Source organism: the organism of the source record quoted next, unplaced genomic scaffold, assembly GCF_019419815.1.
Source record: "Pyrus x bretschneideri cultivar Hongxiangsu unplaced genomic scaffold, Pyrus_bretschneideri_v1 Contig1, whole genome shotgun sequence".
Lineage (NCBI taxonomy): Eukaryota > Viridiplantae > Streptophyta > Magnoliopsida > Rosales > Rosaceae > Pyrus > Pyrus x bretschneideri.
The window spans coordinates 14,473,915-14,738,594 of NW_025999390.1; the positions used below are offsets into that span (position 1 = coordinate 14,473,915).

The window sequence follows — 264,680 nt, forward strand, 5'->3', positions numbered from 1 at the left end:
TAATTTGTACCCATAATTTTGAATTTTAATATGTACCCATTTTTTTTATTTTTTTTTGTGAATGTACCCATGATGATTATATGTATATATTTTATGTTTTAAATATATTAATAGTTATTTCTTAAAATTTATCAATAGTTACATGGGTACATTATTTTTTTAGCTAGAACTATGTGAAGCATAATATTACTCTATTATTGATTTTTAAGTAATTGTTATATTGTAAAAATATTATTTAACTTTGTTTAAATTTATAATTTGTGGGATATTGAATGCATAAATGTAGAAGTTAAATCTATTAAGTAATGTCAGGGACCTTTATCAAATTATTTAAACAAATAATATTTAATTCTAACAATTATGTTGACTAGGAACTGTAAACAAAATGACCATATATATATATATATATATATATATCCTATTTAGTAGAGGCAATGCTCAGTTCTTAGGGTTATGTTGCCATACAAGTGTTTATGTTACTAGCTAAAGTCTAGTAAATTTAAACCATGCAAACTTCACTTTTCTATGTATGCATCTTTCGCCTGACATCAAACTTCGTTGGGTTGGAAACCTGGACCAGACTGTTAGGTCGAACGTTTGAGCTCGTCTAACCTTCCATGAAGTTTTACCCACGTTGGTTCCGTCCCTAATCTACACCACTCATTTATGTAAAAATCAAATTCTTTTTCTAAAGAGAACTGTTATTGACACTTCAAAAATCTCATTTTACACTCCTCACAAATGTATTTTTGTTTCCAAATATAGAAAGTTTGGAGTGTAGAATGAGATTTTTGGAGTGCTAATAACAATTTCCTTTCCAAAATGCAAAAATCAATTTAGCTAATTAATGATAGAAAGTGACAATTTGACGTAGACATCTCATAACCCCATAACCTTTGTCCACCTAATTAAGTTGGATTTTAATTCATGGGTATTGCATAGGATGTTGAGTTTTTATCCATATAACATATTCTCCTACTTGAGGCTGTTGTCTTCGTCAATTAAACTAAATTCACCACCATAATTTACCAAAGCTTGATTTAAATAGCGTTTTGATTTTTTTTTTTTTTTTTTTTTTTGCGGTTGTGGACATAAATTAAAGTCATTGATGGGAATCAAAGTGCCCTGTGTATAAATAGTAAACACAAAGCTAGCACAAATTATTAACTTGTACGTACACTATAAATTTTGTAGAGATTTATACTCCAAACTTAAAAGGCAAGGCATGTGAGTGTGAAGGGTCATGGCTTATTCTTCTTAATCTCTTCTCCCATTCCCATCGATTATCAGCCTCAGCTTCCCACTACTCTCTCCCTTCCAATTTTTCTCAGCCATGTTTGCTTTTGCGACTGGTTCTTCCCAACTCTGTTAGCCAAAACTGAATTCCAGGTTCATCTCTCTCTTTCTTTTTTCTCTTCCATTTTCTGCCTAATTTGTTTTAATATTTTGTTAACCTTGTTTTTATTGTAAAACTTTTTTAATTTTATGGGTTATTGTTGAGTCCTTGATCTTCTGGTTCTTGAGTTGGTTCTGGTTACTTTTCGTACGTTCATGTCTTTAGGGGAATGATGGGTGTCTCTATATCAACTTCTGGGTTAGGTTACTTTTTATTTTCAGTTCAGCGGTTATCTCTTGTTAGCCAAGGAAAAGAGATTGTTCTTTAATTTTAGCGCAGTAAAAATTTATGATTGGCTCCTTACATGAAGGAACTAAATTGTATATAAACGAATGCGCTCAAACAACTCATTAGAGTTTTGAAAAGAAATTTTTTGCATACGGGCTCTCATCCCCCTCCTCTAATGTTGAAAAGTGTTTCACAAAATGGTGAGAACAATGACACAATCAAAGAATTCCAGTGCCAGCAAATGGCCCTTTACCACATTGATAGAAAGGTGTTGAGCCCTTGCATAATGACGTGAGTTCAAACTCCGTCAGTAGTTAATCTAACATATAATCTAACAAAATCTATCATTTGACAAAAAAAAAAAAAAAAAAAAAAAACGAATTCCAGTGCCAAATATCCCTCTCCGACTTCCCTGCTGGCTCTGAGACCTGCGAGATTCTGCTACGACATCAAGATCGACATTAGAAGCCATAACTAGCTTGTGGAAGGAGGAGAATAAGTGATGGTGGATGGGTGGAGAAGAGGAAAAATTGTTGAAATAAAACAATAAGAAAAATATAGCTAATTAAATATGTGACATAACTTCAAACCATCAAATTTTTTTACTAGGGTCTAAATTAGAAGAAAAAAAAAATAGGAAGGGAAAAATAAAAGGCAAAGACCGTTTTGGAATATCTTTACGTTTTAAACACGAGAAACTTTTAAATGTAATGGTTGCTCGTTTTAAGCATGAAAAACTTTTAAATGTGACGATTTTATTTAGTCGTTTATTTCAACAAACTTTTTCCTTTTTCTTTCCTTCTTTTCTTTTGTGGGACCAAACATTATTCATGGTGCTAATTATGGTGGACTGCATGATGTTTGTGAGATCCAACAGGTAATGATTTTTGTTCACCCTCAAAAGAAAAAAAAGTTGGAGAAATGTTAAAAAAACTTTCTAAAAATGAGATTATTTATAAATTTTCTATCAACTTACAATTAATATTAGTTTTTGTGTTATTATTATAAAATATTGTATAAAAAATAAAAAACGACAAAAAACCTATAAAAAAATCACTTTGAAAGCATGTCTTTAACATTTCTCTACATTGACCATGTTTCAAATTTGTAGCATCCATGACTGACTAATCATGCTTTTGTCGAGGCTTGGGAAATGTTGGTGGCGATAATGTTTACACGCACATGAATCGACATTCTTCTGTCAATTTTATCATCATCTATTGCCCTTTACGTTTTATGCTTAATCAGACCCAGCTCACACACACCACACGTAAAACCAAAAGTATTCCTTAATTTAGAAGGGTTTGCAAATCAGAATGGGCTGATTTACATTTATTATTAAAGAAAATTAATAAAAACGATTTGAAAATTTTGAGTTTTAACGGTAAGGACAAAACAAATGGTAAAATAAATAGTATCAGAATTGACTTTTTAATGTAAAAATATGATTTTTCATTAAAATGAACAGTACCATTAGCTTTTCGTTAAAGATCGCTTATTATTAAGCTGCAAATTTCTTTGGTAAATTTTTCTGGCTGCTGTGCATGAATATCATCCTGCGCAGCACAATTAAGTCACCAACTATTTGAGCCATCTAAAGAGTAAAGAGGAGAAGGAAAAAAGAAGACATAAATGAAAGACGAGGCCCTTTGCTTTATATAAAGCGTACTCAAAACGAGCATTCTAGGGTTTAGTCGCACATGAGCGAGTGATTGATTGTCAATCATTGATGTATTTGAGCAACTCATGCTCTTCTGCTGTCTAGAAAGCTTGGAATCCACATATATCAATAGTATTTCAGATGCTCTAAACCCGCCTACATCAATAGCAAAATCAGTCACTCCATCATGCCCCAGGAATTCTAATAGCTAGCCATCGTACTTAAGACTCTAACACTATTAAACCCTTCCTTTTTTTTTTTCTTATTAACCACTGTCGTTTTATCTTGTGTTGCCATTTGCGTCACTGGCCTCTCGTCGTCCTTTTACGTCTATCTTCTTTATATATGGTAAAACAAATTACGATTGAATTTGGACTCTATACACATGTTTAGGTTTCACTGAATAATGCCTTGTTAGTTGTCAAATTATTTTTTATAGACGATTTTGCTGGTAGATTAAATTGTTAGTTGTTAGGAGGATGAGAGATCAAACCTGCACTAGAGTGTATAGACATCATTACTTTTTGCTACTATATTAAAGTGACATATGTTGTTTGAAACTATTGCAATAATTAAGGGGAGGGGAAGTTTAAACTCGGAACATATAAATGAAAACTCAACAATCTATCCACTAGAATATTGAACGACATGCACCAAATACTAAATCATATTATATACATTTCTTATATATATATCTTAGATTTGGTCCTTTTCTATTTATTATAAATCATAACTTACCTGCATCTAGAATAATTTTGGGTATGATCCCAACCATTATTAAGATTATGATAGGGCATTTATAGTTAGCCAACTCAGTTCCATTTCAATTAGCTTAAACCGCCAATTTACAATTAATTAAAAAATAGTGGCATTAATCTGGTCTAAAAAATCAACATAATTATTAGATTAAATCTAGTATTATATTTTTCCACTTTTATACTCTGTTTTATATTTTCAAAAAATATTAGAGATAAATTAATATCTAATAATTTCATGCATATTTTAATTCCAATAAATCTATTCAATATCTTCTAACAAATAACTAATATACTAACACAAATCCATCTGCAAAACATATGACCCTAACTCAAGTAACAAATAAATAAATGTTTATTATACCTATAAGTAAGATATGAAACTTAACTAAAAGGTACAAAAACATAATATACCTACAAATAAGACAAATTAATTAGTGATATATGCTGATTATAAACAAGACTTTGTCATATATGCTGATATATGCTGATTATAATATATCTTTTATCATTAAAAAGATAATTATTGATAATAAAATAATCCTAAACTAAAGGGATTAGACTTATGTTAATAAACTGGACTGTTTCAAATATTGGCTAAAAAATTGGACATATATCATGTTTTCCCTAAAATATTAACATTTTTTATCAGTTGGTTAGATTCAGAGTACAGATATAAGATATAATTGGATTGCTAATTTAGCAGAAAACAACCCAAATCTGAGTTAATACATAAAAAAATTTAATTTTAATTTTCCAAAGTAAAATCTCCTGGAAAGAAAGTTTTTGACACAACCCAGAAATCCAAAACATATGTACAATTTTGTAGAGACGCGCAGTGTGATGGAATTGAATCAAGTAGTGAGGAATGTTAGTACCTTCATGGCTATTTCCTTCTTCCCATGTCATCAACTTTAGTGTCTTTCCTTGTAATACTTCAAATTCCGCATGTGATTTTTGCTTTGCATTTTGTTTCCTAGGCTAACCTTTTGTGCTCTCTCTCTGGGGATTTTTCTTTTGTTTTGGTAGGACTGCTGAGAAGTGCAACCACCTGATATAAAAACACTGCAAAATAAACACATTAGGACAGTTTTGAACAAAAAAAAAAAAGCATCAAAGTGCGAAAGTTTGGACTCAGATAAAAAAAAGATGGGTTTCTGGACGCTGTTGGAGGTGGCTTGCATGCCAATTTTCCAAGTTCTCATAATCAGTGTATTGGGAGCTTTCATGGCAACTGAGTACTGGAATCTTCTCCCATTGGACGCTCGAAAGTCCATAAACAGGGTAGGTACATACATATTCGGTTTTTTTGCACGTAAGTGTCTGTTCGCGCACGAATCAGAAGAGATATAAGTACATGATCTATGAAAAATGCAGATTGTGTTTGTGGTGTTCACTCCCGCACTGGTGTTTGCAAATGTGGCCAAGACTATTACATTTGGAGACATTGTTTCATGGTACGCTTTTGTATACGGTCGTAGTCTTTGCAGCAATTATATGTTGATGAATATACTGATATCGACCTTACAATATTTTATATGTCATCAATATTATTGACAATGTGTCGATAAACTTAATGACAAGTGTAGATAACAGAGAATTCTTGTATACATATACCATTTTTTTTAGGATTCAGGGGATTTAGTATATTTGATATGTCATGTAATATGGTCTCTTCATTTTGTTTTATCGTGTTTGATCAATGATTCAGGTGGTTTATGGTTGTCAACATCGGGCTTACCTTTCTAGTTGGAGGGATTCTTGGATGGATTGTGGTAAAAATTTTTAAACCAAAGCCTTATCAGGAAGGTGTGGTAATTGCTACAGTTTCATCAGGTAATTGGTCAATTTTTATATTTTCTTTCTTTCATCTGTTTCTTAGCAGCAATTGTTAGTGTGCTTATCAAGTGATCACCAATCTTGTTGAATAGGAAACTTGGGAAACCTTCTCCTTATACTTGTCCCTGCAATATGTAACGAGGATGGGAACCCCTTTGGCGATCATAGTGTTTGTAAGACGACTGGACTCGCATACGTATCTTTTTCCATGGCGGTAATGCAATTATTAAAGCTCTACCACTTGTTCATGATCTGTAGAGAAAAGAAAGTAATTTCAATGCTAAATAAAAATTACTTGCCTATTGCAGCTTGGTAATTTCTTCATTTGGACCTACAGTTACCAGCTGATACGAACCTCATCGATTAGATGGAAAGAGCATCAAGCAGCCGAGGAAGCTGAGGAGGCTTCAAGGAGGTGCAACACAGATTTGGATGCTGACGAGGAAACTCAGCTTCTCAAAGGAGAAGATGAAGCGCAGGCCGCTGTTGTAGTGTCTGAAACTTCTGTAAACCACGCTGTAAGTACCCTCATATCTAAAATTACAGCAGTCTGGCTTCAGTATTTGGTATATATATTCGTATATTTACTCGCCTTGTTGTTTGGACGATCTGGATTGCTCAAATGACAGATAGTAGCCCCTGATGAATCAAACATGCCATTCAGCCATAAAGTATTTGCATTCTTTCGCCAGATTTTGCATGAGTTATTGGCACCACCAACGGTTGCTGCAGTGAGTTTCTAAACATTTTTCGCCTGTGTTAAGTGCTTCGCAAGACCTCATGACTAAAATAGAACTGACTTGTCTGTTATCTGTCTATGATCAGATTGTGGGATTCTTCGTTGGGGCAATTACAGTTATTAAGAACATAATAATTGGTGACGACGCCCCTCTGCATGTGATCGAAGACTCTATTACACAACTCGGGTAGGTACCTTTCGGCTTAGAGCTTAAAAATTACTATGTTTAAGGCTTCAAAATCCCTTAATGTTCAATCAAACAATTTTAAACAAAAAACATCCTCTGCATAATGTGTAAATTAACGGCAAATGCCCTACACAGGAACGGTACAATCCCTTGCATCACACTCATTCTTGGAGGCAATCTGATCCCAGGTAATGGGAACAATGATATTCGATATTAGAACTACTTTCTTAGTTTCTGGGAGGGAAGACAATAATCTAACAAAGTGCTATATTACTGTGCTTAATTGAGCAGGCTTACGCAAACCAACAATCAAAGTGCCTACCCTCCTTGGAATGATTATTGCCAAATATGTAGTACAGCCTGCAATTGGCATTGGCATTGTAACAGGAGCAGACAAACTAGGGCTTCTCCCATCTGACTCCTTGTTCCACTTTGTGCTGATGCTTCAGTTTACCCTGCCGCCTGCCATGAATATCGGTAAGCAAATTGCATCAAGTGGTCGTAATGTCCAACATCCCCAGTCATTCAATCCATGAGCCTTGAAACTTCGTAACAATTTTGTATATAAGTACTTATTTGAATACGCGATTGTATGTAGGTACGATGACGCAGCTGTATGATGTGGGTGAGGCAGAGTGCTCAGTGATCTTCCTGTGGATGTACTTGGTTGCAGCCTTGGCACTTACTGTTTGGTCAACAATCTTCATGTGGATCTTGTCTTGAACTTCCTTGAGCCATAAGCACTCCCTTGGGTTTCTTTTTCCCACATTTTTCAATTCAGTTGGTTAATTTAAAGTAATTGTTTTATTTTTGAGGTATGGTTTGGGTGTGTATCTGAAGATCTCATGGTTTCATTTATTTACTTGGTGTGTAGTAGGAGTAAGGAATGGGTTTCATTAGGTTATCATGGCTCAATCTATCTCGTGCGGCTGTATGAATTTGTGGAGTTGAAATTCGTATAAAGTTATGATCCATTGAAAATTGCATCCAAGAAATTTGATGGTTGCTCCTTGTTTGAGTAGAGAAATTTTTTAGTGTAATAGTGGCATCCACGTGGGACTACCCTAATGAGAAATTTGATACTGGCGGAAGATTGATGTAAACTACTGTACAACCAGTTGATAATATTAAAAGCGTAGTATGATTTTCAAACTTCTAATTTCTCCAACTGCACTCTTCCGAGCAAGAGAAAAACAACGTGCGAAAATCACGTTGCTTTTCAAAACACCTCTAATTCCTCTCACATCAATTCATATTCCTCCTTGTTTTTTCAATACATTCCCTCCCGGCTCCAGCCAAACCAGACATGCCATTTAAGTTGTAATTACATTAAACCTCGAGAAAACAGTGTAATTAAACCTCCTTAAAATTTATACTCAAGCATTCCACAAAATAATTGGGGCCGGAAGAAACAAGTAACAGATAAACGCGATACCTTCCGAAAAAACAGCTTGAATTACACCTCTTGAATGCAAATTTTGTGCACAAAACACAGCACTGTTTCAACGGCATCCCGTCTTTAACTCGCAGACTGCTGCTAACCTCTCAGCTCTACACTCGATTACCAAAACTCTTACTCACACCTGAAGTTCACGCGGTAAAACAAACTGTACTAAATGAAACTATACAATATTTCAATGTGTGTCCCGTGACATATCTTGGCTGCCCAAGATGGTTAGAACCAAGCTCCTGGCTCACGCCACCATTCCAGACACTTTTCTCATCTTAAAGGAGGGTACCGGGGAGAGGCAAAGTTGCTGGTCTACACTAGCGACAGTTGGAGTTTTGGCCTGTTGGGCTGGGGTTCCACAATCTCCATGTGAATAAACACTGTCTGCAGAACGCTGTATGAAATACTACCGTCCATTTTTCTAATCTTCTGTTGTTGCTCATCTACATACCATTCTCCGCTTCCCTTTTCACCCCTTGGGGTCAAGTACACCGGCCCTTCTATGCCGTACCTGCAAAGGATCAAAAAAGAAAGAGTTCACTAATACAAACCATCTCCATAAGTTCATCTTAACACCTGAGTCCATTCCAGAATATTTCAGTCAAGCACGAGAACAGGTAACAGCAAGTTCTATTGAAAACACCCTTAAAATATTTGCACACATCTGCCCAACACGCATAAAGAATTAATAGAACTACTTATGAGGTTAGAAAATCTACTTGGGCACAAATACGAAAAATCCATTGGATCGTATTCTGACTATTCTTGCCTCTGTGTCCGTCGGCCTACATGAACAAAATGCATTATTATTAAAAAGAAAGACATAGGGAGAGGGGAAGGAGGAGAGAGTCAGAGGCAGACAGATAATGGTTCGTACCGCTTTTTGAAAAAAATGACAGTATGGAGCTCCACTGAGGCTCGACTTGCCATCTGGGCATTCCTATGCCGATAATTTAAATCTATAGCAGAAAAAAGTGAAGCAACATTGTTAGAGTAACATGTACATAGCATAAATAAAGTTGAGAATGCACCGATATGAATATAAAATGATTTAATCGTGGCTTAGAAGAGCAATAGGAAAGAAATATTTTCATTAGAGCAAACCATACAGGAGCACATATGCAATCTTGAATTATAAACTGAGTGGCTGAACAATGTTTGGCTCCTTAAAAGCATGATAACTTGATGTGTTGATGTGCAAGTTGGCACTTAAACTAGTAAATGGAAAATGAAAACTTTGGACACACGCAACATGTTATCAGCTTGTCTTGTGGGGTAAGGAGCCAAGCAGTATTATTCTAATATTATTTATTAATATGCAACATCCAACAACATGGGTAATATTAAGATTCGATCATTTATTGCACTACATAAAAAAAGTCCAAAGGGGAAAGTGGTTCCATACTGTCAGCAATGCTTGTGAGTCGGGGTCCATCTTGGAATATAGTTGGAAGCTTGTATATCCCCAAAGATGCAGCAAGCAACCTGTGTGTTATGACATCTGCCGGGAAAGAAAGTTATTACTGAGTCAAACAACAATAATTCGATCACCAAGAACTACATGGCTAAAACTGACACTGACCTGCATATCTCCTAATAGGAGAGGTGAAATGAGTGTATAGAGATGCTGCAAGCCCATAGTGAAGATATTCTGGAGGGCTAAGATCCCCACTACAGAAGTAAACAGCCTAGATTGCAAATACAGGGTAAATCAATAAATTTAGAAAGGTGTCCTTCAAAGTAATTTCAACTTCTTTTAACCATTCAAGTTAAATTACCTGGGTCATGCATCTTGTAGCCAAAATCCGAATCAACTTGTTGAAGTACGGATCATCACCCTGAAAAAGATTTAATTTTGCTTTTATTAAAGAAAGAATTAAATAATTAGGCAAAAATTTGCATAACTTGGGAAACCCATCAGTCTCATACTAATAACGTATCTAAAAAATACATACCACAGCAGAGTCAAGTGAATCAGCTAGTGCTTTTGATGATGAGACATCCAAATTCAGACCAATAGCTGCAGCTGTACGCAACAATGGTTCAAGCATCTCTCTGGTAGGAGAAGGATGCCGCCTGCGGAAAACACAACATTAAATGACCAAAAAAAGGTCTGGGTGGCAGAGTGTCAAGGCAGCTATATGCACCATCCGGCCACAGCTACAAATATTTTAAGAAAAAAAAATACATTGATACAAAACCCTATGTTTGGATGAGGAAATTTGAGATTACTAAGGAAAATCAAAATCATGGAATTTGAAATTATGAAATTTAATTTCCTAGAAGTTGTGAAGTTTCTTGTTTGGCTATAATGAAATTTACACACAGAATTTATTAATTTAATGTGTCGATCTACAAATGAAAAATAATAAACTCACTTGTGAAAATTTATTAATGACTACTATTTACATGAAATTTCAAGTTGGGTTTTCCACACAGAAATTCTAATTTCTATGTTATAAATCCAAACAAGGGAATGAGTCATTTCAATTTTAAAATTCCGACTTTTGATCAAATTCCAAGTTTATTTCCCTCATCCAAACTGAGGGTAAGAGAACTACACTACACCACAAATTGATACATTCCAACTCAACCAACCTAAATTGATCGCTCTGCTACTTTATAGCCTTAAATTTAAGCAAAAGACAACCAGAACATTGTTCCAGGAAATAACATGAGACCATGAAATTATTGAAGAAAAATCCATCAACTTACCTCAATAGTGAACATAGAGGAAAATGTTTAAGAATTTTCTCAGCAACTGAAACATTAGCGGCAAGCATAAACTCCTCCACCATTTGATTTGCTTCACGAATCTGGTACATACCTGCAGAAACAATTCATGCAGTGATTTTAGACAAGTTTTCTCTCAAATGGATACATGAATGTCAGATTAGTCACTTCTCTCCTTCTGAATAAATGTTTTAACAAAAATGAAAAACCCAACAGATAACAGAAATACCATAAGAATTAAATCACTGCACAAGAAAATAAGCAGATCATGTTTTAAACTTTTAATGAAGTCCACCCAGGTGCTGAGAACTTCACCAACCCAAAATACCAAACATAAAAGAATATGATATATGCATCACCAACTCTAATATGAATAGTATGCCTAGACGATTGTAAAGCAGCACAAAGCAATCAATTTCATGAAATAAGGTAATTATTTATAGTGGACTAAGCAACGGCACAACTGATCTTGTCAGTGCAAGTAGAATTAAAGTTCAAAATTTAGAGTCAGATTACCATCAATCAAAATTTAATACGTTGAACAAGAAAGCTTGCCATTCAAACAACATACCGATATCAAGAGGATCATGAGTCTCTGTGTCAATTTCAAATTTGACTTCAGCAGATGCAAGAGTTAAGGCTCCTCTCTCAATACGCCTTGCCCTCATTATCTGTAGAAAAGCACAATGTTCCGAGAATCAAAGAAGCCAAGAAGGTGAGATGACACATTATAACAGTTTAACTAATGAATTTACAACCAACAAAGAGCTCACATGTGCATACCTTTGCTAAAGAGTTCATGTTTCTTAAATCTGTAGTTAATGGATCCATCAACCGACTGCAGTAATATAAAAGCAATAAAAAAACTTTGTTATAGAAACTCAAGCTAAAAGAAACTTCTATCGTGGCCACAGGAAAGGGATCAACCCTGAAGGGACCAGGTTACAAAATCCCATGCCGTGAACAGATTAAATCATTGGTGCAAGTTTAAAATGCATCCTAGAATTCATTTCTCTTTTCATTCACTAAGCGGTATAGCAACAAAACTTGACACTTGCACACTTCTCACTATCCAGGATTCAGAAGAGGCTCAACCCAACACATTACGAGTTAGCCATTCAGGCTATTTATTTATCAGAACATTCCCAGCGCAGATGGGCATTCTGCAGAGACTCCCATCCCATACAACTTGCTTTGTTTTAAGTGTTTAGATCGACTCACTTCTATCATATTCATCATACAATCACATATATTGAATTTACATATCACGGACATGTCATATCACTGCAAAATATGATTCCTAGAGAAGTATTGAACAATATTGGTATTTTTATAGCATGTACGTTCAATATATAGATCGAAATGTAACAGGTGGATGCAAGTCTATGCGAAGCAACACAATGTTCATGTAGCAATAACATACCAGGTACAAACTGTAACTAGAAAACTTTACAAAGATATAAAACGTTATTATGACTAATAGTGATAAGAGTATCCTGCGAACACAAAAGGTAAAGTCCCAAGGAATTTATCAACAAGGAAGATAACCAAGTTGAAGTACAAGTGTACCTATCATCCATAACATACCAGGTACAAACTGTAACTAGAAAACTTTACAAAGATATAAAACGTTTTTATGACTAATAATGATAAGAGTATCCTGCGAACACAAATGGTAAAGTCCCAAGGAATTTATCAATAAGGAAGGTAACTAAGTTGAAGTACAAGTGTACCTATCATCCATCCTCGCTTGAGCTTCAATGTAAGATAATGCTGCACATGATTTAATCACACTTTTGGTGTATCTTGTAGAAATGATCTCAGCTTCAGCTGTCATTTCCTGAAATTCAGGTAAACACCTAAATACCATTTCAGAAAGGAAAGAACATACTCTGACGTAGGTTAGTCCTATCCTATGTATCAGTCGAATATAATATGGTATGGTATCTCTATAAGACTATAACAGATGCATGTGTGGTGTGTGTGCATGGATGTGGATAAAGAAAAAGTACTTGTCTTATCATGGCTAGTTAGTGAGAGAGCATATACCCAAATAACAGAAAAAGCTAGCCTGTCCACATCAGCTCGAAGAGAACATATATCTGCATATGAAGAATAATATATTTAAATCACAGAAAATTCAATCATATCATATAGGCTACAACACTCATTACAGAAATTCTTAAAATTAAAAGTCACCTTCCGTCAGAGGTTTTGGAAGCATGTCAATGCGCCGTTCTACAAGGTAGACCGATGTGCCTCTTTGTGAAGCCTCATCATCAAGAGGAGTTCCCGAGTGTACAAAATTTGTTACATCAGCAATATCTAGTTGAAGTCATTAAAGATACAGCTCGTACTTGTAGTGTACTCAATTTATACTCAAAATAATATTTGCTTGGAACATTATAGAGGTGACAGAATAAGGCATGTATAACAAAGATTTTGAGTTACGATTAATGGAAAGCTCACCATCTAAAGAATCCTAGAGACATATAAAAGTAACAACAATACAATGAAGTATCCTCCTAATGCAAAGTGAGAAAATCTTGAATGCACCAAACAGAAGTAGGAAGCAGAGAAGGCAGCGGACAAGACTGGACTAAAGCATTAGTAATATATTCTGAAAAATATAAACAACTCAATTTTTATCTTCTAAACTTTCAAAATACATATCTTCTTTCAGACTTGTGTTCTCCCTTGACAGTTGACACACATATACATGCACATGCTTTATTCATTCTGCACAGATCAACCTTAAATTTCAGTTAGACACCCATCGCCAATAATGAATATATTGTCACGAGGTTAAGGATACGGACTCCAACTTCGTAATTTCCATTTGGCAGAGCTGTACAGTGCAATGCATCATCAATATCCTTGCATCCTGCAGAAACAAGAAGCAAGGTGGAAAAAAATTACACCACAGAAAACAGCATAAATAATAAGAAAACTGGAAGAGGGAGAACAACAAACACAAAAAGATTTAATCTATGGGTCATATACCAGGAGGATCAACACTAAAGACACGCAATTGTCGCAAATCCTGTCTAATAGGAGTTGCCAAATCTTCAGAAGACACAAACCATGGTAGCGGTGGCAAGCATGCAAGAACTTGAGAAGAAAATGGTCTTGTATTTATATCATTCTCAATCAAGACCACCTGCAACATCCAAAGAGCTAAATTAGTGTCACTGCCACTTCAATTGATTGGATGTTCAAATAGCGCGCAATGTCTTTAGCCTTTTTTTCTTTTGGAAAAAAAAAAATTAGAAATACTAACACAATAGGAAACTAAAAGATAGATGTTCAAATAAACAAATGCAAACAACTGAACCCCTTCCAACGTACCTCAGTTTCAGTATCTTTATCACCTATTACTCCTATGGTTCGTACATAATGGCCAGAAGGATACCGAGACAAACGGTCCCATGAATCAACTGCCACAATAATTCTCTTGTCCATCAGATTCTCAAGCTGTCGAGTTTGAATTCGAATCTTTGGAATCCTTCGATCTTTTGAGACAAATAAAGCATGGGCAATACCACCACCACCTGCAGGCTTAGCCATGGGCTCCAAAGATCCACAATAACTGCATGAATATCAATTTATATCAGAAAACAGAGCCAACCAGAAAAGAAATTCACGATAAACATCTCTGCAAGTGCAAATTAAGTGTGAGAAATGAGAATCTACAAACATCCAGGTAGGGTGGGATGTTAATATAGCACAACAATCACTTGCATACCCACAGACATGCTGAAAGGTAACACATTTTTTACTACCTACTTAAATGAAGAAACATCTTTCAGCCAAATAATAACTAAATAAGATACTTAGCAAGACAAAAATGCTTCATAAAACCTATGAAGTCGACTTACGAATGCCAATTCCGCTTTATAATACCAACAACACGGCCAGATGGTCGATTTTGGACAGGTTCTGTTATTCCAGCAGAGCCTTGGGCAGCTATAGTCCTAGGAGCATCATCGGCACTGCCTGGAACAAGATGAACATCTTCTTCCTCATCCTCTGCAAGGTAGTACAAAATATACCAATTAAGAGAATTACACGAGAAGAAAAAATGCCTGAGAGAGAGAGAGAGAGAGAGAGAGAGAGAAGAGATGTTTTTCAGCTTTCTATCTGAAAAAAGTAACTACAAATTAATTTGTAACTAAGACCTAAAGCTACCTAAAAACATCAATTCAGACTTATAGTTACCAACCAAGCCTGACCTTCATAAAATTACATTATATGCATACATATCGTTAATTATTTATTACATACCTTCATCTGCTAAAGCTAGAGACTTCTCCTCATGCCATTGATCTTGTGGCAGAAGCTCAACTGCCACTATATCACCATCAAAAGCCCTATTCATATTTGTGCGTCCATATATTATAATTTCATCACCAATGCTCTCGCTTCCAACATATGCTTCAAAGGGGTTGTAACGATTAACTCGAAGTTTTCCTTGATGGTATATGCCACGATGCAAGCCAGAAGTAATTTCAGACATGGGCTTATGCTGAAAGAGAAGATAGAAAGAAACTGGTAAGAACAACATTTGTTTCATAAAACTTATACACCACCTAAACGCATGAATGCATAGCCAGTTGCAATACCTCTGAGTAGATGACTTTCCTTTTTGATGGTCTCAAATCTTCAGCGTCCTCCATCTTTACATCTTCAGATGCAGGCTGCACGAGAAGGTCGAGCAATTCTGGCTTACTTAATGACCTCACATATGATTCAACTGAAGACAAGACAATAATTTCCAAGAAAGTAATTCTGTTAAATTTCTGTCAGGATGATGTAAAACTGAAAATAAACACATTCAAATTATGTGGATACTAAACTTGAAGGGCAGGTCTAGAACATCAGAAATGCTGTCAAAATACTTGGATAGCAAACATAAACAGACCTGTCTCTGCAGAAATTCCCTCTTCAATAGCCTTCCTCTTATTCTCTTTATCATTGGTTATAAGTAAAACCTTAGCTGAACCAGCAAGATGAGTTTGATACCATTGAGCGGCCACCCGAATTGCTGAACAACAATTTATCGAGTGAGAAAAGAGTAGGAAATAAAAATATACATACCACACAACAAACCAAATTCCATAACAAGCAAGTGGATACTTGTATTCAGGTATTGCAAATAACATAGACGCAAAAAATGAAGAACTATACACCAAGCATATCATGAAGAATAAAGTTTCATAATAACGACATGAGCAAACCTCTATCATTTCGATCATTTTTGCTTTCTCCGCTCATGTCTGTAACATAAGTATCCCTGAACATAGCAGCAGTCAACAAAAATCAAAATAGGAGCGTAAAATCGACAATATCAAAAGCAACCTATCTACAATGAGCAAATGCACTCATTATAACATAAATAAATAGAATTTTCATTTAGGGGTAGAACATACTTGTGGTGTTCGTTCGAAAAGACGAAAAATTTCCTCAAAGAATTGCTGCACAGAGCTCTAACTCTATTGTAAACAGACAAGTTCCTGTTTTTAACCTCTTCCAACACAATCGAAAGCACAACCACATCTTCGATTGCCGGATTCTCAATCAAATCAATCTGCAAACCAACACAGCTCGAAATCATTCGTTCATTGATTCGCAATTAGAAAACAAATTAATAACGAAAAAAAAAAATGAACTGTTAGAAAATAAAAATGAACTGTTAGAAATTGTAACCTGATGAAGGACGACATTGGTATCGAAGATGAGAATGGTGGAAGCGGTAGGGCTCAATCGAGCTCCGGACGTATCGCAAACTTTGCATACCGGAGCTCCACAGTAAATATCGTGCCGGAGATAGTGCTCTCTCACGACCTGAAAATCGAAGCACAACGAAATCGAAAACCCTACATAGCTTAAACCCTAAATTGGAAAAACAGCAGCGCAAAGAGGAAGGGTTAGGGTTTTTGGGGACCTTGGTGATTTTGCCGCCTCTGGTTCTCTTGACGAATGACTTGTTCTGCAACATGTTTCGGCCTCCCTGATACGTGCGATGGCGTCGTTTTCGGTTGCTGGTTAAGTGGCGAGTGAACTGGAATGGGACTGCCGCGAGAGAGATATACGAGCGGCGGCTTCGAGTGGTTTTACTTCTACAGCCTCCGGTTTGACCGTTACGGCGTAGGGCAACGAACTAGCTCACTCTTTAGCTAAAAATGATTTAAAATTTAATTTAATTGCTGAGCAGATCAAAATGACGACTTAAGATTAATCATTTCGACTACTTTTTTAAGTATCAGGATTTTAAATTGATCATTCCAACTAATTTTTTTGAAACGTTTATTATTTTTTTTATATATCTCTCGCTTGTATCTTATGTTTTTTTCATCCAAGCGATATTGGCAGAACTTAAATGCATGACCTCAAAAATGCTTATAACCATACTAGAAAATCTTTGACTCTCTAGTCTAGCACTTTTAAGTTAAATCGTAAATTACGTCATTATTATCATGAATTTGATATAAATATAGTTCTTGAAAGTATCTTAAAGAGGTATTTTGAGTTAGTGTGATCTTTTATTCTTACCTTCTACTTTGGAACTCCGAGACAAGACTCATTTCTTCGCGAAGGATTCGATTTCTACTTTGCAAGTCGGTTCCGTGACTTCCGATGGAAGTAATACAGAGTTGTTGAGAAGAAGAATGCTTTGGCAAGTATTTCAAAAGCAATGCAGATTAAAGCTTGTGATAATGGTTTTTTTTTTTTTTTTTTTTGCATACGTGACATGGCCACGTGGTGTACATGTTTACTAAGTTTTCTAATATTGTATATGCTTTAGCACATATTACTTACGTCATTCATATAAAGCAACTCTAGTGGGAGCAAATAGCCTTAGGAATAGGTAATCCAATCTGCTCCCCCCTCCCAAAAACCTTTCACATCAGTCCAGGCAATTCGGCTACAGGCGAGCATAATGGCTCAGTCAGGCAAAAAGTCACGGTCCTAACGCCTGAGTAAATATGTGTAAGGTTGATGTCAACAATGTTATAAATTTTTTTTTGTACCAAGCGCGTGAAAAACACGGGCGACTAGGGGCGTGTTTCCAAGAAGGTTGCATACGATGGGGCCCACACGCTGTTTCCGTTGGGTTTGGGCAACGTGGTTGCTTTCCAGCTGTTGGATTTCCAATGGCTATTTTTCTGGACCGTTGGATTTCTAATGATAAGATGAAATCTTCCCCAACAAGTGGATGACGTGGCACAATCTGAACTATTTGATTTTCCGATCAACTATCCATGTTTCTTGGCAATAAAAAAAAATTCAGAAATGTTACTATTAGCCATGTGTCACAATCTGGACTGTTATATTATAAAACGTAGAAGAGTAAGTAATGGCTACATTACAAACTTTGAATTTGGTCAGAGTTTTGCTTGTTAAACTCAATGAAATAGGAAATGACATTGTTTGGCTTCTTCCCTTACGAGGAATTCTTACATTCATGTTGATTACAGTCTGTATATGAATAAAAATATTTATGCTCACAAGACAAATTGTGATTGGCGTTGGAGAAATTCATATTTATATAAACTAAAAAGGCTTTTTAGCCAAAATGGTTTGAGATTAGCATAAATTTTCATTTTGATCATGAGATTTGAAATTAATAAAATTGGTTATTGAGATTTGGAATCAATAGAAGAGGTATGTGAGTTTGTTCACCATCAATCATTTTGATTATTTTATGAAATTTTTTGTTAAATAACCAACATGACAGAAATACGTCAATTTAATAAACAATGAGTCAAAATGATTTGACAAAAATTGAAGGTATTTTCATCATTTCATTCTTATTTAATGGAAATGTTTTACGAAATGATCAAAATGATTGATGGTGGACAAACTCAAAAACCATTTCTATCAATTTCAAAATCTTAGGAACCAATGTAAGGAGTTATGTCAATCTTAAAAGACTATTTTGGCTAAAAGGACCAACTAAAAATACAAAAGGTAGATTTCATGTCATTGTGCACAAATTTGTATACTCTACTAATTTTGCCAAAGAGCTTTGCCCAAACATTACCGTAAGAATAATGTAGCATGAAAAATATATAACCACACGACTTATGTATACATGCTTCTAAGTATAGCAATGGAATTGTAGTTAAGCTCGTTAAGAGCATTCACCGCATGAACCTGAGCTCCTACGCTCGATTTCTCCCTCTCAATATCGCTCGTATAAAAAATTCATTCGTATCAGAACAGTCCCTGTGAAGTTCCACTTGGAGTTGGATGGTTCTGATCAGGCATGATTACTATTTACTATTATCATAACTCACACTGACGATGATTGATCAAGGTGTCTTCTTTTTGAGTTATACATTGATTCATCTTCGCTTGCGCTTCTATTTGAAGTCCTCTCCATTTGTCTTCTTTTCGACCGGCTTTTCACTTCCTCTTCCTTCTCATCAACAAATGTGAGAAACGTTTGAACGCGCGTGGACCTGGAGCTACCAGTAGAGACCAGTTCCTCAGTGTTGTGCTTGCTGAACTGGTGCAGCATCATGCAGAAATATATAGCGAGTGCAAGGAAGCAAGCTGCACCACAGATAACAAAGAGTCCCCAGAAGCTTTTGAGTTGAAGCCTATCGACTTGCAGCTTTGCACCTTGTGAGGCACAAGGAGTTCTCATAAGCCATTTATCATGGATCCTTTGTAGATCCCCGTTCTCCGACAGCTTCAAAAGTGCAGTAGACAGGTCCACCGCTAAAGGCGAGTCCCTTGCAAAAGCCTGCATAGAAATGAGCAACGAATTGTTGTCAGATCGTAATCTGTATGATTGTTCAACAAATTTATGTTTGAATATGTTGTATAGATTGAAAATTTGATAACGTAACATGTCAGACTCTATGAATAAAAGATAACTTACAAATCCCCAACCGGTTTTGGTGAATTCTTGACCTACAACACTGAAATCACATCTGCTCGAGAGGAAAACTTCTATGTAAGCACGCTCGTCAATCACTGCAGCAACACCACCTTTATGGGGACCAGCTTTCAAGGCTTTGGCATAGTCATCTGGCATGATAAGAGGAACGAGTCTGGACTCATCAACGTTGAGTTCGTCAACTAGATAATTCCGGGCAAATGAACCTTGCTGGTAGCCAATGGGAGCGTTGCTTGAAAGCAAAGCGTGAATGCCTTTGATGGAGGAAGAAAGCTGTTGCACTGTAAGGATTGAGGTCAAACTTGCAGTGTAGCTTGAGTTGATTATAAGAACAACGAACAGCCATACTATTAGCACTAAGCGACCGAGGGTGCTGACTGTATTTTCTCCTGCACAAGATCCCAACCCAAAAAAGAACAATACGAGTAGATTAGCACAAGCCGAAGCTGCTATTAACCCATGGTTGCTAAAAATCTATGGAATTAGTTTGAATTTAGTAAATTACTCACTGTGCGCAAAGAACCAAGTCGAAAAGCTAAACCTGCAGAAGGAAATCACAAATTGTAAGTGAATTTGGATTTATAATGCATCAAGATAAAACTCCTAACATAAATGATGAGAAATGAACACCAAATGTCTTTAAACAAAACAAAAAATTATAAGGTTTGCCAACGTAGAATGCGATCACATGATATGGTTCTTAGCTACTCACCACAGAATAGTGACAAATTGTTTTTTAGGAGCCCCCCGAAAATCATCATTATGCCTGTGCTCTAAAATCCAAACAGCTGTTCCAACAATGAGAAAGAAGGCGGCTGTCACACCCCACATCATGGGATTGAATGGCCTCAGGAAAGCCCAAGGATTTGAATTCAATGTTGGTTTAACAGGTGCAACTACTACGAGCCCAGATTCGATATATGGCTGGGTAAAATCCGCCATCCTTGTTCGGTTGGTGATGATTGCAATGTCACCTATTGCTCCATCGTATTCCTATATAAAACAAGAAACAGGGCAATCAGAAAAAACATTCACCTCCTAAGTTTTAAGAAATATTCTGTATACAATGATACTCACACCCGTTTGGATTTTGTGCACAAGCTCAGTGACGCTTGGATTCTTATGGCCATCACCAAAGGGAATCAGTTTGTATGGAACAGCATAGGGCAACAAGTTCAACGCAGCAGTAAAAACATCAATGGAGTATCCTGTGAACATGTCATTGCCTTCTGTGTATGAAACAAATTCACGAAAACTAACACGTTTTGGGACTCCAATCCTCAAGTGCCTTCCGTTGTTTGGAAACACCCAACCACGAGGCTTCTGTGTTGTTTGTCCAGGCCAAATTACACTGTACAGTTTATCACTTGAACTGGAATGATTTGGTGGCTTTGTGTAAAGTGTTTCTGGACGCACAACTGATAATCCCGAAAAATTGGACCAATAACCAATCGTCCTAATCCCTGTTCCAATCACATTTATGATCTCAAACGCAGGATGAATGAGGTCCTTTTTTGGAGTAAACTTCATCGGGCCAGATACACCAGTCATATTAACCTGCAAAATGTTTTTCATTAACAGATTGCCTCCATTAAAGATGCTCATAGCATCAAGATTCAGATCCCCTCCGCGAAGCTGAGTCAACCGTGAATCATTTGAGAATGAAAGATTTCCCCCTTGATCAAAAAAGGCATTGATTGCATGAGCAAGCAACCACACAGTATCGTAGGCATAAAGACCATAAGCATTCAACCCAATTGGGCCTTTAGATGTTTGTCCACTAGTCAAGTTGCTCCACCTTGAAACAAATTTTCTTTTCAGCTCTGTTTCTGGCGTGTACATGCGCAGCGTTAGAACTCCCTGCATATCATCCATCATACCTGAAGGGAGGGGAGAGGCAGTATCTATTAAAGTAGAAAGCCAACTAGTAGCTATCCAGACATATCCAGTTCCCATCATGCCAAGATACTTGGCCACATCAAACACCAGAGGACCCCAACTGCCATAAGCGTGAAGAACAATAATCCGAGACTCTGTTAAAGCCACTTTAACCAGAACATCAGTGATGTTATCCCGATTAGAATCAAGGACCAATGGCGCCTTGTATGATATCTTACATCGTTTCTCAGCAAGCATATTCACTAATGCAGTAATCCCATTTCTCCCATGGTCATCGTCAACATAGAGTGCAATAACCTCTCTCCATCCGTAGTAATCAACCATTTCTGCTATCGCAGCCATCTGATAAAGGTCATTTTGGGTACTTCGAACAAAGAATGGAAACTGGAGTGCTGACAGGGTGGGGTCTGTTACTGAAAATGATACTAGAGGAACTTGGAGTTCATTTGCAATATGAGATATTACATGAGCGGTGACAGCATTCTGCGGTCCAATTATCGCTATTGTGTCTTTCTCCATAAACCGTAAGGCTGCAGACAATCATAAAATACAGAACCATAGTTAATTAACTTATCAATGAATCAGTGATCCTACTACCTATATAATAAAATGTAACAGAAGAGTTTAAAACTTTGAACGAATTCGCAAGACGTACCTTCAATAATGCCCAGAAGTCCACTGTAATTTGAGTCCTGCTTTGTAACAATCATCTTGGTGCCACCAAGAACAGATGGATCAGAATTCACATCTTCGACTGCGGCTTCTATTGCCACTTTGGCAACTTTGCCAATAATGGTGTCGAAAGAGAAAATTGCCCCGACATTTACAACATCTGGTCTAGTGGAGACATTGGTAGTGCTGGCACCATTTGAGGCCAACCCATTACAGAAAATCATCAACACCTGGAGCCAAACTATACTCATGGTTAACTGTACAACCATGAACCCTAAAATTCTCACCTTTCTTTGCCAAGGAAGCAAACCAACCTCCCAGAAAGTGATACAATCAACTGGAGTTCATGAATACTACATAATCAAGAAAACATCGAAAATAAACAAGAAACTCAAAAATTCATCCAATAACATGAATAAAATATTGGTATTGAAAGAATCTGCAGATTTAAGCTCAACAGCATAAGCTCCAATAGAAGTGGATAAAACAGGGTTTAAGAAGCAGAAATTCTCATTAATAAGTAGATCTAATCATGAAACACAACAGCTAGTTGATGAGTATTAAGTAGAAATGCTTAATTACCAACAAATAGATGAAATTAAATTCTCATTAATAAGTAGATCTAATCATGAAACACAATAGCTAGTTGATGAGTATTAAGTAGAAATGCTTAATTACCAACAAATAGATGAAATTAAAGTGAAAAAGCAGCTTGTGAGGAAAGTGCTTACTTTGAGGGAAAAGCAAGAGCTCTCTAAAAAGAGAATTTTTAGTTGTGCGAAAACAAGAAGATACATATTTTAGCAACATTCGATTCAACAGTGAAAGGGAATTTAAAAAGTTAAAAAAACAGTGAAAGAAGGAAAATAAACCTCAGAATGTCGATTCGAGATGAAAAGACAACTAACCCAGCATCTACCGGCTTAATCCAAAGAACTGGACTAAAACCCAGAAACCCTTCTCAGGAAAACTTAATTCCGCCGCAACGACATCCCGTTGCGTAGAAGTTTCCTCTCCAAGAACAACTAGAATTGGCCAACTGGGCTTCTAACCTTCTATCTAAACAACATGAAAGGCATACAAAATGCAAAAAGATTTTTGGAACTTTATGCATAAATTGTCACACATAAGTAGAAAGTTCTCATGTATTGTTGGGAGCATATAATTCGCATGCTTCTAAACGTGGGTCGGAAATCAATACCAGGCAGAAAGCAAGGGACTTTGTTGGACCTGATGAGATGTTGCTCCATGACATGAGGATGACGATCTCGGAATTCTCAGTGGCAAACAAAATGGTGTTTGTGGAGCAATTCCCCCTTTTTCTCACCATGTAAAGTCGGGAGGTGTATAATTGTTGCAGGACTTCTGCTTCCGTTCAGGATATTTTTGCACCAAGTGATCACAACGCACGAAAATGACGTAATTGACTTGTCTTGCCTTTTGTCTTTGTTTTTCTTCTCGCAGGGCTGGTACAGAGATTTTCGAGGTCCGAGACAACATAAAAATATATGCCCTTATTTTATATAAAAAAATATTTATTTTTACACGTAAAATATTGATAAAATTATATTTAGAAAAACACTTTAAAATTAATAATTTAGAAACATGGAATAGTTAATTTATTTTGTATCAAGAGAAGGAAACTAAAAAAACTTCGGGCTTACAAGTAGATGAATTACGAGTTTTGTTTTTCATCTGAACTTTTAAAGTATTTTTGTATAAGTCATAAGTTATTTTTTTTCTTATTTACTAACCTCGTCAATATAAGACTAAAAAAATATTAATGTTTTTGAATCTTTAAGGATATGTATAAGTAATGAATGAACACTAAATTAAACATTTTGATGACACGTAATATTATTTGCAAATTTGGTCCAAAAATTTAGTCCATGCATTATTCTTTACTGAAGATTAGACTTGAATTGGAACGGATATTTAAAAATAGCAACTCACATAGCTCATAGCTAGTAAATAAATTGACAACCAAACAAAAATTTGTAGAAATTGGAGAAAATAAACATGCACATAGCATTTCGAACTTAGGACCTCTCGTTAATTTTAAATAACAAAAATCATTGCTTCTAATTAAACTTCTTGATCATTTAGCTAAATTTTATAAATTTATACTATTATGAAAAGAAATTTGTAAAAATGAGAATGTAAATAAGCACACTTGGTGTTTTGAACTTAAAATCTCCTCATTCATTTTAAACAACAAAACCACCGGGTAAATTTCTTTGTCACTAAACCAAATTTTATAAATTTATACTTTTATAAAAACATATATAAATATATCACCCTAATAATTTTGGTACCTCAATTTTTTTGGGCCCCGGATGGTCACCCTGCGTGCACTGGGCCTGGGTTGGGCCTGCTTCTCGCCAACTTGTTTGGGGTTGTTTTCAGAATGACTAAAGTTACTTTCAAACAACCAACAACGCTTTATAGAGAATGTACTTACGTCACATGCTTGTTCAACATATTTACAATAAAAACACTTTTAGCATAAACTCATATAACCACAAGTATTCTTTAGAAAAGCAATCGCAAAACGGACAGTGACGCATGCAACAAAATAAATAAATAAAATAAATGAAAAAATATATACAAGTGGTGACATCCAAAATCATTCACCTGGCTCGAATATGACTCTAAGAAACCAGTGGAAGTGGTACCTTTATGAGCAAAGAAGCGGACGCCCGTGGCTTCCACCTTCTCATATGCTTCTCCTATTGCTGCTTATGCACAGACAAGAAAAAGAATGTGGTCCATTTTTGATTCTCGGGTCTCAATCAGAAACCGTATTTGTTCAGTTAATTCCAAAAAGATCCTCTTCAGATCTTTTCGACAAGATTTTGAGGATTCGTGAATTGTGTTCATCATACATTATGCAGTCAGTTTTTGTCAAATACTGTTTATGTTTATTTTTACATAAAAATATTTAAAATAATTTTTGACCGCAAGATATACGATAAATGGACACGATTCACGAATCTTCGAAATCCTCATAAAGATGATCCGACGAGGATCCGGACTCCAGTTAATTGGCTTAACCTGGATTCCAGGTTATAAGAGGGTCCTGGAAGCCATAGCCACTTGTGAACCATCTTATATGGACCATGTGGTCCATACTGGACAGTGAGTTGAGTTGGCTGCTTTCACCAAATGATTTAGCACATATGCTCAAGATTCGTTTTTGAAACAAGAGAACTCTGCACACCAAGATATACGATGAATGGACACGATTCACGAATCTTCGAAATCCTCATAAAGATAATCCAATGAAGATCCGAACTCCAGTTAATTGGCTTAACCTGGATTCCAGGTTATAAGATGGTCCTGGAAGCCATAGCCACTTGTGAACCATCTTATATGGACCATGTGGTCCATACTGGACAGTGAGTTGAGTTGGCTGCTTTCACCAAAATGATTTAGCACATATGCTCAAGATTCGTTTTTGAAACAAGAGAACTCTGCACACCAATTTATCATTCAGACCAATGTGGACGTACCACCTCTAAATATCTTCGTCAGAATTTCCAAAACTCATCGGGTGTGCCACTCTAAAATCTCTAGACGACTTGGGGTAAGAATTCTGTTGACTACAAGTTGTCTTTGAGAAACCGGAGTATGTATCCCACGAACTTTTAAGTTTTAGTCAACTAAATTCCTACCTTAGGTCATCTAATAATCTTTAAGTGGCAAAAATAGCATTGACAAACGGCTCACATTACATTACAAATGGTACGTTTGACTAGACTTCGCAAAACATGATGCACAGTGGTTTGGAACGGTTTTCAGCTTGGGTGGTACTTGCATAATAGTCCAAGTTTTGTGTCTACAATTTTCCATTTTAATAAAAAAATTGAATTCGTCACTCCGTACTATAGTCAATTGGTATTCCTCTTCACAGTGGTGAGGAGTCTTAAGTACGAAATTTTAATTATAAGTCTTTTCAACAAACGGTCGTTATTTATGAGATTTGAACTTATGACATTTTCCCACAAACACTTATACAACAACTATCTGTCAATGACATAAGTGTTTGAGTTAAACTTACATCAAGTGATTTAATTTTATACTAATTACAGTACTAACTTAAGTTTCTAATGATTAGGCTTTTGGCTCAGCAAAAGGATAGTGCTATTCACACACCAATTTTTACTTCTCACACACCTCTTAAATTTAAGGCCATCGGATCGAATGAATTGAAGAAGATCAATAACCAAAAATTGACAATGGTGCGTGAGAGGTAAAAATGGGGGTGAGAATAGTACTATCTTATATAAAAAAGTAGACATTTAATTAAACACTTTCATCCAAACCATCAATGCAACTACAATCTTGATCATGCACTACTTTGTTTGAAGCCTTCTCAGTCCTCCTCCTCTTGGTTCTACTTTTCACTTCCTCTTCCCTTTTATTTACAAATGAAACGAAGGATCGAAGGCGTTTTACTTGTGAGCTCTCGCAGTCGGAATCATAATGCTTGCAGTACTGGTGCGCCATGTGAAGAACATGAAGAACAAGAGCAAGAAAGCAAGCTGTGCCGCTCAGCAGAAAGAGGCCCCAGAAGCTGCTCATCGGAAGGCGGTCTACGGCTTGCTTTGCTCCTTCTGCACTACAAGCACTTTTCATCAGCCATTTGTCATGAATCTTTTGAAGATCTCCCTTCTCAGATAGTTTCAACACCGCGGTTGACATGTCAATTGCAAGAGGTGAGTCCCTTGGAAAGGCCTAAAACGAAGGACCAACTATTACTATCGAATATTAATATATGACAACGTAACATATCAAACTAGAGAAATGCTAAGAAAAGTTTCTAATAAACAAATGTCATGTACTTTTGTGAATGATATGAAGGGATATGAGATACTTACAAAACCCCAGCCCATTTTGGTGAATTCTTGACCTACGATACTATATCCACATCGAACGGAGAGGAAGAGCTCCATGTATGCACGCTCATCAATCACTGCAGCAACACCGCCTGCATTAGGACCATCTTTCAAGGCCTTCTCATATTCTTCTGGGGAGTTAAGAGGCACAAGTCTTGACTTGTGTATGTTTAGCTCATCAGTTAAGTAGTTTTCAGCGAATGAATTCTTTAGGAAACCAATGCGATCATTGCCGGTTGCCAGACTTTCAATCCCTTTAACAGGTGAAGAAAGCTGTTCGACGGTGAGGATTGATGTCAGGCTAGCAATGTAGCTTGAGTTGAGTATTAGAACCACAAATAGCCATATGATAAGCACAAATCGACCAAGTGTGCTGCCGGTTTTTTCTTCTGCATAATGTTACCATGGAATAAGATCAGCCAGTTTGTAAGTAAGAATTCTTTTATTCAAACATAGATGCAGAAGGGGGAGCAGGCGGCTCTATCCACCTCGACTACACCTATGTTGATATAGAGGTAAAATTAACAAAACGTAACGCTCTTTATTTCACTTACTCTGGGAGAAGAACATAGTTGAAAAGCTAAACCTGCAAAGCCCCAAAAAAACAGAACGAGAATTATATTAACACATTTAACAAAGTTCAATTTTGCATTAGGAGATGTGCATTGAAGAACTTACCAAATAATTGTGACAAATTGTTTTCTCGGACTGCCTCGAAAATCCTCGTTAGTCCGACGCTCCAAAAGCCAAACAACTGCTCCCACAACTAGGAAGAAAATGCCTGTGACACCCCACATCATTGGAGTAAAAGGCCTCAAAAATGCCCAAGCACTAGAATTCAACTTCCTAATTGGAGCAACCACAACTAGACCAGACTCAACATATGGCTGTGTGAAATCCACCACCTTTGTTCTGCTAGTGGTGATTGTAATATCTCCCACCACACCATCAAACTCCTGCATAAAGATTCAAACCCGAAAAATTAATAATCATACGGATGTCAAGCAAAGTCAAATAATTTTCTGATGTGCCATAAATTTTATACTTACACCAATTTGGATCCTGTGTAGAAGTTCATTGTTTTCAGGGTTTTTTTTACCATCCCCGAAAGCAATAAACTTGAATGGGACACCATATGGCAGCTCGTTTAAGGCGGCTTGAAAGACGTCAATGCAGTAGCCAGTGAACTCAGTGCCTTTTACGCCTACAAACTCGCGGTAGCTAACTCGATTGGGGACTCCAATCCTGAGCTTTCTTCCGTTGTCAGGGAAAACCCACCCGCGAGGCTTCTGAGTTGTTTGTCCGGGCCAGATGACGCTGTATAATCGTTGAGTATCAGTGCTGGAACCATTAAAGTGCAGCTTCCTTTGAGACTTATCAGGTGGATCAAGCGACAGGCCAGAAGAATTGGACCAATAACCAATAGTCCTAGTCCCTGTGCCAATCACATTGATCACTTCGAATGCAGGATTAATCAAGTTTCCATCTGGATTGAACTTGATTTGCCCAGTTAATCCAGTTGTATTAACCTCTAAAATGCTTTGGAGCAGCTGGCTGCCACCATTAAACATGTTCAAAGCATCAAGGTTTAACTTTCCTACTCGTAATTCGCGCAAATTTGAGTCATTTGCAAAAGAAATATTTCCTCCACGAGAGAAAAACGAGTCAAGGGCATGAGCAAGAAGCCACACAGAATCATAGGCATATAGACCATAGGTATTTAAGCCGAAAGAAGAGCCATTCACCCTCCTTGCGCTAGTCAAGTTGCTCCACCGCAATTTAAACTTCTTTTTGAGTTCCGATTCTGGTGTGTACATTTTCAATGTGAGAACCCCTTGAATGTTATCTGTTGCTGTAAAAGGCAAGGAAGGATCTGAATCTATTATAGTGGAAAACCAATCTGTAGCAATCCACACATATGGACTCGACATCATCATTTGGCTTTGCGCTTCGGTGAGCACTTGTAAACCCCAACTAGTATAAATGTGCAGGATCACAATCCTAGACTCCATTGAAGACACACTAATCAGTGCCTTTCTGATTTCATCTTTGGTTGCCTTGGGGCTCAGAGGTACCTTGTACGAAATTTTACAGCGCTTTTCGGATAGCTTGTCCCCCAAGGCAGCAATGGCATTCCGCCCAAAGTCATCATTTACAAAAATTGCTATGACATCTCTCCACTCATAGTAGCCAACAAGGTCTGCTACTGCAGCCATCTCAAAGAGGTCACTCCTCGTCGTTCGAACCAAGAACGGGAACTGATTTGGAGACAGAGTGGGGTCTGTTGCTGCAAATGATAGTAAAGGGACTTGTAGCTCATCGGCGATGTGTGAAATTACATGAGCTGTTGCTGAGAATTGGGGGCCAATTATGGCCACCGTGTCGTTCTCCATGAACTGCAAAGCTGTGATGGAACACAAAAAATTAAAGAAAACTAATGAAAATGACTTCAAATCTTTATATTTTAATAAAGAGTGATGATAATCCCACCCCATTATCCTATTTTTTCATCCACGTTCTAATAAAAATCTTTAAAGTATTATTAACATGTTTATCATTTTATCAAAGGACTATTAAAACCCTACCCCATTTCTTTCCCCCTCTCTCTACGTCCCCGTTTCTCGCTCCTCCGTTCTTCTCTATCTTCGGTTTCATTTCTCTTCTTAGCTTCTGCACCGACCGCCATGGCCAGAAGCACAGAGTATTAGGGGGAGCACGACAGAGTTGTGATGGAGGAAGGGCAAGAGGACTTGTCCTCTCCTCTCGGCCACGTCACGTCTCTCATTTGGAGCTTAAATTTCAATTTCCATTGATTTTGAATGGTATCATTGGTTGATAGTTGCTACAAGTGCAAATGATTTGTTGCAGTAATACATAATCTAGAGATTCATAGCTTGTGGAACAAGATTGAGAAAATGGCATTTGAGAAGAAGAACTGCAAGGTTACTCGTCTTCTTTTTTACTTGGACCTTTGTCGACCGATTTTCTCGAGGCAAGTGTGTATCTGTCAGTTGTTAATGTTAAAGAATCATGGAATGCTTTACGTCCGCTGATACTGATTTCTCTATGGGCGTTGTTGAGTTGAAGGTAATCTTAGTCTATTAAAATTCTTGATTTTCACAAGTTTAATTAAGGTATTGGATTCTGGTGTTTTGGGTTGCCAATGTAACGCATTTTGCTGGAAGTTCCAAAGAGACTAGGGGTGGAAGCAGGATAATGATGGGATGGTGGTGTAATAAAGGTTATTTTAGGAATAATAGTGGGTGGAAAAATAGGATTTTAATTTTTTTTTTCTTTTTTTTTTAATGATGGATGAGATTATAATGGGATGAAAAAAAAATAGAACAATGGGATGGATCTAGTATCACTCTTAATAAAATACCACCTACTAACTTTATTTAAGAATAAGAACAAAAGAATAATTATATATAAAAAAATAAAAAATAAAAAAAAACCCCAACTTGCGCTTAGGTGCGTACCCCACTTCCCTTCCACACTCCATTTTTTTTCTTCCACCTTTTTCTCCCGTTGTTAGCTACATCAATAGATTTTTTATTTATTTTTTGCTTAGAATAAGAAAAATACTTCAAATTGAATTACATTTTTCAGTTTTATTTTTGTGGTGTTGTTTTCCAATAGTAGTTATGATGACGATAAACTTTTCAATGTGCCCAGAACACAGGGTGGTACACTTTATACAAGTTGTGAGATTCTCATGTTAAAAAATTAATAACATAAAAATAAAATTTTTCACCACTTACATAATAACACGTGGTATACCATTTGTGTTATAGGCATAAGGAAAAATTTATCCAAGATGACACCCAAGCTCAATAAATTGGATGGAGAGCTACATTTATTATTGTAGGTATGTTAAAAATATGACAAAATTTTAATTTGGTAATTGAAAACATTTTTTTAAATATAATTACTGAAAACATAATCTTCTTAAGGATTTGGTCTAAATAGTCATTATGGGTTCATCGTTTTCGATGCAATGAGTTCTTTTACAGAACCAAAAAAAGTCTAAGTTTCAAACCTTATGAAACTGAACCAATAATTAAACACTATTTATAAAACTTCACCAATAAGTAGACACTATTCATGAAAAATAAGTACCCTATTTATGAAATTGGACCAATAAGTAGACACTATTTATGAAACGAAAACAAGAATTAGACATTATTTCTAAAACTAAACCAATAGGTGAAAACTATTTATGAAACTGGATTATACATTATTTATGAAACCGGATCAAGAAAGAGACACTATTTATAAAACTGTACCAATTACTATACATTATTTATGAAACTGGATCTAATAACTAGACACTATTTATGAAACATGATCAAGAACTAGACACTATTTATAAAAGTGGACAAAAACTAGGCTCTATTTATGAAATTGGACCAATAAATAGTATAGTACTGTTCAGTTTCATAAATAGTGTTCAGTTTCATAAACAGTGTGTCACATCCCGGCTTGGGCAGAACCACTTCTCGGGCCGGACTCCACCGTATCACGATATTGTCCGCTTTGGATCCCGACCACGCCCTCACGGTTTTGTTTCTGGAAACTCACACGAGAACTTCCCTATGGATCACCCATCATGCGATTGCTCTTGCGTGCTACTCGCTTAACTTTGGAGTTTCGATGGAACCCGAAGCCAGTCAGCTCCCAAAAAGACTCGTGCTAGGTAGGGATGAGAATATACATATAAGGATTACTCCCCTGAGCGATGTGGGATGTCACACAGTGTGCATGTCCTGTAAGTCATTTTTCTTTTTTTAATTGTATCATTTTTATTAAAATTTAAGGTTTTTTTTTTTTTTCATTTTCATTCAAATTTAAGGGGTTTTCATTAAAATCCAATTCTTTTTTATTAAATAAAATTGTAGCATAGTTTTTGGTTAAAATAAACTTGGCCCAACCCTTTTTCATGAAAGTTCCCAAAAAATAAAGATAAAATATTTGGGTCTGTTTGATAACCATTTCATTTGGGCCCCTTTTTACTTCATACATACCCTTTTAATTTGCGGTCATTGGATAGACTGAATCAAAGAAGATCAAATGATAGAAATTAACAAGGAGTGTGTAGATAACACACACCTTTCATTTTCAAGGTTTTAGTGTATTCATTAAAAAAAAAAAAAAAACACTGAAAACTGAGCAATTCGATTACATGACTTGCGCAGAGGAGAAAAACATGGGAAAGTTAACAAGTTTGTACCTTCAATGATGCCTAGAAAGTCACTAGATTTGGTGTTCTGCATTTTAAGTGCCAGCTTTGTTCCATTGAGAATTTCTGGATTGGAATTGACATCTTCAACTGCTAGGGTTATTGCGAGTTTTGCGATTTTTCCAATGACAGAATCGAAAGTGAAAATTGCGCCGACGTTCACAACATCAGGTCTTGCAGTGACATTAGTAGGATTAAGTCCACTAGTAGAAGAGCCTTTGTAGAAAACCATAAATAATAGAAGCAAGGCTAGATTCATGTTCATGTTTGAGCTCCAAAAGGAGGAACAACAAGTAAGGCCAATTGGCTAGAACAGTATGCTTGCTCCCTCCTTGTGCACAAGTTCGAATCCCCCTCTCTGCATGTTATAGAGTAGTTTATACGTTGTATAGAAAGCCAAATTACAGTAAGAACAATAGAACATGCTCCAAAAACACATGCATGCATGTTGTCCAAAAATACCTAATAAATCAATCAAACGTGAACAAGATCAATCTGAAGGGCATAACGAATAATGATTAAAGCTTACATTATGTATCGTCACTCAAGCCAAACACGTACGAATGAGCTCCACGAGAAGGACAGTACGAAACTTCCGTATTTTTAAGTCCAGAAATGGCCTGTGTGTTGTGCAGAATGACCAAGGATTATATAGGCACCAAAACATCACTGGAAAACATGAGCGATCCAATAAGCTTGAAGTCCGCGGGGACATCAGCTGGTGTGAAAATTTGAGTGTACACTGTACACGGTCTTGAAGAAAAGTATCAGAACCAAATAAACAAAAATTTATGACATGATCAAACAAAAAATCATCTTGCTTCTGGGAAAATGTACTTTGCTATGTACGTAGCTGATATCGAACACAAATCTAGAATATGAAAAACTATAGCTCGAAGTTGCGTATGAAAATTGTAACTCTTAATCTACAATGCGTATTTCGACGACGACAAAAAAGGTTACGATATGTACACTTTGACATTCTTAAACAATAAAAAGCAACCAAACTCAATAAGCGGGTGCATTTTATTCACCGCCCTCAAGTGGTGGTACTGCTCATCATTCTAGTTATTATCATTAAATGAATTTAAACTTTGATATTTGTGTCTCTATACTGTACAGATTTTGAAATTTAAACTCTTACGATAATAATAAATAAGGTTACGAACATCATCATCACTTGAATGTGATAAGAAAAAATATAGCAAAAGATAAAGGTTTTTTGAAAATTTTCTTTCAGAGAAATGTTAAAGAGACTCTCTCAAGGTGGGACTCTTCATGGACTTTCTGCCACGCCGTAATTAAACGTTAATTCATATGTCAACACTATAAAAAATTATGCGAAAAACATGAAGTGACAGAAAATTTATGAAGAATCTCATTTTGAAAGAATCTCCTTAACATTTTTTTTGTTTTTTTAATAAAAAAATCTTAGTCACCAATATTGGACAGCAGGCATGGGAATGGGCAACTAGTGTACCATTATCCAATTGACTTGACTTGACTTGGTTAATAGCCACTTCCGGAAAGTGGTGATCACCACTATCTTAACGAAATATAATGTTAAGGTAATAAATTCTTAAATCAAATTTACAAATTAAATTATGTGTCGTCAGTAAGAAATAAACACGTTAATCAACACTTAAGTAATAATTCAATCATCAACAACCATATCATTTAGTTTACTAAATTTTGTTTAAAATTTTAGTCTTCCTAACATTACACTTTCAGCAAAGTGTATCTTATTTTTTTATTTAGATAATGCTAAGTAGACCAAATTTACAAATCAAATTATGTGTCACCAATAGAAAATAAGAACGTTAATTATTACTTAATAATAATCCAATAATCAATATTCACATTATTTGGTTCACAAAAATTGGTTTAGAAATTTGGTCTTCCTAGCATTATCTTTTTTTATTTTTACAAATGATACCGTTAGTTAGTTAGATAGCTAAATATTAAGAAATAGAGAATTAATGTGGATTACTTTTCGCTATTACGGTAAAACGTTATCCTCTAAGGTGGTCATTTTATTCTCCACAACAGTTCTCACTGATCACCAAAAAAATTTATTGTCCTATAATTAGTAGTATAAACTGTGCTTTTTTTTTTTTTTTTAATCATGTGATGTAAGAAAGATAAACACATCTATATATCTATATATAAAGAGAACACAAAAGGTGGATAGTGTTTTTTGTGTCACATGCCTCCAAGACAAAAAAAACTTCAAAAGTATTCCAAAATAATGCATCAAATAAGGTAAGGGTATTTTTGTCATTTTAATAGTGTTTTTTTTAATAATTAAATATTTTTTGCTCTTTTTTTTATATGTATATTTTTTTATTTTAAAAATTAGTGCCTCACAAATAATGTGATTCAATTTCTTTATTTTTAAACACATTCAAAACATCTTAAGAGGTGTGTAATGCTGGTTATAAAAAAAAAAAGTCTTTCACACACGGATAATAATGTGATTAAATGAGTTGTGAAATGATTTTTTTTTTTTAACAAACGATATTATCTACACTAAGGGGGAGCGGGGTGGGTTTGACCTCACAATTGGCTAGCAATAATGTGATTCAATCAGTTGTTTATTAAATATTATTTTCTCTATTTTTAAACACGTTCAAAACATTTTAAGAGGCATGTAATGCCGGTTATAAAAAAATATCTTTCGCATGCGGATAATAATATGATTAAATTAGTTGTTAAATAATTATTTTTTTTAACAAACGATATTACCTACACTAAGGGGGAGGAGATGAGCTTAACCTCACAATGAGCTATCAATAATGTAATTTAATCACTTGTTTATTAAATACTATTTTCTCTATATTTAATGTAAATTCTACAAAGATTGATTTTATTATGTGAATTCAGCTACTTTAATTGGTTTATGAGGGTTTTTTTAGCATGATCTAAGATTATTCATTTACTTCAAATATTTGACTTTACTTTTGTCAATTTACTCATATAAATACATTTAAAACATGTAAGTCACGCGTAGCACGTTGTGATTAAAAAAATGTCTTCTGCATGTGCGTGAGCGCGTGCATGAAGGCTAGTGGTTGAGAAAGTGGAGAAGGGGCTAGTAGCCACTAACCTATGTCGGGAATATGAGGAGACTTTAGAAGCCTGATTAATGAAAATGGATTGCATAAAATAATCAACCAAGTCATTGGGAGGAAAATGGAGAGTAACATTCATGACATAAGTACTCAGTTACTATAACGTTTCGTTAATAATATAATGTTATGTGCAATTTTTTTTACACAAACAATTACAATATACTTGTCACATAAAAGTTAGTCACGGTAAAAATGAGTTTCTATCTTTTCAATAACCCCACGTGTTTCCGCGCACACTTAGTTCACAACATACAATATATTCCAAGGATGACCAAGGTAAACTCCCTAGTCTGAGGTCTCAACTAATCATGTGTTCATAACTAACGCGTTATGCTTCTGGACTTCTTGTTGTGTCACACGTCTAAACATTTGTACCGTGTTCGGCCTTTTGGACTCTTCACATGTGTTTCATACTTATTGTAGAAGAAAAACTTACATGCACTTGAGATTTCATGAATGGCCATATTACAATTATAAATTTAAATATATATATATATATATATTTTTTTAAAGATTAAGTATCTAAAACCCTCCAAACTTTTAATGTCATTTTAAATTGATCTCAACTTTTTAATGTTCCAAATAAGTACTCAGCCTTTTAAAAATGTCACATCTTAAGTTATAGTTAATTTTTCCATTAAATGGCTACAATGAGTCCCACTTTTTAGCTTATTTGGACACTAAAATAATAATAAAAGGTAATGATATGGAGACTAAATTTGTAGACAAAGTCTTGGAAACTAAATGACATAGAAGTTGATAATTGATTTATTACTTAAACATTGATAAACGTGCTTATTTCAATTAGTAACACATCATTTAGTTTGCAAATTTAGTCCTCCTACCATTACACATAATAAAAATAATTTAAAATAAGACATGAAGATGAAAAAATAACAAGTGAATTCAAACAAAAAAAAAAAAAAAAAAAAAAAGAAAAGAAAAGAAAAGCAAAAATAAAGATCGGAAAACATCAAGCCCCCACCACCTCCAAGCTCAACTTGGACCATCGAACTTCCCTCCTAACCTTTATACTCAAAACCCATTAATTGGTTCATCTTCCAGTTTTTCTTTGTGGCTGATGAAGATGGTGGTGGCTGCATCATGGCAGCCATACCATTTCAGCAACCTTCATGACTTTCTTTTTGATATTCTTGAGTTTGGAGGTGATGACTTGATGAGGGTGGTGGCGAATGTTACATAGTGGAGGTTATGCTTCCATGACCTTCTATTGATTTTAGAGGCAAAGTAAGCCCCTTAACAAAAATTTAACTCGGGCTTAATCGATGTAACATTTTTAATAGGCTGGGTACTAGTTTGAAATGTTTAAAAAAGTTGAGACCAATTTGAAATGACATTAAAAGTTAGAGATTTTCGGTACTTAATACTTCTCTTAGTTTTTCTTTTTTAGTACATCAATATTTTTACACTAAAAAGATGAGGAGTTCGATTAAGCAACACAATGGGCAGCCTAATTGGGTATCGAATTCGCCATCTATGAGATTTGAACCTAAGACCTCTCGCTTCCAAGCGAAGATGAATACCATAATGGGCACACTAGAAAGATAATTAACAATGTAATTCAAGTTTTAACAATGTAGTAGTTGAGAAGGGTCGAGAGCGTGACATGTGAATAATGTGGCCTAAGTAGTCAATCCATGCACACCACCGAAGGTCAATAATCACCACCATGGCCTATGATGATAAGGGGCATAATGCATTTGTGACGTCAATACCTCTACTGGATAAGAAAATCCATCATCTTTATTTGGCTTGTGCTATTTATTGATGTCACCTACCATAACACTAATCATCAAGTGGTGTTACTAGTTTAAGTTTATATAAAGAATAAATGGTGCTGCCTGTATTTCATAAACATACCGTAGAATTCTTCATATGAATAAAATAATTCTAATTCTACTGAAGAAGGTGGTGTTTTAAAAGATTCTAATGGTAAATAGTTTCTAAAATTTTGTGCCAATTTAGGCATAGGTGTTCTCATGGTTTTCAATTTGGGTGGCACTTGCATAATTGTCCAAGTTTTGTTTCTCGAATTTTCCCTTCCGATAAAAATTTGAAATTCATCACTTAATAGTGGTCTAGTGATATTTTCATTCACTTAAATGAGAAGTCTTAAGTATGAAATTTTAATAATGAATTGATGGAACAAAATGCACACAAAGGTATAATTTAGAGACTAGGGCTATAATTATTCCAAAGTAAAGGTAAAGCTTTTTGTTATAGCTATTTTCAATAAGTTGGTGTCCTCCTCCTTAAGGCTATGCGAAGTTAAACTTCAATGGGTCGGTTAGTTTGGAGAGAGCGGCAACTACTTTTGTTCTTAGAAATGAGGACGGGCAATCGGTTGGTGTTGGTGCATTGAATCTTGATGGTGCCCCCATATCGGTTGCAGAGGCTGTTGCTTTAAAGGAAGGACTTATATTCACCAGACGCAAAGTGGAAAGGGATTCCAAGCTGGTCCTTCAGGTGGTGCAAGGTGTTTGGATGCCCCCTTGGCATTTTAAACCTATTGTCGAGGATATCAAATTATTGGCTTCTAAATTTCAGTATATCAGTTGGAAGCATATCTTCAGGGAAACAAAATTCTTGGTAGACGAGTTATCTCATTTGGGTCTCTACTAACCCACATTTAGGGATTATTGTCTTCCTTTATCGGCCATGGAACGGTTGGATTAGAGATTTTTTTTTATAAAAAATCGTCGTTTTTGACATTTGAACTCATACCATCTTCCCACAAACACTATTTACTATCTATTTGTCTATGACAAAAGTGTTTGTTTGAGTTAAACTTACATCAAGTGATTTAATATTATACTAATTACAGTATTACATTAAGTTTCTGATGATTAGGCTTTTTGGCTTAGCAAAAAAAGGACTCGTCATTTGTTTAAACACTTTGATCCAAACCATCAATGGAACTACTATGTTGATCATGCACTACTTTAATTGAAGCCTTCTCAGTCCTCCTCCTCTTGGTTCTGCTTTTCACTTCCTCTTCCCTTTTATTGACAAACGAGATGAAGGATCGAAGGCTTTTCGCTAGTGAGCTCTCGCAGTCGGAATCATAATTGATGCAGGAGGCAGGCCTTGAAGAAAACAATTTGAAACCATTAATATGCTTTGAAATAACAAAGGTTTTGTATTTTAATTATTTGGAAATTTGTTAAGTTATTTTGGAAGTTGTAAAGGTGTTGTATAAACCTGAGGTCAATTAATTTGTAAACCCTTATAAATATTGTCCTAGGAAATCTTGAATGGAGGACTTGAATGAATTAAAATATATTTTGCCTTGTGCAATTGAAGTGAGTGATTTCTCCTTCCCCAATCAAGCATTTGGCTTGGTCGTGTGAGTGAATCCACGATTAGCGACGTGAGCGAGCTCCGTTGCCCCTGGTTGAGCGAATCCCAGGTTATCTATTCCCCTCTTCTTGATACCCTTGGTTATGTCCTGCATCAAGTGATATCAGAGCAGGTTATTCGTTGCGGTTGAAGACCATGGCTGTGATTTACAATCTGTTTGAAGAGCACACTGTCTAAGAAACTAGTTTCGTCGATTGGAATTTACCACCAATTTACAATGAGTACATTAACGATGAAGAAGTCAAAGAGAATTTTTTTGATTGGTGTTCTCCACTAAATTATGGCAAGCATGGAATTACCATCGCCTCCAAGGTCGCACCAATTCCATGGAAGGAGAACGAGTTAAACATGGTTGATACGCCTGGGCATGCCAATTTCGGTTGTGAAGTTGAGCGGGTTGTTGGTATAGTCAAGGGTGCAATTTTAGTTGTTGATGCTGGGGAAGGTCCGCTTGCACAGACCCAGTTCGTACTTGCTAGAGCCTTAAAATATGGGCTACACCCCATTCTTCTTCTAAACAAAGTAGATTGTCCAGCAGTTTTTGAGGAAAGGCATACATTCTGCACGCCAAGAACTCTATTTCAAACGGAAATAATACGTGAATGTTTTGTTGCCCAGAATGATAATCAGGTTTTTGAATTTAATTCTAAGCATCTACTTTTGGAACAACATTTATTTTCTTCCCAACGAGTTGATTGGAGTTTTCCTCCAATATATGATGATTACTCTGATGATGGGTATTTGGTGATTTCCACTAAAGAGGTATTTCCAATTAAGTTTATTCAAGAAATTACATCATCAACCACTACACAAGGAAGTCTTGAGCCTACAGTTTTTCAACATCTTCCAATAAAGGAAGGAAACTCCTGGTTGGAAGATGATTTCAATGGCTTTGATGTCGTTGATTGTACTATTTTGCAAATCTGGTTCGGTGCCGTATGTGATGACTTTTCGTTTGCTCTTTTGAAGATATCTTTAAGTTGTTAATACTCAAGTATTTGGAGAGCCCAAACAGTTAACACCTTGGACAGGTCGAAAACCTAAATTCAAATCAAGATTAAAAAGATGCAAACTCGAGGACAAGTTTTTTCTGACAAGAGGAGAATGATGCAGGAGGCATGCCTTGAAGAAAACAATTTGAAACCATTAATATGCTTTGGAATAACAAAGGTTTTGTATTTTAATTATTTGGGAATTTGTTATTTTAGAAGTTGTAAAGGTGTTGTAGAAACCTGAGGTCAATTAATTTGTAAACCCTTATAAATATTATACTATGAAGTCTTGAATGGAGGACTTGAATGAATTAAAATACATTTTGCTTTGTGCAATTGAAGTGAGTGATTTCTCCTTTCCCAATCAAGCATTTGGCTTGGTCGTGTGAGTGAATCCACGATTAGCGACGTGAGCGAGCTCTGTTGCCCCTGGTTGAGCGAATCCCAAGTTATCTATTCCCTTCTTCTTGATACCCTTGGTTCTGTCCTGCATCAATAATGCCTGTAGTACTGGTGGACCATCGAAGAACATGAAGAACAAGAGCCAGAAAGCAAGCTATGCCGCTCAACAGAAAGAGGCCCCAAAAGCTACTCAACGAAAGACGGTCTATGGCTTGCTTTGCTCCTTCTGCACTGCAAGCACTTTTCTTCAGCCATTTGTCATGAATCTTTTGAAGATCTCCCTTCTCCGATAGTTTCAATACCGCAGTTGACATGTGAATTGCAAGAGGCGAGTCCCTTGGAAATGCCTAAAATGAAAGTCACTATTATTAGACGAATATACGAGTTTTAGCCAGTGTGATACATTATGTTGTCATGCTATCGAATATTAATATATAGGACAACGCAACATATCAAGCTAGAGATATGCTACAAAAAGTTTATATTAAAATAAACGTCATGTACTTTTGTGAATGATATGAAGGGATATGATACTTACGAAACCCCATCCCATTTTGATGAATTCTTGACCTACGATACTATATCCACATCGAACGGAGAGGAAGAGCTCCATGTATGCACTCTCATCAATCACAGATGCAACATCGCCTGCACTAGGACCATTTTCAAGGCCTTCTCATATTCTTCTGGGGAGTTAAGAGGCACAAGTCTTGACTTGTATGTTTAGCTCATCAGTTAAGTAGTTTTCAGCGAACGAACCCCTTTGGAAACCAATGGGATCACTGCCGGTTACCAGACTTTCAATCCCTTTAACAGGTGAAGAAAGCTGCTCAACAGTGAGGATTGATGTCAGGCTAGCAATGTAGCTTGAGTTGATTATTAGAACCACAAATAGCCATATGATAAGCACAAATCGAGCAAGCGTGCTGCCGGTTTTTTCTCCTGCACAATGTTACCAAGGAATAAGATCGGACAGTTCATAAGTAAGAATTCTTTTATTCAAACTTAGAAGCAGAGCGGGGAGAACGCAGCTCTATCCACCTTGACTACGCTTGTGTTGATATATAAGTAAAATTAACAAAAGGTAATGTTCTTTGTGCATTTCACTTACTCGGACGGCCTCGAAAATCCTCGTTGGTCCGACGCTCCAAAATCCAAACAACTGCTCCCACAACTAGGAAGAAAATGCCTGTGACACTCCACATCATTGGAGTAAAAGGCCTCAAAAATGCCCAAGCACTAGAGTTCGTCTTCCTAATTAGAGCAACCACAACTAGACCAGACTCAATGTATGGCTGTGTGAAATCCACCATCTTTGTTCTGCTAGTGGTGATTGTAATATCTCCCACCACACCATCAAACTCCTGCATAAAGAGTGAAACCCGAAAAATTAATAATCATAGTGATGTCAGGTAAATTAAGTCAAATAATTTTGATTTGTGACATGAAGTTTATACTTACACCAAATTGGACCCTGGGCAGAAGTTCCTTACTTACACCAATTTTGATATCGAGCAACTCTTGTACCCCGCATCGGAGAAAACAGGAAATGGAGAACTCCGGTGAGTTCTCAAAATTTTCCGATCGAGGTAAGACTCGAAATACATTCAATCTCTACCCCTTTGACGTTCTGATTCAATTTCTGAGTTGTATACATGTTGTGACGACGTTTGGGTGCAAAAATCACGTCGGGGAAGACTTCCCCAATTTCCAACAAGAAACCTGACAGCTTTGAGCCATTTTCCGGCCAACTCCGGCCACGAAAGGACCTCGTGCTGGTATATTTCTACTCCTTTCCTAATATGACTAGGTTTCATTAGGTTTTAGGGTTGAACGGAGCTTGGAAGCTTCGTCTTTCTTCTTCGTGGAATCCGATTGACCCATGGCCTAAAAATCGGGTCAACCCGAGTCGCAACCCAAAACCCAATGATGGGGATCTGTGGGTCATATCCGACCCGGATTCGCGAAACCGGCCTAAGCCAAGATCCGACCCGAGATCGGGCCTAGGTCCATTTCTGAAATGGGAGGGAATATTCCATTAGCTCTTAGTTAACTTTAATAGAATATTCCTTCTGAGGAGGGAATTTTTTGTTAAAGTTAAATGTTGACTTTTTCAAAATTTTCCAGAAACCTTCCTAGACTAATTTTGACACCTTGAGTTTGTTTTTGACATCCATTTAGTGAAATTTCAAAGATTTAATGTAGTTGATCGACTCGGCGTCTTGGTTGACTTTTTAGGGTTAACTATTGACTTTTTTGTTGACTTTTTACAAAATTTACCCGGGACCTCTTTTAGGGTAATTCCACGCTTTGAATTCAAATCCATGCTCCGTTTTCCCAAATTCAATCATGATAGTAGGATTTTATTAATTTGGTCCTTTTATTATGCTTAGGTACTTTTAGCATCGACAATCCGTATTTGCTAGTCTGAGCGGCTCTTTGGCAACGGAGTATCTGTGAGTGGACCCCTTCTCAAATTGCAAATTGCATGTTTTTATAAACTATTAGTCTTGCATTCATGAAAAGCATATTCTTATAATTCTACGTTTGATGAATTATTTATGCCTTATATTGGAGATATATTGCTTTTACGAATTCTTTATGAAATTCTATATTTATGATTTCTTAGAGAATTTATGAATGGCTTTTATGAAGTATTCATGATTCATTGTTTTAAAGTTTATGAGAACTCGTATTTATGGAAATCACGTTTATAGATTTATGAGATTTGGATCCTAAGTTTGATATGAGATTTTGAGATATGTTTTCTATGCTTATCTAGTCGATAATCATACAACACATACACACAACTTGAGTATATATACGTCTATGGCCATAGGACACAGTTGATGATATTTATGAAATATTCCCAGTTTCACTGGTGAAACCAGTGTCGGACAGCTTCACTGGCCACGACTAGTGTCGGTGTGTTATGTTTATAGTTATATTTTCTTCTCTGGTGTAACGCAAAGTCGTACAGCTTCACCTTCGAGTGATGGGGCCTACCATGTTTCTTCATTGGCGTAACCCAGTATCGTACAGCTTCACTTACGGTGATGGTTATGCCTTCAGGCGACTATGATACTCCTAGTTGAGTATATTGCTGAGATGATTTTATGAGATCCTTCATATTTGCCTTCGGGAATTACGATATGATTTTCAGAGATGATTTATCGATACAAACATTTTTGGCATGTTAGAGTTTTCAGAAAAACGTACTATGTAGTATTATATGAGTTTTCAAAATAGGGGGTTAGTATGTTCAAAAAGAGAAATCGGTTTTCTTATTAGTACTATTATAAACTATGGTCCACTCACCCTTTCATTTTTGCACCCCCTTCAGGATTTAAAATTAAGGCATACGATCCCAATGTCAAGGCACTTCTGCATAGGTATGTTCAAGTCTTCTTAGTGTAGGATCCATTTCCTTGTTCGTACATTTTTATAATAATTCTTTCACATTATTCTTGTTTAGTTGTATGCTCTGAACATGTTTCCACATTTGTGTATTTCTTTATAGTTACATTTTTATTCACTTTCGTTTACTGATACCACTTACATGCATGTTAAAGTGGCTTCGTCATCCTCGGGTGTCAGGCCAGAACGTGCCTACTCTGGTATTTAGGGATATCGGGATTGGGGCGTGTCATGTGATGTTAAACTTCGATGGGTCAGTTAGTTTGGAGAGAGCGACAACTGTTTGTTCTTAGAAATGAGGAGGCGCAACCGGTTAGAACTAGTGCATTAAACCTCGATGGTGCCTCCATATTAGTTACAGAGGTTGCTGCTTCAAAGCAATGGCTTATGTTCGCCAAGCTCAAATGTTTGAATAAACTGTTGGTGGAAAGGGATTCCAAGCCGGTCATCTAGATGGTGCAAGGTGTTTAGATGCTCCCTTGTCATCTTAAACCTATTGTCGAGGATATCAAATGGTTGTCTTCTAAATTTCAGTATATTAGTTGGAAGCACATCTTCAGGGAAGCAAATTTCGTGGTAGACGAGTTAGCTCATGTGGGTCTCTATGTTGCTAACCCACATTTCTAGAAGAGAAATTTTATTTAAACCCATATAACCTCTTTATACACCCAACTTAAATTTAAATTGTTAGTTGTCTATTTTACCTTATTGCATAATTACTATTAAGTACAAAATGAAATTAATAACAAAACTCAAATTTATCAATAAACCCACACACTATAATTAAACATTACCATCACTTCTTGTTTATCCTACGTTTATTCCGGCTAAAACCTTAATAGCTCTTGTAGAGAAAAACAAGGTTTTTTATTGATGGATGGTGATTTTGAAGTTTTGAATTCTCCAACTAAAGTATGACTCAATTTATGGATATTTTGTTCATTTGATTTCAATTTTTTTAAAGTTTAGAAGATGAGTATTTTGGATTTCAATATTTTTCATCAATCCCGCATGGTTTGTTAAACTTTCTGCAAACTTTGGATTCCGGTGTTTGTTTGCACCCTAAAACACCAAAAGGACTCGCACTGTTTGTTTGCGCCCCATAACTTTCTACAACACTTTGGGTTCTGGTGTCTGTTTGCACCCTAAAACACTTCAGATTCCGGTGTTTGATATGGAACTCCATTTTATTTTTTTTCTCTGTCGATGTCTGTCTGCACCCCAAAACACCCTTTTAGTGTAGACTTGTAGACTTGTAAATATTTAAAAGTAATAGGCCTTTTAGTGCAAACTTGCAGAATTGCATAATTGCAAGGACCTTAACACATTAACACTTCATATTTTTAATCGATTTAAACCTGGCATATGGTGAGACCAGGCCCCTACTATAAATTATATTCTTCTAGTAAAAGAATGAAAATTTTAAAATAATTCTAGAGATGTTATTTTATAAAGGAAATGGGTGTAAAGATAACTTAACATTTTGAATTGGGTTTGAGAGGGTGGTTTAGGTAATAAATTTGGTTTTAAAGAGAGATTAATTCTTTGACAAAAAACAATATGAGTGAAGAGAGTAAGTTGGGTGTAATAAAAAGTTACATGAGTTCAAATAAAATTTCTCTTTCGAGAATTATTGTCTTCCTTTATCTGCCATGGAGGCCTTTAAATTTGATTGTCTAGAAAACGGTTGTATTAGTTTTCAATAAGCAATAGTCATTTATGTGATTTGAACCCATGACATTCCCACAAACACCTGCATGTAATAACTATCAATTTGTCTATGACAAAAGTGTTTGTTTGAGTTAAACTTACATCAAGTGATTTAATTTTATACTAATTACATTACTAAATTAAGTTTCTAATGATTAGGCTTTTTGGCTTAGCAAAAAAGGGACTCGTCATTCGTTTAAACACTTTGATCCAAACCATCAATGGAACTACTATCTTGATCATGCACTACTTTGTTTGAAGCCTTCTCAGTCCTCCTCCTCTTGGTTCTGCTTTGCACTTCCTCTTCCCTTTTATTTACAAGCGAGACGAAGGATCGAAAGCTTTTCGCATGTGAGCTCTCGCAGTCGGAATCATAATGCCTGTAGTACTGGTGCACCATGCAAAGAGCATGAAGAACAAGAGCCAGAAAGCAAGCTATGCCGCTCAGCAGAAAGAGGCCCCAAAATCTACTCATCGAAAGACGGCCTACGGCTTTCTTTGCTCCTTCTGCACTGCAAGCACTTTTCTTCAGCCATTTGTCATGAATCTTTTGAAGATCTCCCTTCTCTGATAGTTTCAACTCCGCAGTGTAAGACTCATGTTGAGTTGTCAATTATTATGAATCGAATTACTTGAAAGACAAATAACTTGATTTTCAAGATATTTGACTTTTAACGTGATTCAATATTGGTTAGCAAGAATCATGGAACCAAGATATATTTAGTTGACTAATTGAAACCCTAATTAAGTAAGACATATTGTTGTACATGCCTTGGCGGGACAACATTAAGAATAAATGGTGATTTGATGTATTCCTGTAATTACTATAATAGGCGGAATTGGAGGAACCCTGATCACTATATTAAGAGTGTCCCTGCTTTCACAAAACATACGTTCCATTATGAGCAAACCCTATTATTGCTGAAACACTTCCACTTGTTGAAAGTAGAAGACTCCTTTGTCATCCACAAGAGGGTCTTCCGTATTCCAAAGATAAGTAAATTGTAATTGATTTATTGTAATTTTGGTTTATCAAATCCATGATCGTAACATCTTGTTGTTGTTTTTGTGATTTCAAAAATATCCTATATGTGGTATCAGAGCTGCACAACAAGCTTAAGGTCCGATATAAAGGTATAAGCAAATTAGTTTATTGAAAATGATTCACATACTAAAGAAAATTTGCTTATCGTTTTGGTTGGATGCCTTCTACTGTTCCATCTCATGAAAATTGGTTTTGATGCTTCCGCAACTTTGTGTTGGTGTGCAATGATTTTTCGTGGTTAATAACATATATAAAATTGGTGTTAATTAAATGAGATAAATTATTATTTATTTATATTTTGGTAAAAATAATTTTTTTAATTTGGGTTATTGGTTATATAATTTTCGAGCACTACTTTACAACCTATTATTTGAAGCTCGAATTTTTCCTTATGGTTTTGGCCCTCTCGGCACTTTCTGACGAGAATGACTTCTTGTTAGGATACAACTCGGGTAAGAATCTATTTATAGGAGCAAACATTATTTGGCGCGGCTTGACATTTGTGTAGAATTTAATTTCAATTCAAACTCGAGAATTGATCTATGAGCCTTTATCTTTTGCATTCCTCAAAAGAAACCGTGCCGTCAAACTTTGCTTCCTATTTCAACTCGAAATCCTCTCTTTCCACCACGTTGGTCTAGGTGCAACCATGCATGCATAATAAACTCCAATATAATCCCATCTTTATCTTAGGGTAATATTAGAGAGACTGAATTTAGAGATAAAGTTTTGAAAACTAAAGAACATGAAAGTTAATAATTGTTTTATTACTTAAACGTTGATAAACGTACTTATTCTTATTGGTAACATATCATTTAGTTTACAAATTTAATCTTTAAATTTAATCTTCCTAACTTTATTCGTTATTCTATCAAACCCATACATGCATAAGGAGTCAAAATCTCCTACTGATGCATTCCACGTGGCCAAAATCAAAAGGCATATGTCATTCATATGATAATCCTCCCATCCTGCATGCTTCATACCCACACGTCTAAATTCCGAGAATCGCAAATTCAATTGAACTGTATTGCTCGCTTGCAAGTTGGAGCAATGATTTGCATCCAATTTATCCTCTATCAGAAAAATGTCAGGATAATTCTCTCCCCTTTTTTTTCCCTCCCCTTCCCTCCATTCCTATTTGAACGGTCATGGTTAAGTCACGTCAACATCTTATATTAATTTTTTATAGAAAGAAAAAGACAAAATAGAGAATGTGAGAGGATGGAAGAGAATCCTAATCCAAAAAGTTTATACCTTCAATGATGACTAGAAAGTCACTAGATTTGGTGTTTTGCATTTTAAATTTTTAAGTGTTGGCTTTATTCCGTTGAGAACTTCTAGGTCAAAATTGACATCTTCAACTGGAAAGGTTATTGCGAGTTTTGCAATTTTTCCAATGACAGAATCAAATGTGAAAATCGCGCCGATGTTCACAACATCAAGTCTTTTAGTGACATTAGTAAGACTAAGTCCACTAGAAGAAGAGCCTTTGTAGAAAACCATAAATAACAGAAGCAAGGCTTTTCAAACTACAAAAGGACATGTTCGAGCTTTGAAAGAGGGAACGATGAGTTAGACCAGTTGGCTAGGTTGGACAGGATAGTGTGCTCATCGATTTGCACACAAGTTCGAACCCCCTCTGCATATTAGAGTAGTTTAGACGATCACTTGTATAGAAAGCCAAATTACAACAAGAACAATAGAACAAGCTCCAAAAACACATGCATGCATGTTGTCCAAAAATATTTCATAAATTAAACATGAATAAAATCAATCTGAATGGTATAACGAATAATGTTTAAAGCTTACACTACAAAAAAAAAAAGGGCTAAGAACACAAAAGATATGTGCCCTTTTCATTTTCATTGTACATAAATACATATTTGTGCTTTTTAAACTTCATTGGGCACCAAAATATCTCAAATGTGCCCGTTGACTTGAGGACACATTCATTGGTGTCCAAAAAGAGCTTCATTTGTGCCTATAAAAATTTGTGCACAAAAAATGCTGTCAATATTTATAAAAGTAAGTAATTATACTTTTTTTTTATTAATTTACATACGCACAGGTAGTCTTATTGTGCCCTTTGATTTAAATTGTTTAGTTTTATAAACACAATTGTCGTATCTTACTTCAACAGTATGGAGACAAAATTTTATTCTAATTTTATTTTTATTGATCAAGATATTTTTTCATTATTTTAATATTATTTCTCTGTTGGACCTTGGTTCGTGGGACCCGTCCATGTGACCCGCTATCTCGGTTCCTCTTCCCCGTGTAGTCATCAGACTCAAACACTGAGGGCCCGTTTGTTTGACCGGATTAGGAAGGATTGGACTGGATTAGACTGTAATCCCTTGTTTGGTCTGCACCAGGATTAGGTTTAATGACCTTAGGTCGGACTCGCTCAGATTATACACCTCCTTACGAGTTCTTAACGAGGATCCCCAATTTCGGGCGGACTCGTAAGCCCTTCTGATAGAGAGAAAACCGCGAGAGAGTCACTCGTCCAAGAACCCCCCAAGGTCGGTCGTCCTGCTCGTCCTCATCTCTGCATCTTTCCTCATTGTTGTCCTTGCCCTGCTCCCTCATCATCGTCCCTATCATCTACCATTTTCAAACCCAGATCCCACAAAATTGGAAACAAAAGGCAAAAATTTCTGCAATATTTCCATTTTCAAAACTAGATCCAAATCCAAAATTCAGAACAAAAAAGCGAAAAAAAAAAAAAAAACAAAATCGATGTGCGTCTGAAACGCTCAGCAGCTGTGCTCACACTCCACCTAGTCCAGACTCCTTGATCATAGACCTTTGCTAATGATGCTGGAGAAGCAGACCCATGAATACCCAAATGACCCAGACTCTGAATGGGTTCTGATTTGCCAATTGGTCCCCAAAAAAAATTAAGAAGAAAACAGGGAGATGAGTAGAGAGAAATAGGAAGAAAAAGATGGAGATGAAGAGAGAGAGAGAGAGAGAGGGGCGAAGAAGAAAGAGGAAGAAACAGAGGGAGAAGGACGGAGCAAACTTGGAAAGAAATGGGGAGATTAGCAGAAAAGAATCAGGAATGGGGATGGGTGGTTTCTAGAATGAAAAAAAAAGATAGTGGTAGTAATAAAATATTACTAAATGTGTATTAAATAATATAAAATATTAATAAAATATGAATTAAAAATATATTTGTTATTGTCTAGCTTTTTAGTCCGACACTGCACCAAACGCTTCACTAAATTAGTCTAGCTTAGTCTAATCTAAGCCAGTCCAACTTAGTCCCTGAAGCTAGTCCAGTCCGAGATAGTCCGGTACAACAAACGCACCCTCAAATCTCTCTCTACTTTCCCTCATCTCTGTCACACTCAGTCTCTCTCTCTCTCTCAAACACTCCATCTCTCTCTCCCTCTCTCTTTTTGGAAGGTGGATTCTCTGCCAATTCATTTTCATACTCTTTTCATGCTATTTTGTGATGTGTAATCACTATTAAACCACGTTAACATTTTATATTAATTTTTTATAAAAATAATAAAACAGAAAATAATAAAAATATAAAATATTAACATGATTTAACCGTGATTATATAAACAAAAAAGCATTAAAAAAGTATGAAAATAGAAAAACAGACAATCCACACCTCTCTCTCTCGTCAAGTTTTTCTTGCTTTTATTATTAAAAAATTATAAACTGTAAAGCTATTCTTGATTTTATCAATATTTCATTTAATTTTGTACTCTTAAACCGTGGTTTGATTTTAGCTTACCATCAGCAATTCTCATTTTTAAGAGATAAGAAAAAAAAAAAAAAAAAAACGGTGCTTTGATCTTGGTTTTGTCATCCCTCTATATTTTTATTTACTTTCTCCGCGGTCCGTGCCGTCTTTTTCCTCTCCCCACTAAAACTCACTTTGATCACTCTCACTCTCTACCATTTCACTTATTTTCTCAAAAAACCATTTCAACTTCAACCACTTTAATCACACCACCACCACCAACTGCTTAACCTCCTCCCTACATGTCTTCCAGACCCTGAGACGAGGACAGAAGGCGCGGTTTGGAACTTAACCCGAGGGCTCATGACCTCTGTTCGAACTCGGAGGTTTTCCGGCGAAATTCCGCCATACACGGCCAAGGTAAGTCTCGGGATCACCTTGTTTCTCTTCCTTTTGATGTCCTGGTGCAATTCCTGAGTCTGCATGCATGATTGGTAGAGTTTTGGTGCAGATCCAACTCGGGAAGCATTTCCCTAGTTTTTCAGGCGAAACCCGCGACCTTCTAGGCCGTTCTCGGCCAACTTTGGCCACGGCTGGGAACCAAAATGGTATACTTCTAATCCTTGTCTTCCCAGCTCCATTTTGACAGATAGAATGTTGTGTTTGGTTGAGAATGGACCCAAAACGAATACAATTAGAATCTGGGCATTTGCTTTGTTTTCTTTTGTCTAATTTTTGAACTGTGTTTTTTTTTTTTTTTGTATTTGCTCCCGCAGGAAACTCAAAGTCTCCTCAGTTAGGAGTTTTTGTTTTTTTTGTTTGAATGCTTTTTGTATATTTATGCACATAAATTCATAAGTTTGAGCTATACTTTGGGAGTACAAGCTTGATGGAACTCTGCTTGTGGGAATGATGAATTAGTTGGGGAGCAATGAACATGGGAGGAACAAAGCTTTATGAGGAAGATACAGTTGTGCAGTAATGATTGTTTTGGAGTGTTTTCAGTCTGTAGGGTGTTTTGCTTTTATTTTTTATTTTTTATTTTTTTAATATTTAATTGATAGGGCACAATTACAAAATTTGTGGTAAGATGGAAGGGAAAACCGTCTGACAACCTCGTCAGAATAGAGGCACAAAAAAACAATTGTTTGTGCTCAACCCTTTGAGCACTAAACGTCATATTGTCCCATTTGGTCGAAGGGCACGTTGACAAAGGGCACATATTCAATTTTGGTTGCTGCATTATGGAGTAAAAGATAATCGAGAAAAATATGGAGGCAACACATGGATTCTTGGGTAAAAATGATAAAATTATCCTTGAAACACATTGACGCTTCCACGTGCAAGAAGTAGACGATGACGGCTCAATCAAAGTCAAAAGGGGATCAAAATAGGTATTTATTTAAAATCTATATCATCCATTCTCATCAAATCCTCTTTACAAAGTAACTCTAAATTATACTTTTGAAATTGGGATTGATTAGGCAATTAATTGGTTAATTACCTAATTAATTGCAATTATTCAAAATACCACCATAAGTGGTTGGTCCCTACTCTTCAAATAGGGCCGGCCACACCCCTCTATAAATGTCATCATATTTCTTCAAAAACCTAAGTTCAATTCTCTTGTTCAACTCTCCAAATTTCTTTATACATTTTTCCCTCAAATTCTAACTTTGGCATCGGAGGTTCTTTGGCCAAAGCCTCCCTATTCAACGTGGACGCAAGAGACTTTTGGCCTTAACCTAAGGTGTTAATTGTTTTGCATGTGCATTTTCGTCCAAGAAGAAGGAGGCGGAAATTTGCATCCACAAATTGGTACTTTCATTGAGAGTTGAGTCCTACACTCGTAGAAGACCTTCGCTTCAAAGGTTTCTCATTTTCTTGTTCATTTGTAGATTTTTCGTACGTTCTTATTCTTAGAATTTTTATTTATAAAGATTCTTTGATAAAACGTAAAGGAAAAGTACAATGGCTAGAAATTCGGAAACTTCGACGAATGGAAATTCCAACGTTCAAGAGATAGGACCACGGCAATCAACGAGGCTAAACGTGACAATAAGTGGAACGGCACCACCACCACGAAGCCCCATTGTGGCAAGCATTGCGGTGGCCACCACGGTAGCCACCCTTGACAAGGCCCATGACGCCATGTCATCCAAGCCCACATGGGTCCAAGCCCAAGCCGTGCCATCAAAGGCCTACAGCACCAAAGCCACGACCCAAGCTGTGTCACTCCAATTCACGCGAGCCCAGCGCATTGCTGAGCCGAACCAAGGCCCAAGTCCCACGAGTGCCTCACGTGGAGCAGCCCACTACCGTGGCCCAACCCACTCCCGTGGTGTCCCAAGCAGCCCAAGTTGGTCTAAGACCGGTTTAACCATCCCAGTTTCAAATTTTTGGCCCGACAATGGAACTGGGGGCATTTTCAGCTCACTTTTCCGCGGATTTAACATTTCTCAACTCAAATCTCGCACCCGGAGTCTACCACACTTCCACTACTCAAGGAGATGCATTTTATCCAAACTTTTAAACCCGAATGGCGAACAACACTTGTCTCAACAAGTCAAAGAGTTGACAAGCGCCCTTGCAAAGCAGACAACCTTGGTGAATCAACTCTTGCAGCACACCGAGATGCCACATGCCCCAGACGAGGTGTCCCGAAGTAAGACAAGGGTAAACGAACCTCTCCAATAACATCTCGGCAAACAGCCATTCGACCAGCCACGAACTAAGCATTCTGGTAATGTACACTCCCGATTGGGCCCCCGAGATAGCATATACTCTCGCCTTAATGCGTGGAGAAGCGTGCACTCTTGACTAGGCCCACGGACAAGTATACATTCACAGTTGGGGCCACACTCTGATAGTCAACATGAGCAACCTTCTAGGCAAAGTGTTCATTTGCGGCTAGGCCCACAAGGAGCATCCTCCACCTCATATTGGAGTAGGCAGCACGAAGGACGAAGATAAACAATCACTCAATCTGGCTCAAGTTCAATCGGTAGTCTGCAAAGAATTCCCTCGCCTGCCAGAAATGAACCATATGCACCGCCGTTGCGATATAGACGAGCCAAGCACATAGACGGAGTGGCGTGCCTATATGCCTCAAGGAAGTCTCTAAACGAGTTATCGGAGCTAATCTTGAAGTGAGCAGCCTTGAAATAGCCCACCTTACTCAAGGACGTGCCTTGACAATACAACGGCGGAACACCATCATCATTCTTGTGGCTTGAAGAAGACATGCTCGAAGAAATTCTACAAAGGCGCAAGGAAAATTCATTAGACGACTGGTTAAAAAAAAAAAAAAAAAAAAAAAAAGAAAAGGAAGGGACACTGCGCAACAGGCCCCATGGCCTAACAAGGCCCCATGGCCTAACAAGGCCCTCGGCCTCTCTCCTTCCTTCCCACATACGGGCCCACACCAACCCTCGGCCTGAGCCGAGCCACCTCCACACCCAGCCATGCCGTGGCCTCTCCTAACCATTTTTCATACAACCTCGATCCCGTCGAGCCAAGTTTCAAGCCCCGAGGCTCCCAAAAATTATGAAGACAAAGAAAATTTAATTTTTTTTTTACCTTGGTGCAGCATGAAGACGAAGAAAACAATGAAAGACGGTCATTTACATGGGCAAGTGTAGAAGATTGCTAGGGGAGCGAGAACAAATATCCTCTAGCTTTCTATCTCTTGCAGGGTATAATGAATTGCTCTCTGAAGTTGATTTAATATCTCTTTAGAAGTAATTTATTTCCCTTTCCTAGAAGGATCTAATTTTCAATTAAAGAGGAATCTACATCAAAATAGGAAACAATCTTATGTTTCCTAAAGCAAGAAGATATCTACACCTGCAGCCATTTCCTACGAGCAGCCTAACAGGTGTGGGGGCATTTGTGGAGCAAAAAATAATCGAGAAAAATATGGAGGCGACACGTGGATTCTTGGATGATAAGGACAAAATTACCCTTGAGGCACACCGAAGCTCCCACGCGCGAGAAGTAGACAACAACGACTCAATCAAAGTCAAAATGGATCAAAATAGGTATTTATTTAAAACCTATTTCATCCATCCTCATCAAATCCTCCTTACAAGTCAACCCTAAATTATCCTTTTTAAATTAGGATTGATTAGGCAATTAATTGGTTAATTACCCAATTAATTGCCTGATTGCTTGATTGATTGCAATTATTCAAAATACCACCATAAGTGGCCGGTCCCTACTCTCCAAATAGGGCCAGCCACAACCCTATATAAATACCATCATATTTCTCCAAAAACCTAAGTTCAATTCTCTTGCTAAACTCTCCAAATTTCTCTAAACATTTTTCCCTCGAATTCTAGCTTTGGCATCGGAGGTTTTTCGGTCAAAGCCGCCCCCCGCCCCCCCTCCCCCCAAATTCATCATGGGCGCGTGAGGCTCTTGGCCTTGACCTAAGGTGTTAATTGTTTTGCAGATGCATTTTCTTCCACGAAGAAGAAGACGGAAATTTGCATCCACATGCACTGTTGCTATTGTCAAAGGACACATATATTAGTGCCCTTAGGTCTCAATAGACACATTTAACTTTTTGTGTGAATTGGCCATTTTTCTTGTAGTGTTACATTATTTATCGTCACTCAAGCCAAAAACGTACATCTGAGCTCCACGAGAAGGACAAGTATGAAAATTACGTAGTATTAAGCCCAGAAATGGCCTGTGTGTTATGCAGAATGACCAAAGGGTTATATAAGCACCAAAACAACACTGGAAAACAAAAGCTGCCCAATAAGCTTGAAGTCTGAGGGGACATCAGCTGGTGTGAAATTTTGAGAGCGTACACGGTGTTGAAGAAAAATATCTTGCTTTTGGGAGATTGTATTTTGCTATGTAACACGAAACTACAATATGAAAAACTATAGCTCGAATCTACGTATGAAAATTGTAACTCTCAATCTACCATGCTTATTTCGACGACATCCAAAAAGCAACCCAACTCAACAAATAGCAAAAGGCAAAGGTCTTTTGAATGGTTTACAAATACTGGGTATTTCCTAGAAATAATTGTATAGTGGCGGCTACACTTCCAAATAGGGTTGATTTTTGGACATCTTCACACCCTTGTGACCGGCTGCCCCCTCACCAGTGATAAACTTTTTCTTGTTCTCCTTTTTCTCATGTGGCAGCTTCTTGCGGCGCCCATCTCTCCTTCACTGAAAATTGAAGTGACCCATAAAGCAATAAAATGACTCACTAAAGAATCAATAATGTCCATGCTTTCTTTTCTTGAATTGTAATTTTCCACTTGAACCGACTTTGTTGCATGTCTTTGGTTTCATATTTGGTGCAGATTCTCAATTATTCTCTGCTCTGTTTGGAATTTGGTTGTACTAAACTGGATGATTCTTTGGATTACACATGAAAAAGGAAAAGATGGAAAGATGCAAGACAAAGATGGCTTCTTTTTCCGTGTAGTGGAGTACAATCATCTCGTATGACTAATTCATTCATGGGTTATATAAGATCGTATATTTAGTGATACACTACTGTAGCTAAATGTATAAATCCACCATTTTATAGTCAGTTCACACGTTATAGGACTTGAACTAGTTCAATTAAATAAACGTGTATTTCAGTACATATACATTAAATCCATCATCCTATAGCCACTTCACCTATTATATCATTATATTAAATAATAGTATTTTAGTATCATAGAATAATTGTTGTTGGTAAGTACGACCATTGAATGATTGTTAGGTGAGTGACGTTTTATCCTTTTTGTTTAAGAAAAATTAATGAAAAGAGTTTCAAAACTTTGTATTTTAACAAAAAAATCATCTAATAACTTTATTTAATGATAAGGACAAAAAATAAAAATAAAAATAAACATGTGTGCCCAGTGCGTGTCCCTCTACTATAAAAGATAAAAAAAAAACATAAAAAACCATCTAATAACTTTATTTAATGATAAGAACAAAAAAAATCATCTAATAACTTTTTATTAAAATTTTAAGTCGTTTTCATTAAATAAATAGCATGGTTTTTTTTAATTATTATTAAAATAAACTTAATCCAAGCTCTTTTCTTTAATGTTTCCTTTTTTTTATCCACTAAGTAATAAAACTTTTATTTTTGAGTTTTAGAAACAATGATATTTTTAAGGGAAATACCCCAAAATGGGACAATTTCTTAATATTGGGACAGAAATAGGACAAACCGGTCATGCACAAGCCATGCACACCATGCACAAGCCATACACACCATGAACAAAATCAAAATTACTAAAACACCCACATATAAATACTAAAAATCATCAGCCCATTGCATCACTGTTCACATTTGGAAGAGAGGGATGTCAAAAGAGTTCTATAAGCTATGGGTTTCTGGGTTGAGCTCAGATCTCTGAGCTCTGATTTCGAAGTGAAGGAAGTCCAAAGAGAGGCGAGAAGAGTGAGCTGGGTTTTGGGTTGACCTCATACCTTTGATTTCGAACAAAGGGATGTGAGAGAGAGGTGAGAAGAGTGAGCTGGGTTTTGTACCATATTTTCTGTTTTGGTCGGAAAGTTCCATTTTTTCCGGCGACTAAAGCTTCGGCAGACATAGTAAGGTAGGGTGTTTAGTTCCAAGTTCCTTCATCAATGATTAATGGAATAAATGAGTTGTTTGTAAGATGAATTAATTAGTGTTTGTGTTTCATGTTGGGGCCTATGGGTTGTGGAATAAATTTCAAGTTTTGACGTGCTACAAAACTGGGATGAAACAATTTCTGGTTCAAGTGTTCAATTGCAGAAATTTGTGAATTTTTTTCCGTAATGTGCATGTGATGTTCATATGGTGTGCATGGCTGCATCTTAATATGATAAGCGCGAATGTTCACTAGTTATGATGCGCGTATGTTGTGCCCCGGGATTTAGCGAGTATGACCACAACCTAGTTGGCCTTGGCGAAAAACAAAATTAAGAAAAAGCCTAGAGGACATTAAGAGTCATGCGTGTCCATGAAATAACGACAACGAGTATCATGTTTTCCATGTGCACAGTTAAACGATGGTTGATATACGTAACAAAACTTTTCAAACTGTCACTGTAACCTTTTATATGTAACAATTATGTTTTAATTGTATCCACTATACCAATATGTTGCCATTAAAGTTTCTCTCGTTTCTGTGCATATCATGTGCATGTACTGTATATATTATGTGCATGTGGTATGCATGTAGTGTACATGGTGCATATCATGTGCATTAATGTAGTTTACTACTTTTTCCTTTGATTCAGAGGCAAATCCGGCAATTACGAACAAGGCGAACAAGTTCATGAAACAATTTCCTTTGATTCAGTTGGGTTCTTTCGTGCCCGTTCAAACTGCAATTTTCAAATCCTTGAAGTATTTGAACCTAATCAAATTTGATACCATATAAAGTTTAGGGTCATTTATCTTATTGCCTCATTTTTTTTTTTTTTTTTGATTTCGAAGAGAAAGTTGTGAGCTATGGATTTTTGGTTTGAGCTCAAATCTGTGAGAATAACATGTGCATGTCGTGTACATGTCATGTAAATACAGTGTATGAGCAAGCTTAATACAAAGAAAGCGAACGAGTACGCGAAACAATTTCATCTGTATCCTTCTCTCTTCCTTCTTTCCGCTCTGCTTTTTCTCTTTTCCCTAAAATTTATCTCTTCTCCAAAAGGCAACTGACATTTAATACATTTTTTCATAATTAAAATAAAAAATAAAAATAAAAATAAAATAAAAAACCCTATTTTAGTGCTTGTAAATTTGGATTGAGAGAGGTTCAGAGGGAGGGAGAAGGCAGAAAAAATGAAAACCCACATATAAATCAAAGAAAATGATAAAAAAAAAAAATAACAAATCAAAATTGAAGGATTTGGATCTCCTCTAAGAAGCACCAAACCAATCACTTCAACTCCAAAAATCCATCAATCAAAAAGCAAAATTAAGCAAACCCAGTTTACAAAACCTACAAATGAAATGGTAAAAATTGAAGAAGTTGGTGGTTTAGAGAGAGAGCTCTTGTGCATATTCAAAATGTAGAGAGAGAGAGAGAGATAGAGCTTTTGGATGAAGAAGATGGGTAGATTAGGGTTCTTCAAACTGGAATTGGGAGAGAGAGATTTTCTATCTATCCTCTATGTTTCTCTCTACAAAATAAGAAATGAGGGCTGGAATTTCTGGATAACTCATTTATATGAGAGGACAATTGGATCATTTCAAGGTATAGGAAAAATCCTATTTCTATCCAATTGTTGTGCATGGCATGTGCATATTTGAAATGTCCTATTTATGTCCCAGGATTAAGAAATTGTCCTATTTCTGGGTATTTCCTTATTTTTAATTTGGAAACAATGATCTTAAGTCTTAACTTTAGTTTGGATAGATTATAAAAGATAAAATTAACTAAATTACTAGTTGTTTTTTTTACCATGGTGAAGAAGCTCTTTTTGGTTATAAAATATTTCAAATTTCAATTCATTTGTCATATACCATAGTCCACTAGAGTCAAATAAAAAACATGCCAATATGAAAAAAAAACTACCAAAAACCAAGGCAAGTTAGCCTACGGGGTGATCCACAATATAGTGGCCTAGTAGTAGGTTTTTGAAAGCTAGTTGTTGTAGCTTGCAAGGTGGTTCAAAATATAGTGGCCTAGTAGTAGGTTTTTTATGACACGCCCAACTTTGATATTCCCCGAACATCAGGGTAGGCACGTGTTGGTCGACACCCAAAAGTAACGAAGCTATACTAATATGCATGAGAACCAAAGAATAAAAATAAGAATTATAAATTTAAATATACATAATATGCAAATGAGGAACGTGTTCAGAGCATACAACTAATTCAAGACACTAGAAAGGAAATAATATAAAATTGAATGAACAAAGGAATGGGTCTTACACCAAGAGGACTTGGAGATGCTGATGCAGGAGTGCCTTGACGCCTGAGATTGTACATCTTGAATCTAAGTCCTGAGGGGGCACAAAACAAACATGAGTGGACCAAGTTGATATATATATATAATATTGAAACAGTTATCAACATACTAACCCCCAAAGTTTTATGAAAACACAATAGCATGGTATGTAATAGGTTTTCCGAAAACCTTAGCATACCATAAAATCTTCATGAAACATATCTCGTATATAGTGTGCTAACTAGTGGTATCCAATAACAATATCTACTAGCCCAATGCCAGCTCTTATGTCTCTGTGCCCAAAGCCATAGATTATTTCTCCCGGCCCAATGCCAACTCCATATCTCTTGACCCGAAGCCAAAGATTATTTCCCCTGGCCCCAAGCCAACAACCATATCCCTCACCCGTAGATGGAACAGTGACCACTAGATATGCACAAAACGTTGAACATAGTCTTTCCAAACATAGGTACATATATCTCAAAACATCTTCATAATATAAAGTCATCCATCATCTATACTATAAAGAAGTGTGTAAAAGCATGTTCTAAATAGTATATAGTCATCCATCATATATACTACAAAGAACATCAGTTCGATAAAATATGGTATTCCAAAATATTCTCAATATAGCATGATAATCAATAAGTGTAAATCCAATTTACTTATAAAACGTTTCACAAAACGTAATCATTAAATCATGTTTTTCATGTATGCATTTCTATAATTAAAACATGCATTTTAGAAAGGGTCCACTCACAAATACTTAGCCACCGAAGAGCCAAGCAAACTAGCGAAGACGGAAACACCACAAATAATTTCCCCTAAGCACATAAAGGGTCCAATTAATAAAAATCTATTAAAACGATTGAATTTGGGAAAATGGATGTCAAATACAGATTCAAGACGTCAAATTACCCTAAGAAAGGTCCCGGGTAAATTTTGTAAAAGTCAACACTAAGAATATTCCAGAGAATATTCCATGGTCCTAGGCCCAAAGGCCTGGTTTCAAAGGATTTTGGGTTGGGTTTCAAAGGAATTGGGTTTGCCCAGCTGGGTTAGTGTTCCATGGCCCAAGGCCCAGGTTCAGGTTTTACAAATATGGGTTTGGGCTTTAATAGCTGGGCTGGGTTCATGGCCCAATGAGTTGGGCCGGTCTAACTGATAGGTCGGATTGGTTGGATTTCAAAGGAAGGAGAAAGCCGGAGCTTCCATGCTCCGTTCAACCTCGAAACATGACCAAAACATGCAAACCAATATACCAAATTGAAGCCCATGAAGCAAGGAAGAGATTCGTACCATTGGGAGGTCAAAAGGTGGTCGGAGTTGGCCGGAAAACACTTGCAAACCTCCGATGTTCGCAGGAAAACTAGAAATGCTTCCCCTGAAGCATTTTCTGCATTCAAACGTTCCCCTGAAGCATTGTCTAGCCCTAGGTGGTCATCGTAGTCAAAAGGTGGTGATGAGGGTGTGTTGTTGTTAACATTGTAGATGTGTAAGTATGTGTGTAGGCGTTGGTCGCTGAGGAGGAAAGAGCACTGAGAGTCGAGAGGGAGAGTTGAGATAGAAAGAGAGAGAGAGAGAGAGAGAAAAAGAGAGAGAAAGAGAGAGAAATGAGAGAGGTGAGGGAGAGAAAGCAATTGGGCTCAGGGGACAAAGTTCAAGGGTGGTCCCCTTGGCACACCCATTAATACCCAAAAACAATTTTAAAAGAAAAATATCTAGCCCAAGGTGCAATTTCATGAAAATATCCCCTTCGTTCCGATAAAATCGGGACGAGTTGTTACATTTTAGAAGTTTAAACATCATCTTTTCTTTTAGTATGTACCGGTAGGGGACTTTTGCATCAAACAGTGATTTTGGTGGGTACTCGCGACAAATCTCACTTAGACTCACTCCAACCCTTGCAGTAAGTCTCAAAATTTAGCTTTTACTCCAAAACGCCCCCCCCCCCCATCCAAAAAAAAAACAAAAAAAAAAACCCTCCAACCTTTGGGCCTAAAATGGGGTTATGGGTCAAAACTCCAAAATTGAGTAAATTCCGACCAAGATTTGAATTTGGGTTAGTGGGCTAGCCCATTTGTGTGAGTGGAAGACCAGTAATTAAACAACAAGCGCCCAAAAGGACGCACCACTCTCACGCAATGTGCCCAGGATTGCAGGCTAGCAACCCCACCCAACAACTATTTTTGTGATCAACGGCTCACATTTAAATTGGAAGATCTAACAGTCTAAATTTACATCCAACAACTCCTTTTGTGATCAATGGCCCCGTTACAGTGTCTATGCCAATGGACAAGGACCAAACCGCCGTAGTTCTTAGTAGCCTCCTAATCCTTGGGCTAAGATGATACCTTATAGGCTAAACTAAGAGAGAAAAGGATTAGTAGAAGAGTGGAGAGATTTTTCTATCCTTTCTGGAGCTAAAAGAATTGTTTCTCTTGGTGTGCATTCTCCTTTCCCCAAAGCCCTCTTTATATAGTGGTTAGGAGGGAAGAGAGAATAAAAATGGTTAATGTGGGACAAATACCACATATCGATAACACACCCTATATTAGGTGTATAAATCCTACATCTCCCACCCACCCATATAAGGTGTTGGTATTATCTCAATTAGCCCATCTAATTCTCATCCATTATAGTTTACCTCCTTATACAGGATATGGGACACACGACCTCGCAAGAATGAATGCACATATCTAGGAGCGATGCCATTAAGCTATCCCCAAACTTAACAAGAGTTCATCACTTGGAAGTTCATCACTTTATACCCTAGACAGTTCGTCATACACCAAATTTGACATTCTTTATCACTCGTTATGATATAAAAAGCGATGTCCTGTTCCACAAGTATCATGTATCCATGTCTTATGTTTGACAATAAACATCAAACAGACGCTGGCTAGCTAATGAATCACATAATATAGTGTAGTCTTCAAACAATCTTCCCTAAGCTCTCAATCAGTCTAACTTAGTTTAACTGCTTGCCTAGACACCCCTCTTGGGATAGTAGCTAACTTGACCATCTTAGGCAAACGTGCTAAAGTAGCAATCATTATACCTCATTTTTTTATATAGGCTATAGTCCAAAGGGTATAAGGGCATGATCACATAGATCTAGTGGCTCACACAATGACTTGAAGCAGGGATCAATTCGTCACTCCCACTGTCGGCCACAACTAGCACATACAGTATAAAATGTATTACCTTTGCATAAAGCTGCACTTGAAAGAAAGGATACATCTGAGCTAATTTTATTGAAATTCTTGTGTGCATTGGGATGCTTTTTGCTTTTGTCGAGGGGTTCATCTTGGCTTTGTCTAGTAAGTTGCGATGGCTTCAGGATACATTCTTTCAAAGAAAATGATATAGATAACTAGGGAACCACTACAATAGGATACATGGCTTCAGGATATAGCTTTGGTGTATTCTCAATTTAATGAGCGTGTCATATGTCCATTGGAATACACCATACGGATTGTAGTCTAAGATTCTAAGTGCTACACAAACGCCTAACTTGAGTATCTAGCCTAGTCACCCTCTCGGCGCCTACCTAGTTACTCATATCCGGCTTGACAAGCTTCAACATGGATTTCAAACAGAAAAATCTACATGTTCAACCTTTGCTAGGTCTCATCTTAGACACTTTAAGGCGACATATACGTATATCTAGTGTATGTTTTATACGTGAAATCATACAAATGTCTGGTCTCGCACTCAAATGCGTTTCAAACATATATGTCTCATCCTGCTCGCTACCTCAGCGCCGGGGTGGATCGTTTTGTGTGAGTGAAATTGATTCTAGCTTGGTGACACTCGAAAAAAAAAAAATATGCATCATAACGTTTTCTGAAGAAGGAAAAAAAAACTTTAATTCTAATGAGTCTCTTGTAGCTCTTATACCTAGGAGTGTGACATATCACAACTATCGCTAGGGCTACATCTTTGAGATTCCTCATTTTGTGCAATTACAAGTAATCATGAACCAATTTGGGTTCCCTCCAACTTAAGGACTTCTTTTGCACATATCAGAGCAGACTCATATAAAATCTCTCTTGTTAATGCAAAACACCTTCAAAATAATTTCATAGGAAGCACTTATATTTTCTCAAGTTGGTGGGTTCTTTTATTCCATATAACAACAAGATGCATATTTTAGCAACATTCAATTCAACATCAAAAGGGAATTAAAAAGGTGACAAAACAGTGAAAGAAGGAAAAAAAAAAAAAAAACCTCAGAATGTTGATTCTATATGAAAAGACAATTAACCCAGCATCCATCGACTTAATCCAAAGAACCGGAGCAAAGAAAACTCATTTCCGTCACAACGAAATTCCGTTGAATCGAAGTTTTCTCTCCAAGAACAACTAGAATTGGCCAACTGGGTTTCTAACTTTCTATCTAAAGAACATGAAAGGCATACAAAATGCAAAAAGATTAATAAAGTTTGGAACTTTATGCACAAATTATCACACATAAGTAGAAAGTTCTGAAGATTCTCGTGTATTGTTAGGAGAATATAATGGAGTATGATTCTCTTCTCTCCTATTTCCATCTCGTTCATTTTCCTCTTCTCACACATTACTTTTCGTTTTATTGTTTCTATAAATAAAATTAATATAAAATGTTGACCTAACTTAATTGTAACCGTTCAAGTAAAAAAGAAAGAAAGATTAGAAGATAAGAGAATCCTCCTCCGAATATAATTCGCATGCTTCTAAATGTGGGTCGAAAATCATTACCAGGTAGAAAGCAAGAGACTTCGTTTTTTTTTTTATTATTATTATTATTTTTTTTTATGGTTAACAAGCAAGAGACTTTGTTGGACCTGATGCGATGTTGCTCCATGACATGAGGATGACGAACTCGGAATTCTCAGTGGCAAACAAAATAGTGTTCGCGGTGGATGTCCCTCTTTTTTTCACCCTGTAAACTGTAAAGCACCTTGATGGTTTGGTATGGCTGTATTTAAAAAAAAATAAAAATTACTTTTGTTTTGTTGTAAGAATAAGTAACTGTAAAATAAAACATTAAAATATTTAGTAATTATAATTGTAAAAATGCTTTTATTTTAAAAAAATAAATCACAAAACTTACGGGCTTTTCTTCCTTTCTTTTTCTTTATGCTAGAAATTTCTGATTGTTTCCTTTTTCCTTTCTTCTTTGTTTCTCTTTCTTTCTAGCTTTTTCATTGTTCTTTCCTTCTATTTCTTTCTGCCACAATGTTTCAGGCTTTTCTTCCATTTTTCATTAATGACCTCTCCTGAAATTTCAAAGTCCTCACCCATCTTTGTCCCCTTCCCATTTGATGGGGTGGTGAATCGGGGTAGTAGGAAGAGATGGAGGGGATGTGGTGGTGAATCTGGGTAATATTTTGCACCAAGTGATAACAATGGATACAAATGTATGTATGATGTAATTGATTTGTCTTACCTTTTGTCTATGTTTTTTTCTCAGCCAACTTGTTTGGGAATGTTTTCAGAATGACTTAAATCGCTTTCTGATAATTAGAAACGCTCTATTAAAAAAGTAATTATGCCACATGCTTATCCAACATAATTATTTATAAAATAAAAAATAAAAATAAAAATAAATAAAAACCCACTTTTAGCATAAACTCATATAAACACAAATGATTTTTTAAAAAGCAATTGCAAACAGGCAGTGAGGCATGCAACAAGATGAATATAAAAAATCAGCAGAAATACATGTACTACAACTGGTGACGTCCAGAACCATTTATGTGGACCGTGTGGTCCATGCTGGACACTGAGTTGAGTTGGTCTTTCACCAAAATGATTTAGGACACATGCTCAATATTCTTTTTTAAACAAGAGAACTTTGCACACCAATTTATCATTCATCAGACCAATGTGGACGTACCACTTCTAAATATCTTCGTCGGAATTTCCAAAACTCATCAAGTGTGCCACTCTAAAATCTCTTAGATGACTTGGGGTAAGAATTTTGTTGACTACAAGTTGTCTTTGAGAAACCAGAGTATGTATCTCGTGAGCTTAAGTTTTAGTCAACTGATTTCCTACTTAAGTCATTCGAAAATCTTTAAGTGGCAAAAATATCATTGAGAAACGGCTCACATTGCATCACAGATGATACGTTTGACTAAACTTTACTAAACATGAGTCGCGGGGGTTTGGAACGGTTTTCATCTTGGGTGGTACTTGCGTAATAGTCCAAATTTTGTGTCTACAATTTTCCCTTTTAGTAAAAATTTTGAATTCGTCACTTCATACTATGGTCTATTGATATTCCTCTTCATTTAAGTGAGAAATCTTAAGTACTAAATTTTAATAATGAATTGACGGACCACAATGCACACCAGGGTATAATTTAGAGACAAGCTATAATTATTCTAAAAGAAAAAAGTAAAGCTTTATAGCTCTTTTCAACAAAGAGTCGTCGTTTATGAGATTTGAACTCGTCACATCTTCCCACAAACACTTGTACAACAACTATCTGTCAATAACATAAGTGTTTGTCTGAGTTAAACTTACATCAAGTGATTTAATTTTATACTAATTATAGTACTAAATTAAATTCCTAATGCTTAGGCTTTTTGGTTTAGAAAAAAGGTAGTACTATCCACATACCTATTTTTACCTCTCACACACACTCTTAATTTGCGACCGTCAAATACATAAATTGAAGAAGATTAACTCCAAAAATTAACAAAAATATGTGGAAACTAAATATGAGTGTGAATAGCAATATCCTAGAAAAAAGGGATTCATCATTTGTTTAAACACATTCATCCAAACCATCAATGGGAATACTATTTTGATCATGCACTGCTTTATTTGAAGCCTTCTCAGTCCTCCTCCTCTTGGTTCTTCTTTTCACTTCCTCTTCCCTTTTATTTACAAACGAAACGAAGGATCGAAGGCGTCTTGCTTGTGAGCTGTCGCAGTCGGAATCATGAAACCTGTAGTACTGGCGCACCATGCGAAGAACATGAAGAACAAGAGCGAGAAAGCAAGCTATGCCGCTCAGCAGAAAGAGGCCCCAAAAGCTCCTCATTTGAAGGCGGTCTACGGCTTGCTTTGCTCCTTCTGCGCTGCAGGCACTCTTCATCAGCCATTTGTCATGAATCTTTTGAAGATCTCCCCTCTCCGATAGTTTCAACACCGCGGTTGACATGTCAATTGCAAGAGGGGAGTCCCTTGGAAAGGCCTAAAACGAAAGACTTTCTATTATTAGACGAGTGTTAGACAGTCTGCTATGTTATGTTGTCAAACTCTTGTTGACATAGTATTGAATTACGATTAATATATAACAACATAACATATCAAACTAGAGATATGCTACGAAAAGTTTCTATTAAAACAAATGTCTTGTTCTTTTGTGAATGATATGAAGGGATACGAGATACTTACAAAACCCCAGCCCATTTTGGTGAATTCTTGACCTACGATACTATATCCACATCGAACGGAGAGGAAGAGCTCCATGTATGCACGCTCATCAATCACTGCAACAACACCGCCTGCATTAGGACCATCTTTCAAGGCCTTCTCATATTCTTCTGGGGAGTTAAGAGGCACAAGTCTTGACTTGTGTATGTTTAGTTCATCAGTTAAGTAGTTTTCAGCGAATGAATTCTTTAGGAAACCAATGCGATCATTGCTGTTTGCCAGACTTTCAATCCCTTTGACAGGTGAAGAAAGCTGCTCGACAGTAAGGATTGATGTCAGGCTAGCAATGTAGCTTGAGTTGAGTATTAGAACCACAAATAGCCATATGATAAGCACAAATCGACCAAGCGTGCTGCCGGTTTTTTCTTCTGCATAATGTTACCGAGGAATAAGATCAGCCAGTTTATAAGTAACAATTCTTTTATTCAAACTTAGATGCAGAGCGGGGAGCACGTGGCTCTATCCACTTTGACTATGCCTATGTTGATATATAAGTAAATTTAACAAAACTTAACGTTCTTTTTGCTTTTCACTTACTTTGGGAGAAGAACAGAGTTGAAAAGCTAAACCTGCAAAGCCCGAAAAAACAGAATAGCAATTATTTTAGCACAGTTAACAGAGCTCAATTTTGCATTAGTGGATTAAAGAGCTTACCAAATAATTGTGACAAATTGTTTCCTCGGATGGCCTCGAAAATCCTCGTTAGTCCGACGCTCCAAAATCCAAACAACTGCTCCCACAACTAGGAAGAAAATGCCTGTGACACCCCACATCATTGGAGTAAAAGGCCTCAAAAATGCCCAAGCACTAGAGTTCGTCTTCCTAATTGGAGCAACCACAACTAGACCAGACTCAATGTACGGCTGTGTGAAATCCACCATCTTTGTTCTGCTAGTGGTGATTGTAATATCTCCCACTACACCATCAAACTCCTGCATAAAGATTGAAACCCAAAAAATTAATAACCATACTGATGTCAAGCAAATTAAGTCCAATAATTTTGTTTTGTGACATAAATTTTATACTTACACCAATTTGGATCCTATGCAGAAGTTCACTGTTTTCAGGATTTTTTTTACCATCCCCAAAAGGTACAAACTCGTACGGCACACCATATGGTAACTCGTTTAAGGCGGCTTGAAAGACCTCAATGCAATAGCCAGTGAACTCATCAGTGCCTTTTACGCCTACAAACTCATGGTAGCTTACTCGATTGGGGACTCCAATCCTGAGCTTTCTTCCGTTGTCAGGGAAAACCCACCCACGAGGCTTCTGAGTTGTTTGTCCGGGCCAGATAATGCTGTATAATCGTTGAGTGTCGGTGCTGGAACCCCTAGAGTGCAGCTTCCTTTGAGATTTATCTGGTGGATCAAGTGACAGGCCAGAAGAGTTGGACCAATAACCAATAGTCCTAGTCCCTGTGCCAATCACATTGATCACTTCAAATGCAGGATTAATCAAGTTTCCATCTGGATTAAACTTAACTTGCCCGGTTAATCCAGTTGTATTAACCTCTAAAATGCTTTGGAGCAGCTGGCTGCCACCATTAAACTTGTTTAAAGCATCAAGGTTCAACTTCCCTCCTCGTAATTCGTGCAAATTTGAGTCATTTGCAAAAGAAATATTCCCTCCACTAGCGAAAAATGAGTCAAGGGCATGAGCAAGAAGCCATACAGAATCATAGGCATATAGACCATACGTATTTAACCCAAAAGAAGAGCCATTCACTCTCCTTGCGCCAGTTAAGTTGCTCCACCGCGATTTAAACTTTTTTTTGAGTTCTGATTCTGGTGTGTACATCTTCAATGTGAGAACCCCTTGCATGTCATCTGTTGCTGAAAAAGGCAAGGAAGGATCTGAATCTATTATAGTTGAAAACCAATCAGTAGCAATCCACACGTATGGACTCGACATCATCATTTGGCTTTGCGCTTCGGTGAGCACTTGTAAACCCCAACTAGTATAAAGGTGCAGGATCACAATCCGAGACTCCATTAAAGACACACTAATCAGTGCCTTCCTGATTTCATCTTTGGTCGTCTTGGGGCTCAGAGGTACCTTGTACGAAATTTTACAGCGCTTTACGGATAGCTTGTCCCCCAAGGCAGCAATGGCATTCCGCCCGAAGTCATCATTTACATATATTGCTATCACATCTCTCCACTCATAGTAGCCAACAAGGTCTGCTACTGCGGCCATCTGAAAGAGGTCACTCCTCGTTGTTCGAACAAAGAACGGGAACTGATTTGGAGCCAGAGTGGGGTCTGTTGCTGCAAATGATAGTAAAGGGACTTTTAGCTCATCGGTGATGTGTGAGATTACGTGAGCTGTTGCTGAGTATTGGGGACCAATTATGGCCACCGTGTCGTTCTCCATGAACTGCAAAGCTGTGAAGGAGCACAAAAATTAATAAAATTTACGAGGCTGTTTGATAACCATTTCGTTTTCAGGTTTTAGTATTCATTTAAAAAAAAATAACTGAAAACTGAGCAATTCGATTCCATGACCTGCGCAAAAGGAAAAAACAAGGGAACTTTAAAAATAAAACTAATAAAAAGAGTTTCAAAACTTTGAATTTTAACAAAAAAAAACATCCAATAATTTTATTTCATGATAAGAAAAGCGCGTGTAAGAAAAGCGGGATAGTGTTGTTTGGATACAACATGTCGTCAAACCTAATCTCCTACTCGTTCTCAGCGTCAAACCTGATCTCCACTTCGTTTTCAGGTTTTAGTGCTCTTTTTTTTTTTCTTTTTTTTTTTTTTATTTTAACTGAAGTGAGCAGTTTGATTGCATGACTTGGGTAAAGGGATAAAAACATGGGAAAGTTAAAAAAGCATGTACCTTCAATGATGCCTAGAAAGTCACTGGATTTGGTGTTTTGCATTTTAAGTGTCAGCTTTGTTCCATTGAGAATTTCTGGATTGGAATTGACATCTTCAACTGCAAGGGTTATTGCGAGTTTTGCGATTTTTCCAATGACAGAATCGAAAGTGATAATCGCGCCAATGTTCACAACATCAGGTCTTGCAGTGACATTAGTAGTACTGAGTCCACTAGAAGAAGAGCCTTTGTAGAAAACCATAAATAACACAAGCAAGGCTAGATTCAAGTTGATATTCAAACTACGAAAGGACATGTTTAAGCTCCAAAAGAGGGAACAACGAGTTAGGCCAGTTGATTAGGGCAGTGTGCTCGCTCTCTTCTTTTACACAAGTTCAAATCCCCGTCTCTGCATATTAGAGTAGTTTATACGATCCATGTATAGAAAGCCAAATTACAGTAAATCAAACATGAATAAGATCAATCTGAAGGGCAACGAATGATGATTAAAGCTTACATTATTTATCGTCACTCAAGCCAAACGCGTACATACGAGCTCCACGAGAAGGACAATTATGAAATTAGCTTCGTATTTTTAAGTCCAGAAATGGCCTGTGTGTTGTGCAGATGACCAAGGGATTATATAAGCACTAAAACAGCAAGGGAAAACAAGAGCTACCCAATAAGCTTGAAGTCTGCGGGGACATAGCTGGTGTGAAAATTTGAGTGTAAACGGTACACGGTGTTGGAAGAAAAAGTATCAGAACCAAATAAACAAAATTATGACATGATCAAACAAAAAATTATCTTGTTTTGGAAATGTGTACTTTGCTATGTACGTAGCTGATACCGAACACGAATCTACAATATTGAAAAATTATAGCTTGAATTTGAGTATGAAATTGTAACGCTCAATCTACAATGCTTATTTCGATGACAACAATAAAAAATTATGATATGTACACCTTGACATTCTTAAACAACAAACAGCAACCTAACTCAAACAAATGGGTGCATTTTTCTGGAAATGGATCCTCTCCGGATCCTTATGTGGGGATCCTAGGGATTCTAGGGATTCCCACATCTCAGCTGCTCATCGTATATCGTGCGATCAGTTTTCGTTAGGTACTATTTGTGTTTAATTTTAAATAATAAAAGTCAAATGATTTGTGACCGCACGATACACAATGAACAGCTGAGATGTGAGGATCTCTAGGATCCTCACATAAAGGATCCGGAGATGATCCATTTCCCATTTTTCTCACCACCTTGAAGTGATGGTAATACTCACCACTGTAGTTATTATGATTGTATGAATTTAAATCTTGATATTTGTGTCTATCTATTATACAAATTTCAAAATTTAAACTCATTCGATGATAATAAATAGGGTGAGAAGAGTATCATCATCACTTGACGATGATGAGCAAAAATATAGCAAAAGACAAAAGTTTCTGAAAGTTTTTTTGCATAGATGCTAAAGAGACACTCAAAGTGGGACTCTCCATGAAATTTTTGTCACATCACAATTAAACGTTAATTCTTATATTAACTCTATAAAAAATTGTGCAAAAAAATGAGATGCCAAAAAGTCCATGAGAGTCTACTTGACATTTCTTTTCTTTTTTTAATCAAAAATTCCTGTCATCAATGATAATGCTAAGGAGAATGCGCAACTATGGGAATGGGCACCCATGGCAACTATGAGAGAGTCTCTTTAACATTATCCATATTAACAGCACCCATGGGAATGGGCAACTAGTATACCATTATCCAATTGACTTGACTTGATTAATGGCCCCTCTCACCACTATTTTAAGAAAGTCTGTTTTTTTTTTTTTTTGGGAAAATTTTAAGAAAGTGTGTTTTGTTTTTTATTCTCATAAATGATTTCGCTAATAAGTTAGATAGTTACATAATAAGGAGAAGAAAATTACTGGAGATCGAACTTGAAATAGGATATATACATATTATTACTTTTCGTTACTGCAGTAAAACGTCATATGTAAAAATGATGAGATAACTGTCTTGTGACATAATCATGACTCGTAATTGATACTCTTTTTTTTTCTTTTTTTTAAGAAAGGTAAAGTTATTATTACCAGCACGATATAAAAAAATAAAAAATAAAAATAAAAAATAAAAAGGGGTTATTATATTAGCACCCCACAAATTGTTGAATAAACCACACACACTTAATACACCCCACATTTACTTTTTCAATTAAAAATTATCTTAATACATCTCACTTCCTTCCCCATAATACTCCCACACCCCACATTCTTAATATACACCGTACATTTTCTACACACACCCCACATTTTTTTATACACCCCACATTTCTCAAATCTTATAACACTTATTTTTAATTTTGCCAAATGATTTCAAACCATCTGAACGTTAGTTTGCTGAATGATTTCAAATTGAATGATTTGAAAAAAAATTAGGTTCATTTGAACGTTTTTCAATAACAATAATAATAATTTCAAAGCTTTTGAAACACCGAGTCCGTGTTCCATTCATCAAAAATAATTCTTCTCAATTAACATGTTTGTAGTTTCATTGCTTAGGGTTTTATTCAACAATGGAGGGTGAGAGGGGTTTTGATAGCTGAAGTAGATAAATAATACGTTAAAAGTGATTTGGAGTGTATTTATAAATTTTTTATTATTTTTTAAACCTAATAAGGTCAAAATTGTCATTCTATAATAGAGTAAATAAGTCATTAATATTAAATTTTAATGTGAGATACATTCAACATTTTATATACATTTAACATTTTGTAAGATACTAATATAAAAAGGTAAAAAAGAGATTTAATTACAATAAAAGCACAAAATAAGATTGTCATTTTTTCTCCATAACAGTTCTCACTGACCACCGAAATTTTTTTTTGTCCTATATTCGAGAAAGTGGAGAAGGAGCTACTCGCCACTAAGCTAGGTCGGAGGATATGAGGAGACTTTGGAGGAGATGACATTGATTAATGATAATGGATTGCATAAAATAATCAGGCAAGGACAACCAAGCCATTGGGAGGAAAATGCAGAGTAACATTCATGACATAATGACATAAGTACTCAATTAATGTAACGTTTTGTCAATCATACAATAATATATGTAAATTCTTTTACTCTTACAATTACAAAATACTTGTCACATAAAAGTCAAGCTCAGTGAAAATGAGTTTCTATCTTTTCAATTACCCCACGCTTTTCTGCGCACACTTATTTCACAACATATCAGGCCTTTTATGCAAAGGAATCCTTATTTTTGTCAAAAAAATGAAGATTAGGTATAGAGCCCACTTCATTTCGAATTTCAACAATTCGAACCGTCTATTTTGTAAGTCCTGATTCATAAATCATCCTTGCAAAACTTCAATTCAATCCAAAATCATTTGCCTATTTAATTATCAAGATAAAATCTCATTGTTTCTTATATAACAAAGTATTCGTTAATTTTTTTTAACCTAATTAGATGTATTAAATATTTCCGATTTGGCTAATATTTTGTAAGAATGATCTATGAGATACAATTTGAAAATAGACGATTCAGATCGTTAAAGTTCGATATAGTGTAGACTCCATAACTAATCCCCCTTTTTATGAAATAAATAGAAATCTCTTCCAAGGATGACCAAGGTAAACTCCCAAGTCTGAGGTCTCAACTAATCATGAGTTCATAACTAACGCGTGGTGCTTTTGAACTTCTTGTTGTGTCACACGTCTAAACATTTGTACCGCGTTCAGCCTTTGAACTCTTCACGTGAGTTTCAAACTTACTGTAGAAAAAAAGTTACTTGCACTTAAAGATTTCATGAACGACCATATTACAATTATAAATTTGATAATTTTTATAAAGGATTAAGTACTAAAAATTTTACAAACTTTTAATGTCATTTCAAATTGATCTCAACTATTTTTAAACGTTCCAAATAAGTACATAACTTATTGAAAATGTCACTTATGTTAAATCCTAGTTAATTTTTTCATTAAACGGCAACAATGAGTCTCAGTTTTTAGCTTATTTGGTCACTAAAATAAGAATAAAAATAATTTAAAAAGAGACGTGAAGATGAAAAAATAACAAGTAAATTCACAAATAAAATAAAATGAAGATTGGGAAACATTAAGCCCCGCCACCTCCAAGCTTAACTTCGGCCATCGAACTTCCCTCCCAACCTTTATATTCAAAACCCACCAACTGGTTCAGCTTCTAGTTCTTCTTTGTGGCTGGTGAAGATGGTGGTGGCTGCATGACTTTCTTCTCGATGTTCTTAAGTTGTAGGGTGGAGTTGGTGATTAGACGTTGGGGTTGGAGGTGATGACCTGATGGGCATGGTGGTTACTTTTACTTAGTGGAGGTCATGCTTTCATGACTATCTATTGAATTTGGAGACAAGGAAAGCCTAGTTATATAACAAAAATTTAACTGGGGCTTAATCGATGTAACATTGGTAATAGGTTGGGTACTAGTTTGAAATGTTTAAAAAGGTTGAGATCAATTTGAAATAACACTAAAAAGTTGGAGAATTTTCGGTACTTAATACTTTTTTAGTTGTTTTTTTTTTTTTTTTTTTAGCAAACGATAGTATCTCCATTAAGAATGAAGGGGTTATGCTAAGCCTCACAATGAGCTAGCAACAATGTGGTTCAAATTCGTCTTTGGCGAGAATCGAACCTAAGACCTCTCACTTACAAGTGAAAATGAATATTACTAAACCGTAGTACTAAGTAACTACTTTTTTAGTTGTTATAATAAAGAGATAATCAGCAATGTAATTTAAGTTTTATTAATGTAGTAGTTGTGAAGGGTCGAGAGCGTGACATGTGAATAATGTGGGCTACGTAGTCAACCCATGCTCAGAACCAAAGGTCAATACTGACCGCCATGGCATGTGATGATAAGGGGCATAATGTATTTGTGACGTCAATACCTGGGGTGGATACTAAAATTCATTATCTTTATTTGGCTTGTGTGACGTCAATACCTGTAGTTGATACTAAAATCCATCATCTTTATTTGGCTTATGCTGTTTATTGATGTCACCTACCACAACACTAATCATCATGTGGTGTTAATAGTCTAAGTTTATATGAAGAATAAACGACGTTGTCGATATTTCATAAACATACTGTAGAATTCTTCATATAAATAAAATTAAGGGAACTTTAATGAAAAGTTCCCGGTACTGTTCATTTTAACGAAAAACCATATTTTTACACTAAAAAATCAATCCTGGTACTATTCACTTTACCCTTTATTTTGTCCTTATCGTTAAAAGTCAAAGTTTTCAAGCCATTTTCATTAGTTTTCCTTAAAATTAATTCTAATTCTATTGGAGAAGATGATGTTTTAAAAGATTTTGATGGTAAATAATTTCTAAAATTTTGCGCCAATTTAGGCATAGGTGTTCTCATGGTTTTCAATTTGGGTGGCACTTGCGTAATAGTCTCAAGTTTTGTTTCTACAATTTTCCCTTTTAATAAAAAATTGAAATTTGTCACTTAGTACTGATCTAGTATTATTTTCATTCACTTAAATAAAAAGTCTTAAGTATGAAATTTTAATAATGAATTGATGGACCAAAGTGCACATCAAGGTATAATTTAGAGACGAGCTATAAGAAAGGTAAATTTGTCATAGCTCTTTTCAATAAGTTGGCATCCTCCTCCTCAAGGCTATGTGAAGTTAAACTTCGATGGGTCGATTAGTTTGGAAAGTGCAGCAACTACTTTTGTTCTTAGACATGAGGAGGGGCAACCGGTTGGAGCTGGTGCGTTGAACCTCGATGGTGCCTCCATATCAGCTACGGAGGTAGTTGCTTTAAGGAAGGGTTTATTTTCGCCAGGCGCAAAGGTGTGAAGAAACTGTTGTGGAAGGGGATTCCAAGTTAGTCATCCAGGTGGTGCAAGGTGTTTGGATGCTCTCCTGGCATCTTAAACCTATTGTCGAGGATATCAAATGCCTAGTTTCTAAATCCACTATATTAGTTGGAAGCAATATCTTTAGGGAAGAAAATTTCATGGTAGAGGAGTTAGCTCATATGGGTCTCTATATTGCTAACCCACATTTCTAGGATTATTGTCTTCCCTTATTGGCCATGGAGGCCTTTAAATTTGGTTGTCTGAGAAGCTGTTGTATAAGAGATTTTTAAGTTTTAATAAATTTTTTCTTGATAAAAAAATAAATTTTTTAAATAAACAATCGTTGATTATGAGATTTGACCTCGTAACATCTTCCCACAAACACTTATATAATAACTATCTATTTGTCTATGACAAAAGTGCTTGTTTGAATTAAACTTACATCAAGTGATTTAATTTTATACTAATTACAGTACTAAATTAAGTTTCTAATGTTTAGGCTTTTTGGCTTAGCAAAAGAGGGACTCTTCATTTGTTTAAACACTTTGATCCAAACCATCAATGGAACTACTATCTTGATCATGCACTACTTTATTTGAAGCCTTCTCAGTCCTCCTCCTCTTGGTTCTGCTTTTCACTTCCTCTTCCTTTTTATTTACGAACGAGATGAAGGATCGAAAGCTTTTCGCTTGTGAGCTCTCGCAGTCGGAATCATAATACCTGTAGTACTGGTGCACCATGCGAAGAACATGAAGAACAAGAGCCAGAAAGCAAGCTATGCCGCTCAGTAGAAAGAGGCCCCAAAAGCTACTCATCGAAAGTCGGTCTACGGCTTGCTTCGCTCCTTCTGCACTGCAAGCACTTTTCTTCAGCCATTTGTCATGAATCTTTTGAAGATCTCCCTTCTCCGACAGTTTCAACACCGCAGTTGACATGTCAATTGCAAGAGGTGAGTCCCTTGGAAAGGCCTAAAACGAAAGACACACTATTATTATACGAATATACGAGTTTTAGCCAGTGTGATACGTTATGTTGTCATGCTATCGAATATTAATATATAGGACAACGTAACATATCAAACTAGAGATATGCTACGAAAACTTTATATTAAAATAAATGTCATGAACTTTTGTGAATGATATGAAGGGATATGATACTTACGAAACCCCATCCCATTTTGGTGAATTCTTGACCTACGATACTATATCCACATCGAATGGAGAGGAAGAGCTCCATGTATGCACGCTCATCAATCACAGCAGCAACACCGCCTTAACTAGGACCATCTTTCAAGGCCTTCTCAAAATCTTCTGGGGAGTTAAGAGGCACAAGTCTTGACTTGTGTATGTTTAGCTCATCAGTTAAGTAGTTTTCAGCAAACGAACCGCTTTGGAAAACAATGGGATCATTGCCGGTTACCAGACTTTCAATCCCTTTAACAGGTGAAGAAAGCTGCTCGACAGTGAGGATAGATGTCAGGCTAGCAATGTAGCTTGAGTTGACTATTAGAACCACAAATAGCCATATGATAAGCACAAATCGACCGAGCGTGCTGCCAGTTTTTTCTTCTGCATAATGTTACCAAGGAATAAGAACAGAAAGCGGGGAGAACGCGGCCCTATCCACCTTGACTGCGCCTATATTGATATATAAGTAAAATTAACAAAAGGTAATATTCTTTGTGCATTAGACTTACTCTGGGAGAAGAACAGAGTTGAAAAGTTAAACCTGCGAAGCACCAAATAAACATACAAGAATTATATTAGCACAGTTAACAGAGTTCAATTTTGCATTAGGAGATGTGGATAGAACTTACCAAAAAATTGTGACAAATTGTTTTCTCGGGCGGCCTTGAAAATCCTCGTTAGTCCAATGCTCCAAAATCCAAACAACTGCTCCCACAACTAGGAAGAAAATGCCTGTGACACCCCACATCATTGGAGTAAAAGGCCTCAAAAATGCCCAAGCACTAGAGCTCGTCTTCTTAATTGGAGGCTACCACAACTAGACCAGACTCAATGTATGGCTGTGTGAAATCCACCATCTTTGTTCTGCTAGTGGTGATTGTAATATCTCCCACCACACCATCAAACTCCTGGGTAAAGATTGAAACCGAAAAATTAATAATCAAACTGATGTCAGGTAAATTAAGTCAAATAATTTTGATTTGTGACATGAATTTTGTACTTACACCAATTTGGACCCTGTGCAGAAGTTCCTTAGTTTCAGGGTTTTTTTTACCATCCCCGAAAGCTACAAAATGGTATGGGACACCATATGGTAACTCATTTAAGGCGGCTTGAAAAACCTCAATGCAATAGCCAGTGAACTCAGTGCCTTTTACGCCTACAAACTCGTTGTAGCTAATTCGATTTGGGACTCCAATCCTGAGCTTTCTTCCGTTGTCAGGGAAAACCCACCCGCGAGGCTTCTGAGTTGTTTGTCCGGGCCAGATGATGCTGTATAATCGTTGAGTATCGGTTCTGGAACCATTAAACTGCAGCTCCCTTTCAGACTTATCTGGTGGATCAAGTGGCAGGCCAGAAGAATTGGACCAATAACCAATAGTCCTAGTCCCTGTGCCGATCACATTGATCACTTCAAATGCAGGATTAATCAAATTTCCATCTGGATTAAACTTAATTTGCCCGATTAATCCAGTTGTATTAACCTCTAAAATGCTTTGGAGCAGCTGGCTGCCACCATTAAACATGTTCAAAGCATCAAGGTTCAACTTCCCTCCTCCTAATTTGCGCAAATTTGAGTCATTTGCAAAAGAAATATTACCTCCATGAGAGAAAAATGAGTCAAGGGCATGCGCAAGAAGCCATACAGAATCATAGGCATATAGACCATAGGTATTTAACCCGAAAGAAGAGCCATTCACCCTCCTTGCGCTAGTCAAGTTGCTCCACCGCGATTTAAACTTTTTTTTGAGTTCTGATTCTGGTGTGTACATCTTCAATGTGAGAACCCCTTGAATGTCATTTGTTGCTGCAAAAGGCAAGGAAGGATCTGAATCTATTATAGTGGAAAACCAATCAGTAGCAATCCACACGTATGGACTCGACATCATCATTTGGCTTTGCGCTTCGGTGAGCACTTGTAAACCCCAACTAGTATAAATGTGCAAGATCACAATCCTAGACTCCATTAAAGACACACTAATCAGAGCCTTTCTAATTTCATCTTTAGTTGCCTTGGGGCTCAGAGGTACCTTGTACGAAATTTTACAGCGCTTTTCGGATAGCTTGTCCCCCAAGGCAGCAATGGCATTCCGCCCGAAATCATCATTTACATATGTTGCTATGACATTTCTCCACTCATAGTAGCCAACAAGGTCTGCTACTGCAGCCATCTGAAAGAGGTCACTCCTCGTTGTTCGAACAAAGAACGGGACCTGAATTGGAGACAGAGTGGGGTCTGTTGCTGCAAATGATAGTAAGGGGACTTTTAGCTCATCTGCTATGTGTGAGATTACGTGAGCTGTTGCCGAGTATTGAGGACCAATTATGGCTACCGTGTCATTCTCCATGAACTGCAAAGCTGTGAAGGAACACGACAAATTAATAAAATCTTCGGGGTTGTTGATAACCATTTTGTTTACAGGTTTTAGTGTTCATTTTTTTTGAAAACTGAACTGAGGAATTTGATTACATGACTTGCGCAAAGGGGAAAAAACATAGGAAAGTTACAAAAGCTTATACCTTCAATGATGCCTAGAAAGTCACTGGATTTGGTGTTTTCATTTTAAGCGTCAGCTTTGTTCCTTTGAGAACTTCTGGATTGGAATTGACATCTTCAACTGCGAGGTTTATAGCGAGTTTTGCGATTTTTCCATTGACAGAATCAAAAGTGAACATCGCGCCGATGTTCACAACATCAGGTCTTGCAGTGACATTAGTAGGGCTAAGTCCACTAGAAGAAGAGCCTCTGTAGAAAACTATAAAAAACAGAAGCAAGGCTGGATTCATGTTGATATTCAAACTATAAAAGGACATGTTTGAGCTCCGAAATAGGGAACAATGAGTGAGACCAGTTGGCTAGGTTGGCTAGAGTAGTTTGCTCACCCCTTCCTTGCACACAAGTTTGAACCCCTCTCTGCATATTAGAATAGTTTAGACGATCGGTTGTATAGAAAGCCAAATTACAGCAAGAACAACGGAACATGAATAAGATCAATCTGAAGGGTATAACGAATAATGATTAAAGCTTACATTATTTATCGTCACTCAAGCCAAACACGTACGTATGAGCTGCACGAGAAGGACAAGTATGAAGATTTCGTACTTTTAAGTCCAGAAATGGCCAGTGTGTTGTGCAGAATGACCAAAGGGTTATATAAGCACCAAAACAGCACTGGAAAACAAGAGCTACCCAATAAGCTTGAAGTCTGCGGGGACATCAGCTGGTATGAAAATTTGAAAGTGTTCACGGTGTTGAAGATAAATATCTTGTTTTGGGAAAAGTAGCTAATACCGAACACGAATCTACAATATGAAAAACTATAGCTCGAATCTTCGTATGAAAATTGTAACTCTCAATCTGCAATGGTATTTCGACGACAACCAAAAGACAGTAGGATACGTATACCTTGGAATTCTTAAACCATGAAAACTAAGAAAGCAACCTAACTCAACAAATAACAAAAGGCAAAGGTTTTTTGAATGGTTTACAAATGCTAATATCTTTTTCATAAAAAAATTTTGTCACCAATATTAGACAGCACCCATGGGAATGGGAATTATGGGATGGGCAACTAATATATTATTATCCAATGGAATGGACTTGATTAATTCCCACTCTCCGGGCAGTGTTGTTTACCACTGTTTTAAGGAAAGTAAGTTTTTTTTTTTGTGTACAAACCATAGTATTACTGGATGAGATAGTAAAATTTTAGAGGAAAAGGGAATAAGTGGAGATCAAATTCTCACCAGAGTCCATAACCATTATTGCTTTTCATTATCGCGGTAAAGCACCATCTGCAAAAAGGATTGTGATATTATCAGAAATTGTTATTAATACTCTAAAATGTTCAATTTTTTTTTCATAACAATACTCAATGATGAACAAATATTTTATTGTCCTATCATTGATGGTATCAACTGGCTCAGCTTGGGTTCTTTCTTCCATGATTCCTACCAAGCAGGGTCGACTTTGATTTTTTAGTCGGGTAAGGCGATCGCCTAGGACCCCGACTTCTGGGGCCCCTAATATATATTAGCATATTTTAAAAGTAAGAAGAATAACACAAACAACTTGGTGACATAGTGAAAAAGAAGGCATTTATTTGATTACTATCTCCTGTTCGAAACATGATGGAGGCTTTTTTTTTTTTCTTTCTAATTAGAAGGCAACGCTAGTAAAGACTTCCCAGACAAGCGTATTCAAATAGCCCCGCTAGAGACTCCCCAGACAATTATTGTTTTTCCAAATATAGTTAGATGTAAACTTAATTAGTACATTTGCATTTAAAAATGTAAGACGTGTATTATGTAATGTTTATATATCTTTCTTCTTTTGATATAAATTTTTAATCGTATTTGATGTAGAAATACATTTTTTTCATGTGTGCGAATTCTTTTTTCTACATATCAATGTACAAAGAGTCGGGAATCCGAGAATTCTAGAGCCCCATTTTGAAGGCTCGTCTAGGACCTTCAAATTCTCAAGACCGACCCTGTTGTCAACACTAGATACCTCAAGAGGATTTAAACCCATGCGGCCTCGAACATGAAGACTTCGAAACACCTCATCGGGACTTACAACGCCAACCTTTACTACCGCCCATTGTGTTTACCAACTTCCTAAGGGTGCTTAAAGGGATGAAGGAGATTCTTTACAAAAAAAAAAAAAAAAGGGAAAAAAAAAATTATTGAGATTCAGTTCTAATGCAAAAGATCAGGCTTACGTTGCAACTGCAGAGCATACTAAAAATCTGCGTAACAAGGAATACTCAAACTATGAGGGAAAACTTCACCTGAGCCACCTACAAAAGGAAGGCTCTGATACTATCACGTATAAAACCTATACAATAACTGGGATATACTCTTTAGGAGACTCAAACAAGGATATTTACTTTAAAAGAGAGGTTTATACAAACATTCAACTATTATTCAATTCTCCAATCTAATCTACCTTCCTACAAACTTACACACATATTTATAGGCTTAAGAGGAATTGTTGTGAGTTATATACTAGTTAAAGTATAAATAGTAATCTGTTGTCCCACATTGACGAAGTGCATATGTAATATCAATTGTAACTCCTATATATACTCCCACATTAATGAATATACAAGAAATTCCCAAATATTGTCATATATATTTTTGGTATTTACCATTTTTAGTTTAACTTAGCATCAGAGCAGTTCGCTCTTGGTATCCTGTGTGCTTTAATTTTGTGCCCACTTTTGTTGTGATTTCCTTCGTTAAAAAAATACATAATTAAAAAAAATAAAAAATAAAAAGAAGAAGAAAGAATAGTGCCGCAAACAGTGCCTCGCTACAATGCAGTGAACAGTGCCTTGCTACAATGTCGTGAACAGTGCTCTACTACAGTGTGTGAACAGTATTCTGGTAAATTGTTTGCATTCCGTTGCGCATCTTTTGTGCATATATTGTTTGTGGTTTAGTTAAAAAGCTCAATATGATCATAGTGTTGTTATGCATCTTCGTGAAACGAATATATGGATAATTGATATTGGGGCCACTGATCATTTGACTAATGACCCTAGAGTGTTTGATGAGTTATGTGACTATATTCGTGATCAGTATATTACTAGTGCAAATGGAGCACCTTCCCCTGTGAAGGGTGAAGGCACTATCTCTCTTACTCCAACCTTATCACTGGTCCATGTTTTACTTGTTCCTGATGTTAAGTGCAATCTTTTGTCGGTAGGAAAACTACTTGATACCTTATATTGTTCTGCTCACTTATACCCCACGTATTGTTATTTTCAAAACATTCACACCCACATGATAGTTGGTCGTGGTAAAAGAATTAGGGGTTTGTACATCTTGACTATGGAGGATACAGTTGTTTCCAGTTCAAATAATCGTCAAGTTTTAAGTGCTAAAGTGGATGACAGACATCAAATTTGGTTGTGGAATCGACGATTAGGACATCCATCATTCAGTTATATAAAGTATCTATTTCCTTCTTTGTTTCGCACTTGTAATGATTCAGAGTTCAAGTGTGAAACATGTGTCATGGCTAAGAGTCATCGTGCTTCCTTTTCCATAAGTGATTCTAAAGCTACTTTACCATTTGATTTAATACATTCTGATGTGTGAGGTGTGGCGAAGGTTACTTCTAATGGATTCCGTTGGTTTGTTACTTTTATTAATGATTGTACTCGATTAACTCGGGTGTTCTTGATGAAGAATAAGAGTGATGTTCCTTTGCTTCTTCAAGAATTTTGTGCAATGGTGATGTTCCTTTGCTTCTTCAAGAATAAGAGTGATGTTCCTTTGCTACTCAGTTTCAGACCAAAGTTAAGGTCTTAAGGTCTGATAACAGAGGAGAATATGTGAATCACACTTTGGCATGTTTTTTTCAAGATCAGGGTATTATTCACCAAACGACTACTTCATTTACACCCTAACAAAATGGTGTGTCTGAACGGAAGAATCGTCAAATAATGGAGGTTGCCCGCTCCTTGATGTTGGATACATGTGTTCCTAATCATTTGTGGGGTCATGTTGTTTTGGCTGTTGTGTATTTGATAAATCGTGTTCCAAGTAAGGTTCTTGATTTTCAGACACTGCTTGATGCGCTACAAAAACATGTTTCTCTTGTTTATGTGTCCAAACTTCCTCCGAAGGTGTTTGGGTGTATTGCGTATGTGCATGTCTACTCTCATCCACGGAGTAAACTTGATGCGTGTGATCTCCGATGTGTATTTATTGGGTATGCTAACAATCCATTAGGCTATAAGTGTTATTATCCTCCGACTTAGAAAACTTATATTACCATGGATGTCACCTTCCACGAGGAAGTTTTGTATTTTGTGAAGCCCTCTTCTGACTCTTCACTTCAAGGGGGGAGGGGGAGTGAAGTGCAGATTCGAAAAGATGGTGATGATGTGTTATAAGCAGAGTTGGGGATAGAACCAATTATGTTGTGTGATACTGATTAGTCGGCTATAGATAGTGATCGGTCAACTATCATTAACAAGACTATTTCTACTTACGACCGATCAGATATGCCCAACAAGTTGCCTGTTGGTATGTCTGACGAATTACCTTCTGATGACCAGCTGTCTGCTGCTAGTATGTTTAACAAGTTTTCTGATGATGGTTCGTCTAATGATGATTCTTCTAACAGTTTGGTACAAGATGGTGATATACATGAGGTAAATTCTGATGATTCTTTTACTTATCAGTTGCCTCCACGAGCTAATCGTGGAAAACCTAAAGTACAATATGAGCCTGATATGCATGCCAAAGCCAAGTATCTTATCAACAATTTTGTGTTTGTCCAAACCATATGCATCTTACATATGTCAACTATCTATTGTATCCATTCCAACAAAATTACACGATGCTTTGTCTGACCTTAAGTGGGTTAATGCCATGAAAGTGGAGATGGAAGCTTTGGAAAATAATTCCATTTGGGATTTGGTTCCTTTGCCAAATGAGAAGAAAGTTGTTGGATGTAGATGGGTGTTCATTATTAAACACAAAGCAGATCGTTCTATTGACCAGTATAAAGCCAGATTAGTTGCTAAGAGTTATACTCAAACATATGGGGTGGACTATCAGGAGACTTTTGCTTCTGTTGCCAAACTTAATATTGTGCGTGTTCTTCTATCCTTATCAACAAATCAAGATTGGCCTATGTTGCAATTTGATATTAAGAATGCTTTCCTTCATGGTGATCTCAATGAGGAAGTTTATATGGATCTCCCACCTGGTATCAAAATATTTCATGGAAAAAGTGTTGTGTGCAGATTGCGAAAGGGTTTGTATGGTTTGAAACAATCTCCTTGGGTGTGGTTTGGGAGGTTTACAAGTTCAATGTAGAAGTTTGGGTATGTCCAGAGTCATTCAGATCATACTTTGTTTCTAAAGTGACAAAATGGTAAGCTAACTGCATTGATTATTTATGTTGATAACATAGTAGTGACTGGTGATGATCAGAATGAGACACAACACCTTCAAAAATACCTAGCTACTGAATTTGAGATGAAAGAATTGGGTGAATTAAAGAATTTTCTTGGAATCGAGGTTGCACGATCCAAGCATGGTACTTTTATGTCTCAACAAAAGTATGTTCTTGATTTGTTAGATTGCAAACATGTTGATACTCCGATTGAGCAAAATCATCGTCTAGGTTTATTTCCGAATCAAGTTCCTACTCATAAGGAACAGTATCAGAGACTTATAGAGAGATTAATTTATTTGTCTCACACTCGCTGTCACATCCAGGCCCGAGCCCCAACCACATCCCGAGCCCGACTCCACCGTAGCACGATATTGTCCGCTTTGGGCCCCGACCACGCCCTCACAGTTTTGTTTCTAGGAACTCACACAAGAACTTCCCAGTGGGTCACCCATCATGGGATTGCTCTCACGTGCTACTCACTTAACTTCGGAGTTCCGATGGAACCCGAAACCAGTGAGCTCCCAAAAAGCCTCGTGCTAGGTAGAGATGGGAATATACATATAAGGCTTACAAGATCCACTCTCCTAGGCAATGTGGGATGTTACAATCCACCCCTCTTAAGGGCCCAACGTCCTCGTCGGCACACTTCCGGCCAGGAATTAGCTCTGATACCAAATTATCACATCCCGGGCCTGACTCCACCGTAGCACGATATTATCCGCTTTGGGCCCCAACCACGCCCTCACAGTTTTGTTTATGGGAACTCACACGAGAACTTCCCAGTAGGTCACCCATCATGGGATTGCTCTCGCGTGCTACTCACTTAACTTCGGAGTTCCGATGGAACCCGAAGCCAATGAGCTCCTAAAAGGCCTCGTGCTAGGTAAAGATGAGAATATACATATAAGGCTTACAATATCCACTCCCCTAGGCAATGTGGGATGTTATAATCCACCTCTCTTAGGGGCTCAACATCCTCGTCTGCACACTTCCAGTCAGGGATTGGCTTTGATACCAAATTGTCACATCCCGGCCCGGCCCCTACCACATCCCAGGCCCAACTCCACCCTAGCACGATACTGTCTACTTTGGGCCCCGACCACGCCCTCACGGTTTTGTTTCTGGGAACTCACAGGAAAACTTCCCAGTAGGTCAGCCATCATGGGATTGCTCTCGCACGCTACTCGCTTAACTTCGAAGTTCCGATGGAACCCGAAGCCAATGAGCTCCCAAAAGGCCTCGTGCTAGGTAGAGATGAGAATATACATATAAGGCTTACATAATACATTCCCCTGGGCGATGTGGGATGTTACACTTGCCTTGACATGGCTTATGCAGTTAGTGTGGTAAGTCAGTTTATGCACTAACCTAGTGAAGCTCATATAGATGCAGTAATCCATATTTTGAGGTACTTGAAGATGGCTCCTGGTAGAGGCTTGGTTTTCTCTAAGAATGGTCACTTGAATGTCGAATGATATACAGATGCAGATTGGGCAGGTTCTATCACTGACCGGCGATCTACATATGGATACTTTACGTTTGTGGGTGGTAATCTAGTTACTTAGAGAAGCAAGAAACAAAAAGTGATGGTTAGGTCAAGTGTTGAAGCTGAGTTTCGTGGTATGTCTCATGGTATATGTGAGTTGTTGTGGTTGAAAAAATTGTTGAGAGATCTTGGATTTAAACTCAAGGGTGCTATGAAACTCCATTGTGATAACAAGGCTGCTATTGAGATTGCTAATAATCCAGTGCAACATGATCAAACAAAACATGTGGAGATTGATCGACATTTCATCAAGGAAAAATTAGATGCTGGAATTATTATGTTTTCATTTGTGGGATCTAAAGATCAACTCGTTGATGTGCTTATTAAGGCTGTGTCTAATAGTGTGTTTTCCAACTCACTTGACAAGTTGGGCATGCGTGACATCTTTGCTCCAACTTGAGAGGAAGTGTTGCGAGTTATATATTAGTTAAAGTGTAAATAGTAGTCTGTTGTCCAATTGTAACTCCTATATATATACTACACTTTGGAAATTAATGAATATACAAGAAATTCTTAGATATTGTCATATATATTTTTAGTATTTATCATGCTTAGTTTAACTGGAATTTTCACAAAGTTCTCTTATAACTATGTTTTATTCTAGATAAGATTCATAACTTTATATCACACCAAATACTATTCTAAGATTCTTGCTTTTTGCTTGTCACATCTCATCTTGTCACGTCTTAACATAAGTACTCGACTACTATAATGTTCTCTCAATAATACAATGCTATGTGTAAATTATTTACACATATTAGTACATAATTGACATGAAAAATAATAATTATAGTTTGTTCGTAACATAAAAGTCATTCAAGTTTTAGGGCTCATTATAAATTTCAAATAGCCAAAAGCACGTATAATATCATTTAAAAATAGAATTTTACTAAAAAAAATTGGTCAAAATTTTCTTAATCAAAAATTAACTTTTATTTAATAAAAAAAATTCTGAAACCTAATGTAAATGACAAAATAACAAGGCTCGCATTTCGTTAAAAAAAAAAATCTGGATTTGGATTCTATTCGAAATTTTTTTTTGTTAGGATTTTAGGGATCTTTATATTCTATTCAATCATCATACATCATACGATTAGAAATCATTTTAAATTTTTTTTATTTAAAATTAAATACAAATAGTACCTAACGAAAATTGATCACACAATATATAATAAACAAATAAAATGTAAAAATTCTTATAATCCTCGTAATCATGAAAGAGGATCCTCAACCTTTGCATCCAAAGGGCCATGCTGCCCACTCACCAACACTGATAAACTTTTGTTATCTCGTTTTTATCGTGTGATAGCTTCTAGCGGCGCCCACCTCTCTCTCATTGAGAATTGAATCGACCCATAAAGCAAAAAAGATAAGTCAATAATGAGGGCTTTCTTTTATTGGAATGTAATCTCCCACTTGAACCGACTTTGTTACATGTCCTTGGCTTCATAATTGGTGCAGATTCTCTAATACTGTCTGCTGTGTTTGGAATTCGGTTGTAGTAAAGTATATGATGCTTTGGATTACACATGAAAAAGGAAAAGATAGAAAGTTGCAAGACAACGAGGGCTTCTTTTTCCTAGTAGTAGAGCACAATCGCATCGTATGATCAGTTCATTCATTTGTTATATAAGATTGTATATTTAGTGATATACTAATACTATAGCTTAATGTATAAATCAAACGTTCTATGGTCAATTCACATGTTATAGCACTTCAACCTGTTCAATTAGATAATCGTATCTCAATACTATACGATAATTTTTCGTTCTTGTGACAGCTGCAGGGCTTGAAAGACTGTTGTTGGTAAGTACGACCATTGAATGATTGTTGGGGGAGTGACATTTTATCGTCTTTTTTCCACTAAGTAATAATATTACAATTTTGAAAAAAAATGAAAAACTTTTATTTGGAGTTTTAAAAACAATGCTTATTTTAATTTGGGAACGATGATTTTAACTTTAGTTTGAATAAATTATTAAAGATATAAATAACTAAATTACAAGTTATATTATTTTCAACAGAAAGAAAAAGTTTTTTTTTATGGTGGTGGAGAAGCTCCTTTTGGTTCTGAAGTATTCGACATTTCAATTCATTTGTCATATACAATATTCCACTAGAGTCAATTCAAAGACATGCATGCCAATTTGAAGGAAAAAAAAAAAACACTTATCAACTACCAGGGCAAGTTAGTGTGGAGCAAAAAATCTTAAAGGTGACACGTGAACTTTATCCCGAAGAAGATTAGATTGTCCTCATTAAATGGGTAGGGCACACAAATATTCTCACGCGCAGCTTAGCATCCCTGGAAATTCAAGCAACGAACACGACTACTCAGAGCTCTCGTGCTCGTGGCATGAAAAAGTCAAATGCATTAAAGATATGATGAATTACCAAATCATATCTTTAATATATTCCCAATTGAAGATCAATTTAATCAAGTAAGGAATCCTCCATCATCATCCCAAGATATTATAATCTAATTAATATCTTTGTAATATTATTTCATCATTCATCCTACGATTGACATAACATTGGCCAATGGGAAGTCGCCAAGTGTAGGGCAAAATCCTACACATAGGTCGGCCACCTCTCTATAAATACCTCATCTCCAGCAAACTTTGGTAAGCTTTTACTACACATACAAACCCTAAACACTCACTCTTTTGAGATATACTACCTTAAGCATAAAAGATCCATTGGCCTAACCTCTCCCCACCTCGTGGCTCCGTAGCACGGTTCAATTCGACAGGGTTCCACTCCTAAACTGGAACCGAAATCAAAAAATATTAACAGTCCAGTTCAATGCGGTTCTACTTAAATTTATTACTAAAATCGTACAATTCAGTTCATGCCAGTTTCGTTTGGTTTATGCTAAATGATGATTCCAAATACTATATCTTTTGAATACCAAATCAAATTGGTATTCAAACTTGTTTTTTTATAGTTGATTACCTAATAATCTCAAACATAACCATTATTTCCTGTCAACTAATTATTAGTTAACAACAACGACCAAGCCTAAATGGTCACAAGGAAAATCTCAAAAGAAAACGACAATCCACAACCACTATATTTCTTTGCACTTGTGGTCCCTGTTAATGCACTGTAAGTTATAAGCACCTTATAAACTCCTATCCAGCATTTAAAGGGAAGGAAGCTAATATTTGGCAAGTTGTAACTCAAAGGTAACTAAGGGGAAGCTATTAGTATGACAGGTGAGAGTGAGGATGAGGACTGAAATACGATTATTTAATTGAACACAAGTGGTATGTCACGTGTTTTTATGTAAATCATGAAAATTTTTATTTTTAAGTTATTAACTTTTTTAACACACATATTTTCACCATTTGTATAATGACATTTCGTGCAGCACCTTATGTGCCGGTCACATTGAAAAATCTGTTTCTAAAGAGATCCAAGATTAAAGAACTACCACAATAATACCAATAACTCATTTCCACAAAGGCTTACACGTGTCAGTACCCCAACTCCCCCTTCCTTGCTTGGCGCTACAATGTCGACCGGAAAAGCTGGAATCGCCAGTCAACCAGCTACACATCATACGCAAAGTTATCTCTCTCTTTCCTCCTCCAACGGTTCCCCCTTCCCTACTGCTATGCTATGGTCTTAGGCTCTCTGTTTTTCTTCCCACGTCTGTATATCTTTCTCGAATTACTTCATTTGGGATTTTGAATTCTTGCTTTTCTGCTGAATTCTTGATCTGGGTTTTGTAAATTTCGATCTGTATTCACCGGAACGACTCGAAAAATCAAATCTTTTGGAAAAACAGAGGCTTGGAGTTGCAGAAGAAGCTTGCTTTCTTGATCTGTTATGTGAAATTCTGAATCTTGGATCAAGCGCTTGATGGTTTTTGATAGCTGGGTTTTGGCTTTTGGAGGCATTGATTGTGGAGAAGTGCTTTTTCTGTAAGCAAATGGGGGTTGTGTGACAGCTGCTTTTGCCTTTTGGCTCAAGTTATGGTGGTTTAGTTGAAAAGGGTTGAGAGAGAGATTGATGGGTTAGGAAGGAGAGATTAATGGCTTCAGGAACTGCAGATATCTCGCTACAGGTCACCAGATTGGATGTTGGGTGCTTAAAGGGAGGTGGAATGCCGATCATGGAAGACCAAAACGTCGACGCTTTGGCCAATTCGAACCACATTCCTACCGGAAAGCCTCCGAGAAACCTCTCGGTTATGCGAAATTGCACTAGCTATGCGTTGTTGACCGAATCAGTAAGCTGAGCGAAGCTTCATTTTTATTCTTAATCTGCATTTTTTTATGAATTGGGTATGCAAATGATTGTGCTTTATATGCATTTATGCACAATGCACATTCTTTTTCTTCATCAAAACCGGAGAGATCAGAGATAGATACCGGGCGCGAAAAGGGTCGATTTTACATTGTTAATTAAGAACATGTGTTTGATTGTGTTTAGTGGGAACTGGGAAGTAAATCAGGAAAGAATGAATTGTACTACTGATGTATTTATTGCATTGTGGAGGAATTTGAATGATAACAGCAGAAATGAATCTGGGTTTTGTGCGTAATATTTAGAGAATGATGCTAGATTCAAAAAGGAAACAATTTTTCGACGTGTTGGAGTGGTCAGAGAATTACCAGTAAACTTGTTCAACTGTTATCTTAATGTGCCAACCCTGAAATTTGATGGGATAATGTCTGCAAAATATCTGGTTTTTTCTTAACGAAACTGTGCAGATTGGCACGCCTCAAATGGAAATCAAAGAAATGCATTGATAGTTGTTCTAGAGGGTAATGCCTTATGGGATCCTTATTGATCCTTGTAGCATGCAATCCATGTTTCTGTTGCATATAGAGAAACTTTCTGAGGTCAAGGATACAATGCTTAACTGACACAAAATGCCTTAATTAGTATGCTTAAATGGATTAACATCTTATCCAGAAGAAGAAAAAAATTAATTAATTATTCCTCTACGCTGTCCTTTTTCATAGGATTCAGATATTGGAAATATGGGATTGAAGTCACCGGCAAGTGAGACAGCTGAGTACGTATTTGTATTCCGTTCAGGAAGCTGCTCTGAGAAAGGACCTAAACAGTACATGGAGGATGAGCACAGTTGCGTAGATAATCTCCATGATCACATTGGTGAAATTGAAAACTTGCCTTCTCCTGGGGCATTTTATGGCGTACGTAACTTGGACTAGTTGATTTCTTTTTGAGTGGTACTTTTTTATGCAGGGACAACCATACTTAGAATTTTCCATAGTTTCTTTTTGACAAGACCATCTTATAAATTGAACTCTTACTGAAATTTTGTTGATTTCCACAGGTCTTTGATGGACATAATGGTGTTGATGCAGCGTCATTCATCAAAAGCAACATCCTTAAATTCATCGTTGAAGACTCTCACTTCCCATCTGGCATTAAAAAGGCAGTTAGAAGCGCTTTTGTGAAGGCTGATCATGCTTTTGCAGATGCTAGCTCTGTTGACAAGTCCTCCGGTACCACTGCCTTGACTGCCCTGATCTTAGGAAGGTGAGCAATTACACTTGATCTATCTGTCTATGATCATCAACATTAAGATCTGTAATTACGTTTGTTGGCGCTGATTAATCATTGAAAAAGTCGAAACAATATGATTAAACTTTGCATCTACAAATTTTTACTTTATCTCGAATGCTGCTGTATGCTTTCAGGACCATGCTAATCGCTAATGCTGGGGACTGTCGAGCTGTGTTGGGCAAGCGGGGAAGGGCAATTGAGCTATCTAAAGATCACAAACCTAACTGCACCTCTGAAAGATTAAGAATTGAAAAGCTGGGTGGTGTCATCTATGATGGCTACCTCAATGGCCAACTATCCGTAGCGCGTGCTCTTGGAGACTGGCATATCAAGGGCTCAAAAGGTTCAAAAAGCCCCTTGAGCTCCGAGCCAGAGTTGGAGGAAATTGTCCTAACAGAAGAAGACGAGTTCTTGATAATGGGCTGTGATGGCTTGTGGGATGTGATGAGCAGCCAGTGCGCAGTTACAATGGTGAGGAAGGAGCTCATGCAGCACAATGATCCTGAGAGATGTTCAAAAGCGCTTGTCAAGGAAGCGCTCCAACGAAACACGTGCGATAACCTCACTGTTGTCGTGGTCTGTTTCTCCGAAGATCCACCTCCTAAAACCGAAATATCTAAATCCCACAAGAGAAGGAGCATTTCAGCTGAAGGGTTGGACCTTCTCAAGGGTGTCTTAAGCACCATTTGAACAGATGGACTTGCATGGATACAGATGGAGCTTACACCCCCTGTCGGGGATTTTTCTGAGTCGCTCCTGCACCCTGCCGCGGCCGCGCCTTCCAGATTTCTTTTAACCATACGCCTGTACAATTTGAGATACGATTAACAATCTCGAATTTGATTCTTTAAAATCAGAATTTTTTTTTAATGTTAGAACTGCATAAGTTGCTGCAAGGCTCTCTTGCACCGGTCAGCTTACCTTCAACTTGGTTATAGGATTTAAATAGCAAACTCTACAAGTAGTCCTCCTATATGTAGAACTTTTAACAAATATGGATCATGTATAAAGCCTTTTTCCCTTTCCCTCTCATTTTCTTGTCCTTGAGTTACTGCTTATTGTAAAGTCATGCAATTGATATCGACATTGACTCCTTAACGGGACAATATTCTAAATTACTCTAATCCACGATCAAGAAAATTAAACTTATTTGCACTGCAAGTCTGTTTTCTTTCCAACCACTTGGAATAACGTACCGAAAACCTCATATTAGGGTCCTAAAAAACCTAAAGATTATAAATGAAAAACTAAAGTGATGATAATGGTCTGGGCCAATGAGTATTAAACCAGCGGCCCAGCCCAACAAGGCCTGCTCCGACTTGCTTCACTCTCCATTTCCCAAAGACCCCACACCTGCAAAGTGAGTGAGCCGTGAGCGTTTGTAGTCGAGCAGCAAAACCCATGGCAACCCTGAAGGAAATCCTAACCCGACGACCCGTTGCGGCGACGATCCGCCTTACAGTCCCGGCGGGAGCCGCCCGACCCGTAGCTCCGGTGGGTCCCGCTCTGGGTCAATACAGGCTAAACCTGATGGCCTTCTGCAAGGACTTCAACGCCCGGACCCAAAAGTACAAACCCGAAACCCCCATGGCGGTGATCATCACCGCCTTCAAAGACAACACCTTCGAGTTCACTGTGAGGTCGCCGTCCGTCACCTGGTACTTGAAGAAGGCCGCCGGGATCGAGTCTGGCAGCAGTCGTCCAGGACACGCGGTGGCGTCGACGCTATCGGTGAGGCACGTGTACGAGATCGCGAAGGTGAAGCAGTCCGACCCGTATTGCCAGTACATGCCGTTGGAGTCCATATGTAAGTCGGTTATTGGTACGGCTAATTCTATGGGGATTAAGGTTGTTAAGGAATTGGAATGATTTGGGAGGAAAATCTCCAATTTTGAAACCCTAGGTTTGATTCTGATTGTTGTTTTGGGGAAAGCATGCGTCTTTTTGTTGGGTTTAAGGTTTTGACTGGTACGATGTTGTTGGAAAGTTTGATTATCAATGATTGTGTTAGTGATGTTCATGGGATTAGTGTAATTGAGTAGCTCCTTTCAGCTTGTGATTTCATGGTAGATTTTGATTTGAATGAGGAACGAGGACGGCTTTCGTTTCGTTAAACTAGCCTTGTTTTGCTTATGATGTTTCTGTCTATGCATTTGAGTGTCGTGATTAGTAACTTAAGAAATTCATCATGTTGATTGAATGAAAAATGCCGTGCTCGGTTTCAAATATCAGTGTGCTTTGATCCTAGGTAGAATTGAGATTTTTCTTTTTCTGTTTGTTTATGTCATTTGGATATGGTTAAGAGTACATTTAGTTGGCCAGGTTGGGACGTGGTTTCCCGGAAGGGATACGGGAGAAGCTATGGCTGGAAATTTCAGTTTGTGATTGTTTTAACATCTTGAGTTTGTTTAATGATCAGAAAACAGACAGTATCAATTAAAATTCTATTGCGTTGATACGTTATTAGAGGTTTGAGTTGAAGGGGTAGGATGGAATTGAGTTTCGGAAATTTGGAAACAACGGAGGGAGAACAAAGGGGTTGGTGGTTCTAGTTTCTACAGTAGTGTCTTATATATGTGTGTATATGGAAAATTGATTGGGTGAAGCGTTTGAGCTGTTAATAAGAGTTGGAGGATGTTATTAGTTGTGGTTTGTGAGGAGAGCGACCAGTAGTTCATCAAACTTCCCGAACCCACGAACAGGTCTCTTGCCCTACCGTATGGCAAAGGTACCAATGGTCGTGGCGCCTTCGGGCTGATGAAAGAGATGATTTTAATCATGGTTTCTTTCATGTTGCATCAACATTTGATGTTCATGTTTTGATGATGGGTGGGTGCAAGGAAAGTGAAGTGGGCCAACCATGGTAGGATAGGAACTGGATAATGTGTTTAGGCATCTGGCTTTAGGCCTTTGACCAGAAATGGTGATTTTCGTATATCTTTCGTAATGTGATTGTATGCAACTGATGATACGTCGTACGTCATATTGTCTCTCTTGAAGACGGCTCTTTGTTTATATATTAATTGGTTGAAAAGTTGGAAATGTTCACGCATCCGTCTTTGTTGTTTTTGTAGGTTCAATTCAAGTTATGTGAATTCAACAGAAAGGTCCTAAAATTAAAAAATGGTAGAAAATTAGAAAATTCATTTCTTCTGGTGCTTGTGTGCCCATATCAATGAGAATTAGTGTACGGAACATTCAAAAGACACCTGTAATTTAGCCCGTCTCTCATGAACTCCAAAACAAAGTTAGGTTTGTTCTACCAAGATTTCAATTAAAATTATAATTATAATCCAAATACAGTACAAAAAATAATGAGGATCCTTTGTTATGATATTTAAAATTAGAGTAACTGTGGGTAGATTAAATTTGCAAATCATATAATGTGTCATCAGTAGAAAAAAAGCACGTTAATCAACACTTAATAATAATTCAATCATCAACAACCACATCACATAATTTGCAAAATTTAGTTTAAAAATTTGTTCTCCCCTAACATTACCCTTAAAATAAATAAATAATTTAAAAAGGGATTGGGGTTTTGATTGCAAGATTAGATTGATGGAATGGTGTTTTTTCGTCAAAGATTGATGGAAGGGGTTTGTGAAAACACCTAATACTCATAGGGGGCGTTTGTTTACCCTTCTTAGCCTTTACTGGATTGGATTGGATTGGATTGTAGTCTTGTGTTTGGTGGCTTACGGGACTAAGATTAATGGCACTAAGTGGGACTCGCTTTCACAAACGGCTTCATTAGCCGGTCTTAGCGAGAGACCCCAACACCCACGGGTTTAGCTAAGACCTTCCATCATCCTCTTTCGCCTTCGTCCACTCTTGTTGCATCCTTTATTGCCTTCATCTGCTTCACCGCCCTGGGTTCATCGACCTCGATTTTCTACGACATAGGCTTCAATGAAAGCTGGAACTTGGAACATAGAAATTTTTTTACGGCTAGGTTCATCCATCTCGGTCTCCAATTTTTTACGGCATAGACCTCGACCTTGATTTTGACGGCTGGTTCATCCATCTCTGTCTTCAATTTTCGACGACATCGACCTGGACCTCGATTTTCGATGGTTGGGTTCATCCATCTCGTCTTCCTCCACCCACCCTTTGCCGTCTGCAACTCCAATCCCTGCCCACGACCATACCCAGCCCCACCCACCCGTGCCGTCTGCAACTTCAATCCCCACCCATGGAAGAACAAGTGAAGTTGGATGGGAAAAGAGGCAAAGGGAAGAGAGAGAGGGATTTGAAAGGAAAAACTAAGGGAAGAGAGAGAATGAGCTGAACATGAAAACTCACCATGGCTGCCATTGAATTGGCGATGCTAAGCTTGAGAGGGAAGGGTTGGGGTTTTTCGGGGGAAGGCAAGTCTCCATTTTTTGTGATTTTAATTCGAACAGTCTGTGCAACAGAGGGAGAAAAGGAGCGAAGAAACTTGGATACACAGAGGAGAGGGGAGAGAGACGACAGGGAAAAAAAAAAAGAGGTTAGCTAGAAAGAAAGATTCTAGGAAATAAAAGATAAATTAATAATAGAATATTAATAAATATATATTAAGTAAATAATAAAATATTATAGATATAGATTAAATAATATAATATTAGAATCCTACTTCTTAGTCTGACACTGCACCAAACGCTTCACTAAATTAGTTCAGTTTAGTCTCGTCTAAGCCAGTCCAGCTTAATCCCTAAAATTAGTCCAGTTCGAGATAGTCCGATGCAACAAACGCACCCATATAGTCTTGACTCAACTAAATACACCTTGGATCCGCTTGCTCAAATTGCAAGACTCCAAGCCGCGTCACACACCCTTTGAGTCTGGGCGCGAACACAGGTAATACATGATTGTTGTCAACTCGTGCCGCAAGAAGTGTGATACGTAGTGAGTTTAGTACGCTCCGTCAAAACAGCTCCGAAACAAACAAAAAGGTGTGTGCCGCACTCACGAGGGTTTAGGTTACGATTGGTATGCAAAAACGAGAGTGTGAGAATGGGAAAGTACCAAGAAGTGTGAAATTTTATATGCTAAGATTTGGTTTAGTGGTTTAGATATTTATGCTATAGATTTTCAATGTTGGTCTTTGGATAAATGCCGATTATTCTTATTTGACTTTTTGGCCGCTTCCAATAACTTGCTCAAATAGAAATAGAATACCCAGCTACCCAGCATCCCCCCACATCCCCATACCCATCATCTTTCCCAACTTTTACCCAAAAAAAAAATCATCTTTCCCAAATCCCAATTTCCACCAATTCTCACTCCAATCCAATCTCCAAATTCTATTACTCCCTCTTCCCAATCAAAATCCCAAAACCCAAACCCCCAAATTTCCAAATTTCTCACTTCCACCCCTAGAAAATTAGGAACTTGCAATTGTCCACCCAGCGGCACAGAGCGGCAGCAGCCATGGTGGTGTTCGACAAAGAAGCCAGCTCCTCCACCAACACCCTACCTCCCTTCCCCCGAGAAGACACTCCACTCCTCTCCAAACCCAGCAAGCTCTCCTCCCAATCCAAAACCTTCGCCAACGTCTTCATCGCCATCGTCGGCGCCGGCGTGCTGGGTCTACCCTACACCTTCAAGAAAACTGGCTGGGTCTTCGGCTCCCTCATGCTCTTCTCCGTCGCCTTCCTAACCTACCACTGTATGATGCTCCTAATCCACACCCGCCGCAAGCTCGACTCCCTCCACGGCGGCGGCCTCTCAAAGATCGCGTCTTTCGGCGACCTTGGTTTCGCCGTCTGTGGCCCAATCGGCCGGTTCTCCGTCGACGTCATGATCGTCCTCGCCCAGGCCGGGTTCTGCATCAGCTACCTAATCTTCATATCAAACACTTTAGCCTTCGTCTTCAATTACTCCGGCCCGGACCGGATTCTTGGTCTGACCCCGAAATCAATCTACCTCTGGGGTTGTTTCCCATTCCAGTTGGGTCTGAATTCGATTCCCACCCTGACCCATCTCGCCCCTCTGAGCATTTTCGCCGACGTCGTCGACCTCGGCGCCATGGGAGTTGTAATGGTAGAAGACGTCATAATCTTCCTCCAAAACAAACCGGCTCTGCAGGCGTTCGGCGGCTTCTCCGTCTTCTTCTACGGCCTCGGCGTGGCGGTTTACGCCTTCGAGGGAATCGGAATGATCCTCCCCCTCGAATCCGAAGCCAAAAACAAAGAGAATTTCGGGAAAGTCCTGGCATTGTGCATGGCATTCATAGCTCTGATCTACGGATCATTCGGAGTTCTGGGTTACTTTGCATTTGGGGAAGAAACCAAAGACATAATCACCACCAATTTCGGGCAGGGCTTAGTAAGCACGCTGGTCCAGCTGGGTTTGTGCATAAACCTGTTCTTCACTCTCCCATTAATGATGAACCCGGTTTTCGAAGTGGTGGAGCGGCGGTTCTGCGGCTCCACCTACTCCCTGTGGGTGCGGTGGCTGCTGGTTTTTGGGGTGAGCCTGGTGGCGCTGCTGGTGCCGAATTTTGCAGATTTTTTGTCGCTGGTGGGGAGCAGCGTGTGTGTGGCGCTGGGGTTTGTGCTGCCTGCTCTGTTTCATCTGATGGTGTTTAGGGATGAGCTGAGTTGGTTTGGGAGCGGTTTGGATGGGTGTATTGTGGTGGTGGGTGTGGTGATTGGGGTGTCTGGGACTTGGTCTTCAGTGGCTGAGATTATTGCACCCAAAGCTTGATTTTGGTTGAGCCCCTTGAGGGGGTTAATAATCAATTCAGTTTTAATTTGCTGCTGCGGAATTGTATTTTAATGCTACATTTGCTGATTATTTTCACCAATTGTAACAACTTAATGCAACGTGTGAGGATCACTGAGACAGTAGATATTCTTCCTATTTTTGTCTTTTGAAGTGCGTAACATCTACACTTGATTTCGGTGGATTGAGTAGGTACTTGTTCAAGACTGTTTTTGAAAAGGTTAAAAGTGAGTTTTGACAATTGTAAAAACAATTTTTACTAGGGTTTAGAGTTTGGGGTTTTACATAACCGCTTTTTACGAGGGTTTTTATTAGGGTTTAGGATTTAGAGTTTTTCATGATTCTGGATCGTAGGTGCTTATTCAGGATGTAAATGTTTTTCTAGAAAGAACTTGGATTAACGTTTTTATTTTTATTTTTATAAAGCACTTCTAACAAAAACGTATATAAACAAAATTGCTTCATACCATATGCAATTTCAAACAGGAGGAATTTCGAGTTTTTCAATTTCATGTTGGAATCAATAAAAAATTGTCTTCGATATAGGGTAATGTCAAAGAAGGGTGTAGAAAAATGAGGAACATCCTCACCATTTTGTGAGTAGGACTTTAGAGCAGTTTCATCGGGGAACTGATAGGCCAGCACCCAACCAAAAAACTAGCCCGGCACCCAAGATATCCACTCCAGCCTAGCATTTTGATCGGCACCCAGCCCAAGCCAAGCAAGAGACCGGCCTAAAATCGACAGACCCACATGATGGACCATCAATAAAAAATTGTCTTCGATATTGGGTAATGTCAAAGAAGGGTGTAGAAAAATGAGGAACATCCTCACCATTTTTGTGAGTAGAATTTTAATGCTATGTAGCACTACGGATCTTTTAGCTTTTAATTTGATTTCCACTGTTATATTTTTTATTTTTAATATCGAAAAAGAAATTCAGAAATTGAAAAGTCTGGAAGTACTCAAACAATTGCCACCGACAAGTCCACAACTTTATGCACCAAAACAATTTTTCTTTTGTTTTTTGCATTTTTTAAATGTAAATAGTACTAATATATGTCGCATATTGATAATATTATCACTATCTAAGTGCCCCTATTTTATATTAATTCTTTATTTTTTTCAAGCTAAACAATTCAATTAGTGCTAATATTGTAATATTATTCAGTCACTAATTTAATAACTAAGATTAAATAAATTGGATTTAACCATAAAGTAAAACAAAAAGGTAAACCATCAAATGCATTTTCAACATCTATAATACGTGGACTGAGAGAAACCTTTTTGAAGAATTTAAGATGCATTTTTGCTCATCATTTTTAAGTAATTTCAAAATTTAAATTCATTCAACGGATATAAATAAAATGAGAAGCATCACAATCACTTGAAGATAATGAGAAAAACTATTTCCGAAGAAATTACCCATTGGATTCTCGCGATAAAAATACACGCAGCTCGCCCGCATGAGGCAGGTGAACCCTCGGAATATGGGCCAATATTGGAGACATGCTACGGTTAAATATAGCCCAAGAACCTTTTGAGCTGAATAAGGTTTAATAAGGCAGGAAGCCCAACAAGATCAACCGATGGACCAATACTATAAAAATCTAGGCCCAATCACCAGCCTAATTCATGACACGTGTAGTGATCCAGAAATCATGGACTCTTAGTCACGTTGCGTATCAATCATTCAAATTACTAATTGACTGCATGGGCAGGATAAGGTTCTTGTTATGGCCAAGAGACTGGTTGACCGAGCTTCGTTACAAAATAATTAATTTAATTACATATAAGTATTTGTCAATGTGAAATTAATACTCTCAACATAACGACTTTACGTGTAATAAATTTTCAAACCTAACACATGGACAACAAAAATTAAGTGACATGGAACACGAGTGATCCTTAGGCTTTAGACGCAAGACAATATGCTCTGATACCATGAAAAAAATTGAGATTCCACTATAAAACTAATTGCCAATATGAGAAGTAGTTGAACCTTTTATAAGCCTTTGCAATATTTTTCCCTGCATTAATGTGAGATTCTCTTATCTTCACATCATCGCACACCAAACTAATACGGTATACTTTATTAGATTTGTTGACACCTACGGTTTTAATTACTCAACACAACAACAAACAACAGAATTTGTAGATTAACTCGTAAAAAATATTTACGTCGACATCCTGAATTGAATTTCTACTCATGATCATATATCTCTTGTTGGAACAAAGGATAAACCAAACAAGGACTTGTACCGCCCCAAATATTTCAGGATTTAGACTTTATTATAAATGGGAATAGACATAAAGAAATAAAAGATTATTGAGCAGGTGGCTAACACCCATCAAACCATCATCAACCCCTTTCCAACTCCACATAAAAATCGATCACTTCACTCCACCTAATGAGTACAACCACCCAATCCCCCTTATATTGCCACCTCTTACTCATCTTCTTTTTTAGTGATTTCCCATAAAACAAAACAAAAACCTAAAATCTCCAATTTTGTAAGTTGACACCATCACAATAAAAAAATAGTGTAATATTTTAAAGTATAAGATGTAGACGATGAACTATATTTGTATATCTTTGTAGATATTGAGCCACACAAAAGTCAGCTTCTGTTTAAGTATTAAACTCTGTACAAATATGATATGTCATTGTCATTTATGTGAGTCAAACTTAAATTTTTCGTTTATAATTAAAAAAAAATATCATAATATCACTAAACAATGCTACTAAGGAAACTTTAATGAAAAACTTCTGATACGGTTCACTTTAACGAAAAATCACATTTTTACACTAAAATGTCAATCATGTTACTATTCACTTTACTTTTTATTTTGTCCTTGTCATTAAAATTCAAAATTTTCAAACTATGTTTATTAATTTTTCTTATTATTAACTAATTATTCCAACGTTTATCCGTTAACAATTAAAAATTAAATTCGGAGTCGTAAAAAGGTCCCCATCACGAAGGGGCAAAATGAGAAAAACACCCATTTTCCTCGGAAAGACCCACCGCACCCAGGGAAAGTGCCAGCAATAGCAACCGACTAGAAAAAAAAAGAAGGAAAGCAAAGAGAAAATAGTGGGGAGACATCAGAGGGGAGAGAGGGAGAGAGAGAGGAAGGCTTCCTGTTGAAGACCACACAATCCTCCATTTTAATCTCAGACATAGACAGAGAAAGTAGAGAGAGAAACACAAGGAAGAGTGGGTGAGTCTCCTTTCTCATTGCAACGGAGTCGTCGATTCAAATCCAGCAAACTTCCCATTTTTAGCTTTTACCCATCATTTCAAATCGCCTTCCATTGTCGAAATCGCAGAAAAGGTCGTTGCTTTTCGATTGTTGGGTTCGGATTCAGGAAACCCATTTCGAATTTGGATCGGAAGAGGAAGGAAACCCTGTTGATCAAACGCCATGTCGTGCTCATCTTCATCCGGGTCGGAGGAGGACGATGAGGGCATCGACTCCTACAGGAAAGGAGGCTACCACGCCGTCAGGGTCGGCGATCAGTTCAACGGCGGCCGCTACGTGGCGCAGAGGAAGCTGGGTTGGGGTGAGTTCTCCACCGTCTGGCTCGCTTACGACACCACCACCTCTGTAAGCCAAGCTTCTTCTTCGTTTCATTCATTTTTTTTTTTTGTGTCATTAAATGTTTCTCCTTATTATTAGTTATTGGTATGACATCTTTTCTGGATTACATGTAAATCGGGAAACTTATTTGCTTTTCATTTATAATTTACATTTGTTTATCGACTTTAGCATTTGTCTGTATATTCTGATACTTAAATGTTTAAGATCTTCCTTAATCTATTCGAATTTGCATTTTTCCATGCATTTTTTATTGTTGATGTATGATTTGATTTAATTTTCAACCCTTTTAGATTGTTTTCGATTCGATATTTGATCACCTTTGGATATAGGCTGAAGATTTAATTTTTGTCAACAATACATTATCTTCATATGTTCTGTATATGCAGTAACGCTGAATGCATAATTTCTCCGTGTTTTCATGTTACGATTGTAAATTTTGGTTCACTACTTCCATTTTTGGCTCTTTCGTTGCTCCATGCATCTGCATGAAGTAGATGATTCGTAGGAAAGAATAATATGTTACTTCAGTTAATCCGATTGTTGCGTCATCTTATGTCTGTTTTGTATTTCTTAGACGTACGTTGCTCTTAAGATTCAGAAAAGTGCAGCGCAGTTTGCTCAAGCTGCTCTTCATGAGATTGCAATTCTTTCCAATATCGCAGACGGTGACCCCACGCACTCCAAGTGTGTTGTGCGGCTGATTGACCATTTTAAGCACGCAGGCCCGAACGGGCAGCATCAGTGCATGGTCCTTGAATTTCTTGGTGATAGCTTACTTCGGCTGATCAAGCATAACCGTTACAAAGGCCTTAAATTAAATAAAGTTAGGGAGATCTGCAAATGCATATTGATAGGTCTCGACTATTTGCATGGAGAACTTGGTATCATCCACACTGACCTAAAACCTGAAAACATCCTTCTTTGTAACACCATCGATCCTGCCAAAGATCCAGTCAGGGCTGGCCTCACACCAATTCTAGAAAGACCTGAAGGGAACCTAAACGGTGGAGCCACCATGACTCTTATTGAGAAAAAGTTGAAAAGGAGGGCAAGGAGGGCAGTTGCTAAGATTTCGTTGAGAAGAGAATCTATGGGAGGTAATGAACCTCCCAAGCCTGAAAGAAACCTAGATGGGATTGATGTAAAGTGCAAGGTTGTTGATTTCGGAAATGGATGTTGGGCCAACAAGCAACTTGCAGAAGAGATTCAAACAAGGCAGTATAGAGCTCCTGAAGTTATACTGCGATCTGGTTACTCATACCCAGTTGATATGTGGTCATTTGCCTGCACTGCATTTGAACTTGCGACTGGCGACATGTTGTTCGCTCCAAAGGTGGGACAAGGCTTTAGTGAGGATGAGGTAAAGATGGTTTCACTTTTACACCATTGTATTAAAGTTTTATTACAATGTCGTGAATGTTTGTATAGCATACTGATGAATTTGTCGCAAAAAAAAGTTATAAATATTCTCCATTTTTCCATATTTGAAAATTGAATAAACCCCATTTTTTGCCTTTTAAAAGCTTTGAACCCCAGCTCCCAAGATAATTCTAATACATGTAGACGGGAATTTCTCTCTACGAACAATTTAACATTTTGAATTTGGTTAATGTTATCGACTGTCTTTACTTCTTGTGAATTACTTGGAGTTTGTCAAATTTGTGCTATTGGTCATGTTTTGTAGAGAGTACTCTATTTCCCTCTGCCTTGTGCTTACTGGTTTGCAATCGAAATATTTGTTGGATTGATTTCAGGACCACCTTGCATTGATGATGGAACTCCTTGGAAAGATGCCTCGAAAGGTGATATTTTAATCCTTCATCGTACGTATATTTCTCCAAGCCATTCGTCTCTTATGCTTGGGTTTTCAGGTAGCGATTAGCGGAGCTCGTTCCAAGGACTTCTTTGACCGACATGGTGATCTAAAGAGAATCCGAAGGCTGAAGTTTTGGTCACTTGATAAAATACTGATGGATAGGTACAAATTTTCAGAGACCGATGCTCGGGAGTTTGCAGAGTTCCTTTGTCCAATTTTCGACTTCGCACCAGAGAAGCGGCCAACGGCCCAGCAGTGCCTGCAACATCCGTGGATCAATCGCAGTACTTCGAACCAGATCGAGACGAAAAGCAAGTCAAATGTGGAAAAGGTGAATGTTGGGATGAGCAACCCGCATATTAAGGTTGGCAAGTGAAGAAAAAGATTGAAGGATGACGATGCTGGCAACACCTACCACACCATTTCTAAGGCTTCCGAACAACTCCACTCCGCACGCACGTACGACCCTATTGATTGCGATTTAATTTTGTTTGTTACTCGACTAATAAGAATCATTATTTTTTTATTAACTATAACTATTAAGAGTTGTAAATTAGTAACGATTTTTGTGAGAAAAACAACGTCAAAAAATTCGATAGAGAATTCGACTGTCGTTTTGGATATATGCCCCTGGTGGCTTGTATACACATGTATGTGTTCCCACACCTTGTATACTGATGATGATTGATGACTTTCCTTCTTGATTTAGGGTTTTAGATTTCTTAATCCTTTCTTGACTTTTGCTTTGCTCTCTAATCCTATTCCTAATTTCTTGAGAATGGAAGATGAAACTACAACAACTTCGTACTTTTTTATTTATGTGACGTAACGTTCCACCAGTACATGTTCGTTTATCTTTTCGATTGTTCGATCGCGTGGGAAGCGGGCGGGCTGGTCCCAAACATTAATAAATAAATTGATTTATAACAAATCAATTGACAAATGAAATGAGTTTTTATTATCTTTTGCATCTGAAAGTTACGTTCTACGTGTGTAATACAAATAACCATTTAGTATTACGATCTGTCGGTCGGTATTTCTCTTTACTTGAAATAAGAGGTTTTAAGTTCGAATTTTATGGATAATAAATTCGATTCAAATTAAACTGTCTATTATATGGTTTTACCAAACTCTTTTTTCTTTAGTATAAAAATATCAATGAATTAAAAAAAAAAAAAAAAATTACCCAAGTGTGGTCACTGCCCCCAACATACAGCGGGCCCACTTCGGAAAAATAAAGGTTTCATGCCTCTGTCTTTCGTCACTGCAGACGTACAACAGCAACTTCTGAAACTATTAACTATGGCAATGTACTGACATCATGATTTTTTAATTTTTAGTATACGTTAGGGATGCGGAGATGCAAAATGTCGGCTGAAAATGAGTAAAATATTTATAGGGTGATTTATTGAAACACTTATTTTAATTTTCAACACCTTCTTAATTTTAGGCGTTGAATTGAATGAGTTAAAGATAATCAAAAGATATAAATTAATATAAAGTGTGGAAGGTAGAATGAGTATAATAAAATGTAAATATAAATATATTTTTTTATCCATTTTTAGAAGATAACCATTGGAGAATGAAATATAAATGTGATTTTGATATTTCAGATTTGCATCTTTCTACTGGAGATGCTCTAACAATATATCCATTTACTGTTAGGTCTGGTTACTAGGTTGTTGATTAAGGATCTAATTGCTAACGCTGGCCCTTTTAGGCCCACCCAATGACATAAGCCTGGGAAAGACCAAGAAGCCCAAGGCCTATAGAGTTTGAAGAGGGCCGACCCTAGTGCTTAGGCTAACCAAGACAAAAGAAGGATTACCTTGACCATGCAAAACACGTGGGCATGCTGACAGCTTTATGCCACAAGTCTTCAAGGACATAACTACTCAAGTGCTACTCATACCATTCAACAACGTGCAGACAACAGTAAAGACCTAGGATGGGACGTAAGGGCAATTGGGGTAGTGCCTAGCAAAGCGAGGTAGAGTAACTGAGGTTCGAGTGGGATGCTCGAGCCACTTGGGTCTTAAAAAGACGTGTCATCTGACTGCTAGAATGTCACTTCGCTGACGAAGGCATGGCCAAATAGGTGAAAAGTTGTCAGTAAGCTAGTACAAGTGGTTGACACATTGAACGTCAGTTTGAGAGACCTCAAGAGGGTAAGGCCTATATAAAGGGGTAGAGACCTCCATTATGGGGATCAGACGAATCAGAGAGAATAAAGTTAATGTATTAGCCGAGCACTATTTAGCCTTGAAATCAATATATTAAAGGCAACACAATGGATGTAGTCTAGTTTTGAGGAGTAAGCCACTTGTATCCTTGAGTCCATTTAATTTTAGCTCATCCTGCAAGGCCATTTAGTTAAGTTTGTTAACCTTACAATTTGAGTGTTAACACTAACAATTGAAAATCTCAGTGTTTAAAATGTACCCAAACATACTAGAAATTTTCAAAGTGAAAATCTTCCTACATCTTACTCGCCAGTAAATGAAACACCTACATTTGAGTTCCTCTCTGGCGGTGGATGCCACACCCCGAACTCAGCTCTCTCCAGTGAGCTCCTGCCCAATATTTTTTTGAGATTTAGGTGGCTGTTGGATTGGTTGGTAGAATATTATTTTAGACGTTTTAGAAGTATTTTGGTTTTGCTCTTTAAGGTTAGTTTTAGTATTATTTATAAGAAAGGTTAGTTTTAGTTATTTTCTCCTCTCTCATCCCCTTCATTTCTCTTTCACTTTCATTTTTATCTTTCTATAAAAATAAAAAAAAGTCAAAACAAGATGTTGATAATCGTGACCGACTGTTCAAATAGGAGGAAATTGAAGGAGAGGAAAATTTGAAGGGAAGAGAATCCTACAGTGTGGAACTGTACTACTAGTTCAATATGGAATTTTCCTTTTTAGCATAGACTGGCTGATAATGTAAATCGATATTCATAACTATTAAATCTTTAGTCATTCAATTATTGGTTAAGGGTTCATAGTTATAAATCTCGATCTGTTCTAAAATTTTCATTCATTGTAATATGAAAAACTAGACAATGTTTAAATTGCTGCTTTCATGATGAATTTAGGGTTCGAATTCCTTCAATGTAACCGGAAAAAAGTATGTGTCATACGAAGTTCAATTGCCAAAAACTGATACTGCCAAATGTCGAGAACTGATCGTCTTTTCTAATCAACTCGTTTAAGGCCAAAACCTAAATGAGATCACTATTAAACACCTCCATTATAAAAAGTAAACAGGGGTTTAACATTAATCGAAGGACAATCATTGTTCTTTTTTATATTCCGATTTCCGACAGCATCTCCAAGATCGGATCATCAACAGCAAAGTACCTAACTTAGCAGATCACAGAGGATTAGTTCATTGATTTCATGACAAATGCTCTGCATTTATGGAAAGAATTTACCCCCACTTCATAATTACTGTAAGAATTTACCCCATTCATGGAAAGAATTAACCCACCTCATTAGTTTCATGAAACAACAATCTCAGACGGTAAAAATTTCAAATGAATATAATTACCAAAGACAATGAGAGTTGTTTACATCTATGAGCACACCAGCAGTAATTATTGTGCAACATATCAACAAAACACTGGACATTCTAATTGCATCCCTGTTATCTCAGCTTCACGAGCAACAGGCGATTCGGACGAGCGGGTAAACCACGACGGATGCAAGTAATGTAACATCTAAATTTACAAGTAGTCAGTTTCAAGTTCATTACAAACCCAGAAGGAGCAGAAGAAAAAAGGGTAATGAAATAAGGCCGTTTTCTATAAGACGTGAAATCGTGAATCCTACCTCAGCTATCCAATCCTACCTCATACCTCACCTGTCACAACAATATCGTTTCGACATCAAGATTGCATGACTTTGTTTTGATTCATGCACGCCGGAGCCTTGAAATCCTTGCATTTCCACACCGGTGTGGCTTCAATTGGCAGCATACTATCGGCAGAAGACTCCACAGGGAACAAAGGCTTCTTTGCGGCAGTAGGGTTACCCATGTTCATGTCAATCAATGGGGAGCCTCTTGCATCCGTATCTTCTTTCAGATTTGCTTGATCCCTGAAGGTGCAATTGCTCAACGGCAACTTTTTTAGCTTCACTCTTCCCCTCTTTTTACCGGTGGTACTCGCAGCATCCCAAATTTTCTCCTTCGTACGACTTGATTCTGCTTCTCCATTATCCATCTCCATTCGACCAACTCTATCAGGTCCACCATTTTCGTACATGTCTTGGATGGTGCCTTCAACGTTGACCTTATCTGCTACAGAATGTCCATTGCAAGTATATGCTGGGTTCTGTTCCAATAAAATTACCCCATTGGGAACCCTAACTTTCTCGGAACCATGTGAAATTTTAGGCTTCTTGTGTTTATGAGCCTTGCCGTCAGCACTTGATGAATTCTTCGTAATTCTCGGAGAGCTATTTATAGCTCTGTGCAATTTCCGGGCCAACTCTTCGTCCTTCTTACAATTTTCAATTGGTTGGTATTTTTTGTACAAGAGCTGAACTGGAACATGCTTCTTCAGCTTGTTCTTTTTCAGGTGTTTTTCCTTGCCTGCTGCCTCTTCAGAAAAAGAGGCAACCAAATCTAAAGCAGTCTTCGCTGCAGCCACTGCCTTTGCAGCTATTGCAGCTTTTTCCTCAGCTGCAGCTCTCGCAACCTCTGCAGCCTTCGCTGCAGCAGCAGCAGCCGAATTCGAGACCTCTACCAGCTCCTCGGGCGAAAGATTAGAGTTATGAGAACTCAATATACTGTTGAGGCGAGTGTTAAATTCACTTGAAGATTGCGAAGAAGAAGAAGAAGAAGATGCAGAAGCCGAAGCTGATGCTGAATCTGCAGCTGCAGCTGAAGTAGCAACTAGAGACAGCCATGCAGCACTATCACCCTCCGGACTCTGTTTCTTCAATCCAGCAAGCAGACGCTTTCGTGGAGGCAGAAGGACATCAGCGTCCAAATGATTCACATCACAGATGTTTGCCTCCATCGGTACGCTTCCAGTATACCCCTTTTACACTGCAATGATAATTACTCTCCACAGAGGGGAAATGACCACACCATCTACATAACAATAAGAATTAAATCAAGTTTCGATGAAAAGACAAGTACTTGATACATGAAATACCCAAATAGAAAAACCCTAAAAATGTTGCGGCCTACTAAGGCCTACTAAACCCAAATCCGAAATCAAATCAACATACACAAATCGTTTGTTTACTGGTGAAAAAACCCGGATGAAAAGAAAGGAACTTCAAATCAAAATACACAAATTGGTGGCTTCAATTTTCAATAAAATTTAAACCACAATAACCTCGACTAAGTCCTGGGAATTTACATAGCTAAATTGAGTTCCTTTCTTCTTCCTCAATCATCCTAGTAACTTAAGATAATGAAAAACAACCGGAAAACCACAAATTACCTTGCCCTTATCCAACCCTCAAAATTTTCCCGAGAAACAAACGAAACTTAATCAAAACCGCATCCAACAATTCAACAACAACAACAAGGCAGCTGAATCATAAGCATCACAATCACAGCAAAATTCAAACACACCAACTCAAATTAATCAAACAAACAAGATCGGAAGCGGGCAAACAAACGGACAATAATCCGAACCAATCCGAAATCCCACAAAGCTCAATTCACTAGAATTCAACAAATCAATGCAAGTTTCAACTGCCATTACCGATAATTCTATCAAAATTCAATACAAAATGATCAGAACAGAGAGAGGAGGGCAAGCAAAAAAAATACCTGACCTTATTGCTAAAAATTTGTCTCGTCTCCTTGAGACAAAGGAGAGAGATAAAACGGCAGAGCTGTAATTAGGGTTTTCAGAGAGGGGGAGAGAGAGGTGGAAGAAAAATCAGGGTGGTGGAAGAAAAATGGAGAATGTTGTTTGTTCCCCTTATATATAAATATATATATAATTTCGATTGGTTCTGGTTCTGGTTCTAGAAACCCAAAATCCCCACAATTAAACCCACCATTTTTATTTCTTATTTTTACCCCCAATTTACTCACTCTCTCCTCATCTCATGCCACCATGGCATCACCATGCATTCATGCTTTTGCTTATTCATTCCATGACAAATGTTAAACAATGTCTTAAAAGTGAGATTCTTTATAAAAATTTTGTCATTTTATGTTTTTGACACATATTTTATTGTGACATCCCACATCGCCCAGGGGTGATCCTTAAATGTATATTCCCATCCCTACCTAGCACGAGGCCTTTTGGGAGCTCACTGGCTTCGGGTTCCGTAGGAACTCCGAAGTTAAGCGAGAAGAGGGCTAGAGCAATCCCATGATGGGTGACCCACTGGGAAGTTGCTCGTGAGTTCCCAAAAACAAAACCGCGAGGGAATGGTAAGCCCAAAGCGGACAATATCGTGCTACGGTGGTGGATCGGGCCCGGGAAGTGGTCCCACCCTGGCCGGGATGTGACAATTTGGTATCAGAGCCTAACCCTGGCCGTGGTGTGCCGACGAGGACGTCGGGCCCCTAAGGGGGGTGGATTGTGACATCCCACATCGCCCAGGGGTGATCCTTAAATGTATATTCCCATCCCTACCTAGCACGAGGCCTTTTGGGAGCTCACTGGCTTCGGGTTTCGTAGGAACTCCGAAGTTAAGCGAGAATAGGGCTAGAGCAATCCCATGATGGGTGACCCACTGGGAAGTTGCTCGTGAGTTCCCAAAAACAAAACCGCGAGGGAATGGTAAGCCCAAAGCGGACAATATCGTTCTACGGTGGTGGATCGGGCCCGGGAAGTGGTCCCACCCGGGCCGAGATGTGACAATTTAAAACCAAAATTGAGTGGGTCAGTAAAACAAATCTTTTCCAAATCCAAACACTTCTCAAAAACTTTGTAACCCCTCTCCGTAAAACTTGTATACCTTCCCAGAAAATAAACATATATACGTATGTATAGATATGTCAATCAAGCTCAAGGGTATGCCAATTATGCTCAAGATATGCCAATCATACCCACAGGTATGCCAATCACACTCACAGGTATGCCAATCATACTCACAGGTATGCCAATCATACTCACAGGTATGCCAATCACACTCATAGGTATGCCAATCATACTCACAGGTATGCCAATCACAGCCTCATAATGATATGCAAGTGCTCAGGTATAAACCATATCAATAACATGTTACTGGCAGCCGGAGTCACCTAAAGTGACCTGTACGGCTGAATCTAGAGCTCAATTCTCAATCTCAATAACTAAACAACTGAACCTGCCCACGAGTCGGAACCACCTAAAGTGGTCTGTACAACAGGCTGTGTATGCTTTAGTGCTACGATCACGTGAAGCTGGGCGAATAATAGCACGAGGCCTTTTGGGAGCTCACTGGCTTCGGGTTCCATGGGAACTCTGAAGTTAAGCGAGTAGCGCGCGAGAGCACTCCCAGGATGGGTGACCCATCGGGAAGTTCTCGTGTGAGTTCCTAGAAACAAAACCGTGAGGGTGTGGTCGGGGCCCAAAGCGGACAATATCGTGCTACTGTGGTGGATCGGGCCCGGGTTGTGGTGGGGGCCCGGGCCGGGATGTGACATTATAATATTGTAATCGAACAGAAAATTAACATTAAACTGTGAGATAACAGATAATCTATGGACTAATATTAATTCATTTATGAATGCCAAGTTCATCTTTTCTCAAGTTTGTTATTAACCGAATTAATGAGTTTTCTTTTTTAATAGATTCAAACTCGAACCTTGACCAACTGAGTTACAAGTGATTGACCGACCTGATCAGCAGTGAGTAATTTGGATTGGACCGACTTGGATAAATTAGTAAGGTTTTGGTTGATTTAGGGTTTAATCCCTCTTCTTCTTTTTTTTTGTTGAAAGGGTATGTAATGTAATCATGACTGATTTTTGTTTTAGGTGGTGGTTAATTGAATTTTGTATTGAATAATGTTGTATTGTCTAAATCCTAACTTGATGGACATTGGATACTAACTAAACTTAATCTTGAGCATGTTAGGTTTAAGTAAATTACTCATCTACCCATGTCCTTTTTTTTTTAATTTTTAACATGGAGAGTGTTACTCTTATTTATTAATTTAGATATTTATTTTTATCACAAAGAACTTGGTTAATGTTACTCTTATTTAATAATTATATATCTATTTATCTTATATGAACATAAATAAATATAGGGGTAGATTCGTAATTTAACTGAAGACATCAACTTCAAGTGAAAAGGATAACGACTGCTTGAATCTGTGAATTACATTACCTGCGGAATACTTTTACATGTCGCCCATCAGCCTTCTATAAAAGGAAAGGATCCTTTCATCAAATTTATCCACTCACTTAATTGAGATTTTTAAATTTAATCTAACGATTAAAGTTATTATAATTTTTAAAGAGATCTCTATTTATAATTGTTGAATCAAATTTTAAACATCCAGATTGATTGATTTGGTAGATTTGATGAAAGGGATTTGTAGACCGCCTATAAAATAAATAGAAGCGGACATATACCGCTCAAGCGCCACGTGTTAGGGTTGCTATCAGCCAATGACGTCCCAACTGTGACTCACGTAGGCCATGCCACGTGTAAGATTATCAAAGCCCGCTCAAACTTCACGGGTCGTCACACTCGCGCAAACGGCGGTTAAAGATTCAGTTAACTGGAGTCTGACACTGAACCGCTTTTTTTTTTTTTTTCCCAAACCCGCGAAGTCGGAGAGCTCCGAACCGTCGTCTGATCATCCAAACGACGTCGTCGTACCTAAAGCCCAGACCCCTAATTTTCCGAATTCGTTCTCTCAGGTAAGCTACGGAGCATTTCAATTCGCCAATACATTTTCCTCGTCTCTGTTTGGTTGCCGAGAAAGTGCGGGAAAATTGAAGAAGGTAACAATTTTTCGTTTTCTGTAAGTTAAATGATTGGAAATTGTCGTCGTTGTAGGTCTCGATGAGGGGCGTAAAGCCGTTGCCGGGGGTGGTGCGTAGCTCGATGCGCTCTGGAGTTGTTCTGCACGACCTGACTAGCGTTGTGGAGGAGCTGATTTTCAGTAGCTTGGATGCCGGCGCAACGAAGGTAATTGCTTTATGCCATTTAAATGTGTAATTAAGTCGTTTTAAGTAGTAACGATGGCAAAAAAGTTAATTAGCTTCACAACTGTTTGTTTATGGTCTCAGGTATCGGTTTTCGTAGGTGTTGGGACATGCTATGTAAAAGTAGCGGATGATGGTCAGTGCTGATCTTCCTCTTTCGGTTATAATCTAAATGTTCGGTTTTTCGTGCCTTGGATAAATTTTGTTAATGTTACTTGTAGGACGCGGGATTAGTCATGATGGATTGGTGTTGGTGTTGGTATTGGTGGGAGAAAGATATGGTAAACTTCTCATCTTCCCTTTTAATGCTTTATAGTCGATGATTCTAGACGGTAGTGAACTATAGTTTGCCTGACTTGGATTAGTGTATATTGTGTGACTTTGGTAGCCAGTCATAAATGATGTGTGCTATATTTTGTTGTAAACGGCGACTTCAAAGTTTGATTGTTCTACTGAGGCAAATGCTACAACCGGGAGCTTTGGTTTCCAAGGAGAAGCGTTGGCTTCAATTTCCAACGTGTCATTGTTAGAAATCTTGACGAAAGCTTCTGGGAGAGCAAATGGGTATTGAAAAGTTATGAAGGTCTCTGCTTGTTACTGTTTTGGGTGTTGTTCATAACAGAATTGCTCTAGGCCTTTGTGCAAGTTTTTCTCTGGTTGACTTTTCCTCTATTTTTCATAGGGATGGAAATGTTTGTATCTTGGAATAGATAACAGGAAGGATGTGGGTACTACAGGTACCGACCTATTACTGTTCCTATTGTCTTGATATAAGCTTGTCAAACTTTCTAATGTTGCATCTTTGTTTATGGAAATGATTTCATTGAAGGTTATCAACCATGAGCACTTTGATGGGTTCTGTTACATTACCCAGGATAAATGCTTATTGGCGTTTTCCCTGGATAATTCCACCTACATTAAGAATTTGATTAATCACTTGTTTGTCCTTGAGTTGTTGTTCGTGATCTGTTTTACAATCAACCAGTTCGGAGGAAGTACATGCAATCCAGGTGCCAGTTCTGAACCATTTTGTTTTCTTTATGTGGTTTATATAAGATTGCTTTCAGCTGCCTTAAACATGGTAGTGCAATGAAATAAACCGAGTTGATCTGCCTTTTGATTTCCATTACAAACTGGAAGCCCCAAGAAAGAATTGCACTCTGTCAACAAATGTGTACATCGGATCGCCCTTGTGCACTCAAATGTTTCCTTCAAAGTTGTAGACATTGAAAGGTTTCTTCTAAACACATTTTCTTGTTGAAAAATGTACAGTTGTTGTTATTTATTTCTTTCTTTATTAACTTGCTTACTCCACTATGTATGTAGTGAGGATGAGCTTCTTCGTACAATTCCTTCTCCCTCTCCCTTGATACTATTGAAAAGGACTTTTGGGACTGAGGTCTCCAATGCTCTTCATGAATTGAACATAAGTGATGGCAGATTAGAACTTTCTGGATACTTCCTACTCCTTGCAATAACCTTGCTGATAAGGTAGATTTATATGAATGATGTAGATTATTTTGTACTTTTTTAAATATTAGTATCCTTGTTTCTTATTCTTGAAACATCTATTTTGCAGGCCTTCCAGGATGTCTGTATCCATGTCCATATTTTGGAGAATATTTACCAAGTTATAGAAGGAGTGTGTTAGGTCAGAGATGAGTTATATTTTGTTCTTGACCTTGACACTGCAGATATTAACTCACGGTTCATTTGCAAAGGGCCAATTCATAAATTGCTTAATCAGCTGGCCAATAGTTTTCAATTCTGGGATCCAGGGAAGGCTATTGATGGGTCTAAAAATAGCGAAGTAGGCCTAAGGCATTCACAGCTTATGTTTTGAATTTAAGCTGTCCCCAAACATTCTATGATTTAACCTTTGAATCGTCAAAGACATATGTGGAGTTTAAGGTAACTTTCCTTTTTAACTTTGAGTTGTGATCTATGTATCATATACGATCTGCTGAATGTTTATGCTTCTTGTTCACTTTGGCCAGGATTGGGTTCAGGTACTCGCCTTTATTGATAATGCCATTAATAAAGGCGAGTACCTGAACCCAATCCTGGCCAAAGTGAAGAAGTGAGAGAAGAACAAGAAGCATAAACATTCAGCAGATCCTTTCTCTTGCTTGATTTTCTTTATGGAGATTTGTCAGAACTCTCTAAGTTTGGGAAAAGAAGGAGCAGGAAAAGTTGTCAGGCTTCTCCCGACCTTATGGATATGTTAATTCAAGAAGACAACCATACATCTCAGAAGAGATACGTCAGAAAGCCATTTGAATATACTGAAGCCTTCAATTTCCAAGGGCAATATATTGGGATTGAATTTAGTTCTCATACTGCTTATTCTTTTCAATCACGGGATGATACTCTAGACAAATGCATGGTAACAACAACTCAAAAGAAGGAAGACCATTTTTGGAAGTCAGATATCAAACGTTTCTCTGATGAAGATTATATCCATGAGAATAGATCCACTGGTGCAGAAAGATCCAGTAATGTGGAGGACAATATCTTTCGCTCAGAATGGCAAGATGAACCCTTTAATGTTGATTCCAGTGTTGGCATTGATTCAGCAACTAGTAGAGTGTCTTATGATCATCATGAATTTGATAGCGATGTAGAATATTTAGTACAGCCGTTCCTCAAGAATTGTTCCTCAAAAGAAAGGCTTCTATATGAGAGGGATTTGTGTGTGGATGATGGGTCCAGATATCAAAATGATGGCTTTGGGAACAAGAGAAGGCGGGGTGGATCTTATAACAGTGTACAAATTCCAGAATTTGATGGCAGCAAGGGTTTTGATTTCTTTTCAAGGACTTTGTGGCCAGAAGAGGAATCTACTGCTCGGCTCTTAACCAGAGTTGTAACAAAGTTTGACCTGCCTACAGAGTTCGATTCTTCTTCAAGACTTTAATAAAGTCACTCCACACTATGAGGAGCTGTTTTATGAAGAAAGTTCGGTTACTGATGTAGAGAACCTTGGTTCCTGCCAAAAGACCTTAAATAATGATTGGTGCTCTTTGACCTCCCTATCCCAAAACACCTATTTGGATTTTGAACCTATCTCTGATATTAATGCAGTTGAAGGGCATTATAGATCTGTTAAAAGGGCAACTATTAAGTATTTTGTGGATGGTGAAGAAAAGAACTGCACATTTATTTATGATATAATATCAAAGAGGTCCTGCCGAGAGCACTGCACTACACATAAAGACCATGGACTGGATTTTAGTGATTATTTAGATTCTGGAAAATTCTTTCAACCGCACAACTTAGATGGTGAGTTTTCTCCTGAATGCCCAAATATATTAGCTGATGAGACGGATTGGTCATGTTTGCATCCGTGCAGCAAAGATAACATGGGTACTGACTTGTATAAAATACAAAAAGATAAGTTTAGAGTTCAAGATTGTCTATGAAATCAATCTTCCATAGGAAGATCGAGAAGAAGCCATTCTGCTCCACCATTTTATAGAAGCAAGAGGAGGTACTTTACATTAAGTCATCCTCTGAAAACAACAGCCAGCAAACCTGATGCACAAACCTTTCGTGATGCACCTACTTATCCAGGTATTATCATGTGATTTTCCCTTTAAGCCTCAGTAGCTGATATCGATTCAGACTAGCTAATACACCTTTTTGTGCAGAAGTTAGCAAGATGACAGATCTCCATCAACCTTCTGGTTGTTACCATCTAAATTTGAAGCCAAGTTATGTCAAGGATTTCCCACTACATCAGGTACTTGAACTTCAATTATTTTCCCGTCACATCATATTTTCTTTTAATCTATTGACTTTATCCTCTCAACTGTCAAATTTTCTTTCAGGGCAGATATTGAGAAATCTCAAGATATAGAGGCTGGTGTAAACAAGAGTCACGAAGTTGAAATGTTTGAACAGTCCACATGTTCTGAGATTCAAGCTACTGCTCCAATTAAAGGTATCTTGTATGTTTTTTTTTTTTTTTTTTTGAACAAACGATATTATCTACACTAAGGGGGAGGGGGTTTGGCTTAGCCTCACAATGGGCTAGCAATAATGAGGTTCAAATTTGCCTTTGGCGAGAATTGAACCTAAGACCTCTCACTTACAAGTGAAGAGGAATACCACCAGACCGCAGTACTCAGTGGCCGGTATCTTGTATGTTTATTATGCACCAAGTGCAATCAATACTTGAATGCTTATCATATAAATTACTTTATCATTTATTGGACAAAATAATGTTAGCTAATGCTTGCCCTGTTTCAGAATTTATCTCCAAGGATCAAGACTAAATGGAGGAATTGTTGTCCCCAGGTCATGGTGAGTAATGATATATGTGTGTATATATATGGATGGTTGATGCTCGAGAGTCAAGATGGGATCATCGCTATACTTGTTTGCCACAAAAGTTTGCATCCACTTAATCAACTTGTAATTATAAATGTAATTTTTTATAATGCAGAACTCAAGTAAAACACAAGCTCTTCGTGATCAAACTTGCATCCACTTGACATCTCTTCTGGATTCTTGCATCTCTCAGCTGACTCGTTAGTTCCTCAATCTATCAACAAGAACTGCCTCAGTGATTGCAGAGTTCTTCGGCAGGTGGATAAGAAATATATTGCAGTTATGGCTGGTACTCCACTTGCTGTTATTGACCAGGTCCGTTTTTTGTATATTTTTTCAGGGTGGTATTTAAGTTTTGGTTTGGGTCTTGTGCTCTTCTGTAAGTCAGCACTAAGTTTCTTGTTAAATAAGGGGCACCCACACTTCACTTATAGATTACAGCAATAGGTATCTGATCATGTTCTTTACTTACCCAAAAGTGGCCTTCAGAGAGGAGGGAATAGACTTAGGATGTAAGTTTATATATGAAAATCTTGGTCATTCAAAAACTTTATCAGAACAAGACAGAATTGTATGTCTTCAAAATAGATGCATTAGTGTAAATATGCTGTACATGCAGTTGTTCAAAAAACATTGGCTACATTCATACCAAGTCTCACATGCAAACGAGTGCAGCCGGAGTTCTAACTTTGACCGCAATTCTTTTCTACAGCATGCTGCAGATGAAAGGATTCAGCTGGAGGAGTTGCGTCAGAAGGTATTAGTATCTTTCCTGTTTAAACTGTTGGAAATGATATTGCTACTTTGGCTTACATGACTAGTTGGACTACCTAGGTGTTATCTGGAGAAGGAGAAGCAAAGGCGATTACTTTTCTGGATGTTGAACAAGAGTTGGCATGTAGTGTATCTGATGCTAAATGATGTTTAATGGTTGTATTCCTTGACTCTTTGATTCTTATAATCATAATTCAGGTGCTGCCAGAGATTGGCTACCAGTTACTGCATAACTATGCTAAACCAGTTGAAGGGTGGGGTTGGCTCTGCAACACACTTGCTGAAGGTTCAGGGTCCTTCAAGGGGTATTTGACATGACTTACCCGGCATATTTCTTATTGACTAACATTTTATCATTTACAAAAGAGTATGATACTACAGCCAATGTCCAGCATTATGAAGTTATGAATATAACACTACTTGGTAGGCTTCTGCATTGCTAATTTGAGTGTCGAGTCGATAGATGAACTCTACAAGAATATTGGGCTGCACCTAAGGATTTGAAATTCTTGTAATAGCAATCTTGAGTTTTCGGTTACACAATTGTGTTATGAATCGGCGTCTAACATGCATGTACTGGTGTTTGATTTCACTGTTATGTATTCATCTATTAAATGTTGCTTCTTTTACCTCATTTTGCTTTTCATGCTTGGTGTTACAAAAACATGATAAGTTAGACACTACTTACATGGTTCATTTATGAAATTGTATTGTATTTTCTGAGACAATATTGTTCGTGTACCCTGAATTTTGGGATTTAACCATTTGGCAGGAATTTGAATCTCCTCCACAGGCAGCCAACAGCTGTCACACTTATTGGGGTGAAGCACCCATCACTTCTCAATTATAACTCTTCCATTCACCTTTTTTATTAGTTCAAAACATGTTGAACCAAGATCATTTACCCATCTGTATTTCATTTGTTTAGTTTGAAGTAATGACGATATGAAACTGCCTCTCACACGTTCACGTTAAATGGGATGCAGGTGCCCTGCATCCTAGGTATCAATTTATCTGACTCGGATCTTATGGAATTTCTTCAGCAGGTAATGTAAAGCGTGCCTTTAATTCTAGGACTTCTTTCCTCTCTTCTTGTGTCAATGTTCTTTATCATTCCCCAACTTTAGTTAACTAATGCATGACACAGCTTTCTGCTCAATCTTCACCTTGCTGGTATAGATGGATCATCCACAACACCACCATCAGTTCTTCAAATCCTAAATTCTAAAGCACGAAGAGGTAAACCTGAACCTCAAGGCCCTCCCTTGAGGCAAACTAGCCTTGTTCGAATATATGGACCTAAAGATTCTTAAACTTGGTGCCATTAAGGCCTTTCCATCGAGTGTATTTTCATTCAGAAACTGGAAAGTCAAACCTTTGAGTTGGTATAATTATACTGACAAAATAACCTTTTACTGTTTTTACGTCTTTACACAGTTCATGCCTGATATCAAATTTCCAGACAAGTTTTGCTTACATATGAATTTAGTATTTGTAAATAAATAATTATTTTTTAAAATAATTTCTTTCTCTTGTTAGGTGCAATTATGTTTGGATTCCTTGCTTCCTTCCGAGTGTAACCTCATCGTTGAAGAGCTAAAGCAGACTTCTGTTTCCACGTAAGTGAACTTTAGAGGCTAAGAAACACCTTATGGATGTGAGTGTGAATTTGTAGTGCATGGGAGAGGCTTTTATGTTGGGTTGTCGAAAGACTATGAAAAATTTGTTTTTCAGTGTGCTCATGGTCGACCAACAACTACCCCACTTGTCAACTTGGAGGCGTTGCATAAGCAAATAGCTAAGATTGCATCATTGAATGATAACGCGGATCATTTGTGGCATGGTTTACGTCAAGATGAACTTAGTCTTGAACGTGCAGAAAGACATTAAAACTTGGCTAGCAGGTAGAGTGAAGTCGATCCAATTTTGGTCCAGAGTCATACCGCCCGGTCCTGCCTGTTCGGAATTGACACATTCAAGCTGTAAATTTGTTCTCATTCTCTATACCTAGTGTATAGCATGCTCAAAAATTGATGCCCCATTAAAAAAAAAAACAATGATCGAGCCTTTTCATCAGAAGAATGATATTTCTATTGTGTGAGCGCTTGATTGATCATGTAATTTGCTTTCTTCACATAATATCAATTAATTTTTAATTTTCGTTTTATCAGTCTGGTTTCTACGAAGAGCTACGACATTCTGTCATGTAATCTGCTGTCACCGGGTCTTATATTCCTTTGTGTCTACATCACTCATCGTGTGAGTAAATTCCGGGTTTTCACGAAAACACATTCATGATAGTTGTTGCACCTGGGATTTTTAATCAACTTGTGGTTGGTCTAATCTTTGGTGTCAAGGCAGGCATTTGGTAAACAACGATTTCAATCATCTCTCTCGAATAAAACTCAAATGCTATCTACGAATTTCGAAACTTATTCGGCTCCAAATATAACAAAGTGAGAAACAGGGCCGGGGAAGCAGAAGTGTAAACTCGAATAAAGAACGAGGACAAATTTGAATTTACATTGATTTTGGCTACAATTAATCAAATCAGCAGATTGTACAATGTGATTTGTGTAACTGGTTGCAACATGAATCCCTTTGAATCTTGTTCGAATCAAAATTTTCTCCGTTCATCCTCCGAGTCATATCAATGCGAACTCTAAACAACTAAGTGATCAAAGAGGATGCATTAGCTCTGCAAATTTTATTCTGCGTTACTTGAGCAATGGAGGTTTCTAATGCACAATTGAATTAATCATCTCCATCAATCATCTTCCGTACATGTGTTTGAGCTTCCTTTAGTACCAGTGGCAGCGCACAAGGCCTTCCAGATGGGCACCAACATTTTCATAGGCGGACGCAAGTCCTGGAAAACGAAGTCAACTTTCAAAAGCCAAATAATAAATATAAGATCGGCGGTTTCACCACATTTATGCGTCCTAATACCTCGCGCCAATCAATAGCATGAATTGTACCTTAAACACTAACACCAATTCTGCTTCCCCGTGCACAATGAAAGACAGGCTCCAGTAACATGTAACTGGAGTCACACATTCTAGTAGCACAGGCTTCAAAATCTTGTCCATAGGAACAAACCGGCGAATAACCTTTCCACTATAAGAGTAAAACGCGGAAGGAAAAGAAAAGAGACTATTGGAAAAGCCGAAAAACACAGAACTTAATCAACAAAGAATATCCACAAAACAAAAATAGAAGCTACCTCACATAGTGAGTTTCTAGTTGAACTCCAAAGGCTGGCATAATCACTACGGACTCTGTCATTAATACACTAAACAAGGTAAGCACATGAAGGTGAAATAATACAGGATGTACCAGTTCAGAGGACAAAAAGTACTATCACTTGGGTGCTCACCTTTCTCAACACTCTTCTGAAGCAACTTTACAAGGAATGCATTTAAAAGGAGACTCCATAAAACAATGACAACTGATTTCTCCTGTTGTTCATAAGATCGTTATGTTGAGTTCCTGAGTTATGATGGATTTATAGATAACCAATAACAAAGAAAACAGACATAAAATCAAGAATAAAATTTTTATCACGAACAAGTTTCATCAACAAACCAATCCGAAATCCTACAATGGTGAATGGCAACTAAAAGTCTCTAACCAAACTAAACTCAAGTTCCTAATTTTCTAGTTAAGCTTGGAGCCTTGGATGTTGGCCTAATAAGTTGGTAGACATAAATTAAGAGGATAAAAGGCGTACCTTAACCAAGAAAAGATAGAAGGCGGTAGCTAGAATAACCAGAGAAAAGAAGTATCTGAAGAAACCCTTTGCACCACTCTTTTTTACAATGATGTGGTGCACGTCAACTGCTTCACAAGGCCACTTACAGTCATGTAAATACGTATATTTCGAACTAGTTATAGATGAACGCATATTCCCCCAAACTAATGATTCATATAATCGCCCCTTTATAGCTTCATCTGCATATTCACAAAAGAAACAATTACTAATATTGCAGGGTTGGAAGAAAACTTTTTCAGGATAATTGTGTCATTCAGCGAAGCACTTGTTACAAACAATATTCTAAAAACTACTCTAAAATTTCGAACTAGGGTGCAACGGGGCAGGCACGATGTCCAACTGACCTAACTCACAACTGCATCTTTCAGTGAAGCTTAATTTAACATGAAGGGGTTTGTTTATTTCACACTGTAAAGCTCACGCCTTTAAAACAATGGTTTAGCTACATTTTCGAAATCAAACAATTTGAAAGCATTTCCAACAAATACATTGCCGGATTTTTGCCCAAATTTTCCATGAAACAATTAAAACCTACAAAGATAAACCCTATTTTCACAAATTGATAAAAACAAAAGCTTGGCGATTTCTGTGGATTAGGTACTGCATTGACATTGGCCAACACAAGGCCGAATCCATGGCAATTACAGTTTAAAGTTTGCACTGAATTGGGAATTTTTTATGTGCCCGAAATCAACTTACCCGAGACGAAGTCCTCTTTCAGCCAGCAATGGCGATCGGAGCCAAGGCCTAGAAGCCTCTCAAATCCTCTTCCTCCTGCCCTTTTCTGCAAACCCTAATTGTGAAATCATGGAAGACGACGACTGTGATGCGCAGGTAGAAGTGATGCGTTCGATCAGAAGAGTGAGTCTGCTGAAAACCCTAATTTTCGAAACTTGTTGGAGCTGGCGGAGCACCCTACCTTCGTACTTTCAGCTGCCAATTAGTGTAGAGAATACAAACCAACTGGGGAAGTTGTATGATGGTAAAGTTAATTAAACATATTATTTTTCATATAATTAAACAAATTACTTTCATGGTAAAAATTAATTTAACCAATGGCTTATTAATTAAAATGTCATCTAAAACTGTCATTTAATCTCAATTTATCCTTTAAAATTGGTTTTGTCTTACTTTGCCCTATGAAACTTATATTTTAAACTCTTTTGGTCTCACTCCATCTCATCCCATTAAAGAAACGTTAAAATTGAAAATATGTTAGACATTTCACTTTTTACACACCGCATGAAATATGTAAGTTAATGTCGAAATTGTAATTAATCTATCGCCAATTAGAATATATCACTCAACAATTTGAAATTGCAAATTGTGCACATTTGCTGTATATATTTTATTTTATTTTTTTTAATTTGGGGTTTGCATAGGAAGTACTTTGGATAAGATAACTTAATGTCTTTTTTTAATTCTATTTTGTGCGACTGATCTAAGATCATTTTTTTATGGGTGAAACTCATGGTTAGGCCAATTTCAGTTAGAAAGAGATCTTGGAATAGGCTTATCATGTTTTCTTTCTGTCTTAATGAGTATTTTCAAGTGCAAAGTTTACATTAACCAGTATATGGATGCCTTGCAAATGAAATGAACAAACGTGTAACCTTTATTTTAGTTGATATAATGATTTTGTTGTCAAAAATTTTTCTATTGATTGAATAATTTATTTTAAAACAAACCCCAAAAGTCATGAGTTTGAATTATAGTTGTCAAAAATGAAATTAAGATTGTTTTAGTCTGTAGACTAGAGGTAAATAGATGTTTAACAAATAAAAATATTTAAATTACCCTTGAATTAACATTTCTTTAACGGAATGAGGTGAAATAAGACCAAAATAGTTTAAAATGTTTGTTTCAGGGGGTAAAGTGAGACAAAACCAGTTTCAGGGGTAAATTGACACTACATGGCAATTTCAGGAGCATTTCAATTATTAAGCCTTAACCAATTAACGATAGTTATATAACTTATATTGGTATAATAATAGTTATTAATGGATTCTTATTGACATACGAGAAATTTTTCAATCTACGGAGACATAACCTGGTACACCAAATGTCATTATTTCTAAGTTAAACTCAAATTCCCCCAACTTGATTTTTTTTGTTCTTTTTGTCAAAATTTTTTAACTCGAATGAGTATATCAATTTTCTTTTGTTTATATTAAGTGATATTCTGAATTATGTTAAAATGCGAAATAGAGATTCAAATTCAAGTTCAAAATGAGCACACAAACTATCTTAGTCAACGAATCTAACCTTCATCCTATTAGTTACTGGTACATTTTGCCATTTTAGCAAGGGTCTGTGCTTAAGCCTTCCTCGTAATTTCATAAGAGGGGATTAAACTCGTAGTTACAGTGAAAGAGATCGAAGAGTTGACAATACAAGTCTTTAAATAATTCATTATAAATGTGAATAAGAGTAATGCTAAAAATACTATATATTTAAATTATATTTTATAAATCAATTTCTTATTAAATTAGTATTTAAATGTTAATTAACGTAAAAAATAATCGACATATTTTCGTAATTGCACCAAACCCCTCACTGCTAGTGAATGCAATGATTGTACTGAACCTTCAATTTCAAAGACAATGACCGGCTTTTCTCTTTTAAGACCAAACTTTATGTCGTCTTTTCCATCATTCCATCCCCCCCAACTAACACAAACACCTAACCTTTCCTTGCAAACAAAGATATAATAAAATCATAAATTCGGCACGCAAATGCAGATTAAGCCAGTTGGCAAGAATATTATGCATGTCCTTTTATACCAAGATTTAAATTCACCTCCACACAAACAAAAATTATTTAAATTATCGTTTTGCCAACAAAAAAAAAAAAAAAAAAAAAAGCACATTATCTATTTTTGGCTTCCCAAAATAAAATATCTACTGTTCATTCTACTAACAAAGCAAGATTGATTAGCCAAGGCTCAAAACACAAAAACCCCAAAGCAACTTTGCATGTCATACTAGCATAATATATATATATATATATATCACTATATCTATCTACTCTCCATTCTCCATTCTCCATTCTCCAAGTTAAATTCAGTTGGAGCCACAGCTCTCTACTAGGGTTAGGCTTGCTACGTCTCCATATTCAAGCAGGACCAAACTCACTCACTCAGGGATCTACTTCACAGAATAGCTCATCAAACAGAACAAAAACTCGGACATTCCCAAATGAGCGTCAACCCGTCATGCCGTAGTCTTCTGCCTCCTGAAAAAGACTATAATTTCCGGCTTCCATCTTTCCGGTCATCAGCTCATGCCCTGAAAAAGTAGATGCCATTGGTGTTAAGAGTTTCACAAATCTTAAAAGTTCCATACATATTTTGCATGTGTGTAAATGAGAGAGCAAGGGAAAGGGAGAGCACTTGTTTAACATCGTTAACCAAGTCGATTACCAAAATGCACTCCTCGTCTTTGTTCATCCAAAGAAAAAAAAAATCAAATTACAGCCGTAGCTAGCTCATTAAACGTTTCTAGCCAATTTTGTAACTTCAAATTGAGGGGTTCGGCATTTGTCTAACATTCTACGCTATTCACTAGACTAGGGAATGATCAAAGCTCTAATCAAACTGATACGAAACGTATAAATGGTTAAACAAGAAATAGCTAATTTGGTTCATGGTGAAACGTGTTGTAAGAATCTGAGAGCTAAAACGAATGAGGTTAGGAATTCTGTGAATGAGCATACTAACACATAAATTCGGCAGAAGATTGAAGATATTCAAAGAAAAATAACAGAAAGGCATTGTTCAGTTCCATCGACATACAAAAATGGAAATGCGACACTCCAAATTTCATATGTATGATGTTAATTATTAATAGATCACGAAACTGAAAGAAATGGAAATCAGTAATATTCTTCTGCAAGACATATGCGTGCGCAAACTTGGAACCTATTTAGATTTTCAGCTGTTGGTATTTTGTTTGCTTGTTGAGTATCTTGCGAAAATGATAAATTATTGACATATTGGATGGGAAGCCAAGAGCCAGAAGTAATATATAGTTAATATGATAACTTACTTGAGTTTGCTAGCACTTCATCATAGAATGACATTTCGCTTAAATGCCTAGAACTTCTTAAACCGCTGTGTGACGGGAACATTTTATCCACCGCAGTGGCATGTGGATCCAAGAAATGCAGGTCAGAACTTATCTCCGGGCTCTGGAAGCACAAATCTTCGGTCCTTTGAGCTGAGTGCTGCTGGGACTGAAACGTTTCCTCGGGTCTAGTTTTCTTGTCCTTGGGTGAGTCGACTTCCGTCTCCACTTCTGATTCAGCATGGTTACATGCTGCATTTTGCTGCTTCCTTTTTGATCGAGCGCGCCTGTTCTGGAACCAATTGTACACATTTGTTTCGGAAATTTGTCCGTGCTGGCTCAGCTCAGTGGTGATCTCCTTGATCTTCTGCTTGCTTGGAGTTCCATTCCCTTGCTCGAATAAACGCTCAAGAATTTGGAGCTGCACTGGTGTTGGCGTCCACCGCTGCCTGGCGGTAATTTTGTGGCCGGTGGATGTCATCAGCGGATCGCAGTACAGATTTCCCATCCTGACTCCTGAGAAAGCAAATGCAGATGGTTTTGTTCAAAAGCATGTATGGTGTCATTTCAGATACCCTAAACTAATAATTGTCCTCCTTGAAAAAATGCATTAGTGAATGAGAAAGCAGAACAAATTGAAGTTAATATTTTAATCATTGTTCTAAAAATCTCCGTATAAGACTACCTAGACGCTAGACGGTTGGCCACCGGTGTTTAAAAAAATAAAAAATGGCGCCTAGACCACGAAGGTTGTGGCTCTCACTTAAAAAGAAAATATATGACTTCCATTTCGCATTTTATTTTTTCAATAAATTGTATGAGATTTGTTGGATACTTGAATGAACACTCATTATATAGTGTTCACAATTTTTAGTATGTTCCAGTATTTTATAATTTATATATCATTCTATTTTACAATTTATGTATTTCAATACAAAAATATATACTTTTAAGTGTAACTATATTGACTAGGACGGATGTTTAAGGTAGAATATCGCTTGTACAAAATAAAAACCCGAATCAGTTAAATTTCCATATCACAAAGAGCTAAATCTGACCAAACAGAGGAGCCCAAAGAAGTGAAATTCAACATCTCAAGTTAGGAGCTTTTAGTCGTGACCTACGCCACCAATTTCGGAGGATGAAATTCTTAGAACAAACACCAGAAGAAGATAGAGATCAATGGTAAAAAGGATCAACCCTAGCGAGTAACCCGAAAGAAAAGCAAGAAATAAGACCGCAAGAACTTTCCTGGAACTGGAATGTCAAAGTGGCGGTATCTCAAATGAACGACCGCCAGTTGGAAAAGTTAAAACACATAAAAGTGCGATTGGCTTGAAAAACCGTCATCGTGGCATGTCAAATATAGATAAGCCTTCAACTCCAAGGAGGACAAACTGCCGGGCGTGAAATGAACTGGAAAACTACAAAAAAAAAGGCCAAAGCTTTGGGGAAAAATTACTAAAAAAGAAGAATCCTTCATTTGGAAAACAACGAATCAGAAAAAAATAATCAAGGAAAACAAAGAAATGAACCAAAATGACCACTGAAAGAACCCACAAACAAGAACCATATTGGAAACAAATGAAAAGTTGGAAGGACTAAAAGAGAAAGGAAAAGAATAGAGGGACCTGCAAGATCTTGCTGGGCAGTGAGGTTCTTGTGCATCTCAACAAGCTGCTCACAGATGGTGGCATAAACTGCAATCTGTTTCCTCAGAGTCTCCAACTGCTCATCAGTCATCACTTTCACATACATCACTCCTCCATTCCCATTATTCCCACTCCCATTCCCGTTCCCCTCCATCTCTTGCTGCTCTTTCAGTTGCTGCTTATCCCACTCCATCATCTCTCTCTATAAATTTCTCTCTCTAGACTCTAGAGTCCTCGGTCTGTGTGTGTTGAGAAACTGAAGCAGCGATTCTTGTCAAAGAAGGAGGGAGAACACAAAGATAACGAGAAAGTAAAGCGAGGAGACAAAAGGAGGGAGAGAAAATACGGGGGCCAGAGGATGTTGAAAAATCAAAAAAAGAAGGAAAATAATTGGTGGGTTGGTGCAGTGTTCCCATGTTTGTACGTTAGTGCAGTCCTTTCGCTGTACGTCAATGTAAACTTGTTTATATTCGCTCATCAAATTTTGAAGAATTTTTTGGCACATATCTTAGCCGTTAAAATTAATAATATATGTCATGTATTTTAGAGTTTTTGACGTTAGAATTCACGTTTGTGTTCCTTTTTCTTTTAATTTTTTTTATATGGTTTTTGAGAGAATTCTTGGATCCTTAAGAAATCTTTAATTGATGGTAAAAATGATTTACCTTCCAGTTTAACCTATGATATTCTTTATGAAAAAGTAAGTTTGAAGCATCACAACTCATCCTATCATTAAGGTTTGAGTAAAATGCAACCCATTAATTGTGTTTATTTGCTTAATTTCATCATAAAGGATCCCATCAATAAAAAACAAGATACCATGAAGAGATTTAAAAGATTAATACAAGGGATTTAAAAGATATAAGTAAAATGTAACTTGGAATTATAATCTGGTGGTCTCTCTCTTCATTTATAAGCGAAACATCTTAGGTTGGATTTTCGCCAAATTCGAATTTGAACCACATTATTGCTAATCCATTGTGGAGCTTAGCCCATTCTCCTACCTCTTTAGTGTAGATAATATTGTTTATTAAAAAAAAATAAGTTTAACACAAGGGCTAAACATGAGAAAATTTAGACAAAAAATATTATTTCTTCTTGTAGTCGAATTTTTCTTCAAATGTGCATTGAGATGATTTTTGCAAATGTATAGTTATTTATATTACTTCATTACAAAACGTTATTATTGCTTTAAGCGACACTATCCATCACGACAGTGAATTAAAAAGAAATATTTTACCTATCACATCAATCCACAAGTAAAAGGCGGACCACAAACCAATAAGGCTCCTCTTTTTACGAGGGTCAGAGGCGGGGAGGGGAGGGGGGACGTCTACGACATTAATCCACAATTAACAGATATATAATTTGTTTAGAAGATTTTTTAAAATGGTTGAAAGAGCTTTTAGGAAAAATACTTATGAAATTAATATTTAGTAAAAATGCAAGTAAATCTTAAAAAAGTATTTGAAATGCTTTTGGAACTCCAAAATCTTTTTAATAAAAAAAATTTTAGTCATTTTAAAAACACTTTCAAATGAACTTATAATCTACCAATAATATTTTTTTGAAGAAAGTGTGTTTTTGTTAGAAATGATAATACTAATAAAATTTTATCAAAACAAAAATTATTTTCACCTTCAACAACACAAAACAGTTTTCTTTTATTTTTTTAATCAAACATGCCTTCAAATTTGATCTATCAAATTATAACATTAACTAAAACAAAAAGGTTTGGAGGAATTTACTCGGGTTTTCTCTTTGTTAAGAGCAAGTCCAGTGGGGTGATGTCCCGATGGACCGGGGATCATTTAATTGTAATTGCCTCCCTTCCTTGCTCCAGCCCATGAGGGCGATTGGGCTCAGGGGAAGCCTGAGTGAGAGGGGAGGCAGGAATCCACAGTCCGAGAGCCTAAGGCGAGCTGATGCAAGGCTGACGTCATGGTGACATCAACCACGTTATAAAATTTTAATAAAATTTTAATTAAAAAAAAGTAAAAAATTAATAATAATTTTTTTTTTTAAATGTAAAAAATCAATAAAAGTTCTTTTTAAAAAAAATTTGATTTAATTTTTCTATAAATATGTGACATCCCACATCGCCCAGGGGTGATCCTTATATGTATATTCTCATCCCTACCTTGCACGAGGCCTTTTGGGAGCTCACTGGCTTCGGGTTCCGTAGGAACTTCGAAGTTAAGCGAAAAGGGGGCTTGAGCAATCCCATGATGGGTGACCCACTGGGAAGTTGCTCATGAGTTCCCAAAAACAAAACCGTGAGGGAATGGTAAGCCCAAAGCGGACAATATCGTGCTATGGTAGTGGAGCGGGCCCGGGAAGTGATCCGCCCCGGGCCGGGATGTGACAATTTGGTATCAGAGCCTAACCCTGGTCGCGTGTGTGCCGACGAGGACGTCGGACCCCTAAGGGGGGTGGATTGTGACATCCCACATCGCCCAGGGGTGATCCTTATATGTATATTCTCATCCCTACCTTGCACGAGGCCTTTTGGGAGCTCACTGGCTTCGGGTTCCATAGGAACTCCGAAGTTAAGCGAGAAGGGGGCTTGAACAATCCCATGATGGGTGACCTACTGGGAAGTTGCTCATGAGTTCCCAAAAACAAAACCGTGAGGGAATGGTAAGCCCAAAGCGGACAATATCGTGCTATTGTGGTGGAGCGGGCCCGGGAAGTGATCCGCCCCGGGCCGGGATGTGACAAAATATGCTATCATTATCTTCCAACTTACAACACAATTTTATGTTTTCTCAAATACTTTGGGTTGTAATTTTTTATTTAATGACAAGTGGTACAACAAGACCGATTAAAAATTTTATCCGAAATTACAAATAAAATTATTTTTTTATTATTTTATAAAATAAAAAATATTAATATTTTATTGTCTATTGTCATGTCTATTCAGTTTACGGATGGAGATGCAAAAGTCAATTATTGTTCATTAAAGGCAATTACTGTTCACTGGAGGCTATTCAATAGGAAGTTGCCCTATGGGGCCTTGATACGCTGGACTTGCTCTAATGGTAATTCAAAATTAGGGTTAATTTTGTATGCTGCCCAATTTCTAGGATGATTTCAAATTAGTCCTAACATTTTAAAATATTTTAACTAATTATCTAAAGTTTTGAAAAATAAATATCTATTAGTTCACTTGCATTTAGTGATGGCATGAATAAATATTAAACGTATTTTAACTCTAAAGTCATCTATAAAGATTTGAATCTTCAAATTGACGTTATTTAGCTAAAAAAATTATGGTTTAACTTGGCTAAAATGAGTCAATTTGAGGAATTAAAACTTAAAAAATGTCTATTAGTGAAAACCAACTTTAGTATTTGTCCACCTCTTCATTTAATGCTAATAATGTCATAACTTAATGCTGGTAAAGTCTTCGGTGACCCACCAAATGTTTAATTTTAAAAACGTTAAGTAATTATATAAAATATTTTATAAAATTAAGACTAATTTAGAATATCAAAAAAAGTTGAGTAGGTTTTTTTTGTGCTTAATCCTAAAAATTACTCCATGATAAGTGATGGTAGGCCCCGGTACCATCAGAGAGGGCAAGTTGAACGGGAAATGAATGTTGTCTTGGAGCACCGCTGTTACAGCGTCAAGTACTTGTACAGTTGTTCTGGCTGCTACTGTATTCTGTCATTAGTGATTTCTTCATGTCAGAACTTTGGAGAGAGGATTCCTTCTTTTCTTTTCTTTTTTTTTTTTCTTTTTTTTTTTGAAGATTTCAGAAATCCTTCAATCATATTCGTTTATCGTACATGTACATTGTATGGTGAAAAATTATTATAAATTTTTTTATTTAAAATTGAATATAAACAGTAACTGATGAAAATTAACCACATAATAAATAATGAACATATATGATTGTTATAATAGTAATTGGTTAGACTTTTCAATTAGAATAGTTTCTAAGATTATTATAACTCTTTATTTTAGTTTTTGAAATTTAAAATCGATGTAACTACTCCCTGAGTTTATCTTTCATTAATCATTTTTGCTCTTCCATGAAAAACCTTCATTAAAAGTACTCTTAATTTTTGTCAAATCATTTTGGCGCATTGTCGATGAAATTGAGAGTATTTTTGTTATTTTAGTCCTTATTTAACAAATATATTTCACGGAATGACCAAAATGATTGACGAATGACATCCTTAGAAGCCACTTTTGTTGATTTTAATTATCAGAGATCAAAGTAGAGAGTTATGCTAATCTCAATAACTATTTTGGCTAAAATGCCAATTTTTTGTTGATATGCTATTTGTTTTCCTTATATCGTCTATGATCAACACTGCGATGAAACACTTGATATGTTTGTCTATGAAAACCTAATTGAAAAATAAAGGACAATGAGTTTAGCAGGCGGTCAAACAAACCAGTTGATCAAGAAAGATCAATAAACACTAAAACAATCCAATTTATTTGGGAAATTTTTGAACCCCATGACAACCTGAATTCATAATCGACCTCCAATTATAATATGTAAACAAAAACTATTACAAATTCCTAAAAGGAGTTCTAAATTTGCTAGTCAAATAAAAATTGCTTAATACTACTTCCAACTATAATATACATACAACGATATATTTGAACTAATGAATTTGGATAAGCTACATAATCTCCGGATATAATAATTTAATTTGCTGTCCAAGAGAGTTGAACTTTGTACGAGCTTGGCTACCTGTCACCATATAGGTATCTGAAAGCGTGTTTACATGCTGCGCATGCACTTGAATGTGATCCAAAATTCATGTGTGCCATGATAGAACAAGATATAATCATTTGAAATCTAAATGAAGTGTATTTGGAACATAATCCATGTTTTGATGCTGCCATTTTTGAAATTAAAACTTAGCCTAATGCATGCATGGATGGAGTATTTGTGTTAATCATTTCTCTTCCCTAATCAATTTTCCAAAAAGAAATTGACTTATTAGATTAGTGTAAACAAACATTCACAATCACATAAAATTTAAGGTCATAGTATTAGTACCAATTACACGTAAACACGCGCACCTGCTTATCAAGGATGATTAAGCTAATGTTGAATAATTAATGGGACAATTAGCATGATTAGGAGACATGGCATGTGCCCCTCCAACTTGTAGATTTGATCTCATTTAACATGTAACTTTTCTTCTTTAGTGGGTCTGAGTTGGGGAGTCCAAACAATTGATGGTTTCAAATAATTGGATTTGCCATTTACAAGCCCTAGTGGATTTCTGCTGTTTATAGTGTTTTATTACCTTTTATAGATCCAAGTTCCCAATTTTGACCAAGAAAGTGTTTCGGCCGTTTGGGCAAAAGGAGCAATTGGTTCAACTTTTGGTGCTAAATTCAACACTCATTTCCGTCATGGGCTGCTAAGCTCAAGTTAAAGCGATGGACAAGTCATGTTAGTGTAAGAAGAGTGGGATCAATCTTATCTATTAAGTTGAAAATTCATAGTCGTGAGGAGGGAAATCGAACATTACTTCGAGTGAAAGAACAAATACTCAATCATTTGAGCGCCGTGTGTCTTGAAAAATGATGCAAGACAGAAGAAACAAAAAGGGCAAGAGACAAAAATATGATTAATCTTAAGTAAAGGATTAACTAGTTCCATTATTAATTTAATTCATGCTTTTATGTATTGAATTAATCATAAATTATAACAAAGAATCCACACTGTTGTAGACTTGTAATGTGTCGGCAAACACAAAAAAAATAAAAATTAATTCCATTACTCATTTCAAGTTAGTAAGCATGCCATGACAGGCCTTCACAGTGTTGAAAGCAATACACAATAATCATATTCTACTTGTAAATGTTATAAAACTTTCTATTTGTTAGAGAACATAAAACCAAACAAAATGCCCCAACAAATTGGATATGAAAATTCAAAAGGACAAACAAAAAACGTGAACCAAAACGCACACTAAGTATAACTCCAACCACCCAACCTATATCTCCTAATCTCACAAACCACAAAGAACACATATATATACAAAAAGACATGCAATAATCTCCCATCAACACTCACTTATATATATAAACACAAACATATTTACTTCCTTCCAATATATGTACTCAATCCATTAATAACTGCATATCATACAAAATTTCCTGAACAAGATCTCCCATGATCAAGCTTTCGATCTCTCGTCCCACTGCATTAACGTCCTCGTCCATCAAGCCGGACCAAGGACCTGATCCAAGTTCCCGGGCGGCCATATCATCGAGTGAGTAACAGGATACATTAGTTGGAGGATATAGGCATTCGCAGATGATTCGCCACACACAATTCAACAACTTCTTGCCACGTAATGGTGGCAGCGCAGAGGAGTTGATCATTTTTCTCCGGAAGTTTGGCATGCTTATTGGTGGTCCGAGAACTGTTGAAAGAGCTTCGTTCAACAAATCGCGTAACACCTTGTGATTTACCATCTCATTGTGATCTGTTGCTGAAGGATCTTGCTTGTTGGCCAAGTTTTTATACGATTCTTCCACTTCTTCGAACACTGAGTTGCTGATTGGTTTCGCAAATGTGTCCCATCTCGATAGTGATTTATCAAATGATCCATCGTACAAACCAGAAACGACAAGCAAATCTCGTATGTAAACCTCTGCTGGGTTGTCTAACCTAGCCATTTCAGACTCAACCGCTTCCTCAACTTTAATCCCCTCAGGCTCATTAGACTCGAGTTGGTTCAGTTGCCTTCGTAGCTCTGTAAAATCGATGTTTGACAATTAGATGATTATTCACGTGTCAGTTTATACTCTGGAATTATATGCATCTTGATAACAACAAAATTGGGAACGACGCAACAGTCATGTATGCTACATAAACACAGGCACATATACGCCTATACAGTCGCATAAAACAACTTTGGGTAGACTGTTTACTAAGCATGTATGCGTTCATACTATCAACGCATTTGTCATGCCAGAACAAAACATGTACAGAAAGCATTCAAAGAAACATACGTACCACTCAGATTATCGCTGATGTCCCTAAAAGCCTGTGGCACGATACCATCTTCTCGTGGAGTTGCACTCGGAGTTGATATTGGACTAAGATAATCAGTTGGCCTCCAGAACTCTTCCCGAGCAGTGCTGCATACAGATGCAGGACTAGGAGGCACCTCGGTGAAATTATCCTAAGACAACAAAGGAAGATATTAAGATAAATATAAATTGAACCCTCTAAATAATGAATAATTCTCAGTAAAATGAATAGATCAGATAAAGTATCTGCTTACATGTCTCTCTCCAGAGTTCGTAATCACTGTTGGCCCGCTCATGATATCCTTCATAGGATACCGTTCAGTATGACGTGATTCCGGAACTGATTGATTTTTTTTGCCAAAAAGTCTCCCCCTAAGCATAAAACTGTATCGGAGATTGGAAACTTTTTCTTTAAAATTAAACCTTTCTTTCTTCTGATGTTTCATCTCCATGGACACAGGTCCAATGCCTTCATGCTTCCTCTGAATGTGAGCACCGGTTAAAACATGACGGTCCTCCAGAAGAAGTTTCCCAAAAGATGTTCCGGGTACTGGGGCGGATAAGGACCTAATGAGGTTTCTAGGGGACAACTCTCTATCAAGCACTTCATCTCCATGTGATCCATGTCTGAATGATCTTGTGTTTTCATGTTCATCTTTCACTACTCCCCTTTCCCTTTCGTAGTCTAATGCAGATAACCTAGATCTCCCGGAAACTAATGAAGGATCATGAAGTTCTGTTTCTATTTTTGAAACATTTCTCAGTCTCCCTAACAAAATTCTTTTAGTATCTCTATGCATAAATTCCGGGGAACCTGATGCATTGAACTGCATTTCAGTTCTGTATGATCTTGTCGATTCTGATCTCAGCAAATTCATGCCAAGGTCCCTAGTCACACTTTCCCTGACCTGGTTTGCAATGTGTCGAGCAATCTGCTTTCGAGATGATGGCTGTTCGCTAAACGGGGTCTCAATTCCACTTCCTCGGACAACAGAACCCCTTTTATGCATTTTCCCTTGCAGCTCGCATCTTAGTTGTTCTTTCACCTCCTCGAGAAAATCTTCTATGCCACCTTTCCTCTCTAGAGTGTTTGAAGAACCTGTCCAAGCCTCTTCATGGTTGCAAAGTCTATCGGGACCAGGTCTTAAGATAACTATCCTTGTAGGAGGAGAAGACGCGTCGAATGACTCAAATCTCTTCTTAGAACTCACCAGGGAAGATTGCTCAAAGTCTAAGCTCATGGTTCTTTTGCTTCTTGAAGAAAAAGATCCCTTCTGCTCAGCTGGGAATAATTCCGAAAACTCATTTCCTCGATGTTGCAAATCACTTTCTTCATGTGAGATTTCTTTTACTGCATGATCCTTACGTTCTAAAGTTGTCTGAGTTGTTCTATGCCCTGAAACTGCCATCTTTTCTTCGTTGAGGTCGCTATCAATTTCGTGAAACCTTGAGCATTCCCTAAACCTGGAAGCTTGCCATGCTTCAAATTCTTTCTTGAACTTTTGTAGTTCCTTCTCTTGAGGATGTTCTCTACGCCTTGGATTTTCGATTTTCTGTTCATCGCTCCACCTAGTGGCATCTCTGTCATTACTGTGGTAATAAGAATCAAGATCTATCTGCTTGGAGGAATTTAAGTTAGAAGAGACGCGACCAACTGAGCTCCTTCCCTTCATTTCCTTCTTTGAAGACTTCGTTCTCCTATTTTCTCTTTTTTCTTCCACAACTGCAGATTTTGGTTCCACTGGCAACATATCCATCCCCATCAGTCGGGCCACGATGTTTGGTGTATTTTGTCTGGTACTCGAATGTTTGGATATTTCCTCATTAATCAATTTCTTCATTGAACTTTCCAATGGATTATTCTTTCTAGACCAGTTTTCTTCAACCTGATACATGTAATGAAAATTCATCAAAACTAAAATACGATGAGCGAGAGCGATAGGGAGAGAGATGACTCAAAAATTCTGATGTGATGAAATTTGGTAGAAGAAAACACAATATGAGAATGGCGTTAATATATAAAGCAAGATCACCTGATATCTACAAGAAATCAGATTCTGCTAATGCAATAACCGAAAACTCCACATCTTCATAGCTAAGAGAGCACAGAATCCACAGAAATTAGCCACCCTAGGCCACAGGACAAGCTACAAGAAGGCATGTGATGAAACATTACCGGCAAATCTCCTGTGTCACAATAGCTCTGAGGATCTACCTGCATCTCCAGGCTATTTCTTGGAGCATCAAGGCCTGCAATATGTACAAAACAACCTACTTCATCAGCTGAATAAGCAAATTGACACAAACAACTCAACTGTTCAAGTTATTTTCATTCGTCAGCGGAGAGATACAAAGTTTTTTTCTCAGTTATTGTTCGAAAGAGAATTATTCGTGTCATCCACAAACTTCCTAAATTTTCTTGTTGCGCAGAGAGAAAAGTAAAAACTCACCGCCATCATGCTTCTTATGTGTAAAAAGCTTTCTGGCCATGCTGCCCTGGTTGAAATCAAAAAGGTGCAATAAGCCTCCCATGCAGCCACTGGATCTACCAGAAGGATGTCATTCCCTTTTCCACTTCTCTATATCTCACCCCATTCGTACCCGAATCAAACGCCTTTTACACACCGAAAGAACACGGTGACACCGCAACAACCGGATATAACCTGCAAAATGAAGAAAGCCTGAATTTCACTTGCTGATCAACAGCCATTTGATTAAATAAACTGATGTAGGTCCATCACATATGGACCAACCAAAAGTTTTCTCCTTGTGGATTATTTATCACTACAGAAAGCAGACTTTACAGCAAAATATACAAAAGTTGTTGAAATAATGGAGCAATAATTAAACAGGAATTCAATATCTCAGTTGCATTTCCTGCAACCAAAAGGTTAAGAACCTAGAGAGAGAGAGAGAGAGAGAGAGAGAGAGAGAGAGAGAGAGAGAGATGGTAAATCTAATCCCAACAAAATTAATCAGGTGCAAAAATTTAGAAAAACCAAATTAACAAGCAATAGAATTTAGCATTTTCATAAATGCACATTTTCTGAAACCACACCACCCAAATCAGTTTGAGACGGCAATGATTCTTGCACTCTCATTTTCTCTCCATGCACTCCTCAAATTAATCAAAACAAAATCAATGGACAGAAACAAGTGGAGAAGCGCTGAGGATAGGAGAAAACGAGGGTGCGAAAATCACTACCCTTTGACTAAACAGGCAAAAACATGAAAGAATTAAACTTTTGAATTCAAAACCATTAAACACAGAAAACCCAGAAACAGTTTAGCTCTGAGAAATGCAGGGCCAAAAATCCTGAACTCAAAGTAAAGCACTTTTCTTACCGTTTTCTGGGCTTGTTTTCTCGGCAACCAAACACGCCGACTGGGCTTCTGACGCTGCGGGAGACCAGCAGGAATGTCAGGTTTCAGAAAGCAAACTATGATTCGCGATGGAATTATATGGGAACAGTGAATGGGAAATTTTAGGACGATGGAGAAAAAGTCTTTTTCCTGCTGCAAACAGAAGCGAGAGAGATTTCGGAAAGGAAAAAACAAGAAGGCATAGGGAAATTCAAAGATACGAGGGAGGAAGTTGAGTACGATTGGATCGTTTGATAAAATAATGGTAAAAATATCTTGAATGATTAGAATAATGTGGAACAGAGAAAGGTCCTACCTTGGTATTGCTGGAACGGAATAAACGACCAGAAAGGAAAGGTTCCATCTTCTACCACGTCTTCACTAAAATTGGCCAAATTAAAAATACAACGCCTAATAGGTTAAATAGTTATAATTTATAACACGGAGATTATTTTGACATTTAAGTCTAAATTTTCAGTAATATTTTAGTCTTATTTACATTTCTAGCCGAGACTAATAACGCAGCCATGTGCCTAAGTTCGTCACAAAAGTATTCCAAGTATTATAGTCTAATGGTTTTTAATCTTCATTAATAAGTAAGAGATCTTAGGTTTGACATACTTAAATGTTTGATACCTAATTATTATCTTAGTTAGAACATCGTTGGTTAAAGAAGTACGGCATATAAGTGATCAACTACACAACTAAGTGCTAGTTAAATAGTGATCTTAATACGTTATTCTTGCTAAACAACTAATTGTTGGCAGCTCAACGAGAGTTTCTTTTAGTTAGTTACCGTATGCACATGTTAGAGGTTTGTTGCTTAAGTGGTTGGAGCATTTACTCATGTACTCCGAGATTCACATGTTAGGTTTTTGGCTCAAGTCGTATGAAAATAGAAATAGTGCATGCAGCTTACAGTGTGAACAAATGAATGTCTCCTAATGTACACGGCACATCATACATGTCAATTTTTCTTAGTTCAGTTCCGTCTCCAATCATCTTACGTGAAAATCGGGGCACAAAATATGTTAAACACAGGTAGAATTATTTTCCAGACAAATAATTGGTGGCACCTTTCACGAATGGGTTTATGTACTTTATGAATTTCTCAAGTTTAGAAATTTAGGTAACTCAAAAAATTAAACAAAAATAAATAAAAGGCATTGCGAAAGTAGACATTAACCATGTGCATTGGTAGCATCTAATCTATATAGCTTGACTTTATATACAAATTGCTCGGCCCACAAAATTGAATGTGACAACTATTAAGTGGCACCACCTATTTATTACTATTTACCAAATCTCTTCAAAATTACAAATTAGAAAATTAGAAAATATTCTCTCGTCATCTTGCTAGCCATAGCCAGTCATTTTCCTACTCCTTTGTCATTTATTAGATATTCCATATTTTTTGTTACCATTCCCCTTCACATCACCCAAAACAGTAAAAGAAAGAATTAATTACATTTTATACTTTTCACATTGCACCCGAAAATTAATTTTTGTATAATTTTTGTTTGTTTGGATATCTAATCTTTTATTAAATTGATGATTTTTTTTTTTGTTAATACTAGCATATAGGCATACACAAAGTGTGTGAGAAAGTTTTTTATTTTTGTTTTTGAAATAGAAGGAGAGAGGAAATGAGTGATAGAACGTGGGAGAGAGAATTTTTTTTTTTTAAATTAGAGATATGTTAGAATTACATGTAGGTGATGCTTCGAAAAAAAAAACAAAATTTGGTTGTGTAAAATTACATTTATGCCCCACATTTCTTATTCATATTATGTTTTAATTATAGGGTTAAACTAGTAATTTCATAATATTTTAGTCGACAACGAGTGTTTTATTAATTAGTAGAGATAATAAAAATGTGACTTTTACGTTAACTAGCTCATATATATATTTCTTATGTTTATCATATCATCGATTTAAATAAAAAATTAAATAATGAATCAAACGAAAGGCATAAATTTGATACATTTCAAAATTTTATGTTGAAATAAGAGAAATTAAAACGTCTCGATCCATCATGAATATTACCACAAATTTAAAGAGTGAAATATAGTTAATCCGAAAAGATATGATGGAAATTAGAAAAATAAGAAAGAAAGAAAAACCAGAAAACTGTCGTTGTCTCACGTAACGAACAGCTCAGAGACAGTTGCTTTTGAGGCGCACGATACCTCCATTTGGCGCCAGATTAAACGGCCTTTAATACCATCATATCAGAAGAAAATAAATAAGAAAAGGAATGTGTTATGCATTTTTATATTTGTTTTTTATTCTTCCGCTGCGTGCATCTGGCTGGCCTTTTCCAACCGTCACGCTCGAGATTGCGCGTCTGATTTGTTTGGCAGCGAGCGTTGCCTAGTCCCGCCGATTAATTGCTCTGCAAGATGAAAGCCCCACTTTTAAGCCTAGCCAATTTCTTATTATTCTAGTTCACTACTATTAAGAGCAATTCCACTTGGTCGTCTGAATACCCTTGGTCGAATTGTGATCCAATAGCAATCACTATTCATAATCACATTGAATTGAGGGTATTTTTGTCAAATTAACCCCTCCACTTGAACTGTTGGTTTCTTCAATTTGAGAAGGTTTTTCATGGAATGACCAAAATGTTTGACGGTGGACAATCTTATGAACCACTTCTATTGACTTTAAATTTCAAGGATCAAAGTGAAAAGTTATGTTAATCTCAATGACTATTTTGACCAAAAAGCCAAAATAGTATGTTATGCTTATTTAATGGCTCACGATTATGAAAGTCTTCATACGTCATTTGTAATCGTATGACATAACTTTCCTTATTACTAAATCATAAGAGATACACACCACGAGCATAAGTTAAAGGCAAACCATTGGCAATTCTACTCCTTGTCCAATACTTGACAACTCTATGTCCTATATGTATATACTCTACATGACCCAAAGAAACATTCAATATGCAATGTTTTGGACTAGTATTTTTTAGTTTAATTTATTTGCTTCACTTGACCAATATTATTATATCAAACAAGATATCATTTTCCTTTTTAGCCATAAATTTTTTTTTTTTAAAAAAAAAAAAAAAACAAAAATGGGGGAAAAAGTGATAGGAAAGCTAAGCTAACATGTTAGAAGCTCCAACTCATGAGATGAGATGATGGGTTTAGCCGTTCAAGTGGGGCATATGTGTACATATATATATATATATATATTGAGCCACAAAGCATAAGGCACCCTCTTTCGTTCCATGCAATGATGTTGACTGCGCATTGTCATGTGCCTCAAAGCTTAAGCCTCCACATGACAAAATGAGATGAAAGCGTGGCTCAATTATAGAGCTTTTTGGCGACTAAAAGGGTCGCCCAAAATACCAAGTTGGGGGGCCAAAGGTTTTGCCAAATTTTCAACACAACCCACCTGGCATTCTCAAATCAACTTTGACACCTTGTTTGGTGGTGTTAAAGTCGAACCACCTTTCATTATTTGGGGCAGCTCTTCGACATTATGGAGAGATTACCGGGCGAGAGTTTCAATGTCATGTTGCATGTTTGCTTAAGAAACACACTGAGAAATTTCCTGCATTTAAATTCCACACGAGTCTATTGTGGTACCATGAATGCATCAGAGTACTCATTGTGTGTTATTGGCTAGATGGGAACCTTGATACCGAAGTTCTTTGTCAAATGATAAATTTTGATGTGTATCCATAACACAATACCACAAGGCGGCACACTACATGTACAGTATAAGTGGATATGTCCCATTTCTATATTACGATACGTGATGTACTGCCTTATGTTTCAAGTACATTAAAAAATCTATTGTACCATATATTTTCTCGTTTATAAACACATGACCTTGTGGTGGTAATTGGGCTTCTGGTTAGCCCATGTCATGTTTGGGCTTTGCATTTGCATACAAGACCGAAAACTATCTCAAGTATGCAGACATGGGCCCAATTGGTGTCCGACTTCTAGCCTTGAGCAACCGTGTGTGTTACTACAAAACTTGATGATTGTGTTAGGTGTGGAAATCTTATTCAGCGGATATGCAAAGTTGTTGGATATGCTCAACAAGTTTTGAATTATTAGGTTCAATGGCTTTAGGATATGCTTAGATTGAAAAAAAAAAAAAAAAAATCATACTTTTATAGAAAATAAAATTTCTCTAAACAGGGTAAGTTATCCTTTCATAGAAAATATATTGCATACTTTTTTTGAGTTGTCAATGATGAATATTGGTAGCTAGAAAATTTTGAAAATTTATCATTTTAAACTAGTCTATTAACATGCAAATTTACTTATTGACAGTTGCGACAATTTTCTTACAGTAATAATAACTAGTTAGCTATTAGATAATTTGTGTTGCGACTGCCATGAATCTCGAGTTCCAACTTAATGAGAAAAAAAACATTGATTCCTCTTTGACATGTCAACGTTCTACTAGTTGGCTTTCTTTTCTATCTCAAAACTCGAGACTCATCTTTGTTCGTATCCTTCATACTTACCGTGATGCCTAAACAAGTAATTTGCATTAAAATAAAGTATAATATTGGACTTTTATAAAAATAGCGTTATCCCATAAATTTTGAAATCACAAAACGGATTCTTCAATATTTTCTGCATGGCCTCTCTGTACATTGACGACTAGTTAAAGCTAATTTTTCCACTTTTTAAATTCATTAACAAATCTTACGAAAGCTGGATATCAGCTCTTAACCTTCAGAGTTTTTGCATGGATTCTCGTGCCTGACCGACCGTCTAAAACTCATCTTCCTCCCTACCATATTGGTCGGATTTCATTTTCTCCAGATTAGTTGCAGAGGTTTAACTTTACAATATCCATTAAACTTTTACGTAACCAGATTAAAGTTCAGTCCGCCATATCCATATTCCCGAAAACTCATATTCTTACTTTCCGTATTAATTGAATTTCATTTTCTCTAGTTCAATTGCACATGTTTAACTTTACAACAACCGCTTAATTTTTACAATAATCAAACTAAAATCTAGCCCGCCATATTCACTGCCCTAAAAATAACTCTAAATTATAAAATTCGATCCATCATTTCTTCATCAAAATCTACACACACAAAAAATCCAATAGGTTACTAAAAATCATTGCACCTAAGCACTATGAATCTCTTGATTTGAACAAAAATAAAAATTGAAAAAATATAGGGATTTTCCCTCCTTGTTTTCCATAAAAGAGCGACACTTGGGCCAAAAGTTCCATCTTCCCGCCTATACGTGTTCATCCGTACTCGGTTCAAACGGCAATAAATACACCCAGGTAGAGAGAGAGAGAGAGAGAGAGAGAGAGAGAGAGAGAGAGAGAGAGAGCATCAGTCATTCAGTCCTACTCTCTCTCTCCTCTGTTCTGTCCGCGTTCTCCGAATTCTAGGGTTTCGCTGGCGATTAGGGGGGGAAATGGGTTCCACCGCGGCAGCTGAGGCAGCGGAAGCAGCGACGGTCTTGGAGACCAAAGGTGCCAATGGAGCTAAGCCACCGGCTTCTGCTTCCTCAGGTATTTTAATCCCTAATTTACCCCTGTGATTCTTGTTCTTTCGATGCTTTTAGATTATACGAGTCTAATGGTTTATTGATTTTGGGTTAAAATTTTGACTGCAATTTTGTTGTGCTGTGAATTTATGATAATGGGTTGTAATTATGGGGTTTTTGATTTAGACTGCCCTTTTTGTTAAATTATGCATTTGTGATGTTATATCATTAACCCCATACGGTTTCTTTTGGTTTCAAAATTTTGACTGCTATTTTTCGTGTTGTGAATTTATTAATTTGGGGGTTTTAAGGTTCGTTTGGAATTGCTTTGAAAATGATTGAAAGCAGTTTTAGTGAAAGTGATATTGAGTTCTAAAAGCATTTAAAGTTATTTTTGGAAGAAGCATCAAATATGTCTTTATTGAGGGAATCACTTTATGTGTTTTTCTAGAATCCACTTGGATTTTTATCAAGGATTGATTTCAAAACATTTTCACTAAAAGTGTTTTCAGTCATTTTAAAAGGGTTTTCAATGATCCCTTAGATTTGAACTGTTATTAAATTATGAATTTCTGTGGTTGGACTTTTGGTCCAACAATAAAAAAAGATGCTGGATTTATTTTTTAATAAGCAATATTGTAGAAGGGGGAAATCAAACTCGAGACCTTGGGTGCAAGGGTTCAAAGATGTTGGATTTTTGGATATTTTTTTAAAGGTTTTTACCACCCCTTTTATTGGATTGGGAATTTATGATTATGGGTTATACTTAAGGGGTTTTTAGATTTAGGCTGCCTCTTGTTAAATTATGAATTGTAAGGTTGGATTTTTGGCTATGGTAATTTTTCTTAAAAATGTTTTGGACTGCCCCCTTTATTGTATTAAGAATTTAGATTATGGTTTTAAGGTTTTGACTGCCATTTTATTGTATAGTGAATTTGTGGTCATGGATTTATGCTTATGGTTTTTCACGTTTTCGATGCCATATCATCGTGTTAAAGAATTATGAACAATGGTTTACATTTATGGGTTTTTTAGTTTACTGTCATCATATTATATAATGAATCTGTAAATATGATTTATGATTATGAATTTTCAATTTTTCACTAACCTTTTACGGTATTATGAGTTTATTATGATGGTTTCAGCCAAAGGCTACGTGCTTTCTCATGATTTTGTTTGCTTAAATTTCTGTTTCTGCTTTGGATTTGATCCAGTTTCCTAATCCATTTAGAGGATTAGTACATGGATCCTCCTCCTTCATTGTCTTGGGCATATATATGTCTAGGTTCTGGCAAATCTTGGCCTGGGTCTTGATTTCACTTTTCAGTTAGCTTGTCATTCCTTTGCCTAATTTCTCTAATTTTACTTTTGTGATAGGAATGACGAAGAAGAAGAAGAAGGGCAAACCAGCTTCCCAAAAGGCGGCACCTACCGGCTCCAAAACTAAGCGAAATTTGCCTCAGACCACTGAAGAGCCTTCCAGGTCTCGGAAAATGCCCAAGCGGGCTGCTGCATGTACAGACTTTAAAGAGAAGTCTGTTCACATTTCTGAAAAGTCTAATCTTATTGAAAGCAAGAAGGATAGAGTAGTTGATCAAGAAACTGATGCTATACTCCTGACTTCTGGCGAGGACCAAGATGCGGCACGCCCAAACAGACGGCTGACTGATTTTATTGTGCATGATGAAAGTGGGTTACCCCAGCCCGTTGAGATGTTGGAAGTTGCTGACATGTTTATATCTGGTACTATATTGCCTCTCAATGAAAGTTCTGACAAGGACAAGGAAAGAGGTGTTAGATGTGAAGGTTTTGGGCGAATAGAATCTTGGAACATCTCTGGTTATGAAGAGGGCTCTCCTGTGATATGGCTCTCAACTGATGTTGCTGATTATGATTGTCGTAAACCTGCCAGCTCCTATAGGAAATACCATGATCAATTCTTTGAGAAAGCGCGTGCTTGCATAGAGGTTTACAAAAAGCTGTCAAAATCCAAATCTGACACTACTCTTGATGAATTACTTGCTGCCATTGCTCGATCAATGAGTGGAACCAAATTCTTTTCTGGTACTGCAGCTATCAAAGAATTTGTTATATCTCAAGGCGAGTTTATCTATGATCAACTGGTAGGTTTGGAGGAAACATCAAAGAAGAATGATCTGCCGTTTACAGAGCTGCCTGTTCTTGCCGCCCTTAGAGATGAGAGCAGAAAGTGTGGAAGTTTTGTGCAATCAAAACCGGCAACTTCAAGTGGAACTCTAAAGATTGGTTCGGAAGTTATAGGTGGAGAGGATGGACTGATTTCAGCTGGTTCATCCATAGTTGAACCTGAGGAAAATGAGGATGTAAAGTTGGCAAGACTTTTGCAAGAAGAAGAGTACTGGAAGTCAATGAAACAGAAAAAACGTCAGGGTTCTGCACTTGGGTCGAGCAAATACTACATCAAAATTAATGAAGATGAGATTGCCAATGATTATCCTCTACCTGCTTATTACAAGAATTCCATTGAAGAAACTGACGAGTTCATAGTTTTTGACAATGACTATGATATCTTAAATGTTGATGACCTTCCTCGAAGCATGCTTCATAATTGGTGTCTATACAATTCAGACTCAAGATTGATTTCATTGGAACTTCTTCCAATGAAACCTTGTGCAGACATTGATGTTACCATTTTCGGGTCGGGGGTTATGACTGGAGATGATGGAAGCGGCTTTTTTCTTGATTCTGATGGTTCTTCAAGTGGTCCAGGAGCAAAGGATGCTGATGGAATGCCGATTTACTTGAGTGCAATAAAGGAGTGGATGATTGAATTGGGAGCATCAATGATCTCAATATCAATCCGAACAGATTTGGCCTGGTATAGACTTGGACAGCCATCTAAGCAGTATGCTCTGTGGTATGAACCAATTCTAAAAACAGCAAAGGTTGGTAGAAGCATAATCACTTTGCTCAAAGAGCAAAGTCGAGTAGCACGGCTTTCTTTTGCAGAGGTCATTAAGAGATTATCAGGGTTTCCAAAGGACCACTCTGCGTACATTTCTTCTGATCCAGCATTTGTTGAGAGATATGTGGTTGTCCATGGACAGATAATACTGCAACTGTTTTCAGAATTTCCTGATGCACAGATTAAAAAGTGTCCATTTGTGGTTGGACTTACAAAGAAAATGGAGGAGAGACACCATACTAAGTGGTTGGTAAAGAAGAAGGTTGTGGAGAAGAGTGGATCAAACTTGAACCCGAGGGCATCCATGGGACCTGTGGTTTCCAAGAAGAAGGCAATGCGGGCTACAACAACAAGGCTGATCAACAGAATCTGGGGGGAGTACTATTTAAAGTACTCTCCAGAAGATCCAAATGAGGAGGAAGCTAATGGTGAAAAGAAAGAGGAGGAAGTTGAAGAAGAGGAGGATAAGGAGGACATAGAAGAGGATGATGATGAAGAGAACGATAATGCAGCAGCAACGGAACAAGCCCAGAAGCCTAGTTCAATTTCAAGACAAACTAAATCATGCTCCAACAAGAAGGAGATTCTGTGGGATGAGGAGCCCGTAGGCACAACATGTTCTGGCGAAGCTCTTTATATGCATGCCAGTCTTCATGGAGATGAAATTTCTGTTGGTGGTGCAGTCTTGGTAGAACTTGATGGATCAGATGAACTTCCTGCCATTTATTATGTGGAGTATATGTATGAAACAAGAAATGGAAGCAAAATGTTTCATGGGAGATTGATGGAACGAGGATCTCAGACTGTTCTTGGCAACACTGCCAACGAGAGGGAGGTATTTTTGACAAATGAGTGCACGAACTTGGCATTAAAGGTTGTTAAAGAGACAGCAGTTGTGGATATCAAATTATTGCCGTGGGGGCATCAGTACAGGAAGGAGAATGAGGAAGCTAGCCGAAAAGACAGAGAAAGGGCAGAAGATAGGAAGAAGAAGGGATTGCCAACTGAATATTACTGTAAAAGCTTGTATTGCCCCGGGGAAGGTGCATTCTTTAGCCTTTCCCGTGATACCATGGGTCTGGGTTCTGGTGCTTGCAACTCTTGCAAAGTGAACGAAGCTGAGGAGGCCAAGGAGATTTTTAAAGTGAATTCATCAAAGACTGGTTTTGTATACAGGGGAGCCGAGTACTCAGTTCATGATTATGTCTATTTAAGTCCCCATTGGTTTTCTACTGAAAGGATGGAAACTGAAACTTTCAAGGCTGGTAGGAATTTGGGACTGAGAGCTTATGTTGTGTGTCAAGTGCTGGAGATAATTGGTACGAAGGAATCTAAACGACCTGGACCAGAATCTACCCAGGTTAAAGTGAGAAGATTTTTCAGACCTGAGGACATTTCGGTTGAGAAGGCATACTGTTCTGATATTAGAGAGGTCTACTACAGTGAAGAAACACACCTTGTGACTGTTGATGATATAGAAGGAAAATGTGAAGTTAGAAAGAAGAGCGATCTTCCAGTATGCAATGCTCCTGTCACTTTCGAGCATATCTTCTTCTGTGAGTATCTGTATGATCCTTCTAATGGGTCTATCAAGCAGTTGCCGGTGACCACCAAACTGAGGTACTCAACAGGAGGAGGTGATGCGGAATCTAGGAAGAGGAAGGGGAAAATCAAAGAAGGAGAAGATGTTTCAGAAGTTGAGAAACAGAGAGCTGATGCTGAGCAGAAACGTCTAGCCACATTAGATATATTTGCCGGGTGTGGTGGCTTGTCTGAAGGGCTGCGTCAGGCTGGCATTTCATTAACCAAGTGGGCAATTGAGTATGAAGAGCCTGCTGGTGATGCTTTCAAACTGAACCATCCCGAGTCACTGGTGTTTATCAATAACTGCAATGTGATCTTAAGGGCTGTAATGGAGAGATGTGGGGATATAGATGATTGCATCTCAACTTCTGAAGCTGCTGAATTGGCTAAAGCACTTGATGAGAAGGTTAAGAATGATCTGCCTCTGCCATGGCAAGTGGATTTCATCAACGGAGGACCTCCATGCCAGGGTTTCTCTGGAATGAATAGGTTCAACCAAAGCACTTGGAGTAAAGTTCAGTGTGAAATGATTTTGGCATTCTTGTCCTTTGCTGACTACTTCCGGCCAAAATATTTCCTCCTGGAGAATGTGAGGAACTTTGTGTCTTTCAACAAAGGACAGACATTCCGTCTGACTCTGGCTTCACTTCTTGAGATGGGTTACCAGGTGAGGTTTGGTATTCTGGAAGCTGGAGCTTATGGAGTTTCCCAGTCGCGGAAGCGAGCATTCATATGGGCAGCTGCGCCCGATGAGATTCTCCCAGAGTGGCCAGAGCCAATGCATGTCTTTGGTGTACCAGAGTTGAAGATCAATTTGTCAGGGAACTCATATTATGCTGCTGTTGGAAGTACTGCAGGCGGAGCCCCTTTCCGTTCCATAACTGTCAGAGATACAATTGGAGATCTCCCAGCTGTAGGAAATGGAGCATCCAAGGTCAATCTGGAGTACGAAAGTGACCCCATCTCATGGTTCCAGAAGAAAATGCGAGGGGAGATGGCTGTTCTGACTGATCACATTTCGAAAGAAATGAATGAGCTGAATCTCATTCGCTGCCAGAGGATTCCAAAGCGGCCAGGTGCTGATTGGCAATGCCTTCCAGACGAAAAGGTGAAGCTCTCTACTGGACAGATTGTTGACTTAATCCCGTGGTGCCTGCCCAACACGGCCAAGCGCCACAATCAGTGGAAGGGCCTGTTCGGAAGGCTTGACTGGGAAGGCAACTTCCCAACCTCCATCACAGATCCCCAGCCAATGGGAAAGGTGGGAATGTGCTTCCACCCTGACCAGGACAGAATTCTGACAGTTCGGGAATGCGCTCGGTCTCAAGGATTCAGGGATAGCTACCAGTTTTCGGGCAACATTCTTCACAAGCACAGGCAGATTGGAAATGCAGTACCTCCTACTTTGGCCTATGCGTTGGGACGAAAACTCAAGGAAGCAGTGGACAGCAAGAACAAGGCAGAGGAGTAGTTCGTGGTCGTGTTTTTCTATGTTGTAGAAATATGTTGTTCCATTTCGTTGCCGAAAAACCACAGTTGTCTTTCATATTTTTATATGCTCTGGCTGTTTACTTGGCCTTTGAACTTGTAGATTTCAATTTCAATACACAGAAGCAATTTACATGAAGGAAAACTTTATTTGAATTCATATAACCTCTTTTTATACCAATAGGGCTGGTTCAGAGATTTTTAAGGCTTGGGGCGAAGTAAAAAACTGTGCCCTCATTTCATATAAAAAAAATTGTTTTCACACGTAAAACATCGATAAAATTATATTTAGAAAAACACTTCAAACTCAATAATTTAGAAATACGGAATAATTAATTTATTTTGTATCAAGAGAAGGAAACTAAAAAACTTCGGGCTTTCAAGTAAATAGAATATGAGTTTTGTTTTTCATCTGAACTTTTAAAGTGTTTTTGTATAAATCGTGAGTTGTTTTTTCTTATTTACTAAATTTGTCAATATAAGACTAAAAAAATATTAATGTTTTTAAGTCTTTAAGGATATGTATAAGTAATGAATGAACACACATGGTGTTTTGAACCTAAGACCTCTTCATTCATTTTACACAATAAAACCACCAATTCTAGTTAAATTTCTTTGTCACTAAACCAAATTTTTATACTCTTATAAAAACATATATAAATATATCACACTAATAATTTTGGTGCCCCCAATTTTTTTGGGCCCCAGACGGTCGCCCTGCCCGCACTGGGCCTGATACCAATTTTACTCTCCACTTTTAACTAAATTATCGATATCTTTTTAAACTCAAAGTCACTATCTAAACTACTCGCACAAATATGTAAATTTATCTTTATACCCATTTAAAAAAATAAAAACTCAAAATGAGTATTAATGAATATTTAGCAACTCATTCAATTTTAAATCTTTTGGTTGAAACAAGAGAACATTCAAATGAATGATGTTAATTCATCCATGAATATTATACTCTAGCTCAAAACCATCTTCAGAATAATCAAGTGCCGCTTTTGAAAGCTTAGAGATTACAGTGATTACTAGTGCTACAAATTCTTGAAATTAAAGTTATTTATCATTTTGATGCTTACGATTGCTTATCTACATACATATAAAAAAAACAAACAAAAAGAAGAACTTTTGTTTTATCTGAAGTCTAATGGTTGAATTCTCAATTGCACATTCAACGCTTCGTTCATCTGATACATAACATTCATCTACAAAGTAGAAATTTTAGAGTAGCCAAAAATGTGAAGCAAGCAGTTTCAGATTGGGCCGCGTAGCACGGCAACATCGATTGGCAAGGATCATGTGTGGTGGGTCCCGGGTTGAATCATGACATGTCACGTGTCCACGTGTCCTTTGTTGAAGCTGTCCCAGGAAGGTCAATTCTGTCATTTGGTACAGATCTTGAAAGAGAGTGAGTGAGTGAAAGCCAAGTCAAAGCGTCAACAATTTTTTCACCTAATGTATCAGATCTCCTAATCAACGCCCACGTGTCCACACCAGCATTTATTGTATTTTGTCCTTAAAAAAACCGCTTATAATCTTGCTCAATTGCTCTTCCAACGTCAATTGGACAATTGGAAAAACGGCAATTAACGGCTCATTTCTCACGCTTTCCACTCTCTCTCTCTCTCTCTCTCTCTCTCTTCTTCTTCTTCCTCCTCGGCCTCTCTCGTCGTCGGTTATTTCAAAGCAGATAGAGCAATTTGGCTTCTCAGCCGTTGGATTTATTTTTGTTGGTCTGAGATTCTGAGGACAGCACAGATCATCATCCATGTTTGTCAGAAAGCTTGTGGAGAAGGCTTCCAAGAAGGTAAGTGATCATCTTCTTCCCTCGCTTCGTTTTTCAATACATGTGATACTGGAAAGAGAGGGAGATTTGAACGCGGAATTTGAAACTTAGGTCTTAACGTTTTTAACGAACTGAGTTACAAGCGGCTTGTAAATGTTTCTTTTGAATACATGATGATTTTGATCTGTTCTTCTCATCCTTCCTCTTCTTGTTCTTGTTTTTGTCAAAAAGGAGAAAAGGGGTATGGGATTACAATTTTGATTAAGATAATAGTTTGTCAGGCAAATAAAGTTGTTTGTTATCATATATGTTGTGATGCATCTTTTGCCGTTGGATGCACGTTGCTTCCCGATTTTTAATTATAATTTTTTAACTTTGGTTGTAGTTGAGAGTTTATATTGTTTCAAAAATGTCAGTTGATGTGTGACTGTGTTTGTTAGTAAAAAAATGAGGTAAATAATTTTGAACAAATAATACACTTCGATATTTAGAGGATAGTTTTCTATGGCTACATATATGCACAAATGGGATGAAATTTATTTTAGAATTTTCATGATTAATTCGCAATTAAGTGATTGGATTTGTTTTAATGTCTCATTTGCTTGATATAGATTAAATTTTTAGATCAAATTTGAGTCATTAATAGAAAATAAGGACGTTAATTAATATTTAAGTAATAATTTAATCTTTAACAATCACATTATATAATTTACAAAATTTGATCTAAACAGTTAGTCTCTCTAACATTACCCGATAGAAAAAGACCAACTCACATATGAAGTGTGACATATAAAATTAGTATACTGTAATGCGTTGCTTACCTATTTAATGAGTCAATATTTAGGAAAAAAGACGTTTTTAATAGGTGGGGCCTTGTGGAGAGGTGGGCGGTTGGATAAGAAACAAGCCAATATGCTTTCATTTTCATACTTTTCATACAAGAATATGTAGATAATACTTTAATTAATTGAAAATAGTCCATAGTTTTAACTTTAATGTCGTTTTGGGCTTGTCTTATCCAATTTGGCTTTCAATTAGACGAAAGCTATTCGTGCGCTTTTAGGTCATGAGAAAATCTTTAATACGAGTATAGTCCGGATGCACAAAGCGCTTGTTTGCCTATAATCTTTCACAAACGTAATTTTTACTATTTCTGTTTGTTACAGTGCGATAGCCTCACCGAATATTCTTTACTAAATAACACTTGAGAAATTATAAGCATCAGTAAGTCTCGTTTCAACTTGTTTTATAAAAAAATCATGATAGTATTCCTATATCCTATTGAGTTTACTTGTCTTGATATGCTTCCTATTTTCTTTTTGACTCCTTTTTCTTACAAGGGGAATGGGACCTTATTAGAAAACTTACCTTTTCAGTTGGTTTCAACACTAACTTAGGTCTCAAGTATTTGGCACCCCTTTGAACTTTTATTAAAGGCGTTCAAAATCCCCACCCTCATGTAAATAGCTGCCACGTACCCACCATAAAAAAAAAAAAAAAATCTTATCCTTAATAGATCAATGACATAGGTCATATCGTACTAAATCACCGTCGTAATTTGAGTGATAGAGTATTTATCTCAATTCATAAGACGAAAGTTCATTTCCCTTCTTAGAATAAAGAAATTACCGCTACCCAAATAAATTTTATATTCTAATGTGTGTCATCTTTCGATATTTCTCATGTAATTAACAAGTAACAATAGTCACTTAGTACTACGGTCTAGTGATATTCTTCTTTACTGGTAAGTGAGATGTCTTAGATTTGATTTTCGTCAAAGATGAATTTGAACCACATTATTGCTAGGTTAAACCTACCCATTTTCCTTAGTGTAGATAATATCGATAGTAACAATATATCAAATTTCTTTGCTACATATTTTATTAATTTGTCGTTATGCATGTTTTTTAATGGATATATATATATATATATATAGAGAGAGAGAGAGAGAGAGAGAGAGAGAGAGAGAGAGAATAGTCAACTTATAGCAAATTAAAAAAAAAAAGATTAATAATTTTGGTATATGGTAAGGACTAAAGATCTAAAACACGTCTCCATGTGATGGGCGGTGGATCAAATGTTTATTTATCTACAAAGAGATTTTGTGGGCCCAAATTTAAATCAAAGTGAGAATGGGCCGGGATGTGTATGCCCATTACGAGCCCACGAGCAAACTGGTCCAATTACTCTTCTCTTCCATCCACTGCCCAACGAGCTTCCACCGTCCGATTTGTCGACCCATATCATGCTCAAAGGGAGGGAGAAACTCAATGACATACTATTCAAATTTACCTTTTTTGGGTAAAACAACGGGGCTAAACGCCCAACAAAGAGAAACTAAAGCAAAACATCAAGAGGTTAGAGATTCCAGCAACGTCTGACACTAGTAAGATGTCGATATTCAAACTAACTTTATTACTCACATAATGTATCTGGTGAACTCTTTATCTACTCGTACTTGTGGGTTAGGTGAATTTCATCAGCGCAGTTTACTTGCCTCCTTGCATTTAAATTTGAATGTATTTTTTGTAAAAGGAGGCAAGTAAACTGCAATAAAGGGACCCTTTTGAAATACAATAGATGTGATTTTCTAGTGGAAAAACACTCTTTTTAGACTCGAAGTAGTTTTTTAGGGAGGGAGAAAGTCGAACAAATACCATAAATACATGAGTGAAGATTCTGAACCGTTTGAGCTACAAGTCACTTGGTATAGACTAGAGCTTTGTCCTTTTTGTTGGTTTTGAGAGTTTATGTTGTTGCTTTTGTGGCAACGAACAGTTGATGACAGTATTAAATTAAAAATCAGATTTATCTTTTTGTTTCTAAAGGCAGTTTAAGAGTTAACATTACTTATTTGTTATCTATTTTGTAGCCTGGAGGAAATTCTGATATTGATAAGGGCAGTGATATCAATCCACGTGTAGTATTCCATCATGGAATACCATCAGGCTGTAACTTGTTGGCTTATGACTCCATCCAAAAATTACTTGCAACTTCAACCAAGTGAGTCCATTTCTTCTACCAAAATTAGTATTATCGGCTTTCAGAAATTCTCTCTGCAAGATGTCCGTTCTTTAATACAGATTGGACGTGGCATTGATATTGTCAATAATCATCGACACATTATCAATGACATATCATTAGCCAGACTGTTTTGCCGTTCATGTTTTGTCCAAATATTAGTCTTCGTTTTGACTACAATAATTTCTATGACATTTTCAGGGATGGCAGAATCAAATTGTTTGGCAAAGATAACACTCAAGCTCTACTTGAGTCTGTCAATGCAGTTCCAAGCAAGTTCTTACAGGTGCTGTACAAATATTACGTGTTGCTTTCTTTGATTTCCAAATGTTTTGTTTCGGTTTTCATGTTAATGTAATGCAATTTAGAGACCCTCTTGTTTGTCTTGAAATATTTAGCAGTTTTTTCTTTCGTACGTTGTATTTGTAGTCTGATATTATTGGTGATGTTATTGTCCAGTTTATGGAGAACCAAGGGATCCTTATAAATGTAAATATCAGAAACCACATTGAGGCAAGTTTCTGCACTATGCTTTCCTCTGATATATTTTTCGTTGTTCGATGAATGAATGATCGAAACTTAGCTTTTAGGTTTGTTTATCTTCCTCTTTTAATAGTTATTTTGCAACGTTGTGCCTAGGTTTGGGACATTGAAAAGAACTTGTTTGCTGATGTTCATCCCTTTCAAGAAGATATAACCTCGTTCACTGTTATGCAGCATAGTCCATACATGTAAGTGTGTCATCTTCCAATTGTGATCGATCAAGCAGATAGGTAGGTTCATTTGTTCCGAGTAAGTTTATGTATTGGACAACTGTGTTTGCAGGTATGTTGGAGATTCTGCTGGTAATGTTACGGTTTTGAAGCTTGAGCAAGAACATATAGTCCAAATGAAATACACTATACCTTACTCAGTTTCTCATGGTCAGATGAAGTCCTTCCCTTTTCCATTTTTTATGCTCAGTAGTCACATGCATAGATTTTATCGTCTTTGTTTCGTTCTTAAATTTGGGTATGCAAGCATTTTCTTTCCTGTCCTAACTTGATCAGTCATATCATCAGGGAATAATCCAACTGAAGTTGCTGGTGATACTGCTGTGATGCATATACTACCTCAACCAACAGCTGAAAGTAAGAGGTAGCCTCTCCAAACCTTGCTGCTGCTGCTGCTGCTCTCTCTCTCTCTCTGTTTAAGCGGTATAGAAACACTTGGTTATACTTAATTCTTGAATCATGTGTATCAATGCAGGGTTCTGATAATTTTTAGAGATGGTATAATATCATTATGGGACATTCGAGAAAGCAAATCTGTATACACAGTGGGAGGAAATCCATTGCAATCACTTCATCAGGAAGGGAAAAAGGTGACCTCTGCATGCTGGGCATGTCCCTTTGGGAGTAAAGTTGTTGTTGGCTACAATAATGGAGAGATTTGTATCTGGAGTATTCCAAGAACTGAATTTCCTTCAGAGTCTAGCACGCAAATTGCTCCAATATCTAAACTAAATCTTGGATATAAGTTGGACAAAGTGCCTATAGCATCACTGAGATGGGCTTATGCCGATGGGAAGGCAAATCGGTTATATGTTATGGGCGCGTCTGAAATCGCATCTTCAAACTTGTTGCAGGTATTTTGACTTTAAATCATTAGTAACATGTGCAGAACTGAGTGAGGTGAAAATTTGACTTTTTTTTTTTGTTTTGTTTTCATGAGGCAGGTAATTCTGTTGAATGAGTATACCGAAGGTCGAACTATCAAATTAGGGCTTCAACTGCCGGAGCCTTGTGTTGACATGGGGATCATTTCAAGCTTTAGTGAGCAAAGCAAACATAGGCAAGACTGTTTTCTTTTGCTTGGTAACTCAGGACATCTTTATGCCTATGATGATCGTTCCATTGAGAAGTATCTTTTACAAAGCCAATCTAAGTCTTCGCCTTCGTTACCAAGGGATATCATGGTGAAGATACCATTTGTTGACTCAAAGATTACCATAGCAAAATTCATCACACAAAATACCCACATGCTAAGTTCTGCAGATGAGGTAATAGGACCGTTTAAGATTATGTACTGTAACATTCTTTTATATAGCAGATTATCATTAGTCTGGAAAGTTTGTAATGTGGTACTTTGATTTCTTTGGTTGCATAGGACTACCTTCTGCTGGCGAAAAGCTTTCCATCTCTCCTTTCTTTCGAGACAAAACTGAAAGATGGGACTCAGTTAAATGCATCCCGTTTTACTGGATTTTCAAAAGTTAAAAATTTGTACATAACTGGACACAGTGATGGAGCCATAAATTTTTGGGATTTGTCATGTCCACTTTTAATACCAATTATATCATTAAAGCAACAGGTAACAACATTCCATCTGTTATTGCTCATATTAATACATTATGCTTGCAAATCATGTAGTATTCGATATCTTTGGACTACTGTGCTTACTTGCTCTCCTCTGGCCAATCTCATTAAACAAAATGCAGAGTGAGGATGATCTTTCTTTAAGTGGTATACCACTTACAGCGTTGTTTTTCAATTTGAACTCCCGACTTCTTGTTTCTGGAGATCAGAGTGGAACAGTAAGTACCATCTTCGATTCATTTGGGGAATTATGATCAATCAATTTAACCACTTTCAGGAAAGAAAAAAAAATTGGGGTATATTTTATATATATGTGATTTTCAGGTTCGAATCTTTAGACTCAAACCAGAACCATATGCCAACGTGAGCAGTTTCCTGTCTCTTCAAGGTATGATTAAGAAACAGCCTTATGAATGTCACATTTTTACTGCAAATGAAGTACATTACAAATGTCCTTATGCATTTCACATACTTCTGGGCAGGAAGTACAAAGAAAGGAAATGATCACATCATCCAAAGTGTGAAACTTTCTAAGGTTAATGGTTCTGTAATTTCTGTGAACATAAACCAGAGCACAGGACATCTTGCTGTCGGGTCTAGTAAAGGATATGTAAGCTTACTATCCTATAACTACTTTTCCGATCTTCTCCTCCTTCCCAACATATGCTTATTATCAGGTTTCGTAGAGCTGGTATGTAATTCTGATCCATGTGAATTTGTTTTCCTCACAGGTTTCGGTTATTGATATAGAAGGGCCAACTCTGTTATATCAAAAGCACATTGCAAGTGAAATATCCACCGGCATTGTCTCCCTGCATTTCCAAACCTGCAGTTTTCATGGTTTTGACAAGAACATCTTAGCAGTTGCAACAGAGGACTCATCCGTTTTGGCTCTTGATAGTGATAATGGAAACACATTGAGCACCAGTTTGGTTCATCCGAAGAAATCCACTAGAGCACTTTTCATGCAGCTTTTGGGTAAGTTCTACACACTTTAAGGGTGAAAGTATGCGATTTTCAAGTCCAGAGGCATTGAAAAGTTGCATAACGAGTAAATTTTTTGTGATTGTTACACAGATGCGCATGATACACTGGTAAACAGATCGAATATATTGAATGGTCTTGATTTGATAAAAGGGAGTAGTACAGTTGACGACACCACACAAAAGCAGTTTCTGCTACTGCTGTGTTCTGAGAAAGCTGCATACATATACTCCTTCACACATATCATGCAGGTAACTAGTAGTTTGGTTTATGCAGGCACTGTGAATTGTAGAACAGTTTTATCTGATTCTTTCATTTTCGGCTTTCTTTCTTTTATCTCAGGGAGTTAAGAAGGTAATCTACAAGAAGAAGTTCCAATCATCTTGCTGCTGGGCATCAACATTTCAAACCTCCAATGATTTAGGCCTTGTTCTCCTTTTTACAAGTGGAAAAATTGAAATAAGGTAGTAATTTTCGTAGTCTATTTTTTCGATTTTTTCTTCTTTTTTCAACAGTAGATTATGACCCCACAAACCTTCTTGTGAAATGTTAGGTCCTTGCCAGATATATCCTTCATAAAGGAGACTTCAATAAGAGGCTTCACATACTCCACTCCGAAACCAAATTCATTTTCTGACAGTTCGATATGTTCTTCGTGCGAAGGAGAACTTGTTATGGTATAAAAGCCTAATCTAACCTTTTTCGTATCAGTTTCTTGAGAGACGATTCAGAGGAATATTCTTCATTTGCTCTACTTTATCCTTGCGCAGGTGAACGGTGATCAGGAAATCTTTCTCTTTGCTCTTTCGCTCCACAACAAAAGCTTCGGGTATATATCATATACACATCCTTGAAAGTTTCTTATACTTGAGTGAATAATTCTTACTAAAATGTGAGATATTCTAGGCTGTTAGACTTTTTCAACTCGACTTACCAGAAAGATTTGATAGTTTCACAAGAAGAGCTTGTCGCTGGATGTGCCACTCCAAAGGAGAAGAAAAAGGTATACAGGGAAACGAAACCATACCAATTCTGCCTGCTATGTTTTGGAATGAATGGTTTCGTAAACTTTGTTTTCTTGGCAGGGTATATTTAGCTCAGTCATTAAAGATATCGTGGGAAGCAAACCGAAGAATGTACCTGAGATAGAAACTGCAGATACTAGAGAAAGTATCGAAGAACTTTCGGCTATCTTTTCATCTGCTAACTTTCGAGTTGACGCTGAGAATACAAATCACCAGACTGTGGATGATGATGATCTTCAGCTAGACCTAGGTATGCATATGACTAACATCATACAATATTCTAAGTGAATGATTATCTGTACTTAAATTCAAGAAAGTTTAGCATTTCAATCCTAATGGATATCGGGAAATGTCATTTAATGGATTTTAATTTTTCCTTAAAGATGACATTGACATCGACATGGACATGGACATTCCTGGAGACAAACCGAAAGAGCAGAATATGTTGGCAGCTCTGAACAAGGAGAAGTTGACAAGCAAATTTATGGCCTTTAAAGGTCAGTCCAACCTAGATGACATGAACTCATCGATCAGATTTTCTTACGCTTTCTTACTTGATAAACCTTCCAATCTACAGGTAAAGTGATGAAACAGATGAAGTCGAAAAATGAGAAAAACTCCGGTAAGCAGGAAGAGCAACAGGATGAGAAGGTTGGTCAAGTTGACGAAATTAAGAAGCGATATGGATTTTCGTCAAGTGTAAGCACACATCCTTTTGCATGCATGTCTCTCGACTAACGAATATTTTGCTTACCACAGTAATTGCACGACGAACTTTTACCCTAACCATGCACATAGCACTGATATTTTTCACCTTGGGCGATGAAACAATGTATTTACCTAGATGTTGTGGGGGTTTTACTATTCTGCAGGAATCAAACATTGCTAAAATAGCACAAAGCAAGCTGCAGGAGAATACGAGAAAGTTGCAGGGCATTAACCTAAGAGCTGCAGATATGCAAGACACAGCTCAATCATTCTCATCCTTGGCGAAAGAAGTGTTGCGAACCGAACAGGATAGGCGAAACTCATGACCCCGACTCAGCTCGTCTTTGAAATCGAACTGAAATTATACGTTCTTGTTCATTTGGTTTGTTTTTGGGTTTGAAATCTATCTTGTTTGTTTGATACATACAGTTTTCTTTAATTCTTTTGCACATAATGGATGTAAAAAACAAAGAAACTTCTGCATATATAATCAGGAAATTTGAGTTGCATGGATGAAATTATTCTCTCAGTCTAGCAGCTTTTTGTGCTCTTCTTTTTTCCTTGGGGATTAAGCAGCTAACAGAAAGCCTGAAGATGCAATTTTGTATATTTGAAAAAGCATAAAAATGATGCGATACACATGCAAACATAACCAGTTATAAACCTTTAATAAAAAACAGACATTGAGAGACACTTAACTGGCAATAAGTTGCATATAAACCACGGGTTGTGACCCTTTATTCATGTCTTACCGTCCTCGAGTTTAATTTTTTATTATAAGTTTTTAAAACAAGATCATGCTGAAATTCAAAAAGAAGAAATACACTATTTATTTATTACTTCACAATTTGTATGTCGAATTAACTCATTAAAAAACACAAAAGTAAAAATTTGTGCACACGTATCAAACTGCAAGTACATACCTTAATCTACTTCAAGTTGAACTGAGCCGGGCTTTCTTGGGGAAGAAGTTCACGATTGTGTTTGGAATCAAAATTACGACCAGTGGATTCCTTAACGCGTCCGTTTCAATCTGGATCCAATGGCAGTAAGATTGCTGGTTGTCATTTTCCAAGTACGCATTTACAAATTCAGGCATCAACAGCATTCTGAACATTTTCGGGATGTTAATGGTTGACCTGCCATTATCTACCTCAACATCTCAAGCGTTGTTTTGCGTACTGTTCATCTCAAACCGAATGCAGTTGGGGTTACAAAGACTTACCTCTCTTAGGCACTTTACAATCAGCTTTAAAAACTATAGATTGGTTTCCAGAAGAAGGGCTGCTACATGCGAGTCTTACTTCTTTCTACATTTATAATCCTCTAAGTAGGACTTTGGACCGAAGGGGTTTCAACGTCTCAGCTCTCTGCAAAGCTTGCATCTAGCTGAGGTGCCCTGAGCTTCGATGCTTGCCAGATGAAGCGCTGCCAGCTACTCTTTTCGAGTTTGAAATCGAGAGCTGTCCCTTGCTTGCACAAAGGTTTCCGAGGGAGAATGGAGAAGATTGGCCCAAGATTGCTCACGTCCATCGAATAGAGTCACGGGTGTTGATTTGGTGGCTCTCTCGCTCTGCTTACCTACTTCTTGCGCGGTTTCAGTTTGTGCTTTTAAGCTTAGTTTCCTCTAATTGAATTCACAAGAGCTCATTAATTAAAGAAGAGTCGAGGGGCATGGACAACGAGAATAAGATTTCCTAGGCAGTTTCTTACTCCATAAATTAAACTTTCCAATCTGCGGGTGAAGTATTGAAACAAATGAAGTCCGAGAATGAGAAAAACTACAGTAAGCCGGACGAGCAACAGGATGAGAAGGTTTGTCATTAACAAGAGATGCGGATTTTCGTCAAGTGCAAGCACACACACTAATACATCTTTTGCATGGATGTCTCTCGAGGGACGGTAAACCAACAATAAGTTGTATATAAACCACGGTTTGTGACCCGTTACTCATGTCCTACCGTCCTTCGAGTTCCATTTCTGATTATATGTTGGTAAAATAACAATATCATGCTGAATTTCGGAAAGAAGATATGCACAGTTGAGTATTTATTTTTGAAAATACCATATGAGCTCCTTCAAGTCTTACAATTGAGGATGATTAACGACCATAGTTATTGTTTCCTCAACAAAGCTACTAACTGGGAGTATATCTCTTCTTTAACAGTATCCCTGTTACTTTTGCTCAGCGTAAACATTGTTGCCCCCGGATGATTCTTCAACCTTGCAACTGCACAAGTTCAGAAACCCTAGTCATATACAGATTAATCACAAAAAACAGGATGGCATAAACCTAACATCAACTTCGCCATTCTCTATACGTAGTTTTGTTCGGTCACCAACTCCAACCCAGTGCAACAAGCAATAATTGGTGAAAAACACGCCTAAAAGGAAACTGATTTTCCACCTTGAATTTACTATGTTCGGATGAAAATCATACATATCATCATGATTCTAAAACTGTTAGAACATAAACCAAAATTAGAGCAATTGTGCAGCAGTGTAACAAGCCAAGCAAAATAATGGAATACTTGAGGAAAGTGCACCTGCAGGTATATCACGACCGAATTTTGGAATTGGGACCGTGGCCAAAAACGGGACATTGGACTCCAGAATCCTTAAAACACAAGGGAAGAACGATGAACTGAATAACTCCATCTTCCCAACTTCATCAACGATGAATAGATCAGTATCTTCTCTTACCTGATAACACATCACAAAAGGATGACACAATTCAAATAGTGAAATGCCATAGCCGCATGATGCTTGAAAACAATGCGACAAGAAAATAGTTTCACAAAATACCGCAAACGTGAAGGCCTAAAAGTTAAACTAAATTGTGTAGAGGGGGTGGCGAGAGTTGATCAGTAAGCAATGAAAAAAATCATCCCACCTGCAATTCAGGCAGTGCCAGTGACTCAAACGATGCAACATCGACTTTGTACTTCCACACAGTAGGCCATCTCAAAGACTCTGGGCTGACATACAAAAACATGTTTTAGGGTTTAATGCTATGTAGCTGAATAATATGAATGAATGTTTACTTAATTAGTATAGTAGAACCCCGAATATTGTTAATGTTAGCGAAAAACACTTATAAGAATCAAACTATGAAAAAACAAAAAGCGCTCGACTATCAACTGTTAATGTCCGGTGCAGTAACAGTCGGGCGCAATAAAAGTTGGGTCGATGGATTTCATCTTCAAAATGGTTTCTGAAGTGCTTTTTAACTAGGAAATGGAGTTATGGAAACTGAAGCAACAAACATTTAGAATGGATGAAATGAAAAGAAAGACCTGGAAATGGTGGTGGAGGAGAGGGGAGCTGTACGGCCGTCCAACGTGACCACCTGGAACCCCACTCTCTCACTTCCTTCTCTAACCTCACCTACACATTACAATTACAAAAATCTATATGATGTAAATAAATATGAAAAAACTGAAAATTAAGAGAGAGAGAGAGAGAGAGAGAGAGAGAGAGAGTTACTAGTGTAGAAACCCTGAATTTTTAAGTTTGGATATGATGCTTTTAGGGTTTCAAACACTCTCATTACCAAAGTGCTTTTGCCCACACCCTGCACCAGAAATCAACATCATCATCACCAACCGAAAGCACTTTTGAGAAAAGCATTGAATAAATAGAAATATGAAATCAAAATTTGACTGGAAATTGCTTTAGCTTACAGGAGGTCCGGTCACCAGCAAGCACTTTCCGGGGCCGGCCATCTCTAGCTACTCCTCCTCCCTCTTCCACTGTCGTTCGTTTCTATCCCCGCTCGATCAGCCTACGCGACTAAGTTTACAGAAAGAACGACAGGTCGTTGCGGAAGAGAGGGTACGGAGTTGATTTCATTACTGCTTTGGGCTGGCTGTGTCGGAGAGTTAAGGCCCGCCCAGGCCAGGCCTAAATAAGCCCAATAAACTTAAGCTTACCGAGGGGAATTATTATTTTTTTAACTTTTTAATCATAGAGTAATCATTATAATAAAATTTTATATTAAAACACACCGACAAAATCTGGAGGATTAATAAGTGCTTTGATTTGGGGATCTGGTTATGAAATCACGTGATCTGTTATCTTTTTTAGGATAATTTGGGGATTTAGTTAGGATCCAATGTTATTAAAAAAAATTAAAACAGAGGATCCAAATATATTTTTGTCGGTCATAAATGGAATCAAATACTTTATACGTTAATACTGATTTTTTTGGTTAATTATTTTCTCCATCTTATGATTTGCATAAAGTCGTCATATTTAATTATTTTCCTTTAATTGCGAGTCTTCTCATGTTGGTTGCATAACCTCACTTTCAAATCTCAAGCGCAAGTATCGTTTAAATTATCTAAAAGCGTTTTTAACACTTCCAAAGTGCATATCTACAAGCATGCCCATTCTTCTCACGACCAACGCCCATTGGTAAAAACTTTTGCAAGTGGTCATGTTAAAACTCACAGTAGCGAGACCAGCTTGTATAGAACAGGTTCACTGAAATCATTGCTCCCCTGCCATTGTAGGTCATGCCTCGTTCTATGGCACGAGCATACTATAAACGTAGCATCCCGTGCCAATGTCAATCTCTCCAAGAGAGTTTGATTGAGAGTGGAATACCACCATATTAACATCTCAATTGTCGTCCCCATTGGGAGAATTTCTCAACCCAATTGTTCCAACATCCAGAGGCAAAGTCAATCACCATCCCCAAGATAAAGTCAACACTACAAGAAGGGTAAACTCAAACACCAAAATCACCCCCATCACATACAACAAGATTGAACAACGACAAACATTCATACAACCCAAATCCCCAAATGTAGACTAAACAAATCATATTACCAAGTCATCAAGCATACTAATCAAGGCTTAAATGCTACTTAAACGAAAACCATACACTAAATTGCAGAATAAGCTATAAAACGAGTTATATAACGAAAGCAAACTGAAATTCATTGAACATAAGGAGGATCATTAAGTACAGAAACGACGACATTGGAATCGCGAGGAGAAAACAATCCTGAAACTGAATCCGATTTTTTTTTGTGTTTTCCTAAAAACTAATCCCTAAAACAAAAGGTAGAGAGCCAGCAACTTATCCATAGTGAAGAAAAAGTGCAGGCAAGCCCTTCAATTATCTTCTAAGCAACCCTACACATATCGCTTCTCCCCCTCCATTCGATTCCCTTTGCTCTACTCATCGTCGTCTTCCTCCTACAACACAGCCAACAGCCAACACAAACAATTAAGTTACTAATTCAACTACTGAACATGCGAAACAATGAAAAAAAACCACAACTGTGAACTCGATTAATCGAAAACACAACTGACCTCGCCGCTCTCGTCCTCGTCTTCATCATCATCATCATTTACCTCAGACTTGGACTTGTCAGACTCTTCTTCGTCAGCTTCATTAGGTCCATCAGCCTAATTCACATAAACAAACCAACAAAGTCTCACAAATATCCTCAACCCGATAACTAAACGAATTAAACGAAAGTCGGAACACGAGCGCTTACTAATTGCTTGTTGTATGCCTGAATGTTCTTGTTATACTCAACCTTCCTCTTATCTGCCTTGGCTTGATAGGGAGCTTTCTCCTGATTAATTCAAGGACAGAACAATCAAATCAATAAAATCCAACACCAAAATTGACCAAATAATTTCGTATTACTCACTAATCAAAGAAATTAAAACGATAATTGAACACTCACAGCATCTGACAACGATTTCCATTTCTCACCGCCAGCCTTACCGACCTGTTTGGTTTCGATTAAACAAAATTAAAATTAATTTGTATAAATTTAAACTCAAATTAATAAATTAATTAATCAAATCAACTAATCAGAGAGTAAAATCGAAGATCAAGCCCGTAGATCTGAGAAAGAGATTTGACTTACAGCAGCAACCGACTTGTTGTTTGGATGGTCTTTCTTGTACTTCTCTCTAAACTCCTCCCTATACAAGTACGAAATAAAAGTAAAATTCAGTAAAACAAATCTAAACAAAACAGATAGATAGAGAAAAAGTCAGATCTAGAAATTCAACGGAAGAGAGAGAAAGATAGTTGACCGTACATGAAGACGAAGAAGGCACTCGCAGGCCTCTTCGGCTTGTTCGGATCCTTTCCGGCTTTCTTCGCGGGCTTCTTGCTCGCTCCGGTACTCTTACTCTTCAACCTACCAAAATTAAAAAAAAAATCAACAAAAATTCAAACACACGAACAGAGCAAAAATCAAAGCACGTTACAACAAATCGAAGATCTCCGATCAAACCGATGCAATCGGAGAGTAATCTAAGCCTGATAGAGCAAAAAACTTACTTCGTATCGCGTTTGGGAGCAGCTGCTCTGGCTTTCCCCATGGCGAACCTGCAAACAGACAAAAAAACCGTAAAAAACCGGCGAGAACGAGCGAGAATCGTTCAGAAACGGTAAAAAACGGTGCGACTCAGACCGAGTCAGAGCGGCGGAGGCGCGAGTTTACCTAGGGTTTTCGAGAAGAAAAATAAGACGAAGACGCAGAGAGAGAAAGAGCTAATACGCCTTTGTTTTTTGTTAGGCGGTGCGTGTGTGCGAAGCTTGGGAGAGGAAAGAAGGGTAGGGGGATAAGAAGGAATTAGGAAGGGGCAATATTGAATTTCGACTAACCAAAAAAATTGAAGTTTTGGGTTTCGGCGGGATTTCAAAAATGTTTTGCCGCGTCAGCTATCCGTGCGCTATGCCTTCATTTGCTGTTGGACTCTCCCTTCTGTGCTTCCTTGTGTGCTTCTTCGCGAGCGAGGCGGCCACGTGGGAATGCACGTGATAGGGGTAGGGGTGAAATGACGGTTTTGGGGTTTGATTTTGTGCGTTGGTGTCTCTAGTGGTTGAGGTTGATCGAATCGGTAGAATAAAACGTGTTGTACGCAACAACTATATTGGTGTGGGATATTATTGAGGCGAGGGTAAATAAGGAAATTTGGTGGCTTGATATTTCTGGATTTTTTAATATTTTTTTAATTTAGAGATGGGCTGCAAACGATCCGGTTGAATCGAAAAATATTGTGCTGCTGATATTTGACTTTTTTATTCTTTTCGAACTCGAGCTAGGTTTGCCTAAGTTCTTACACGAGTCGAGCTCGAGCTTAAAAGTATCGAGTTCGATACCTAACTCAAGTTGTTTTAACCCATTTTTAATAATAAGTTGGTTAGATTGTGTAAAACGCTTTGCAATATCATGATATGGTTTTGGCTTAAAAGCTGATTACGATATTAAATCTTTTAAATAGTGTTCCATAATAATCATTAATCATCATATGTATAATCTAATGATATAGGGTTTAGTGTACACTACTACACAATTTAGTGTTAAATTTATAGCAATATTTTACTTCTTAAAATTTTTGAAGTAGATACTAGCACTGGAAACAATGAATAATCTGTTATAAATAGGTCAAAGTTAAAGAGATAACATTTACTAATGACAGGAACGAAGCAGGTGTAAAATATTACACTATAACTATAGCACAAGAGGATGACAAATAAAAGAGGTAGGAATAAATATTGATGTTATTGATTTTTCCTTTCTTACTCTGTGTCTTTTGATAGCGGTCGGAGTGCTCTATTTATAGAGCAACTCCGTACAAACATATTCTTACATTTTGAAATTTACAGAACATGACTTTGAAAATACAATCACCTTTATTTCCAAAATCTACATCACTTTGTGTGGGTATTGAAAAAACTTATGTGGGCATTCATTAAACTGCTAATGGTTTCAACATTGCCAATGTTTTCAACTGCTAATGTTTTCAACACTCCCCCTTGAATGCCCACATATCAACATTAGTTGTCTCGTTAAAACCTTGCTTGGAAAAACCCAGGGGGAAAAAACCATAGCGAAGGAAAAAGAGTACAACTTTACTTGGATTGTTATGCTTATGTTGCCTCGTTAAAACCTTGATAGGAAAAACCCAGTGGGAAAAACCTTAATCGAAGGACAAAGAGTACAACATGCATGTGTCATGGATGCTTCCCCTAATATATATCTCCCCATGATTTTGCATTTTCCAAATTTAGCTGTTTGGTAAGCCAACGTAATCCGATACTCTGCACTATCTTCTGAAACGTGCATTTTGGTAAAGATTTGGTGAACAAGTCTGCCAGATTTTCATTGGAACGGATTTGTCTGACTTCAATAACTTTAGCCTTCTGAAGCTCATGTGCATTGAAAAACTTTGGAGATATGTGTTTAGTCTTATCGCCCTTGATGAATACTTCCTTCATTTGGGCAACACAGGCTGCATTATCTTCATGAATGACAGTTGGAGTGTTTGTCTTTGAAGTTAGACCACATGAATTCCGAATATGATGGATCATTGATTTTAACCAAGAACATTCACAACTTGCTTCATGTAAAGCAAGTGTTTCTAAGTGATTTGAAGATGTAGCAACTAATGTTTGCTTTATTGAGCGCCATGAGATTGTTGTATCTCCATTCTTGAACACATATCCAGTTTGTGAGCGGGCTTTATACGGATCAGAGAGAAAACCAGCATCTGCATATCCAACAAGGACCTGATCATTTTGTGGATTTCTTTGAGTAGAAGAAACTCATGTTGGTTATCCCACGAAGGTATCGCAATACATTTTTTGACTCCCTTCCAATGACGAATTGTTGGAGCAGAGTTATACCTTGCTAATAGGTTGACTGAAAAAGTTATATCTGGTCTAGTACATTGTGCTAAATACAATAAAGCACATATTGCACTTAGATATGGTACTTCTAGACCACTGACCATTTTATCATCTTCTTTTGAACGGAATGGATATTTCTTAATATCCAAAGAACGAACGACCATTGGTGTGCTAAGTGGATAAGCCTTGTCCATACTAAATCGCTTCAGGATTTTTTCAATGTAAGATGATTGGTGGACCAAAATTCCACTATCACCATGTTTGATCTGCAGGCCGAGACAAAATTTTGTTTTTCCAAGGTCTTTCATTTCAAATTCGCTTTTCAAATATTTAGCAGTTTTATTGAGCTTTTCAAGGGTTCCAACTAGGTTCATATCATCAACATAAATTGCCACTATAGCAAATCCAGAGTTAGATTTCTTAATGAACACACAAGGGCAAATGACATTGTTGATATATCCTTCTTTAATGAAATACTCATTGAGATGATTATATCACATTCGTCCAGATTGTTTCAGCCCATACAATGATCACCTTAATTTGATTGAGAGCATACCTCGTGGTTTGTTAGTTATTTCAGCCAACTTAAGTCATTCTAGGACTTTCATATATATGTTAACATCTAATTCTCCATATAGATGAGCAGTGATGACATTCATAAGTTGCATGTCAAGTTTTTCTGAAACCACTAAACTATTAAGTAATGGAACATAATTGCGTCAATTACAGGAGAGTATGTCTCCCCATAATCAATTCTAGGTCTTTGCGAAAAACCTTGTGCAACGAGTCGTGCTTTATATCTTGCAATCTCGTTGTTCTCATTACGTTTCCTTGTGAATACCCATTTGTAACCCACGGGGTTTACACCAGGCGGGGTTTGGACTACTGGTCCAAAAACATTTTGCCTTTCCAAAGAATTTAATTATGTCTGGATTGCATCTTTCCATTTAGGGCAATCTTGTCGCTGTTTGCATTCATCAACATAGCGGGACTTAAGATCATCACTTAATATGATTTCAGTGGCTACCGCAAATGCGAACATATCGTCAATGATTATTTCATTATGATCCCACAATTCATTAGTACAAGCATAATTTATGGAGATTTCTTTGCTTTCATGTACCTCTGTTTCTTCAGGTACATATTTCTCATCAAAGACATTTTCTTTTTCTAAAAGTACAGAATCATGAATTATGGATGTGTCATTCATTTTTTCTTTTTGAATGATTTCATTTGGATTCAGTTGTGCCCTTGACTTTCTCTTTCGAGGGGTTGAATCGTTTGAACCTGGGAGTCTACCACGCTTCAGGCGTGCACCAGATGAATCATTTGCTGCCACTTTATTTTTTCCAACATGAACATCAATTCTTGTAGGTGCATTTGCAGCTAGTATATGTGATTTTGTCACTTTTATAGCATCATTAAATGCATCTGGCATTTGATTAGCAATACTTTGAAGATGAACGATCATTTTCACTTCATTTTCACATTGAATGCTACAAGGATCAAAATGAGATAAGGTGGGAACAACCCATATTAGCTTTTTCCGTTCTTCTGGAACGGTCTTTTCTCCCCCTAACGACGGGAAGACCGTCTCATCAAAGTGACAATCAGCAAAACGAGTTGTAAACATATCACTTGTAAAGGGTTCCAAATATCTAATGATAGATAGTGAATCAAAACCCATGTAAATTCCCAGTCTGCAATGAGGTCTCATTTTAGTTCGTTGTGGTGGTGTAATAGGTACATAAACAGCACAACCAAAAACTCGTAAATGTGAAACGTTTGGCTGATGCCCAAACACGAGTTGTACTGAGGAGTATTGGTGGTTGGCTATAGGTCTCAATCGAACCAATGATGCATCATGTAAGATGGTATGTCCCCATGCAAAAACTGGCAATTTTGTTTTCATGAGCAGAATGCAAGCTATTAATTGAAACCGCTTGATCAATGATTCTGCTAAACCATTTTGAGTATGGACATGAGGAATAGGGTGTTCAACATCAATGCCCAATGTCATGCAGTAACCATCAAAGGTTTAAGACGTAAATTTACCAGTGTTATCAAGTCAGATTGACTTAATGGGGTAATCTGAGAACTGTACTCGCAACTTAATTATCTGAGCAAGAAGTCTCTCAAAAGCTACATTCCGAGTAGATAAGAGACAAACATGTGACCATCGGGTAGATGCATCAACCAAAACCATAAAATATCGAAATGGTCCACAAGATGGTTGAATAGGCCCACAAATATCCCCTTGAATTCTTTGCAGAAATGATGGGGATTCAGCATCAACCTTTAGTTGTCATGGTCTAATTATCAACTTATCTTGAGAACAAGCCTTGCAAAAGTTATCATTTGAGATTGCAATGTTTCTGCTCAATAATGGATATCCATTAGAGTTGGTAATGATTCTACGCATTATGGTATATCCTAGGTGACCCAGACGGTCATGCCAAATCATGTAAACTTTTGATTCAATGAACTTCGGGTTCATGACAATATGTGATTCAACTGTCTTTATGTATGTATAATACAATTCACTCGACAAACCACGCAATGTCTCCAATATATGCTTCTGGGTATCATTGGAGGTAATGCATAGATACTCCACATTTTCTGTACTTTTCGTTTCAATGTGCTATCCATTTAAATGTATGTCTTTAAAACTTAACAATTTTCGAGTAGATCGAGTAATGTATAACATATTATGTATGGACAATATTGTTCCATTTGGTAACATAATCTAGGCTTTTCCTAAACCTTCAATCATATTTGATTGCCCTGATATTGTTGTTACCTTTACTTTTGTAAGCATCAATCTTGATGATCTCGAAGTATTGTATGTGTGGTTGTGCTGTCTGCAAGACAAATATCTCCGTTATTTCTCATGTTTTGAGAATGACCATAGTTTTTATCCATGTTCTCTGAGTAAAGGAATCATAGTTAAAAGCAAGTTATAATAGGAAATTTAAATGTTACTTTTATTGAATCTGAAATGCTAGTTTTAAACTGCAAGTTCAGTACATCAAACATAAACGTTTCAGTCGGACCAATAAACTTCATTCTCCTTTTCCACAATGAAGTCCGAGACATCTAGGTGGGTTGTGTTCAACTGCCTTGGTAAGTCATATACTGGATCAGGTATATCCATTGATTTCGCCTGTGGTCACATTCTCGTTTATGATTATTGCCACCAGAGGATGTGGCGTTCACTTCGAGGGAATGATCATTCACTTTTGGGAATGATGCAGATCTAGTAGGTCAGGAATGATGATTTTTCAGCAGAAGCTCATTGTTTTGTTCAGCAACCAAGAGCACAGAGATTAGCTAGTTATATTCAGTGAAACCTCGCGCTCTATATACTGTTACTGCAGGAGCACGTTAGATGACATGAAAGGTGCTGAAAGTCTTTTCTAGCATATCTTCCTCAGTGATGGTTTCCCACAAAGTTTCATCTTGGAGCTAATTCTGAACATCGCAGAATTGTACTCAACCACTGACTTGATATCTTGGATCCTTAGGTGAGTCCACTCATAATGAGCTCTTGGAAGAATCACCATTTTCTGATGATTGTATCTGTTTCTTAATTCTTCCAGAGAGCTAACAGATCTTTAACCATTAGGTACTCGCTTTTTAGTCCTTCATCAAGGTGATGACGGATAAAGATCATGGCGTTCGCTCGATCTTGAGAAGAAGCACTGTTCTCATTCTTGATTATTTCTGCAAGATTCCCTGCCTCCAAATGGATCTTGACATCCACTACCCAGGTAAGGTAGTTTTTCTCAGTAATGTACAGGGCAACAAAATCAAGTTTTGCAAAGTTCGCCATTTTCTTTTCTGAAAGAAAACTGAGATGTGTAAGAACTTGCAATAATATGTAATCTAGGGAATGTAGTGTTAGAACTTTTGGTTCTTACAAATTCTTCATTTTGATCTCCAAACCAAAATGATAAGCACTCGAAACTTCTGGCTTAAGATTTACATGATGAATGAGGAGGACGATTGTACCGCACCATTCTCATAACATAGGATGAGCGATTATTCTGCACCTCTCTAGTTGCAGGAAAATTGAAATATGCAGAGCAAGGTGGGCAATTATACCGTACCACCTAAAATTTGCAGTAAAATTAGATGTGCGGTCCAAGATAGGCAATGATACCGCACCATCTTGGATTGTAATAAGATTAAATTTGCAGTTTAAGATGGGCGATTGTACCACACGATCTTGGATTACAGTAAAATTAACATAAATAAACACTGGGTTAGTAATCAAGATCTACACCAAACAAGAAATCAAAGATAAATGTAACTGTTAGGTTAAGAACTAAAAGCAGACATGGTGCAAATAGTTCTTCGCGAGGGTATATCCAGCATTTGAGGCAGAGGAATAATATGAACAGTAAAATCCTTAGAGGAAACTTTTTTTTTTGTTCGACGAAAAGGAATGATTTCTTTCGGCGAAGAGAAATGAGAAATGATTATATTTAGAGAGTCATACTGATAACGTGTTATAAATAGGTCAAAGTTAGATAGATAACCTTTACTCGTGACAGGAGCGAAGCAGGTGTAAAATATTACACTGTAACTATAGCACAAGAGGATGACAAATAAAAGAGGCGGGAATAGATACTGATGTTATTGATCTTTCCTTTCTTACTATGTGTCTTTTGATAGCAGTCAGAGTGCTCTATTTATAGAGTAACTCCATACGAACATATTCTTACATTTTGAAATTTACAGCACATGACTTTGAAAATACGATCACCTTTATTTCCAAAGTCTACATCACTTTGTGTGGGTATTAAAAAAACTTATGTGGGCATTCATTAAACTGTCAACGGTTCAACATTGCCAATGTTTTCAATTGCTAATGTTTTCAACATAAACCGATAATTAGACTTTGGTTTTGCTTATTTTGTTGTATGATTTAGGGTTTTTTGAGCGGCAATTTGAAGTCCTTTCTAATTTTTCTTAATTGAGTTAGTTGGATATGAACCTCTAAATATGTATTCTACTAGAAACAAATATTATTAGGGAATTGTTATTGGCGCTCCAAAAATCTCATTATACGCTCCAAACTTTCTATATTTGGAAAGAAAAATACACTTGTGAGGAGTGTAGAATGAGATTTTTGGAGTGTCCATTAACACTTCCCTATTAGTATTCATAAAACAAATTTAATTAAGAAAATTGTTATTGGCACTCCAAAAATCTCATTTTGCACTCCAAAGTTTCTATAATTAGAAAGAAAAAAAATATACTTATGAGGAGTGTATAATTAAATTTTTAGAGTGCTAATAACATTTTCCTTAATTAAAACTAAGAATATATATATAGAGGAGCGTTCAAGTGATAACTAGTTAATATTTTAATATGGCACTAACAACTTGTTTGAGCCTGCTCCACAATGTAATTTCATGACCCGAATCGTACAAATTCTAGGTTATCCTACTAGATTATTTTTGCAAAAATTCATTCAGATTGAAAGTCATTTAGTCATTAAATTAATATTGTGAACATTTCATTTTTATCGACAACTCTATCATCGTTTCTTTGTCATGTCATAATTAAATAACTAAACTACTTCCGATTTCAATAAAATTTTGGAAGAATGATCTTTCCATGATAACCTAAAAAATGATTGGTTTAGATTATAAAAAAGATTGTATAGTGAGTCTACACTAGTATCCAGTTTGGTTTTAAAATACGTCGAGTTGTCTCATAAAAATTTTCAAGTTGCTCACGAGTTTTACAAACTGAACATACCAATACTCAAACTTGACTTATTAAATGGTATGGTCAAGCTGAAGCCATTGCATTTGGTACAGATGGAAAGGTGGGGCATGTTATAACATTGGACAAGAAACAACATACAACAAGAAATAATTTCTGCATTCTCATTGTTAAGTCAAACATTTAATAATAATATAATTAGTACGTCGTTTGATAAGTTAGTATTATCTGACAAACAAATTAGTTTGTTCGACTAAAACAAAAATCTTGCTATTTATTTCGTCGCTTGACGCACGTTGCCCAAAAATCTCCCAACATGGAGATTCTCATTATTAAGTCAAACGTTTAATAATAATATAGATAGTACATCGTTTGATTAGTCAGTATTATCCGACAGACAAATTAATTTGTTCAACTGAAACAAAACTCTTGCTATTTATTTCATGGATTTTGAGGTAGTATAAAATCGCAAAGGATCATCGTTAAGCCAATTTTCTTGTCATTATCGGTTAAACCTGGATTTTGAGGCTTCAATTAAAATAATAAACAATATAGTCAACTAATTTCATTGTGTTTTTCTCCAGTGAATTTGCAAATTTATAGGCAATACGTCATCGATACAACAACCAAAATCGATACCTTCCCAGAGACCAGCACTTGTACTCGGGCCAAGGAAGGCAGAATCCTTTTCCCGAAAATGAAAATTAATAAGTAGCAGCAGTTTTTAACACTCCAGGTCCCGAAATCCCGAAAATGAAACCAAATCTAGTCCCATCTTAAAATATGAAAAATTCTACTAACTTCGGTGCACTATATGTACCAAGAAATTTGGCCCTTAGATCGTAATTACGTAACCTAGTATCCAACAATAAAAAATCTCAGGATGACATTCATGCCATGCTAAAATACTGACAGGCGGAAAATCCCAAAAGCAATCCAAAGGAGCCAGTAGGAGAAAGTCAAAAGCGAAAGACACAGATTGAAGTCAAACCATCATCATCACATAAAACAAGATGCAGAGAACTGAGAAGAACGGTACAGAATCTTAAACCCAAAAGCAGACAAACCCATTCTCACTCCCAAGTATTTGGAAGCCTGAAACTAATTTAAGCCAGACAGTGGCCACAAAAACTAGAGAACTTTCCTAAACCACGATCAGTGGCCGCCGGTACTCCAAGCTAATCACACTTCTCTTACTAGCTCAAAATACGAACAACGTGATAACCATGTTCTAGGTAAGTTCATCTCTAAAGGTCATTCCCATTTCAAAATGCTCAAGGCAATTTAATCCGATCATATAATAAAAAGGATATTAACTAGAGCGAAATAGAAGTCATTTGAACATAAAAACGATCATTAAGTACAGAAACGATACGGGGAATCAGGTGGATGAGTCCCGAAACATTAACCCCTTGAGTTTTTCTTTTTCCTTCCCTAATCCTACAAATGTGGCTATCTTATCATCAGACACAGAGCTTTAGTCAGAAAATGCAGGTCATAAAATATCTTCTAACCAACAACCCTAACACAAATTGCTCCTCCTTCATTCCGATACCTGACTTTCCTTCTCTACTCGTCATCATCTTCTTCCTACAATTAACCCAAAACAACACAATTCAATCACAACAATCAACCCAATTCAATAAACTAATCACGAAACTAAGAAGAGACAGTCGACCAACACAACAACAAGAGCCAATTAGAACAAACCTCTCCGCTCTCATCATCATCTTCATCCTCGTTTTGCACCTCAGACTTGGACTTATCAGACTCTTCATCATCCGCTCCGTTACCTCCCTCAGCCTAATTTCACAATTAAGCAGCAATTCTCACAACACTACTCGAATCAATTAAACCGAAAACTCAGAAATCAAAACAAGGGCACTCACTATGCGCTTGTTGTAAGCATTCATGGTCTTGGTGTACTCAGCCTTCCTCTTGTCTGCCTTGGCAATGTAGGGAGCTTTCTCCTGAATAATTTATACAATTAAGCAACCAGTCAACGAACAGTTACGGAATATTCAAGCAATTCACAAATTGATAAACAAAATTTATTGGGAGAAATACTCACGGCCTCTGAAAGTGATTTCCATTTATCACCACCAGCTTTACCGACCTATTCAAATTTATCAAAAATCAGAATAAATATAATTTTGTAAAATTAAATAAAAAATTATTCAGCAAAACGAAGTTAAAAACACAGATCTGAGAAGATGAAATTCGCTTACAGTGGCAACGGATTTGTTATTAGGATGATCCTTCTTGAATTTCACTCTGAAATCCTCCCTACATAAATTTGAAAGAAAAATTCATACAAATATGATAAAAAATAAATAAATCACAGTAAGAAACGATCGATCTGAAGAAAGAGAGATAGGGAGAGAGAAATAGAGCGTTGAACGTACATGAAAACGAAGAAGGCACTCGCTGGCCTCTTAGGCTTGTTCGGATCCTTTGCAGCCTTCTTGCTAGCGCCAGCGCTTTTGGTCTTCAACCTAACAAAATAAAAAAATAACACAAAAAATCAACATAAATTCAAAATCGACTTTCACATCGAGATCTCCGATCAAATCGAAGAAAATTCACAGAAAAACGGAAAACGAAAACGGAAGCTCACTTCGCATCAGCTTTTTTGGGAGCAGCAGCTCTTGATTTCCCCATGTTCAGCTAAACCTGCACACAAAACCGCAAAAAAACCGATGAGAGTCGTTGAGAAACGGCAAACAATGATTAAAATCGTTCAGAAATGACAAAAAACGACGGGAATCGCTCGGAAGCGGCGAAAAACGACGTGTATCGTTCGGAATCGGCGGAAAACGAAGAGACTCGGTCCGAGTCGGGGGGCGAGCTTACCTTTGGTGAAGGGAGAGGATAAGGCGAGAGAGAGAACAATGAGAGGGATATGCCTCGGGGTCGTTTGCTTTGTTTGGTGCGGTGTGCGAGTGTGTAAAATTTGCCCCTCGGGTGTGAAGGGACAGGAAGGGAAGGCCCGTGGCGCAAAAATAAAAATGAAAAAAAAGGCGGAAAATTAAATTTTGATTTATTGGAAGGATTGAAGTCCGGGTTTGGGCGGGATTTCAAAATAATTGTGCCACGTCATGCATCCGCGTCATGGGGGTCGATTGGTTGGGGTGTATTTGCTTGGACCTCGCTTGTGCTTCCTTGTGTTTCTTTGTTCTATTTCCGCAGGCGGTACACTGGAAACCGGTGGGAAAAGGGCGAAATTACTGTTCGTTGGAGGATGTGTGCGTGGGTCATGGTTGGCACGTGCGGATATTATTGGCGAAATTACAAATTTGGGGTTTGGGCGCGTCTAGATGGTTGTTGGGGTTGGGGTAAAATTTGGTGCACGATACTTCTGAACTGCTTTGGGGGTAAATATGTCAATTGGTTTGCTAAAAACAATTTATATATTTTTTTCTTTTGAATTTTGGTTTTAACAAAAGATATTATCTAAACTAAAATGATTGAGGAGTAGGCGAGCTGGTTTGGTATTGATATGCTTTAAAAAAAATTGATTTTGCTATGCTGTGAGAATAAGCTCATTTTTGCTGATTCACGTTTTTAGAATTTTTTCACCCAAAACTATAAAAATAAGCTATTTTTAAGTGTTTACCAAACACATTTTTGAGCTCAGCTTTTTTTTATATCTACTTTTTATAAAAGCACCTCAGTACCAACCCAGTACTAAACATTACAATAATGTGCTTTAAATTTACATTTTGTTATAATTGAACATAAGATCTCTTACTTACAAGTGAAGAGGAATAACGATAAACCCTAGTACTAAATATTTTTTTTTTAATATATCAAATTTGATATAAAAATGTATTCAATTAGAATTTTTAGGAATTTTAATAAATAACTCTTTAGAATGATTATATGAAATATGTCAAGTTTACTCTCATATGTGGCACAAACATGATAATTTCCACAACAAACTACCGATGTTATGGGTATTCTCAGAGCAACTCCACCATTGCTAAAGCTCCCTATGGCTATTCACTATTTAATTCACCCCCAGTGAACAGTAACTACACGTAATGAACAGTACTACTACCCTTAATGAACGGTAACTGTTTTTTGCATATCCACCCCTACAATGAATAGCCCTGACAATAGGTAATAAAATATTAGTATTTTTTTAAATAATATAAATTTGTAATTTCGGATAGGATTTTTAATCGGTCTCGTTGTACCACTTTCTATTAAAAAATTAAATATTTAAAACAAAAACCAAAAAAACCACCCACACCCATATCCTTCTTCCCCTCCGCGTGGAAACTTCCCATCAACCCATGTCCCCTCCCCAACGCACCCAAACCTTCCTTCACCACCCCACCGCCACCTCTCTTCCTCCATCTTCACCATCCCACCCAGCTCAGCCTCCATCAACGGTCCCGATCTTCCCCACACTCTCTCTCTCTCTCTCTCTCTCTCTCTCCCCCCTAAAAAACAAATCCTAAATCGTGTGATCTGGGTGCACGAGTGGAAAGAGGGGGATCGCGAGTGCGTGGGGGCGAAGGTTATGTGGGGGTGCGGCAGCAGCTACGACGGAAGAAGGACTGGATCTCTACCATTTGTCTACGGGTGTATCATCAGCCTCGGCGACGAACTCCGACGAGAGCCGTTGAGTTTGAAGTCTGCTGGGTTTTACATTTTTTAATTATTTTTTTACATTTTTATTAATATTTTTTATTTTTATTAATTTTATATTGTGGTTGATGTCGCTCTGATGTCAGCCTTCTGTCACATTGCCTTCAGGCTCTCGGGCCGGACCTCTCCCTTGAGCCTCGAGCTCCCTCGCCAGCACATGCTGGACCACCTTACTCGGGCTATCTAGCCCTGTTTGAAAGCCAATCCATCAGGCTATTGCCCACGGTGGAACTGCTCTCATATTCCAACAACTAGAAAACTAAATGATCAAATTTGATACAACTAAAAATACAGCCAACAAAATTGAAATTTCGGCTTGAATACTATGTTTTACTTAATTTTACAACTATTTAGCTATTAGATTTAATTATCATAAATGTTCAAATCTCTTATTTTGAATCTCTGCCACTTATTTTCCTTATTATTTTTACGTAGAGTATTAACAGAAAATCAACTACAAGAACTAAAAACTCACGAATTTATCAGATATGGGCAAAATTGGGCTTTTTGCTTTTTTGGAACATTGTCGAACAATTCATCCCCAACACGCCCAATTAAATCGGGGTTACCCAATACCCAGCGCCAATGGAGTTTTAGGAGATGTATTTAATTAGGAATTGAAAAGATTTTAATGAATTTATAAATTAATGTATTTTTATGGAATTTAATTGATTTGTAAAGATTAAATTTTGATTCAGTTTCCTTAAAATCTCATGGGGAGATGAGAGATTTATAAATGCTTAAAATACAATGCAAAATCTCTCAAATTCTCTCAAATTTCTCAACTTTTTGAAATGATTTAAAATCAAATTTTAATTGAATACACCTGAAATGTTATAAATTTCTTTAAACTTCTTTAAAATTCTAATTAAATACATTATATTTATGAATTTTAATAAACTATCTTAAAATCCTAGTTAAATAAGCATTGAATTTGAAAGAATTATTTAAAATTTTAATTGAATACCCTTAAATTCATTAAAAGAACTAAAATCACCCAAATTCCCTATTGAATAGACTCTTGGACTTGGGTCTCTAGCAACTGACCCGGTAAAAAAATCCGAAATGAAGGTGGTGTTTCGTACGAAGCACCGGAGCAAGGGAAACAACCAGACATGGGAGAGGTAATAGAAACCCTACCGGAGCTCCGGAGCTCGTTAGCAGCTCCGATTGTATTCGTTATCGCCGTCGCTTTCGAATTCTTCTCCAGGTGGCTAGAGCAGTTAAAGAGGGTAATTTGCTCAACGATTTTTCACTTGCATTCAAACAATTTACCCGTAATTTGGTGCGAATTTAAGCTCTTAATCATTTGTTTGATGCTTTAACTGCAATTATTGTGAAATTAAAACTATATTTTGGGTTATTTTTTGTGTTGGCAGGGAGGAGGCAAGCTCCTTGTCGCAGTGAGTGATTTTTATTGGTCAATCATAATTTTCCCCAATTTTTCAAAATGGAATTTTATTTTTTTGGATTGGCAGAATTGTTTTGATGCTTGCAAGTTGCAGCTACGCATTGTTTTAGCTTTACAGTAGTTGGCGATAGTTTGGATTCTTAGCAGTTGTGTGATCTTCGTTTTGTTTGAATCCAGGCCGTCGACTTTTGCGCAAGCTGTAAAACTTCGGAGGATTGCAGCTGCTAAGGAGAAGGAACTTGCAAATTGCACTAGTTTGCAACTCTATCCTTCCAATTATATTTTTATACTGATAGTATATATAATTACATACCTGCATTCTTGAAACACATATACGTATCTATATGTCGTCGCAGAGGGTATTTATGTGCAACATCCTTGGATCGACGTTGCGTTTGTATGGTAACACATACACTTTACAGCTATGATGTTTTTAAGCGAAGGGTTGAATGGCTAATAAAGTTTATGCAGTTGTTCAATGCCATATTATTTCCATGTATTTACAACAACCATTTTTTACCATTAATTTATTTTATTTTCAATCATAAGATTCTTGTGTGGTTATTATGAGTTGATTGTACGTAATGGGTACTTAGGTAGCCTGACCCCCCAGGATGAAAGATTCTAACAGTAGTACCTGCCTTCCAGATCAAGAGTTACATGGCAAGGAGATAAAACTCTCATACGACGTGTAGTCTGAGAATTTTGTTCATCTTAAAGGTAGTTCTTAGTGTTTTAGATTTTGAGAGTCTTTATTAGCTTTTTCTGATAGAAAATAAATTATTTCTGAACAAGGGTTCTTAATAGATATATTTGGTTGTCCATTTAGGTCTTAACATATGTTGTGCTGGTTTGCTGGTTTTGGAGGGTTCCTGTTGCGTCCATATCGCAACAACTTGTGCAACCCTTTGGTAACGTGTTCTTGTTCTGAGTATACTGCCCGAGTCCCCTCTTCTTTCTGTTTGGCTATTTTTAGATTGAGCATTGAGACAGTAAAATCTATAAAATAATAGAAGTTCTGATTTGTATATCTTGTTGCTGTGCAGGGAAGGTGATATCATGGAGGGCTAGGGGAGTTGTAAACGAAAATGTTATGGTAAATAAAGTTGGGATTACTTTTGATTGTTAATTCTCATATCGTTTAGGTGCCATATTGTGTTCTTGTAAGCAACTAAATGATGTACACAACACTAGGTACACTGTTACTTTCGTGTGTTGAACGCTGCTGATGTTTGCATATTACTTATCTTGGGTCAGAAAGAACAGAGATGGTCTTTGATTTGCATGCGATATAAATCATCTTAAATAAAGTTTTGAACATTGCTTCTGATTCTGTCTTATGTGGTTCTGCAGGTAGGAATTATTCCTTGGTTGATATTATCTACCAGGGTTAGCAAGTTTGTACGTCGACTTGCGAAGTTCTAGAGGTTAGATGATTTCTGTCCTGTCAAGTTTTCATACACATGTTAACGTGGTTTTGTTTTGACTATTGCTTCACGATATCTTTAGTCATGAACTTAGGATTGTTACCTGCTCATTTAATTTGTATCAGTGATGTGCATTACTCTTTTGGTTGTCTGTGTAAATTGAGTTTATTGTTTATCCTAAAAAACTAACCTCTTGAAAACCCATTCCTCGAAGTTACTTATTAAAATCCAGCAAAATAATGTAATGCTTTTTGTGTTTGGTAATCAAATGCCTATGCGATCACTGGCTACCATGCCCATGATGGAATTAAGAGTGGATCCAAGAGAAAATGAAGAAATATGATACTTGGAGCTCAAGACTTCAATGCGAACTCAAACTCACAAACGAGAAGAAAGGTACGACAAATATTATTTATTCTCTAGTACAAGTGACCCTGAACGCTCTTAAGTAATTGAGCGCTGTGCCAGTTTTGTTCATATCGCATTGAAAGTATGATGCGGGTAATCCCGTGGTAATATGCATCTCATGTACTTGAATAAAAAAGAACGAGGAAATTTATGCCGGAACATTATTCTTGGCACATCTAATAGTAGTATCTTGACGACCGGAATATTCATGGATTTAGCTAAGGCAAAGAAGAAAAGGACATCCTAGCACACAAGTAGCGACGGCAAGTCCTGGCGAACGACCACTCAGTACCACATATGTGCCGGTAATGAATGCAACCACCATTGCCATTAAGGCGAACAATGTAAAGGATAATGCATTGTGGAAATTTTTCTGCAATTTTCCGCTCAGACTTGTGTAATTCCTGCAAAAAAGGAGCACCATGACAGAACAACTAGACATAGCCATGGCTATTGTATTTGTTATCACAAAAGCTTTGAAAGCTGCATTTCTGGATAGAACTGCGAAGCCCTGGTCTGGTCCTTTTTCGGCTTGATAACCACCAGGCATGGTGAAACCAGCTGCGAACGTTACAGTTGCTATAAGTGTAGCCACAACCAGATGGGAGTCTCTTCCTTCCTTCACTTCGATGCCAACACCTCTGTTTTTCTCTACTTGGCTGCCGCCTATGTTATCCTCGACTGTGCTGCTGCCACCATCCTTGTTGCTTGAAATCCGATGACCTGGTATGGCACCATCTCTTTCAATGTGCTTTGAAGATATATCTGCAACACATAGTTGTAATGTTGTATTGGTAAACAAAGGATCTTAACCACTCATATCACAAGGGGAATGATGTACTTTACATACTTGTTGTTCTGAATAAGGCAAAGCTTGAACGATGTTAAGAGCGTTGAGATTTTCCTTGTTGAATGTCATCTTATCAACCCTAGCATCACGTATGAACCCAGCGTTGTTGTACCAAGCGTAAGCCATAAGATGGAGGGGTGTGTTCCCGTCTTCGTCTTTGCCATTCAAAAGGACGTTGCTAAGCCATGGATCTTGTCTCACAAGTTGCTCTACTTGATGATGACGCTTCTTACTGCAAAAGTGAAGAGCGTTGCGACGGCGCCTGTCCACCAGTTCGCAACAATCAGGGCAACAAGCAATAAGCTCTTTCATTACGTCTGCATGGCCTCCGAGTGCTGCAACGTGAAGAGGTGTAACCTTCTCATTGTCACCGATGTAGGCGGCGGATTTATCAGCTGCTAGTAAGGACTTCACAATTGAAGTGTGACCCATGGATGCAGCGTAGTGTAGCGGAGTCCATCCCTTTTCGTCTACTTCTTTCGTCAAAGCCTTTTCAGTGTACTTCAACAATTCGTTCGTCATTTCTTGAAGATAAAACCACCAAAAGATACAATTAGATTAAAGAAATAGCAGTTTGTTATTGACTCACCAAATTTTTTGCTTATAATTGAATCCGTTTTATTCTAATTTACTATAAAAAGATCATATATGAAAAAATTAATAAATTATGAGATCGTTAGGTCATCATACTATATAAAAATAAAGGATCGGAAACAGTAAAAATATGTCTATCTCCATATTATATATGTATAGGTACCTATGCCATTGATTGTGACTGCAGCATGCAAAGCTGTTCTGCCATTAGGGCCTTTGTAAACGGGATTTTTGCAAGTCATCATCATCTTATAAACTAAATCACAATATCCCCTCTCGACAGCCATGTAAATTGGAGTCTCGCCATCACCATTAGCGGTGTACAGACACTCTGGATCATCTCTTGTCAATATCTCCACCACTGCAAAGTGATTAAATCGAACCGCCTCGTGCAAGGCCGTGTCCTTGCCGTTGTTGGTTGCCCTTATGAGCATCTTCCATGCTTCTTCCGATAACACCCCTTTCTCGAGGTCGTCTTGACGAGCTTTTGCAGCTCGGATTAGAGCTCCAACTATTCCAGCACGCCCGTGTCTCGCGGCAATGTGTAACGCAGTCTCACCACTCTCATTCTGCTGCAACAGCAGTGCTGGACAAGTTTTAAGGATATCCTCCACGATGTTGGTTGACTCGAGTACTTGTTTCTCGGATTCGTTGAACGTTGGGCTGCTTGAGCACGCTATGTAAATATGGAGCACTGTGTTTTTCGTTGCAGTGAGTTTTAGGTCAAGATGCTCTCCGTGTTCCCTTAGGGCATCGACGTTGCCTTGTTTCGCAGCGTTGAAAACATCCAGATCTATGCCCTTTGTAGGTTCCTCCTTGGTCTGATCTGCTAGCTGAGTAGCCTGGCAATCGACACCAGGGGATGCTAATGGTAATGCAGCAGCACTCTCAATCTGACCAGTCGAATTGGAGGTATCCATTCTGATTTTTCTTTACACGTACTTGGACAAACTGAGCCTTTGGCCTGCCTTTGCAAGTATCCGAAGTTGCTTGCAATCTTTGAGAGGATGGATCATCTCCATCAACATCTTCCGAAGAGCTTTATTAATCAAATCCAGTTTCCAACGTTGACTTTTAGGGATAGCAATTTCGTCGAGGTTCCATTTCGTATATTTAAATATGAATTTTTTTTTTGTGTGTGTGTTATATTTACAAGTTGGTAATTAATATAGTTTTATTGTATAAATCAAGATGGCATTTCTTAATTCACGGCCCGTTTGGTGGGCAGCATAATATATGTTATTTCTAATTAAACTAGCATTTGCCTACATACTTTGTGTGTATGAACATATTTTTTTAGAAAATGAGAATGAGAGAGGGAGAGAGAGAACCGTGGGGGGGGGGGAGTTGGAGGTTTTTGTTTTTGGGTTTTTTTATTTTAATATTGGAGGTATTTTAACATCACCTGTAGGTGAGGTTTCAATAAAAAACAATAAAATTTGGACTTATGAAATTACATTATTGGCCATCATTTTTTTGTGTGATAGAAGACTGAGTAGTATTTTCACCCTCTTTTAGTTGATTAAGAGAGTTTTATTAATTAATAGATATTGGACTTGTAGCCGAGCCAATGTTTGGTGAGAAAAATTGTAATATCGACTAAATTGGCTACAAATTCAAAATAAGAGAAAATATTATAGGTTAACCCAACTACATACATGGATTATGTAACTCATTCCTACCAATCCAATCCAATTCTAAAGTTCAATCTCAAGCAGTCCACCAAACAGCTGGCTGATGACTCTGTCAAGTGTGTGAAGTAAGGATCACCAACTCACCACGAAAGGTGAATAAAAGAAGTCGCAAGTGGGAGACTAAAACTATCAATACCAGTTACCACCACACAGCCGTGTAAAAGCATATGCAGCAGCCATATAAGAGAGGAAGAAGTAGACGAGTCTCCTCCCATGTGGTGCGAGAAAAGTCTACCCCAAACAAATCATGTAAAACAAATAAGGTCAGGATCTTTCCGAGAGGAAGCCAACCTCTGACTTCGTCGTATTTGTGCGCTAGAGAGTATTGAGAGGTAATAATGTTATTTATATTATGTTTTTGTATCATATTTTTGTACTATCTTAAGTGATATCTGATGTGGACATCTACATCATTTGAATTAATCAAATTTTAAATTTAGTTCATTATTTAATAAATTAATAATTAAGAAAAAATAGTTAATTAAATGATAATTGTGGTATACGAGGAGTCTTTCTCATTTATTTCCTTGGGTTTTGCAACTTTTTCAAATGATGTGACTGTCCACGTCAGATGCCACCTAAGGTGGTATAGAAATATGGTACAAAACATGGTATGAATATCATTACTCGTATTGAGAGAGAAATATAAGAGTGTCTGGCCCAGTGGCAGAGCCAGCATGGGGTCATTGGTTGTTCATGACCCCAACAACTTTAAAACCTGATATATATTTGCATGTGTATTTTATTTGACCTTGTAAACAGCTAGGGCAAACTAAATTACAACCGCATTCTCCTACTTGTTCCTCTATTTTTTTCTATCTTGTCTTCCTTTTCTCTCTTATTGTGTTCGACTCTGTTGTGTGCACGAAATGCTCGAATGAAATGTGTCAGTTGACAAGCTTTTGTAGTCTTCAACATTACTCTACAGTTTCTTGTAGTCAACTTTGACAAGCCTCTACGTATCATAGTAATTGTTGACATATGTTGGCATAAGCCTTAAGCAGATGTTGGCAATAATTGGCGTATTTTTACTAGGTGCTCAATGAAATAGTACATTGCAGTTTTTTTTTTTTTTGGTCGAAATCATGACTCCATTATTTGAAAATCTTGGTTACAACATTGGTTGGGGGCCTTTATATCAAAACCTTGAATGGAACTTAGAACCAATAAAGCTTATGTCTTTACATCTTTACTAGGTGCTCAACGAAATGGTCTAGTGCAGTTTTATTTGTCGAAATCATGATCCCATTATTTAAAAATCCTGGTTATGCCACTGGTCTGGCCTAGAACCTTTTCAATAGGTGGAAATACGGGTCCAATACACTAAACATCATAATATAATTGGTACAAAACTTGGTGTATTGGGCTGTGATTCTGATACACTGAAAATCTCTCTTTTCCAACACTGGGGGAATGAATTTGATGCTTTGCATAGGCGTCAGCAATGAATTGATACAACAATAGCGTGAAAATACATCAAATTAAACAGTTTTAAACCGTTTGATGGTCCTCCTGGTTCCTGCTTACAACGGTCTCCTTCAATGATCTAGATTTCCTTCTCAAATAAAAAAACCCCTAGTTATTCACTTTTCTGATGAGCATTGAAAAACCATCAAGGCCCTAAATAAAAAATGAGCAATGCATACACAATAATGAACAAGTGGTCTGCGTACCAAAACTGCGACAGTGTTCTACCATCACAACTAAGCTAGGATCTAACTTACTCTGCAGGAGTTTATGTTGTCATTAAACGGAATGATTGAGCTGATTGAACGGTTCTTGCGAAGTCACATGATTGCATGCCTTCAAACATGGAAGAGGATCGGAGTCATGTTGAATTTCAGGGTTTCTGCAGCACCTTTGGCAGTAGGTATGCTGTACATTACCTGAAAAGCCGTTGTCTGGCTGTACTGGATGAATTTTCAAGTGAAAAGCGCATGACTTATGATCAACCAAAGCAAAACTATCCATACACGCTACCAATAGATCGAAATAAAATTTTGATTTTGGACATGGAATCCTGAAACGAATAAAAAACTGTGACGTAAAGGACTAAGTCTAATTTCAAAGTGAATAGTTGAAAATGAACTTTTCAATAAGCTCGATTTGGAGAGAGTCTCAAACTGATGGAGCTGTAAGTCAGTGAAAAAATCAGAAATATGCAACAAAATTTTCTTGAACTCTATTTAATTTAGAAGCGAATCAATTTCCATGATTGTATTTACCTCAATGTAGCCTCAGTTTTTAGCATCAAGCAGTTTCTGATGGCGAAGTTCAAAACAAAATTACAATCCACAAGAAATTTGAATCCATTATCTTGGTGGAGGGCTCAGGGAGGACAGAGGAGTCGTGATTTTAGAGCGCGTCCAACTCCTACCACTAGCCACCAACTGCTCGAAGGCTGACGTTGCCCTTGAAACCGCAGTTGGAGGTGGGTCTAAGGCAGCATTGTTTTGATGCTTGCAAGTTGCAGCTACCCATTGTTTTAGCTTTACAGTAGCAGGTGATAGTTTGGATTCTTAGCAGTTGTATGATCTTCGTTTTGTTTGAATCCAGGAAGTTGAAATTTAAGCAAGCTGCGAAACTTCGGAGGATTGCAGCTGCTAAGGAGAAAGAACTTGCAAATTGTACTAGTTTGCAATTCCATCCTTTCAATTATGTTTTTATTCTGATCTCATATACAATTACATGCCTGCATTCCTGAGGCACATGTATATATATCTATATATCGTCACAGAGGATAACTATATGCAATATGCTTGGGATCAAAGTTGTGTTTGTATAGTAACATATACACTTTACAGCTACGATGTTTTTAAGCGAAGGGTTGAATGGCTAATAAAGTCTATGCAGTTGTTCAATGCCATATTATTTCCATGTATTTACAATAACCATTTTGTTTTCGACCATTAGTTTAATTTCTTTTCAATTATAAGAATCTTGTTTAGTTATATGAGTTGGTTGTACGTACTGGTACTTAGGTAAGCCTGAGTCCTGACCCACAAGACGAAAGATTCTAACAGTATTACCTGCCTGCCAGATCAAGAGTTACATGGCAAGGAGATAAAACTTTCATATGACTTTTATCTGAGAATTTTGTTCATCTTAAAGGTAGTTCTCGGTGTTTCTGAACAAGGGTTCTTAATGATATATTTGGTAGTACATTTATGTCTTAACATATATTGTGCTGGTTTGCTGGTTTTGGAGGGTTCCTGTTGCCTCCGTATCGCAACAACTTGTGCAACCCTTTGGTAATGCATTCTTGTTCCGAATATATATACTTGCCGAGTCCCCTCTTCTTTCTGTTTGGCTATATTTAAATTGAGTATTGAGACAGTAAAATCTATAAATTGATAGAAGTTCTGATTAGAATATCTTGTTGCTGTGCAGGGAATGTTATACCATGGAGGGCTGGAGGAGTTGTAAACGAAAATGTTATGGTAAATAAAGTTGGGACTACTTTTGATTGTTAAGCAACTAAATGATCTAAACAATACCGGGTACACCGTTACTTTCGCTTGTACACTGCTGATGTTCGCATATTACTTATATTGAGTCAGAAAAAAATTGTTGGAAATGTGCCCTAAAACCAATCATATGATGATACTTTATGGACATTTCACATGTTAAACTAATCTAGTTTAATATTAAGGGCAAACATTATTGTTTGAGCCGTCTCATATAAATGTTATATGCTTAAACGATAAGTCCAAGGAATATGTGATTAGGAGAATGCGATCTAAAGAAGTTAGATTCATGAGACCATTCTTTCGTAGACACATCCTAAACGTTCCTGATCATAGGATTGCCAATTGGGCATTGACAGTCCGTTAAGATCAGTACGTGCTATGTCTTCTCTCAGGGAGAGTGACTAGTCTCGAGTCATTGGTGTGAGTGACACCAAGACAAGCATGTAGGTGCTCAATAGAGAATGAGTTCACTGAACACGATCAATGAGGAGTTTTCATATTCATGTCACATGAGAATTCATGGTTGGGATAATGCAAAGTAGTCATTTGACCTGAGGCATCACAGCTGTCTTGTGGTTAGGTACTTGATCTTTGATTATGTCAAAGTCACTCTATCAGGGTGTCTACGGCATCGTCGGGGTTAAGCCACTTAGCCATGGAGACAAGTGAATGCGCAACAAGGGATCTCTAATCTTCAAACTGTTTGAGGGAGAATACTCTATGATATGATTTAGAATCTCTGGCCAGAGTATCAATGAGATGTTGGAATGCGTTCCAGATCACATTCAAGGTAATCATATAAGTACAAGATTCACATTGGATAGTAGACATGAATAAACTATCAAACCAAACAATGTGGTCAAGAGTATTGTATTAGAGAAAGACCGTATTGCATTTGTAATCCTAAAACTGAATAGGTTCTCCACCTCTTCTGATTAGCTTGGGTAACCATGACATGCTGCTAGGCGTCAACCATGGTTTGTGGAAGCCCTAAAAGTGTATTATCACTAACGGGAGAATTGAAAGTAAATTTCAATTCACAATCGATTTGAAAGAGTTTGCATCGCCCACTACCTCGCTAAAAGGAACCTAATGGATCGTACACCGTGTAAGGTAGAGATTGAAGATTCAACGGAGATGAGTAAGAATAATTAAATGGTTTAATTATTTATGGCAAGGATTAATTAATATGATTATTAATCAAACGAATAAGTTCGTTAAAAGACCTCGGGATAGTTTTGGACCTTAAGGCCCAATGGGCTTCGAACGTCAAGTCCATTGACTTAAGTTGTGTGACAACTTAATGAATAATGATTCACAAAGGCCCAAATAGCCCAATGAATACCCTAAGGCCGTCCATTTAGAGAAAGAGTGAGTTTTGGACTTATTTACAAGTTTGCCACTCAAATGAATTAAGGTATAAGTGTGACTTAATAGCCAAAATTCATTAGGGGTTGTTTTTGGGGAAATTGGAAAAACAAAAACTCTCCTTTCTCTCTAGAAATGGCCGGCCACCCTTGAGGAAAACATCTAGCAATCTTACTTCCTCAAGGTCACTCATTTCTTCTCCAATCTTACCTTGGTGTGGAGACTTAGAGGTTCTCAATTTTGGGAACTTGAAGAAACCTTTTCATCCATACAAATCCATGGATCTAAGATGCAAGGAATGAAGGCCCTCTCTTTGGGTGATTAGCCTTTGCTTATGCAAAGAGGAATCTATAAAGGTATTGATTTCTCAACTCACTTTGTTTTGAGTTGAGTCTTGGTTCACCTATCTACTAGGCTTTGAAGTTCATGGGTTAAGTTTTGTTTTTGAGTGCATATAAACATGATTCCGCCTTTTAATTGTTAAATTGCATGTTGTTGATGTTGCTCAAATGAACTTGTTTTTCACAAATTTTCCTTCAAGTGGTATCAAGAGCCTAAGTCTAGTAGTTGGTGAATCCTTTTGGGTTTTGTAGTTCAGAGTTTGTGATTTGAATGTTGTAATTGTTACAAGCTTTATTCTTGCTTCTTTGAATGTAAATTTTGTTAGAAAATTTGACATCTCAAATGTTGTAGATGTAGTTCATATGAGCATGAATTTTGGAGCTAAAATTTGGTGCCATGTTTTTGGGGAAATTCGGCCAAATCCAAATGGTGGAATTTTGGGTTCTTGTTTGACTTGTTAAAAGTGTTTTAAAGTGACTTTTGGAACCCCTATGTACCCTAGTATGGTTGTATGTTATTTCCCTTAAGTTTGAGTGGTTTTGGTATGTTTTTGGGTGAAGAATGTTCATGGAGCTCTTATGGGTTTTCATGGATGTTCTTCATTGTTCTTGATATGTTCTTGCCAAGAACAAAAGGTTTGGTGTTTTGATTCAAAATTTTGATTTATTTCATAAAGTTTTTGTTTTGAAATATTTCTTATGTTTAAATATATTAGATATTTATTTTGAAAAATTAAAGAAATTTTAGTGGGTAGGTGTGTAATGATTTATTCCATTTCACACACCCCACTTAAAAAAACTTTGAAAATTTTTTTAATACTTTGCTTCAATGGCCGGCCACCCTACTCAATTAGGGTCCTTGTGGGGCTTTTATGCAATTACATAAAGTTTTGATACTTTTGTGTATTTGTACTTTGACCCAAAAGTTTACGTTTTTACGTAAAGGTCCAAAATCACTAAAAGGACAAATTGTTTTGCTCCTTTAATGAAGTTTTAGCTTTTGTGGAAATTTTTGGGTTCTAGTTGTAATTACATGAAGTAGTGGACTTTTGTGTTTTTTACAAAGTGACCCCAAAAGTTTAAGTTTTGCAAAATGGCCCAAAAGTTGAGGTCATAGCATTTTGGCCCAAATTAGGTAGAGAACAAAATTATTTTGTCTCTTGAAATGAGAATTGGATTTTCATTTCATTTAGCTCCATTTAAATCAATTCTATGGATACAAAAACCAAATGAAAATGTTGCATTCAAGTTTAATTAGTTAAAGCGTTAATTAATTAAAGAAAAGGTGATTATGAACCTTAGCTTACGATAATTGAGCTATGTGAATGGCCGTTTCAAATTTGTTTGAACCATGGGAATGTGTAAATTAAATTTTGGTTGTAATTTGATATGATCAATTGTTGTAAAAGAGCATAAGCTCTTCTTTACTTTAAAGTAATTTGATTTGATCAATTGTTGTAAAAGAGCATAGGCTCTTATTTACTTTGAAGTACTCATTTCTTATTTTATTCGATATGCATGAAATTGGAGTAGTTGGGTCCAACGCCCAATAATACAACACGCCTTAATGTGATTAAACGCGTAACTAAAATCAATCACCATCCCTAGACCGAGATTCAACACAAGGCTCGTGTTGGATCTAATCAAAGGTTCATAGTCATCCTAAGGCCCTAAGGCAACTATATAGTCCATCAATGAATGCAAATCTTATGTTAGTAGTACCATATAGTCTTGCTTTAAAAACCTTTTTAAAAACATAGTGGGAGTATTATATACTACTAAATCAATCATATAGACCAATAGTTGTAATAGGACCAAAATGTTTTAATTGGATTAAAATGTATGTTTATATGTGATGAGACCTAAAACCCTCAACAAACCATTATTAAGTTGATAAGCGAGAGATGCTTTGAATATCTCTTCGTAGGCCTTCCACCGTGGTGGGCTCCAATCGTTTGTGACTCATGCACCGGCTTCACCCTATAATGGGAAAGTACAAAGTATGTGCTTACATCCAGGAGGAGTCCATAAACATATGATGAGGTGAGTGTAGACAACGAGTATGACCAACATGATATAATTCTAAGGTTGTGCTTGAACCTCTACATAAACTAAGCATGGTGGGAATAACTTAACTAAGTGCAATGGTGCCAACATGATATAATTCTGAGACATTCATTCTCTAGAGGCCAAACTAGATGGGTAATTACAAGAGTTGTAAATGACTAAAGTGTTATTCTCTCATCATTATTTTTGCTAACCAAAATGATATAATTCTGAGGTGTGCTTGGTAATGGTGAGTCTCTCATACCCTGCTAAGAGTTCAACAAAACTCTCGAATTCCGATGAGGGATATGGAATTTGCCAAAAATAGTGGGTGGTGCTATTTGATTTAAAGACCCGAATCAAATGGCTTAAAATCAATCAATTTATATTCGTTATGTATTTGTTTACCAATATATTTGCAAACGCTATCCAAAACTTGACAAAGAAAAGCCGAATGCTTTAATTTCCGGACTTAGTTCTACAATCCCATAGATTGTCTTTAATGGCTTGTAGATGTAACTAAGTAGTCTCATCCTCACAATCTTCCTATTGATAATGTATCATTGAAAGAATATGTTAGATGAGTCTAACATGAGAAGGACAACACTTTTAATGTCATAATTCTTCAAATACAAATTGTTGTATGAAGAAATAAGAGTTGCTTTGAATAACCCTTAATCAACACAAACTTTAGTGCTTGTCTCTTTGTTACACGAACAAGGAACTTGAGAAGTAAGCACAAGGGCATGGACACTTTATGTGCCATGATTCTTCACTTACAAATTGTTGTATGAAGAAATGAGAGTTGCCTTGAACAACTCTTGAAAGTTTGTTATTATGTTTAGAACATAATGGTTGGTTGACAAAAATAGTCCATTTATATGGACTTATGATGATTTTGAATCATTGAGTGTTGAAGTGTTAAACCACTTAACGAGACGGAAACTAGGCAAGGACTTCACCTTTGTGTCCCTATCCTAATAGTTCACTAAGTTTATTGTAAACTATATAGTGAACAATAACCGCACGCTCTCCAAATCGTTTGATGTGTATAACACATTTGAAATAAGTTTCAAGAGAGATAGTGGGAGTTTAGGGACCATGACTATTGTAGTCAAAAGGGAAGTCAAATGAAGAAGGCAAAATAACTCCAAGGGAACAAACTTTCTTTATGAAAGGATGGACATTGGAAGGGGTATTTGCAAGAAATGTCTTGCAAGTGTCAAGAACACACCTTTTGAAGGTGTTGTAAAATGTTCTTGAAAAGTTCATAACAGTTGGATCTTCTACTTGAATGCATGATTCTGTATTAGTAACTATGTTTTACAATTGTTGTAAAAGTGTGCTAATAAGAAGTAGAAGATTAATGAGAGAAGAGAAAGTACTTCACATTCCAAACGTGAATCGAATATAGATCTCTGCAAAAGCGGATTGTACTTACTTCCTCATATGAACTACCAAAGAAATTGGAAAATACTAAAGATTGTCTTTACATTCCAATTTTAAGGAACTTAAATCCGTCACTATAGTAGAGATGGATAAATGTTTTGTTTGACAAAACATTGTTCTTTATTAATCAATAATTAGATTATTGTAATTTAATTGTTTGTCTCTATAGTAGAGATGATGTGGTAGTTTAACTGTTTAGAATACGATGATGCTTAAAACCCAAAAGGTTGCAAGGGAGTGACTAATCCCAACTGAGTTGTGACACCTCTAAAACATAAATTACGAGTTGGTAATAGATGGATGCTTTGGATCGTTAGATCCGGATCCAATGCCTTCTTGTTAAAATTGTATAGAGGCGAAATGTTCGAATCTTTATTCTTTTTGGAAAGAAGAAAGAATCACAAAGTTGTTGAGATTAATTCACTTAGATGTTAGTGGCTCTTATCCACAACATAATACTACTCATGTTGTATGACATTTACCGAAGATCACTCTCGGTTGGACTATAGTTTATTTTGAATAAACACAAGTCCGAATACTTTGCAAAATGTTTCAAAGAATTCAAGAAATGTGAGTTGATGAGTAAGACGTCTAAAGTATTTACCTCCTTGGATTTGATCCAAGGAAAGATAACACTTTAGATGAGTTTCCTTGAAAGATATCAAGGAAAATAGCATCATAAGATAATGAATTTCTCCATTAGGAGAAGAACGAACTTGAATAAAATTTAGTTCGTTGGATGTTATCTATTACCCATATATAGGATATATATATACTTCTAAAACAATATGATTGTCAATTAGAAGATCTTCCAAAATTTTCATAACTCCATAAGATGTAGTTGGAAAGAAAGACAAATCTTAAACATGTTAAGATTTGGGGTTGTGTGCTAATAAGCAATATTTGTTTGATATGATCAACAAAAATAACAACCTAGTTCCTACACCACAAGCTCCAAGGTAGTTGAGAAGGATTTATAAATCGTCTCAGTTGAATGGTTTGAACTTTATGACTATGTCATAGAGTTACACCTCTTAATTCGAAAGAAATAAGAATGAAAATCCTTATGACTACACTGAGTGTATATATATGACATATACTCAAGGAAATGGTAAAGTACCATTTGAATCGAAATAATGAAACCTTAATAGCTAATCGGTAGCTTAAGGTGACTACACTCAAAGAAAATGGTTGACTTTGAAGAAACCGTCTTTGACATAGTCTTAGTTTCAATTAATTCGAAGATTGCTAGAAACAACTAAATGGTGATTCAATGTTTGGACATAATATGGGTTTCCGAAACCATTATCAAGATAGTCTTGATAATATATGTCTAAAACTAAGAATCACAAGACATATAAGTTGTAGAGATCCATCCATCATGAATCTCAGCAAGTTAGTGGGAGCTATAAGCATCTTATGAGAAAAAGGATCAAATCGTTTGATTTCTCATAAAGATGTAAATGAATCTTTTGTTTACTAGGTTTACAAAAGATTAGTGGGAGTTAATCATATTCCTAAATTTGAATATATATACATGATATATATTAATTTTGAAAATGAAAGGAATTCTTCATCGTTAAAGTTTTGACTTTAAACATTCTATAATGATAGAATGTATATGAGAGACATAGTCTATATACATGGGATGGAAATCTATAAATGATAGATTTCAAGATATAATTGGATTATATCAATCCCTAAAATAGACAAGAGATGCTAGGAAGTTTCTCATATGATGATAAACTTCAATTAGAATGACAATTCTAGTGAGACTAGGAAGTTGTTCTTCTCAAAGGGAATGTACCCTTTGACTCCCAAAGAAATAATGCGTAAATAGAATCCTTTATGCACACGCAGAAAGGTGATTTATGTATTTCATATTGTATGAAAACATTGATATAAGTTGTACCTAGAACGGTACAAGATGATATCAGTGCAAGCCCAGGATCAGAACCATGGCAACTGTCAAGTGAATCCTTAGGTATTTAAGAAATACTAAGGATGGATTCCTCAAGAATGAGGAAGAATTAGAGTAACGTAATGGAAGCGTAAATGTATTAGATTATGAATCTAATCCATCATAGAATATCTCTTCATTATGAATGAAGTGATAATGAGATATCTCTTTATTATGACTAGAGAGATATTTGGGTGGAAACGTTAAAAGTAATGACTTTAATGTGTTCCATCATGTATGCAAAATTTATTGCCATATAGAAGCTTACAACATTGTTGTTTGGATGGGAAAGTTCATTTATGAACTCTCCATTCGGTTCCAACCAGAAAGTGTATGACACTAATGGGGCGATAGCTCAAGCCAGGGAATCAAGGTCTCATCAAGGTCCGAACTCAAATGAGAGACTGAACCACATGATTGAGAATCATGTATAATGGTGACGTCGTTATTCTCAAGGTTGCTTCTATGGATAACATATAGATATCCATTGTCTAGGCCTACTACTCAGCCATTTATGGAATGACTACAGAAGAGGTATCATCACTGATGACTAAGCTGATTGGCTCTAGTGCAAGTGGGAGATTGTTGGAAATGTGCCCTAAAACCAATCATATGATGATACTTTATGGACATTTCACATGTTAAACTAATCTAGTTTAATATTAAGGGCAAACATTATTGTTTGAGCCGTCTCATATAAATGTTATATGCTTAAACGATAAGTCCAAGGAATATGTGATTGGGAGAATGCGATCTAAAGAACTTAGATTTATGAGACCATTCTTTCGTAGACACATCCTAAACGTTCCTGATCATAGGATTGCCAATTGGGCATTGACAGTCCGTTAAGATCAGTACGTGCTATGTCTTCTCTCAGGGAGAGTGACTAGTCTCGAGTCATTGGTGTGAGTGACACCAAGACAAGCATGTAGGTGCTCAATAGAGAATGAGTTCACTGAACACGATCAACGAGGAGTTTTCATATTCATGTCACATGAGAACTCATGGTTGGGATAATGCAAAGTAGTCCTTTGACCTGAGGCATCACAGCTGTCTTGTGGTTAGGTACTTGATCTTTGATTATGTCAAAGTCACTCTATCAGGGTGTCCACGGCATCGTCGGGGTTAAGCCACTTAGCCATGGAGGCAAGTGAATGCGCAACAAGGGATCTCTAACCTTCAAACTGTTTGAGGGAGAATACTTTATGATATGATTTAGAATCTCTGGCCAGAGTATGAATGAGATGTTGGAATGCGTTCCCGATCACATTCAAGGTAATCATATAAGTACAAGATTCACATTGGATAGTAGACATGAATAAACTATCAAACCAAACAATGTGGTCAAGAGTATTGTATTAAAGAAAGACCGTATTGCATTTGTAATCCTAAAACTGAATAGGTTCTCCACCTCTTCTGATTAGCTTGGGTAACCATGACATGCTGCTAGGCGTCAACCATGGTTTGTGGAAGTCCTAAAAGTGTATTATCACTAACGGGAGAATTGAAAGTAAATTTCAATTCACAATCGATTTGAAAGAGTTTGAATCGCCCACTGCCTCGCTAAAAGGAACCTAATGGATCGTACACCGTGTAAGGTAGAGATTGAAGATTCAACGGAGATGAGTAAGAATAATTAAATGGTTTAATTATTTATGGCAAGGATTAATTAATATGATTATTAATCAAACGAATAAGTTCGTTAAAAGACCTCGGGATAGTTTTGGACCTTAAGGCCCAATGGGCTTCGAACGTCAAGTCCATTGACTTAAGTTGTGTGACAACTTAATGAATAATGATTCACAAATGCCCAAATAGCCCAATGAATACCCTAAGGCCGGCCATTTAGAGAAAGAGTGAGTTTTGGACTTATTTACAAGTTTGCCACTCAAATGAATTAAGGTATAAGTGTGACTTAATAGCCAAAATTCATTAGGGGTTGTTTTTGGGGAAATTGGAAAAACAAAAACTCTCCTTTCTCTCTAGAAATGGCCGGCCACCCTTGAGGAAAACATCTAGCAATCTTACTTCCTCAAGGTCACTCATTTCTTCTCCAATCTTACCTTGGTGTGGAGACTTAGAGGTTCTCAATTTTGGGAACTTGGAGAAACCTTTTCATCCATACAAATCCATGGATCTAAGATGCAAGGAATGAAGGCCCTCTCTTTGGGTGATTAGCCTTTGCTTATGCAAAGAGGAATCTACAAAGGTATTGATTTCTTAACTCACTTTGTTTTGAGTTGAGTCTTGGTTCACCTATCTATTAGGCTTTGAAGTTCATGGGTTAAGTTTTGTTTTTGAGTGCATATAAACATGATTCCGCCTTTTAATTGTTAAATTGCATGTTGTTGATGTTGCTCAAATGAACTTGTTTTTCACAAATTTTCCTTCAAAAATTGGATGGTCTTTGATTAGTAAACGATATAAATCATCTTAAATAAAGTTTTGAACATTGCTTTTGATTCTTTTCTTATATGGTTCTGCAGGTAGGAATTATTCCTTGGTTAATATTATCGACCAGGGTTAGCAAGTTCGTATGTCGACTTGCCGAGTTCTAGAGGTTGGATGATTCTGTACTGTCTAGTTTTCATACACATGTTAACGTCATTTTGTTTTGACTATTACTTCACGAACTTTAGCCATGAACTTAGGATTGTTACCTTCTCATTTAATTTGTAAATTGAGTTTCTTGTTATGTAAAAAAACTAACCTCTTATAAATCTCATTCTTTGAATATATATATTATTTGATTTTATTTAACATAGGGAAAATCCAGCAAAATACTGTGATGCCTTTTGTGTTTGGTAATCAAATGCCTATGCGATCTCCGGACTACCATGCCTGTGGTGGAGGTATAGTGGATCCTAGAGAAAATCAAGAAATATGATACTTGGAGCACAAGACTTCAAGGCGAACTCAAACTCCCAACAAACGAGAAGAAAGGTGCTGCAAATATTATTTATTCTCTAGTACAATTTACCTGAGCACTCTTAATTACTTGAGCCCCACGCCATTTTCTTACAAGCTTTTCTATAATTATTAATTCTTATTACTGACTCTTATTCTGCTTCTTGATGAAACCTATTATTGAGCCAATTATAACATTACACGAGTATCTTGTCAGCACCTTAAAGTCGCCAACCATGTCGTCCAGGAAATGTGGAGCATCAAGTATTTTTCTTTCAATAGAAAGAAGAGAATTTGCAACGACGGAGAAGAAAATGCAGCCAAGCACACAACCTGCAATGGTAATCCCTGAAGAATGACCACCCAGTGCTGCATATGTGCCGGAAATGAATGCAACAACCATTGCAACCAAAGCCCAAATTGTCGTACACACTGCCAATTGAAACGTCCCCTTGTAATTCCTCTTTGTGTGAATTGAGGAGTAAAGGAGCACTAGGACAGAACAACTTGACATGGCCATGGCTAGTGTATCAGTTAGAACAAATGCTTTGAACGCTGTGTTTCTTGACAGAAGGGGGTAACCCTGGTCTGGTCCTTTTTCGCTTTGGTATCTGCCAGGCATGGTAAAACCTGCGGCGAAGGTTACAGTTGCTATCAATGTAGCCACTACCAGATGAGTATCTTTTGATTTCTGTAAACTTTCTTCCATGTCCTTGCTTCTTTGAGATTCCACCACCTTATTCCCACTACTATCTTTTGGATTTTCAATTCCATGACTTGGTCTAACACCCGTCACTTGAAGTACTTTTACATACAATTCCTGCAAAGCCAGAGAAGGACTATAATATTATTATTATCTTGGCAAACAAATTCAAGCAATTTAATGATCACAAGGTGATACGTACCCGCGCTAATAATGTGCTTATATCATCATCGTGAGTTAGAAGGATGTCAAAAGCGTTTAAGTTTTGCTTGTTGAATGCCATCCAATCAACTTTATGAGCAGCTAGTAATTCTATGCTTTTGGGAGAATGAGTAGCTAGGTGATGGATGGGTGTGTTCCCATCAACATCCATGCCATTGAACAGGATGTTTCTAAGCCATGCATCTGCAAAAACATATTCTACTATTTGGTTTTGTTTGTTCCGTATGGCGTAGTAAAGAGCATTCTGAAATTTGTTGTCGACCTGTTCGCAACAATCAGGGCATTGAGAAATAAGCTCTTTCATTACATCTCGATTGCCTTCGGACGTTGCAAAGTGAAGAGCTGTCGCGCCATCTTTGTCAGCAATGTAAGCAGTAGATCTATCAATTTCAAGCAGTTGTTTAACAATTGAAACGGAACCACAACGTGCAGCAAGGTGTAGCGGAGTACATCCTAGTTCGTCTGCTGCTTTGCTCAGAGTCCTATCGGCTCTTAGTAGTTCCTCCGTTATTACTTATGCATAACCATAAAACAAAAACGAATATAGATAAAATTAAAAACATGTATATGTATGTTGGATGTGCCCTTCAATTCATTTTTTTTTTCAATTAATTTACCTACATATTATTGCACCTAAAGAGCAAGGAAACAAATTTACTTTTGTATGCACATATACCTTTATCCTTGCGAATCACTGCAGCGTGCAACGCCGTTCTACCATTTTTCCGTCGAGGCCTGGACGACCGGAGCGGGAGGAGAGACACTAAGATCGGTCGCTCCCGTAGTCTGCTGGAGATAACGTGAATCACCTGTTCTCCCTTCTTCGCCAATTTCTTAATGCGTTTTGGGGGGTCGAGGAGCTTCACCTGCCGTCTCGGTTTCCTGGCGAGGCCATTTGCTCAGCAAGGCTTGCGCGGCGGCTTTGGCCTTCTTGGAAGAAGGGACCGACTTCTTCTTAGCCATGGCCGTGACAATCATATCTGTCTTTTTTTAGCGCTTGACCGCCTAAGAAAACCAAAGCAAGTCAACAAAGTTGAGTTAAGTATTTGAAGAATGAAGGTAGAGTCGTAGACAGACAAATACCTTGAGCCGTTTCTTTAGGTGTAGAGGTGGAAGTCTTCTTCGGGCGGTCGCTGAATATTTTCTCGATAACATTTTTGACAGGCGCGTCGCAAAAGTCTTGAGTATACGTGGCCCACCAGTCAACGAATGTGGCAGTATTGAGAGTCCCAGGGACGTTTGACTGAAGGCCGAATTTCTTGCACCTTTCTTGAAATTCTTGTTCAGCCTTCCTGCATTCTTTTTTCGAAGAACTAGAAATGCGTCCTTGGCTCAAGAGAGAACGGGAGGTTAGTAGAGGCAGTGGGCAGCCTTGAAGGTAACCAAGTTGCCGCGCAGTGAAGTGGGGTTGGTAGATTTCCCAGCTTGCACGTTTGGCATCATAGCCTAAAGGGAGGTCGTGAGTTAGAACAAACGATCCCCCGCTCTTTCGGAGGTCAGCGTCTTCGACTTCATCCTATGCCGAGGATGGGAGCTTGATAGAAGGGGGTACTCTTGATGACGGTAGATCAAAAACTCATCATCAGAAAGGTTTTCTAGGCCGAAAAAGTATTTAAAGACTTCTTCGGCCGAATGAGAATGAGCGGGTCTATAGCCTAATTGAAGACCCAATGCTTCAGTGGGTATGAAGTTGGGGATTTCTGGCATGAGAGTGGTGAAATAGACTTGCAGTCAGAGTTGAAGAACCTAGAGTGGGCCGATCTGGTGTGGGTCAAGCTTGTTGATCGTCGCCTCGGCCAGACAACGAGTAAGTTGGGTAAGGACAGCCAAGCTATGAGCCAGGACATGACCACTAGCTAATGCTTCAGCGACCGGCATGTTCTCGACCAAACATTTATTTGATTTGGTACAACAAATTCATTTGTTGTACCAATTGAAGAAGAAGGCTTCGTGTTCCTCCTTCCTGAGGTTTTCTTCACCTCAGCCAGCGAAATGTTGAATTAGAGTGTTGTAGTTGAAGAAGTTCTTGTGCAATTTCTGAACTTATTCTTTTATGGGCTCTTGATTTTTCCTCCTCAATGACTTGACAACACGTTCGTCGAAGAACATCTTGAGGTCGAGGTTGGATGGACATCCAGAGAAGGAGACGTTAATCGAGAGGCCCGAAGGGGAGGTCTCGAGAATAGCTGAGATATCCAGAATGGTGGGACTGATGGGGGCAGAATGGTGGGACTAATGGGGTCGAGCGGAAAGACCATAATATTGGTGGTCGAGCACCAAAAGCTTAGAGCTGCCATAAGAAACTCTTTGTCTATGACGATCTTGATGGTCAAGAGCCTGATGGCGTCATAAATACCGAGAACCCTAAATTCTTTATTAAAGAACTTCTTCATCCTTTCGACCCATGCTACCCAGGTCGCGGTGGTTGAAGGCCAAGCTCCTTAGGGTTTAGTTGATTCCTACTTCGACCAATCAAAACCTTGAAGCAAAGGTTCTAGGCAGTGATCTTTGATGAGGTTGGTAATGGACGCTGGGATGTTGTCTTCAAAGAGTGGTCCCAAGATCTGATGGGAAAGGCTTGAGTCACCTTCAAATTGCAGGTTTTTGATGGCGCTTCAGTCAATAAAGTCCCAGCACTTGGCACATTCGTCGGAGAGCTTGGAAATCAAAGTGTTGGAAGCCATTGTGGAGAATTTTGAAGGATTTCTGGGTTTTCTGGAATTTTGCAGACAAGATGGCGAGAGGATTTTCAAGGTTTTTGGAAGCGTAAAATACCAATGGAAGGGATTCAGGTATTTATAGGCATTTCAAGAAGAAGGTTAAACGTTTGATTTTCAGAAAGCATTTGATTTGTAAATTTTAGGGCGAGATCGACCGGGAAATCACTAATCATTATGGATATCTAGGGAATCTAGGGGATAAGATCGAGGTTTTCGTGGTTTGAGGACGCACGATTGCGTGTTGCGGCAGATTTAATGCATTAATACGAAAGAGACGTTTCGGTTGGCGCGTGTTTTCGATGGTCATGATTAAGGGCTGCTAGGTTAGCCAGAGGATTGACACGCGGCAAGACGTGCAGGGGAATTCAGGTCGTGCGATCGTGCTTCATAAATGCGCTTGATGGATAGGATGTTTGAGACTTTTCATTATCTTGTAGTTATCTTGTAGGGTTTAATTTCACTTCTTCAAGGTCGAAAGTCGGCTAGGGAATTCTAGGCCGAAGACTTCAGAAGCGAGGGGGCAATGTTTGGGCCCAAAATAATATTATTGGGTTGAGCGTAGGTTTGTGTTCGGCCCAAAGCTTTTTTAAATGTACTATAGGCTGTCTGGTAGTCTTAAGTCGCTCAGTTAGGGTGGTCGAGTCCTATTGCAAGATGAAGTGATTTGGATAAGAGCGGATAGGTCGAAGTCCTAATACGATAAGGGGTCCTAATACAATGAAGATTCTTGGCCGAAAATGAATACGGCCTTAAAAGAGGGAGAGTTCAAAGTCCTAATAGGAGTAGGATTGATCGAGATAAGGTTGGATCAGAATAAGAAGTCCTAGTCCGACTATGGTTTCAACTCGATCTTAAGGAGGATTTGTTGCTATAAATAAATAGCAAAGTGCATCATTCAAGGTCTCTCCAATTTAACACACAACTGCCCTACCCAAACCTCTTAAACATCTTGAGATTTATTATTTTCTTTTTCCGCTGACACATCTTCAATTTGGATAAACAGCACTGTGAAGGCAACCGACGAACATCTTCAGTTTGGATAAACAGCACTGTCGTCGTAGAATCACCCGACCAAGGAGCACCTTTAGTTTGGATAAATAACACTGCATCGAGGCCGACTGGTTACCTATCTAAGTCTCGGTTGAGAAGGGTTTCCAAATCCTTATTGGTAGAGGTCATCTTATTAGCCTTCTGGGCGAAGTAAGGTGTTAGGAGTTACGACATTCGGCATATTGAACGCCGAGTGATTTTATGATTGGATACTCACGAGTGAGTTTCAGAGTTTGGTATTCTGACGGCCGAACCACATTTACCATCAAGACATACATCTCCTTTGAGCACTTGTGTCCATATAGTCTGGTGTCGATTCGACGTGCTTATACTCTTACGAATATAATCACTGTGACCAAATCCGGCGCCGACTATTCGTGAACTTTGCAGAACTAGCAGCCTTGTCTTCAGGCTCAAGAACCTGAAGGTCGAGACTTGTTTCTTCCTCGGCCACAATCGCAAGATCAAGAAGTTAGCAGTGCGCTCAACGCAACATCAACAAATTTTACTCCTCGACCGAGCTCGGTTGACGAGTTGGCATGCCCCGCATCAACCGAAGGATGTAGTTAGCTCATTAGTTACTCGGCATGCACGCCACGTAGGTTTGTAATTTTTAGGGTCGACAAACCCAAATTTGAAAATGACTGCCAAGTAGAAAAGTAATTGACCTATTATTACAAAATATTTACAACTTGTGCCACAATATTCAAATCAAATCAATAAACATTATTACTCACCTCAATTATAATGAACAAATAATTATCGCACATACTATTACCCCTAACATATATATGTATATATCCACACACACACACATATACACACGTTCAAAAGTATATAGTACTACTATAAGTTTTATATATTCTATATATACTAAATCTCAACGGATTGGCACTGTTCATTAATAGTGGCGTTCTAGTTTTGTCCCTCAATTTCTTCATGGTTTTTCGGCTTTAGTGGGATTATGCAGTAAATTGGCCATTTTGCCCTTCATCATTGGTGCTGTGCGTGCCCGCCTGTTTGCTTCTAAGCGATGTTGACACGTTAGTCTGATTCGAAGAGTTCTCCACCGTTCCTTTTCGTTTTTGGTGAGGAAGGTGCTCAAAGGCTCTTCCATTTTCTTCCGTCGGTTTTTCCTTTCTTTCCTCTCTGTGCTTTTCTCCCCACGTCAACCCTTCGTGTTTCCCTACTTCTCTCGCCGCGTCGATCGTCGATCGTGTGTTGTGTGAAGAGTTTCTTTTTCCGACTGATTGTACTGTTTCAGGTGGTTTCTCTGCTTTTTTTATTTTTTATTTTTTATCTTTTTATCTTTTCTCTGATTGGGAAGAAAATTTGTGTTTTCAGTGTGGTTGTTTAATCTGATTGGGTTTTTTTGTTTCAGGAAAATTTGTGTGCGAATTGTAGGGGTTTTTTGTACAACCTTGCAAACCCCTGATTAAGGTCTGTGAGTTTTTTCTTTCAAATCTTTTCTTATTTTTTTCGATGATTTGTATGTGGCTGTTCCATCTAATTCGATTTTTCGTTTTAGGAAATCTTGGTCTTCGAGGTTTAGGGTTTTCATCTAGTATATATACTATACGTTGAAATATATATATTCACATTACTAACATATATGTTAAAAAATATTATATGTAATTAATTTACCCTATATGTAAATTTATGATTAGCAAATAATATATATTTTGTAGGTAAATTAATAATGAATCAAATAAGTTAACTATTTAAACTCATGAACCACAATTCATACAAGTATCAAAACTGCAATTTGATAAACACAAGAACCAAGCTAATCACATGTAAAAAGCAGTCGAAAAGAAGTTATGGAAGACCTCAAAATAATGCATCTTTCCCAATAAAGATCGAAGATGATGAAGCCACCAATCTTCTATAGCAAACCTTCTCCTCTCCGAGAAAGCTTTCAATGCTTAAATCAACCGTAGGTATTTGATTCACTATAGAGCGTATGTTTTGCAAGCACAAAGGTCTACTATATATACACATTTAATTAACTCGTTTCTCCTATTATATTCCAAGTGGAACATTGTCAAGAAATCATTATCTAACAATGAGCGCATAAACCAGGATGGAAACTGTGTTTCAATCCTACATCGTCCAGAATAATTCAAAAACCTCTTTCTTATAAGACTTTTCCATACAAATTTGCATCAAAATAGTCAGCTATAACATACACTCATATTCTAACATTCTCCTACTTAAATATGAGCTCTGTTATCTGCACAACTTTCATATACTGCAGATAAAATCGAAAATTGAATGCTTCCACTCGTTTAGGCCAAACTCAACATTCAAAAGATTGAGTATCAGTTAATAGCAATTCTATTAACTGTCATTCTAACACAATGAATGACTTATCAGAATCCATTTAGGAAACGAAATTCTTGTCGAATGCTAATTGACATGATAGGACCGCACTGCAGTTTCAATCCTATTTCCTTAGCAATTCATGTAATCCTCCTACCATGCATAAGTCTTTCTATACCATTTTGAATCATAATAAATGTGAAATCAACTTACTATCATGCTCATATTCGTACAAACTTTTCTATCATTATTAATCTTTATTCATGACTCTATTCAACAGCTGAAATTTGGTTAATTCTCCATCAAGAAACCCACTAATGAACTAACTGTTGAATAAAGAAAAAAGTCTCTCCTCGGCAACCTTACAAAACAAATCCCAATTTATATTAAATAGTTGCACTTTTAATTGCATTGAGGTCTTTTGCAGAAAAGCCCCACGCTTATTAATTGCACAACTGGAGACAGAATTGATGCTATTAGTGATGAAGCGACCATCTCCGACACTTTAACGCTAATAGCAAATAACGAGCAAAGTATCAGCACCCAAAAGTCGCGAACCATGTCGTCCAGGAAATGTGGCGCCTTTAGTAATTTTCTTTCAGCAGAAAGAAGAGAATTTGCAAAGACAAAGAAGAAAATGCAGCCAAGCACACAAGCTGCAACGGCAAGTCCTGGAGAAAGACCACCCAAGACCGCTTATATGCCGGTAATGAATGAAACAACCATTGCAACCAAAGCCCACATTGTCAAAGACACTGCCAAGTGAAACGTCCCAAATATCTGGTTCTTGAAATTTGCCTTTGTGTGAATTGAGGAATAAAGGAGCACTAGGACAGAACAACTAGACATGGCCATGGCTATTGTATCAGTTATAACAAATGCTTTGAACGCTGCGTTTCTTGACAGAAAGACGGAACCCTGGTTCGGTCCTTTTTCACTTTGGTATCCACCGGGCATGGTAAAACCTGCTGCGAAGGTTACAGTTGCTATCAATGTAGCCACTACCAGATGAGTTTCCTTTGCTTTCTGTAAACCTTTTCCAATGTCCTTGCTTATTTGATTTTCCTCCACCTTATTGTCGTTATTGCCTTTTGGGTTTTTAATTCTAAGACTTGGTTTAATACCCCTCCGTTGCATTGGTTTTTTCAAATCTTTCTGCAAAGTCAAACGAGTATAATATTATTATCTTCGCAAACAAATCAAAGGATACCCTCATTGTTCATAATTGTACGAATAAGTGACACTTGTCTAAGAAAAATATTACCCACAGTTGACACAGACAAGCAATTTAATCAGAAGGTGATACGTACCTGCAGTAATGATATCTTGTCCTCGTTAGCTAGAATGATGTCTAAAACGTTTAAATTTTCCTTGTTGAATGCCATTATATCAACTTTAGCATCATATACACACTCAGTAAACAGCATGCTGTAGGGAGAATGAGCAAGGGGTGTGTTCCCGTCAATATCCATGGCATTTAACAGGATGTTGCTAAGCCATGCATCTGCTAAAACGTATCCTACTATTTGGTATCCACCGTTCCTTGTGGCATAGTGAAGAGCATTCTGAAATTTGTTGTCGACCAGTTCGCAACAATCAGGGCAATAAGAAATAAGCACTCTCATTACATCTAGATTGCCTTCGGAAGCCGCAAAGTGAAGAGCTGTAGCGCCATCCTTGTCAGCAATGTAAGCAATAGATCTATCATTTGCAAGCAGTTGCTTAACAATTGAAAGGGGACCAAAACGTGCAGCAAGGTGTAGCGGAGTACATCCTAGTTCGTCTGCTGCTTTGCTCAAAGTCCTATCGGCTCTTATTAGTTCCTCCATCATTCCTTACGCATAAACATAAAACAAAAACAAATATAGATAAAATTAAAAACACGTATATCTATGTAGGATGTGCCCTTCAATTCAATTTTTTTTTTCAGTTCCTTGTTGCTCGCCCTTGTACGCTCGTGTCCCCTTAACCCCCTTAGGATGTGCCCTTCAATTCAAATTTTTTTTTTCAATTAATTTACCTACATATTAATGCACCTAACGAGCAAGAAAATACAAGTAAATTAATTTTCAAACACAAACATATGTCAAGAGCAAGAACATGTAAAAAGAGTAGCAACATGTAGCATTGTATATAAAAAATTAATTATAAAATTTGAAATTTTGATAAAAGAAAAGTGGAAAAAACTAGACTATCATCCCACGGGGTGAGATTATACATACCAATCAATTAGAAAATTTAAACACCATTAATGAAAACTACCAGATTTGTGATAAATTCCACCAAATTTGTTTTAAAATAATGAGGGGCATTTTTAGGACGAAAAGTTTATAGAATATGAGTTTCAAGGGAAAAACTTGATCAACTTGATACCGGAACCAAAGTTTTATGTGGTGGGTTTATGTCATGGAAATAGGAGGAAAAGGAAACAAATAGTTTTGTTTGCACATGTACCTTCATCCTTGCGAATCACTGCAGCGTGCAACGCCGTTCTACCGTTTGGGCCAATGTACGTTGGAACATTGCAATTGCTGAGCATTTTAGAAACCAAAGGAAGATAGCCCCTCTCAACAGCTAAATAAAGGGGAGTTTCGCCTAGATCATTAGCAGCGTAGGAAAACTCGGGGTCTTCTTTGGTCAATATCTCCACCACCGAAGGTTGACAAAAACGCACTGCTTCGTGCAACGCTGTATTCTTGTTGTTGTTGGTTTTCCTAATGAGCATCTGCTTCTGCAAGCAGGCTTCTTCTTCTGTTAAGACTCGACCTTGCTCAAGGTCGCCAGGGTGACGAACTTTTGCAGCCTGGTCGATAAGAACTCCAACTATACCTGCTAGCCCGCGTCTCGCCGCAATGTGTAAGGCAGTCTCACCACTCTTATTGTGTAGCAATAGTAGTGCGGGACACATTTGAAGGATATCCTCCACAATCCCGGTTGACTCCACTTCTTCTTGTGCAGATGTCGGGCTGCACGCTATATAAATATGAAGGACAGTGTTATTTGTTGCAGTCAGTTTTAGGTCAAGATGTTCTGCATGATCCCGGAGGGCCTCAAGGTTGCCTTGTTTTGCAGCATGAAATACATCAAGTTCCATGCCACCTATCAAAACTGTTGCTAAGTGATCAGTACTACTAGCACTCTCGGTCTGATCAGTTGAATGGGAGGGATCCATTTTTTGATATTTCGTACGTAGACAAGGGGAGCTTTTGGCCTAATACAAGTATAATCAGAAATGAACTTGCTGATCTTTGAGCGGATGATGGGAATTTAAATGAAAAGGAACAAAGGATGAGATTTGAGAGGCTGAAGAGTGAGAAAATTTTCATTCTGGAACGCGGGTGGTACACCATATGATTTTATGTAAGTGGTGGGAAATTTTATTTTTTAAGTTATTAAATTTTTAACACACATATCCCACTATTTATACAATAACACGTAGTGTAACATCTCTTCTCTTGCGCAATCACACTAAAAAATCTCTTTAAGAGTAAAGAGTAAACAAGGAATAAAATATGAGATAATTAATAAAGCAGGAATCCAATGCAATGCCACACGGATTTGGATCCTCTCCTGAGCTAATGGAGAGGAACCTCCTGACCCATCATCATAGACGGTTGCAATTATTATAACTTTAAAAAGATCCTCCTGTTTATAACCATTGGATAAAAATTCAACGGTTCACGATGATGGATCAGGAGGATCTTCTTATCCAAATCCATGCTACACTTCTGCAAAGAGTCAAAGACTGCAATGGTTGGACTGGAGTGACTTTACAGCTTAATCGTTGTCCATCGTTATTGGTGCATACCGTTTCAAAAAAATCTTTATTGGTGGATGCCAGTTTTCAAATTAAATGGTACCCATGCTTTATTTTTTATTAAGCTATCATCTAGATTTTAAATGATATGATACAAGTAATTGAACATTTGAATAATTAAACTTCTTCCTAATTATATATGTAATGACATTGTGCTGAAAAATTTCTCCTTTGACGGACCCTACAAACAGTGCCTAGCAAGCACTTCCTTCCACGGCAAAGCTCCACCCCTCACTCCCACTGCATGCCATGGCTGCTGCCCCTCCCTACCTGTGTAAACGGCCCTATATTTTCTGCTTATTTCCTCATTTGAGTGGTAGCAATTTATTTGGTTAAGGGTGGGCATGCGCCAGGCTGGGCACAAAGTTAGAGGGACCGGACCGGACCGTTTGTAAATGAAACGGGGCGAGTCTTGGTTTTTTCTAATCTTCTTTAAACACCCGATTCTTGCCAGACAGTAGAGCCAATTTGCAGAATTTTATGCATGTGCCCTGTACCATAATCGATTCGGCTATGGATGTTTTTGTGTATTCTGTTTTAAGCTTTGACAATGTTGATCAAGGACAAGGTGTGCTTTGCCTGGCTTTTCCTTCCAAGCTTCTTCTCCGGTGGGTATTTGGAATCTTGGCTTTCCATCCAAGCTTCTTCTCCGGTGGGTATTTGGAATCTTGGCTTTCCATCCAAGCTTCTTCTCCAGTGGGTATTTGGAATCTTGGCTTTTCCAGTGGGTATTTGGAACCTTGGCTTTCCATCCAAGCTTGTACAGAATTTTATGCCTTTGTGCTCTGGACCAATCTTCTTCTTTAATTCTAGACCATAGAGCCAATATGCAGAATTGAAGAAGAAGATTGATGTCGTACCCTGTACTATAATCGATTCGGCTCCGGTTCCTGGAGCTATCAGTGAAATACGGGACAATCTCGACCGTAGATGGGTGGAGATGCTCAGTGAGGAACTGCAGCACGATGGTATTGACTAGGGGTGGGCAAACGGATCTTGGACCAGTGGGTACAAGTGGGTCGAGGCTAGTACGGGGTGGGTCTAATTTGTATAAATCTAAAACGGGGTGGGGCGGGTCCAAATTGCTAAGAAAACGGGCCCTCGGCCTGGACCGTATCTACCGTCCAATATGTGGAGATTTAATCTCCACCTTTGATTAAATCCCACAATCCACTTGGCGCGGTGTTCGTCGATGCAAGTTCTGGGCTGAACGGAAAAGATGCAGCGGAAGGGAGCAACAAGTGTGGAATACAGGCTTCAAACAGGCACTATGTGATGACGATCTGGGAGGAGGTTCATCAGGACCCTGCAGCAAGCAACAACAGAGGTTCAAGACAGGCGCGAGATGGTGGTTGGTCAAGGTCTCAGTCGAATCTGGACACACACGGGTTAGGCAGCGGTAGTCTTAAGGTGCAAAGGTGTTGCGGAGTAAAGGTGGCGGTTCAGTGTGGGAAATCGCGCTCAAGTTGACCTTGCTAGTGATGGGGATTCGTTGGCGGGTCTCCGGCGAGGATAGGAAAACAGTGAACTGCCTCGACAAGATTCCTATCTTGTGGCTCAAAAACGATAGGAACCGCAGGAAATCAAGCTTTGGGTAAATGATGAGGTCGCCGATATTGATCTCGCTCTCGCCGTAGGAGAACGTGGTGGTCCAACATCTCCTGGAACAATCAGAATTCGAGAAAGCTAAAGAAGAAGAGGAAAAGAAAAGAAAAAAAAAGAAAAAAAAAGAGGGGAAATGGGTCGGGTTAGGTCTGGTTCCTGTATTAGAATTTCTTGTACCCGACCCGACCTGCTCTGTTTCTTTTAAGCCCAGGTTCAGTCTGGTCCTTTCAAAATTGAGCCTGGCCCAGCCCTAGTATTGACGATGTTGGATTGGTGGCAACGGTCGACGATTTTTGGACACACGTTCTGCCCGGGCCGTTTTGTGTTTAGAATTTTTAGACTCATCCCGAACCGCATGCTTGGACCTATCCCGACCCGCGGGTCCAAGGTCCGTTTGCCGGCCCCTATATTGGGTTTTGTCCATTTTAGTTTATGAGAAAGAGTTTTGGACTTTAAATCAGATGACCAAGAAATCTTCAAATTTTTGTCCAATCTCATCATCCTCATCAACAAAGAAAATGTCCCAACAAATTCCACGTATCAGGCGCAAAGGTGGGAAGACCATGGACATCGTGGTTCTTTTTCATTGGGTAATACAAATCAGTTGTTTCTATGCCTTTACTAAACCCAAAAATTTTTGTACATCTCAAGCACTTTCAAGAAGAGACTTTACCAGAAAATACTATTTGCGCTACTAATTTTTTTTCCAATGAACATATTTATGGGGTCAAATTAGTTTATTTAACAAAAATATGTGTTGGCTAGGCAAAGTTGGTCAACATTTAGAATTTTGCTGAAGGTTTTGCGCAACGAAAATATTTTGAAGGCCACGATATAATTAGTCGGGCAAAGGTCAACAATGACCTGTCAAAAAATACCACAACCAAACCTTTTGCTCGATGTCTTGCTTATATTTGCCCGATGAAATGGTTCATCGGGCAAAACCCTATTCATTAAAAAGGTTGTGCCTTCTTCTTTATCATTCCTTTTTCTTTCTTCTTCCTTCCCCCGTGCGGCGCTACTCCCCTCTGCAAAAAAAATCTCTCTCTCTCTCTCATTCTTTTTCTCTCACACTCATACCCATATCTCCCTCCATATCTCCCTCATCTCTCACGCTCCCGATTCATTTAAGGTTAGTTTTTTTTCTTTGTTAAATATTCTTTTTGTTTAATTGTGTGACTAATCAATTTTGTTTGTTGTAGGTTTGTGATTGGATTGGAGAAAATTAAAGAAAGAGAAAATTGTAGCAATGTTCCTTCAATTTTAACCCAATTGGAGCAATGGTCCCTCAACTAAAAATTCATGACTATTGGTCCCTCAACTTATCAAACGTGAAACTATGGTTCTTTTCGTCAACTCAGTCAGAATTTTGTCAAAATTAGTCATGTTGGAAAGACAATTGCTACAATTAGTTTAAAGTTGAGGGATCATTGCTCCAATTGGGTTAAAGTTGAGGGACCATTGATACAATTTTTCTCATTTTGTTTTTTATATTTGTCCCTTGATTTAGCCTCACTTGTATGACACATGACTCATTTTGATGAGAGTTCTAACGGAGTTGATGAAAATGACCATATATGCACATTTTGAAGAGTTAAGGGACCAATGGTCATGAATTTTAGTTGAGCAACCATTACTCCAATTAGGTTAAAGTTGAGGGACTATTGTTACAATTTTCTCTCAAATGAAATGTATGTGTTTTGTCTCTTAATTTATTTTTTTAGTAAGTTTTAATTTATTTAATTGTGATACATATGTATGTTGAAATTGTGGCTTTTGTGAAATAACTAAAAAATCCCCCAAATTTAAGATCTGACACCATTATTCTCCAAAATGGTCATAGGACTAAGCGATATATCTTAGGCTTATTTTTAGCTACGCCTCCTGGAACTCGATTTTAATCTCACTTTAGTTCTTGTAATTCAAAAGTCACCACTCTATCCCCTAAAACTCAAAGTTTGCTTCACTTTGCCCCTAGAACTCAATTTTGATCCCATTTTGCCCCTTGAAACTTGAAATTCGTCTCTATAAAACTCAAATTAGCTACACATTGCATTAGATATGTTTATTTCTTATGTGGTTTGATTCAATTGCGGCTAATCAATTCTTTCTCTTTTCTTTTTTTCATCTTTTTCAATTTATTTTAAACTTAATATTCTCTGATTGTTGCATAATGGAGATTTGGAATCAAATTTACTGTACATGTGGCATAGTCTTATTAGGTGTTATGTCCCACATATGTTTTAGAAGGCGACTATAAGTTTCAAGGAGGAGAGAGTTCACAAGTCAAAGTGGTGACTTTTGAGTTACAGAAGGCAAAGTGAGATCAAAATAGAGTTTCAGAGGGTGTAGTTAAAAAAAAAACCTATATCTTATAAGAGCTCGTACTCAAGATTATTTTAGAAATGGAATTAGAGTTAATTATTTCTTGACCATTAGGACATGAACAACCAAATTACCATCATAAGTATTTTGACCCATGTATTTTTTTTTACACCTTAAATACTTGACGCTAATCTATTAGATGTTACCTATGACATTAATTGTAGGAATATTAGGAATTGAGTTAAAATGAAAGATGCATTGAAATAGCTTATTTAGTCATACAAATGCATGTGCATGATTCATGAAAGATTTCAATTGGTTGTTCATTTCAAAGTTTCTTTCAAATATTAGCCATTTGTATTTGCTAACTTATGTCGAAATATTGAGATAAAGGCACTGCACAACTCTTAATTCTAGCAAAAAATTAGAAAAGTATCCAAGTTTAAGCTTGGAGTTGCTCGAGTCATCAGAGTAACTCCACCCCTATCCACTTTGCGCCAGCACCCAGCCCATTTATCCACTTAATTGAACAGTAACAGACTCAATGAACAGTAATAGGCCAAAACATCTCCACCCCAAAAAAAAATGTGCTGGCACCTAGTCTAAAAATGCGCTGGCACAAACGATCTCCACCCCTACAAAATGCGCTGGCACCCAGTCCATTTAAAATATTAAATAATTTTTTTATAAAATAATAAAAAAAAATAGTTTTAATTTCGGATAGGATTTTTAACCAATCTCGTCACGCCACGTGTCATTATCCGAACGTACTATTTTTTGAATAGATTTCCGCTAAGATTTTCAACCAATCCCGACAACCCACGTGTCACTTCCTGTTTACAATAATTTAGGCAAGATTTCGATAAGATTTTTAACCAATCTTGTCACGCCACGTGTCATTATCCGAACGTACTATTTTTTGAATAGATTTCCGCTAAAATTTTCAACCAATCACGTAGTGCCACGTGGCATTGTCCAGAACCTCATCTTCTTCTTTTTTGTCCATATAAACTCTACATCCTTACATCCATCCTCACACTAAACTCAATCTTTTTTTTTAGCTCAGAATTCTTCTTTATCGTTTTCAAATCTTGAGTTCTTACAATGTCTTCTTCAAGGAGAGCGTATAAACAGTTGCAAGAGCAGCAGAAAAGGTTGTTGGCACAACAGGAAGAATTGGTCAATCTTGACCAAGATGGAGGTGGAGATGAGGTCTTCGCAATGGAGGAGGATGAGGATGATCACCATAGAAGGCGGAGGGCCTCACATTCCCGCCGTATCATGCAAGCTATGGGTCAGATAGCCAAACCCGGACGTGCGGCAAACATCGATAAAAGAAGGGAAAGACGAGGTAAAGATCTCTTGGAAGATTATTTTATTCCCAACAGCGTTTACATAAAAATTACATAAGTATTTGGAATGCATATTACATAAAAATTACATAAGAAATTAAATAAATTAAAATATTGATGTGGGTGGAATGCATATAAATAAAAAAAAATATTGTTACCTCATCCGCTAAACTTGTCCCACTACGCAAATTACCAGAAGCATGAGAGAGGGCGTTTTTCCAACAAGTAAAGGATGCGTTGAGTTTTTTCCAACGACCTTGAAGACCTTGACTAGATCTGGCATCTTTTCCATGTACATCTTTTCCATGTACATCGTTGAACGATTTCGTAATTTTACTCCACATTTCTCGCTTATCCATCTCATTACCCGTAATCGGGTCATGAGTAGTGCGAACCCAACATTCACACAACGTAACATCTTCACTAAGCTTCCACGAAGTCATTTTTTTCTCTCAAAGTGTACAAAATATTCAAATGTAGAAAGTGTAGAAAGTGTAGAAAATATTGAAATGTGGTGTAAGGTGGAAGATGAGGGTTAGGTATTTATAGAAAAAAAAAATTAATTTTTAAATTTTTTTTTGTATTTTTTAAAAAAATTTTGACATTTTTTAATTAATTTTTAATAAATTTTAATGTTGTAATTAATCGGGACCGTTGGATTTGAAAAATAATCAAATCCAACAGCCAACGGTCAAATTTCTGACCGTTGGGCCTTTTTTTTTTTTTTTTTAAATTTTTGGTGAAATAAACGTGGACCGTTGATCTGTGATCGGACGGTCCAATTTAAAATTTAAATTAAAATTTTTTTTACCGTTGGAAATCCAACGGCTCTGAGGAGGCCACGTATCCTTCACCCCGGAAGACTGCAAGTGGGCCTGCACGCGGGCCCCAGCGCCTGCACAGCCTGTCGGCTACGCGCCCCGGGCACCGCGTGTGTTGCACGCGCCAGAAACAGACCGGCTCATGGGTCTGTCCATTTTGGGCTGGGCTGGTGACTGGCACGGGCTGGGTGCCAGTCAATTGCACGGGCTGGAGCACATTCACTTGGTGCCGGTCCATTTTCTTCACTTGGTGCCAGTCCATTGGACATGGGCTGGAGCTGCTCTCAAGTACTATTCACAAGCTGATTTTTGTGGCTGGGGAATGTCCATCTGTTCGACCCTCTATCCTAGGAAGCCTAGGTGATTAGCTTGGAAGACTTTCGTGTACAAAATTTATTAAGGTATATGGAGAAACAATCTGCAATAAATGATAAGAAGTTTTATCGAAAAACTCTTGGTATTGTTCATTTTAACGAAAAATCATATTTTTACTTTAAAAAAGTCAATCCTAGTACTATTCACTTACAACACATTTTTGTCATTTTAGTTAAAACTCAAAGTTTTCAAGTCATTTTCATTAGTTTTCCTTAAATGGTAAGCCCTCTAAAACTCTCCTATAAAAGAACAGAAAGGGATCCTCGAGGATCCCTTTCATCAAGTTCACCAAATCAAATAATCCGGATTCTTGAAATTTGATCCAACGGGTAAAGTTATTATAACTTTTAAAGTGGGCTCCTGTTTATAGTCATTAGATCAAATTTCAAGGATCCAGATTATTTGATTTAGTGGATTTGATGGAAGGGATTTGAAGATGATTCCTTTCCTAAAAGAACACATATATTGGGTGCCATTCCACATGCAAAACTACGCAACGAACTTATGAAACGAAGATGATAGGATATGGAGAAAAGGGGGCAAACAGCCTGTCAACTTCTTGCCTCCATAACTATCACTTAAAAGTTTCAAGTCCTCTTTTTCAGTATTCCTCTTTCACTACAAGTACAATAAATCTATCTTATACTTCCTTGCCCAAAAGAATAAATCATATTGTTAAAACTAACTTAACAATAATGAAAGTTCGTCACTTCTGTAACTCTGGGAAAACTGTACTGAATCGATAGGTTGTAATTAAAACAAAATGTATAATCTTAATCTAAACGAAAAATGCTTCAATTTAGGCTTTTGAATCGATTAAAAAGATTAAGGGATGAAAAAGTAATGATCCTCTTAAGTTTGTATCAACTTTATTCAAAATAACTGTCACAGTCCTTTTATATTGTTTTTCAGTCGTAACTCTTTACACTTTAGCAAAATGTATTTACACCATCTTATTCTGCACAAAAAGTTCTTTAGTTTTGGTTCTTGAATAATAAAAAGGGGTTAAAAAACAAGGATGTTTTGATTAAATTAAATGTTCTAAAAATCCCCTGCAAGGTGAAATTTCTAGATGCGTATGCATGCTAGCAATGTATCAAGACACGTTAAAATAGAAACAGGGACATTGTCGGGTTTGAAGAGTTATGACTATCATGTGTTACTGCAGCGGTCCCTTCCGATTGGTATTCGGCCATACTATGACCAAGAGTGTCACCACAATTCATATAGATGCATTATCTATTGACCTGGGGCTGCTGCCACCAATGTAGCGGAATTCTCTACTTGTCAAGCTATAGAATACAAATGACTAATTTGTGTCCTGTCAAGTTTTTTGTTACATACACAATGGCCTACTTCAGTCTGTTTGAGTATCATCCTAAAGCCAGAAAAGTAGTTTTGGAAGAAAGAGTTTCCTAATGTGGTTAATGGTTTGAAGATGGTGAGCTAATTAAGAGAGGTGACGGGTTTAGTTCGGTTGGCGCAGTTGTGTTGTCAAGTCAGACGTACGTACAAGTTAACTTAATTTGGATTTGTACATACAAGGCATATATTAGATTAGAAATTAAATCAAGTAAAAACAAGGCAAGTAGAGAATTTTGATTCAACTAAGCTGCGGTGGCAACTGGAAAAAAATGCCGCCGAAAAGCTTTGGTAGATGGACGACCAAGCATGAAAAGAGCTGCGGAAAAGTACCAGAAGCCAAGCACACAAGCAGCGATGGCGAGTCCTGGAGAATGACCTGATACTGCATATGTGCCGGTAATGAATGCAGTCACCGTGAAAATCAAGGCGGTCATGGTAGAAGATAACGCCCAAACAATAGCGTCCGGCCTAGACAAATAAAAGTGCATCAAGACAGAACAAGTGGACATAAACAACGCCAGTGCATCCGTTACAACAAAAGCTTGGTAAGCTGTATGTCTCGTTAGAACTGCACAGTCTTGGCCTGGTGATCCTTTTTCACTTTGGTAACAACCACCGGGCATGACGAAACCTGCTGCGAAGGTTGCAGTTGCAATCAGTGTAGCCATTACTAGATGGGCTTCTTCGACTTGCTTCAATATTACATCTGTGTCTTTGCCGCATTCGAATAGATTGACTTTTGAACTTCTGCTACCACCTTCGTTTTCATCGAATTGCTCGATTTCAATTTTTCTAGAAGGGTAGAATTTTTGGCATACACTGTCTTCACCGCATACAATTCGATGACAACCTGGTCTAGCCCCATTCCTTCCCAAAATGCCTCCATTGGCACTCTGCAACACAAAGAAGAAAGATGCCTAATTTTCAGTTTGACCACATACATAAGGAAAATCCTTGCGGACAAATAAGATCTCGACATGTTTGCATAAACGTTTCTTTATGTAGTTTTAATGAGATAGTTGGATATATGTGCCGAATTGTGACCAATGGTTAAGGATAAGCGACTCTTACATGTAATTGCAAGTGCAACAACCATACCTTGAGTGTTGGTGGCAGAGTTTCATCAGCCAGAACAATGTCTAAAGCATTTAGGTCTGCCTTGTTGAATGCCATCTTATCAACTCTACCATCACCTACAAAACGATCAGACGCGCATAGCAGAGAAAGAGCGAGTAGATGGAGCGGTGTGTTCCCATTAGCATCCTTTCCATTTAACAAGGTGTTGCTAACCCATGGATCCTTCAGAACAAAATCCTGTACAATTGGACTTTGACACCACTTAACGGCGTAGTGAAGAACATTCCGGCCTTTGTAGTCGACCAGTTCGCAGCAATCGGGGCAATGCAAAACAAGCTCTCTCATTACACCTTCATGTCCTTCAAAGGCTGCAATGTGGAGGGGTGTCTGCTTGTACTCTTTGTCACCAATGTACGCAGCCGATCTATCAGATTCTAGCAGTTGTTTCGCAATGGAAGGGTGACCGAAGAGTGCAGCAAAGTGAAGAGGTGTCCATCCTTGGCCATCTACCGCTTTGGTGAGAGCCATTTTTGCAGTGTACTTTAGTAATTCTGTCGTCATTTCTAAAGCAAAAAAGAATACAAATAACAAATTAAGATAAATAAAACAGAGGTCTTTTTACATATAACATTACAGTTTAGAGAAAACTGCTTAGGTACTTGAACCGAGAAAACTTATACTGACTTTGCAATGAGAGAACGGGCGTCAGCGCCGACATAATTTCATAGTTAAGAATCAATTAGAGCACAACATGTGAATAAAGTTTTTTCTCGAATTGAGCATGACATGTTAATAAAGCTTTTTTTCGTCCGAATAAAGTTCTTTTCTCGGATTTCGTCCGAATATACATAACTAATAACTAACTAATTGTAATTAGTATTTCACATTGAGTAAAAATGGATCCTAATCGATCTCAAGCTTGAGAAATGAAAAATTAAACCAAAGGTAAATGAAAATAATATGTGAATTAATTATATACGTACCTTCATCGTTGCAGATCACAGCAGCGTGCAAAGCCGTTCTACCGTTGCGGCCTCCATAAGCTAAACATTTACAAGTCCCAAGCATTTCGAAAACCAAATCACGATATCCCCTCTCAGCAGCCAAGTAGAGCGGCGTATCGCCGTCTACGTTAGCAGAGTACAAAACCTCAGGATCTTCTCGAGTCAACACCTCCACCACACCACGGTGGTTAAACCGCACTGCCTCGTGCAACGCCGTGTCCTTCACTTTGTTGGTTGCCCCCATCAGCTTCCCCACGGGGCCGCAATCTCTTTTCGCAGCCTGCTTAAGAAGAACTTGAACCACACGAGTACAGCCGTGCCTCGCCGCAACGTGCAATGCGGTGTCACCGCCGTCGTTGGGCTGGAACAGTAACGGCGGACACATTTCAACAATCTTCTCGACGACATTAGCTGACTTCGTTACTAGTAGTAGTGCTTCTTCGGAGTCAGTTTCAGTCAACGTTGAGCATGCTATGTAAACATGGAGGATTGTGTTCTTGGTTGGAGTCAACATTCGGTCAAGGTGGTCTCTGTGCTTCCGAAGGACGTCGACATCGCCGGCTTTTGCCGCATTGTACACGTCAAGATCCATAAAACTTGAACCAGCTGCTTCTTCGTGGATGGTGATCTGATTTGAAACATCCATTGCTATGATCTGATAGCTAAAGCTTCGCTCTTATAAGTTACCTACTACCACAGGGACTAAGATAGGTTGTCCAAAATTTCAAATTATTATTCATATTTTGTTGACTCAATTATTATGTTGCAATTTTAGTGGAAGTTTTCTTTTTTTCTTTTTTTTATTAAAAAAATTTAGTGGAAGTTGCTTGGCCCCAAAGGGCCAGGCATTCATGAAGTGAGAGAACTTGGTCTCTTTTTTTATGCAATAGCACGTGAGATCTGATTTTAACTTTCTTTTTGCTTTTAATTCTAGGGTTTGCAGGGTACGCTTTTGCAGCTTAATTAGTTAAAAATGGTTATCTTTACACTATATTGAGATCTTGTGATTCTCGTTCTCTACTATTGATAGTAGATTTAGAATACTTATATTTAATAGAAAATGTAACATACAATCGAGTGCAATAACATGTTAAGATTCATATAGTTGATCATACTTAGTACGAAAAAACTTTGTTATTGTTGTCTCTAATATTGATAGTATCTAAAGAAAATAAAAATCTCGGGTCTAGGTAAACATTTTAAAAGGACTAGCGAGATCGATTAATTAACATTGTTTTATTGCATAAGATGCATTAACAAATCGTAAGCAAGCTGGCCCTTTTTAATTTGTAGATCTTGACGGGCAGATTCCAAGATTTTTGTTCAAATGTTTTGCATAGGAGTCTGTTGAAAAACGTACTAAAAAAATGTTCTTTACGGATTGAAACATGTTGGTCTTTCCGTGATGTTAATATTCAATCTTTTTTTTGGTTAATAAAATACTTATAAAAGTACCGAATGAGTTGGTTGGGCACGTTCACGCAGATTTCAAAATTATGAAAGTAAAAAGATTAGCCACTTGCATTGTATCACGTGTGTATAGATTCTGTAACATTTCACAATTTAACGTTAATTCTTGTATCAAGATTATAAAATATTATGTAATAAGGTGGCATCCTACTTATGAGAGTATTCCCTTATCATTTCTCTTTCTCTTATGTTTAAAAGAAAAATATTCTTATCACGAGTGCACAATTAGATTTTCAAATTGCCAGACTTATCGTATTTCAATAACACATGAGAATGATTTATATAAAAGGGTTCATCGTAATGTGGCATTTTGGTCCACTAATGTATTGTCATGTGTAAACATTTTCTACATAACAATATATTATTAAACTTGAAATATTATAATAACGATGAACTCATTATATGTAAGTTATTCTTATAGCATTTGCTTTTGTTTGATTTCCGATCTATTTTTCGTTCCCTACTTTAATAATATAGAAAGGAACTTTCCATTCCGTATGCTTTTCTCAGTTGAATTATTGCTACCTATCCGCACCTATCGGATGTGCCATTTTTGCTTTAATTAATGTAACCACCTTCTTGTATAGTTATGATCCAATCAAAAGTTCAAAGCCAACAATTCTTTTTATTGGACGTCTAATTTGTCTCATGTACTACATTAATTTAAATTTGGGTTCATAGAGGATAATAATTTGGTTTAGTCCAGATCTGTACGTGTTACTTACTGCTAACTGTGGAGAAATTTTTTATTGCGATAGCAAAACGAGTGGTATATTCCATGTTTTTATGTAAGTGGTGTGAAATTTTATTTTTTAAGTTATTAACTTTTTAACACACATATCCCATAATTTGTATAGTGACACGTGATGTACCTTCTTCTATACCGGTCACACTGAAAAATATCTCCTAACTATGCTATATATGTATTGGATTATAAAACCAATGTAAATTAAGTAATGTTTTTGTGATCAACCAGATTAAGTAACAAGGGCTAAAGTAATGAAGGTTTATTAATTTCTTTAACGTGAGAGTTTGAGTTAGAGACTCATAGCAAAAAAGGTAGATGAAGATTTAAGAAAACTTAAAAATATATTTTAAGAAAAGATATAGAATACTTGGAAATTATAAAAACTTAACGCTAATTAAATCGAATTTAATAACGTTCTAGAATTTATATAACCGATCGTATTTATTGAAATAAGACATTTTCTTGTTCTCGTCATCGTGTAGATAAGCTTATGCTTCGGAGCTTGATCACCAAATACCAGTAAAATCAAGCAGTAGATTGAACGGTAATCAATAAAAGTATCTATGTTCGGAAAAATCAAAAGATAGTATTTATGCATCTCTCACCGACACTAATATCACAGTACCGAATAATTTTGTATATTGGATAATAAAAAAAAAGCAAAAGTAAATTGTGTTTGGTACAAATTTAAGCAGGTGGCCATCGAGAAATGAAAAGTTGGGGGCCAGTTTGCCAAAAGTATTGTGTGGTGCGCGCTCTCTTTACACAATTTTTTTCTCAAGATATTTGCATTTCTTTGGGTCGGAGAAAACGTAAATTTCATTGAACGAGGGAAGACTCAATGTATATTACGTCAAACAATCAAATAAAAATTTAGGATAGTCAAAAAACTCATTTAATGTAAAGATAAAAAAACAAAAAGAGAATTCTAATCTTCATCCCACAAAAGCAGAACGTAGTTGCTGCCGTCGTCATCGCCGCTACGACCTCACTAGCAACCAGCCACAAGGATAGCTGCTCTGAGAAAATTTATTCCGTGTCGAATTCGATGAAGGCATTGCAACACAAAAATTTCCAACCCACAATAAGAAAACAACTCCAACTAGATTTCACCATCAAAATTGTCGCACCGGAAAAGAACCACCAGATCTAAACCACCTTCATATACCCTTGCAAAAAGAACAAAAAACACAAGCAATTGAGAAGATGTGGCTAAAAGGGGCATCTCAAACACCTAAACCGCTACACACTTGGCCTCGATATTATGGCACGCCGGTCAAGCGAGGGGTAGTGAGGGGAGGATTTAGATCTGGCGGCCAAATCAAGTTTGCCGGTTGTATCGTTAAGCAAAGGTTATGGGAGGGCTAGTGTGTTGGAAATTTTGAATAGAAATTTCATTATCCCACATTAGCCATTCCTAAAATGTTTTCTCATTTTATAAGGCTTTATCTCTTATAGATAGTGATTAGGGTAATGGACCATTGAGAATGAATACCTGTTGTAAACATGCATAATCCCACTATATATACATCCATCTGCATGACATTTAGAACACAGAAAATATCAAATTATTCTTCTACATTCCTAAATATTCTTACTGAGAGAACCACACAGAAATTCGCTAGAAGTTAAGTTTTCCGATGCTGGAATTTTAACTTGATCGTTGAATCCTGTTGAAGCAGACGTCCGTAGAATAACAAGCACTGAGTAGAGACGAAATTTCTGTTTCAAGGACATTGCGGTATGCAAGCCTTGATCTTCAAGTTGTCTGTTTTATATTTTTGTTTTGTTCATACTCTGTTAATTTTTCTATTCACATTTATTATTTATTAGCATACATAATTTTATCATAGATTGTTGACATATCTGCAACATAGTGTGTAAGAGCATCTTCACCCATTCCCAATTGCCCTTGCAATTGGATGAAATTGCCTTCATGCCCCAAGAAAGTTGCTTCACCGGTGAAGAAAAAATGGGAGGGTAGTTGTTGGAAATGCAAGTGCTTTGGCAGCTGCCATGCCAATTATTGCGAGGGCTAGCTTTGCGCTCGATTGATGAAGCAGCAGACAAACGTCCCCTATGTGAAGGAGACAGAGCGAAACGACTCAAACATGATGCAACAACAGCCGTTGGGTTTTCAATAGTTTGTTTATCTGGGTCGTTGGATTTCCAATGGTAAAAAAATAAAAAATAAAAAATCTTGGAGTCGGGCCACGTGGCGCATTGCGGTGTGTTAGATTCTAAAAATTGAATGGCTAGGATTAATCCTACTCTAAAAAATTTTAAGAAAATTTAAAATTTATTTTAAAAATTATTAAAAACATTTAAAAAACATACAAAGTTTACACTTATAAATCTTACAAAGTTCGACACACTGCAAGTTAAACATATAAAATTAAACACACCAAAAATAATAGAATAAGACACACTGCAAATTTAACACATGGAGAAAAGACGAAGAAAACATTAAAAAATTAAAAAATATATTTGTGAATAGTAATCTCTCTTCCCTTGCCCTATTCCTTCCAAACAAGTGGACTTGCACAAAGACAGTTACTGTTTAGCGTGAATAATAAGGATAATTTCATTGCCCTTACCCTCCAATTGTCATTACCTTCTATCAACGGGTGAAGATGCTCAAATAAGGGGAGATTATGAAGGAGATAGAAGGTGCTGGGTGTTGGGGGCTGAAGGAGGGAAATTGCAGGATGATTAGGTTTTTCGAACACAAAATAAAGACAAACACCAAAAAACTGACAAAGAACACTAGGATAATGCCTAAAGCATGCCGGGAAAACAAGCCATCCATGAAGGCATAGCCTGAGATTCTAGATAGGATAAGGAAAATTCTAGAGAAAAAAATGAAAATAGAAATTACAAAGAAGAAAAGGTTGCCAACCGTGCCCTACCAAAGAAAGGGGTTGGCGGCAAGATGATCCTTTTGTTCTTCGTGAGAGAGAGGAAGCGGCGCTGCTAGAGTTCAGTTAAAGAATCCTTCTCAAAATTTGCATTTATGCATTTATCAACGTACAACAGAAGAGAAGGAATTAAATTTTAGAGAGACGAATCAGTATTCTAATATTTATATTGTCTCCAATTTAGCTACTTGATACTTTAAAATGAGTGAATTTATCCCTATCGTTAGAAATAGGTCTAATAATTTAATAATTAATCACCTCCGTTCCTAACTCATACTCCTATACCTTCATCTATGGTAACCTTTGCAGTCTCTTCTCTAAAAAAAAAATCTCAAGACACTCATCTTTACACCTTCATCGAATTGGACCAAGATTGAGACCACTTTTGCTAACTGCTTTGATTGGTGATGACTTTTGTGACTCCATCGTCAACATTTGGGCGATCGACATCTTCACAGCCCTAATATTAGAGAGCTTGTTGGGCGCTCCCCCGATGATCTTGGTGACGTGGAGAATGTCAAGCTCTGCCTTGAGATAATCTCATTGTGCAAAAATGTGTTTTGACAACTTTTTTAATTAATTGTTAAACACACATTAGCACATAACAAAATTTTTTACAAAATTATGATGAAATGACCATATTGATTTGTGACATCTACTTTCAGGGAATACGTTGATCGATTTTCAATTTTATGAACCATCTTGATGGTGTGAGACAATTTCAAAGACTAATTTGTGATATAAACTCAATTAAGAATAAAGCCATGTACCATATATTGTCATTTGTTATGCTTCCAATATAGAATTTTTAACACGTAATACAATAATAATATACTCGTACCATAAAAATTGATCTTTAAATTCAAATGCAATTGAGTGTTGATTCAGTCATTGGTGAGGTTTGGTGGAGACTCTTTTCAATTTGGTTTTATTTTAACCTAATCCAGCTTTTTGGCACGTGAGATTATTTTAACGTAAACCCTTCTTTCTTGATATGCACATGTCTCGGGTCCTCCTCCACTAGACATTATTTACTGCATAAATGTATTAACAGTGCTAACTAAGCAAGCTGGCATTTTGTTCTTAATTTAATTAAGTACCATTTACTAATCCAAACTTTTTCATTGATTTGTAAACTAGTCCTTTGCAGTTTGCAGAGCAGATTCCACGATGTTTGTTCAGACATTTTGCATCGGAGAACGTTGATATATGTTTTGAAAATGCTCCTTATATTCTCTGTCTTTCTTTTATGTTTTCTTCAAATTTAAAGTAATTTTCAAATTGTATTAATATATACATTTTGTCTCTTTGAACGTTTAATCCTTTATTAAATTAATGAGTTTTTTGTTAATGTGATGTAAATGTGATCATACGCATTAACTCATATAAAATCCCACGGTTAAGATTATCCATACAAGATTGTGTTGTTATGAATTATGAGTTAAGTAAGGTGTACAACGGTGTAACTAGTTTGGGACGTTAATTGGGATATTAAACTTGTTATTCAATTGGAAAATGTTTTAAGTTCGAATACTATCAAAATTATAAAAATTCAAAGAGACATATAAAGCAGGCTGACACAGAACCCATGGGAAAAGTTCGAATGGGCTGGCCTAAAGCCCAAATTCTTGGCCCAAAGCTCGTCCTCAAATTTGAAGATTGGATCAATTGGGTCGGTTGAAAGCCCAAAATACTGGCGAGTCACGGACCCAATTAGGGAGCTGGTCAATGGAGACTCATATATAAATCAAAGCTCGATAATCTCCTATTTGTCCTTTCGAACGATCGCAATTAGGGTTTTTCTGGATAATACTCAAATCCCCAAATTTCAGTCTTTCTCCTTTAGAGACTCGAAGCTGCCTTGGAATTCAAATCGCTGCAAGCCTGCAACCATGTACGGATCGAGAGGGTAAGCACAGTTCGATTTTGTATGCATCTGTTTGTTTCTCGCGATGTTGTTTTTCTTTTCGCATTTGTAGGTATGAAATCTGTGGTTGTTTTCCTTAGAACATAATTGATGGTTTTGATTACGATTCTGATGATTTTTGGATTAAGGTAATCAATCGAGTAAATAAAGTTGATCAAGAAAATCTTTATATCTGGTAATATAATTGGGATTTTTTCGAATTCAAGAATTTAGTAGAACACTTAGAGCTTGGCTGGTTATTAACCTATTTGTGTAATTCATCAAACAAGTAGGCAAATTTGAAATTTGAGTTTGTGATTTTCATGATATGTGACATGCTCAAATAGTTCATAAATTATGCGGTGATGTGAATTATTAAAATCGTAGAGTATGTATTGCGTGATTGGGAATCCGATTTTATGCTTGTGAAATCTCATATGATTGCTTGCATCTGTTAGCTTAGCTGCATAAGGATTGACATCTTGTTTGTAGGAAAAATGGGATTTTTTTTTTTCCTGTGGTTTGCTATGCATCTAGGTTTATTTATGTTTTAATATGTTTGATATGGGGTTGGTGGATATGATTATTATTTATGTTAGAATAACAAATCTAGGGTTTCAGACATTAGGTGTCAGGGAAATGTGTGGGTTGGGTTCGGTTTTATTAACAGGTTGAGTGGGGGATTTTCTCTTTTTTGGGTATTTAAGGGCAATGTTGGGAAGCGGGGGGGTTTCGGACGGGTACGAGGTCGGCTCAAAGAGACCAAGAATGATGGATCCCTACTTCGCAGTGAGCAGCGGCGCAAGTGGCTTTCAACCTTATGGCTATGGTGGGAATTTTCAGCCCCCTGTTTTTCCTGTGGCCCGTCTCAGGGGACTTCCGTTCAACTGCACAGATATTGACATCTTCAAGTTCTTTGCTGGATTGGATATTGTTGATGTGTTGCTGGTCAACAAGGGTGGACGGTTTTCAGGCGAGGCCTTTGTTGTTTTTGCTGGACCCATGCAGGTTGAGCTTGCTTTACAGAGAGATCGGCAGAACATGGGCCGTAGGTATGTCGAAGTGTTCAGGTGCAAGAGGCAGGAGTACTACAAGGCTGTTGCAGCGGAGGTAAACTATGAAGGAATTTATGATAATGACTATCAAGCAGCAAGCCCTCCTCCATCTAAATCAAAGAGGTTCAGCGACAAGGAGAAAATGGAGTACACTGAAATATTGAAGATGCGCGGCCTCCCCTTCTCAGCAAAAAGATCTGAAATTGTGGAGTTTTTTGGAGAATTCAAGGTTGTAGAAGATAGGGTGCATATTGCTTGCCGCCCAGACGGAAAAGCTACCGGGGAGGCATATGTGGAGTTTGTTTCTGCAGACGAGGCAAAGAAGGCAATGTGCAAGGACAAGATGACCATTGGGTCGAGGTACGTGGAGCTGTTTCCATCGACACCAGATGAAGCTAGACGGGCGGAATCCAGATCAAGACAGTGATGAAGCGCTATGGTCGCGGATTGAAGGTTTTAGATCTATATGTGAAATTTCCATTGTGTGGCTTGGGCTAGAACATTTTTCTCTTTAGTTTATATACAAACAATAGTTGTTGGTTAAATTCAAGTCCTTATGTGGACAAAAGGAAGATGAGCTAAATGATATTGGATGAATATTTTGCAAAAATTCGACACGCACATTTTTTACAAGAACGGGTTTCGCTTTGCGAAAATCTCAAAACCCCGTCATAAAATCTATTTTCGTGAACTATTTTTATTAATTTGTATGTTTTCAAACGCAAAAACTAAATTTTTTATAAAAAAATGATACTTTCTTTTACTCAATAAATCGTAAGACGAGACGACAATATATTCCTAATTGCAAACCATAAACATCACGAATTTTTGAAAAAATTTCCATCAAATAGGTACATTCCAATTTCCATCAAATTTTTCAAAAAATTTTGAAATCGAAAATAAACGAACTCGGAACAAAAAATTCCGATTCAGATTTGAAATTTTCAATACAACCTTAGTTCTGAGTATGTTACTGTTAAGGGCTGCGCTTATTGGTGTTTTTGTTTTGTAAGTAACAACTAACAAGTAATAGCACACACCACTCACAAATCAATAAAAAATAAGTAATAACGCACGACATGTAGCCCACTCGTGCCCAAATGAGAAACGACATGTCGATGAGAAAGTTATTTCTTCACCCGTTCAAACTTTAAACGGAGAGGTTTTCTTCTTCATCTGAATTTGCTGTTCCGCGGGCTCTTTCGCTGCGACTCTTCGTCTTCCTTCCTGATTCCCAGGTAAATTTTAGCGACCTTCAATCCATCGTCTTCCTGAAACCGATTTTCTTTTATTTTTCCATTTTTCGGTGCGGCTTCTCAACTTCCATTAATCTCATCTCAGCTGCCTTTTTGCTCTGTAATCTGTACTTCTTATCTTCCGATTGGTTTCTGCTAATTTTTCACTTGCAAATTTGATTTGATAATTTTTTAAATATAAAGATCGAAGCTTTAGTTTCCGTAGCTATTCAGTTGACTTGCTTTTGATAAACCCATGTTTATTTCACTGAGAATTTGAGATCCTCTACTCTTTTTGGTTTGAAATGAATTGCTAGTGATTTAATTTCGATATCGAAACGGCCCCAAATGGATAACCTGCTGTAATAATCAATACCCACAACTTATTTTTCCTCGAAAGTTCCGTATCTATGCTAAATTTTGTATAAGTAATGTATTAACATTGAGTTTCTTGTTTGCTTGCTTTGTTTTCTTATAGGCTTGGTTTGGATTGTGCGTATTGGCGTGCCGGATTTGTTAGTTTTAAGTAATTTCTAGTCTCTGACCTTGCAAAGGCAGGGTCTTTAACTGATATTTGCAACTATTTCGACCCAGTGCCATGAGTGACTCGTCTTTGTACGATCCAATCGAACTCGAGACCACTACGTTTGATCTTATTGTTGTTGGGACAGGCCTCCCTGCAACAATAATTGCCGCTGCGGCCTCTGCTTCTGGAAAAACTGTCCTCCACCTTGACCGGAACCATTTTTATGGCAGCCAGTTTGCCTCTCTTCAACTTGATGAGCTCACCTCCTTCATAAAATCGCATGCTACCCCGCCCTCCACCATTGTTGGTACCAGCTCTACAAGTAGTAGCCTTGATTACACTGCCTTAGATGTCACCCTCCGATCAGTATACTCCAACATTAAGACTGCCAACTATGCCCCAGAAATCCTTGCAAATCAGTTCTCAAAGTTCCTTATCGACCTTGGCGGGCCTAGGGTTTTGTTTTGTGCTGACAAAGCCATTGACCTTATAGTTAAATCAGGCGTGGGCTCGTATTTGAGCTTCAAGAGCATTGATGTGAGCTTCATTTGTGATGAGAGTGGGCGATTATCCAGTGTGCCAGACTCTCGATCAGCAATATTTAAAGACAAGAGCTTGAGTCTTATAGAGAAGAATCAGTTGATGAGGTTCTTCAAGCTTGTTCAGCAGCATTTGGCAGCCTCTGCTGGCGATGATGGAGGGAATGAAAATGCAAAGATTTCAGAGGAGGATTTGGAGAGTCCCTTTGCTGACTTCTTAAAGAGGATGCGGTTGCCACCCAAGATTAAATCGTACAGATCACATTGCCTTTCTCTATCTGTTAGTGACATTACTTTGTTCCCTTGTCTCACTTGCCTTGTTAAGATTACTTTACCTTGCCAAGTTGTTTGGACGTGTCCATTGCTTCAGTGCCATTGAACCATTTATAGGAAACCAATTAGTATTCTTTGCTGCTTGTTACATTATTTTTTGTAATGAAAAAAAAATTGATTTTGTATTTTATTTATTTTTTTCTGTTGTTTCCCAATAAACTAAGCATGAGTAGTCTTCATAGTGGACTACACCAAGAAAGCAGCTGGCTCTTTGTTATCCTGAAACTGTTTCTTCACTGCCTCAGATAGTTTTTCGCTTCCTTATTCTGAGAATGTGTCATTTTCTTCCATGCAGGAGTATTCTGTATGCCATTTCCCTGGCAGATGACGATCAGGACAACTCGGAAGTCTGTAAAACTGTACTTAAGACAAGAGAAGGGATGGAGCGTTTAGATCTCTACCAAAAATCGGTTGGAAGGTCAGTTGTCTCATTTTGTTTTGTACTTAACATTTATTCTATGATGTTTTAGTTTCTGTGAAGTACTATTGTAATGATGCTTGACCTGGTACCCATATAGAATTTATCTATATATCAAACATGTTTGATTTGTTTATTATCTAGAGACAATATGAAGATTGTTAAGAGTAATGTTTTTTAGTGATAAAAATTGAAGAAACCGTACAATGTTTGACAGCCATGGTTTATGGTTATGGAAAATAAGTACATCTGTGTAGAAGGGGAAACTAGAAGGAAGTAAAAATGGGTAGTATCCTATTGTTTTCATTGAAACTTATATGTAAAAATAGAGGCTGTTGAGGTGTAGTGTTTTTCTTATTTAAACCTAATGATTTCAGTGTGTCCCCTGACTCAAGATTACGAGCCTCAAATTTATACCAAGAAGATATTTAAATCTGTATGCCACAAGTAGTTTCTTTATCATTCTTTCTTCTTAGGTTTCCAAATGTGCCTGGGGCTTTGCTTTATCCACTTTATGGTCATGGTGAGATATTACAAGGCTTTACCCGTCGTGCTGCTGTTAAAGGTTGCATCCAAGTAAGTTCAAGTTGAAGTATCTGCTATTTAATTTCGAGGAAAAGTATCCTAAACTGTTATTGGCCTGTCCATACTTCTTTGTATTTATCTGCCTTAATTATTTATTTATTGTTGGGCTAACATGTGCTCTCTTATTTAACTTTTCTTAATATATTTTTTAATTTCTTGAAAATTTCCGGTTGTCTCTGACTCTGTATTTGGAGGAATTATGTTATTTTTAGAAAGAACATGAAGTTAGCTTGATGTTATAGTTCTATTTATCACTTTAAAATGGGTTTGAGTTATGTTCATGTGCATTAATTTCTGCTAAAATGAGTCAATCCACAACATTCACTGGAAGTATATATGCACAAACATGCATCAATACCGCTGTATTTCTTATCTGTATCTGAAACATCTTTCATCCAGGTTCTGCGAATGCCAGTGACTGCCCTGCTTATGGACAAGGTATGGAATGAACATACTAACGGTTGTTCTTAATACAAAACATATTTACTGCAATAAACTAATTTTTACCAGAATGTTGCAAATAGTTGATGTTTTATCATGGCTTGAACTTTTGCAGCAAACTGGGCAATACAAGGGTGTTAAATTAGCTTCAGGCGAGGAAATATTTAGTCATCAGCTGCTTTTGGATCCAACCTTGACAGTCCCATTGCCACCTGCTTCATCTTCACCAAATCTGGAAGAAACTCTTCAAGTTTTAAGTTTGAAAGGTGATAAAAGAAAGGTGGCCAGGGGAATATGTATTACGACCAGTTCCTTGAAGCCAGATGTATCAAATTGCTTGCTTGTGTATCCTCCTAGACGTAAGAGTTAACTCTGGTGCTGTTATTGTGCTTCTTTAAATTCGAGTACTCGAACTAAAATTGCTCGTCTCAAATCCTCCCTCTTTCCTTCCCAGTTTTATTTTCTGAGCAGGATACTTCAATCCGGGCTATCCAGATAGGTGGCGGTTCGGACAAACTGGCTGTTTGTCCGTCAGGCATGTATGTATGCTAAATCATTGACGATAATAATGCTTCCCTTCTTTCTGCCATCGTTTTATGTATTGCTATCTTACGTATGGATTAGATGTACATGGCAAAAAAGTTTAACTCCACTAACTTGTTTGAGGAACCTCTTAAATTTGATTTTGTTTACCTTCTCTACTTCAGGTTTGTACTGTACTTCTCTGGTTTATGTGATGATGCTGAACACGGGAAAAGGTTGCTACACGCGGCAATGAATGCACTTCTCACACTTCCTGTTTCTGCAAATCATGAAAGTGGTTCCGCCGTTCAAAGTGAAGATGCAGATGTAAAACCGACACTACTTTGGAGTACGTTATACATTCAGGAGCTCACAACAGCGCACAATGTACGTATGGACTTAAGTTATTCCTAGTAATTCTCTATCTTCCACGACGATTGTGCACTTATTTGATGCTTTTTTGTTCTTGGCGTCTTTTCATTCGAGCTGTGATTTACATTGATTTCAGGGTGAATGTGAAAACATCTTCTTCACTCCCATGCCGGATGGAAATCTTAACTACAATGATCTTGTAGATTCAACTGTTGCGGTACATCTTCTTTAACGGACTATTTTTGCTTCTGTCTCTTTATGCTTAATGACTCGTTATCTTTCACACCTAATGTTAACCCTAGTAAAACTCGGTGTTGGTGCTGCAGCTTTTCCAGAAGATGTATCCAGATGAGGTACTCTTTGCGGAGACACCCTCCTCGCCCGTGGAGCCTGATAATCTGGAGGATGATACCGAGCTTAGTCTAGATAGCTAATGCCGGTTTGTCGGACTCAAGTCAGTGTATACTGTACACTAGGGGCACTAAAGCATCCCCACAACGCTTTGCCACCTGAATTTGCAGATGTGGAAATAGGACTTGTAGCATCTTGTACACTAGAAACAAGAAATTAGTGTCCTTTTTATGCTTCCAAGAAACTTGCATATCCCTACGTACATTGTGTCATAGATTTTGTTTCCAAGACATTTTGGCTATCAATTTTGTCGACAACATTGTTATTGGTTTTTCTCTATATTTCGAAAATGATACAGTATTTTGGAAATTTCTGGCTCTGAAAAACCTTGAGTCAAACTGGTTGTTCATATGGGTATGATTAGACATCAACAAGCATATATGCACGTTATTGTATATCAACATGTTCATAACTGATGAAGCAACATGATCTTATTAATTGGTCGAATCAATCGTTTGATCAGACGGTCTGTTATAGGTAGAATCTGCAATTTAGAGAAAGAGAAAGGACATATATGCAAAATACAACAGAAACACACAACTCCCGGTAGTCCAACCGTCCCGACCATCCAATCTCATGAAAAGATGTGCAACAATGGCAGTTTCTGCTTCCATGGAAATTGCAAACGTATTGAACAAGTAAATTACTTATTTCTTTATTATTTCCAGATCCCTTTTTGGCCACCTTTCACACATGCCCAAAGGTTGTTACAAAGGATTCCGTGACCAAGTTTGATTTTAATTTGACCAAAATGCCCCTGCCACTTTCTGTAAATAATTCGACACCCTACATTCCGTGGCAGAAATTTTTGTGTCATTTCAGCGTTAATTTGGTAAGTGCGGGTTTTGGATGGCATAAAGAGGTAATTTGAGGAATGAAATGCACTTTATTGTCAATTTACGGGTCAGAAGAAAACAAAGGTTGGCGTGGCAGCCCACGTGTATTAAGTAGCTAGACGACAAAAATCATAACCTCGGATGCCCCATTTTACAAAAAAATTAAGAAACTAATTTATGTCTTCCAATAATTCGGAACAATTAGTCTCATTTTTTCCTAAATAAAAACAATTTTTACAATGAAGATGATTATAGAAATGTTTAAGTCCATGAAATGTTAGTATAATCTACATCTTTTTATTAGAGCATTAAGTTTTTCAGCACTTAAATTACGTTCATAATTATTAGGAAATAATTTTACGCATCATCTGAAATCATAGTAATATTCATCACGTTATTTATTATCATTAAATAAGTTTAATTTCAAAATTATGTAATTAATAAACATGAATCTCAAATTTTAATTAGCAGAAAAGAAAGATTAAAAAAAAAACCTGAAATTATGAAATAGAAAGAAAAAATAAAATTGGTAATCTATATCTAAAACGAAAAAAGGAAATATCGAAAAAAAGCCAACAAGAAAGAAAAGTAGGAGAAAAGGAAAAATACTTTGGCTTGGCAGGCTACCAAATTCAGAGCCTGGGTTTTTGCATTCATTTCATTCCATTCCCTCTCTCTCTTCTCACCGTTTTTAGCTGTCACTACCAGCGGCAATGCACTAGTACTCCTTCCCCTACATTTTTCACCCCCACAACACCATGATCTTCTTCTCTCACTTTTCATGGATTCCTGTGACTGTGACCCCCATTTGCTGAGATCTCTCCTGGTCTTCAAGAACACCATCAACCAGGGTGAGTTTATCAAAACCCACCATCCCCAGTTTTCCAATTGTTTTCCTTTCTCTCCAAATATTGTATCTTTCTGCTCTTCTGCTTGTTGGGTTTTGTTTGTTTTTCAATTTTATGAAAAAAATGGTTTTTTTTGTGTTTGGCAGAGTTGATCAGGAGCTTGCATGTGTACGGATTGGATGAGGGGAAGAGAAATGAGGTGGAGAGGGAGTTTGTGTTCAGAGAAAATGGGTTGTATGTGGAGCTGTCAGCTGAGCCGGTTCTGAGACTGATGAAATTTCCGGCTTCCCAAGTGCTCCAAGGGCATGTCAATGGCTGCTGGGTCTGCATTTTAGCATTTCATGAAAATTCACCTCCTGATTTTACATGCATTCCCTCTGTTCTTTCAGTCTCCAGGTACCCTTTTCAGTCTAATGAATTTAGTCTTATGTTGTCTCTGTTTTTGATGTTTTTCATGGTGTTGTTCAGTTGTTCTTTTGGTTGGAGTTGGAGTTGTTCGTGTTTGTGTTTTAGATGTACTAATTGCAGTATTACCCGATTGCGGATTTGCAACATGTCGTTAGAATGATTAGCTTAATGTTTAGGCCTGTAAATGTAGAGGATATTGGTTGGATGAGAAATTCATGGTGCTAGTCTCCTCATTTTCCCGTTGGAAAGAGTTGGTGGTTTGGTGGAATCTCTTTGGTTTTGTGCAGCATTATCTTCCGTTTTCAGGCATTGCCAATCCTAGTTAACTAGGTACTGACAAATGAGTAAAGATGCAGGGTTTATCGGGTTTCAGTGCCTGAGAAATACTTACAGGAGGGGGTGTGTGAAACGCCCCTGTTGCATTGCCCCTTGCCCCTTTCGTGCTTTACAAGGGTGCTTAGAACGCCCCTTTCAGATTGCGCATCTTGGTCACTAATCAGTTATTATGAGTAGCGTCACACGCTGTCATGTTTACCTGCTTTATGTTAGAATTTGTCCAGCTTGGCTTGAAGAGACTGAGCGATGGTTAAGTGGGCTACTTCATTTGTGTTGAAATATGCTCGTAACGTCTATGCTTTTTCAAACTTAATCGGGAGGGTTTACTGTAGAATTTGATGTGCGTCCCCTGAAGTATTAGCAGTTCAATATGGAATCATCTATTTAAAATTTACCTAAAAGAGTTTTGGATTTCATCAAGTGACGATCTTCCTCCTTTTCTCTAGTGATTTTGTGTGGCGAAACTGATTCTAACAGAATAACTTATCCGTTATCATAGGATATGAGAACATTTACGGAAAAATCTTGGTTTTCCATTTTATTACGTTTCCCTGTAGAACATTTGATCTTTGCTGAAGATATAGTCCTTAATTGCTCTGAACCTAATCCCAAACTCAGCTCCCGATTCCTAGCTTTTCTAAAGTTTTGATTGTTTCAAACCTCCTTGTTATCTCCAATCTTATTCATAACTCTAACAATATTTTGTCCTAATTGTTCAGAAATCCAAAGTTGAAGGACAATTCCAAGATTGTCTAACGATCTTCAGATGATTTTCGAGTTGAGTTGCAAAACAGATGACAAAAAATCATTGCAAAGGTCACAGGAGGAAACAAGCCAAGGGAGTAATGACAGTAACCACAAATCAAGGAGGTGGCCGATACTTGATCTGGATCTGAACTCTCTTCCTAGCCCTGTCACAATGTCTGAATCATCTGAGGATCAAGAAAGTGGAAGAAGTTCACCAGGTTAGATGCATTGCTTTCTATTATTGTTGCCACACATTGCTTTCTGCTCTTCAATTCATTTTTGTCGCAATCAAGTGTGAAGGGGTTACAAGTCTTAGAATCAGTTGTTGCCAGGGTTAAAAAATTCAACTTTCTATGCAGTATGCATCCTTTGGTGTTTTCTTCTATGGCTTTGGAGTGTATGGAACTGAAGCTAGGGTTTCTCTTCACAGCAGCTTACTTAAGAATGCTACCACGTAAAAGTTTCATTTATTACCATAACCTAAGACAACTATCAAGTGATGTGTATCTTGTAATTCTGACTACCATTTGTAATGTATGCAAAAGTAAAATACCGGACTTTTCATAGAAATTGATATTCAATACTTTCCTTTTGGAAAAATCTTTTTTCTTCAATGTTTTCCCCATTATACTACTGCATTATTTGAATTTGATATCTCATAGGCTAGGTGCAAGGTTGCAGGTATTACAGAGAAGAAAAGAAGGGCACCAAGTGGACGCATAGCAAGTATCTCTTTGTCAGATCTGGCAAAGTATTTTGATCTACCAATTGTGGAAGCTTCGAGAAATCTGAATGTTGGACTCACAGTACTTAAGAAGAAATGCAGAGAATTTGGTATTCCTCGGTGGCCACATAGGAAGATTAAATCGCTTGACGGTCTCATTCGTGATCTTCAGGTCTGTCTTAATTCCCCTTCCTGATATGTTCACTCACTTTCCATTTTAGTGAACATTGACATGATTGTACTAAATGGAATATCTCCCAAAGTCAAAGATATTGTTACTTTAATAACTTTGTAATGACTAGAAAATTAGCGCCAATAAGTTCACGTAAAACAGATGAATGAAAACCTGAATATGCAGTAGGCTGTGCACATGTATCGAAGTACTTGCACAGACAGTCACATATGTTGGCACCTATTATATATGTGCAGTTGTTTATATATATATGATTGTGCAGGAAGAGACGGAGATCCAACAGAAGGAGAACAAAGCCGCAGCCTTGGCGGTTCTAAAGAGGCAAAGAATGCTGGAGAGGGAAAGAGAAAGTATAGAGAGGAGACCCTTCTTGGAGATGAAGACCGAGACCAAAAGATTCCGGCAAGATGTTTTCAAGAGACGGCACAGAGCTAGAGCTCTTAGAAGCCAGGGCCTGTCTACGTCTGCCAATTAAAGCATCTGTACAAAATACTAATAGAGCTTTTGAACTCATTTCAAAATAATAACTTTCAACTTCTGAATTTCTTGGATTGGGGTTCAAGGCTTAAAGCTCTCCCCTTTAGTTTCTGATATTACTTTTGGTAAACCAATGAATTTTATCTGTAGTTTCTGGTATTGCTTTTGGGTTCGATCACGGTTTATGACATGTTCACTTACCTGGAATGAGATTGAATATTGGAATTATTCTGATTTTTAATTTCTCATAGCACACGGGTATTGGAATTATTCTGATTCATGACTTGTTATGTGGCTCATATATTACAAACCTTAATCCAATACCTGAAACATCGTGAATTAGATTGATTCGGAGGGAGTAGTTGATTTCATTCTCTCACCTACTTATGGCTTCCTCGATTTATGACACCCTTCTAGGTGAGCGAACACGTTAGTGAACCGATTTCCATGTCAGGTTTTGGAGCTCATTTCCGAATTCATGACTTTAAACATGCTAGTCATGAATTTCCTTTCATCTTCCAGTGAAACGGATTCATGTATAAATGCGTCCATGTAAACTCTCTAAAGTCTCAGCTTTCCGTCCTCCAAGCAGGAAACATTCCTTCATCCCCCCTTGACGATCTTTAAACTTATCTGCACTTTTTTACTTTGCCCTAAATGTTAGGATGCCAGATGGCATCATCTTGTGGTGACATTGTTTGTATGGTTGTTTAGTTATTTCATTTCTGTGCAATTATGGAAGACGTAGAGTAGGGTTCTAACATTAAATGTCAAAACAGAAAATGCGGCTACGAATTCATACCTGAAACTGTCAATTGTTGTCCCAGGCCATGGGTAGGTCCACTTCTGCTCAACCGGTCAAGCATGGAGGTTTAGGGTCTTTCGGTACTTTAATTGAGTTTGAATCCAACTCTTTAAACTCAAATCATTTTTTAAGTTTTAGGCATTTAAACTTATTTGGTAAGACTATTTTAAAAAACTTAACTCACAAGTAATTTAAAAATATAGTCTATTCTTTAAAAACACAAAAAGTGAGTTTTTAGAGTTTTTAAAGCTCACTCTTTTATGCCACTCAGTACTATAGTCTGGTATTATTCCTCTTCACTTGTAAGTGAGACGTCTTAAGTTCGAATTTTGTGGATGGGGAATTCGATACCAAATTAGGTTGCCCATTATGTGGCTTAGCAGAATTTCTCCCTCCCATTAATGTAAAATATATCGTTGTACTTACAAAAAAAAATCTCACTCCTTCATTTTCCCTCTCTCATGCCCCCTCACTCTGAACTCATCTCTTTCTCTCCCTTCTCTCTCATTCTTCTCTTTTTTTTCTTTCTTTCTCCTCCAGTCTCTTCTCTTATTTCTCTCTCCTCGGATCCTCTCTTCTCGATTCTCTCTTCTCGATTCTCTCTTACTTTCTTTCCTCTTTTGCGACCCACTCTCTTTAAATTTCTTTGTCTAGTTTAAGTTTTAAAATTTAAAAATTTTAAATCTCGTACCAAACAAATTTTTGAGTTTTCAAGAAAATTGTTTTCAAGAGATGTTCTAAAAACATATTTTGAGAAATAATGAAATTTTTTTTAATAGTATACCAAACAGGTCCTTACCTTTTTCTTGCAGAAACCCCTTTCCTGCAAACTTGCAAAGAGATCATATCATCCTCTTTTGGTCAAAAAATTACATGATGCTTCGGAGTGTAAGACGTTTCATGTCCACAACATTTTGAGTTTTTTAACCATTTTTAGAATTTATTTTTACCACGATTTAATAGCTAAAAAGTACATGGTATCCTATACTAGAAAGCACTATATGTCCTATGTTTAGTTTGTGTTTGGGCACAGTTGAGTTTTGGATACAGGTTTGTCTCACTTCTTTTGTTTCCTAATATTGTAGTGTTGTTTGACTTGGTTTGCAGGTTTAGATCTTTTAGGCTTGACTTTAAAGGAGTTAGGTTTCATGTTCCTCTCTTTTCTTTGTATCTTTCTTGTTTTTATTTTTAGAGGGGTAAGGTTTTTGTCCACCTTATTTTCCATATATTTTTTCTTTCTTTTTAAGGAGGAGTAAGGTTTATTGCCCCTGATTAGGTGTAATAATATTTTTCATTACAATAAAAAAAATTTCGTACCGCATTTTCTAAAAGAAATAGTTTAAAAAAACTTTGTTGATTTTTGGTATCGGATAATTTTAGAGAGACAAAAAATGTAAACCAAATTTTGTAAATCAAATGATGTGATTGATGATAATTGAATTATTACTTATGTGTTGATTAACGTACTTATTTTCTATTGATGACATGTCATTTGGTTTACAAATTTAATTTTTAATTTTAATCTGCCAAGCATTACCCTTTTGGCATATAGGGTTCTGGTAGGGAGTGTGTGCTAGCCAACAAGATCCTCTCTGTATTCTTTTGGTGAGGATCTTATGGATCTATAAAGTGTGTCCGTTTACCGTATATCTTGTAATCAGTTTTTGTCAGGTACTGTTTGTATTTAATGTTTAATAAAAATATTTAAAATGATTTCTGACCGCACAATATACGATGAACGGATATAATTCACTGATCCCAAGAATCCTCACGGCAAGGATTCGGATTCGTGTGCTAGCTTGTGGTTTTTTCACGTGTCATGCCCCTGTTACCTTAAGGTGTGTAAAACGTGACAATTGCAGTTGTCTAGGTTAATTCTAGCTTTGCTTTGGCTTTAATGGTGACTCGGTTTCACCGACTCGGTAAACTCGAAAGGATACTGATCAACTGCTTTTATGTAATTTGCATTCACAAGGCTTACGAGCACAAATGCTGTCGAGTTCCAAATCAGCACTAAAGCCATGCTTAGATTGTATAAAGTGAGGTCCGCGTGTGTTTGCCAAAAAAAAAAAGAAGAAAAAGTGAGGTCCGCCGCGGAGTAAGATTTAAAGATTGTTGTGTTGTGACATGAGCCACCTTTGCAAGTTGAGTGGCCATGTATGCAAAATCACTTCCTTCTTTTGGGTAGAGTATGCAAAGTCTTCTTTTTCTTCTTTAATTTATTATTTTCGTTTTGACTCCATGACGAGAGACGCACAATTAGGCAGTAGGGGGGCCCTTGACATTTCTCTAGTCAAGGAGATAATACTAAATACTATAGGTTGTTATGAACTTATGATGTATTTGTAGATTTTAGCAGTCAAAGGCTTAGATTTTAATGTACTCAGTTTGATTCTTACAAAATGGAGAGTCTTGTTGACATAATGTTTTTTTTTAGCATTTTTCTCACCAATTTAACCATAGGTCTATGATAAGCATACATAATCATTGATGCATTAACGTGTTCTTAATTATTTGAGTTACAAATAATTTGTAGTTTTGAAGTTATGTTTTTTGAAGAGAAAAAAAACTTGAATCAACCAATAGAAAAGGAGTCTAAGTGTAAGCCATTTCTTATGCCAAGGAGAATAAAATGAATATATCCAAATAGAATTCAACGCTTTCCAACTGCCTAAATTAGTAAGAGCCATGGCCCATGGGATGGTACATGATAATTAGTGCAGCTGGTAAGCACTTGGAGTCGATGTCAACAAGAATAATAATTCAGTGGTTCTCTCTAAATTTTAGCATAAACGAGCCGTATCAGGGTAGAAGCTTAGATTATCTTAAAGAAGAAGACAAATTTTAAATTTTAAATTGAAAGCTTATGTGCCACTTTGATTTTTTTTAAAGTTTTGTTCACAACTAAATATATCATTAAACTATTATTTATTTTTTTATAATTGTAATAAATAACTTTAGAACAAAAAACATAAAAACCAAAAATTATTAATCAATTAAAAATAGATTTGAAAACCACTGTTGTTGCCAATTTCTTGTTTTAATAATGTTTAGCTTTTAATTTATTCTGAAAAAAAAAGAAGAAAAAAAGCTTAGGACATGGTTGTAGATATTTTATTTTTTGGTCGAATGTAACAAAGTAAATATATAAAAATCCGATGATCAAAATGCCTATGTTGCTGCATGCATTTATAAAATTTTGCTGTCACAGAACGTCGATAATATCAGGACGCTTTATTATCGGTTAAATATTTATTGCTACAGTTGATGCCAAACAAGTAAAGAAAAAAGGTTTGGAACTTTGGATAAGAGAAACGGTTGACTAAATGGAATTAAGGATATAGACAATTACATGCAGTATAAAATGAAATGAATTAATCCATATGGTTTGGAGTTAAATATGAAGATCAACGTTTTAATCCTTTTTTATGGCCAGAGTAATCCAAAATAAGTTTGGCATGGAAAATTAAAAATGAAGCAACCAAGTGGTTTCATGGCAAGTCCCCAATTGAGCAGAAAGTCCAACATTCCAACTATTTAAAATGCCAACCAACCACATAAATTCGATCCACTCATTCTCCCCCTTCAAGGTTTCTCCTTTTGTCTTTCCACCTTTGCAGAGTTGCACCAATCATTTTTCTAGTTGAGAAAATTGAATTATGGGGAATTGCTGGACATCTCCTGATGATCCTCACCGCAACAAATACATACCTTCAACTCCAGGTACAGTTTGTTCCAACATTAGACCACATAAACAAATTTCACAAATTATCTCAATTCTTCAAGTAGAAATGCTTGGATCATAATCTTTTGGCATGCTCTTACTTGGGTTGCTTCTTTTTCATTAATTCGATCATCAAAGTTCATATTCAAATGCATGTTAGGTCAGTTAGTCAAGGTAGTCGCCCTGGTACACCAAGTTCAAATCACCCTCTCGAATATCTAGAATATCGTATTGTCAAAAGGAAAAACAGTCATTGAATTTCATACATGATTTATGCATATTAATCATGTGTTATGTTTTTCTAGGGACATCTGGAAATCACAGCAAGAACATATCCTCAAACACAATCAGCAGTGGAGGAAGAAGTCAATTTTCAGAAGCAACATCGAGCCCCAGAATTGAAGAGTTACATTCACAACAACCCAATGGGCAAATTTTGGAGTCACCAAACTTGAGAGTCTTCACTTTTACAGAGTTGAAGGCAGCCACCAAAAATTTCAAGTCAGATCAAGTGCTTGGTGAGGGAGGATTTGGGAGGGTTTTCAAAGGTTGGGTGGATGGGGAAACACTTCAGCCTTCAAAATATGGTACTGGAATGCTGGTTGCTATCAAGAAATTGAACCCAGGAAGTGTCCAAGGGTATCAAGAGTGGCAGGTATTTTATTTATTTTTATTAAGATTTTTCAACTTTGATTGCATTATTGGGAATTTTTAATTAATTAGGACCATTTGTTTTATTCCATACGTAACTCATAGCCCAATTTGGTTCGTAGTCTGCCATACGTAACTCACAGCCCAATTTCTTCTTCTTCTTCTTCTTCTAACATAACTTTTCAGCATAATTCCTTCTTTTTTTTAAATAATTATGTTTCTTTTTTCTTGATCATATTTGACAATGCAATGCAGTCAGAAGTGAATTTTTTAGGACGGCTTTCGCATCCGAACCTCGTGAAGCTATTAGGTTACTGTTTGGAAGACGAAGAACTACTCCTTGTTTATGAGTTTATGCAGAAAGGAAGTTTGGAGAATCATCTTTTCAGAAGTAAGAAGCCAATGTGAAAACATAGAGCTTAAAACTTAAATTTTTTTTGCTTGAATTGTTAACTCTACAACTTTTGCTTCGAGTAGGGAGCGCGGGCAGCGATCTTCTTTCTTGGGGCACAAGACTAAAAATAGCTATTGGAGCAGCTCGGGGCCTGGCCTTCTTACACAGTTCAGAAAAACAAATCATCTACAGAGATTTTAAGTCCTCAAATATATTGCTTGATGCGGTTTGTACTTCTATTTTAGCCTTCTCTCTCTCATTTTAGTTATATTGTTGCTTGTACGTGATGTAATATATACTCTATACTAATCCAAATGGCTGCGAGAGAGGAATTCGAAATTGGGTGCATGGGGAGGAGCGCATCCACTATCCACTGTTGTTAATGTGGCTACAGCTGCATCTGCATGTACATGATATAATTAAACCATCTTTTTTTTTTTTTTTTTGTTAATCACCTATTTTACTTCTGCAGAGTTTCAATTCAAAAATCTCGGATTTTGGCTTGGCGAAATTGGGGCCAGCAGGTGGAGAATCACATGTTTCGACTAGGATCATGGGAACATATGGTTATGCTGCTCCAGAATACATTGCAACAGGTAATCAATCTCTAACAAAAATGGAAGATTTTTTGGAGTTTAGATATGAAAATTCGCTTTGTTGATTTTCAAAAATCAGCTGATACATATTCCTGATATGTATACCCGAAACCAACAGGTCATTTGTACGTGAACAGCGATGTGTATGGATTCGGCGTTGTGTTGCTCGAAATTCTGACAGGGCACCGAGCACTTGATAGGCAACGTCCCAGAGAAGAACAACAACTTGTAGAATGGGCTAAACCACTTCTCTTACACAAAAGAAGGCTTAAAAACATATTGGATGTGCGGATGGAAGGCCAATATGCCTTCAAGGCAGTAATGCAGGCAGCACTCATAGCTCATAAGTGCCTAGAACCGGACCCTAGAAGCCGGCCCTCCATGAAAGAAGTTGTGGAGCAATTGGAACAGATTCAAGCAATCAAGGAACAACCAAAGCAATCCAAACTTACATCTGTGCAAGCCACTTTTAATTTTGGAGCCAATAAACAGTCGATTCGTCATCGATCATCTCACTCTAGGTTTCATAGCTCTCAATGAGATAAAACGTGATAGCGATACTACAAGGTTTATGTTGATGTTCAAACATCAAATTGAGAATGTTTGAACAATCTCATTCTTTAATTTTGTCAATTTTCATATTTATTTTTATTTAATTGTAGCAATTATGTATTGAAATTCCTAAAAATTTGGTTCTTTTAATTAACCACCATTTGTGCTGGATTAAAGGATTGCTTGTTAAACCATACTATCATCAAAGCAATTTATAATGTGGGCTTAGATGATTTTTTCCAGAGCTCTATTACAATGATCTTGACTCTTAAGCACATCAGTAATCTGCCAAGCTCCATGCGTCGATCAATTACTCGTTACACATAACACTAATCATAATTAACAATTGCATAATATAGAGGAAATTGCAACAATGGTCCCTCAATTAAAAATCTATGACCATTGGTCCCTTAACTCATCAAAACGTGCAATTATAATCATTTTCATAAACTCCATTAGAACTTCCATTGAAATAAGTCGCGTGCGACACACATGAGGCTGAATTAAGGGGCAAATATGAAAAACCAAATGAAAAAAATTGTAGCAATGATCCCTCAACTTTAATCCAATTGGAGAAATGGTCTCTCAACTTTAACCTAATTGTGGCAATGGTCCCTCAACTTTAACCCAATTGGGGCAATGGTCCCTCAACTTTAACCCAATTGTAGCAATGATCCTTCTAACATGAGTTATTTTGACGGAGTTAACGAAAATGACCATAGCTACATGTTTTGATGAGTTAAGAGATAACCAATGATCATGGATTTTTAGTTGAGGAATCATTACTTCAATTAGGTTAAAGTTGAGAGATCATTGCTCTACATATATAAAGAAATATTAAGTAGATTGTGAAAATAGTCACATTCAGTTCAAGGGTTTGTTTGTTGTCCTATACAGTCAGCTACCAGATTAGATAGTGAGAGGCAGCTCATGTTAATTGCATGGTGCATACGACATTAATATATTGAGTTTTCGTTGGAAAATGGCAGATATTATGACTTTGATAACCGAAAAGGGAGTGTTTATTGAATGAAGTTGGTGATCCTTGCCAACTGATCAGATGCACAACGTTCTTCGATATCGCTGATCTAACTTCGTTTGATTTCTCACTAACCACTCTTATATATATAGGTCTTAATTAACTCTCTTGCTTCTTCAAACTTCATTGGGTCGCCAATGCTTCAACTTTGATCGACACATTCATCAATATATTCAAGTAAGTCCTTCGCACTTTATACGACAGAAAGGGATTTCTACACATTTTTTCTCCCCGTGTATACCCTGTTTACCTTTTGCCTTTGGATTGAATAAGCAAAAGAAGATCGTTACACGATTTTAAGGGAGGGTCTGTAGAAACAAAAAAAATGGTGTGTAAAAATAATTTTCGTGTATAATGATATCATATGTGTGAATATATATATATATATATATATATATAATTTTCATATGAACAACTTTTTCTTTTTTATTGTGACATGTCTTCATCAACAATTTGCTTGTGTTGTGTGATTGTGATTTGTCTACATGAACATTTCTTTTGTTCTGCGTTTGGCTGCTCAGAGAAAAACTGAGCAAAGGAGAAGAAAGTCCTGTTGGAAATTATATACTGTAATATATAATTTTAATAATTGAATGAAAAATATTGTTAACCAATTTCTTGGAAAGGTTATGTTGTTTAGGTGTATTCCTTGATAAGTGATGTATACTTATAGATGAAAAGTTACATCTCTTTAATAAGTAGAAATTGGATTCTATTTAAACCCATGAAACCATTGGTATTAAATATAGAAAATTAGAGTTAATTTTTACTCTTGAGAAATAGGGTTTCCCCACTTTGTTTCTCTCATACTTCGTGAGTCAAATTCCTAGTCGTGTCTTGAGAGTATGAAATATATAAAGTTCGCCAGAGTCCAAAGATTGAAGTGCTTTGACTTCGGATTATAGATTGTTGAATCCTGGGAGATGGACGCCTACCGAACTACAAGCACAAGAGTAAGGGCGAAATTCTATCTTTAGGACATTGCATTTATGCAAGCCTCAATCTCCAAGTTTGTCAGTTTTTCTAACTTTATCTCTAGTTATTTATATTAATCTCATATACTATTGATGTTGTTATTTTCTTTATGATTATTATCATTGGAATTCTTGTATTATTTTCATATTTTCTAATATTGCTCCAACAAGTCCAAACTTTGAATTTCTTTTTGGCTTTTTTGTGATCATTTCTTGGAACCCAATATTACTTTTGACTGCTGAAACTAAAGTTCAGTACTTATACACACAAAAAAAGTCATTAAAAACGTACACGTCAAACTGTGATTTGTAAATCACGAGTTCTTTTCCTTTATTTCCATTTGTGGAGAGTGTTTAAGGTTTCATGTTCACCGATGTTTCATTTGTCTTCAGCAGGATCATATGACGGAGGAAAACAGTGCCATTGTTGCAAGCCAAAGCAGTGCTATTGGTGCAAGCCAATCGTTGGGGGCTTTAGGATCTTTTCTGAGGAAATGCTTGTTCAGTGCTGTATCTGTGGGCCCCATTCCTGAACACATAGCCTTCATCATGGATGGGAACAGAAGGTATGCAAAGAAGAGGAACCTGCCTGCTGGGGAAGGCCACAGAGCCGGATTTCTATCTTTCATGTCGGTTCTCCGGTACTGCTACGAGTTGTTGGTAAAGTATGTGACGGTCTCTGCCTTCGGCACTGATAATTTCAAGCGGCCATCCGACGAGGTGCAAATTCTGATGGATTTGTTGCAGGAGCAGATTGAGGGGTTGCTTGAGAGAGAAAGCATTGTCAACCAGTACGGCATTCGAGTATACTTTATCGGTAACTTGAAGCTTTTGAATGAGTCTGTGAGGGATGCTGCTGAAAAGGCAACGAAGGCCACTGTCAATAATTCCAAGGCCGTGCTTTTAATCTGTGTGGCTTATTCTTCTCGTGACGAGATTGTGCATGCTGTTCAAGAATCCAGCTACGAGAAAAGGAACGAAATTCAAGCACAGATTAAAAGAACGAGGGGTGGCAATGGCGGTTTGGATGGAGAAGCAGGACTAGACACCAGTGAAGCTTGCAATGAGAGAGTTGAGGGGGAGAAGAAGGAAAATACAATGGTTAAGCATGTCGAAAAAGATGAAGGGGAAATTCAAGAGAGTGGGAAGCAGTTGCAAAATGTTCCTGTTGTAAAGGTAGTGGATGTTGAGAGGCACATGTACGTGGCAGTGGCACCTGATCCAAACATTGTGATTCGAACTTCGGGTGAGACACGCCTAAGCAAATTTTCTGCTTTGGCAAACTTCTGACTACCCGTTGTACTTTCCTGCTGCGCTGTGGCCGGATTTGGGTTTGTGGCACTTGGTTTGGGCAATTCTGAACTTCCAGAGAAACCACTACTATTTTGGAGAAGAAAAGGAAGCAGATGTAACGATTATAACGCCACGGAGATTTTATAAATCATGTGATCATTGCTTACAATTCCCCTGGAAGCTTGGATTCTTAACTTGAAATTCGGTAGCAGAACTGTTTGTGACCTATTTTCCATCTATGGTAATTGTATTATGTATAACAGTGTAGCCATATTTGGCGAACGCGTGATGTTACCAAACCATTCGTGTTATGTGTGTAACAATCTTCTACTGTGCAGTTCAGAAGAGTCGGGACTTAGTAGGAGATTGGGCCACGACGATTTTATTATTGTGATCTTTTTTTCAGTCAATGCAACTATATATACATTTGAAGACAGCTGTAGCTTTTGAAAATGATGCAGCATCCAAATCAACTTTTTAATCACGGTTGCTGTTTGAAAATTCACAGGAGTGATAAAAGCCACTTATCTGTAGTATCAACCTAATCCCCCTTTGGATGGTCTTGATCAAAACCCCATAGTTTGTGTTTCGTGGATCAGACGGCAGATATTGAGGCAAAAATCAACTACCAAATGCGACTTTAAGCTCTCACATTGTATAAGACTCCACACTAGAACTAGTCTTTCATGTAAATTCAGTGTTCTTCAAGTTTTTCATGCTAAAACTGTCATGGCTCATGCTCTGCGATTCGATACAGTTCTTCCGGTTCTGCTTTGCACCCTCCTCCTAACCAAAGCCGCCTCTACCTCTCATCACCACCATCTTAAGTCCCTCCACTTCTCACTCTATCAACACGAAACCATAAACAAAACCGGATATATTGTAGTGAATGGGGTGGCTGGAACAGGCATCGGTCAAACCACTACGCCCTTTGGCACCGTGTTTGTTTTCCAGGATCCGATGACTCTCACAGCCAACCGATCTTCAAAAGCAGTTGGGATAGCTCAAGGAACTTCAGTCACATCCAGCTTGGATGGGCTTCAGAGCATTTCGGTAGCCAAGATCACTTTGCGCTTGAAGAACCACTCTGGTTCAGTTTCCATAGTCGGAGGCACACATAACGTGAAGCCCGCCAATCATCCTGTTGTGGGGGGCACGGGCGATTTCCTGTTTGTTCAAGGCTACGTGACATCGTCCCCTGTTGATCTCAAGGGCCTAACTGTTGTCTACAAGATTGCATTTCACCTTTACTGGCCTCCATATGCAACTCAAGCTTCTTAGTAATTTCATTTTGCATATGTAAGAAAATAAATGTGATTTCCCGAAACATAAATCAAAATTTCAATCCTCTGTAATCGTCAAAGCGAAGATACAAAAAATTTCAAGTTACAACTTTTAAACCATGTCTATGAAAAGCTTGAACAAGGTGCAAGCGAAAGAAAAAAAAAAAAAAAAAGATTGATGATAAGAATATAAGTCGTTACCAACAGAAGCAGGTCACACATGTCGTATTAACTTTTGCGTATAACTGATCAAGATTTCAAAGACTGGGTTACTAATCAAAGAATCAAATTACCATGAAGCAAGCAGTAAAAGCTTCACAGGAAATTGAATCGGCCACAACATTCTGAATCCAGAATCAAGACCGAGGCTTGTGTAGACGAGGTCTGTTGCAGAACATACGCCCATTGGCCCTCACGAATGCAGCTAAAGCAATACTTAGACCTGCCCATATAACTGAGAAGAACAAGTGCCGTAGATCGTACCTGACTGCAAAAGAATTGAAGAAAAAAACATCACTTGATTGCAGATTTGCAAAGATGTTGACAATCCGATATTGTTTCTCCCTAGAAATGAACCAACAATATCCCAGTCCCGTCCCACCCTTTCACCATCTAAGTCAATGATTTCTGCAAATCCTACTTAGTCACAACATGTCGTGTTTATATTTACCTTGCCTCAATGACAATGTTGCAAAAAAGAACCCCATCAAAACAAAAAACAACGCCAGTGGGAATGACTGCAGAACAAAATAATGCGAGTTAAGACACTGATAAAGGTCAGGGGTTGGGCAACAAAAAAACAAAGCAAGCTAACTTGAATAGACATCTAACTTCAACTTACAGCAACAGCCTCAAGTCCTCCTTTTTGTGACGCTGGTGTCATATCTCTGCTGACCGAGACAATGTAATGTCCTTGCAGGAGGTCAATTGCATCCTTCAGGTATTTCCACCAAAATACAAAAAGAAGTACCCAATACATAAGTAGTTGCAGAAGAGATGATATTGACTTCATACAAAGAGATCCAACACATAAGCACAGCGAAAAGGAGAGATGACATAAAAGGAAGCACACCAACCTGTTTTGTTCCATCGCAAAAGTTATTATAATAATATCGTAGAAGGGCACTGATCCCATCCTTAGCGATCCCTGGCATTGTCCGCTGTCCACATCTAAGATCCAGCCAAATAGACAAAAATTACGACAGCTAAAAACTAAAACATAGTATCTTATTCTTATGTCAGTAGTATACTGCTGTCGCATCATAGATATAGCTGCACTGCAAAATATACATCCCAAACTTCAAAGCTTTTTCCCCACCTTTCCAAGTCAGAATCACATTTTCTAGGGTAAGAATGCATTAGATGTATGAGCAGATCTATGTATAAGTACCTTACAAAATCCCCCTTCAAAGCAGGAGTTCCGGAATACTGAATGCTTACATCATCCCCATGATCAGCCCACACTGGGAAAAAAAAAAAAAAAAAAAAACAAAAAGTTAAAAAAGAAAGAAATAATATCAGAAGCAACAAACACCCGCAGATATGGTAAGCCCTATATGCTAGAGAGAGGTGGTACAAGAAAAGAGAAAAAGGATGTACTCACAGACTCTAAAGCATTCATCTAAATTGTGATGTGAGCTAATAGTTTCTTCAGCAGCAAAAATTCCAAGCCTTCTAAGTTGGCATTCCAACATATTTCGGGCTATCATGCTCTGCAGCAAATAATACTCGTTTAGTGAACAAACAACAGGAAAAAAAGAACTTTATAGCGAGAACCAAAAAGTGATAATAAAATACTAGTCTGGGTTTGCCTGCATAACTATTATTGTCTTAAAAAGTTGAAACAATATACAAATTATTAACGTACCTGGGTAACATTTGTACGATCTAGGCAATCAATGCAATTGGTCCTTACAACTCCTAGTTGCTCCTTCATTTTCTCGCCCTTTTCATTCAATAGAAGATACCTATATTTCAATCATGGTGAGTAAGCAAAAATTACATTTCTGTGTAGGGATGCAAAACAAGTATCTATATTAATCTATTTTCTGCAGAACTTACACTCAATAAGTAAATAAAGACGTCTGAAAGGAACAAATGAATAAGAAGCGACACATACTCAAGTGCATGTCAGGGAATTAAATATTTATGACAGGGTGATGGAAAACATACCCATTTCTGTCAAGGAAATCTACAATTTGCTCATAAAGGATAGAGAGGCGCTCAAAATGGACGTGTCCACAGATATGGTGAAAATCAAAGTGCCAATATCTACAATATTCAGCAGGTCTCAACATAAAACAGATCCATACCAAGGAACAAGAAAAGAAGGGTAAAAAGAATTAGGTGAAAGGAAATTCTACCTCAGATCATCACTAACAATATGCTGCATTGCATTTGCAAATTTCTCACTCAAGCGTCCTTCACCTCCATGCTGACAAGATTAAGTATCATGATTCATGAGACGTAACACCCAAATTGTATGCACGCCCACATATATGAATGTCAAAGAATGAAAAGTTTAAAAGTGTGCACACCTAAAAATACACCGACCCATGCACAATACACAATCTACACATATACATATATGCATTCATGTGGATAGTACACAAGCATGCCTACTGGATGTGTATTATCAGATAAATTATTCCAAAAAGATTGGGATAAAGAGTTCGCACCGTGTTGACAAGATCAACAGCTAATACAGCCCCATACTTTTTTCTTAAATCCAGAAAATGCCGCTCTGCCACTCGAGGCTGCATAACATGTAGTACAGAAGAAGTCAGATGGAGATAGATTGCAAAAGAAAGAATCTTAGAATTTAAAAACAAACCACCAACTCACAGATTCCTCAAGTCGCACAATTTCGAACTTGGGCTTATACGTTAAGTCAACAATTTGGTCCCAAAGCAATGGAATTGACCCCCTAACCTGCAGAAAAAACATTAAAGATGCTGTAAACCATTTAGGACAATTAATCAGGGAAAATAGAAGTAAAACCATGTGATCAAAAAGTCCATATCTTAATTACATATGCATAGCTATACAATTTTACCTGGACAAATGATGAAGTAAACCCATTCAAGTGCATAATCTGCTCAGTTTCGACAAAGTTCGCTACGTACCCTTCAGAATCAGCTCCTCTTCTCCACATCCGCGTGCCTTCCAAGAAAAGAAAATTATTATTGGCGAGAGTAACAAAAACATAAGTCCTATTTCCGATGCATATAGCACCCCTAACTGCATAAGATATTATAACCTCTACATTCCCAAATTTAGCATGAATATAATTCTGCTGGAAATGCATAAACAATTCACATAGATGCACACCACAAATCAGTGGACCTTTTACTTCCTACTGCACTGAACAGATGCAACATCCATTCAACCATCCTATTTCAGCATTACCTATTGAAATGAAGGGTAGTTGGTCCACAACTCAAACTTTTACGATCAATCAAACATAATTTTTTTTTTAAATAGCCAAATCATTAGTTCGCCTCATAGGTGGTACAGTACTAACATCACCATCTATTATTCGTATATCTGCAAGTGTATACTAACTGTAAATTACAGAGCATGGCAATAAATAAACGACTGAAAAAGCAGAAAGATTTGAATACCATTTCGCCTAGTGCATCTCCTAGCAATCAGAGTAACATCAATAATATCTTTGCCAATGGCTGCTTGAAAGTGATGAAAGCGTGAGGATCAATTAAGGAGAACCTCTCAATGACAAAACAGTTTATAAATCCAACACCAACACACACAAATGAAACTAAACAATACACAAGTATGAAATGTATGCATGTGTGCAGGCATGCAAGCACACATGAGAAACGGCAATAAACTGAAAGGAAGAACGAATTAAGGATATTCCCTTGAACAATAGGAAGTAGGTATGGATCCAGCTGCAATCAAAGACCATATAAATGCTCAGAAGTTAGTAAATGGGAATTAAGTTCATCAGAAAATGGAAAAGATAAAACTAAAAAGTTAGCACAGACCCAACCTTGTTATCTATCATCCCTTCCATCATATAATTGTTCCAAAGAAATCTAGGCTCTGCCTGTGGAAAAGCATTTGAAGACATGAGATTGAAACCATGAACATAAAAACATAAAACATGGATATTTGAATTTATCATAACTTTGGGAACAAGCAAATATAGTAAACAATTTTAGTCTTAAATTGTCAAGCCACTTCAAATTAAAACAATAATAAAAGTAAGTTACTGCAAAGTCAGGGAATACCTGTCTCCAAAGTGGAAGCAATTTAGATTCATCGCCCAAATCATGCAATCGCTGCGTGCTGCAATTACACAAATTTTTTATAATTATGAATAGCACAAGTTCGCCTCAAATATTAAATGAAACCTTCTTCTTCTTGTTTCTCATGGGGGCTTGGGTAGGGGGACTAATGAATACAGATAACACTTCACCTCAGTGTTAAATTGGTCTCATATGAGAAATAAAGACCAGGAGTCTTCTCTGCTATATTTAGCAGCCCAGAAAACTCAGCCTCCATCTTTTTCTGCCAAAAGGGTACAACAATATAGAATTTACGTCAGTAGCCACTCCTCGATTAAGGAAAAGAGGAAAAGAAAAAGAGTCAATAAGCAATCATATAAGGGAGACCAAAGAAGGGGTGAAGGGTAGGGCAACAAAGGATTCACCTGTTCTGCAGGGGAATTCTTCAAAGAATGGTCACAGGAAAAAACCTTCAAGGACGAAACTTTAAAGATGGAATGACCCAAGTAAGAACCGACCTGTTCACGGTCGGTTATAACCATCAAATATGACCCTGAAACATAATGAATTAATAACATCAACAAATTGGAAAAGCTGCCAGTGCCAGAAAGAATTCTATAATTTCTCACATAATTAAATCGTATTAGAGTGTAGTATTATCCTACAACGCTTCTTTTTATGCTAGATTTTGCAATTATACCAGAACTGGTAAATCTACGGCCTAGCATCAGCTTTCACATTATGAAATGCATTAATTTGTGTATGCTGTGAAATGCAATAAGAGTCAGGACATTGATCTCAGATTGGGGCGTATTAAGCATCACAAAATCCAATATTCCTAATCACAAAGATATGAAACGGGAAAATTTTATTGGTTTGAATAAGGCAATGTTACCTGCCAAAAGCTTCAGCATCCCAACCACACCAAAAATAGTTCGAATCTTAGGAACCCTAACAGAGCTGGAATCTGGAAGCTTTTCTGCAAAACCGGAAGCCACAAATACACAAACAGTCAAATGTCAGTAAAATCTGTAGCATTTAACCCAGAACTGAATTCAAGATTGTTACGTTTACACACAGAAAACCTACCAATGAGCTGCATAGAGCCATCCACCCTACTGATTGCCAAAGAGGAACCCTGAGAGCCATCAGTGGGCTCGATCACATACTGATCCGGAAACTCCCACAGCCTCATTCGTGTGTACAGCTTCTGCCCTGAGTCCGCCTTCTCCATCATATTACTTGGGTAAAAATCCAAATCACTGAAAAATTAACCAATCACAAACAGAACCCAACATTTAAATTTCCATAATTTCAAATCTTTTGTCCAAGAACAGCATTAAAATTCGACACATGGAGAACCCAGTATTTCAAATTTCCTAAAGTTTAAATCTTTATTCCAAAAAGTAAGGAATAACGAATACATGAACAGTGGCCAGCATTGCAATTTTGTAAATTACCTTTTCAAGGATCACCAAGTGAAAGCGGCGAGGTAAAAGTTAAAGAGTAAAAATTGAGATCCAAATCTCTCTCAAAATTCTTGTGAGAAATGGAAGATCAAAGAGCAAAGCTAGAGCTTTTTTGGGGTTGGTCTGAGATTTTGACAAAGTAAAAGAAAGAAGGGTTTGTGAAGGTAAGGCCGTGTTTGCCTGCGTGTCTCATAAGACGCATACACCGGTAACGGATTCTCTCTCTACTCTCTCTTCCAAAGCTTTAACGATATTTTGGGCGGAAACTACCAACTGTTTTTGCCCAAAACAGTGCTGGACAAAGTAACTTTGCCCAATAAATTAATCAGAATACAACAATATTAATAAAACATGAAGCGAAAACGAATGTAGTAGAGATGGTGATTGGGCCGTCCTCTAGTACTTGAGGCCTAGGAGACCAAATCTCTTGCGATTATTTGCATGAGTGCGGCCTCATTGTGTATGGAAGCGTATTAAGTTTATGATAATAAAATTGAAAACAATTATATTAATATGTGTCGATGGAAAGGTTACTTAAAATTTATACATTAAATGAGTGTAGAAAATTTGAACTCGGACTCACAGTGTGGTCGTTTCTTGAAGTTGGATTTGAGACCGTTGGATTTGCAACTATTTGCTCAACTTGAACGGTTCTGATGCCAATTATTTTCTTTATTATATACCATTTTATTTCCCTTTTTCAGGTATTAACTACTTTCTTTGGTAAAAGCACTTATATAATTTTATTTAACGGTTAATACAAGATTCAAACGAAAATCAGCCCAATCACGTAACATGCATATATTAACAAAACATGGAAAAACAACGAAAATCAACCCGATAACGTAACATGCATATATTAACAAAACATGGAAAAACAACATAATACATCAACAAGGATTCGAACTTCCCTTTGTAACACATGAATTGAACTTTCTTGGTTATCATTTAGGGTTACTTAAACACACAATATCTGAATCTCGTACTTCCACCTGCCTAAACCCTATCTCCTGCCATTAATCAGCAAACTGCGCGCACTGTCTTACTAAGGACATATACATTCTGATCTTATGATCCGAATTTGCAAACAACAAAATTACAAGCAGATTATGCGATTCTATATGTATCTAATCAAAACAAATAATCAAAACAAAACAAATAATAAAGGAAATAGAGAAGTAATTAAGAAGCTTATAACATAAATTGAGAGTAATACTCATACTGTTATTCATAAGTCCTGCCAATCTACACCGATTAACAGAAGCAGGGATTTAAAGTCACTCATGAAACTACTCAAACATACTAAAATTACAGAGAATAAACTAAAATGAATTGCGCACTTATTAATGTACAACTACAACCCTTTTATATAAACTGCAGTTTTACGTACAATCCATGCCAGATGCGCATAATTGCATACTTCTACTGTAATTGATCTTTTAGGCCTCGGCACCACCACCACCGTCGCCACCATCCATGTTGTCATCAGTAACATCATCATCATCATCATCCGGTGGGGGCATGTTTAGGTCAATTCCACCACGGCCTTCATTGTCCTCCTCCACATCCCTAGCCTCGCGCACATTTGCAGCATTACTTGCTTCCCCTACACAACATAAAAATTGTTAACATAAACCAAGAATATCATCCATGATACAAAGCAAACTTAAAAAGTATTTAATTTAATTTCATTGCGCATGCATTGCGTTTAAATTTCATGCAGTACTACTAGACTTGATAGAGATTTAGGGCCAACTAATTACCTTGTTGCTGTCCTGGGGGTGGGAAGGCGCCCCTATAGGGACGCTCCGGGTGGCTACGCTGATGCCCAAACAATGCTTTCCACGAACTGAAATCCGATCGATTGCACACGGGGCAAGTCGGGGTCATTCCTTCAGGGGCTTTGACCTCGGCTTTACGCTTGCCCAGCTGGCCACCCACGGCCATGCTCCCCTCTGCGGCAAGTCCCCCTCCTAAAGAGATTTCAACCCTGACGGGAGTGAAACTACTCCCACCAATTTGAGAGTTGTTTCCCGCTGCAGCAGAGGACCCTCTTCCTAAAGAAGAGGGAGATCCTCTCCCGCTAGGAGGAGATTTTGATCCCCTGCTAGGAGTCCTCCGGCCACCAGAGGGTGAGCCCCTTCTTGGTGTGGATGTCCCCCTACTAGGAGAGGGAGATCCACGGCCTGGAGATCCTTTGTTGGGCCCGGGAGGAGTCACAGAGGACACTCCGGTAGCAAACCCTCCTCCAACATTGAATTGGCCAGGGGTAAGATGAGTACGAACAGGAGGAGTTCCAGAGGACCTTAGGAACCCGCCATCCCCTCCTCCCGCATTAACTTGACCAGTGCTTTGAGGAGGAGGAGGAGTAGGAGTCGGAGCATGAGTGCTTGGTGGAGCAGTAGGAGCAGCCTCAGTAACGTTGGAACTAACGTTTTCGTTAAGGGGTTGCTGTCCCTCTGCGGAGGAGCCCTGGTTAGTGGTGGTGGTGGTGTTGGAGTTAGTCATATTGATATTAGCCACTTGGGAGCTATAAAACACTGCGTCCGAACAGCGAAGTGTTCATGATGCCCTGACAGTTTATATAATTAGGGTTTCTTGGCAACCAGATTGGCACTGTTCTGTACAAAAGGATACACTGCATCTGCAATGCATGCGACTCTTCGTCTGTGAAAATGCTGGGAATCATCACATGCAGAGCGCCATTTGTCCAAAGGGTTGTGCTCTTTCATTATCGACCGTTGATTCGTGTATAAACTCAACGGACGGTGCTCGATGGTTGTCATGCATGAAGGCACCGCCACATTGCAAATCCCCATTGGATGGCCATTCATTGTTTTTAGGGAGCAGGGAAATGAACCGGTTGGTATAAGCGGGAACGAAGCTTGGGTGAGTGAAATGACAATTGTGACCTTGAGGTCTCACGTGTATCATATTAAATTGATATAATTAGGGCAAATATAGTATGACATGCAAAAGGAAACCTGAAAACTTAATCATGTAGCAACTTCCATATTTGTTCATGTGTGAGCCAATGTCTCAGATAATCATACATTGCACCTCTAATTCAAATTTAAGAGGGTGGTGAGCATGTAATTGCTTATTTGAAGGAAATACTTAAAGAATAAATTATCTACTTTATTTAGGGACAGTTATGGGGTGGATTGGTCAATTGGACTTCAACCCATTGGTCTACCCAACATGCTCGGGTTGAAGTTGTTCAAACTTATTTTCACTCTAGAAAATAGGCAAATCAGCCCACCCAAACTATTCTTAGGCGGCCGGTTAGGTTGCGCAAGTTTCACGAGGTGGGCTTAATTGGTTCTCTTCTTAAATTTAATGCGAGTATGAGAAACAAATAATCAATACTTCCGTTAAATTAAACTTAAATCATGTGAATTGGATGTTGTTATATCACTACATATTACTAATACATAATTTCACTATCAAATATAAAGTTAATAAACTATTGCTTTTAAAAGTTAATAAATTTTGTGTACAATTCAATCTAACATACATGTATGTTTAAGAATTATTGTCATTTGGGTGAGGTCAGTTTCAATCGGGTTAATAATACTTCAACTTAGCTTATTGTACGAGTGGTCTGGTTTTTACTCGTAAATAAATTATTAATGTTTATAATCCAACTCATCCCAACCCATATATGATAGGTTGGTCAAGTTAGTTGATAAACCCACTAAAATGTCCACTCTTATACTTTACGGGAATAGAGATTTAAATTTAAATGCAAAATGCGAGCCACAATACCCTAATCAACGCGTATAACCCATATTTGCTAGTCAACATTGTAAATTAAGTTTAACCTCTCTATGTAATTATATTTTCTTTGTGGTATGACATTAAATTAAAAATACAAAATATACATTGACCTTTTAAATAATGAGGTGGCTAATTTCAAGTACAACGTACCACTAATCTATTGCATGTCATTTCCTAAAATAAAAAACCCCTACAACTCACGTTTGGTTGAATTGGATATTTGGATTAGGTCAGTAACACCTCGACGACTTAGCGCAATTAGGATTAAGTAAACGTGGGAAGTTGTTGAATTTGTTCTTTGGATTTCCTATAAAAAATATTAATGTTGTTTAGACACAAAATTAGATTCTACGTATCATGACATGGCCTACCAAAAATATATGGTGACCTAATTAGCAATAGAGAATTAGTAAATACGATAAAGATAATGTTGGTGTTTTTTTATGGATAAACCTGTTTGTCTCTTCATTTATAATTAATGTATTTGGATTGTACGAACATCATAATTAAAATCGTTCATTTTCTTTATTATCATTTAAAAATCATTCAATTTGAAAAACTTTTAGTCACTCGTATACATAAAACAAATAGACAATTTTAGTAACAAATATCATTATTTCTCATGATGAAGTTATCCTGTTTTTGACCTTTTAAGGCAGGGAGCTCCAATATGTTATTTTATTTTAGAGAAGGCTCAAATTCTTCATGCCAACATAAATAAAAATATTTTAATATTTCATTAATTATTTGAAAATATGACTAAATTTATTACATTTCTAGCTTATAATTTTATTTTTGTTGCAGTCATATTTAGAATAGGAATGTGATTGTGTAAATCCTAGTGTATTTAGGGATATCTTTTATATTTCTTTTAGTAGTCTAATTCCTATTAGAGTTGTAATCCTAAAAGGTAAGAATTTTACATATCCTATTACTATAAATAAAGGTATAAAGGGGTGATACAACACAACACCTCACAATTAAATCTCTCTCTTCTCTCTCTCACTACCGTTGGCCTCCCTTTCTCTATTCCCTTAGAATAGCTTAGTTAAATAGGCCTACAACACGTTATCAGCACACTCTTGCCAGAAGCTGAGGAACTGACGGCTTGTAGGAGGAGACTATCTTCTACAAAAATTCAAAGGCATTTATTTGTTTTATACCAATCAGGTACGCTTAAAATAAAGGAAGATTTTTGAAACGACCTTGAAGCTTGAAAAAATTCCCCATGATTGATGAACCCCCCTATGTTTATATTTTCCTTCTGATATACATATATATATATATATATATATATTGTATATTTTTCATATATTTGTCAATACATATATATATGTGTGTGTGTGTGTGCGCGCGCGTGCGCGCGCGTTTCATGCATTATGCAAATATATTGTTATGTGGAATTGTGAGTCAAAGCATATAAATAAATTAGAAGCATGTTAGGGTATTTCAAACCCTAGAGAATTCAAAAATAAAAATAAAAATTAGGAACTAGCTGCACCGCCGCATCACCATCGTGACACCACTGGCCTGAAGCCCAGTCGTGTGGCGCACATCATGACACGATGTCATTTTTGACACACTTGGACCACATAGCATAAGCCTTTGGGCTTGCTGCGCTGACCTAGACACCTCAGGCCTTCAGGCTGATAAGCTCAATAGGGCTTGAAGTCCTTTAGCCCAACTAAGAAAGCATGTAGCCTTCTTGGCCCGTTATCCCATGATTTGGCCTGCCTGTAATAACTCGTAACCCACTGGGCTGTGTCATGCGCCCCGACCCATTTCCCACAGACTTATCTGCTAGGCTTAGCTCCCCCTGACCTAGACCCAGCTTCGGCTAGGCTTCACCTGTGTCCAATTCCTTTGCCCAAACACCAACAGCTGCTGCTGTTGGGCTCCCCAACCTCCGCCCATAGCCTGTAGCCACATATAGGTTGTTTTTGTAACCAAACCCGAAACCTAATATCATCTAAGGCTCTACCCTACTCATGACACCCAAGCCCAAACCCTTTTGGGCTATGGTCTTTCGAATCCAATGCTAATTTTTGGCATTTTAAATAATTTTAACTTGAATGTTATTATTATTTTTGCTTCCACGATCGACCCTCTTCAGTCCCGATCTATTGAATTAATTAAAAATGACCTGCAGTCCATTAATCTGATAATGAATCCATAATTATTGACCTGAATATCACTTTTGGACATTAACGATTCAATAATTTATTTTTATACTTTGAATCGTTGATATACTTTCGTAGTCCCGAAACTCTCACACCTGAGTTCCTGAAGCAACTTAAATCCACTATACTTAAATCAGTATATTGCATTATGTGTTTCTTGCAGGAACATCTCCTTTATGAACTAATCGTTCATAAAACTAAATTGAACATGTAGTTTCATATTTAGTGCCTTTGAAACCTGAAGTTTCATTCAGAACTTACCACATGAAACCTGTAGTTTTCATGCATAAATTAAACCAATACTTGTCTATAGAACCCGAATGTTCTACAATATATGTCTATGGATCACCATATGACTAACCATGTTTTTGTACCCTCTGTTTTAGGGACATATCAAACTTAAACAAGCTCGATTTCACTGCTCTGGAAGTATCTGGAAAAAACTACCTGAAGTGGATTCAATACGTGAAGCTTCATCTTACTACAAAGGTATTAGAGCCACTATTGAGGCACCTACCCACGACAAATCCGTCGACGAAGCTCAGAAAGTTAATGCAATGATCTTCATTCGAAGACACATCTATGATGCACTGCAGACCAAGTACCTCACTGAGAAGGATCCACGCACCCTCTGGCTTGTTCTAGCTGATCATTTCAATCACCAAAAAGAAATCTTTTTGCCTGGAGCAAGACACGACTGTCAGCATCTTCGTTGCCAAGACTTTAAGTCCGTGAATGAACACAACTTTGAAATTTGTAGAATCTGATCACTGCTGAAGTTTTGTAAAATGGAACTAACCGAATCAGATCTTTTGGAGAACACATATTCGACCTTCCATGCCACAAATATTGTCCTGCAGCAACAATATAGGGCACAAAAGTTTACAAAATTTTTGAATTTGATCTCTATTTTACTTCTCGCTAAAAAAGAGAACTAGCTTTTGATAAAGAATCATCAAGCTCGATTGATTGGCTCGAGCGCTGTGCCTGAAGCATATGCGACCAATTCTAGCAGCCACAAATGACGCAAGAATTGTCATGGCCGTGGCAATGGGCGGCAAGCTCCACCACGGGCCTAAGGTCCACAAAGTCAAGGCTCACCCAAGGAGGAAATGTAACCAAGTAGTGCCAACCTCTTGCCCCTAAGGTCCTTAACTTTAAGAACAAGGAAAAACTACCGTTCAATCGACTTCCACTGAAATGAACAATGTGTTACCACTATGGATCAAGGGATCATGGATCATGCGTATGCCGAGCTACCCCCGAGGCCATTGCCAAGTATCATTCCCATCGTGAGTCTAACTTTGCACATGTAGATCATCTCGAAGATGCTACTACATCCATGGAGATATCAGATTTTCAAGAGGCATCAGCTCCTATGGACGAATAAATTTTAGATATTATTTCACGAATTGATTAATTGAATGAATTGATTTATATTTACGCATGTGACCAATTCAATCAATTTATTTCTAGGTATATGTCTAGTGAGGAAGTTAGTTGTGTAGCTGATAGTACTACCACGCACACCATATTATGTAAGTGACATTATTTTACTAACTTTGTACCTAAGAAAGCACATCTGACAACTCTCTTAGGGCCATACAACTTGATTAAAGGATACAGAAAGGCTCGTATCATGTTGTCCAATGGTACCGTTTTAACCATTAAAGATGCCATTTATTCTCCATGTTCCGGAAGAACGTTGCTGAGTTTTAGAGATATTTGAGATAATCAATATCATATTGAAACCACTGAAGATAATGGTTCTGAATTTCTTTGTATCATTTGGTATGAATATGGCTAGAAGCGTATTCACGAGAAGTTGGAAAGTCTTCCGAGTGGGTTGTACATCATAACCATTCACGACATAGAAGCCCACCATGTGGCCGGCCCTATGCCTGAGTTCCAGAGCACTTTGTTGCTTTGGCATGAACGTTTGGGATATCTTGAACGTGACATGATGCGCCATATCCTCAAATCATCACATGGGCATTAGTTACTTCCCTACATTGGATTCCCGCCATGCAAAGCGTGTTCTTTAGGAAGTTGAATATTCAACCCTCGATTACAAAGATTATTCACGATCTCCTAAGTTTCTTCAGATGATTCAAGGGGATACTTATGGACCTATCCAACCAACATGTGGACCATTGAGATACTTTATGATGTTGGTTGATGCATCGACACGATGGTCACATGTTTGCCTGTCGTCCACACGCAATGCTGCATTTGCGAAACTCCTAGCATAAATTATTAAGCTAAGGGCTCATCACCCTGATTATCCGATCAAGTCAATTCGATTAGATAACGCTAGAGAGTTTACGTCACATACTTTTGACGATTATTACATGTCAGTAGGGATTGAAGTGGAATATCCTGTACTCCATGTTCACACCCAAAATGGCCTAGCAAAAGCTTTCATAAAGCGCCTTCAATTGATAGCTCGGACTTTGGTTAAGCGAACCAAACAGTTAGCATCTCCTTAGGGCTATGTAATATTGCACGCAGCTATGCTGGTCCACCTGAGGCCCACCGATACCCAACCTCATTCACCGTTACAGTTGGTTACTAGATACGAGCCTAACGTTTTGCATTTATGTGTGTTTGGGTGAACATTTTATATGCCAATATCACCGCCACTACGTACCAAAATGGGTCTTCAGAGAAAAATAAGAATCTATGTCAGTTATGATTCACCATCAATTGTTTGCTATTTAGAACCCTTGACAGGAAATCTCTTTACCGCACAATTTACGGATTGCCACTTTGATGAGACATTTTTCTCGTCGTTAAGGGAAGATAAGCATGCTAACGTTCTTGGAGAACGCCGCGAATTGTCGTGGTATGCTCTCACTATGTCTGATTTAGATCCCCATATTGCTCAATCTGAAATTGAGGTGCGCCGAATTATAGATTTTTAGATCATTGCTTAAAGCATGCCAGATGCTTTTACTAATCTAGCAAAGGTGACAAGATCACATATACTTACTGCAAACGCACCTGCAAGGATAGATGTACCCTGTGTACGTCACAATCCCGCCTAGGAAGGCTGGATCGTCCTCGAAAGTGGAGAGGCCGCACCTTCCACGCAGCCTAGTACATTGGTGGCTAGTCAATCATCTGCTCCGACCCTGAAGCGTGGCAGACCCCTTGGTTCAAAGGATTCACAATGCTGGAAGAGGAAATCGACACCAACTAGTGACCCTAGTTTGAATTCGACCATCGCTTACTCATCAGTTCCAACGCATGATGTTATTCTAGATTACGATAATGTCTTAGACGAGATAAACCGGCCTCCTGAGAATCGCGAGATTTGGTCCACTACGCAGTATTGGATGAGGTTTAGAATCGGAATGAGATGATTGTCGACGATGCATTTGCATACACAGTAGTTACTGACGTCATGCTTAACGATGACATTAAACCACGTTCCTTTGATGAATGCCAACGTAGAACGAATTGGTCAAATTGGAAACAAGCAATCTAGGTTGAACTTGATTCGCTTGCGAAACATAAGGTGTTTGGACCTATTGTTCCTACACCACCACGTGTGAAGCCCGTTGGCTATAAATGGGTTTTCATGAGGAAGCATAATGAGAAGAATGAAATAATGTGGTACAAAGCACGCCTCGTAGCGCAAGGTTTCTCTCAGCGCCCTGTAATTGATTACGAGGAGACATATTCCCCCATAATGGACGTCATACCGTTCCGTTACCTTATCAGTTTGGTAATTTCTGAAAAACTGAATATGCAGCTTATGGACGTGATAACCACGTATCTCTATAGGGATCAAGATACGGAAATCTACATGAAGGTTCCAGAAGGATTTCCATTGACTTTTTCAATAGTTCTAGACCACTGAACACTCTCTCTATTAGATTGAGGAGGTCGCTCTACAGATTGAAACAATCCAGGCAGATGTGGTATAACCGTCTGAGTGAATATTTGACAAGTCAAGGTTAAGTGAACAACGAATTATGCCCATGTGTATTCATAAAGAAGTCACATTCTAGATTTATGATCGTTGCATTTTTTGTCGATGACATGAACCTCATTGGAACTCCCGCAGAGCTTGAGAAAATTGCCGCGTACTTGAAATCGAAATTTGAGATGAAAGATCTTAGGAACACTCGATATTGTCTTGGCCTGGAGATCGAGCATTATTCGGATAAAATCTTAGTACATCAACCAAACTACACCCAGAAGGTATTGTGACGTTTTAATGAGGATAAAACGAAACCTTCGAGTACACTTATAGTCGTTCGGACTCTAGATGCTAAACGAGATCCCTTCTGTCCAAAGGAGGATGAAGAAGAGATTTTGGAACCTGAAGTTCCATACCTAAGTGCAATTGGGACTTTATTGTACTTGGCTCAATGCACTAGACTCGACGTCTCATTTGCTATTAATCTTTTGGCTAGATACAGCAATGCGCCCACATGCAGGCACTAGAATGGTGTTAAAGACATTTTCCACTACCTCAAAGGTACGATGGATTTGGGTTTGTTCTATACCCGTGAATCTTCAAGTGTTGCCGCCCCCTTTCAGTTCACGAATTGATTCTCGCTTTGTTGGTTACGCAGATGTTGGATATCTGTTTGATCCACATAGGGCAAGTTCTCAAACGGGTTATGTCTTTACCGTTGGAGAC

The 264,680-nt window shown here is 37.3% G+C and overlaps 32 protein-coding genes, 3 long non-coding RNA genes and 2 pseudogenes across 51 annotated transcripts; 18 read left to right on the forward strand and 19 right to left on the reverse strand.

Moving 5' to 3' along the window:
- Positions 1–1,153: 1,153 nt before the first annotated feature.
- On the forward strand, positions 1,154–7,790 carry LOC103950177 (protein PIN-LIKES 5). Its single transcript, XM_009361345.3, has 11 exons — positions 1,154–1,389; positions 5,069–5,323; positions 5,417–5,496; positions 5,751–5,875; positions 5,971–6,092; positions 6,187–6,396; positions 6,508–6,609; positions 6,704–6,804; positions 6,940–6,992; positions 7,096–7,281; positions 7,403–7,790. The coding sequence occupies exons 2-11, from the start codon at positions 5,189–5,191 to the stop codon at positions 7,525–7,527; spliced, it is 1,239 nt and encodes a 412-aa protein (XP_009359620.2). The 5' UTR covers positions 1,154–1,389; positions 5,069–5,188; the 3' UTR covers positions 7,528–7,790.
- Positions 7,791–8,154: 364 nt separating this feature from the next.
- On the reverse strand, positions 8,155–17,092 carry LOC103950176 (exosome complex exonuclease RRP44 homolog A). Its single transcript, XM_009361344.3, has 24 exons — positions 16,932–17,092; positions 16,694–16,831; positions 16,417–16,574; positions 16,225–16,280; positions 15,909–16,031; positions 15,610–15,740; positions 15,272–15,512; positions 14,866–15,016; positions 14,336–14,576; positions 13,991–14,147; positions 13,803–13,871; positions 13,187–13,312; positions 13,037–13,089; positions 12,721–12,827; positions 11,771–11,825; positions 11,559–11,658; positions 10,970–11,081; positions 10,210–10,330; positions 10,033–10,092; positions 9,837–9,942; positions 9,660–9,755; positions 9,132–9,213; positions 8,974–9,039; positions 8,155–8,765 (listed from the first exon to the last, which is right to left on the reverse strand). Exons 1-24 carry the CDS (start codon positions 16,983–16,985, stop codon positions 8,567–8,569), a joined length of 2,802 nt encoding a protein of 933 aa, XP_009359619.1. The 5' UTR covers positions 16,986–17,092; the 3' UTR covers positions 8,155–8,566.
- A 1,881-nt stretch (positions 17,093–18,973) lies between these two features.
- Positions 18,974–23,898, reverse strand: LOC103950175 (glutamate receptor 3.6). 5 transcript variants are annotated; one of them, XM_048588021.1, is made up of 7 exons: positions 23,668–23,898; positions 22,450–22,696; positions 20,973–22,324; positions 20,608–20,888; positions 20,405–20,436; positions 19,878–20,284; positions 18,974–19,739 (listed from the first exon to the last, which is right to left on the reverse strand). In XM_048588021.1, exons 1-7 carry the CDS (start codon positions 23,794–23,796, stop codon positions 19,284–19,286), a joined length of 2,904 nt encoding a protein of 967 aa, XP_048443978.1. In that variant the 5' UTR covers positions 23,797–23,898; the 3' UTR covers positions 18,974–19,283. The 5 variants fall into 5 exon arrangements, with proteins under 5 accessions (XP_048443978.1, XP_009359617.2, XP_048443981.1 ...); XM_009361342.3 differs by having other exon boundaries at positions 22,450–22,819; positions 23,697–23,846; XM_048588024.1 differs by having other exon boundaries at positions 22,450–22,819; positions 23,339–23,822.
- A 2,541-nt stretch (positions 23,899–26,439) lies between these two features.
- LOC103950174 (glutamate receptor 3.6-like) lies at positions 26,440–32,865 on the reverse strand. The gene is made up of 6 exons (XM_009361336.2): positions 32,595–32,865; positions 28,414–29,768; positions 28,043–28,320; positions 27,919–27,950; positions 27,347–27,753; positions 26,440–27,203 (listed from the first exon to the last, which is right to left on the reverse strand). The coding sequence occupies exons 1-6, from the start codon at positions 32,860–32,862 to the stop codon at positions 26,772–26,774; spliced, it is 2,772 nt and encodes a 923-aa protein (XP_009359611.2). The 5' UTR covers positions 32,863–32,865; the 3' UTR covers positions 26,440–26,771.
- Positions 32,866–40,472: 7,607 nt separating this feature from the next.
- Positions 40,473–42,244, reverse strand: LOC103950282 (glutamate receptor 3.3-like). The gene is given in 4 exon segments (XM_048588044.1): positions 40,473–40,856; positions 41,048–41,451; positions 41,621–41,873; positions 41,971–42,244. Coding segments are annotated over 3 exon segments (906 nt in total). The 5' UTR covers positions 41,823–41,873; positions 41,971–42,244; the 3' UTR covers positions 40,473–40,556.
- Positions 42,245–50,089: 7,845 nt separating this feature from the next.
- Positions 50,090–51,391, forward strand: LOC125479039. Its single transcript, XR_007259757.1, has 3 exons — positions 50,090–50,807; positions 50,899–50,995; positions 51,164–51,391. It is a non-coding gene; the product is annotated as an uncharacterized LOC125479039 (long non-coding RNA).
- Positions 51,392–66,049: 14,658 nt separating this feature from the next.
- Positions 66,050–69,871, reverse strand: LOC103950281 (glutamate receptor 3.6-like). The gene is made up of 6 exons (XM_009361474.3): positions 69,577–69,871; positions 67,762–69,119; positions 67,387–67,664; positions 67,270–67,301; positions 66,694–67,100; positions 66,050–66,490 (listed from the first exon to the last, which is right to left on the reverse strand). Exons 1-6 carry the CDS (start codon positions 69,869–69,871, stop codon positions 66,059–66,061), a joined length of 2,802 nt encoding a protein of 933 aa, XP_009359749.3. The 3' UTR covers positions 66,050–66,058.
- A 6,090-nt stretch (positions 69,872–75,961) lies between these two features.
- On the reverse strand, positions 75,962–79,426 carry LOC103950172 (annotated as a pseudogene).
- A 10,129-nt stretch (positions 79,427–89,555) lies between these two features.
- LOC103950171 (probable protein phosphatase 2C 47) lies at positions 89,556–92,658 on the forward strand. Its single transcript, XM_048588054.1, has 4 exons — positions 89,556–90,316; positions 91,056–91,250; positions 91,394–91,599; positions 91,761–92,658. Exons 1-4 carry the CDS (start codon positions 90,119–90,121, stop codon positions 92,314–92,316), a joined length of 1,155 nt encoding a protein of 384 aa, XP_048444011.1. The 5' UTR covers positions 89,556–90,118; the 3' UTR covers positions 92,317–92,658.
- A 274-nt stretch (positions 92,659–92,932) lies between these two features.
- On the forward strand, positions 92,933–93,744 carry LOC103950170 (54S ribosomal protein L19, mitochondrial). The gene has a single exon (XM_009361334.3). The coding sequence runs from the start codon at positions 93,028–93,030 to the stop codon at positions 93,493–93,495; it is 468 nt and encodes a 155-aa protein (XP_009359609.1). The 5' UTR covers positions 92,933–93,027; the 3' UTR covers positions 93,496–93,744.
- Positions 93,745–96,853: 3,109 nt separating this feature from the next.
- Positions 96,854–98,475, forward strand: LOC103950169 (amino acid transporter AVT3B-like). Its single transcript, XM_009361333.3, has one exon. It carries the CDS (start codon positions 97,042–97,044, stop codon positions 98,317–98,319), a length of 1,278 nt encoding a protein of 425 aa, XP_009359608.1. The 5' UTR covers positions 96,854–97,041; the 3' UTR covers positions 98,320–98,475.
- Positions 98,476–101,381: 2,906 nt separating this feature from the next.
- On the forward strand, positions 101,382–104,450 carry LOC103950168 (SRSF protein kinase 1). Of its 2 annotated transcripts, XM_048588072.1 has the most exons (5): positions 101,382–101,562; positions 101,672–101,949; positions 102,518–103,303; positions 103,698–103,745; positions 103,815–104,450. In XM_048588072.1, exons 2-5 carry the CDS (start codon positions 101,767–101,769, stop codon positions 104,133–104,135), a joined length of 1,338 nt encoding a protein of 445 aa, XP_048444029.1. In that variant the 5' UTR covers positions 101,382–101,562; positions 101,672–101,766; the 3' UTR covers positions 104,136–104,450. The 2 variants fall into 2 exon arrangements, with proteins under 2 accessions (XP_048444029.1, XP_009359606.2); XM_009361331.3 differs by lacking the exon at positions 101,382–101,562 and having other exon boundaries at positions 101,606–101,949.
- A 2,815-nt stretch (positions 104,451–107,265) lies between these two features.
- On the reverse strand, positions 107,266–109,704 carry LOC103950167. Of its 2 annotated transcripts, none has more exons than XM_009361330.3 (2): positions 109,546–109,704; positions 107,266–108,847 (listed from the first exon to the last, which is right to left on the reverse strand). In XM_009361330.3, exon 2 carries the CDS (start codon positions 108,771–108,773, stop codon positions 107,637–107,639), a length of 1,137 nt encoding a protein of 378 aa, XP_009359605.1. In that variant the 5' UTR covers positions 108,774–108,847; positions 109,546–109,704; the 3' UTR covers positions 107,266–107,636. The 2 variants fall into 2 exon arrangements, with proteins under 2 accessions (XP_009359605.1, XP_009359604.1); XM_009361329.3 differs by having other exon boundaries at positions 109,541–109,700.
- Positions 109,705–112,421: 2,717 nt separating this feature from the next.
- Positions 112,422–120,143, forward strand: LOC103950279 (DNA mismatch repair protein MLH3). Its single transcript, XM_048579996.1, is given in 29 exon segments — positions 112,422–112,582; positions 112,722–112,853; positions 112,955–113,006; positions 113,092–113,151; positions 113,296–113,453; positions 113,553–113,607; positions 113,823–113,880; positions 114,011–114,103; positions 114,197–114,330; positions 114,333–114,361; positions 114,450–114,465; positions 114,565–114,672; positions 114,675–114,808; positions 114,868–114,879; positions 114,978–115,780; positions 115,782–116,443; positions 116,521–116,604; positions 116,691–116,813; positions 117,122–117,140; positions 117,142–117,175; positions 117,318–117,356; positions 117,359–117,517; positions 117,915–117,959; positions 118,037–118,281; positions 118,749–118,797; positions 118,963–119,022; positions 119,124–119,215; positions 119,516–119,595; positions 119,711–120,143. Coding segments are annotated over 26 exon segments (3,438 nt in total). The 5' UTR covers positions 112,422–112,582; positions 112,722–112,727; the 3' UTR covers positions 119,205–119,215; positions 119,516–119,595; positions 119,711–120,143.
- Positions 120,144–120,450: 307 nt separating this feature from the next.
- Positions 120,451–122,720, reverse strand: LOC103950166. Of its 2 annotated transcripts, none has more exons than XM_009361325.3 (6): positions 122,448–122,719; positions 121,707–121,927; positions 121,353–121,434; positions 121,200–121,254; positions 120,955–121,093; positions 120,451–120,845 (listed from the first exon to the last, which is right to left on the reverse strand). In XM_009361325.3, exons 2-6 carry the CDS (start codon positions 121,878–121,880, stop codon positions 120,744–120,746), a joined length of 552 nt encoding a protein of 183 aa, XP_009359600.1. In that variant the 5' UTR covers positions 121,881–121,927; positions 122,448–122,719; the 3' UTR covers positions 120,451–120,743. The 2 variants fall into 2 exon arrangements, with proteins under 2 accessions (XP_009359600.1, XP_009359601.1); XM_009361326.3 differs by having other exon boundaries at positions 120,709–120,845; positions 120,926–121,093; positions 122,448–122,720.
- A 1,877-nt stretch (positions 122,721–124,597) lies between these two features.
- LOC103950165 (WUSCHEL-related homeobox 13) lies at positions 124,598–127,824 on the reverse strand. Its single transcript, XM_009361324.3, has 3 exons — positions 127,444–127,824; positions 125,795–126,328; positions 124,598–125,035 (listed from the first exon to the last, which is right to left on the reverse strand). Exons 1-3 carry the CDS (start codon positions 127,658–127,660, stop codon positions 124,953–124,955), a joined length of 834 nt encoding a protein of 277 aa, XP_009359599.2. The 5' UTR covers positions 127,661–127,824; the 3' UTR covers positions 124,598–124,952.
- Positions 127,825–133,493: 5,669 nt separating this feature from the next.
- Positions 133,494–138,233, reverse strand: LOC103950164. Its single transcript, XM_048588100.1, has 6 exons — positions 137,830–138,233; positions 136,935–137,147; positions 136,661–136,734; positions 134,739–136,370; positions 134,468–134,636; positions 133,494–134,204 (listed from the first exon to the last, which is right to left on the reverse strand). The coding sequence occupies exons 2-6, from the start codon at positions 137,014–137,016 to the stop codon at positions 133,567–133,569; spliced, it is 2,595 nt and encodes an 864-aa protein (XP_048444057.1). The 5' UTR covers positions 137,017–137,147; positions 137,830–138,233; the 3' UTR covers positions 133,494–133,566.
- Positions 138,234–142,961: 4,728 nt separating this feature from the next.
- Positions 142,962–149,518, forward strand: LOC103950162 (DNA (cytosine-5)-methyltransferase 1-like). Of its 2 annotated transcripts, none has more exons than XM_009361321.3 (2): positions 142,962–143,367; positions 144,720–149,518. In XM_009361321.3, the coding sequence occupies exons 1-2, from the start codon at positions 143,271–143,273 to the stop codon at positions 149,339–149,341; spliced, it is 4,719 nt and encodes a 1,572-aa protein (XP_009359596.2). In that variant the 5' UTR covers positions 142,962–143,270; the 3' UTR covers positions 149,342–149,518. The 2 variants fall into 2 exon arrangements, with proteins under 2 accessions (XP_009359596.2, XP_018503699.2); XM_018648183.2 differs by lacking the exon at positions 142,962–143,367 and adding an exon at positions 144,475–144,627.
- Positions 149,519–150,939: 1,421 nt separating this feature from the next.
- Positions 150,940–159,763, forward strand: LOC103950160. The gene is made up of 23 exons (XM_009361319.3): positions 150,940–151,171; positions 154,023–154,153; positions 154,373–154,457; positions 154,631–154,684; positions 154,811–154,902; positions 154,997–155,094; positions 155,233–155,308; positions 155,420–155,798; positions 155,889–156,212; positions 156,320–156,523; positions 156,651–156,746; positions 156,853–156,916; positions 157,011–157,138; positions 157,260–157,506; positions 157,606–157,763; positions 157,855–157,976; positions 158,066–158,189; positions 158,283–158,341; positions 158,419–158,515; positions 158,598–158,787; positions 158,921–159,034; positions 159,115–159,236; positions 159,410–159,763. Exons 1-23 carry the CDS (start codon positions 151,133–151,135, stop codon positions 159,569–159,571), a joined length of 3,165 nt encoding a protein of 1,054 aa, XP_009359594.2. The 5' UTR covers positions 150,940–151,132; the 3' UTR covers positions 159,572–159,763.
- A 1,500-nt stretch (positions 159,764–161,263) lies between these two features.
- On the reverse strand, positions 161,264–163,115 carry LOC103950159 (cancer-related nucleoside-triphosphatase). Of its 2 annotated transcripts, none has more exons than XM_009361318.3 (6): positions 162,929–163,115; positions 162,744–162,819; positions 162,542–162,632; positions 162,139–162,223; positions 161,792–161,948; positions 161,264–161,475 (listed from the first exon to the last, which is right to left on the reverse strand). In XM_009361318.3, the coding sequence occupies exons 1-6, from the start codon at positions 162,968–162,970 to the stop codon at positions 161,360–161,362; spliced, it is 567 nt and encodes a 188-aa protein (XP_009359593.2). In that variant the 5' UTR covers positions 162,971–163,115; the 3' UTR covers positions 161,264–161,359. The 2 variants fall into 2 exon arrangements, with proteins under 2 accessions (XP_009359593.2, XP_009359592.2); XM_009361317.3 differs by having other exon boundaries at positions 162,732–162,819; positions 162,929–163,108.
- A 1,053-nt stretch (positions 163,116–164,168) lies between these two features.
- On the reverse strand, positions 164,169–165,844 carry LOC125467925 (high mobility group B protein 3-like). Its single transcript, XM_048588126.1, has 8 exons — positions 165,722–165,844; positions 165,559–165,606; positions 165,314–165,415; positions 165,137–165,194; positions 164,951–164,995; positions 164,756–164,836; positions 164,568–164,663; positions 164,169–164,450 (listed from the first exon to the last, which is right to left on the reverse strand). Exons 2-8 carry the CDS (start codon positions 165,597–165,599, stop codon positions 164,430–164,432), a joined length of 444 nt encoding a protein of 147 aa, XP_048444083.1. The 5' UTR covers positions 165,600–165,606; positions 165,722–165,844; the 3' UTR covers positions 164,169–164,429.
- A 9,122-nt stretch (positions 165,845–174,966) lies between these two features.
- LOC125467912 (high mobility group B protein 3-like) lies at positions 174,967–176,660 on the reverse strand. Its single transcript, XM_009361316.3, has 8 exons — positions 176,503–176,660; positions 176,267–176,322; positions 176,055–176,144; positions 175,878–175,935; positions 175,721–175,765; positions 175,539–175,619; positions 175,360–175,452; positions 174,967–175,239 (listed from the first exon to the last, which is right to left on the reverse strand). Exons 2-8 carry the CDS (start codon positions 176,308–176,310, stop codon positions 175,219–175,221), a joined length of 432 nt encoding a protein of 143 aa, XP_009359591.2. The 5' UTR covers positions 176,311–176,322; positions 176,503–176,660; the 3' UTR covers positions 174,967–175,218.
- Positions 176,661–179,325: 2,665 nt separating this feature from the next.
- On the forward strand, positions 179,326–181,913 carry LOC103950155. Of its 7 annotated transcripts, none has more exons than XR_007259818.1 (7): positions 179,326–179,537; positions 179,894–179,970; positions 180,313–180,436; positions 180,546–180,627; positions 180,763–180,812; positions 181,070–181,539; positions 181,770–181,913. It is a non-coding gene; the product is annotated as an uncharacterized LOC103950155 (long non-coding RNA). The 7 variants fall into 7 exon arrangements; XR_007259817.1 differs by having other exon boundaries at positions 180,365–180,436; XR_007259819.1 differs by lacking the exon at positions 179,326–179,537 and adding an exon at positions 179,623–179,708.
- A 222-nt stretch (positions 181,914–182,135) lies between these two features.
- Positions 182,136–182,464, forward strand: LOC125479111. Its single transcript, XR_007259820.1, has 2 exons — positions 182,136–182,277; positions 182,419–182,464. It is a non-coding gene; the product is annotated as an uncharacterized LOC125479111 (long non-coding RNA).
- LOC125479102 (ankyrin repeat-containing protein At5g02620-like) lies at positions 182,176–184,097 on the reverse strand. Its single transcript, XM_048588135.1, has 3 exons — positions 183,159–184,097; positions 182,402–182,925; positions 182,176–182,316 (listed from the first exon to the last, which is right to left on the reverse strand). The coding sequence occupies exons 1-3, from the start codon at positions 183,913–183,915 to the stop codon at positions 182,218–182,220; spliced, it is 1,380 nt and encodes a 459-aa protein (XP_048444092.1). The 5' UTR covers positions 183,916–184,097; the 3' UTR covers positions 182,176–182,217.
- A 2,403-nt stretch (positions 184,098–186,500) lies between these two features.
- Positions 186,501–198,002, forward strand: LOC125475312 (protein GET1-like). The gene is made up of 6 exons (XM_048580040.1): positions 186,501–186,559; positions 187,246–187,316; positions 187,730–187,812; positions 187,850–187,940; positions 188,080–188,129; positions 197,810–198,002. Exons 1-6 carry the CDS (start codon positions 186,501–186,503, stop codon positions 197,879–197,881), a joined length of 426 nt encoding a protein of 141 aa, XP_048435997.1. The 3' UTR covers positions 197,882–198,002.
- Positions 198,003–198,372: 370 nt separating this feature from the next.
- Positions 198,373–200,118, reverse strand: LOC125475348 (ankyrin repeat-containing protein At5g02620-like). Its single transcript, XM_048580078.1, has 4 exons — positions 200,022–200,118; positions 199,832–199,918; positions 199,136–199,668; positions 198,373–199,050 (listed from the first exon to the last, which is right to left on the reverse strand). Exons 1-4 carry the CDS (start codon positions 200,116–200,118, stop codon positions 198,373–198,375), a joined length of 1,395 nt encoding a protein of 464 aa, XP_048436035.1.
- Positions 200,119–205,450: 5,332 nt separating this feature from the next.
- Positions 205,451–208,566, reverse strand: LOC125471172 (protein ACCELERATED CELL DEATH 6-like). The gene is made up of 3 exons (XM_048571321.1): positions 207,702–208,566; positions 206,558–207,081; positions 205,451–206,402 (listed from the first exon to the last, which is right to left on the reverse strand). Exons 1-3 carry the CDS (start codon positions 208,417–208,419, stop codon positions 205,944–205,946), a joined length of 1,701 nt encoding a protein of 566 aa, XP_048427278.1. The 5' UTR covers positions 208,420–208,566; the 3' UTR covers positions 205,451–205,943.
- Positions 208,567–217,073: 8,507 nt separating this feature from the next.
- Positions 217,074–219,959, reverse strand: LOC125471189 (ankyrin repeat-containing protein At5g02620-like). The gene is made up of 3 exons (XM_048571364.1): positions 218,968–219,959; positions 218,006–218,547; positions 217,074–217,800 (listed from the first exon to the last, which is right to left on the reverse strand). Exons 1-3 carry the CDS (start codon positions 219,632–219,634, stop codon positions 217,150–217,152), a joined length of 1,860 nt encoding a protein of 619 aa, XP_048427321.1. The 5' UTR covers positions 219,635–219,959; the 3' UTR covers positions 217,074–217,149.
- Positions 219,960–225,887: 5,928 nt separating this feature from the next.
- On the forward strand, positions 225,888–227,695 carry LOC125479114 (heterogeneous nuclear ribonucleoprotein F-like). Of its 2 annotated transcripts, none has more exons than XM_048588153.1 (2): positions 225,888–226,033; positions 226,738–227,695. In XM_048588153.1, the coding sequence occupies exons 1-2, from the start codon at positions 226,017–226,019 to the stop codon at positions 227,510–227,512; spliced, it is 792 nt and encodes a 263-aa protein (XP_048444110.1). In that variant the 5' UTR covers positions 225,888–226,016; the 3' UTR covers positions 227,513–227,695. The 2 variants fall into 2 exon arrangements, with proteins under 2 accessions (XP_048444110.1, XP_048444113.1); XM_048588156.1 differs by having other exon boundaries at positions 226,821–227,695.
- Positions 227,696–228,173: 478 nt separating this feature from the next.
- LOC103929629 (rab escort protein 1) lies at positions 228,174–232,776 on the forward strand. Its single transcript, XM_048588160.1, has 10 exons — positions 228,174–228,323; positions 228,799–229,637; positions 230,014–230,136; positions 230,613–230,712; positions 231,121–231,159; positions 231,278–231,521; positions 231,617–231,701; positions 231,870–232,071; positions 232,193–232,273; positions 232,383–232,776. The coding sequence occupies exons 2-10, from the start codon at positions 228,919–228,921 to the stop codon at positions 232,488–232,490; spliced, it is 1,701 nt and encodes a 566-aa protein (XP_048444117.1). The 5' UTR covers positions 228,174–228,323; positions 228,799–228,918; the 3' UTR covers positions 232,491–232,776.
- Positions 232,777–233,857: 1,081 nt separating this feature from the next.
- On the forward strand, positions 233,858–237,284 carry LOC108865736 (protein RKD5). Its single transcript, XM_018643091.2, is given in 6 exon segments — positions 233,858–234,154; positions 234,298–234,547; positions 235,615–235,633; positions 235,635–235,860; positions 236,324–236,538; positions 236,822–237,284. Coding segments are annotated over 6 exon segments (993 nt in total). The 5' UTR covers positions 233,858–234,084; the 3' UTR covers positions 237,035–237,284.
- A 4,111-nt stretch (positions 237,285–241,395) lies between these two features.
- LOC103929616 (probable serine/threonine-protein kinase PIX13) lies at positions 241,396–244,017 on the forward strand. Its single transcript, XM_009338837.3, has 6 exons — positions 241,396–241,564; positions 241,871–242,220; positions 242,472–242,607; positions 242,694–242,836; positions 243,083–243,206; positions 243,325–244,017. Exons 1-6 carry the CDS (start codon positions 241,501–241,503, stop codon positions 243,744–243,746), a joined length of 1,239 nt encoding a protein of 412 aa, XP_009337112.2. The 5' UTR covers positions 241,396–241,500; the 3' UTR covers positions 243,747–244,017.
- Positions 244,018–246,111: 2,094 nt separating this feature from the next.
- On the forward strand, positions 246,112–247,183 carry LOC103929628 (annotated as a pseudogene).
- Positions 247,184–247,653: 470 nt separating this feature from the next.
- LOC103929615 (dirigent protein 19) lies at positions 247,654–248,419 on the forward strand. Its single transcript, XM_009338836.3, has one exon. The coding sequence runs from the start codon at positions 247,794–247,796 to the stop codon at positions 248,343–248,345; it is 552 nt and encodes a 183-aa protein (XP_009337111.1). The 5' UTR covers positions 247,654–247,793; the 3' UTR covers positions 248,346–248,419.
- Positions 248,382–254,353, reverse strand: LOC103929614 (phosphoinositide phosphatase SAC7). The gene is made up of 21 exons (XM_009338835.3): positions 254,058–254,353; positions 253,687–253,859; positions 253,493–253,576; positions 253,023–253,150; positions 252,789–252,880; positions 252,601–252,658; positions 252,360–252,416; positions 252,225–252,258; positions 251,971–252,051; positions 251,403–251,509; positions 251,192–251,278; positions 251,026–251,103; positions 250,711–250,781; positions 250,520–250,618; positions 250,215–250,314; positions 249,951–250,059; positions 249,738–249,810; positions 249,424–249,517; positions 249,189–249,281; positions 249,018–249,084; positions 248,382–248,834 (listed from the first exon to the last, which is right to left on the reverse strand). Exons 2-21 carry the CDS (start codon positions 253,832–253,834, stop codon positions 248,704–248,706), a joined length of 1,791 nt encoding a protein of 596 aa, XP_009337110.2. The 5' UTR covers positions 253,835–253,859; positions 254,058–254,353; the 3' UTR covers positions 248,382–248,703.
- Positions 254,354–255,505: 1,152 nt separating this feature from the next.
- Positions 255,506–256,574, reverse strand: LOC103929627 (translation initiation factor IF-2-like). Its single transcript, XM_009338848.1, has 2 exons — positions 255,830–256,574; positions 255,506–255,672 (listed from the first exon to the last, which is right to left on the reverse strand). The coding sequence occupies exons 1-2, from the start codon at positions 256,572–256,574 to the stop codon at positions 255,506–255,508; spliced, it is 912 nt and encodes a 303-aa protein (XP_009337123.1).
- Positions 256,575–264,680: the final 8,106 nt, after the last annotated feature.

What these genes read in the sequence shown, in the direction of transcription:
- LOC103950177 (XM_009361345.3), top strand. Translation starts at nt 5,189, where the DNA reads ATGGGTTTCTGGACGCTGTTGGAGGTGGCTTGCATGCCAATTTTCCAA. An exon ending in TTTGGAGACATTGTTTCATG is followed by an intron (nt 5,497 to 5,750) that starts GTACGCTTTTGT and finishes TCAATGATTCAG; the next exon opens with GTGGTTTATGGTTGTCAACA. An exon ending in CACCACCAACGGTTGCTGCA is followed by an intron (nt 6,610 to 6,703) that starts GTGAGTTTCTAA and finishes GTCTATGATCAG; the next exon opens with ATTGTGGGATTCTTCGTTGG.
- LOC103950176 (XM_009361344.3), bottom strand. Translation starts at nt 16,985, where the DNA reads ATGTTGCAGAACAAGTCATTCGTCAAGAGAACCAGAGGCGGCAAAATC. An exon ending in AAATGATCGAAATGATAGAG is followed by an intron (nt 16,032 to 16,224) that starts GTTTGCTCATGT and finishes ATTGTTGTTCAG; the next exon opens with CAATTCGGGTGGCCGCTCAA. An exon ending in ATAAAGCGGAATTGGCATTC is followed by an intron (nt 14,577 to 14,865) that starts GTAAGTCGACTT and finishes ATATTCATGCAG; the next exon opens with TTATTGTGGATCTTTGGAGC.
- LOC103950175 (XM_048588021.1), bottom strand. Translation starts at nt 23,796, where the DNA reads ATGGTGAGAAAAAGGGGGAATTGCTCCACAAACACCATTTTGTTTGCC. An exon ending in ACTTCTGGGCATTATTGAAG is followed by an intron (nt 22,325 to 22,449) that starts GTACGTCTTGCG and finishes GATTGTCTGCAG; the next exon opens with CCTTACGGTTTATGGAGAAA. An exon ending in CAATTTGTCACTATTCTGTG is followed by an intron (nt 20,437 to 20,607) that starts GTGAGTAGCTAA and finishes TTCCTTCTGCAG; the next exon opens with GTTTAGCTTTTCGACTTGGT.
- LOC103950174 (XM_009361336.2), bottom strand. Translation starts at nt 32,862, where the DNA reads ATGAATCTAGCCTTGCTTCTATTATTTATGGTTTTCTACAAAGGCTCT. An exon ending in TACACAGGATCCAAATTGGT is followed by an intron (nt 28,321 to 28,413) that starts GTAAGTATAAAA and finishes ATCTTTATGCAG; the next exon opens with GAGTTTGATGGTGTGGTGGG. An exon ending in CCAAAATGGGCTGGGGTTTT is followed by an intron (nt 27,204 to 27,346) that starts GTAAGTATCTCA and finishes CCTTCGTTTTAG; the next exon opens with GCCTTTCCAAGGGACTCACC.
- LOC103950281 (XM_009361474.3), bottom strand. Translation starts at nt 69,871, where the DNA reads ATGTCCTTTCGTAGTTTGAATATCAACTTGAATCTAGCCTTGCTTGTG. An exon ending in CAATTTGTCACAATTATTTG is followed by an intron (nt 67,302 to 67,386) that starts GTAAGCTCTTTA and finishes CGGGCTTTGCAG; the next exon opens with GTTTAGCTTTTCAACTCTGT. An exon ending in CCAAAATGGGCTGGGGTTTT is followed by an intron (nt 66,491 to 66,693) that starts GTAAGTATCTCG and finishes CTTTCGTTTTAG; the next exon opens with GCCTTTCCAAGGGACTCCCC.
- LOC103950171 (XM_048588054.1), top strand. Translation starts at nt 90,119, where the DNA reads ATGGCTTCAGGAACTGCAGATATCTCGCTACAGGTCACCAGATTGGAT. An exon ending in CTCCTGGGGCATTTTATGGC is followed by an intron (nt 91,251 to 91,393) that starts GTACGTAACTTG and finishes TGATTTCCACAG; the next exon opens with GTCTTTGATGGACATAATGG. An exon ending in ACTGCCCTGATCTTAGGAAG is followed by an intron (nt 91,600 to 91,760) that starts GTGAGCAATTAC and finishes GTATGCTTTCAG; the next exon opens with GACCATGCTAATCGCTAATG.
- LOC103950170 (XM_009361334.3), top strand. Translation starts at nt 93,028, where the DNA reads ATGGCAACCCTGAAGGAAATCCTAACCCGACGACCCGTTGCGGCGACG.
- LOC103950169 (XM_009361333.3), top strand. Translation starts at nt 97,042, where the DNA reads ATGGTGGTGTTCGACAAAGAAGCCAGCTCCTCCACCAACACCCTACCT.
- LOC103950168 (XM_048588072.1), top strand. Translation starts at nt 101,767, where the DNA reads ATGTCGTGCTCATCTTCATCCGGGTCGGAGGAGGACGATGAGGGCATC. An exon ending in CTTACGACACCACCACCTCT is followed by an intron (nt 101,950 to 102,517) that starts GTAAGCCAAGCT and finishes TGTATTTCTTAG; the next exon opens with ACGTACGTTGCTCTTAAGAT. An exon ending in AAGGCTTTAGTGAGGATGAG is followed by an intron (nt 103,304 to 103,697) that starts GTAAAGATGGTT and finishes GATTGATTTCAG; the next exon opens with GACCACCTTGCATTGATGAT.
- LOC103950167 (XM_009361330.3), bottom strand. Translation starts at nt 108,773, where the DNA reads ATGGAGGCAAACATCTGTGATGTGAATCATTTGGACGCTGATGTCCTT.
- LOC103950166 (XM_009361325.3), bottom strand. Translation starts at nt 121,880, where the DNA reads ATGCGTTCATCTATAACTAGTTCGAAATATACGTATTTACATGACTGT. An exon ending in TCTATCTTTTCTTGGTTAAG is followed by an intron (nt 121,435 to 121,706) that starts GTACGCCTTTTA and finishes TATGAACAACAG; the next exon opens with GAGAAATCAGTTGTCATTGT. An exon ending in AATTGGTGTTAGTGTTTAAG is followed by an intron (nt 120,846 to 120,954) that starts GTACAATTCATG and finishes TTCGTTTTCCAG; the next exon opens with GACTTGCGTCCGCCTATGAA.
- LOC103950165 (XM_009361324.3), bottom strand. Translation starts at nt 127,660, where the DNA reads ATGATGGAGTGGGATAAGCAGCAACTGAAAGAGCAGCAAGAGATGGAG. An exon ending in TGCCCAGCAAGATCTTGCAG is followed by an intron (nt 126,329 to 127,443) that starts GTCCCTCTATTC and finishes TTGCTTTCTCAG; the next exon opens with GAGTCAGGATGGGAAATCTG. An exon ending in TGAAGTGCTAGCAAACTCAA is followed by an intron (nt 125,036 to 125,794) that starts GTAAGTTATCAT and finishes CTACTTTTTCAG; the next exon opens with GGCATGAGCTGATGACCGGA.
- LOC103950164 (XM_048588100.1), bottom strand. Translation starts at nt 137,016, where the DNA reads ATGGGAGGCTTATTGCACCTTTTTGATTTCAACCAGGGCAGCATGGCC. An exon ending in ACATAAGAAGCATGATGGCG is followed by an intron (nt 136,735 to 136,934) that starts GTGAGTTTTTAC and finishes TACATATTGCAG; the next exon opens with GCCTTGATGCTCCAAGAAAT. An exon ending in CGAACTCTGGAGAGAGACAT is followed by an intron (nt 134,637 to 134,738) that starts GTAAGCAGATAC and finishes TTGTTGTCTTAG; the next exon opens with GATAATTTCACCGAGGTGCC.
- LOC103950162 (XM_009361321.3), top strand. Translation starts at nt 143,271, where the DNA reads ATGGGTTCCACCGCGGCAGCTGAGGCAGCGGAAGCAGCGACGGTCTTG. An exon ending in ACCGGCTTCTGCTTCCTCAG is followed by an intron (nt 143,368 to 144,719) that starts GTATTTTAATCC and finishes CTTTTGTGATAG; the next exon opens with GAATGACGAAGAAGAAGAAG.
- LOC103950160 (XM_009361319.3), top strand. Translation starts at nt 151,133, where the DNA reads ATGTTTGTCAGAAAGCTTGTGGAGAAGGCTTCCAAGAAG. An exon ending in ATATCAGAAACCACATTGAG is followed by an intron (nt 154,685 to 154,810) that starts GCAAGTTTCTGC and finishes CGTTGTGCCTAG; the next exon opens with GTTTGGGACATTGAAAAGAA. An exon ending in ACTTTTCATGCAGCTTTTGG is followed by an intron (nt 157,507 to 157,605) that starts GTAAGTTCTACA and finishes ATTGTTACACAG; the next exon opens with ATGCGCATGATACACTGGTA.
- LOC103950159 (XM_009361317.3), bottom strand. Translation starts at nt 162,970, where the DNA reads ATGGCCGGCCCCGGAAAGTGCTTGCTGGTGACCGGACCTCCT. An exon ending in AATTCAGGGTTTCTACACTA is followed by an intron (nt 162,633 to 162,731) that starts GTAACTCTCTCT and finishes TGTAATGTGTAG; the next exon opens with GTGAGGTTAGAGAAGGAAGT. An exon ending in CGGTCGTGATATACCTGCAG is followed by an intron (nt 161,476 to 161,791) that starts GTGCACTTTCCT and finishes GAACTTGTGCAG; the next exon opens with TTGCAAGGTTGAAGAATCAT.
- LOC125467925 (XM_048588126.1), bottom strand. Translation starts at nt 165,599, where the DNA reads ATGGGGAAAGCCAGAGCAGCTGCTCCCAAACGCGATACGAA. An exon ending in AGTGCCTTCTTCGTCTTCAT is followed by an intron (nt 165,195 to 165,313) that starts GTACGGTCAACT and finishes GTACTTGTATAG; the next exon opens with GGAGGAGTTTAGAGAGAAGT. An exon ending in AGGCATACAACAAGCAATTA is followed by an intron (nt 164,664 to 164,755) that starts GTAAGCGCTCGT and finishes TATGTGAATTAG; the next exon opens with GCTGATGGACCTAATGAAGC.
- LOC125467912 (XM_009361316.3), bottom strand. Translation starts at nt 176,310, where the DNA reads ATGGGGAAATCAAGAGCTGCTGCTCCCAAAAAAGCTGATGCGAA. An exon ending in CCCAAAAAAGCTGATGCGAA is followed by an intron (nt 176,145 to 176,266) that starts GTGAGCTTCCGT and finishes TTATTTTGTTAG; the next exon opens with GTTGAAGACCAAAAGCGCTG. An exon ending in ATGCTTACAACAAGCGCATA is followed by an intron (nt 175,453 to 175,538) that starts GTGAGTGCCCTT and finishes TTGTGAAATTAG; the next exon opens with GCTGAGGGAGGTAACGGAGC.
- LOC125479102 (XM_048588135.1), bottom strand. Translation starts at nt 183,915, where the DNA reads ATGGATACCTCCAATTCGACTGGTCAGATTGAGAGTGCTGCTGCATTA. An exon ending in AGTCACAATCAATGGCATAG is followed by an intron (nt 182,926 to 183,158) that starts GTACCTATACAT and finishes TTTATCTTCAAG; the next exon opens with AAATGACGAACGAATTGTTG. An exon ending in TGCCTTATTCAGAACAACAA is followed by an intron (nt 182,317 to 182,401) that starts GTATGTAAAGTA and finishes TATGTGTTGCAG; the next exon opens with ATATATCTTCAAAGCACATT.
- LOC125475312 (XM_048580040.1), top strand. Translation starts at nt 186,501, where the DNA reads ATGGAAGAGGATCGGAGTCATGTTGAATTTCAGGGTTTCTGCAGCACC. An exon ending in TCTTAAAGGTAGTTCTCGGT is followed by an intron (nt 187,813 to 187,849) that starts GTTTCTGAACAA and finishes TATATTTGGTAG; the next exon opens with TACATTTATGTCTTAACATA. An exon ending in ACAACTTGTGCAACCCTTTG is followed by an intron (nt 187,941 to 188,079) that starts GTAATGCATTCT and finishes GTTGCTGTGCAG; the next exon opens with GGAATGTTATACCATGGAGG.
- LOC125475348 (XM_048580078.1), bottom strand. Translation starts at nt 200,118, where the DNA reads ATGGCTAAGAAGAAGTCGGTCCCTTCTTCCAAGAAGGCCAAAGCCGCC. An exon ending in AGTGATTCGCAAGGATAAAG is followed by an intron (nt 199,669 to 199,831) that starts GTATATGTGCAT and finishes GTTATGCATAAG; the next exon opens with TAATAACGGAGGAACTACTA. An exon ending in TAAGCACATTATTAGCGCGG is followed by an intron (nt 199,051 to 199,135) that starts GTACGTATCACC and finishes CTGGCTTTGCAG; the next exon opens with GAATTGTATGTAAAAGTACT.
- LOC125471172 (XM_048571321.1), bottom strand. Translation starts at nt 208,419, where the DNA reads ATGGATCCCTCCCATTCAACTGATCAGACCGAGAGTGCTAGTAGTACT. An exon ending in AGTGATTCGCAAGGATGAAG is followed by an intron (nt 207,082 to 207,701) that starts GTACATGTGCAA and finishes TTTATGCGTAAG; the next exon opens with GAATGATGGAGGAACTAATA. An exon ending in ACAAGATATCATTACTGCAG is followed by an intron (nt 206,403 to 206,557) that starts GTACGTATCACC and finishes TTGACTTTGCAG; the next exon opens with AAAGATTTGAAAAAACCAAT.
- LOC125471189 (XM_048571364.1), bottom strand. Translation starts at nt 219,634, where the DNA reads ATGGATGTTTCAAATCAGATCACCATCCACGAAGAAGCAGCTGGTTCA. An exon ending in TGTGATCTGCAACGATGAAG is followed by an intron (nt 218,548 to 218,967) that starts GTACGTATATAA and finishes TTTTTGCTTTAG; the next exon opens with AAATGACGACAGAATTACTA. An exon ending in CTCTGCCACCAACACTCAAG is followed by an intron (nt 217,801 to 218,005) that starts GTATGGTTGTTG and finishes TTTGTGTTGCAG; the next exon opens with AGTGCCAATGGAGGCATTTT.
- LOC103929629 (XM_048588160.1), top strand. Translation starts at nt 228,919, where the DNA reads ATGAGTGACTCGTCTTTGTACGATCCAATCGAACTCGAGACCACTACG. An exon ending in TACCAAAAATCGGTTGGAAG is followed by an intron (nt 230,137 to 230,612) that starts GTCAGTTGTCTC and finishes CTTTCTTCTTAG; the next exon opens with GTTTCCAAATGTGCCTGGGG. An exon ending in CTGCCCTGCTTATGGACAAG is followed by an intron (nt 231,160 to 231,277) that starts GTATGGAATGAA and finishes GAACTTTTGCAG; the next exon opens with CAAACTGGGCAATACAAGGG.
- LOC103929616 (XM_009338837.3), top strand. Translation starts at nt 241,501, where the DNA reads ATGGGGAATTGCTGGACATCTCCTGATGATCCTCACCGCAACAAATAC. An exon ending in GGAGAATCATCTTTTCAGAA is followed by an intron (nt 242,608 to 242,693) that starts GTAAGAAGCCAA and finishes TGCTTCGAGTAG; the next exon opens with GGAGCGCGGGCAGCGATCTT. An exon ending in TCCAGAATACATTGCAACAG is followed by an intron (nt 243,207 to 243,324) that starts GTAATCAATCTC and finishes CGAAACCAACAG; the next exon opens with GTCATTTGTACGTGAACAGC.
- LOC103929615 (XM_009338836.3), top strand. Translation starts at nt 247,794, where the DNA reads ATGGCTCATGCTCTGCGATTCGATACAGTTCTTCCGGTTCTGCTTTGC.
- LOC103929614 (XM_009338835.3), bottom strand. Translation starts at nt 253,834, where the DNA reads ATGATGGAGAAGGCGGACTCAGGGCAGAAGCTGTACACACGAATGAGG. An exon ending in GAGACCAATTTAACACTGAG is followed by an intron (nt 252,659 to 252,788) that starts GTGAAGTGTTAT and finishes GTGTAATTGCAG; the next exon opens with CACGCAGCGATTGCATGATT. An exon ending in AAGGGATGATAGATAACAAG is followed by an intron (nt 252,259 to 252,359) that starts GTTGGGTCTGTG and finishes CTTTGATTGCAG; the next exon opens with CTGGATCCATACCTACTTCC.
- LOC103929627 (XM_009338848.1), bottom strand. Translation starts at nt 256,574, where the DNA reads ATGACTAACTCCAACACCACCACCACCACTAACCAGGGCTCCTCCGCA. An exon ending in ACCCCCAGGACAGCAACAAG is followed by an intron (nt 255,673 to 255,829) that starts GTAATTAGTTGG and finishes TATGTTGTGTAG; the next exon opens with GGGAAGCAAGTAATGCTGCA.